This window comes from Phyllobates terribilis, unplaced genomic scaffold, assembly GCF_046119375.1.
Source record: "Phyllobates terribilis strain yellow unplaced genomic scaffold, ASM4611937v1 Scaffold_12__6_contigs__length_324123572, whole genome shotgun sequence".
NCBI lineage: Eukaryota > Metazoa > Chordata > Amphibia > Anura > Dendrobatidae > Phyllobates > Phyllobates terribilis.
In genome coordinates, this window is record NW_027362772.1 from 159,761,598 (window position 1) to 160,049,955 (window position 288,358).

The following is a 288,358-nucleotide window of genomic DNA, read 5'->3' on the forward strand; positions in this document are numbered from 1 at the left end:
AAACATTTTTCAATAAACAGTCAACTTTACAGTGCATTGGTTTAGATTCTCCAGCGAGCGGGCATCTGACCTCTAGTGACTCTAGTGGACCTACGGAGCTCACTAACTGGTTCTGCACTACAGGGTGTAGGAGGTGTTATGGGCAAGCTGGGCAGCTTTCTGCGCACTCTTTGGCTCACTAGGGGCACGGCAGGCTCACTACTAGCAGAGGGTTGATCCTCCTGTACTGCTGGTGTGGACTCTTCTGCCTCTTGGGCCGGCTGCTCTTCCAGCTCTACTGGTTCCTCTGTAGGCACTTGCGGGGCTGGCTGGAGAAAGGTGAGGACGGGTACCACGACAGCGCCGTTTACTTGTGTCCAAGACCGGGGAAAGTCTCCGAGTACGGTACTGATCATTTCTTCCCTTTCCTCTGCGGGTTGAGGGTTTTCTTGATCTTCTTCAGGGCTTTGCAGCTGCTCGGGACACTTCTTCAGGTGGTCTCTGGAGACAATGGCTGTGGTTTCTCCTCCATCCTTACTGATTACGCAGATTTTTGAGTTCTCATCGCTTGATGGCAGTACGGTGTACGGGTCCTTCTCCCACTGGTCATCCAACTTGTGGAGCCGCCTCTTCCTCTTCAAGACCTGCTCTCCAGGTACCAGGGGAACAGCGGGAGCATACTGGTTATAAGCCTTCTCTTGCCTTTCTCTAGCTTGAGACAGACTTCGCTCGACGCTCTCCTGTACTTTCCGATACTGCTGCTGCCGTTCTGTATCCCAGTCTGCCTCTGGCGAGGTGTCCTCAGGCGTCAGGACTCCCATATCCAGGTCAATAGGCAGCTTACCAGGTCTTGCTCTCATTAGGTAAGCCGGGGTACAGTTGGTGGAACCTACAGGGACGTGGTTATACAGGTCTACCAGATCGGGCAGTTTCTCAGGCCACAGACTGCGTTCTTCCAGGGGCAATGTTTTTAGCAGATCTATCACCACCTGGTTCATCTTCTCGCAGAGTCCATTGGTTTGAGGGTGATAGGGCGTTGTTCTTATCTTCTTGCAGCCATACAGGTTGCAGAACTCCTGGAAGACCTCCGCTTCGAAGGCTGGTCCTTGGTCTGTCAACACTTGGTCCGGGTACCCGTGTGGACGGCAGAAGTGCAGCTGGAAGGCTCTAGCTGCTGTTTGAGCCGTTAAGTCCTTGACCGGGACCACCACCAGGAACCGGGAGTAATGATCTACGATTGTGAGGGCGTAGACATACCCAGATCTGCTTGGAGCCAGTTTCACATGGTCCAGGGCTACCAGTTCCAGTGGCTGTCTTGTGATCATGGGCTGCAAGGGAGTCTTCTGGCTAGCACGGTCCTTTCTTCTCAGGTGGCACGGGCCACAGTCTCTGCACCACCTCTCGATGGCTCCTCTCATGCCTACCCAGTAGAACCGTTCACGCAACAAGAACTCCAGCTTCTTCCATCCGAAATGCCCTGCTCCGTTGTGGTATGCCTCCAGAACCATAGCCGCGTCTCGTCTTGGGACCACTACCTGCCAGGTCAACTCATGCGTTCGAGAGTTAACCATTCTCCGGCACAGCTTCTCCCTGTAGAGGAACAGCTTACTTTTCTCCTTCCACAGTTGCTTGGTCTCCTCCGGAGCATCTGGGTCAAGACGGGCATCGGCCTGGGTCAGCATTTCCTTCACCAAATGGACTGCGGGATCACTGTCTTGCGTCTCCGCCCAGTTGTAGTGGGGCAAGGGATTGAACGTCACGGAGCGCCTGTCCTTCACACGGTAGGAATACAGGGTAATCCCATGACGGTGGAACGCAGAGAGCTCAACTTCTTCCAGATCTTCTGGATCTTCCTCTACGTCCGGTAAGTTCGGCATTCTAAACAGGGCATCCGCGTTGGAATTTGAGCGTCCTGCCCGGTATTTGATGGTGAATTCAAAGTTGGACAGGCGGGCCATCCATCTCTGTTCCAGGGCACCGAGCCTTGCAGTGTCCAGGTGTGTCAACGGGTTGTTATCCGTGTACACGGTGAATTTGGAGGAGGCAAGGTAATGCTTGAAACGTTCGGTCACTGCCCACACTACTGCCAGGAACTCCAGCTTGAATGAGCTATAATTCTCAGGGTTCCTCTCCGTGGGCCGTAGCTTTCGGCTGGCGTAAGCGATTACCCGTTCTTTCCCTTGCTGGATCTGGGACAGTACGGCTCCTAGCCCGATGTTGCTTGCGTCCGTGTGGAGGATAAAGGGCTGGTTGTAGTCTGGATATGCCAGGATTTCATCCCCCGTGAGGGCCATCTTCAGCTGGCAGAAGGACTCCTCTTCCAGCTTTTCCCACCTAAAAGTCGGCTTCTGGTTTTTGGCTTTCCGAGATTGACCTATCAGGAGGTCCTGCATAGGGGCTGCCATTTTGGTGAAACCGGGAATGAATCTTCGGTAGTAGCCTACCAACCCGAGGAACTGCCGCACTTCCTTTATGCTGGAGGGTCTTGGCCAGTCCTTAATCACAGTGATCTTATCAGGGTCGGGAGCCACTCCGTCAGCACTCACCACGTATCCCAGGTACTGCACCTTTGGTTTCAGGAGGTGACACTTGGAGGGTTTCACCTTTAGGCCGTAATTCGCCAGAGCTTCGAACACTTCTGCCAGGTGTTTCAGGTGGCCCTCGTAGGTCTTGGAATAGACGATGACATCGTCCAGGTATAACAGGACCGTCTCGAAGTTCCGGTGTCCCAGACAGCATTCCATCAACCGTTGGAAGGTTCCTGGTTCGTTGCAGAGCCCGAACGGCATACAGTTAAATTCGCTGAGACCCATCGGGGTGGTGAATGCGGTCTTCTCCCCGTCCGCCTCTGCTACAGGAACCTGCCAGTACCCGCTAGTGAGATCCAAAGTAGAGAAGAAGTTAGCAGATTTTAATGCAGCTAAGGACTCTTCTATCCTTGGTAACGGGTACGCATCTTTGTGTGTGATACGGTTGACCTTCCTGTAGTCTACACACATTCTCATGGTGTTGTCTTTCTTTTTCACTAAGACTAGTGGAGCTGCCCAGGGGCTACAGCTGTCCCTGATTACCCCAGCCTCCTTCATGTCTCTAAGCATCCCCTTGGCGTGTTGGTAGTGTGCCGGGGGTACGGGTCGGTATCTCTCCTTTATGGGAGGATGGTCTCCCGTGGGGATGTGGTGTTCTACCCCCTTTACTCGCCCGAAGTCTAGCGGGTGTTTACTAAACACTCTCTCGTACTCTCGAACCACCCGATAGACTCCCTGTTTCTGGTGTGAGGGAGTGGAGTCAGTACCCAAATGCAGTTGCTGACACCAGTCCTCCATTGGTTTCTTAGAGCCGTTACCTTCCTCTGGTTGAGATGGAGGCAAGGGTTCCACGGCCTGTACAGAATTCTGGTTTATGGTGAACAATTTGGCTAGCGTGGCATACCGGGGCAGGTGTACTTCTCTCCCCCCGATATTTATGATGCGAACGGGCACCCTCCCATGGCGTACATCGACCACCCCCCGTGCTGTCAAAATGGTGGGCCTACTGTCTGAGTAGACGGGTTCTACCATTGCTTGGTAGTCTCTACCCCTTAGACCAATAGCTGCCCGGCACCAAATCATCATCTCACTTTTTGGGGGCATGGCAATAGGGAACGGGTCACACATTCTCACGCTACCTATCTCACCACCAGATAGTTCCACCTGTTGCCGCTTCATCAGTGCCGGGATCTCTTTTTGGAGCACACGCTGCTGGCCGGAACTGGCGTTCTTGGCAACCTGCTGTAAAATGAGAATCACCTCTGCAAGACAATTTTCAATCACATTAGTTCCCAAGGTTATTCTAGGGTGACTCTCATGACGGTCTATGTCCACTATTATCAGTCCTTGTGCCGCCAGTTCGACTTTACCGATCTTAATGGTCACCTCTTTGAATCCCACCTGCGGCACGGGCTGACCATTGCTGGCGATGATACTCAGGTCGTCATCTGGGTAGCGGGTTATGTCCGAGTCATTCCAGTACTGCTTGAAGAGCACGTACGGGATGGTGGTGACCTGTGACCCGGTGTCTAGTAGGGCACTCATAGGAATGCCATCCAGTACCACAGGCAAGATTGGACGTCCCCCTACGTATTTATCACGCCAGTTTGATGGGCCTGATGGTCTTATGCCTGGGGGTTGGCCCTCTACCCCAGGTTGTGCCCGTTTAAATGACAGTACCTTGCCACATGTCCGGGTTGATTGCAGCGGCGGCAGATGGGTCGTCCGTCCTCGTTGTATCTGTCGCTGGGTCTTCCTCTGGCCGGTGGGGTCCTCCTCAGTCGGCGCCACGGGACGTCCTCCGGTCCGGAGGCCAGCTGGATCTTTCCTGGAGAAGAGACCTGTAAAGACTGCACAGTTCTGGTTAGCGCGGCAACGCTCTTAGTCAGCTCTTGGACCTGATGGTGCAGGTCTGTAGCCGGGTCACTGTTTAAAGCCTGCGCATCAGCTCCCACAGGCCCTGCAGACAAGGGCGCCGTCTCCTGGTGGTAAGTGATAGCAGGGCGCCTGTGGGTCACAGCGCCACCTGGTGCCGGTTCTCGGAGCACCCGGATGGCTCTGTCCTTGAACTGTGCAAAGTCCAGGTCAGGGTCCTGTAAGGCCATTGCCCGCAACTGGGTTCGGTGGGCATTGCACAGTAGACCCTCAATAAATTGTTCAGTCAACAGCTTATCTTCATTTCCCACGCTGTCAGGGTTTGCCTGCTTAATGGCTCTCAGGGCCTCTTGTAGGTTTAGAGCATAGTCTCTTATACTCTCATGTGCCCATTGTTTGCACCCATAAAATCTTAGTTTTATTTCGGCTGAGGTGCGGGTGTCAAATGTGTCTTTCAGCCGGGTTAGTATGTCTCTGACAGTCCTCTTCCTCCCAGGTGGTCAGGACTTTACCTCCCTTTGGGCTGCCCCGATTAATTGGGCCACCAGGATGCTCACTTTTTGCTCTTCTGTGAGGGGGTACACCTGGAAGAGGCTATCTAGTCTTTCTCTAAAGTCATTTAGAGTATGTGACTCCCCTGAGTACTGGGGTAGCCAGGTTGCCCCCGGGATATAGGGCATGGTGAATGGCATGACTGCTGCAGCGGTTGCGCTGGCGGTGGCTGTGGCAGTGGAGCTCCCCTCGGTATCAGGCATCCTCCTCCCCCCTAGTGGACCGTGGCCTACCTTGTGATGCTCTTCTTCCGTAGGCCGCGGCTCCGCAGTCGATCGTCGGGGTTGAGGACCTGGCGTCGCGCTCCGATGACGTCAGCATCGCTCTTCCTCCCTTCCAGGACCTTGCGCAGCGTCAGAGCGTGGGGCGGAGCGTGGGGTGGAGCTTCGGATCTCGCGCGCTTTCGGCGTCCACGCCCCTCTTCTTCCCGTGCGGCGTCCCGAAGATGGCGTCCGAAGGCGGGAAGCAGCTGCGGATGGCGGGAAGAAGGCAGAAGACGGCGGGAAACGGTCCAAGATGGCGTCTGATGGCGGGAATCGGCTCCGGATGGCGGGAAACTTCACTACAGGTAAGTATAAAAGTCTCTTTTTCAGGCACGCAGTACCCGGTGGTTGCGGGCACGAAATCCTGCCGACTACGCCAAAGTCGACGCGCCCCCTGGGCCTGTGCTGTTCAGGGGGATACCCGGAGCCGGATCGCTGGGATACTGGGGGTTGTAGTCTCCGTGTGGCGGTGACCCGGTCTGTGCCCTGGATGGTCAAACCAGTGGCAGTCTTAATGTATAGCAAATGTCCGACTACGCCACCCGTGGATTGCCGTCAGTGGGGACCGCCGCTGTGCTGCCGACCGCTGAGGCTGATGTTGTTTGCGCAGCCGAGTATGGGATAACTCCCCACGGGAGAAGTATTGCCTCAGGGCAGCTAATATGAGAGATGATGGGAGTGATGGTGTGAGGGTCCCAGTGCTAATGGTGCTGGTGCGGCAAGGAATCACAGAGACGTGAGGTGCAGTTCAGGGTCTTTACTGATGGTACAAGGCAGACCCTCCCGGGAGTACTGGCTAGTATAAGGGGCCTGGTCAGTCTGCGAGCAAGCAGGAGTTCCCCTGGCCAGGTGGAGTTGTAGGCCTCCCCGTTTATCTGCACTCTTCCTGGCTACCTTGCTGTCAGCGGTTACAAGTAGCCCACGTCCCTGAGTATACTGTAGTATAATCTTCTCCCCCCCATATGCAAAGTATGTAGCATAATATCCCTCCCATAGGAAAAATAAATAAATAAACACAGTACTCACCTCTCCTCCTCGTTCCCTCGCTGCTCCGAGCGCCCGACCCGCACACATCTTCAGCACAGCGACCGGGTGCCAGGTGATGACGTCATTGACGTCAGACGCAGAGGGGGGACTGATGGGAGAGCGTCGCGTTCATTCTCTCATCAGTTAACTTGCGGCGGTGATGGGCGGGGCATGCTGGCATCGGCAACCCCCCCTCCTGCTCAAGGGCAGTGTGACACCCCAGGGGTCTGGTTGCCACAGTAATACAGATATTATGTCTGAGAGCAAGTGGGAGGTTTCTCTGGTCAGGAGCCCTAAACATGCAACACGGCCCACCCAGACCTGGGAGGGGAGGAATCTGCCCTTATAAACTGGGTTTGGGGCGGGATTAGGAAGTGAAGCTGCAGACAGAGTCAGAGTCTGGAGAGGGAAAGTGAGATCAGGAGCTCTGGACGAGCAGTAGCTGAAGTCCAGGGGCTGGAGCTGAGCAGAGCTCGCCCTGGACGAAGACACTAAAACCGGACACAGGAGTCCGAGGCTGTGGGGACTGATATATACCCAGCAGCAGAAACCAGCCGGCAGGGGATTCCAGGTCCTCTGGCCATAGAAGCCCGGAGGCTCAGTCACAAAGAAGGGACCAGCGCCGCCATCCAGGAGCGGAGGCTAACAGAAGGCCCCAAGTCACCAGCCATACGGGTGAGCACCACACGGTATACTCAGGGACGTGGGCTACTTGTAACCGCTGACAGCAAGGTAGCCAGGAAGAGTGCAGATAAACGGGGAGGCCTACAACTCCACCTGGCCAGGGGAACTCCTGCTTGCTCGCAGACTGACCAGGCCCCTTATATTAGCCAGTACTCCCGGGAGGGTCTGCCTTGTACCATCAGTAAAGACCCTGAACTGCACCTCACGTCTCTGTGATTCCTTGCCGCACCAGCACCATTAGCACTGGGACCCTCACACCATCACTCCCATCATCTCTCATATTAGCTGCCCTGAGGCAATACTTCTCCCGTGGGGAGTTATCCCATACTCGGCTGCGCAAACAACATCAGCCTCAGCGGTCGGCAGCGCAGCGGTGGTCCCCACTGACCGCAATCCACGGGTGGCGTAGTCGGACATTTGCTATACATTAAGACTGCCACTGGTTTGACCATCCTGGGCACGGACCGGGTCACCGCCACATGGAGACTACAACCCCCAGTATCCCAGCGATCCGACTCCGGGTATCCCCCTGAACAGTACAGGCCCAGGGGGCGCGTCGACTTTGGCGTAGTCGGCAGGATTTCGTGCCCGCAACCACCGGGTACTGCGTGCCTGAAAAAGAGACTTTTATACTTACCTGTGGTGAAGTTTCCCGCCATCCGGAGCCGATTCCCGCCATCAGACGCCATCTTGGACCGTTTCCCGCCGTCTTCTGCCTTCTTCCCGCCATCCGCAGCTGCTTCCCGCCTTCGGACGCCATCTTCGGGACGCCGCACGGGAAGAAGAGGGGCGTGGACGCCGAAAGCGCGCGAGATCCGAAGCTCCGCCCCACGCTCTGACGCTGCGCAAGGTCCTGGAAGGGAGGAAGAGCGACGCTGACGTCATCGGAGCGCGACGCCAGGTCCTCAACCCCGACGATCGACTGCGGAGCCGCGGCCTACGGAAGAAGAGCATTGCAAGGTAGGCCACGGTCCACTAGGGGGGAGGAGGATGCCGGATACCGAGGGGAGCTCCACTGCCACAGCCACCGCCAGCGCAACCGCTGCAGCAGTCATGCCATTCACCATGCCCTATATCCCGGGGGCAACCTGGCTACCCCAGTACTCAGGGGAGTCACATACTCTAAATGACTTTAGAGAAAGACTGGATAGCCTCTTCCAGGTGTACCCCCTCACAGAAGAGCAAAAAATGAGCATCCTGGTGGCCCAATTAATCGGGGCAGCCCAAAGGGAGGTAAAGTCCTGGCCACCTGGGAGGAAGAGGACTGTCAGAGAAATACTAGCCCGGCTGAAAGACACATTTGATACCCGCACCTCAGCCGAAATAAAGCTCAGATTTTACGGGTGTAAACAGCGGGCACATGAGAGTATAAGAGACTATGCTCTAAACCTACAAGAAGCCCTGAGAGCCATTAAGCAGGCAGACCCTGACGGCGTGGGAAATGAAGATAAGCTGTTGACTGAACAATTTATTGAGGGTCTACTGTGCAATGCCCACCGAACCCAGTTGCGGGCAATGGCCTTACAGGACCCTGACCTGGACTTTGCACAGTTCAAGGACAGAGCCATCCGGGTGCTCCGAGAACCGGCACCAGGTGGCGCTGTGACCCACAGGCGCCCTGCTATCACTTACCACCAGGAGACGGCGCCCTTGTCTGCAGGGCCTGTGGGAGCTGATGCACAGGCTTTAAACAGTGACCCGGCTACAGACCTGTACCATCAGGTCCAAGAGCTGACTAAGAGCGTTGCCGCGCTAACCAGAACTGTGCAGTCTTTACAGGTCTCTTCTCCAGGAAAGATCCAGCTGGCATCCGGACCGGAGGACGTCCCGTGGCGCCGACTGAGGAGGACCCCACCGGCCAGAGGAAGACCCAGCGACAGATACAACGAGGACGGACGACCCATCTGCCGCCGCTGCAATCAACCCGGACATGTGGCAAGGTACTGTCATTTAAACGGGCACAACCTGGGGTAGAGGGCCAACCCCCAGGCATAAGACCATCAGGCCCATCAAACTGGCGTGATAAATACGTAGGGGGACGTCCAATCTTGCCTGTGGTACTGGATGGCATTCCTATGAGTGCCCTACTAGACACTGGGTCACAGGTGACCACCATCCCGTACGTGCTCTTTAAACAGTACTGTAATGACTCGGACATAACCCGCTACCCAGATGACGACCTGAGTATCATCGCCAGCAATGGTCAGCCCGTGCCGCAGGTGGGATTCAAAGAGGTGACCATTAAGATCGGTAAAGTCGAACTGGCGGCACAAGGACTGATTATAGTGGACATAGACCGTCATGAGAGTCACCCTAAAATAACCTTGGGAACTAATGTGATTGAAAATTGTCTTGCAGAGGTGATTCTCATTTTACAGCAGGTTGCCAAGAACGCCAGTTCCGGCCAGCAGCGTGTGCTCCAAAAAGAGATCCGGGCACTGATGAAGTGGCAACAGGTGGAACTATCTGGTGGTGAGATAGGTAGCGTGAGAATGTGTGACCCGTTCCCTATTGCCATGCCCCCAAAAAGTGAGATGATGATTTGGTGCCGGGCAGCTATTGGTCTAAGAGGTAGAGACTACCAAGCAATGGTAGAACCCGTCTACTCAGACAGTAGGCCCACCATTTTGACAGCACGGGGGGTGATCGATGTACGCCATGGGAGGGTGCCCGTTCGCATCATAAATATCGGGGAGAGAGAAGTACACCTGCCCCGGTATGCCACGCTAGCCAAATTGTTCACCATCAACCAGAACTCTGTACAGGCCGTGGAACCCTTGCCTCCATCTCAACCAGAGGAAGGTAACGGCTCTAAGAAACCAATGGAGGACTGGTGTCAGCAACTGCATTTGGGTACTGACTCCACTAACTCACACCAGAAACAGGGAGTCTATCGGGTGGTTCGAGAGTACGAGAGAGTGTTTAGTAAACACCCGCTAGACTTCGGGCGAGTAAATGGGGTAGAACACCACATCCCCACGGGAGACCATCCTCCCATAAAGGAGAAATACCGACCCGTACCCCCGGCACACTACCAACACGCCAAGGGGATGCTTAGAGACATGAAGGAGGCTGGGGTAATCAGGGACAGCTGTAGCCCCTGGGCAGCTCCACTAGTCTTAGTGAAAAAGAAAGACAACACCATGAGAATGTGTGTAGACTACAGGAAGGTCAACCGTATCACACACAAAGATGCGTACCCGTTACCCAGGATAGAAGAGTCCTTAGCTGCATTAAAATCTGCTAACTTCTTCTCTACTTTGGATCTCACTAGCGGGTACTGGCAGGTTCCTGTAGCAGAGGCGGACCGGGAGAAGACCGCATTCACCACCCCGATGGGTCTCAGCGAATTTAGCTGTATGCCGTTCGGGCTCTGCAACGCACCAGGAGACTGTCAACGGTTGATGGAATGCTGTCTGGGACACCGGAACTTCGAGACGGTCCTGTTATACCTGGACGATGTCATCGTCTATTCCAAGACCTACGAGGGCCACCTGAAACACCTGGCAGAAGTGTTTGAAGCTCTGGCAAACTATGGCCTAAAGGTGAAACCCTCCAAGTGTCACCTCCTGAAACCAAAGGTGCAGTACCTGGGACACGTGGTGAGTGCTGACGGAGTGGCTCCCGACCCTGATAAGATCACCGTGATTAAGGACTGGCCAAGACCCTCCAGCATAAAGGAAGTGCGGCAGTTCCTCGGGTTGGTAGGCTACTACCGAAGATTCATTCCCGGTTTCACCAAAATGGCAGCCCCTATGCAGGACCTCCTGATAGGTCAATCTCGGAAAGCCAAAAACCAGAAGCCGCCCTTTAGGTGGGAAAAGCTGGAAGAGAAGTCCTTCTGCCAGCTGAAGATGGCCCTCACGGGGGATGAAATCCTGGCATATCCAGACTACAGCCAGCCCTTTATCCTCCACACGGACGCAAGCAACATCGGGCTAGGAGCCGTACTGTCCCAGATCCAGCAAGGGAAAGAACGGGTAATCGCTTACGCCAGCCGAAAGCTACGGCCCACGGAGAGGAACCCTGAGAATTATAGCTCATTCAAGCTGGAGTTCCTGGCAGTAGTGTGGGCAGTGACCGAACGTTTCAAGCATTACCTTGCCTCCTCCAAATTCACCGTGTACACGGATAACAACCCGTTGACACACCTGGACACTGCAAGGCTCGGTGCCCTGGAACAGAGATGGATGGCCCGCCTGCCCAACTTTGAATTCACCATCAAATACCGGGCAGGACGCTCAAATGCCAACGCGGATGCCCTGTCTAGAATGCCGAACTTACCGGACGTAGGGGAAGGTCCAGAAGATCTGGAAGAAGTTGAGCTCCCTGCGTTCCACCGTCATGGGATTACCCTGTATTCCCACCGTGTGAAGGACAGGCGCTCCGTGACGTTCAATCCCTTGCCCCACTACAACTGGGCGGAGACGCAAGACAGTGATCCCGCAGTCCATTTGGTGAAGGAAATGCTGACCCAGGCCGATGCCCGTCTTGACCCAGATGCTCCGGAGGAGACCAAGCAACTGTGGAAGGAGAAAAGTAAGCTGTTCCTCTACAGGGAGAAGCTGTGCCGGAGAATGGTTAACTCTCGAACACATGAGTTGACTTGGCAGGTAGTGGTCCCAAGACGAGACTCGGCTATGGTTCTGGAGGCATACCACAACGGAGCAGGGCATTTCGGATGGAAGAAGCTGGAGTTCTTGTTGCGTGAACGGTTCTACTGGGTAGGCATGAGAGGAGCCATCGAGAGGTGGTGCAGAGACTGTGGCCCGTGCCACCTGAGAAGAAAAGACCGAGCCAGCCAGAAGACTCCCCTGCAGCCCATCATCACCAGACAGCCACTGGAACTCGTAGCCCTGGACCATGTGAAACTGGCTCCAAGCAGATCTGGGTATGTCCACGCCCTCACAATCGTAGATCATTACTCCCGGTTCCTGGTGGTGGTCCCGGTCAAGGACTTAACAGCTCAAACAGCAGCTAGAGCCTTCCAGCAGCACTTCTGCCGTCCACACGGGTACCCGGACCAAGTGTTGACAGACCAAGGACCAGCCTTCTAAGCGGAGGTCTTCCAGGAGTTCTGCAATCTGTATGGCTGCAAGAAGATAAGAACAACGCCCTATCACCCTCAAACCAATGGACTCTGCGAGAAGATGAACCAGGTGGTGATAGATCTGCTAAAAACATTGCCCCTGGAAGAACGCAGTCTGTGGCCTGAGAAACTGCCCGATCTGGTGGACCTGTATAACCACATCCCTGTAGGTTCCACCAACTGTACCCCGGCTTACCTAATGAGAGCAAGACCTGGTAAGCTGCCTATTGACCTGGATATGGGAGTCCTGACGCCTGAGGACACCTCGCCAGAGGCAGACTGGGATACAGAACGGCAGCAGCAGTATCGGAAAGTACAGGAGAGCGTCGAGCGAAGTCTGTCTCAAGCTAGAGAAAGGCAAGAGAAGGCTTATAACCAGTATGCTCCCGCTGTTCCCCTGGTACCTGGAGAGCAGGTCTTGAAGAGGAAGAGGCGGCTCCACAAGTTGGACGACCAGTGGGAGAAGGACCCATACACCGTACTGCCATCAAGTCATGAGAACCCAAAAATCTGCGTAATCAGTAAGTATGGAGGAGAAACCACAGCCATTGTCTCCAGAGACCACCTGAAGAAGTGTCCCGAGCAGCTGCAAAGCCCTGAAGAAGATCAAGGAAACCCTCAACCCGCAGAGGAAAGGGAAGAAATGATCAGTACCGTACTCGGAGACTTCTCCCGGTCTTGGACACAAGTAAACGGCGCTGTCGTGGTACCCGTCCTCACCTTTCTCCAGCCAGCCCCGCAAGTGCCTACAGAGGAACTGGTAGAGCTGGAAGAGCTGCCGGCCCAAGAGGCAGAAGAGTCCACACCAGCAGTACAGGAGGATCAACCCTCTGCTAGTAGTGAGCCTGCCGTGCCCCTAGTGAGCCAAAGAGTGCGCAGACAGCTGCCCAGCTTACCCATAACACCTCCTACACCCTGTAGTGCAGGACCAGTTAGTGAGCTCCGTAGATCCACTAGAGTCACTAGAGGTCAAATGCCCGCTCGCTGGAGAATCTAAACTAATGCACTGTGAATTTAACTGTTAACTGTTTATGGTTTATGTTTGTTGCCTGTTATTAATTATGTTTCTCAGTTACCCTGCAGATTTTTATGGACTAACAGGTTATGGACGCTGGATAACCGGAACAGTTTTGTAGATAGTTGCACCTTGGTGCCTCTTGCGAAGACGGCCGCGGAAGAGAAAACCTGTCTGGCGTGGCCTCCTTGCGGCCCAAAGTAGTTAGTCTACCCTTGCAGCCACGCCCAAGGCCAACGCAAGGGGTTTGCTTTGGACAGGTCCCCTACCTCGCTTAAAGTTTCACCTTGGGTGACATGGACACCCTCTTGTTTCAAAAACTTCACCTTGGGTGATATGGACACCCGGTTGCGGACACGCCGTGACCTTTAAAGAACTAAAGCTTCTTGTAAATATGTTATTGTGTTATTGTTATACCCTGTTATTATGTTTTAAAAATGTGTTTAGTCCCGGAGTACTAAAATTTACTAGGGGGGAATGTGACACCGCAGGGGTCTGGTTGCCACAGTAATAGAGATATTATGTCTGAGAGCAAGTGGGAGGTTTCTCTGGTCAGGAGCCCTAAACATGCAACACGGCCCACCCAGACCTGGGAGGGGAGGAATCTGCCCTTATAAACTGGGTCTGGGGCGGGATTAGTGAGTGAAGCTGCAGACAGAGACAGAGCCTGCAGAACAAGCAGAGCAGTCAGAGCCTCGAGAGGGAAAGTGAGAACAGGAGCTCTTTAGGAGCAGCAGCTGAAGGCCAGGGGCTGTGAGCAGAGATATAGCTCACCCTGGCTGACTTCTACGAGGAGGTTAGCTCTCGAGTAGATCAGGGGGAACCAGTGGATGTCGTGTATCTCGACTTCTCAAAAGCGTTCGATAGCGTGCCACATAATAGGTTGGTATACAAAATGAGAATGATGGGGCTGGGCGAAAATGTCTGCAAGTGGGTAGCTAACTGGCTAAAGGATAGAAGGCAGAGAGTGGTTATAAATGGAATATACTCAGATTGGGTAAGCGTCACTAGTGGGGTACCACAGGGGTCTGTACTAGGCCCAATGTTATTTAATATCTTTATTAACGACATAGTCAACGGGATAAATAGTAAAATATCAATATTTGCAGATGACACAAAGTTATGTAAAACAATTAATACAAAAGAGGATAGTGCAGACCTACAGAGGGATTTGGATAAGCTGGGTAGGTGGAGCATTAAATGGCAAATGAGGTTTAACGAGGAGAAATGTAAGGTCATACATATGGGAAGGAAAAATGGAAGTCACCAGTACTCACTGAATGGGAAATCATTGGGGAATTCAGAGATGGAGAAGGACTTGGGCATCTTGATTGATAGCAAACTAAATTGGAGTGCCCAAAGTCAGGCCGCTGCTGTAAGGGCAAACAGGGTAATGGGATGTATCAGAAGAGGTATAGCTGCAAAGGATGAGAACATTGTTCTTCCACTGTACAAAGCACTGGTCAGACCACACTTGGAATACTGTGCTCAGTTATGGGCCCCAATATATAGAAAGGATATAAATGAGCTTGAAAAGGTACAAAGGAGGGCAACAAAATTAATAAGGGGAATGGAGGGACTGCAATACCCAGAGAGGTTGGCAAAACTAGGACTATTCAGCCTGGAAAAGAGAAGGTTGAGGGGGGACATAATAAATGTGTACAAATATGTTAGGGGACAGTATAGAGACCTTGCCCGGGATTTGTTGATAGGAGGGATATTACGGTAACAAGAGGGCACTCACTAAGACTGGAAGAGAAAAGGTTTCAGCACCAGCATAGGAAGGGGTTCTTTACGGTAAGAGCAGTGAGAATATGGAACTCACTGAGTGAGGAGACGGTGATGTCAGATTCACTACACCAGTTCAAGCGGGGACTGGATGCTTTTCTAGATACCAGGCAGATTTCTGCATATACTTAAAAATAGAATAAAATAGTAGGTTGATACAGGGATTTATTCTGACTGCTGGTTTCAGAGTCGGGAGGGAATTTTTCCTCAGGTGAAGATTGGCTAAATCATTTGGGGTTTTTGCCCTCCTCTGGATCAACTTTAGCAATTACAGAACTAACAGGTCGAACTTGATGGACGCAAGTCTTTATTCGGCTTTACTAACTATGTAACTATGTAAGGTACTAAAACCGGACACAGGAGTCCGAGGCTGTGGGGACTGATATATACCCAGCAGCAGAAACCAGCCGGCAGGGGATTCCAGGTCCTCTGGCCATAGAAGCCCGGAGGCTCAGTCACAAAGAAGGGACCAGCACCGCCATCCAGGAGCGGAGGCTAACAGAAGGCCCCAAGTCACCAGCCATACGGGTGAGCACCACACTGTATACTCAGGGACGTGGGCTACTTGTAACCGCTGACAGCAAGGTAGCCAGGAAGAGTGCAGATAAACGGGGAGGCCTACAACTCCACCTGGCCAGGGGAACTCCTGCTTGCTCGCAGACTGACCAGGCCCCTTATACTAGCCAGTACTCCCGGGAGGGTCTGCCTTGTACCATCAGTAAAGACCCTGAACTGCACCTCACGTCTCTGTGATTCCTTGCCGCACCAGCACCATTAGCACTGGGACCCTCACACCATCACTCCCATCATCTCTCACATTAGCTGCCCTGAGGCAATACTTCTCCCGTGGGGAGTTATCCCATGCTCGGCTGCGCAAACAACATCAGCCTCAGCGGTCGGCAGCGCAGCGGTGGTCCCCACTGACCGCAATCCACGGGTGGCGTAGTCGGAAATTTGCTATACATTAAGACTGCCACTGGTTTGACCATCCTGGGCACGGACCGGGTCACCGCCACACGGAGACTACAACCCCCAGTATCCCAGCGATCCGGCTCCGGGTATCCCCCTGAACAGCACAGGCCCAGGGGGCGCGTCACAACCATACATCACCAAGCACAATGCCAAGCGTTGGATGGAGTGATGTAAAGCCGTCACCACTGGACTCTGGAGGAGACGTGTTCTGTGCAGTGACGGATCACACTTCTCTATCTGCGTCTGATGAAGGAGTCTGGGTTTGGTGGTTCCAGGAAGACGTTACCCCTTGACTGCATTGTGCCGCTGTACAGATGGTGGAGGAGGGATTTGGCGGAGGAGACATCCTAAATCAGCGTCTGACCTCACAAATGCTCTACTGGATCAATGGCCAACATATTGTAGAAAGACTTTCCAGAAGAGTGGATGCTGATATAGCTGAAAAGGGGGAACCATATTAATACCCATGGATTCAGAATAGGATGTCATAAAAGTTCCTGCAAGTTTAATATTGAGATGTTCAATCTGAATACTTTTGTCCATGTAGTGTATGTCCAATAGTCAGTTGGGAGACACCAGATGGCCAGGATTTGGGGGTAATTTTTTCTGGGATTAGAAAACATAATTTCTAAATAAAGTGATTTGTCGATCGTCTGTTTATTACATAATCTATCAAACTAGATGAAATTGTCTGCAAATTATAGGGACAATTGAAATAAATGCATTTCTAAGGGATTTTTAGAACTTCCATACATAACATTTATTAATTAGATCAAAAGTGATCTCCGATCTATGCAAAATCTACCCATAGGCAAAATTATTCTTTTGATAAATTTGTACCAGAACAATTGGGAAAAGAATAAAACAAACATAGAAAAAAAATGAAAATTGTTCGAATGTCTTTTATTCTAGAAATCACAGAGAAATTCCACAAATCTGCTCTCATGTCAAAATAGCAAACAGAGGTAACAAGTTATCACAGTTCAACAGTCCTTTTTTTTCTTTGCTTCAGTTCCCACCTCTAACAAAGCCATAATAGGTTGAATTTCCAATTTTACAAATTTCAATATTGCATTAAAACTCCAGTAGGGCTAGTAAATGTGTATATTATGTACATCATATATTATTTAAACATTTTTTTTTACAAACGTCCTTCATTTTCAATTAATTCTTCATTTTACCTTTTTTTTTTGTAACACGTCAGTTAAAAGGGATTTCCAGAAAAATACGGTTGCTTTCTTGCAAAAATCTTGGGTACATGCAAGAAGCATGTACATGAGGCCACAATGGACTTTGGGATGAGTAGTCTCAGGGATGAATACACCCAGTAGTAACTAAATTGACATTTGCATCTGACAAAACTTTTCCTAATGTGAGTTATGATGTCAAACTATATGGTCTTATTATTTGGTTGATTCTGCCAGTAGGCGGAGAGTGGAAACAACTTTAAGAAACATTGAGAAAACTTTATTGTGTCTTATGCTATAAAAGTAAAAATGGCTGATTTCTACCATCAAGGGTTTGGAAAGAAAAAAAAATGACTTACAAAAATGATACATAGTTTAGAAAGGCAGCTGTGGTAGTGTTTTCTTAACTGGAAATGCTAAAATTATATGATTTCATTTAATTCGCGATTCCAAGAGATGACCATAGAGAGAAACCACTCCCTTCTTCTTCACCACTCCCACTATTACCGCCGCTTCCGCTTCCGGATCCGGATTCACTTCCATCCTCCTCAGAGCATTTGTTGCACCCGCATTCAGAAGCTTCTTGCACAGTCCAGCTGATCTTTGAACCATCTTGGCAAGGCAATTCGAAAGTCTTGGCTTGGGTTCTTGTTACGGAGCAACATCGGCATTGAGAAACTGCAGTCAAGGTGTCGCTGTACTCTGTATAAGAATGACAGTATCCACTACAAGATGATAATATTACCTGAAATAATATAAAAACAATGATGGATAAACATTAGATGAAGAACATAATAATTGGAGTCAATACAGTCCATTTAAAGGGGTTTATTTCATTACAGATATCTCCTTTAATAAGCTTCCATACTTGTAGCTTTTACATTCAAAAAGCACCACCATTGCCTTAAAATATAAAGTTGAACCTCTCTTTGATTCAATATACAGGGTGGGCCATTTATCTGGATACACCTAAATTAAATGGGAATGGTTGGTGATATCAACTTCCTGTTTGTGGCACATTAGTATATGGGAGGGGGAAAACTTTTCCAGATGGGTGGTGACCATGGTGGCCATTTTGAAGTCAGCCATTTTGGATCCAACTTTATTTTTTTCAATGGGAAGAGGGTCATGTGACACATCAAACTTATTGAGAATTTCCTAAGAAAAACAATGATGTGCTTAGTTTTAACATAACTTTATTCTTTCATGAGTTTTTTACAAGTTTATAACCACTTATAAAATGTGTTCAAATTGCTGCCCATTGTGTTGGATTGTCAATGCAACCCTCTTCTCCCACTCTTGACACACTAATAACAACACCGCAGAAGAAATGTTAGCACAGGCTTCCAGTATCCGTTGTTTCAGATGCTGCACATCTCGTATCTTCACAGCATAGACAATTGCCTTCAGATGACCCCAAAGATAAAAATCTAAGGGGGTCAGATCGGGAGACCTTGGTGACCATTCAATTGGCCCACGATGACCAATCCACTTTCCAGGAAACTGTTCATATAGGAATGCTCGGACCTGACACCCATAATGTGGTGGTGCACCATCTTGTTGGAAAAACTCAGGGAACGTGCCATCTTCAGTGCATAAAGAGGGCAACACATTACCATGTAGCAATTTCAGATATCCAGAGGCATTGAGGTTTCCATTTATGAAGAATGGCCCCACTATCTTTGTACCCCATATACCACACTATACCATCAAGATACGAGATGTGCAGCATCTGAAACAACGGATACTGGAAGCCTGTGCTAGCATTTCTTCTGTGGTGTTGCTATCAGTGTGTCAAGAGTGGGAGAAGAGGGTTGCATTGACAATCCAACACAATTGGCAGCACTTTGAACACACTTTATAAGTGGTCATATACTTGTAAAAAACTAATGAAAAAAATAAAGTTATGCTAAAACCAAGCACACCATTGTTTTTCTTATGAAATTCTCAATGAGTTTGATGTGTCACATTACCCTCTTCTCATTGAAAAAAATAAAGTTGGATCCAAAAGTTTTCCCCCTCCCATATAATAATGTGCCACAAACAGGAAGTTGATATTACCAACCATTCCCATTTAATTTAGGTGCATCCATATAAATGGCCCACCTTGTAGAACATATTGATTGGGTGCTGACTTGATAAGGCCTCAGTTGGAGCTCGGACTGGCCCACAGGAGAACAGGTGAGCTGCCCGGTGGGCCCCTTTGCAGGATTGGACCATTGACTTCCTAAATGAGCAGTTGTTTAGCTTTCTAGCCATGTCGCTTGTTTGCATTAATACCTTCAAATGCTGCATAAAAAGTATGTATTTTACCTTATAGAGTCAAGGAAGTGGAGCCTCCACCTGAAGAGTCACAGTGTTCACTTATTAAACATGCCCATTATGGTTTACCTTATGGCCTTAAAGAGGTTGTGCTCAACTTTTACATTAATGGCCTATCCTTATCCTATATGATTGTCCGGGGTCCAACACTCGCCGATCAGCTGTCATTGGTGGCGGCGGCCACCGGCCGAAAGTACTTGCGGAGCTTGGCTGGGGCTTGGTACTGCACATCCGCCTCCTATTGCTTTGAATAGGAGGCGGAAGTGTAGTACCCTGCAGTGGCCACTACAAGTAAATGGCCAAGCTCCGCAAGTAAGCACTTCTGACCAGCGGCCGCCAACAGCTGATCAGCGAGGGTGCCAGGTGTCAGACACCGGCCGATCAGACATTGGTGCCCTACCCTATCCATAGGGCATCAATGTAAAAGTAGTGGACAACCCCTTTAAAGCCAGGATATGTCATCTCAAGTCTGTCCACCATGGATTTACAGTTCCCAGACATGCACATTGAAACTCTGTGTTGCATTGGGAATTCCTCTGCAGACAAGCTGGGGGCTTCCTGCACATAGCGAAGAAGATAATGGTGCATACACACAAGATGTGAAAGAGCGACACCAATCAATCTAGAATGAGTGTGTTAGGAAGTGGAGACAATGACTCTTCGGGGAAGTAGCTCCGCCTTCATAACTCCAATTTTCATTATTTACATACAGGACATGCAGTAATGAAAGTTACTCTAATTTATAACATTCAGGGCTCTTCAATTAAGGATATTTCTAGTTAAAATGTTTTAACACTGCTGTTTTGCTCCAGTTAAAGTCTAAAGAGATATCTGAAGCAAGATAAAACCATGGAAGACAACAGCGCCAAAAATTTTCCCTGTTTTGTTGTACAGTGCCAAGACAGACTAAGGTGTTAATAATGGGTTGTATAAGATAATATGGAGTATAAAATGCCCATTTGGGGTGAGAAGATTTACAATTAATTTTTCAAGTTCTTATAATGTTGTGTTGACACTTTTGTCCATCGCACTACTTACTTCAGCACTGCAGTGTCCAGCTGATAGAGTTACGTGGGTGGGAACAGCATAGCACTCATCCCTCTTTTTCTCTGCGAATGAAAAATAAAGAAAAAGGTGAGTTTTAAAGAGTAATAAAATATCACGACTCATTTGATATGGTTGTAGGCAGGACCTTGCAATAAACTCAGGGCCATGGTAAGACATCTGACCTTGGAGAGTAATTAGTTGGCCAAAAGATGTCTCCACTCATAAGTAAATAAAAAGGTTGCACCCCTCCATGATTCCTATATGCCAGTATACTGTAGAGTATATGGATTGAGTGCTGTCTTGTTAAGACTTCAGTTCAAACTTGGACTGGCCCACAGGAGAATCCCCCGGTAGGCCCCTATGCAGGAGTGGACCTACCTGACCAGTGCTTGGGACAGTACACTTGATGCAATATATACAGCATCTTACAATTTATTTAACATACTATCCACTTTAATATTCTATCAAAGAACAGGAAGAGATAGGAAGAGATATATAAAGGAGTAGTAGCAAACTACGTCATATTCTCCATCTGACCCTTGACTTCACAAGATTGATGCATGGACTCTTTCCTCATCAATCATTGTGTAACTTCTCGCTGCTGCTTAAAGTACAACTCTGTTTTTTTTTCGTTTTTTACCACCCGAGTGGTATCAGTAATATTTGTTCTCAGTATGTAGCAAAATACTTAGCAGTCACTGTCTTCTACTGTTCCCAGTGCCACGCTGTGCCTCTTTTGCACTACGTGACCGGAGTTATGACTGGTCGGATCACTTCAGTGTTTGCTGGGTGGACCAGAAGTCACTTCTTAATCTGAGTCCATGAGACTCAGAACGAGACTCTCATGGACTTACAGTCAGGGAGATAGTAGCCGTTAGCAGTGACTTACGGCCAGTCACAGCTGCGGTTACGAGATGGAAAAGAAGACACACGGGGAACATATGTTACTGATACATATCTGGTATTGTAAAAAAAAAAAAACATAGAGGTAATCTAAGGTCATTAATAATGGAATGTTCTATCCGTATTAGAACACGTACCCATTATAATCTATGGGGCTGTTCACATGTTCGAGTCATGGACAAGGAACCGAGAACAGCCATGTAGATACAGGTGCATCTCACTAAATTAGAATATCATCAAAAAGTTAATTTATTTCAGTTCGTCAATACAAAAAGTGAAACTCATATATTATATAGAGTCATTACAAACAGAGTGATCTATTTCAAGTGTTTATTTCTGTTAATGTTGATGATTATGGATTACAGCCAATGAAAACACAGAAGTCATTATCTCAGTAAATTAGAATACTTTATAACAACAGCTTGAAAAATGATTTTAAAATCCGCAATGTTCTACTACTGAAATGTATGGTCAGTAAATGCCCTGAATACTTGGTCGGGCTCCTTTTGCATCAATTACTACATCAATGCAGCGTGGCATGGAGGCGATCAGCCTGTGGCACTGCTGAGGTGTTATGGAAGCCCAGATGGCTTTGATAGCAGCCTTCAGCTCGTCTGCATTGTTGGGTCTGTGGTCCCTCATCTTCCTCTTGACAATACCCCATAGATTCTCTATAATAGATTCTCTATGGGGTTAAGGTCAGGCGAGTTTGCTGCCAATCAAGCACAGTGATACTGTTGTTTATAAACCAATTATTGGTACTTTTGGCAGTGTGAACAGGGGCCAAGTCCTGCTGGAAAATGACATTTCCATCTCCAAAAAGCTTTTCAGCAGAGGGAAGCATGAAGTGCTCTAAAATTTCCTGGTAGATGGCTGCGCTGACTTTGGTCTTGATAAAACACAGTGGACCTACACCAGCAGATGACATGGCTCCCCAAACCATCACTGATTGTGGAAACTTCACACTAAACCTCAAGCAGCTTGGATTGTGTGCTTCTCCACTCTTCCTCCAGACTCTGGACCTTGATTTGCAAATGAAAATTGAAACTCTGAGACCTTATGGAGTGTGTCAATGACTGCCTTCTGGACATCTGTCAAGTCAGCAGTCTTCCCCATGATTGTGGAGCCTACTGGAACAGACTAAGGGACCTTTTTAATCACGTAGGAAGCCTTTGCAGGTGGTTTTTCTTAATTATTTTAATTTACTGAGATAATGACTTTTATGTTTTCATTGGCTGTAAGCCATATTCATCAACATTAACATAAATAAACACTTGAAATAGATCACTCTGTTTGTAATGACTCTATATAATATATGAGTTTCACTTTTTGTATTGAAGAACTGAAATAAATTAACTTTTTGATGATATTCTAATTTAGTGAGATGCACCTGTAGCTACATCACCATGGCATTACTACCAAAAATTGCGCTGACATGCTCTTTCCCAGCCAAGCATACAGCTATTAATTAGTTATTATTGTTTCAACCCACAGAATGGATCTCTATTATAGATGAGCAAACTGATTTGCAGAACCGTGGAGAAGCAGCCAGGATGGGAGCTTTGAGAACCACTTCCTTCATGCCAGATTCCCTGCTGCCTCTTCGGATTTGAAGTGGCATGACACACTCATGACGTCTCGTCGCCAGACCTACTAATCAGAAGAGACTCAGAAGCATTTTATAAGGCTTTCTTATGGCAGCCATGAAATACTAACGTGGCCACTGGACCATGGTCCTGCAAGTCGATTGGCTCATCCATAGCCACGTGGCTATTTGAAATTATCCATTAAAATGCTTATGGAGAGTTTTCTAAAACCAAAATGGTCACATTTTTGAAGGATTGCTCGTAAACTTTAGAAGAACCAGCAAAGAATTTATCCACAAAAAATTAAATCTCCAAAAGTTTAAATCCCAAAGACCTTTGTTTCCTTTATACTTACCACACCTCAGCTTGGGACAACACTGGTTGCTCTGTTGAACCGCTACCAAGCGCTCATCACTTTCACAAGACGGTATCGTTTTGCAAGAACATTCTGTAGAGAAACAGAAATATTTGATCAGTAACATTTACGGCACAGAATTAACTACAATGCCAACCATTTGTTCCAGTTGTGTAACTTAAAGCTCATGGGCCCCAATGCAAAAGCTCCAACGGGGCCCACAATTATTGCAAATCTTTAATAGTATTAGTCTTTTTATATAGGCCAAAGGAATTTTTTAGACTCCTTAGCCCTGGGTGCGATTGCAATCCTTGGTTCCATAGAATAGGACTTGGAAAAAGAAGATGCCATAAAAGATGGGTACAGGATTCGCTGCCAGACGGTAGATAGCAGGACTTACACTGAGTCATGCCACCCACTATTTCCTTCCAGCATAACATTGTGCACTCATCTTTTTTTATCTTACTGTTCCACTATACTTCATTCTCCATTCTTCTTTTCTGGAAGACTGGTGGACCACAACTCATGTTTTTCGTCACTAGAGTTGAGCTGATATCTGCGCTCACCTTTTTGGACGTAATACTACCCTATGGTGCGCCATGTTGTACATTTTTTTTTCTTAAAAGCAACCAAAATCCCTAATCTTTCAATAGTAATTACCAATCGCTGAAAAAAAATGATATTCCTAGAGGGAACTCCTATGTTTACCCTATAAAAAGTGATAGCTCAGTCTTCAGGGGAACCTCTAACCAATTTCTAAGACTACGGAATGGGAGACACTCATTCCCCTATCCCATAGTTGGACCCTGAAAGACAATTTCACAGAATGCAGCTTCATTTCTTAATTAATAAAAACTATTTAATACTCTAATTAATAAAAATCAGGTATGCCGGTGTCATTTGAGCATTTTTTTGCACAATATTCGGGCACTGTGGTGCAATTTGGTCATCATATCTAATCCATATTTGGCAGACTGGTAGCTAGGGGAATGCTCCATGCATTGAGAATACGGATGAGCGGACCCATGGGAGTTCGGTTCTGGTACCCAACCCGAACTTTAGTCCAACCAGAACCCGAATCCCACTGAAAACCTGAAAACAATGGGGACCCAGACTTTGGAACTTAAAAACTCTCTCCCCCGGAACTCCAAAAATTAAAATGGACTTCTCCCCAGAACTCCGAACATTACAACAAACTTCCCCCTGGAACTCTGAACATTAAAACGGACTTCCCCCTGGAACTCCGAATATTAAAACGGACTTCCCCCCGGAACTCCGAACATTAAAATGGACTTCCCCCTGGAACTCCGAACTTTAAAACAGACTTCCCCCTGGAACTCCGAACATTAAAACGGACTTCCTCCCGGAACTCCAAACATTAAAATGGACTTTCCCCCGGAACTCCAAACGTTAAAATGGACTTTCCCCTGGAACTTTAGATATTAAAATAGACTTCCTCACGGAACTCTGAACATTAAAATGGACTTCCGTGAGAAGTCCGTGTTCGGAGTTTTGCATTGGTATGAACCCCAAAGCTCGGGTTCGCTCATCTCTAATTGAGAATACTGTGGTTGTTAAGGAAAATATTCCGAGCAACAAAACTGTCAGACAGGATTTATCTGCTCAGTTCATAGCTGGACTGACAACGGAGAAGGAGGATCAGCTTAGAAGACGTCACGTCATACAATTCCTTATTAATCTAATTTTGCTATCCATAAATGTATTGCTGCCTGGTTAACAAGTAACTGTTGGCACTGTTGTACTTACCACATGTCTGGAGTGGACAGCATGGGTCAGCTGGATTTATTTGTGAAACCAGACGCTCTTGTTCGCCGCAGACCTTCACCGGGCATTCTCTGTCCTCACACTTCACCTGTACATTAACGTAATATGGAAGATGTGAGAAAGTCCTTTCAGGGTGCTTTCACATTGCGTTCGGTGGACCAGTCGGGGCATATGTCCGAACTGCCCGTAAAAAGTGATTTGGACGTATGCGTCAACGGGGCCATAGACTATAATGGTGCCAGCAGAGTGAACATGTGCTTTGACTTGCATCATTTTCGGGAGTGTACGCTTACTGGAGACGGACACTCAGACACAGTCTACTAGGTCTGAGTGTCCTCCTCCTGTAGGCGTACAATCCCGAAAGTGATACCCTTTAATGCACGTTTTCTCTGCCAGCACCATTATAGTCTATGGCCCCTTCGGCGCATACGTCCAGATCCCATTTTGAAGGGGGGGTTCAGACATAAGCCCCGACGGGGTCACCGAACGCAATGTGACAGCATTTTTATTATTCATACAGTCACACTTGAAATATTAATGGTGTTGTGACTTACCCCAGGTGCGGTACTTCTGATTATTGTAGTAGGAGGTTCCTCCTAAGAAAAGACATAAGACAACACAACGACGTGTGAGGAAAACCGCAGAGCACAATGAATCATGTCCACCATCTTGTGGACAGGAAAGCAGAAGTTTAATTTCTATCGTCTCTTCCAAAAAGCTGAGGTAGGATATTAAGTGGTAATGACTATAGATACAGACTTGGGAGGATATAGTTTTACTGAAGTTGTTGTTATCGGTATTTCCTTCTGAATGAACTCAGATAAAAGGGAATTGGACGCCATTTTTATATAGCTAAAAGTTTGGTGAATGATATTTTGCTTCATTATATGATTGTTGTGATAATTACTTCTCTACCCGGTCTGCACTTAAAATGTGAATAATCTGGGACAGACTACTTGCTAAGAACTAGGTGCTAAGGACCCGGAAGTGCTGGTTAGGGAGCAGTCAGACAGCTGTATAACACGGAGGACAAGCGGTTCACAATGCACGGACTGGCTGGCGGCTCTCCTGACCCGTGCGTGACAATATATATCTCTATGCAGCTGCCACGCTCGGGTGAGGAGACCGCCAGCCAGTCCGTGCATTGTGAACCGCTTGTCCTCCGTGTTATATGGCCATCTGACTGCGCCCTTAGGCAGGGCATCCTTATCAACCAACCTGTCAGGTGAGTAGTTAAGGACAAACTAGTTGTTAAACCCCTGCTGCTTGACAACTGCTTTAATGAACTGATTTTTAGGTAGGGCGTCCAACCTGTCAATTGAGCAATCTAGGACAGACTAGTTGCAAAGGATCTACTACCTGGCAACTTCATTACAGAACTGATTGCTAAGCAGTGCATCCTTAGCAACCAACCTGTCTGTTGAGTAATCTGGGACAGACAAGCTGCTGAGGCTCCAGAACTGGTTGCTAGTCAGTACATCCTTAGTAACAACCTGTCAACTTAGTAATCGGAGTCAGACTTAGTTGCTAAAGACCTGCTGCTTGAAAACTACATTGCAGAACTGGTTAGTAGGCAGGACATCCTTAGCAACCAACCTGCCTGTTGAGTAATAGGGGAAGAACTCTTTGTTAAGGGCCTGCCTGCTGAATGAGAAAAGCATTACAGAACTGGTTGTTAGGCAGTGAACCCTTAGCAACCAACCTGTCATTTGAGAAATATGGGACAAACTAGTTGCTAAGGATCTAGAAATAGTTGTTAGTCAGTACATCCTTAGTAACCAACCTGTCAATTGAGTAATGTAGGTCAGACCAGCTGCTAAAGAATTGCTGCTTAAAAGCTACATTAAAGAACTGGTTGATAAGCAGGGATTCCTTAACAACTAGTCCTTCCCAGATTACTCAAGGGATTGGTTGGTTACTAAGGAAGCCCTGCCTACCAACCAGTTCTGTAATGTAGTTTTCAAATAGCAATTCTTTAGAAACTGGTCTTATCTACATTACTCAATTGACAGGTTGGTTACTAAGGATGTACTGACTAACAACTAGTGCTGGATCCTTAGCAACTAGTTTGTCCCAGATTTTTCAATTGACAGGTTAGTTGCTAAGGATGCACTGTCTAATAACAAGTTCTGTAATGCTTTTCTCATGCAACAGGCAGGCCCTGAACAACTAGTCTTTCCCAGATTACTCAATCTATTAGTTGGTTGCTAAGGGCCTGCCTGCTGCATGAGAAAAGCATTACATAACTGGTTGTTAGGCAGTGCATCCTTAGCAACCAATCTGTCAGTTGAGTAATCTGGGACAGATTAGTTGATAAGGATCCAGAACTAGTAGTTAGTCAGAACATCCTTAGTAACCAACTTGTCAGTTGAGTAATCTGAGCCAGACTAGTTGCTAAGAAACTCCTACTTGACAACTGCATTACAGAACTGGTTGTTACGCAGTGAACCCTTAGCAACCAACCTGTCAGTTGAGTAATCTGGGACAAATTAGTTGCTATGGATCCAGAACTGGTTGTTAGTCAGTACATCCTTAGTAACCAACTTGTCATTTGAGTAATCTAGCCAGACTAAGAAACTGCTATTTGACAACTGCGTTACAGAACTGGTTGTTAGGCAGTGCGTTCATAGCAACCAACCTGTCAGACACACCTGTACTGACTACAGAAAATTGAAAAAAAAGAAAAATGTAGCAGTAGTCAAGTCATATTATTTCCTATATCTGCAGTAAATTTCTAAAAACGGATTTAGGAGGAGTGCCACTTTAGGGTCAATTATTTTTCCTGGTTTAGTCAAAAGTGTTTAATATAACTTGGTTCCTGGAATATGTCTCCAGTTTTGCAGTACTGGTAAAACCACAAAGAGTAAGTGGCGTTAGACCTTATGACAATGATGGTATCCTCATAACGGCAATATCTAATTAATAATGTGTATATCAATGTACTTACTGTAGTCGGAGGAGGCCCTGAAAAAAAGGAAGGAAATTATTGTAAGAGATCAACTGCTGGTGTATAAAATACAACTGTACGTATAGAAATATGAGGACTTGCCTCATGCCAAATGTGCGATGGATCATAAAAACCGGAGCTTAGTACTTACTGCACTCATAGGTGGGGCAACACTGGGTGTCTGGATTGATACTCGCAATTGGGTCTCGTCCATCACAAGTGGGTGTTGGATGGCAAGGTTGGCACTCTGCAAGATCAATGGAGTAACCCATTAGTAAGGAAGCTATATTTTGGCTAATCACACCCGTACTACCTCAAACCAATCTATGGTCTGGAACAGTGGTCCCTAATTCCCCACATGCCCTGGTAGCCTGGGGCTCGCTGGTCATGTCGGAGCTATAGTTTCCCAACAGATAGAAAGATAGGTTGGAGATCCTAATCTAGACATTGTAGCATGTATCATTAAAAGAGCTGTCTACCTTTGGTGATAATTTTTTACCTAAATGCATATGTTTAGGGCTGTAAAAAATTTTTGCAATTAAGTTTCATTAAAAATGTTGCGCCGTTTGGCTTTTACAGACTCTTATGTGGTCTATAAATCATCTTGGGGAAGCAAAAAAAAAGTGAGAGATAAGAGTGACAAACTCTCCAATTTGACCATCAGAACGAGCTCACTTATGGATTCTCAGTTAACTCATTCTGCAGCCAGCAATAGACAATTCAAAACAGGGGCTGTAGAAGGTAAACAGTGCAAAATTTTTAATGAAACCCAAATACAATAATGATTTTTATCCAAAAATACTTGCATTTAAGTAGGCAAAAATTGTCCCCAAAGGTGGACTAAATTAATAATGTGTCACTACTATAAAGTAGCTTACGGCATTCATAGTCTCGACAGCAGGCGTTCAACCAGCCGACAAAGGTGGGGGTTTCTCCTTCCTTGGTACACTGTTTGATGTCACACGAAATGTCAACGCAGTCCTGTAATGACAAGATTATAGCCGGTGAGTTTATATCAGCAAATCTTGTATAACTCGTGTCTCAGTAGGAAGCTGTGGATTACACTTACAGATGGTGTGGAGATTATTGGGTTGGGTGTTGGTTCATCTCCTGCAAAAAAATTAATAAAAAAAATAGTCACTATAAAAAAATATATTTTATGTATATATATATATATATATATATATATATATATATATATATATATATATACATACAGTATATATAATTTGACCTCATGAGTCATGAGTTTTGGAGAATTCTAAAAATGTATAGACCTTTAAACTGGATAATAAATTGGAACTATTCACGGGATTAGCTACAGATTGGTTCATAAAATAAGAACATATATACTGTACATATATTTATATATATATATAAATAAAAGTATATATATATATATATATATATATATATATATGTATATATATATAAATATATATATTTACTTTTTTTTTTTGAGAGGAGGTGCTAATTCTGGCCATGGACTGTTTCTGCTGCTGTAGTTCCACCCCATTTTTTTACTGAGCTGCAGTACCAGACACGAGTGGCGAGTGGCGCTGTTTCAAATCACATACATGAACTTTAAAGAGAGCTTCTCTCTAAGCCAAAAGTGGTCAGTCTGGGCTCTTTTATTTTCTGCTGCTCCCCTGAGTAATTAATCATTGTTTTTAATTATTTATTTTTTAAATCCTTCATATGGTTCCAAAAATATTGGCTTTTTTTTTGCTTAGTGATAATTTTTATGGTGTTTATGAAAGGGGTGTGGCTCACAGGATCCTCTGGGGCGTGCCTTTAGGCTTTTCTGCATTTGTCACGCCCCCTTTGTGAACATCATAAAAAGTCCCATAGCTCTAGAACCATACGATGGATTTGAAAAAAAGAAAAGAGAATATTCAGAGGAGAAGAGCAGGAATAAAATAGAAAAAAATGGTCTCTTTTGGTCCTCTTTAAGGTGTGAAAAGTTGAAATTACTAACTCAGCTCAAAATATTCCATTGGATGAAGCGTAGAGTTTCAAGATCATGTGCTGTATATTCTATTATAATAGTTTCTCAGTTGGGAGATGCTTGATGCAATTGCTGATTGTATATTAAAATTACTAAATACTTGTTACTTACTGCATTCATAGATGGGGCAGCATGCATAATCTGGGTTAGGTTTCACTATTATGCTTTTGGAACATTCGGGAGTAGGTGGACATTGGGATACATCGCAAATTGGCTAGACGAAGAAAAAGAAATGATTGTAATTAAGAGGGGAAGACAAGGACTTAAAGGGATATTCCTATCTCCAAAATCCTATCCTAATATGTAGTACTAGTAATAAAAATAATATTAGCAAATACCTCAAATTAGAAATGCAGTATAGTTTTTCTATGGTGCTTACCCCATGTGCAGGGCATGTCGCTTAGATATTCATGGTTATGGCTACTCACATAGTCACAATTAGTTAGTTTTTAGTGGCCGTTACCATGGATATCTAAGCTACCGCAATGCCCTGCACATGGGGTACACGGCATAGCTAATCAGAAGAACTATGCTATATTTCTAATTGGAGATATTGGCTAATATTAGCATTATTGCACCTTCTATATATTGAGATAGGATCTTGGAGATGGGAATACCCTTGTAAAGCGTTGTGTGCTTCAGGAGCACACTGCTTCCCTGCTTGCTTGGGGATAGTGCACTCCTGATGATTGACAGTTCGGACCAGAAGCATAGTTGAACCGTTGGTCTGAACTGTACTCTCTTTGATGCTGGAGAGCTTCAGAGCAGTGCTTGCAAGCTCTACAGAAAAGTATTTTCAAGTGCTGAACTCCTTACATATTGGACTGGCCACTGCTGATAGGCTTCAGAGGTGGCCCATAACCAACGAAACAATCAGTAAACTATATCATTACAAGTCCCCTCGTTCTTGACAATGGAGAGTATTTTACAGAGATATTGAATGGATTGAGTGGAAGATAATTCCATAATACAGCATCTAGTACAGCAAGCAATGATCCTTCATATGTAACCAAATTAAAGCTCTATACGAAAAAAAAAGCGTTAAAGTCAAGGAAACTTACCGGGGTGAGTGGTGGTGGCTGTAAAAGAAATAGGAGAATATTTTTATATAAATTACAGTAAGTTACAATATCAAGGTAACACATTTTACTTGTGAATTTACAGTTGCAGATGGGCATTATAGGACCTGATGTTTTACACTAGCATAATTAAATGGATAGCATGGTAATAATAAAAAATGGTCTTATAGAAATAGCACGCTGACCATTCTGGAGCTGGGCTGCATTGTCAGACATTTTCCATGAACATGAGAGACGTTAGGTTTTTTTTGAGAAAAAGCAGATAATTTATTCTAAAGATTTATATAAATTATTTTAGTGCATAGTATTGCGGAAGGTCAGTGTTGTACATTGATCACATCGTCTCCTGAAGAAGACAGGCGAAACGTACGTTGGACCCTTCACTGGATGGGTTCACATAGAGCTAAGTATGCCATATTAACTTAACTCTTTTTGTTTGTTGGGCCTTGTTGGGTCTACATGCAGTTAGTTACTCTTCTTTCCTTTTGGACATCTTTTATTTTAAGCAGAATTACAACCTCATTAATAAATTTGTCTGAATTCTACATAGATATGTGACTATAGAGGTTGGTAGGAATATAGGATATTGACAAATACACAATCTATATTTATTTTGACTGTGATTACACTTATATCCTCACTGTTTATTAGGGATTGTCCTCATTCATGTGTTAATTATTTTATACCCACCAGCTTATTTTTTTGGAATGTTCCTTGCTGTATTGGTATATACATGTGTTCATGTTTTTTATACATGTAATGATAATAAAAATTCTTATTTTATGAAAAATAATAAGGGAATGACTCTTTAATTACTGACAGATTAAGCTATCCATATTGAATAGGAGAGGAAAAACAATAATCCATAGAATGAACCCAAAAAACATAGAATGAACATATAAAAGGAAGTAATGTAAAATAAAAAAAAAGGCAATGTGAACAAGATTTGGAAACTTACATTTGTTATGGGCGGAACTGTGAAATGAAACAAAGTAAAATTAATTCATAATTAATTCTTTCCAAACTAATATTAATTAAACTCAGCCACGCCCCCTAGGAAGCAAATAGAGTGAAACGCGCGTCGGGGTCACAGCAGGCTTGTGTGCCACCAATACACAGGAACATGGGTAAATTATTTTAAGACATGCTTATCCCTATATACCACTGCATTTTATTTTTACATGTCTGATGACTAATGGATGCGCAGTCCATGTGATTATATACTTTTAATACATTTCTGACATACAGACATTGTATGCACCTGGTTGTTTGGATTTATTGGATGGATTTCTGATAGGTTAGACTGCTGCCAAATCTAACACAGGGACAAACCCAATTATTCTTATTATTAAGAAGGAGTGGTATTTATTTCAGGGTTATACCATTGCATCATCCTGTGAGGAACTTAGCAAATATAGTTCTATATATGGTGGCATTACCAACTCCGTTATTGGGTTCTTTGTTTTGTTTCCCATTATATATTTTATGTATGTAATGAGTATTACTTTTTAACTTATTGTTCAATAAAATTTATATTTTTAATATCTAGTAGCAGAGACTTGTTTTTCTCCCTTTCTATATATTAATAAAACTCTGTTGTCTCTATGCTTAAAAGCCATATCCTCCCATACTATCAATGTAATTGTCCCAATTCATTTAAGGCTTTATTCACACATCAGTATTTTTGATCAGTATTTCATCAATATTTGTATGCCAAAAACAAGAGTGTCTCCAAAACACCGAACAGGTGTCAATCTTTCAGTTACAGTTCTCTGTAAGTTTCAGTCCAGGTCTTGGCATACAAAAACACTGACCAAATACTGACATGTGAATAAGCCCTAAGATGAAACAAAAATTGATGTACATTCTGCTTCTACGCAGATTTATTCGTCTTTTTTGTTACAGCCTAAAAAGAAACCCAGTGGATTCTGCTCTATTTATCCTCTAATTCTTGCCTTTTGTTTAGTTAAAAAGCAAAAGTTCACAAAACTGTAGAATCAGACTACACAGGGTTTGTTTGTAGTCTTGAACCATGGAGACACATAAGTCTGTGAAGGAAGTGTAAACAGAAGAGTTGGAAATATTTGCATTATTTATTTAAGATGGAAGGAAGTAAACTAAAATATTTCCAAAGTTAGCCAAAACTTTTAGTGCTGCCTCCTAAAATTTACAAGCTATATTTGGTAAACTGTTGTAACCTCGTGAATTTTGAGAAATGCATTATATTTCTACTTTGTACAGTTTATTAATATTAAACATATTTGACAGAGTGTGGCTTGATAAGATAGAATCTATGGAAGGGGCTTACAAGCAACTGACCGGAGAAGCTAAAATTGTCAGAACAGAATGCCACTTACCACACACATAGTTCTTGCAGCACGGGTCATTTCCTGCAATTTCAACCAAGATATCAGAAGACTCACAAGTTGGGGAAAAGCAGGTAACGCCTTCACATGGTGGCTGCAATGGAAGCAAATACAGATATTAAGCGTGTGTCTGATTCTTATTATCATGTATTATCGACATCATGGTCAAAAGATTAGAAGAAACAAGACGTAGAGGAAGACGAGGCAACCTGATGGCTTGATACAATCAAGATAACGGTGGAGAAGACCCTGATGGACCTATCTAGACTTGCACAAGATCGATCTTACTACAGATCGTTCATCCATCAAGTCGCCATGGCTCAAGATCGAGCTGAAGGCCATTAAATAAAATGAATAAATTATTATTAATACACTTATATTTTAAACTTTGTGAAAAGGTTTCAATGACCCAATCATTTGGAAGGATTAGTGTCCTACAGTCAAAATCACTTTGGAATTATATCAGGAATTACTTGGAAAATAATGCCTTAACATAGGGTTGTTTTTAGATGCAAACAGATCAGCCTTGGGGCTCTTTTTTGTCACCTATCAGTAGAACGCTTTTGCTGTTTTATGACAGCCTGTGTCCAATTTACAGAATTCAAGGTCCCTAATGACCATTCTTAATTTCGGAGGAGAACAAGCTTAATGGCGCTGTTACTGAAGTTGGTGGTCGTACCTCTAGAGTAGTTGTAGGCTGTGGTGTTGAGATCTCTGTAACTGTTGACAAAACACAAGATTAGTTGTTTTAGTTGTTAGGGGAATTTTATTAGTTCTTTGTGGTCTGTTAAAGAAGTTACTTTGGATTTTTTTGGCTATTGGGCTAAGAATTTACTGACAGGTTCCACATTGTGACAATCTGTTCCGGCTCAAGTAGCGAATCTCCTGCTTCATTGGACTTCACGTCAACGGAGCAGTTCTTTCTCTTCTGGTCTGCTCTGTTGACGGAGCGTCACTGCTGACCTCATGTTGATTGTGCTCGCTCCTCGCAGTCAATCAGTCGATAGACCAGAGCGGAAGAGTAGTTGCTCTGTTGACAAGACGTCACCGGAAGCAGAGGAATTGCATGCAGGAGCGGACCGTGATCACTATGATCCGGAAAAAATGGTTGCAGGCCAAAACAAGCAGATAGGTAGTTCTTAGCCCAATAGCCAAAAAAAAGAAATAAAGGATAACCCCATTAAGTGGTAACAACTATACATTCAATAATATGAAAGGTGGAGCCACTAACATTTGCTATGGTCACTTACTGCACACATATTCTGGGCAGCAGTACTCTTCTGGGTCTTGTGTTCTGAACGGTGGTAAGCCATTTTCACATGTTGGAGGTGGATCGCACAATTGTTTGCACTCTGTAATAAAAGAATGTTTCAACTTTTTTTAAAGATTGAGATTGTAAAGTAATAAGGTTTAAGAATGTAATTGCCTCGACACCAAACCAGTATTTAAAATGAAAGCAAGTAAAGATTTCATCAATGATGGTTATCGGTATCAGTCTAACGCTATTGACTTCTATGGTGAGCAATGTGAAAAAAAAACGAATATATTGAACAAATGTAGTAATTCAGGTAATGATAATAAGGAAATCTATCAGTAGGATTTCAACCCCCTCCAAACTATTTATATGTTCATGTAGCTCTTTCAAAGACAAGTCCAGCAATACCTTTACATGGCCAGTCCGTTTCTCCGTTACTGAGAAATCAGCGTTTTAATTAATATGCAAATGAGGCTGAAGAGCTATGGTAGATCTGAAGCCTCAGTCACTCCAGGTCTATTCCCTGCACAGAGAGCCACTTCCTCCTCCTGCTTGACTGATAGCCTTTATGCTGTGTGATTTCAGGCAAAGGAGTCATCAGTCAAGCAAGAGGAGGCGGCGTTGGGTTGAGAATAGAGCTGGAATGACAGAGGCTTCAGATCTACTATAGCCACTTACATATTAATTCAAATGCTGATTTCTCAGTAAGGGAGGAACGGATTGGCCATGAAAAGGTGTTATTAAATTGGATTTTGGACCATTTTGTATTTATTTGTTTGGGAGTCAGTGGCTCACTGTTAATGTTTCTGCTAACCACATGAATATGGGCTTTTTCTGATGTCCTCAGAGGAGAGAACTGATGTAGTACACACACACAGCAGAGAAGAAAGTAAACTTTGATTGCTTTGAGATGATATATAATTGAAACCAGCTATTTGTTGAGATCAGATGCGCCCCTGTACATCTGAACATGTGGTATGTCTCCCACCCTTGAGCAGGAGAATCCAACCATGGCATGGTGTCCATTAAAAGCAATTGGCCATGTCTAATTCCCATACGTGAAAGATGTACCAGAGAGCACTGAGTACTTGATCGAGGAACCCTAACTTTTAACTCAGAATGCAAAATTTGTCCGTATATATATATATATATATATTGTTACTATACAGTATATATACTTACCACAGATGATCTGTGGACAGCATTCATCTATCCAGCCACTGAATGAGACAGTAGCGCCCACCTTGGTACATAACACAGGCTCACAAAGTCTATTGCTACATGGATTCTCCTGCAATACATAGTGAACAATACCAGATTAGAAGGCTACTAACATAGATGTATTAAAAAGATATTTAAAATTTAAGTAATGGTGTACTTCCATATTTAGACTAAAATCCTTTTACTGGCTGGCACCGGCCTATAATCTGGACAGCAATGGGCCAGGAAGGATTTCAACCGGACACCCATCTGGTTTGGTAAATATCCCAAGTCATGATTTACATGGTATCTGCCTCCAACAGTTGGCACTAGTGAGATACCTAATTAACATACTTTTTCCCATGCAAATTTGCCTACAAGGCTTTCCATAGCTAGTCTCCTTAAAGTGTTTGTTAGCAAGTTACATCTTGAGGAGAACATTGCTTCCCTGACTCTTGACTTCCCATTTGCTGGAGGCAGTGTGATCCTAGAGATTGACAGTTTGGACCAGCTGCATAGCTGTTCACTTGTCCGAACTGAGCACTCTCAGATGCTGCAACATCATCAGAGTAGAGCAAGGACACATCGGAGGAGACTTGGGACTCATCGGTGGACCACAGGGATGCATCAAAGAAGAACAGGGGCACATCGAAGGAGTGCAAGGACACATCACAGATGAGCTGAGACACATCGGAGGACCACAGGGACACATCATAGAAGCACAGGGACACATCGGAGGAAAACAGGGGCATGTCGGAGGGACACCGTCACATATCCGAGGGTCAACGGACCACAGGGACACATCGGAGAAGCATAGGGACACATTGGAGGAGAACAGGGGCACGTCAGAGGGGCAGAGAGACACATTCGATTATCAGAGGACCACAGGAACACATCAGAGAAGCAAAGGGCCACATCAAAGGGGCATGTCAGAGGGACAGAGGCAGACATCTGGGGGTCAGTGGACCACAGGGGCATATCGGAGAAGCACAGGGACACATCAGAGGAGAACAGGGGTATGTAAGAGGAGAGCAGGGACACATCAAAGGATCACAGGTACACATTGAAGGAGCACAGGGACACATCGGTGGAGCACAGCGACACGTCGTAAAAGCATAGAGACACATCAGAAAAGTGCAGGGAGTCTTTGCCTACAGTGATCTATTGTAAAGAGCTTGTAAGCTCTGTGCATGCTTGACAAGACTTCAACAGTGGTTGGTAACCTAATCAACAAAAATTAAACAATAACAAAAAATCCCACCATTCTTGAGAAGGGAGAAGATTTTTAATAAGATTTAAGACTGCAAAATTTCTGTTTTTGCCAAGCACTTTGCAATATTTAAGCATTATTGATGTTGAGTCAAGCTCTTTAAGGAGAGCTAGTCTTCCCAAAATCAAAAACTGTAAATGCACTGACACCAGGCAGACAACTTTAAAGAAGTGAACATATAAAACGCAAATTATTTACAGTGCATGTATAAGAAATCTGGAATATCTCTATTTTTCTGGCTTGATAAAGGCCCTGCGCAGCTGAAACGTTGTGATTTTACCACAAGGAGGACATCTGCTGCCCTGTTTCCTGGATTTCTCTGTATTGCTACAACCATGTGGACGGTTGCACCAAGTGTGCACGGAAAATAGAGTGGTACAAGGGATTAATCTATTGCAAGTGTAAAAAATCTGCCCAACTCACATAGCAATGAATATTACTAACATAAGACGGGCAGCATGCGAAACTTAGGTATCACCCGAGTAGAGTTTACTGGTAGATATTTGACATTTTATAACAGGACTGTATCTTACCGGGGAAGTTGGGATGATGGGAGGCTGCAAAAAAAAAAAATCCAATGAAATTATAAATGAAAGGTAAAATATTTAAATTTGTGATGCTATAATTATTTGCAATGAAATATAAGGATAAAATATATAACATGATAGAAAATGTAATATAAACTCTGTGTTCCTATATATATATTGACTTACAGGGGTTTCAGGAGGAGGAGTAGGAAGGGCTGAAATAAAGAAGGAAATTATCATTACAGATATTAGCAATTAATTATTATAATTATTATTAATAATACTATGTTAAATAAAATTGTAAATTAAACATTTGCCTTTTTATGGTGGAGTCTACAGCGGATTCCATTGAGCTTTCCAGTATTTGAAACCTCTTCCCAACTTTCTCTGTATTGTGCGGCTCAGGAACTGAGCATGCACTATACTTGGCATTTGTTCATAACAGCTTGGTTCAATTGCTTCTGTTTAACTATTTAATTGTCTTTGTCAGCCACAGCTATTTTGTATGCCCATTGGAACCCCGCAATGCGATCGCAGTGTGCCAATGGATTGTCATGGCAGCCAAACCCTGTTGAAGGAGAACAACATTTTCTCCAATTCAGCAGAAAACAGGGATCAAAAATAAAGTAAAAAATCAAAATGTCTCTAAAAAAATAATTAAAAAAGCATAACCAATAGAATCACCCCTCCCCTCCCTTTCCCCTGTTAAAAATAAAGAAAAAAAGTAAGCAAATTTTATAACTTTGCATTTATACAAGTCTCATCTATCAATAAATAAAATGCATTAACTCATATGGTAAACATTGTACGAAAAATAAAAATAAAAACCCCCAAATTATTTTTTTACGGTCACTGCATCTCTAAAAAAAATGCAATAAAAGGCGATTAAAAAGTCATGTACCTTAAAACTAGTATCAATAAAAATGTCAGCTCGCTAAGCCCTCACATAGCTTTAGATACACAAAGTTAAAAACAATATGGATCTCAGAAAACCAAATATGTTTTTTTTTTTTTTTTTTTTTATTTACATTTTTGTTACCACTTTTACCACTTAAATAGGAAAAATTAACTTTATATGTTTGATTCTGTCATAATAGTACTGACCTGGAGAATCATGTCGAAAGGACATTTTTACCACATAATGTACACCATAAAAACAAAAAACAGGTGTGAAATTGTTTTTTTACCCCTGCATTTTCACATAAAATATATGCTAAAGTGAATCGTGTCACTCAAAGCTAAAACTCATGACCCAAAAATCAGCATTTATAAGACTATTTTGATGGAAAAATGTTTGGCTCTTGGAAGAACAGGAGGAAAAAATGAAAATGCAAAGAATGAAAAGTTTCTATCACTGTCATCAATAGTAACAGAACCTCATCGAAATCCATAATCGTTAATGGACATCATGAGGATATGTTGGTATTTGGCAAACCTTTTGGCTACTCAGTAAACAAAAGCCATGAATCTAGTGTGAACATATTCTTAGCCCAAAGATTATAACTCCTTATTTGATTTGCAGAGATTTCATGAAGTGTGTGCAATACTTACGGCATTCGTAGGATGGACAACACTGGGTGTTTATGTCGATATACTGATATGGGGCTTGTCCTCCATCACAAATAGGAGTTGGGCTGCATGGTTGACAACCTATAAGATCAGTGAATTAAAACATTTTTTATTAATTTCTTTTTAAATATAACAATAATCTCTAATTCTCTATATTGAGAATTTGTATTCACACTTTTTAAAGTTTTTGTCTTCGACAGGTGAATGAAACATATTTGGATATTGATGTTTCAGATTCTGTTGATATCACATAATTCAGCACAAATGTGGCTGTCTTGTTCCCCATTATAATAATGAATGTTTGTTGTCAGGCTGGTGATATACAGTGGCGGGCCCAATATAAGGATTTCATAAGCACCTCTCCTCAAAATAAGAGTAATGCACACCACCAAAAGTTATCCCAATGAAGTAATTTGGCTGCAAGACCCACCTAAGACTGTGAGCAACATATGGCAACTAGAGGGCCTGCCACAAATCCCCCTCAGAGGGCCTGCCAAAGATCCCCTTAATGTGGCCTGAAACAAATCCCCTCAAAGGCATTCCAAATATCACTCTTGGAGGGCTTTCCTCAGATCCCCTTCAAAAGGATTTTCACAGATCTTCCTCCAAGAATATGTCAAAGATCCCACTCAGAGGGTCCACTACAGATCACCCTGCCAAAGCTCCCCAAAGATCCACCTCAAAAGGCCTGTCAAAGATCTCCTGAGAGTGCCTGATACAGATCTTCCTCAAAGGACCTGCCAAAGATTTCCCTCAAAAAGGCCTGCTAAAGATCCCCTGAGAGGGCCTGCCACAGATCTCTCTTAAAGGGCTCGCCAAAGATCCCCTTTGGAGGGCCTGCCACAGATCCCCCTCAGAAAATCTGACACAGATTGTTTTGATGCCCAAGACTGCAAGTTTTTTTGTGTGGCAAGTTGACCTGTTGTAGCTCTCTCTTTTATTCTATACATAAAGCTTCATCTGTTGTCACTACAGATAGCATGAGCAAGTACCTGCAGTCCATTCAGGTCATATCGGTAGTCCAGCTCCTCCAGGATGACACATTTATAAGTGCAGCTACAAGAAGGTTTGCACTGTCCCTCAGCACAGTTTCAAGAACATGGAGGAGACACTAGAACATTGGCCATTACATGATGAGAGCATATAGGGGGCTATAGAATGACACCAACCCAACAGCGGGAGTCTTGTCTGCTCTTTTGTGAAAGAAGATACAGGAGCATTTCCCGAGCCCAATAAATTGACTGCCAGAGGCTACCGGTGTGCATACTTCTGGCCAAACTGTCAAAACAGACTGCATGAGGGCCAAACATCCACTAGTGGGATCTGTGCATTCACTAAAGAAACAATAGAATTGGCAGGTTCACCATTGTTGCCTGATACTCTTCAAAATTTAGAGCTGGTTCATACTTAGCACAGGTAACAGATGTGAAAGCGTTTGGAGATGTTGTGGTGAACGTTATGTTGCCTGCGATATCATCCAGCATGACCAGTTTGGTGTTGGGCCAATGATGTTCTGAGGAAGCATATCAATGGAGGGTGGCACAAACCTCCACATGATAGTCACCAGTACCTTGCTTGCAATAAGTTTCTGGGATGAAATCCTCTGAGTCAGTGTCAGACCTTACGCTGGTGCAGTGGGCCTTGGGTTCCACCTGGTTCAGGACAATACTCAGTCTCATATGACCAGAGTGTGTAGGAAGTACCTGAATGATGAATGCATTGATCCCATTGATTTTCCAAAACCTGAATCCAATTGAGAACTTCTGAAATATTATGTATTGTGCATGTGCTGCTGCCAAGTAGTGCTACAGACTCTCAAGGAGCTCATTAATGCCCTAATCCAGGACTGGAAGGAAAACCCCCAAGGATGTTGTCAACTTTATCATCTGGAGCATGCCCAGACCTTGTATGGCTCGTGAGGGCCACACATACTGTGTCCTATTTTGAGTTACCATGATGAACTTCACACAAATTGGATTTTCAGTGTTTTGGAATCCAGTCTTCAATTGATATCACATTTTGTTCTCTACGAATTAGATAATTTACTCTTATGTCAGTACAGATTTTTAACTTGAATTTTTCGTTCATCGAGATTTCGGCGTTCTCTCCATTTTTCTTGAGCAGTGTATTGTACAATTTCAGCACATAGACCCACAGTGTGTCTGTGTATGTGTATGTAGCCCTTATCATTTTGATCAATCATTTAAGGTATAAATCACGAATAGATAAAATAGTCTAAATACTTCACAATATATAATAAAATCGCTTACGGCATTCATGGACTTCACAGCATTCGTCTTGGCTAATAAACTCTGCAATTTCTCCTTCCCTGGAGCACACTGTGACTTCACATACAGTGTCTTTGCAGTTTTCCTGTAATATGATGTATGATGTGATCATTATCATAGAGTATGTATCAACAGAATAACCTTATATGTATAAGACGTCACACAGTAGCTACTACTTACAGGTGGTGGGGTTGTGCGAGGAATGGGTGTTGTTGAAGGTGGGACTGCAAAATGTAAAATAATTAATCTCAGCGCGAGATTCATAAGCAAACTTAATCACAACTCAAGAAATGGTATCTATTAACTAAACACTACATTGAATTTTTACTTGGCTTAATTCCATACGTCTACTATATCTTCATCAGTCTAAATAAGCAAATTATTACTCTTGTGTTGACTTTTCCTAAGGATTTATGCAGACGCACGTGCAACACGGTCCAAGCACGGAACGCGATGCACAAACACACTGCGGGTCTCCTAACCCAAACTTGACAGCCTGATATTAGGCTGTCATATTGGTGGGGGGAGACTCACGGCCAGTCTGTGCTCGTACCATGTTGCACGAATGTCTGTATAAGCCTTTATTCCTATCAATATTTGGATGCCAAATCCAGAACCCAAAATCACAATCTAATTTAAGCCTCACCCCCAAGAAAAGATATTTCCCATTAAATATAAAGCAACATAAATTCTTCAAAAAACTAAGTATACATACTGCATTCAAAGATGGGGCAACAGTCATCATCTGGGTTATGTCTTGACATCACTCTGTCACCATCATCACAGTTGGAAGGGGCACAACCGGATCCATCACAAAATGACTGGTTGAAATAAACCAAATATTCATGTGAGTAATGTGTAAAAAGTCTGTTCGGAATAAATTTTTCACTGACTAAATGTCAAGTTAAGGTGCACTAAAACTGCATGATTAGTTGGGAAAGAGCGATAATCGTATAGAGTAAATAGGTTGTCGATGACCCGATTGAGTAAAACACTCGCTTGTAGGGTGAAATGATGTTTTGGTTTGCTTAAAAGATCATTGTACTTGTCCACATATGGTCCTGCGTAAACATATGTGCTGTCGAGAATAATGACAGCCTATGCGCACTAAGCGATTGATTACTGATATATTACTGGTTATTCTGTGCGTATGTTAAATGCAGTCGATCTGTCTGAACAGGCTATGAAATTACCGCCGATAGGCAAACAAGTAGCGGTGGTTTAGTGCCGCAGGTTGGGTCTTGAAAACCCACCTTTATTTAATTTTACCATGATGGAAACTCACCGTTATTGGCGGAAGCTGTAAAAAAGAAAAAAAAAAGAAAAAATATATCAATTTTATAAAGGAAAGAGATAACATTTCTCTTACTAGGAAAAAAGACAAGATGGGCCAAGTCTACAAAACTTCTTCTGGTCGGTCAAAATACACATCCTCTCATTCATTTACAGGGGTCGAGTTATGCAGACAATCTCGGTCCATATGTCCTATCAAGGATATGACTTCATAAAAGTGGGATCCCGATTTTTGATCCACCTCATGAACCAAAGAAGAAAGCCATTGGATCACATGAATACTCAACCTGGCTTACAAAAGCTCATGCAGTCCGAGCAAGGACTGTAATGCAAGGGCAGCCTGCGGATCTCCTGACCCGAGCTCAACAGCTTCATTGTCATTATTGAGACTGTTCAGTTCGGGTCGGGAGACCCATAAACAATCCATGCATTGCGATCCGTGTTCAGACAGAGTTGCATACATCTACAAGGAAAAACTTGACTGACCGCACAAGACCCGAACTCAACCCTATCAAAGACTTTGGGATTAACTAGAATGGAGATTGTGGGCTCCGCCTCTCCTCCAACATCAAGGTCTGACCTTACAAATGCTCTTCTGGTTGAAGGGGCAAAAATTCCCATAGACACCTCCAAAATCTTGTAGAAAAACCTCCCAGAGAAGTGAGTGCTGTTATAGTAGCAATGGAGGGACCAACTGCATATTAATGTCTATGGATTTAGAATGGTAGATCATAAAAGCTCTGATAGATGTAATGTGGAGAAGGTACAATATTCTATCCATATAGTATACTATACAGAAAAGAGGCAGAAGGGCGATAAATAAATAAATTAATTAATCAATTAATTATAAAATTATTTTAATTATAAGTTAAGCTTTTGGAAACTTACAGTTGTTGGTGGAGGAACTGTGAAAGAAAACAAAACAAAAAGACATTAGTTCATACGGAAATTTATGTGATAGCATCAGCACAAACCAAGGCAAACAGTATAATACAAGGATTGCTCATAGATGATATATATAGTAGTTACTGGTGAAAATTATTGAACAAATGTGATAAACAATAGCAATATGTTAAATTATGCAAACTCATTTATACATACGAATATCAACAAATATCTCAACCCAACATTACTGGGTAGATACACTGAAAAATAATTAAAAGGATTTCATAATAAAATAAATAGGTACCTCAACAAAGAGGGACACAAAACAAAATCTAAATATAAACCATAGGAATATATAATGGTAGTTATATAACATTAAAGATAGGCTAGCACCTCCTAATCATTTTATAGCTCTCATAAATATTCACATGAAAGCAAGAGTTCAGACCATATTATAGGTGTAGTTACCAAGGTATGAATCGCAGGGAATAAAGTGCAGTCTGTTCCTGTGTCCCTCTTCCCCGATGCGCATTTCATGCCACTTTCTCAGGGGGCATGAAGTGACATGAAAAAGTGTCAGGAAACGCGCGTCGGGGTAGAGGGACACATTACCAGACTGAACGTTATTCTCTGCTATTCATACCTTGGTAACTACACCTATAATATGGTCTGAACTCTTGTTTTCATGTGTATATTTATGATAGCTATAAAATGATTAGGAGGTACTAGCCTATCTTTAATGTTATATAACTACCATTATATATTCCCATGGGTTATATATAGATCTTGTTCTGTGGCTCTCTTGTTGAGGTTGATTATGAAATCCTGATAATTACTTTTCAAAAAATATATATATTTTATTATAAATCGTGATTTTCACTCTATCTAGTCAGTATTTTGGGTTGAGATATTTGTTGATATTCATATATTCTATAGGGTGATCTTATGACCTATTGGTTGGAGTACTTATTGGGACATTTTTCTGATCATATATACAGTACAGACCAAAGTTTGGACACACATTCTCATTTAAAGATTTTTCTGTATTTTCATGACTATGAAAATTGTACATTCACACTGAAGGCATCAAAACTATGAATTAACACATGTGGAATTATATACTTAACAAAAAAAGTGTGAAACAACTGAAAATATGTCTTATATTCTAGGTTCTTCAAAGTAGCCACCTTTTGCTTTGATGACTGCTTTGTACACTCTTGGCATTCTCTTGATGAGCTTCAAGAGGTAGTCACCGGAAATGGTCTTCTAACAATCTTGAAGGAGTTCCCAGAGATGCTTAGCACTTGTTGCCCCTTTTGCTTTCACTCTGCGGTCCAGCTCACCCCAAACCATCTCGATTGGGTTCAAGTCTGGTGACTGTGGAGGCCAGGTCATCTGGCGTAGCACCCCATCACTCTCCTTCTTGGTCAAATAGCCCTTACACAGGCTGGAGGTGTGTTTGGGGTCATTGTCCTGTTGAAAAATAAATGATGATCCAACTAAACGCAAACCGAATGGAATAGCATGCCGCTGCAAGATGCTGTGGTAGCCATGCTGGTTCAGTATGCCTTCAATTTTGAATAAATCCCCAACAGTGTCACCAGCAAAGCACCCCCACACCATCACACCTCCTCCTCCATGCTTCACGGTGGGAACCAGGCATGTAGAGTCCATCCGTTCACCTTTTCTGCGTCGCACAATGACACGGTGGTTAGAACCTAAGATCTCAAATTTGGACTCATCAGACCAAAGCACAGATTTCCACTGGTCTAATGTCCATTCCTTGTGTTCTTTAGCCCAAACAAGTCTCTTCTGCTTGTTGCCTGTCCTTAGCAGTGGTTTCCTAGCAGCTATTTTACCATGAAGGCCTACTGCACAAAGTCTCCTCTTAACAGGTTTGTAGAGATGTGTCTGCTGCTAGAACTCTGTGTGGCATTGACCTGGTCTCTAATCTGAGCTGCTGTTAACCTGCGATTTCTGAGGCTGGTGACTCGGATAAACTTATCCTCAGAAGCAGAGGTCACTCTTGGTCTTCCTTTCCTGGGGCGGTCCTCATGTGAGCCAGTTTCTTTGTAGCGCTTGATAGTTTTTGCAACTGCCCTTGGGAACACATTCAAAGTTTGCCCAATTTTTTGGACTGACTGACCTTCATTTCTTAAAGTAATGATGGCCACTCGTTTTTCTTTTCTTAGCTGCTTTTTTCTTGCCATAATACAAATTCTAACAGTCTATTCAGTAGGACTATCAGCTGTGTATCCACCTGACTTCTGCACAACACAACTGATGGTCCCAACCCCATTTATAAGGCAAGAAATCCCACTTATTAAACCTGACAGGGCACACCTGTGAAGTGAAAACCATTTTCGGTGACTACCTCTTGAAGCTCATCAAGAGAATGCCAAGAGTGTGCAAAGCAGTCATCAAAGCAAAAGGTGGCTACTTTGAAGAACCTAGAATATAAGACATATTTTCAGTTGTTTCACACTTTTTTTGTTAAGTATATAATTCCACATGTGTTAATTCATAGTTTTGATGCCTTCTGTGTGAATGTACAATTTTCATAGTCATGAAAATACAGAAAAATCTTTAAATGAGAAGATGTGTCCAAACTTTTGGTCTGTACTGTATATATATATATATATATATATATATATATACATATATATATATATACATATATATAGTATGATTTATGGAAACACTTTAATTTTTATACTATGTTGCATTTTGAATATATTCCAACATATGCAAGATTATTGTTCAGATATGGCCTCCCCAGCTATAATTGAGTTCCCCTGTCAGCTGCTGATTGTAGGAGGGTTTTGCTGATGATGTCCCCCATTGCCAAGAGATATTAAAAAAGGAACCATACTATCATATTTTGAATGTGCTACCATTTGAGACTATGGGGGATAACCTATTATAATTGGATTTTTAGGGGATTTTTCTTCTATTTTTTTAGCTCTAATGGGGGCCCAATAAAAGACTGGACATTGACTTACTGCACTCGTAGCTCCTGCAGCACGGGTCATTGGAGGAGACTTCAATCAGGGAATAATCTCCGTAACATGGTTCAATAGCACAGGTAACGCCTTCGCACTGTAATAGACGTACAGGTCAGTAGTGAGTCTTACCAATCCATATTACACTGCAGTAAAAACCCTTTAGGTGTAGTTGAAGATGTTATATCAGGAGCTGTATTTATACATGAGCGTGTACGTGGCACTACAAAGAATTGCGCTCCCTACAGAAAAAACAGAATACTTACAAAACGACTATCACTTAGAACTAATCATATATAGAGACTATATGTGACATTACAAGAAATAGTTGTGATGATAATTGCCCTGTTACTGATGATAGAGGTCGGTCATACCTGTCTGGGGGTTACAAGAGGCTCCGATGTGGGAGGCACTGCCAGCAAAACACAAGAAGGTTTTAGGTTAATTTTTACTAATATGTGCTCAGTTCTTAAATTAGTTCTTGGATGTTTTTGTGATTGGTAATAATTATATACAACTCAATACTATGGACAGGGGCGGTCAATCATCTTGAAGTTTAGTCGGCTCACTTACGGCATGCATATTCTGGGCAGCAGTAACTTTCGGTGTCTTGAGTTCTAAATGGTGGTCGGCCATCTTGACATACAGGAAGAGGACTGCATTCTTCTGTGCATTCTGTAAATGGAAGACCATGTAAACTTTTCTCTATACAGACTGTAAAGTAATGAGTTTCTCTCACCATCAAACTAAAAGGTAAAAGGAATACAGATGAAAAAGTATCCAGACACTTAGGTCCAAATTAAGCTTGGTGGTGACCAACCCAAATTTGACATCTGAACCCCCCATTTTACTCCCTGTCATAGCACTGTTTAAGAAAAGGGGCAACACATGCACATGGCATTCTCGAGTGTAGTACGTGGTAACAGTGATGACAGCGAATCTATGGACTCAAAGACTTCAAGAGAGCCACACTCACAAGTGTGGTCAATGGTGACCTCTCTACCAGGTTAGAGAGACACAGGAAGACTAAACATCTCTGGAAGGTGAAAAGTGGAAGTGCCAGAGGGAAGCAGAGTATATACTATAGAAATAGTGACTTCCGAGCTAGTAACAGGAAAATGCTGGATGAAACAGCTGGGTGAACAGAGTGGATGTGTGGTTGAGGCCTCCAAGGTTCTCAGGTTGGTGAAGGATCTTTGCCATGTGCCCAACGTAACCTCTATGTAATAACATTCTGCACATCACATTCAAAAACAGGTTTCATAATGCCCCATTTTGGATAATGTTTTTAACACTTACCGCAGACGTAGAGTGGACAACATGGATCTGCCCATTCTCTGCGTTCGAGAGTGGCGCCTTGCTTGGTACAAGTCACTGGCTCACAAACCCTATTCTCACATGGGTTCTGTAATACATCAGCAGAGTAAAAATCAGATTAGAAGCTGCAATTCCTAAAATATATGTAGACTATGAAATGTAATATGGGAGAAGGTAGGGTGGCCATTTGTTCGCTATGTGTGGACTGCTAAACCTCGTGAAGGTTCTCAGATATGTTCGTGAATGCAATGTAGACTTGTCCTCAAGAAATCATAATGTGTCTCCAACTTATCCCATTTTCAACTTGTTAATTGTGTCCTTTCACACTTTGCAATGTTCTTTTCCAAAACAAGTGGTGGTTGATCTATACCCAGGTTCACTTTGGGCTGGCATCTATCTATCTATCTATCTATCTATCTATCTATCTATCTATCTATCTATCTATCTATCATATCTATCTATTTATCATGATAAATATACATATTAATATTCCATATTATTACACTTATTATACTCTAGCTAGAACTTACCGGGGTAGTTGTGATGGGAATAGTCTGTAAAAAATGCAATAAAAATGTTAGGTAAATAATTATAATTGTAAAATGCAGTCACTTACTAATGCACTTTCATATAAATTCTCTTACATTACCCCCTCGGACCCTTTCAGTAAATCCCTCCACGTCACTTGCTATACATTGAGTCATCACATGACCACAGTGAATACCAGCTCTAGTAGTGCCCAAACTTTTGCATCGGCCCATTTTCCTTTTTGTAACTTTTAAAATGTAAAATATGAAAAAATATATATATTTTTGCTTAAACCACAAAGTAAATGTGTCATCTTTAACTTTATGCCTCTTAGAGGTCATTTCATCTTCAACTTGCTTAACTGTTCACAGTAACAGTAATTTTGACTAGAGGTGCCCAAACTTTTGCATGCCACTGTAGATGTTCCAAGACCCCCTGGTTGTAATAGTTGCATGCAGTCGCAAGAAAAATGGCAAAATTTTACATATCCTGTACAAAAATATATAGTTCCTAAAATGTTCATAGTGATTCCTTTACGTTTAATACATTTAAGACTGAAGTAGATCTATGTCATTTTGTAAATTCCGCATTAAAATTGCAAACGGAGATGAAAAAAATTCTAATAAAAAATTCCTACAAATATATTCAATAAGCTTTTTAAAAATAGTCATTATGTTAAATCTCAGACTGTGTTTCTTTATGTTATGGATCACCTACCGGAGTTGGAGGAAGAGGAGGAGCTGAAAAAAAAGAGGAAAAATGTTATCAATAACAGCATTAATATTTGTCAAGTAATAAAGTAATGACTTCACTTCACTTGCAATAAATATTCAATTCACTGCCCAAAACCTAAATCAAAATATCTTGACCATCGAAGAGTATCTTGTTGACACCTTTGCCCACCATCACATGTCCCACCAGAGCTTCCTTCTAGCCTTTCACCACCCAACATTGCAGAGAACTAAGGAAACAGTAAACCTCAGTTGGACCACTTACGACATTCGTAGGTTGGACAACACTCTGTGTCTGGATTCATAGCCGCATATGGGATTTGTCCATCACAATATGGAACAGCGTTGCATGGCTGGCACTCTAGAAAAATCAACGCAATTTTTCATTTTAACATTTGCAGAACCCTACCTTTTTTGATTAACCAAAATGTACTATATGTATAAATAGAAAAGAAAGAGGAAACCTTATCTAGTGACATCTATTACACACCCATGAGGGGTCAAATCGGCAAATTTGCCAAGTTGATGATGGACAGCCACCACACAGTTATGGGAATTAACGGGTGCTATATAATGCTTCTACAGTTCTTCTGCTGCGTTCTCATAAACCCTGACTGGACAGGAGATATTTACCCCCGATACACCACTTATAGGCCTTTCATGGAAGGGTCTCACCGAACCCCAAAACTCTAATTTTGGAGCTTGGGCAGCCTTATAGATATTACTATCCAGAGAGTTGCACTTTAACTCTAGTAATGTGTTGAGATTTGAAGGAAAGACCAGGGTCCCATCATCGAGTCTCAACCATAGTCATGGAGTGAGGTACCTTACCAACTTGTCATGACCAAAGTTCCTAAACCTCTGACATGATCTAACCGAGGACCCCTGAGCTAAAGCTAGGTCAAATATCCTAAATATGACTTGTAATACAATAACTTACCGCATTCATAGACATCACAGCAATTGTCCCGGTCAACAACCACGGCTTTAGCTCCGTCCTTGGTGCACTCTTTGACGTTACACACAACGCCTCTACACTCGTCCTGTAATATAACATAATTATAGCCACTGACTATCAGCAGAGAAATCTTTTATGTGTGACATCATTCACTAGGTGGCTGGGGGTAATACTTACAGGGGTGGGCTCCGGTGGACTTGTTGGTGGTGGGACTGCAAAATGTAAAATATTGTAAACAAAAAAAAATAGTTTGTTTCATAAAAGTCACAAACTTCTAGGCAAAATGAATCATGTATAAAAGAGAGAAGATTTAGCAGATGAAATCAATCATAAATAGAGATAAAATCTAGCAGATAAAATCAATCATAAAAAGAGCTAAAACCTAGGAGATAAAATCAATCACATAAAAAAGATAAAATCTAGTAGATAAAATAAATCACATAAAAGGACTAAGATCTAGGAGATAAAAATCAATTAAAAATAAAAAAAGAGAGATAAGATCTAGCAGATAAGATCCAGCAGATAAAATGAATCACATAAAAGAAATAAGATCCAGCAGATAAAATTGATCACATAACAGAGATAAGATCTAGAAGATAAAATGCTATATTGAATTGTTGCATAAACAAAATCAGCAGTAAAAAAAGGAAATTCTTGTTTTCAAAATCATATTCATCTATTAATATGTCGATATCAATAGTGATGTATGACATAAAGTAACAAAACACAAAATAGTTGGATATAGAAAGTATAACACATAGAATATATAATATAAGAAGTTGCTTCCATTAAAACTCTATTCATTGTAAATACAAATATTGGACCAAAACATGATGCAAATATTGACTTACTGCATTCATAGATGGGGCAGCAGTCATCGTCTGGGTCATGTTTCGTCAGCTTTGTATAACCAGGACCACAATCAATGTCTTCACATCCGGAGGCATCACATGGGGGCTAAGTGAAGAACACCAAATAGTCAGGGTAAAGTATTGGGAGCAGACTTATTAAGCGTAAACGAATCATCTACAAAATGTTTCAAGAGCTCTGTCACCAGATTTCACAATACAAAGTACATTCATTATTGAAAAATTCTATTGGATCTGATGAGCCTGGTGTACATACTTTGAAAATCCATGTCAGAATGAATGTATAATCCCTTTTTATTTTTATTTTCTGGGTGATAATAAAATGAGCATTTTATGAGATTGATCTTAAAATCAAGATTATACAGCTTTTCTAATACAGAAATTTAAAATACATACATCAGTCTCATCAAGTCTAAAATATTTATTTAATAATATCTGCAGTCTGAATTATGAAATCTGGGGAAATCTAGTGTTTTTTTAATTGTCCCTATTGTTAGCAATCAGTAATGCATGTACACAGTGTGCATTGAAGAACTAACCTACTGCGGTTGTTTTCCGTTTCCAGCGCTGCTCCAGTCCTCTGCTGCATCATGTAACTGCAGCTTTTTCTTCCAGGTTGATGCTGCCGACCATTAATTCCCTTCTTAATGTAAGTCTATGACAGCCTAATTCTGAGTCTGCTAGAATTACATTGAGAAACAGACCACACAGAAGACTCTCACATGATGCAGGAGAGGACTGGAGCTACGCTGGAAACGGCAGAAGACAGCAATGAGTAAGTATTTTAGTGTATACAATACAAATAAATTATTTATTGATACAAAGGAGGGTTCAAAATCCTATTGAGATCCTTTAAGTTAGTTAATTTAAACTAAATTACCTTTGGAGTTGGTGGAACCTGTAATAAAGGAAAAATATTAAAATTTGATAAAGCAAATATATAACATGTTAGGCCATGGCCCCACTATCAGTATTTGGTCAGTATTCGGTCAGTATTTTTTCTCAGGAGTGGGAGCCAAAACCACGTGAGGAACAATCAGAGAAAAGGTATAATACAGTAGAAATAAGTCACCAATTCTGCATTTATCACCCACTCCTGGTTTTGGCTCCCACTCCTGAGAAAAAATACTGACCAAATACTGATAGTGGGGCCGTGGCCTTACTCACTAAGTCACTAGATAAAAGACTATGAGCAAAATTCATGATTGTATTTGTGATTTTTTTTGTTCTTTTCACGCAATTTTTTCTTCCGTTAATTTGTGACTTTTTTAAAACCTATTTTGTATGTGTTCGCCTGTTTTTCTTTTTTTTATGTTTGCCATTGTTAATGAGGGGTGGGGGTTGAAATGTTTCTTTCCAGGAGTTTTTGGCTGATTCATCAATTGCAACGTTTTAAAAAGTCACAATTTTTTTTACTCTAGTCCCCCTCTGGAGTGATTTTATGTACTCTAATCTTTTTTGCATACATTTTTTCATTGTTCAATATGCAAATTGCCTCTTCAGAGAGGAAGAGGACTAGAACTCTAGTGCCATCTGCATTGTTCCATTAAACTTTTGTACTAGGAACTTGCAAAACAGGTGAAAGACAAAAACAAAGAGTATTTTTTTTATTTTGCATGAAATGCATGAATCACATTTACCATTTTGAAGAACTCAATGAAAAAAGTCAATAAATATCACAAGAAATAAAAAGAAAAACAACTTAAAAAAAACCCTCCACAAATGGGCACAACATACTTTGTCTACAAAACCATAGTCTGGGCCTGATCGAGATCTTCCAGTAGACAAGTTAAACTCCGATTGTATACACATCCTCTTACTAATTTACAAGGTTTGACTTGCACAGACAGTCCCTGTCCAAAATATGTATCATGACTTTCATAAAAAAGGTCCCTCAAGGAACCAGAGCAGGGAATGATTAGGTAACTGGAAAAACCCAGCCTGGTATTTTATACTATATTCCTACAGTTGTAGGATTGGAGCTTCTACTCCTATTCTGCTCTACTTCTACTCTACTTCTACTCTGTTCCTACAACTGTAGGTTCTGAGCTTCTACTCTTATTCTACTATACTTCTACACTACTTCTACTCTACTTCTACTCTACTTCTACTCTACTTCTACTCTATTCCTACAGCTGTAGTTACTGAGTATCTACTCCTATTCTACTCTACTTCTACTCTACTTCTACAACTGTAGGTTCTGAGCTTCTACTCCTATTCTACTCTGCATCTAATCTACTTCTACTCTACTTCTACTCTATTCCTACAGCTGTAGATACTGGGCATCTACTCATATTGTACTCTACTTATACTATACTTCTACTCTATTCTTACAACTGTAGGTTCTGAGCTTCTACTCCTATTCTACTCTGCTTCTACTCTACTTCTACTCTATTCCTACAGCTGTAGATACTGGCATCTACTCATATTGTACTCTACTTATACTATACTTCTACTCTGTTCCTACAACTGTAGGTTCTGAGCTTCTACTCCTATTCTACTGTACGTCTACTCTACTTATACTTTATTCCTACAGCTGTAGTTACTGGGCATCTACTCCTATTCTACTCTACTTCTGCCCTACTTCTACTCTACTTCTACTCTATTTCTACAGATGTAGTTACTAAGTATCTACTCCTATTCTACTCTATGTCTACTCTACTTCTACTCTGTTCCTACAACTGTAAGTTCTGAGCATCTACTCCGATTTTACACTGCTTCTACTCTACTTCTACTCTATTCCTACAACTGTAGGTTCTGAGCTTCTACTCCTATTCTACTCTACATCTACTCTACTTCTACTCTACATATACTTTATTCCTACAGCTGTAGTTACCGGGCATCTACTCCTATTCTACTCTACTCATACTATACCTCTACTATACTTCTACTCTATTCCTACAATTGTAGGTTCTGAGCTTCTACTCCTATTTTACTCTACTTCTACTCTATTCCTACAACTGTAGGTTCTGAGTTTTTACTCCTATTCTACTCTACGTCTACTCTACCTCTACTCTACTTCTACTCTATTCCTACAACTGTAGTTACTGAGTATCTACTCATATTCTACTCTACTTCTACTCTATGTTTACTTTACTTTTGCTCTAGCCTTACAACTGTACGTTCTGAGCTTCTACTCCTATTCTACTCTACGTCTACTCTACTTCTACTCTACCACTCTATTCCTACAGCTGTAGCTACTGAGCACATATTCCTATTCTACTCTACTTCTACTCTACTCTACTTCTACTCTATTCCTACAGCTGTAGGTACTGAGCTTCTACTACCAGCATCAGTTGGTCACCAAGGGTTCTAAGAATCGGCTCAGTGGCAGGCACCAATACCCAGCTTTAACCCCATATGTTATAGAATTGATAATATATTAATCCTTAAAAACACCATAACAAAAAGTAACAATAAAAATAGCCTAAAAATGGAAAGTATATCTAGAGAAATATTAACATAAAAGAGGGTGAACCTTAATTAAGAAAATTCAAATTTAGGTAAAAAATTTTGGGAACTTACAGATGTTGTAGGGGGGACTGTAATATAAAACAAAGCAAAAGGAAATTAGTTCATAAAGAAATCTAGCAAAATAAACCAAAGCAAATAGGATAATACAAGGTCTGAACGTAGACAATATCTCTAATAGTTACGAGTGCCAGATATATATAGTGGAGATTTAATAAGCAATAGCAATATGCTAATTTATGGAAATAATAGTATATATTATAATATTTTATATTGCATAGACTATAAATAAATAAATACATATACAACACAAAAATTGTCATCCCAGCTATGATTGAGTTCTCCTGATTGTAGGGAGGTTCAATTAAAAAGTATAATTGGATTTTTTAGGGATCTTCTATTTTTTTGCTCTAATAGGTTCCCCCAAAAAAGACTGGACATTGACTTACTGCACTCATAGCCTTCGCAGCATGGGTCCTTGGGGGGTACTCTAATCAGTGTATAACCTCCGAAACATGATGGAGTAGTGCAGGTAACGCCGTCGCACTGTAATAGACGTACAGGTCAGTAATGAGTCTTACCAATCCATATTACACCAAAGTCCAAACCCTTGAGGTGTAAAAGAAGCTGTTATATAAGGAGCTGTATTTATACATGGGTGTGTATGTGGCGCTAAGAAGGATTGCGCTCCCTACAGAAAAAACACAATATTCACAAAACGACTTTATCGCTTAGAATTAGTTATATATGCAGACAATATGTAACATTACGAGAAATAGTTGTGATGAGAATTTCCCTGTTACTGATGAAGGAGGGGGGTCATACCTGTCCGGGTGTTACAGGTACCGGTGTGGGAGGAACTGCCAACAAAACATAAGATAGTTTTACGTTTATTATTACAGAATATTACGCTCAGTTCTTGTATTAGTTCTTGACTATTTTTGAGCTTTGTAGTAATTATACACCACTCAACACCATGTACTGGAGCGAGGTTTAGGCGGCGCACTTACCGCATTCATATTCTGGGCAGCAGTAGCTTTCGGGATCTTGAGTTCTGAGTGGTGGTGTGCCATCTGAACATTCAGGAACAGGACTGCATTCTTCTGTGCATTCTGTAATAGAAGAGCATGTAAACTTTTCTCTATACCGACTGTAAAGTCACGAAAGGGAACTTCTCTCACCACCAAACTAAGAGGTAAAAGACAAATGAAATAAAGATTGAAGAGTCTATGCAGTCAGGGCCAGATTACAGTTGGTGAAGACCAGCATCTTGCCTTTGGGACTTGGACACTACCTGACATCTTATCGCACTGTTTAGGAAAGAAGCAGCACATGGGCATGATCTTCTCTAGTGAGGTTTATGGAGACAGTGCAGATATCTGTGCTATGGAGACTAAGACAGCCCTATACATGTTTGTTCGCCACTCCATCTCTTCCAGATAGGACTAAACACCCACCCCGAAGGAAGTATAAGTAATAGTCCGTGATATGAGCAGCTGATATACTATTCTTTGGAAATAATGGCTGCCACGTGAGTGCCCCATGTGGCCTCTCTATAATCCATTTCTGCATTCAGATAGGTATTAATAAACTTTATTTTGGAGCTATAATATTAAGGAGCATATGGGTCATACTTACCACAGACAAAGAGTGGACAACATGGATCTGCCCATTCTTTCATTTCAAGACTAGCGCCTTGCTTGGTACAGGTCAAAGGCTCACAAACCCTATTCTCACATGGGTTCTGTAATAAACCAGCCAAGTGGAAATCAGGTTAGAAGTGTGAATATATTATATGTACACTATAAATGTCAGAACCCTATTCCTACATGGATCTTCCTATAATAGATCAGCAGAGTCAAGACCAGGTTAAAAGTACAAATAGAGCTGCAATTCCTACAATATACTACCAAATGTCATATGTTAGAATGAAGGCTGGCCAATTGTTCTACATCTGCAGACTTCTAGACCTCATAAAGGTTCATCTAGCTCAATGTTCCCCAACTTTAGTCCTCAAGAGACACCAATAGATCATGTTTTCAGGATTTCCTTAGTATGGCCCAGGAGATGGAATTATTGCCTGTCCAGGTGAGCAGATATCACCTGGGGAATACTAAGGAAATCCTGAAAACATGACCTGTTGGTGGCTCTTGAGGAATGGAGTTGGGGAACACTGATCTATACAGTATTAAATAAGTGCAGAGTCAGCCATTGGAGTTATTGGGATGGGCTTCCACTTTGGCCATACATATGGCAGAAGGAGAAACAAGTGTTCTTCAGAAATTAATAGGAAAATGTTTGAAGCACTGTCTATATAAGTGAGAACCTTACATTTTATTAGATTTCTTATAATATAGCTGGAATGTCAGTCATTACATACTGTAGTCATCTTTGTCACATCTACAGTAGATAGGAACCTCAGTAGAACACATGACCACGCAGACTAAGAGGCAAAGTTTCTCCTCGTGGAGAGCGAAAAAGTCAGCATAGGGAAAGAATGATAGGCCATGTAATGCTCCCCTAGAAATTTAAATATGCAAATAGCCATTTAAAAAAGAAAGAGGACAAAAAATCTATTGACATCTATTGAATGTAGCAATCCAAAAAGTCAAGATTGATTCTTCAAAGGACTTGGAGTATAACTTAGGAAAAAAAGCAGACACTCCATTTTCAGACGCGTATTTCAGCATGTTTGCCCTTCATCAGTGCAAAACAGGAGTACTGATTTGGGATGCTTCTGACAGTGGGTCAGGGGGAGTAAAAGAAACCTTCTCCTTGTCTAAAAAGTCAGCGTAGAGAGAATTATAGGCCATGCAATGCTCCCTGGGAACTTAAATATGAAAAGTTATTTTTCATTGGCTGCTGAAGTAACCAATGAATACTAGTGATCTATCTTAATCTATAACTTCTGATTTAAATTACATAATGAGTAATAGGAAAAAAATTGATATTGAAAATGCAAAAATTGAAATGCAAATCCTTACAAATATCATTAAAAAATATTCCAAAAAAAAAGTCTTTATATTAATTAAATCTAATACTAATGTTTTTTTATTGTGTTGATTCACTTACTGGTTTTGGAGTAGGAGAAGGAGGAGATGGAGTAGGGGGGGCTGAAAAAAAAGAAAAGAAAATTGTCATCAGTGAACAAGATATATCATCATTATTTCTTATTGTTTCATAAACAATTAGGAAATCAAGCGATCAGCCACTTCACTTTACTTGCTGTAAAGATTTGTTTTGCTGCCCAAATAGCTTGACCAACGAAGAGTAGCTTGTACACTCAAAAGCCCAGCACCCAAGGCTCATATTCCCACCAGGCGCTCCCTTACAGTCGTTTGCCACTGGAAAATGCAACATTTCAGGGAATTACGGAAACAGTGGTTGCAGTACTTACCGCATTCGTAGACCGGACAACATTGGATGTTTGGATCAAAATGTACAACAAGGTTTTCATCGTTACAAGAAAGAGGTGGAATGCATAGCTGACACTCTGTAAAATCGACAGATCAAACAATTTTTAATTTTATTGCTTGAGAATCCTCCCCTTCTCAGCCAAAGTGAACTGTAGCCATGTGCAAAAATTCAAAACTTTAGCGGGGGACATCTATTACATGCCGATATAGGGTTTAATTATATCCAATTCTCCGAGCTATCGGTGGACCGCAACGCACACACTGGAGTTAGCGGTTGATATGATGCTCTACGGTCCATTTGCTTCTCTCTCATCAACCCTTATTACACAGAAGCAGGGGCGGAAATATTATTGGTGCAACCTGTGCAGAAGCACAGGGGCCCAAGAGGTAAGGGGGCCATTTCTACCTCGAAAGCAGATGGAAGTGTGAATTATGATGATGAGCTCTTGGCTGCAAAGGGCAAATATGTTATGCTAGCATAGGGGGTATCATTAAAAAGATCATCTCGGGGCTCAAAAAATAAAGCCTCACCGGGCTCCAGATCCCGAAAAATGAAAAAGTTACAGGTCTCAGAAAATGACGATATAAGCAAAATTATTTTTTTTACAAATTTCCCAATTTTTTTTCACCACCTAAATAAAAAAAAAAACTATACATACTTGATATCGACGTACTCGTACAGACCTGGAGAATCATATCGCCAGGTCACTTTTACCATATAGTGATCATGATAAATAAAATACCCAAAAAACAATTGTAGGATTGCACTTTTTTTTTTTTAGCAATTTCAACACACTTGGAATTTTCTTCCCCTTTTCCAGTACACTATATGGTAAAATGAAGTGATTAAAAAGTACAACTTATTTAGCAAAAAACAAGCCCTATATGACCAGAATATTAAAAAAAGTTATGGCGCCTGGAAGAATAGGAGGAAAGAGAAAAAAAAAAGAAAAATGAAAAATTGCCAGGTAGTGAAGGGGTTAAAACAGAATTGGTATCCAGGCACTTTAAATTTAGTAATATATTGAGAATTGAAGGTCGTAGGTCTCAAACTGGTCTTGAGGAAACACCAAGATCCCGACATTGAGCAACCGCCATACCCCATGTTAAGGGATATGAAGTGGGCAGTAATACAGTTTTGCACCCCAACAATTTTTTAATTGGTAAGGGTCAAAAATCTCTCAAATAGCTGAGGACCCCTGAACTAAAACTAGGTAAAATATTCTAAACATGACTTGTAATATTGCAGCTTACGGCATTCATAGATAGGACAGCATTTGTCCTCCCAGTCGACAGCCACGGAGACAGCCCCTTCCCTGGGGCACTCTTCTCTGTTACAGATAATTCCTTCACACCCGTGCTGTAATAAAATATGATTATAGCCATCGACTATCAGCAGAAAAAGCTTTTAGGTATAAGAAATTATTCAGTAGGTGGCCATGGCCTATACTTACAGGTGTTGGGGGTGTAGGAGGTGACGTTGGCGGTGGAACTGTAAAATGTAAATTATTGTAAAAAAATTTTTAAAAAATTGCTTGCTTCATAAATGTCACAAATATAATGCAAATATTGATTTATATAAATAATAGAGTAGTAAACGTACTGCATTCATAGATGGGGCAGCAGTCATCGTCTGGGTCACGTTTCGTCAGCTTTGTATAGCCGTCTTCACAATCAATGTTTGAACATCCGGAGCCATCACAAGGGGGCTAAGAAAAAAAATAGTTATGGCCAATTAGGTATAAATTAGTCACTGAGAAATGTTTCGGAGGATCTGTCACCAGATTTCACAATACAGAGTGTATACATTATTGAATTGATCTCTTAGAGCTGATGAGCCTGATGTACTTACTTTGAAGATCCATGTCACAATGTCTGTAAAATCTTGTTTTTTTTTTCCTGACTCATCCTGATGTCAAGATTGTAAAGCCATTCTAACACGGAATTTTAAAATAAGTACACCAATCTCACCTGGTCTAAAAGCTATTTAGTTACATGCAGTTTGGATTGTGAAATCTGGTGACAGATCCATATTAGTTAATGTTGCGATGATGGGAACTTACCACTGGTGGTGTCGGTGTAGGCTGTAAAAAAAAGAAGAAGAAATATATAAAAATTTGATAAAGAAAATAAGTAACATGTCACTCAATAGATAAAAGACTACATGTTCCTTATCTATAAAACCATAGTCTGGGCCTGTTAGGGGTCTTCTTATATACAAGTCAAACCCAGATAGTATAAGCTATGCATCATTTTAAATATTTACACCATTGGTATTATGGGTTCTGAGAGTTTCCCCAGTGGCAGTCACCAATAGGCACCTTTACTTTTTATCTTTTTTCATTTATAATATATTTAATCCTAAAAACACTAAGGGTAAATAAAAAGTATTAAAGTGCCCAAAAAGTAAAGATAATAGCTAGGAAATATTATATAGCAAGAAGGAAAATCTTAAAGGGGTATTCTCAGGCTATTAATTTGTTTCAGTTAATTAGACACCATGAAAATAAACAAGTTAGTAATTGACTTGCTTTTTCTACCTGCTGTCATTCTCCTTAAACAAGAGCTTTTATCTTTCATAGTGTACAGCTGGTTTCCATGAAGCTCGGCCACTAGTGTCTGGCCAGACTCTGTTACATTCCAGGAGATGGGTTAACTCCTAACTTCCTAGCCACCTCTCTCCTGTCTATTTATTTCTACACAGCAGTTATCTACTGACCTCTCTTTCCCTTCCTGTCAGCTTCTAATAAGATGCTGTTATTATTCTTGCAAAATCACCAGTCCCACAGCATCTGCTTTCCCCAGAGCAGTTCTCCTCATCACTGCTCTCACTCTCTGGAGCCGTGTACTAGTTCTAATGCCCTGTTATCTCTGTAGTTACAATGATAACAGCGTTCACTCCAGAACAAACTACTGATAGCTGAATTTGTTGCAGCAGAACTTGTGCTGAGCTTTATAGTTCTACTAATTCTACAGTTCTTCTGTTCACAAGAACTGTCACTCAAGGAGAATAGCACACTCTGCTGGAAACTAGGAAGTAAGGAGACTGTAGAGTTAGGAGTTGCTCAAGAGACAACTTGAGAATACAGCTTTAATGAATAAATAAATTAAATAAGTAGAAGTTTTGGGAACTTACAGGCTCTGGAGGGGGAACTGGGAAATAAAACAAAACACAAATATATTAGTTCATAAAGAAATCTTTGCGATATAACATCCACACAAAGAGCATATATTTAGTTACTGGTGCCAATTGTAACGCAAATGTAATAAAGACTAGCAATATGCTAATTTATGCAAATACTATCATATACATACTATAATATTTTATATTATATACACTATAAATAAAATATATATGTATGTATAACATAAAGATTGTCCACCCCAGCTATGATTGAGTTTTCCTGTCAGTTGCCGATAGAAGGGAGGGTCTTGCTGCTGTCATCCAAATCGCCAGGAGACGTCCATGATATAGTACAACAGAAGTTTATGGGGGATTATAAAGTATAATTGGATTTTTGGGGGATTTTCTTTTTTATAGCTCTAAAAGGTTCACCCAAAAAAAGCTGGACATTGACTTACTGCACTCGTAGCCATCGCAGCATGGGTCCTTGGAGGGAACTCTAATCATGGTAGAACCTCCGAAACATGATGGAGTAGTGCAGGTGACGCCTTCACACTGTAATAGACGTACAGGTCAGTAATGAGTCTTACCAATCCATATTATACCAGATTCCAAACTCTTGAGGTGTAAAAGAAGCTGTTATATAAGGAGATGTATTTATACATGGGCGTGTACTTGGCTCTAAGAAGGATTGTGCTCTCTGCAGAAAAACCACACAAAAATCACAAAACTACTTTATGACTTAAAATTATGCATAGATAGAGACTATGTGTGACATTGTAAGAAGTAGTTCTGATGAGAATGATGATTGGCGGTCATACGTTTCCAGGGGTTGCAGACACCGGGGTGGGGGGCACTGCCAACAAAACACAAGATAGTTTTACATTAATGATTACATATTGTGTGCACAGTTCTTATACTAGTAGATTTGTTTTGTTTTGATAATAATTATATACAATTCAACACTATGTATAGGGTCGGTCAATCATCTTGAGGTTTAGTCGGCGCACTTACCGCATTCATATTCCGGGCAGCAGTAGAGTTCGGAGTCTTGAGTTCTAAGTGGAGGTGTACCATCTGGACATTCAGGAACAGGACTGCATTCTTCTGTGCATTCTGTAAGGGAACATTATGTAAACTTTTCTCTATACAGACTTTAAAGTAACGAGAGGGAACTTTTCTCACCACCAAACTAATATGTAAAAGATAAAGGGAATCAGGATGTAGAGTCCATGCAATCAGGACCAGATTAAGGTTGGTGGGAACCTGCATCTCGCCTTTGGCACCTGGACTCCACTTGACCTCTTTTTGCACTGTTAAGGAAAGATGCAGCACTGGGGCATGATCTTCTCTTGTGAAGTCAATGGGGTCAGATCAGATCGCTGAACCATGGCGCCCAGACAGTCACATGCATGTTTGGTCCCTCTTCCAGGAAGGTAAAAAAAGTTATTGTCCCTGAAGTGAGCCGTTTATATACTATTCTTTGTAAATAATGACTGAAAAGTGAGTCACTAGAAAACGCTAAATGAAAGAGCTGATCTAAGCCAATGAACAGTAGTGAAGGACCAAGGGTTGGTGCCCAGTGTGTCCTTACTATAATCCTGTTCAGCATACACCTAAGGATAATGGTGGTAATACTTACCGCAGACGAAGAGTGGACAACATGGATCTGCCCATTCTATGCGTTTGGCAGTGGCGCCATGCTTGGTACAGGTGATAGACTCACAAACCCTGTTACTACATGGCTCTTCCTGTAATACATCAGCAGGGTCGAGACCAGGTTAGAAGTTTGAATATAACTGCAATTCCCATAATACACTCCTCAACATTGAATTTGCAACATCGAGACAGCAAAAGTCATAGTGGATAGTGAAAATGATATGAAAATGATGAAAATGCGGAAACAAAACGTTCAAAACATCTCAATTTATTCAGTATCACATACGAGCGCCACGTTCAGAAGACCCCACACCTACAGCCTTGGCGGCTATCAATGAGGTTATTAATGGTTGCTTGAGGAATGTTCTGAATGTACTCGGGCAAATCATCAAGATCCGCTGCTGGCAGCGGTTGTGTAATCATCGACCAATGAGCTCAGTGTTATATTGAGTTGGTGGTGGAACCAGTGGTGCGGCCATTTCTCCAAAGTGTCCCAGGAGACATATTTCAACACGACAAGTCCAAGCCACATGTTACTTGTGCTACTGTGAGCAGCTTGTGTGGCCAAAATGTGCTATCAGCAGACTTGTCTCCTATTGAGTACATCTGGGCCGTCATTGGTCGACAATTGCAAAGGCAGCTGCTAGCAGCAGATCTTCATGATTTGCTCAAGTGCGTTCAGCACAACAGAACCTTCCTCGCATGACCTTTAATAACTTTACTGATAGCAGCCGAGGTTGTAAGTGAGGAGATTTCTGCACGAGGCGCTCATGCTCCAGACTGAATAAATTGAGATGTTTTGAATATTTTCTTTCTATTTTTCCCATCAACTACATATCATTAACATGTCTATCCATCCTCTGATTTCCATAATTCCACGACTGTAGACTGAGGAGTGTATATGCAATATGATAAGTCATATGAAGAATGTAGGGTGGCAAATTGTTTTCCATGTGTGAACTTCTAGACCTTAAAATTCCTATATACAGTGAATTTATGAGTTTACTTTAACAAATGTAGAATTGACCAATAGGGTTATCATAAAGGGCTTCCCGGTGGCCATGCTGTTCAAATTGGCAGCAGGAGAAACAAGTATTCTTTATAATTGAAACAGAAAATGTTGAGAGCACTGTCAATATAAGTGAGAGTTGTAGCCATCTGACTTTCTTCTAGAAGAACTGGAGAAAAGGGTCATGACTGCTATGTGGCGTCATTATGGTGGTCACATGTACCTTGGCTATAAGTCTTACAAGCCATCTCGGGGAGAGTGGATTTGTGGCTTCAATTTATCATATTGTGTACAGATATACACAATTCCTAAAACCTTCCCAGAAGATCCCTTGAAGTTCTTAACATAATGATTTATCTTTTTATAAATTCTGAATTGATTTGTAGGATAAGGGGAAAAAATCTAAATTAAAATTCCTACAAATATCCTCAAAAATATTCTGAAAAAGTCTTTATATTAAATAGAACATCATGTTTTTTTTTCCTGATATTTATCAACTTACCGGTGTTGGAGAAGGAGTAGGTGGGGCTGAAAAAAAAAGGAAAATTGTCATCCGTGATATTGGCATTATTTTTCTTATGGAAAAGATTAATTCAATGCTGAAGCCTTAAATCTAAATATCTTGAACAACACAGAGTAGTTTGCAAGCCCCTTTTCCTCCCAGCACATGTTCCCACCAATGCTCCCTCACAGCCGTTTGCCACCTGGAAGTGTAACATTGCAGAAAATTAAGAAAACAGTAGTTGAAATTCAAAGAAAAGTAAAATCCAGCAAAATTTATCCTTAAAAAATAACTTTTATTGAAAAGCCATAAAATTCCAATTCAACACCTTGTAAAACAGCAGACGCGTTTCAGACTCCAGTGTCTGAAACTAGTCTGCGGTTTTACGTGCTGTTGGATTGGATTTTAATGAGTTTTCAATAAAAGTTATTTTTTAAGGATCAATTTTGCTGGTTTTCACTTTTCTTTGCACTATTGGACTTGGCATGCTACCAGGTTTCCGTGCAACATGGACCTTTTTCCTTTCAGATGAGCTGACTTTTTCCTCTTTTTGACTATCGGACAGTAGTTGGAGTACTTACGGCAGGCATAGCTCGGACAACACTGGGTGTTTGAATCAAAATCTACAAATGGGTTTTCGCAAACAGGAGCTGGACTGCAAGGCTGACACTCTGTAAAATCAACAAACAATTTTTATTTTACTGCTTGTGAACCTATCTTTTCTTATTAGCCAATATGTATTTTAGTTAGAAATGAAGCCAAGAGAAGAGACATTAGAAAAGAACATCTATTACATGCCGATACAATCCAATTCTCCAAGCTATCGATGGACTACCACGGACACTGCAGTGAGCGGATACTATGTGATGCTCTAAAGTCCATCTGCCCCCCTCTCTCATCAATCCTGATTAGCCGGGAGATATTTGCCACCGAGGCTCATCTCCCTATACACCACTTATATGCCTCTTCCTATAAGACCACAAAAAACACAGATTCTTGGGTTGGACAGCACCATAAATGCCCTTATTAAAACAATGGCACTTTAAATTTAGTAATATGTTGAGAATGAAGGTCGTAGGTCTCAAATAGATTCTGGGGAAACACCAAGATCCCAATATTAAGACTCCGCCATACCGTATAATAAGGGATATGGAGTGGGCAGTGATGGAGAAACCTATATGGAAAGTTTTAGGAGGAACTCAAGAGGTTTAACACGTTTGCCAGTTTTGATCAAATCAGGGAGTCGATCAATCGGAGACAAGAGAACACACAACTAATTCTGCCTGTGTCCCAGACTTGTCCACCCTCAGATGCCTGGTTAAAACCACAAAGATAAGGAAAGTGGGAATGGCTTACATTAAGTTACCTAAAAAGGAAGATAAGTTGGGAAAAACAAAGTCGTAAATTATGTATCCTGCTGCATTCCTTAGGATTTGGCTATATCTAGTTTACTATAACTTCAGAAACAAAGGAAGGCTTAAAGGCTTAAATACATCTCTATATCAGAGACAACTCCCTTAATTTATGAATAACACTTATAAAGTTAATATTAAAATACAAAATTATCAAAGATATATGAATTGTCTAAATAATAAAGCAAAGTATAAATATTTACCATAACAGCAGTAATACACTTACGTACCATACAAACTTTTTAATGGGTCAGGGTCCAAAATCTCTCAAATAGCTGAAGACCCCTGAACTAAAACTAGGTAAAATATTCTAAATATGACTTGTAATACTGCAGCTTACCGCATTCATAGATAGGACAGCATTCATTCTCCCAGTCGACAAGTACGGGGACAGCTCCTTCCCTGGTGCACTCTTCCACGTTATTACACTCAACTCTTTCACACCCGTGCTGTAATAAAATATGATTATAGCCATCGACTATCAGCAGAAAAAGCTTTTAAGTATGAGAAATCATTCAGTAGGTGATCGTGGGCTATACTTACAGGTGTTGGGGGTGTAGGAGGTAACGTTGGCGGTGGAACTGTAAAATATTGTAAAAACATTGTAAATAAATTGCATGTTTCATAAATTTCACAACAATCAAAGAGAAATCGATCATGTAAAAAAAGGTAAGATCTTTCAGATAAAATCCTTCATTAAGTTGCTGCATACATTAATGGCAGCATAACATCAGAAGTCCAGAAGATATACATAGAATTTAGTCCACTAATAAAATGTAACTTATAATATCACGTCACAACACGAAACGGAATAAAAGAGTAGGGCATTGAAAAGTGTAAATCATAGTAAAGTGGAATAGAATATAATAAGTTGGTTCCATTAAAATTCCATTAATTGTAAATACAAATTTCAAACCAAAATTAATGCAAATATTGATTTATAAATAATAGAGTAGTAAACGTACTGCATTCATAGATGGGGCAGCAGTCATCGTCTGGGTCATGTTTCGTCAGCTTTGTATAACCGTCTTCACAATCAATGTTTGAACATCCGGAGCCATCACAAGGGGGCTAAGTGAAAAAAAAACAAATAGTCAGGAAAGGAATTGGAGAAGACCTGTGTTAGGTGTAAATTAGTCACTGACAAAATGTTTAAAGGGAATCTGTCAACACGTTTTTGCTACTTAAACTGAGACTGATTCCAGTGATGTGTCACTTACTGGGGTGTGTTTTGCTTTTTCAATACAATTAGTGTTTTATCAGCAGGAGTTTGTCACTATAGAACTAGGTGTCTGGTGCCTCCTGGTCCAACCACGCCCCATAGCACTGATTGGCTGCTTTCTCTCAATATACAGTGTACACAGAAAGCAGCCAATCAGGGATGTGGGTGGAGTTATACACAGATCAGCATTCTGAGCTCTGCTAGATCTGCAGCAGAAAAAACTGGGATTCTATCACAACTGTTGCACCCAGTAAGTGATACATTGCTGGAATCAGGGTCTCTGACCCTACATCATGCTGCTGTCAGATTATATAGCAAATATCTACTGACAGATCATTTTTAAAATGATCTGTCACCAGATATCACAATACAAAGAGCATGCAGCATTGAATAGATCTCTTAGACTTGATGAACCGGATGTACTTACTTGGAAGATAAATATCACAATGGCAGTATAATAGTTTTTAATTATTTTTATAAATTCAGGGTCATCCTAATATCAAGATTATTCAGACATTCTAGCATGGAACTTTAGAATAAGTCTATCAATTTTATCAGGTCTAAGAGATCTATTTATTGACATATGCAGTTCGGATTGTGAAATCTGGTGTCAGATCCACGTTAAGGTCATGGGAACTTACCACTGGTGGTGTCGGTGGAGGCTGTAAAAAAATAAAAATATTAAAATGTGATAAAATAAATAACATTTCACTCAATAGATAAAAGACTAGATGTTCCTTGTCGACAAAACCATATGGATAAGGGTTCGTGCAAATGACTGTATTTTCGATCCGAGTGCGATCAGACAAAACATCATTATTCTATGGGGTCATGCACATGTCCGATTTTTTATTCGGACAAAGTCTGTTCTAGGAAAAAATCTCAGCATCCAATATTCGGATTGCACTCGGTCATGCAAGTCAATAAGTCCGTAGAAAACATTGGACTGCACTCGGATGACATCTGAATGCAGTCCAATTTTCATGGACAGACAGAATGGAGAAGATTGAGAATTTTTTTTTCATTCTTTATTCCTTCTTCTCATTCAAGATAATTGGATTACACTATGATTACACTCTGATCAGAGTGGGATTAGCATATTTGGTCCAATACTCTCGGATGGGAGAAAATATGGTCGTGTGACCCTAGCCTAAGATGCATTCATTAAGAAGTACATGCCACTTAATTAACTTGGCATGCCATATCAGTTGAGTGTGCCTTTGTGAGCCTCGCCAGAAATGTTACTCCAGTCAATGACTGGAGTAAGATTTCTGGTGTCAGAAATGACTCCACCTTTGAAGAATTTGATAGGCTTGGATAATCACACCTCGTCCCATTTAGTCGGAGCTTCCATAAACTGTCGGAAAATGCTAAAAGTCGGCAAATTTTTGCACAACTTCACTTTTTTGAATCAGAGCCAAAGTTCCTTGTCTACAAAACGATAGTCTGGATCTGCAAAGGGTCTTTTCGTAGGCAAGACAAACTTCGATGGTATATACATCTTCTAATTTACAAGGGATGATTTATACAGAAAATCCTTGTCTAAGAACCGTATCATGCACATGATTTCATTAACACATTCACACTTGTATCCATACAAGGAAACAGTGTAGGGAGCGATAAAGGAATAGGAACACCCAGCCAGGAATTTATACTGTTTTCCTAATGTAAAATAATGGATATCACCAGCCCAACGTGAGGTTCTGAGTGTCAGCCCAGTGGCAATCACTATTCCCCACCTTTACCCCCCTTATTTTTTTAATATAGGATTTATTTATTTGTGAAAACTGTAAGGTAAGATATAAAACTGCCTAAAAAAATTGAAAAAATACATAGAAAAATATTATATTAAAAAAAAGGGAAACGTTTAATAAATAAATTAATTAATTAAAATAAAAAGTCAAACTTTTGGGAACTTACAGTTGTTGCGAGGGGGTCTGTGAAATAAAACAAAGCAAAAGGAAATTAGTTCAAAAAGAAACCTATGAGATAACAACAGAATAAGCCAAGGTATATAGTATAATACGGAAACTGCTCGTAGACGAAATATCTGGTTACTTGTGACAGTTATAGCTAAAATGTAATAATCAATAGAAAAATTCTAATTTATACAAACTATTATATATATATTTTACAATTTATGGAATGTATTATTTTTGCATAATATAGAATATATTTCTATATATAAAGCATATATCAGCATTGGCTGATAACTCTGTATTTTGTGTAGGACTTATATACAAAGCATGAAGAATAAGATATGATCGGAGGGAGGGTCGTGCTAACATCCCCCATTGCAAGGAGATGTAAATTCTGGAATCTTAAGGGACAACCATTTTTAAAAGTATTATTACAGCCATAGTATAGTATGATAGTAAACCATGGGAGATTATAAAATATAATTGGATTCTGGAGGGATCTTCTTTTTTTAGCTTTAATAGGCTCAACAAAAAAGACTGGACATTGACTTACTGCACTCGTAGCTCCTGCAGCACGGGTCATTGGAGGCGACTTCACTCAGGAAATAATCTCCGTAACATGGTGGAATAGTGCAGGTAACGCCTTCGCACTGTAATAGACGTAGAGGTCAGCAATGAGTCTTACCAATCTGTATTATACCGGAGTCCAAACACTTGAGGTGTCAATTAAGCTGTTATATAAGGAGCTGTATTTATACATGGGCGTGTATGTGGCGCTAAGAAGGATTGCGTTCCCTACAGAAAAAAAAACAAAACTCACAAACGACTTTATTGCTTAGAACCATTTATATATGGAGACTATATGTGACATTACAAGAAATAGTTGTGATGAGAATTGCCCTGTTACTGATGATGGAGGGCGGTCATACCTCTATTCGGGTTACAATAGGCTCCGTTGTGGGAGGTACTGTCAAGAAAACACAAGACAGGTTTACGCTAATTATTACATAATGAGTGCTCAGTTCTTATATTAGCTCTTGGATGTTTTTTGTAATTGGTAATAATTATGCATGACTCAATACTATGGACAGGTTGTCTAACTTACGGCATGCAAATTCTGGGCAGCAATAATGTTCGGGGTCTTGGGTTCTGAATGGTGGTCGGCCATCTTGACATACAGGAGGAGGACTGCATTCTTCTGTGCATTCTGTAATGGAAGACCATGTAAAGTTTTCTCTATACAAACTGTAAAGTAATGACAGTGAATTTCCCTCACCACCAAACTAAAAGGTAAAAGCTAAAGGTAAAAAAGGTGAAGAGTCTATGCAGAACAAGATTTAGGTCGGTAGGGACCAGCATCTCGCCTTTGTCACCTTCACATCACCTGACCTATTATCGCACTGTTTTGGAAAGGGGCAGCACATGGGCATGGTCTTCTCCAGTCAAGTCAATGGGGAGAGTGGAAACAGTCTAGCCTTTCAGAGAGACACACGCATGTAATATTACCTCTTCAGAAAAGATCAAGCACCCCAATTTTTTTTAGAAAATGAGGGGTCTAAGAGGTATCACTAGAAAGAGTTACTTCCAAGTGAATAAACAGACAAGATCAGTGGAGGACCGTGGCCATGTGTCTCATGTAGCCTCTCTATAATCCAGCTCTGTATATACATCAGTTTTAATAAAATTTCATTTTGGAGCTATTATAATAAGGATAATATAGGTAATACTTACCGCAGACGAAGAGTTGACAGCATGGATCTGCCCATTCTCTGCGTTCGGCAGTGGCGCCTTGCTTGGTACAGGTCACGGCCTCACAAACACTGTTCTCACATGGGTTCTGTAATACACCAGCCGGTTGGAGCTCAAGTTAGATGCGTAAATATAATATATATACACAATGAAATGTCAGATGTAAGAATTTAGGCTGGCCGTTTCTTCGACATGTGTGGACTCCCAAACCTCATGATGATCCACATATATATTTATTATGTTTTTTGTGAATGTAATTAAATAGAGTCGGCCAAGGAAAGTCATGGCATAACCCCTGATTATCCCATCATATACTTGTCAAGTACGTCTTTAGAGTCTAATGGGCTCCCTAATCCCGGTGGTGCTTGGTATAAACCCAAGTTTACTTGATGTTATGTAGATTTTTACATTCTATTACATTTATTATATTCTAGCTAGAGCTTACCGGAGGGGTTGTGATGGGAATAGTCTGTAAAAAAATGCAATAAAATTATTAGGTAAATAAATGTATTTGCAAAATACAGTCATTCACTAATGCACCTTCGTGCGTCGGACCCTCTCAGTAAATTCCCACAAGTCACTTGTCATACATTGAGCCGCAAAGCTTCCCTGTGCATGGTACATGACTCATGGTTGTAATAGTTAGATGAAGTCGTAATCTACGTGGCTACATTTTGCATATTCTCTACAAAAATGTTTAGTTAAAAAAATGTTCCCAGTGATTCTTTCAAGTTTTATGGGTTTGAGGCTGAGATCTAGCATTTTTGGAAATACTGCATTAGAATTGCAAAGTGAGAGATGAAAAAAAATCTAAATAAAAAATCCTACAAATATCTTCAAAAAGTTATATTAAATCGGAAATGGTGTTTTTGAAAATCATGGATTCACTTACCGGTGTTGGAGGAGGAGGGGCTGAAAAAAGGGAAATTATCATGAATGATAGCATTAACAATTTTCATGCACTTTTAAGAAACAAAATGTCTTGAAGATTCAGTTCACTGCCAAAACTCTAAACCCCAAAATGTTGAAAAAAGTATAGCAGCTTGTTCACACCTTTTTCCTGAGGCACCCATTATCTATTCACATGTCCTACCAGAGCTCCTTCCCAGCCTTCTATGAATGTAGCATTACAGTAAACTAAAGGAATTGTCCACTTTTTAGGACGTTTTTTACTTAAATGTATATATTTGGGGATAAAAATAATTTTTGCGATTGGGCATCCTTAAAAATTTTGCACCATTTGGCTCTTACAAGTTTTTTTCCCCCGACACATTCAACTTTGATGTGGTCTGTGGTTATAAATCAGCTGAAAGGAGAACAGAAAAAGACAAATTTGGGTGTTGGGGGCTGACTGACGGATTCTCAGTCATAGACACTGCATCAAAGAGTTTATAGAAGGAAAGATTTTTAATGAAACCCAATGGCAAAATGCATCTAAAAAAAAAATCGTCCCCAAAAATGGACAACCCCTTTAAGGAAACGGAAAAAGCAGTTGGAGTACTTACGGCATGCGTAGATTGGGCAACACTGGGTATCTGCGTTGACAGTCACAGATAGGTTTTCGCAAATAGGAGCCGGACTGCATGGCTGACACACTGTAAACAATTTTTAATTTTATGGTTTACGAACCTATCTCATATAATTGGCAAAAATGTACAGTAATTAGAAATATAAGCTTGTGGCTAAAGAGGAAGCTTACGCCAGGGATATCTATTGCCGATACAGGCCTAAATGAACAGATTCTCCAAGCTGTCGGTGGACAGTCACCCACAACCTTGAGTTTCGGGTGCTATGTAATGTTTATACAGTCAATTTGCCTCTCTCTCACCTAACTGGTGGAGTAGATGTTCGCTGATACATCACTTAGATGCTTTTTTTCTGGAGGAACCCCAAAATCAGATTCTGGGGATTGGACACCATCCTGGGCAAGGGTCCAACATCCATCAAATAGTCAAATATCCTAAATATGACTTGTAATACCAAAGCTTACCGCATGAGTAGGTTTCACAGCATTCGTCCCTGCCGGTAGACACAGCGTAAGACCCTTGCTTGGTGCACTCTTCCACTCGACACACAACGTTTTCACACTCGTCCTGTAACATAACATGATTATAGCCATCGATTGTCAGCAGGAAAAGCTTTTATGCATTAGAAATCAATCAGAAGGTAGCCATGGATTATACTTACAGGAGTTGGGGTGGTTTCAGGAGGTAGCGTTGATGGTGGGACTGAAAAATGTAAAATATTGTAAAAAAAAAAGTTAAAAAAATGTCAGAATTATCTAAGAGAAATCGATCAAGTAAAAAATAAAATAAGATCTGCCATCGAAATTCTACATTGAATCGAGAAAATCGGCAAAGAGAGAAATAGAGCTTGGAATTGTTAGAAATGTAAGTTTTTTTGAAAATGATATTATATAGTTTTATACCAATCAAAAGTGATGCAAAATATCATGCGACAACAGAAAAATATCAGAAGAGTATAGAAAAGTATTAAGTTATAGAATAAGTTGCATCCATTAAAGTGATTCAGCTATTTGTAAATATTTGAAAAAAGAACAAAACAGTTTTCAAATTGTGATTGACCCATGAAAATACTTACTGCACTGATAGACGGGACAGCAGCCACCTTCTGGGTGAGCTTTCACAAACACTCTATCACCTTCATCACAATTGGAGGGCTCACATAAGGACTCATCACATATTTCCTAGGTGAAGAAAAAACAAATATTCATAAGAAAATTCTTTCTAATTATAAAAAAGGTCAACACTTTTTGCCTTCTTTTTTGGAGTGCTACCTCTTTCATAAGAAAAACTGGAGACGCGTGCTAACACACGCTCTTACTCATGCTCTTACACATGCTATTACTCAAGCTCTTACACATGCTATTACTCATGCTCTTACACATGCTCTTACACATGCTCTTACTCATGCTCTTACACACGGTCTTACACTTGCTCTTACACATGCTCTTAAGCATGCTCTTACACACGCTCTTATACATTGTCTTACTCATGATCTTACACATGCTCTTATGCACGCTCTTACACATGCTCTTACTCATGCTCTTACTCATGATCTTACACATGCTCTTATGCACGCTCTTACACATGCTCTTACTCATGCTCTTACACATGCTCTTAAGCATGCTCTTACACACGCTCTTATGCATTCTTGCTCATACTCTTACACACGCTCTTACACATGCTCTTACACATGCTCTTATGCACGCTCTTAAGCATGTTCTTACACATGCTCTTACTCATGCTCTTACACACGCTCTTATGCACGCTCTTACACACGCTCTTACACATGCTCTTATGCACGCTCTTACCCATGCTCTTACGCACGCTCTTACACATGCTCTTATGCACGCTCTTACACATGCTCTTACGCATGCTCTTATGCACGCTCTTACGCATGCTTACACATGCTCTTACTCACGCTCTTACACATGCTCTTACTCACGCTCTTACACATATTCTTACGCACGCTCTTACGTACACTCTTATCCACGCTCTTACGCATGCTCTCACGCACGCTCTTACGCATGCTCTTACACATGATCTTAAGCATGCTCTTACACATGCTCTTACACACGCTCTTACGCACACTCTTACAAATGCTCTTACACACGCTCTTACACACATTCTTATGCACGCTCTTACGCATGCTCTTACACACGCTCTTACATATGCTCTTAAGCATGCTCTTACACACGCTCTTACACATTGTCTTACTCACGCAGTTACGCACGCTCTTACACATGCTCTTACACATGCTCTTACGCATGCTCTTACGCATGCACTTCCGCATGCTCTTATGCACGCTCTTACACACGCTCTTACGCGCGCTTTTACACATACTCTTTTGCACACTTTTACACACCCTGTCAATGATTAAGGGTTAATTATAATTGAAGGGAACTTACTGGTGTCGTTGTTGGAGGCTGAAAAATAAATTACAATTTTTTATCATTAAATCAAGTAAGATGTAACAAGTTCTGGAAACATATACCTTATAGCTAAGTCTAGTATTTTCTCTCTGAATGGTACTGTGTAGAACTCGTGCACTTGACCGATTTTCTCGTATGAGTGCTATTTGTGGTTTTCACTGATAGCACTCGCACCTATGATATTCTATGGGGTTTTGCACATGTCCGATATTTTCCTTGGACCGAGTGGTCAGCGGAAAAAATCAGAGACATGTCTAATTTTGAGCCGAGTGTTGAATCAAAATCAGAAATGCAAGTCAATGTGTCCATGAAAAAATCTAACTGCACTCAAATGACATCGGAGTACAGTCAGATTTTCATGGACTGATAGAATGAAGAAGGTGGAGAAACTTGTTTTTATTCTCTCTAGGTTCGAGAAAAATTGATGACACTCTGATCAAAGTCTGATCAGATTAGTCAGATCGTTTTTCTCGGATGTGGAGAAAACAGTCGCGTGATCCTACTGTTACTGGAACCTGCACAGGCTTTGTTTGTATCCTTTCTCATTGAGTAATTTAATTTATTTTTTAATTAGAGAGCATTACTCAAAAATCTAAAAAAAAAAAAGCAGCACAAGTATATACTGTATTTAAAAGATACCTGACGAAGGCTTCATGCCGAAACGCGCGTAGGGGTAGGCGCCACACAGCTCTCCTGGACCATATAGGTATGACATGAGAAGGTTTCTTTTCGATCTCATAGCATATATTTCCATATGGCACATTGCATATTAACCATATTGTGAATGGATTTATCATATGTTGGAAATTCTTTTGGCTTACCCTGCTGATACTATCAGGCTTAGTGTTTACAATTATGCACGGCACTTTAACTATTTATCGACTGCACTAAGGCACTTTGCTCAGTTCAGAGAAGCCATTTCGGACTTATCAACTCCTTATGCCTCTTTATGTGTCATGCTATATACAAGATTTATTGTCCTGTATAATCATGTACCATATAATTTATATTGATCTGTACTAATATATATCTTATGTCCATGGGAATTGTAAACGGTTTATTATAACTTTCACTTGTTTAGATTTTTCTTGTATGAGCGCCTGTCTTTGCAGTGCCACCCACTGGCCTAACCATGATTCATTAAAGGTTTTTTAATTTACCCTGCTTTATCTTGATCTTTCTTGTTCGTTTTTTCTTGTTTGTTAGTTAATTTTTCCCGAATGGATCTAGTCCAATGTATATATCTATCTATGGGTAATACTGATGCATACAATAAGTCTGATTTACCTAGATTTCTTATCAAGTATGGTATCTTATGTATTTAAAGAAGAATAATAAAAAATCTATATATTTGTTTATGTGCACTGTATATATATATATATATATATATATATATTATAAATGTCACTCAAAAATCTTAAGTATATATACATATGTATATAAAGATTTTAGCCATTTAAAAAAAAAATATATATATATATATTTTTTTTAAATCTGCCAAAATTTATAAATCTAGTACAATAAATATAACTGACCAGAAAAAGAAAACATAAATTATAATAACATTTTAATGTCCTATATAAATAAATACATACAAATACCAAAAACAATCATAGAAATTATATATGGTAAAAAAAAATAAAAAATTCTACTGTATTTATTTAAATGGATCATTTAAAAAAAAATTACGCAGCTGCATAAAAGTAAATTGTGAGAAATAAAAAATATAACGGGAAGAAAAATAACAATTCAATTTATGAAACAGAGGGAAGGAATAATACAATATAAAAAGCATATATAAAAAGTATATTTTGGGTACTTACAGGAGTCATAGGAGGTACTGTGAAATGATGCAAAGCAAAGTTACATTAGTTCACGATAATTTCTATTAATTTATTGTACAATTTAATGCATTTTAAGCTCTACTGGATAACACTGTGCAAGTAAAGGCAAGGATGTTCTGCTTTACGGCGCATGCGCTGAAAGTAGACGTCAACAGTACAGGTTTGGGATTTCAGAAAGGCTTAGGGAATGTCCTGTATATGTCAGTCAATTCATAGTGGGAGGGATTAGAGTACCCCAAACTTCTGGGTAGAGTCTCCCTACTTCCTTTATTAATTTGAATGTGGCGCACATTGCCTTCAGAATTATGTCATTGTTGGAGCTAAGAAATGATCACTATAAAAAGTACTGGGACAGCACTGTATTATAGTGGGGGAGGTTTGGATGCAAATAAAACAACTGAAAGGTTCTCCTTAAAAGGAATCTGTCATTCAGATCTACTCTCCTAAGCCACCTTGACATTTTCTGATCCAATGTCTTATTGAAGAGAAATCTACTTTTTTCATATGCAAATAAGCTGTTAAGATCTATGGGCAGGACAATAGCTCTCCCGGAGAATCTGCCTCCAGAGTTTATTTAACATGGAAGGGGGCGTTACCAGTGTGAGACATGTAATGACTGACAGTCCGCTCTCCTGATCTATGGGAATAAGACATTGGATTGCAGATATCAAGGTATCATTTTATTCAACTCCCTATGACCTACATGCCCATATAGACGGCTTAGTATAATTGATCCTACTGATACATACTCTTTAAAAGGGTAAACATTCACTTTTAATAGCATCGACATTGAAACTATGCTTTAAACTCCCCCTCCCCACCTCAAAATGGATTTGATCCACTAATCACATGGAGAAAAGATGGGCTATTGACTTACTGCATTCATAGTTCTTGCAGCAATGGTCATCTCCAGGAACTTCAACGAGAACAGCCGGTGAGTCACAAGGTGGGACAAAACAGGGAATATCGGCGCAAGGCTGTAACAGAGACAGATAGATATTGAATAGATTGGCTTTGTTATATTACATATTTTTCTATGTCTAAGCTAATACTAAAGAGGGGTGACTTTGGGAGAAATTTAATCGACTGATGGCTGTTTTATTTTTATTTTTTAAAGTGACACAGCCTTAATGGGTTTTTATGACAGTCTGAGGTCTAGGTCCCATTTACAAAATATAAGTTGCTACCAGGGGCATAATCATCGCAGTCGCAGAGGTCCGTTTGGGTGAGGGGCCCACCTACACTAGGGCAATGTGTGTAGGCAGATGTGTGTCCTTCGTTGAACATTCAACTGAAATGTATTGCAGTGCAGGGGACCCACCGGGTCTGGCACTGCAATACACTCTGCCAGCCAGTCAGAAGCCAGCAGCTGACATCAGCGTTCATGTGACGCTCCCATTGGTTGCAAGCTGAAGTCAGCTGCCTGCTTCACAAGAGGACGCCACATGGTGGGGGTGAGTATAATAATTTTTTTTCTATACATTAAAGCACAGCGGCAGAACAAGGGACATATATACGAGGATGGGGGATATATATACCAAGATAGGGCCTGGATGAAGGACATATACCAGGATGGAGGATATATATACCAGGATGGGGCCTGAATCAGGGACATATATACCAGGATGGGGAATATATATACCAGGATGAAGGACGTATATGCCAGGATGGGGAATATATATACCACAATGGGGAACATATACACCAGGATGGAGCCCAGGATAAGGGACAAATATACCAGGATGGGGGATATATATACTATGATTAGCCCAAGTTGGGGGACCTATATACCAGGAAGTAGCCCAGGATGATGGACATTACTACATAGTGAGGGAGGCACCTCATATGTCCTTATAGGAATTAGAATGCTACAAGGTCTCATACATCTAATCAACATGTGGGGGTGGGGGCCCAGGTCCAAATTTTGCACAGGGGCCAATCGGACTCTAGTTACGCCACTAGCTGCTACTAATGGAACATGTAAAAATGATCCAACACAGTTTTGGAACACAATATGGTACCGGATCAGATATTAATGATGGTGGGAAGTCTTACCTCTGGAGTTGTGGGCTCCGGAGTTGGTTGCTCTGGAACACAAGATTGTTTATATTAATTATGATAGAAGTGAAACTCTTTGAGATAAATGCTCAAAATTGCTTTGAAAAATGGTCTTCTATGAGGGTGGTCTTCTCAAAAAAATATTATAAAAAATATACCATGAATGTTTCTCTGTATACTTGTTAATGATGGGTTTCTTGAATGATGACAACAACATATTTAAAGCTTATCACAAAATCAAAATGATAGGAAATAACTTACTGAACATTTGGGGAGCTAACCACTAGGACCCCCATTGATCTTGAAAATGGTGATTTACATGGACCGACCGGTAGCACAATATGATGGTCGATCGGTATGCCGCTAAAGATCAGCAGGCATTTAAATGCCTGTTTATGCAGGCAGACCAAAGTCAACAATGCATCGCTAAAGAACCATGATTTTTTTGCGCTGCGTAAAAGATTATTTCACCCTACGAACGAGCATTTTGCTTAATCATTGGGTGATTAGCAGCCTGTCTACACTGGAACACTCTTATAAATAAAACAGCCTTTGCCTCTTCCAATCTCAATGGGAGGACCAAAGATTGCCGAGAGCAGTACTCAGCAGTCCAATTGAGAATGAATGGAGCAGAGGCGAATATGCAAGACTTCTTGGGATCAGTGGTGGTAAGAGCAGTTGGACGCTCTGTGACCAAGAAGTTATACCTTATCCAATGAATAGGGAATGCATTCAAAACTTGATACAGCTTATTTAATATCATAAACGGGACAGGCACACATGTCCAGATTTCCATGCTCACTTACGGCATATGTAATCTGGGCAGCAGTAACTTTTGGGGTCTTGAGTTCTGATCGGTGGTGTGCCATCTTGACATTGAGGAATGGGACTGCATGCCTGTGTGCACTCTGCAATAAAAGATAATGTACACCTTTACATATAGTCTGTAGGGTTTATGGCAAACTGTGTTCTGTGAATGGAGATCTCCTGGTGGTCCTCCCAATGTATACAACAATTATCAATCCCAACCATTCTTATTCTATATCCGTTTTACTTACATTGTGGATAGTGATACTTACCGCACACATAGTGAGGGCAACAATCATTCGCCCAGGGGTATTCTAGGACAGTAGCTCCTTTCTTGGTACAGACCACAGGCTCACAAAGTATATTTGAACAGTGGTCCTGTAATACGTAAGCAGTCACAAGATTATTTTTTCAGTATCATTTTAAGTTGTTTTTTTTATTAAAGGGCATTTCCATCATTCTAAAGTTCAAAGCTACGATGCCTTTGTCTGTTCAGATATCCAAACTATTGGTTTCCATACAGAAAGCATCAGTTATTACCCTTCCTAAACCTTTTCTTGTGGTTCAACATATTCTAAGATGACTGACTATAGAAAGAAATATGATTTTGCCATATCCTGTCGGGCGTTGTTTAGGCTATGTGTCTATTTGTGGCTTCCTAGTCATTGGGATGTGAGTTTCAGCCTGGACGTCAAGATATTATGTCGATATTATATGGGGAAATTCATGGAAGAGTCAAGGTTGATTAGGTGTGCATTCTCATGACTATTCCACAACCCAAACAGATATACTATTACTGGGTCAAATGTGAATATTGGCAAAGAAAACAGCCCAAAAGAAAATATGCTTTGCTATCGGATGAACATTGAAGCTCCTGGGCACCAATGCTAAGTTTGTAACAGGGTCCCACCAATTATTATACATATTTGTACTGATAGTCTGATTATATAGACCAAAGGGACCTAGCATAGCTTCAAAGGCTCCATGACCTTGGTGCGCCCTATAGTTATGGTCTTGATATCTTTTTTTGAGAGCATGTCTTCAGAATATTACATAGCTGTACAGCACCATTGATAGTCTGTGCACTGTACACTTTATTAATGAATATATTGAGCAATGGATATAAAGGTTCTTAGTATATATTAATATTTCATACAATCTAGTTATAACTTACAGGGGTAGGTATTGGAGTAGTGATGAAGATGGGAGTCTGTGAAAAAACACAAAATCCAAAAATGTTATTAAAATGTTTGCATGTTTCCAATCTACAGTACAGACCAAAAGTTTGGACACATCTTCTCATTTAAAGATTTTTCTGTATTTTCATGACTATGAAAATTGTACATTCACACTGAAGGCATCAAAACTATGAATTAACACATATAGAACTATATATTTACAAAAAAGTGTGAAACAACTGAAAATATGTCTTATATTCTAGGTTCTTCAAAGTAGCCACCTTTTGCTTTGATGACTGCTTTGCACACTCTTGGCATTCTCTTGATGAGCTTCAAGAGGTTGTCACCGGGAATGGTTTTCACTTCACAGGTGTGCCCTGTCAGGTTTAATAAGTGGGATTTCTTGCCTTATAAATGGGGTTGGGACCATCAGTTGTGTTGTGCAGAAGTCTGGTGGATACACAGCTGATAGTCCTACTGAGTAGACTGTTAGAATTTGTATTAGGGCAAGAAAAAAGCAGCTAAGTAAAGAAAAACGAGTGGCCATCATTACTTTAAGAAATGAAGGTCAGTCAGTCCAAAAAATTAGGAAAACTTTGAAAGTATCCCCAAGTGCAGTAGCCAAAACCATCAAGCGCTACAAAGAAACTGGCTCACATGAGGACCGCCCCAGGAAAGGAAGACCAAGAGTCACCTCTACTTCTGAGGATAAGTTTATCCGTGTCACAAGCCTCAGAAATCGCAGGTTAACAGAAGCTCAGATTAGAGACCAGGTCAATGCCACACAGAGTTCTAGCAGCAGACACATCTCTACAACAACTGTTAAGAGGAGACTTTGTGCAGCAGGCCTTCATGATAAAATAGCTGCTAGGAAACCACTGCTAAGGACAGGCAACAAGCAGAAGAGACTTGTTTGGGCTAAAGAACACAAGGAATGGACATTAGACCAGTGGAAATCTGTGTTTTGGTCTGATGAGTCCAAATTTGAGATCTTTGGTTCCAACCACCGTGTCTTTGTGCGAAGCAGAAAAGGTGAACGGATGGACTCTACATGCCTGGTTCCCACCGTGAAGCATGGAGGAGGTGTGATGGTGTGTGGCTGCTTTGCTGGTGACACTGTTGGGGATTTATTCAAAATTGAAGGCATATTGAACCAGCATGGCTACCACAGCATCTTGCAGTGGCATGCTATTCCATCCGGTTTGCGTTTAGTTGGACCATCATTTATTTTTCAACAGGACAATGACCCCAAACACACCTCCAGGCTGTGTAAGGGCTATTTGACCAAGAAGGAGAGTGATGGGGTGCTACACCAGATGACCTGGCCTCTACAGTCACCAGACCTGAACCCAATCGAGATGGTTTGGGGTGAGCTGGACCGCAGAGTGAAGGCAAAAGCGCCAACAAGTGCTAAGCATCTCTGAGAACTCCTTCAAGATTGTTGGAAGACCATTTCCGGTGACTACCTCTTGAAGCTCATCAAGAGAATGGCAAGAGTGTGCAAAGCAAGTCATCAAAGCAAAAGGTGGCTACTTTGAAGAACCTAGAATATAAGACATATTTTCAGTTGTTTCACACTTTTTTTGTTAAGTATATAATTCCACATGTGTTAATTCATAGTTTTGATGCCTTCAGTGTGAATGTACAATTTTCATAGTCATGAAAATACAGAAAAATCTTTAAAAGAAAGAAAGTGTGTCCAAACTTTTGGTCTGTACTGTACATCTTCAACCAACCAATCAATAGTCCACTTATTCCTCATCTGTTATTTCACATTATATGTCTTGAGGAATGGATTTTAAAGGAATGGACACAATGACTACCTATCACTAGATCAAAACTAGTTACTTTTTTTTCTTATTTTATTCTCACTGCTCCCCTGACTATTATATTTTTTCTTTTTTAATAATCTACCATACGGTTACAGAAAGAAGGACCTTTTTTTATTAAGTGCTAATTTTTATGGTCTTTTCTAAAGGAGAGCTGCTCACAGGATCCTCCGGGGCGTGTCCTCAGGCTGCTTGCTATTATCAATATTAGAGCCACGCCCTCTTGTTAAATACCATACAAATTAGCTTTAAATAAAAAGGCCCATATTTCCAGAATGATATGGTAGATTTGGAAAAAAAATCAGAATACTCAGTGGAGGAGTAGGAATAAGATAACAGCTCATAACTTTTGACCAACCTGGTGACATGTCTTCTTTTATCTCATACAATCTGGTCATAACTTTCCTAAGTAGTTGTTGGTGTAGGCTATAAAAGGTGAATGTAGAGAGTATTAATATATTATCCCTAATCAGCCAAAATGATAAATAGACTAAAATCTATGACGTTCTGATGGTACCGTGGGGTGTCATCACTAGAGCTGAATGGGATAAATAAATCTCAGCACATGTCCCCCAACATGTTTCACCATCCCCTGATGACGCCGCTAGTCTATTTATCATTTTGGCTGATTAGGGATAATATTTTAATACCCTCTACATTCATATTTTAATATAAAGATTAAAAGTTAAATTTTATAGCCTGTTTAGAGAGAGATAATAATATGGGTTTTCCCATTTGGTTCATTATTTGTATATACATTCCTCCAAGGCTATCCTTTTCCTCTTTGGTTGTGAGGCTGTAAAAAGTGACAACCACATTTTTTTACTAGAAACATATTGCGATACTATGGCGTTGAGTTTGTCGGGTTGCACTCGGCCACATCTCTCATGCTAATTTTTTTAAAAATTGTTGGAGCTGGCACAAAAATTACTACATTTTTACGCAACTACAAATTGTAAAATAATTTTCAAACAGTTGTACCTCTTTTTTTGGTTCAAATTGTTTGATAAATTTGAGCTTAAATTTTCTGATTTTCAGGTAGTCCAAAATCAACCAAATTTGTTATGTAACGGGGGCCATTTGTTTTAGCCATGTAGGAACATTTTAGTCCTATTTTCCGGTCAATTTAGCTCCAAAACACCAATTTGACGTAAACCCCATCTCAGTTGGTCCATTACACTGCAAATTTGCCAAGACTATCTATGAAAAATTGGAACATTTCAAACAAATTCAGGACAGTTGGCATATGATGAATCTATTTGTCTCACTATTTTTTAACCCCATGAATGGCATTTTGAGAGGGGATAATAACTGGACATAATTGTATACACTAATTTAGGTTTGATAATTTTTTTGTTAATGTGCTACAAACAGAGATCCTCAAAGTACCAATTACGATTTAAAAAAAATTAAGAATTTATACAAACAAACAATATACTTACTGTTGTTTCCGGTTTAAACTCTAAAATAAAGGAAAAACATGGATATGTTTTATTAGAAAAATTTTCAGGTCACGTTAAAAAAAAGAAGAAATCTTTGCGTGTCTTTATTTTGTCTTTTGGTATTGATATTTTTGCACCAAGTTCTTCAAAATGGTGCATGAATTACGTTCAAAGTTCTTTATTTTTGTTTTTTTACCTTTTGAGCGCAAAAAGTCACACCTTTTACAAAATTTGAGTAAACAATTCTGAAGGTCATTTGGAGTACATTTGCACACAAAAAAAGTGACTTTTATCAAAATATCACAAATGATAATTTGGAAACCCCAAATCCCACCCAAATTGGCAAACTACGAAAAATAATAGTTGAACATATAAAAAGTGACTTTAAAAAAGGTGCAAATGAGTGAGAAATTAATAAATTAGATAAATGTTGCGTAAACAAAAAACAAGTGGAAAACATCAAAAACTAGAGAAAATAAAGGTGCAAAAGCAATTATGACCCCATACTCTTTACTTTTGTCTTTAAACTGTTTTGCTAAATTTTTGAGCAAAAAGTGGAGCCAAATTTGCGCAAAATACCTGGAGTATGAAAAAATTACTCTGGGGAGGGTTATCGAGTACATTTGTGCAATTTTTGTTTTTACTTTTTAAAAAGTCACAATTGAATTATTTGGAAACCCCAAACCCTGCTGCTAACATTAACTAATACTTACGGCAGTCATATGTTGGACAGCATTCTGAATTTGGGTCAAACTCTGTAACCACTGCTTGGCTGTTGTCTCCGCAGGTTGGAGCAGGGTTGCAGGGCTGACATACTGTAAAAAAATAAATATAGGGGTTTACCGTACTTTTCGCTTGTCTTATCACCAAAACTGATATTGGATCTGATAAATAATTCTTCTTATTAACAATTTGTCGCTGAGAAATTTCCACAATCTGAAATGTAAAAGTCTGTAAATTCCAACAGTCCATCACAACTTTTTATAATCATTAATAGTCCCCTCTGATTAAAAATAAAAGAGATAGTAGCAAGTTTGGAAATGTTTGCTTTCAAGGATCCCTTTTTCCTAGAAGGGTCCTCTAATAATGTGACAAGGTGCCAGTTGCTGTGATTCAGTTACCCCCAGCCCTCCTGTTAGGGTTTCCCTGAAAAACGCTTGAGTCTCCCATTGACTTCCGTTATGCTCGCTACTCGAGTTGAGCCCGTCCAAGTGTCCGACCTGCTCGATTCGAGCATCAAGGACTCGAGCATTTCAGTGCTCGCCGATCACTCATTGCCTTCCTGCCAGTTGCAACTTACCGCATTTAAAATCTGGACAACATGGGTCATCTCCTCCAACATACTCTTCGGAGGCACCTACTTTAAAGCAATCAATCACTGGACATTCATGATCACAGTTCTGAAATAACAAAAAAGATTAAAAATGAGCAAAAATTGGTTGTGTCCGCGAATGATAGTATCTGGTTATGGTGCGGAATCATACTTACATTTGGTATCTCAGGCGTACTTGATGGTGGTGTTGGCGGTGGTACTGGAAATAATAAAACATTTCTATATTAGCGCTACATTTTATTCTCACTGCCACATTATTTTATTGCACAGTATTAGTAGGTGAATTGAATCTATGCAGTCTTATCGGAAATTGATTGCACACTTCATTTTTCACCAGTCATAGTGACAGCCACTTGGTTTTTCTTCATTTGCATAGTTACATAGTTTGTACATGGGGAAAAAAAAAAGGATTGCTGACTTTATTTTTTTTATTTTTCACCTGACAGCTTCTCCAAAAATCACGGATAGCCAACAATTTTAACAGACAAATTAAGGAACAGTTAGAGAGAACCCTTCATTTTAATTTTTATTTCCATAAATTAATAGTACAAATGAAAATAAGAAACTTTGTAAGATATGTTATTGTTGATCTAATATTCTCAATTCACAGATATAATCTGTATTCAGTGAATTCAGACTTATTGAGATAGAAGGTGAGAGTTGGTGCTCATAAAGTTCTATGGAGAAGGGATGGGGAAGAGGAGGGAGGAGCTAGAGGCAGACATAGACATTACATTGCACGTTCTTCTGGCAGTTATAGTTCTTTATAAAACTTTCTGAGCACCAACTGTCATCTCCCATGTAGAACTTGCAGCAGAATGTCTGTGTCTGCCTCTAGCTCCTCCTCCACTCTCCATAGAATTTTAAAAGCACCAACTGTCATCTCCCATCTCAGTAATGTAAATAATCTGTCTTCACTAACTAGAGACTTTATCCACGAATTGAGAGTGAAAAATCAGTCCAGGAGGAGAAAGAAGTAGATTTCTCTGATAAGATATACTATTAATATTATTATTATATATTACAAAGTTGCTTATTTTTATGTGTACTACTGACTTATGAAATAAAAATTTAAAATGAAATTTAATGTTCATGATTATGAGAGATACATGTTTGCAGCCCATAAGTTGGATATGAAGACACTAAATGCATTCTCTGTGAACTGTGCATGATGATAATTACAGTCACAATAAACTGTGCAAGTTTTCCCAGCTTCAAAAAAATCATGGACTCTTCAATTTTGGACTGGATGAAAGGTGCTCTAATTTCACAGACTGTCCAGAAATTTCTGGACAGTTGGCAAACCTGATGAAAAATAAAGACATACTGTATGTTCATCAGGATCACAGCCTTGTCCTCATCAAAGTCATGGGATGCCAAAAATCTAACTTTTCTTGATGTATTTCTCATGATAAACATCACAAGGATAGAAAAACGTAGTCGCATGTATTTTTTATAGACTCTATTATCATCAGTATGAACATTTTAATTTACATTTATTTCTTTACTATAATAGTAAAGGTTCTTTATGATCCTGTAAAATCCTTCATCAACTAGCCAGAGCAGAGAGTCATAACAAGGAGAGTCTTTTTGCAGGACCTAGGTTGTCCAGATATTGAATTGATGGTCCATTTACTTAATTAGGCAGCCTGTAATACTCTATTTGTCCTCTGGGTTTGCTATAGGGAAAGTAAACACTTGCTTTCAGTTTCCTCAACAGATTAAAACAGATAGTTAAAGGTTCTAATAACAGGATACTCAGTGGTCAACCTATTTACAGGACACTTTCCAACATAAATTATCCAAAACCTTAGGCTATGTTCACACGTTGCGTTTTAACAGCGTTTTTTTTCAGCATTAAAAGCTGCTTTTTACAGTATCGGCCAAAGCTAAGCAATTTCAGAAATCTCATGCACACAGTTGTTGATTTTCCCCTGACTGTAGACAAAGCCCAAATATAATCCGCACTCAAAAATGGTGCATGTGAACATAGCCTTAGCGTTCTACCAAAAACACATCTTTACTTCTACTTTGGGTCAACAATTAAAATGACTTCTATTGTAAAGGTGCATTACATTGAAATAAAAAGAAAACTTACTACAATCATACGAGGGGCAGCAGGGATCATTGGAGTTAACTTTCACAATTTGCTTCTCATTTTCGCCACACTCAGGTTTGATGCATGTAACACCAAAACATTGCTGAAGGAACAGAGAAAAGAGGGAATAAACTATGTGATTATAATTGTGTTGTCTCAATTTCTTGTAAGCTGCTAATTTGGTGCTATCCGGTTTCGTATTCTGATCTCCTGCATTTTTACAATTAGAAAAAAGTGGTAGGATATTAATTAATAGAATATGTCAAAATGTCTGATGGGTGCGGGTCTCAAAAAGGGGCTCATCATGGACACTTATAGAATGGAGAGGTGGCCGTGCTCTCTTTATTCATTGCTTTGGGAACTCGAGCATTCCTCTGGAAGCTAATGGAGACAGCCCTGTGTGTATGGTCCCCTTTTGTTCTCAAAACAGATGTTGTTCTCAGAGTCAGAATCCACATCTATTGGATGTCTTATCTACCCCAGAGCTGGTCTCAAAAAAGGGGCCCATCATGGACTCTTATAGAATGGAGAGGTGGCCATGCATGTGCACCTCTCTCTTTATTCATTGCTTTGGGAGATCCAGCATTCCTATGGAGGCTAGTGGAGACAGCCCTGTGTGTACCGTCACCTCTTGTTCTAAAGACAGATGTAGTTCTCAGCTGCAGGACCCACATCTTTCAGATATCCTAACTATCTACCCTAGAGGTCTCCCTTGGGAATCACATGTGGATCGTGGGCCCATGTTGTGTGGCTCACGTCTGTCTGCCGGCTTAGTGCATTAGCAAACAGCTATGATGAGGTTTCCAGATGGTGACTTTTCTGAGCTGCCTTGTGCAGAAGTGCAGATCTGGATGGACATTCATTGGCCATGGGGGTGGAGAGATAAATATGGTTAGCTGGAGACAGGATGGTGGTGCCAAATAGGGGGGCGCTTGAGGATAGAAGCAATAGTGTAGTTTGTAGTGCTTAGTGTGAGAATATCAAATGGGAGTAAAGTGAGAAAACCATGATGTAAGTATGATGGGTATAAAGCAGGGCAGCATGAGGTCTTGGTGTGATTTCTGGTTGGCAGCTTTAGATATCATCCCGATAATGGGGGGCTCTGGCTGTAACTACTGGGGAAGGGTTAGGGAACTAGATGTCACTACTTGGAGCACTCTGGATGTGGCTCATGACCATCTGTTACAGCTGAATGTGGCTCTTAGGGTAAGAAAAGTTGGAAACTACTGATGAACCCTAATAATAGCCATAGATGTCCAAGATGGGACAACCCTTTTAAAACACGTAAGACTATAAAAACTGGAACAACGGACCTTTAAAGAGGTTTTCACCAAGATGCAAGTTATCCAATATTCAAAAAATAGGGGATCATTTGCTGATTACTCGGGGTACAACAGTTGGGATACCCATCAACCATGACAATGTGACTATGTACGCATGCTCGTCCTCTGTTCCATTCATTGTCTAGAAAACTACCAGAAATAGCTGGGGTGGAGGCCAAAAATGTGCACTATTTAAGATGGGATACTGTAGAGTCCCAATCTCAGGGTCATGGAGATTGCTGGGGGTCCCAATGGTTGGACCCCCAGTGATCAGTAAGTTGTCCTCTATCCCAGGTATAGGGAATAACTTGCAATTTGGAGAAAACCTATTTAAAGGCTCCTTCACAGACACTATTTTTTGCAAACTTAATAATTTTTTTTACAAGTGTTTTGGTGCAATTTTTTATATTTGGAATATTTTAAAAAATTTTTTCAAGTCCTCTAGAGAAGTCTATGACGATGACAAAGAAGAATATCATACATCACAGCACTGTTGACTTGAAAAAAAAGCTCACCGTAATAAATGCCAATGAATCAATTTGAAAAACACTGCAAGACACCGTGTGCAAATACTGCCTTACCCAAGTTCAATGAACTTACCCCAGGAGTAGTGGGAGAAGTAACCTATAAGGCAAAAAAACACAACAATGAAGTCTTCATGGTTAAACTATTGCCAACAGCTACTGGCTTATGTTAGGGTTAATAAGAGGCTTGCGTCCATGAAGAAGTGAAAAGTACCAGACATTGACGAGTTGGGTTAGAATTAGTGATGAGCTTTAATACATGTGAGGAATGCTTGTTTCTTTCGCATTCCTCATATGTATTAAAGCTGTCAAACAGTCGCAAATCATGCACGCGGGAGCGATTTAACCTTATCACCGAGTACGCTGAAGATACTCGGTACTCACCCGAGCTTACTGTTCGAAAAGGTTAACCAAACATACTCGCTCATCACTAGTTAGAATCTAATAAGCGCAAGTATATGAGCTGTACTTATGCTTTAATCCAGCACTGTCATAAATGTACATCATGGGGTAATATTTTAGTCCTGCCATCATGGGCATCCTAATGTCAAGCTGTCAAACATCTATTTGGGTGGCTTGTTAATTATCTCTCTTCTTTCATTAAAATTACATGGCAATTAATTAATTGCTAATCTAAATACATAAACACTGTAAAAATAGATATAATATATAAAGCTTTTGACTTACCGGCACTGGAGTTACTGGTACTGGAAAAAAAAAACATATGCAGTTTACAACACTGTAATAGGTCACAAATGAGAACGAGATAAACTTAATGTTGAGTTTATACTTACCACAATCTCTTTGTCTACAGCAAGGATCATCACCTGCATATTCAATTGGGATTAGACCTGCTGGGCACTGTATGTCAGGGCAAATCACATTCGCGCACTATGGCACACAAGACACATGCAGTTAGAAAACATCATATATGCATTATCTCACATCATAACCTAAATATAAGAGATGAACCCCTTGTGGTTCAGCAGGTTTTCTTAGTGGCTAGACATCAATAACAGAAGAAAAACTTTCCATGTCATCACTGTTCCTGCGATGACTCTGAAGGTGATGCCCACAGCAAACAAAATGCCCATAGCAAATAATTGGAATCCAAGTCATATCTGTAAAGGGGGGACAGGGGCAAACGATTCTACCATCTTTATCTACCCAACTGTCACAAAGTATAAACCCTTCTTTTGTTTCAATTAAAGTGCTTGTTTTGAAGGTAGTCATTTCTTTAAAGCTATCCTGTCATATATCTTATTTTTAGGGTCGTAGATCTTTACCGGAGGAAGCGGTGGTTCTGTTAAGAAAACACAGAAAGAAATAGAAGTTAAATATTGTTTAGGATTTATGTAATCTCAACCCCAAAATTCACTCTTCCGAGCAAGCGCCTACCACAGTTGTATGATGGGCAGCATTCTGTGTCCGGATCGCCAACTCTTACTGCAGGTCTTCCATCAAAACAGATCGGAATAGGGTCACACTCTTCCTTGCATGCTGGAAATAACATAAAAATTAAACAAATCTTTGGAATCATTGGTTTTCATGGCAGAGCTGTAGCTTTTTCCATGCATTGTTTCCAAAACAACTTCAATAAGTGACGCGTTTTATTAGCCCACTTACTGCAGACAAAGTGTGTACAGCAGCTTTCAGCCCAGGGGATGATATCGAGCGATGAACCCTTTTTCTCACAGGTTACAGCTTCACAGAGGACATCTTTACAGGGCTCCTATAACAAAAAAGGAGTACTAAACATATTCAGTTTACGCATTCTTTCATATGCTTTATAGTTTCATTTTGCGTCACTATCGAGGTCTCTACTTGCTGTAAAAGAACAGAAAAACTCTTAGCGTAAATCCAGCAGATAGGTAGTAACAATGATTTTTCAGTTTACTCACAGATGGTAAAAATTATTAAAGAGGTTGTCCCGTAATGGACATTAATGGATCAATAAATGCATGAATTAAAAAAAATCTATATTTACCCCCCTGACCAGCACCTCCCCTCTAATTTTCTTTCTTGTGTCCCTCACAGGTCACCCCACCAGTTCCTTATCAGAGAGTGCTGATCAGTTCTGTGGGGAAGATCAGTTCAGGACACAGGGCTGAGAGTAGAGGAGCAGTGGTAGTCCAGAAGGTAAATATTGACTCTTTTTAATATAATTTATTGATAATCACAAATGCAGATTCTTTACAGTTAGAGCAGTGAGATGATACATTCTTTACTGTAAGAGCAGTGAGATTATGAAAGTCTCTGCCACGTGATGTTGCAATGGTGGATTCACTAAAAAAGATCAAGGTGGGCTCTTTCTTGAAAAATATAATATTACAGGTTATGCCTACTAGATTCTGTGATGGGACATCAATCAGGGAACTGGTCTGATTCTCCATATTAGGGGATTTTTCCCCCCTAATATGGAGGAATTAACATCTGCCTCATGGGATTTTTGCTTTCTTCTGGATTCTCTAGTTATATTATAGGTTTCTGTTTACCTTCAATCTTAAAAAAAAACTATGAAAGCAACTTAAGGGGATATTCAGAAGTGGACAAGCCCACTTTAGTCATGGTATAAATATATATATATCTGTATACATATCTTACCGGAGTAGTTGGTGCCTGTAAAAAAACAAATAAATAAATGTAATGGTTAGAACATAGATGTCATATTCCAGTAGGGTGTTAAACTACTACTAGCAGCAAAGCGGGTACAATTGGACATAAAAAATAAGTGTACACCCCCTTTTTAGATACCAGATGTTTGTACGCTTTTTTGATCAAAATAATGTCTACCAAGTACCCTATGTGATTTACATGTACTATTACTATTTATTTATTTCGTCATTGCTGTGTATTTGCTCATTTTATTGTTATCTTAGGTTTTGTCTGTTAAATGGCCACAGTGTGAACATGCTCCTACACGTTGCACTTTTACCAACATGTGTTCCAGCTCATTTCTTTGGTTTTGCTTTAGTTTTTTGTACTTTGACTCCCCCTTTTTGGGCTATGCATCTTGCCTATATAGCTTCACATGTGCAGGTGCAAAGCAGTCAGTTCTGTGTCCTGCTCTGCCTCCCTCTATTGAGGCTGGCACATAGTGAGGTTAACTACAAGAGTTAGGACCGTCCTAATTGGGTCACCTTGTCGCTGTGGGATAGCTTTTATGCTTTTTAGATCAAAATAGTGTCAACTAAGTACCCTATAATATTTACATGTACTATTACTATTTATTTATTTAGCTATTGTTATGTATTTGCTAATTTTATTGTTATCTTAGGTTTTGTCTGATAAATGGCCACAGTGTGAACATGCTCCTACACGTTGCACTTTTACCAAAATGTGTTCCAGCTAATTTCTTTGTTGTTTCTTTATTTTTTTGCAATTTGACTCCCCCTTTTTGGGCTGTGCATCTTGCCTATATAGCTTCCCACGTGCAGGTGCAAAGCAGTCAGTTCTGTGTCCTGCTCTGTCTACTTGTATTGAGGCTGGCACATAGCGAGGTTAACTACAAGAGTTAGGACCGTCCTGATTGGGTCACCTTGTCGCTGTGGGATGGCTTTAATGCTTTTTTTTATCAAAATAGTGTCAACTAAGTACCCTATAATATTTACATGTACTATTACTATTTTCTTACAGCAGGATATTTGCTAGTTTTGTTTTATCTTAAGTTTTGTCTGTTAAATTGCCACAATGTGAACATGCACCTACACATTGCACTTTTACCAACATGTGTTCTAGCTCCTTTCTTTGATTTTGCTTTATTTTTTCGTACTTTGTACATACAGATAATATGCCTCTCCCTTTTTGTGCCTATATAGATTCTCATGGGCAGGTGCAAAACAGTCAGGCCTGACTCCTGCTCTGCCTCCTTCTATTCAGGCCTGCTGGCACATAGCAAGGATAACTACAAGAGGTAGTACCGTCCTGATTGGGTCACCTTGTCACGGTGGGATGGCTTTAATGCTTTTTTTATCAAAATAGTGTCAACTAAGTACTCTATAATATTTGCATGTACTATTACTATTTTCTTAAAGTAGGATATTTGCTTGTTTTGTTTTATCTTAGGTTTTGTCTGTTAAATTGCCACAATGTGAACATGCACCTACACACTGCTCTTACACCAACTTATACTCTGGCTCATTTCTTTGGTTTTGCTATAGGTTTGTGTCTACCTTCAGCCTTAAAATACTATGAAACTATATGCAGCAACCTAATGGGATGTCTAGAAGTGGACAAGCCCACTAAAGTCATGGTATAAATATACATATCTTATCTGTATACATATCTTACCGGAGTAGTTGGTACCTGTAAAAATAAAATAATAAGTGCAATAGTTAGAACATAGCTTCCATAGTCGAGTAGGATGATAAACTACTACTAGCAGCAAAGAGGATATAATTGGACAGAAAATATTAAGTGTAGACCTCTATTTTAGATACCATTTGTTATTGCAGTAATGTAAGAGTAATAAGTTACCATTTTTCCCCTTTCTGCCATGTCAATATACAATGTCATTGTTAGGTCTATAGACAATACTACGCAGTGGTATACAACATTGACAAGTAATGCTTTATTGAGTTTAATGTATATATTGTATAAAGCAAGCTCCCCCTAGTGGTGACTGCAGACAGACAGAATACTATTCATTGTCTCCAAAAATACTAATAAAAATGTAATTCTTTTTACTTACAGGTCTTGGGGGAGGTGTTGCTTCATCAGCTATAAAAAAAAGCAATGAACATATTAAAGACATTATTTATTAAGTTAAAGGGGTTATCCCATCAACCCACATTCATTACCTACACCCTCTGATCCTAAAAGACAGGAATTTTGTGTCCCCTGTATGAATGGAGCAGTAGTGCTCATACATGACCCCAACAATCTATTTCACTGTCTATGGGACCGATGGTCACACATGCACTACTATTACATAATTGATGTAAGTTTTCTGAAAAAAAAATTTTTTTTGCAGAAGTTTTGTTGCTTTTTGGCTTTTTAGCACTTTTGGTGCATTTTTTGGGTCTTTTGCAATTTTTTCAGATTACAGCATGCTCTAGGTATGCCATATCTGTAAGCCATTTACCCATAAACTTTTCTGTAGAAGAGAGCAAAAAAATGTCTGAATTAAAATGAAAAATAAAAGACGCAAAAAATGACTGGTAGAAAAAAAAAACACTTAAAATTTCTATCACTTTTTACGAACCAAAAAAATTATGGAAAAAAGGACTATGTATGACAGAAGCCTTAAATTACCCTTTTTTGATGTTCTGAAAATAAAATGATTGAAGGGTTAACTGATTCTTAAGTGAATACTTTTTCTCTCGCCATGGACACACAACAGGTCTTTAGAGGGGGTCCGATCTCAGAGATTGTCCTCAGTAGGCTGAATAAGTGACCGAGTGCTGACTGCGAAATAAAGGGACAGCATTCGGACCAATGTTGTCCAGCACTCAGACCAGGGTGGACATATCATTGGTGCAACTTGTGCAGTCTCACAGAGGTCAAATGGGGTAAGGGGGCCACTACCACCTCCAAAGAAGGTGGAATTTTGCATTACGATAAGCTATTGGAGTGCAAAGGGTCCATGTACTGTTCTTGCACAGTGGACTTTTTTGTCTGTCAGCCAGTGACTTGGACCAATCTTATTCAACACTGAACATAGTGTTCTCATGACCCTGTGTTTCCGCAAGGAAATTTTTTTTAGCATGCTCTAGTCCAATGTTCTCCAACTCTGGTCTTCAAGAGCCACCAGCAGGTCATGTTTTCAGAATTTTCTTAGAATTGCCCAGGTGATGAAATTCTTGCCTGTCCAGAAGATGCAATTATCACCTGGGGAATACTAAGGAAATCCTGAAAACATGACCTGTTGGTGGCTCTTGAGGACCAGATTTGGGGAACACTGCTCTAGTCATTTCTTTCAAGTCCAACAAATCGGATCAACCGTATAGCATCCGATTTTTATGGACAGATTGCAGCTCTCAACGTAGGAAACTGTATTTGGTCTTATAAATTGTATTTACTTCTGATGTATAAAAGCAAATTCCGTACAGATAACAATACACATGAAAAATTGTCCTTTTTTTGTGGATAAAAATCAGATGATTTTTTACGGTCATGTGAAGTTAGCCTAACAATCTCTTTGGGTTACGTCCATTTTTCATGTACAAGTTCTATACATATTTTTGTCGGCTAGCACTTGTACCTATGATTGCCTATAAAGCAGTTCACATGTCCAATTTTTTGGCAGACTGGGAGATGTAGGCAAAATCGCAGAGTTCGATATTGATCCAAGTGTCGAATGAAAATCGGCAATGTAAGTCTATGAGTTACGTGAAAAAATCAGACAGCACTCGGATATAGAGATGAGCGAACTCAAACTTACAAGTTCGGAGACAGTGCCTGGTGCAAAACGCCGAACACGAACTTCTCATCCATTTTAAAGTTTGGAGTTCCAAGGGAAGAGAGAGAGTTTTTTTTCCAGGTACAAAGTTCGGGTCTCCATTGATTTCAATAGGGATCAAGTTCTGGTTTAAGTTCTGGTACCCAAACCAAACTTTGGAATAAAGTTTGGGTCTAGTACCAGAACCCGAATTTTCACTGGTCTACTCATCTCTTCTTGGATGACATCTGAGTGCAATTTTTCACTCTGGCAGATAGGTGACGGTGGAAAAACTTTTTTGTTTGTTTGTTTCACCGCCGAGAAAAACTGATGAAACTCGAATTAAACTCGGATGAAATTCTGATCAAAATCACTGATCACTAGGATCGTTTTTCTCATTCATGAAAAAAGAAACTGACCTCTAAATGAGCCCTAAGAGGCAGTCAACACTGGCACATAAAGCGGTGTCCTATAGCGCTTTTTATGTGCATGATTAGGGCATATTGAAAGTTTGTGTTTCATATAAATTACATTGTTCTTTCTTCTTGCACCTGGCATTTTCAAGAAAAAAACTTTTTTTAAAAAGTAAAAGTAATAATGAATGAATGAATACTGACGGCATCTGTAGCTTGGACAACAATCCATTTCTGGGTCAATTGTCATGATTGGTTTGTTTCCATTACAAGAAGGGACGGGGCTGCAAGGCTCACATTCTGTAAAAAAAACACGTCTGTCAATAAGAATCCTACCATACAAATATAATATGTGAATATCTCTTGGATGCCAATATGAAATGTGACATATTGTACAGTGACTTACCGCATTCAAATTCAGGGCAGCAACCATCCGAGAATACTTGAACTGGTTTAGAACCCGTCATGAAACAATTGGCTGTCTGGCAAACCACATTGTCACATTTCTACAAATAAAATAATGATGAGTCCCATCAGATAATCAACATGTATAAAGCCAAAAACAACTGCAAATATATATGTATACCATAAAACATGTAATCCGGGATTGTGAAAAAATCTGGCAATCACTTAAGGAGATCTGTCACCAGAGTTGAAAATCCAAAATGCATACATTATTAAATAATGGCCAGTGTGAACATGCTCCTATACGTTGCATGTATACCAACTTATCATTTCTTTCGGTTATAGGATTAAACTGATTTCACTGAATGTATATATTTCAGGTATACTTACTCCAGGTGTTGGGGTCCATACAGGAGGAGGTGTCGTTTCTGTAGGCACTATAAGATAGAACAATTTTTTAACCCTTGCCGTTTTTTTTACCATACACTGGTTTTTAGCCAAAAACATTAACAATCCAAAAACATATTTATTTTCTATATTTTTTCATAAATTAATAGGACGTGCAAAAATAATCAGCTTTGTAATATATTTTATTACAAAATTGTTCTTTCCCTACTTATCAATCTCAATTACACTGTCTGTGACTGCTCAGAATCTCTGCTCTTACTGAAAACCACGAGGAATGATGGAGTTTTCAGCCCGAGAGTGGGACGCAGTGCTCCGGGGTGTGAGGAAATGCTCTCAACTTACCACAATCAAAGGATGCACAGCATGGATCATCTGAACTTTGCTTCACAAGGAGCTTCTGGCCAGCAGGGCATTGGTATTCGGCACATGTAACTCCATCACATACCTGTCAATATTACAAAAATAAATATTGTTAATATTCATCTAAAAAGAACTAAAACATTTTTTGTGATTTATATATTCAGGTTATTACACATAGACTCCGATAAACGTAATATATAATGTTACTTACATTGGGGGTTGGGGTCTGTATAAATATGAAAAAAATATATATTAAAAAAATGTAAATCAACCACAATATATCAAAAGCATTCAGAAAAAAATTCATCAACCCAAAATTGAGGAGGGAGATTCATCAATGTATGAATTTATGGTGCACATAATTTATGGTGTACTTTCTCTACAGCACTCCTAAAGGGGAAATTAGGTATTGCACATTGTCCATCCTCTATGTAATGTAGGATGAGCCAGGTCCTCCTACTTTCATATATTAAAAGCATTCAGAAAAAAAGCCCATCAACCCACAATTGAGGAGGGAGATTCATCAATAGTTTCATGGAAAGTATGAATTTATGGTGCACGTATTGGCACATATCACTAGTCATGTTAGGTAATTCTTCATATTTGGCAGACAATAATGTTTGTACCAAAAAATATAAACTTTAGACCATCCCCTTATTTGTTAGACGGGTATTTTAATAACCACAAATTGTCTCCTTTGCTCACACTCTAAACTGTAATCTGCAGTAAGTGTGTACTTTCTCTTCAGCACTCCCAATGGGGAAATTAGGTATTACACATTGCACATCCTCTATGTAATGTAGGATGAGCCAGGTCCTCCAAAGCGAGAGACACTCTTTTTACCGCTCCCAAAGACATCAGTATCCAGAATAGAGATCTCTCCCAAATTAACACATAAATCTCTGACAATATATATACAAAGGTATACAACTAGACAAGCCCTCAAATAAATGTGCTGCATTTTGCAACACCGTTTATTACTTTTTTTTTACACTTTCCAAAGTAAGCATAGCCCTAAAAAATGACTTAAAACTTAAAATAAATGTATTTAGAAACATATTTGATAATTAATAATTTACTTACGGGTTCAGGGTAAACTGGGAAAAAAAAGAAAAAAAACTTTTTTTAAAGAAAAGTAGGTACAATACAGTAATTTAAACTTTCAAGATGTTTTGAGGATGCCAAAGTATAGGACAGTGATCTTCCTCTATAAATCTCTTTGGATCATTTAAAAGGGAACTATCAGGCAATTCATGCAGCCCAAACTGGAGGAAGCATGAATCAGACCATGGCTGCGTGATTACAGCTAGGTATTGCATACTGTTCTATGAAATGCTGCAACGTTTCAGAAAAAAATATACTTTGAAGATTCAGCCAGTGACTAGTCGATCTCTGAACAAGGCCGGCTCTTCCCAGCGCTGCTGCAGCTAATTGGCAGGTCTCTCCCACATGTGCACATAGTGAGAGATCTGTCAATCACCTGCAGTGATGCTGGGAAGAGACAGCCAAGGGCAGTGCTGGTGTTACGATACTGACGTAGTACTGCTGGAAACCAGTGGTCGAAGGAACACAAGCAGGAAGAGCAAGTGGTAGTAGAAGTTCTTGAAGTTAGCAAGGAGTTGTAGGAAACAATCCAAAGATGAATTAGAACAATCTAGGTAAGAATGCAACTAGGCTAATAGCTAGACCCAATACTCAAGCAATGAGTGTCAGTTCCATGTGGCTTTAAGTAAGCTCAAACAGGAAACAAGATGGATTCCATAGATTCAGAATCTGCCATCTTGGTAAAGGCCAATTGCAGAAAACAACAGCAGCCTCCAGTGGTAAGGAGTGAAACTGCAGCACAATAATTAAAGCGAACAATAGCAGCCACTAGTTGTCAAACTGTAAAAGATCAACAGAAATCCTGACAGCTGGACTAGTCTGGTCTCTTGCTATGGTCACTGGTCGAATCTTTAAAAGTAAATTTTCTCTGAAATGCCGGAGCATTTCATAGAACAATATACTTGGCTGTAATTATGAAGCCAGACTGCCATTCATGCTGCCAATGGCTTGGGCTACATGAATCAGGTGTCAGGTTCCCTTTAATTTACACGTTTTTTGTAGATAGATAGATAGATAGATAGATAGATAGATATGAGATTGATAGATAAATATATAGATAGATAGATATGGGATAGATAGATAGATAATAGATGGATAGATAGATACATAGATAGATAGAGACATAGATAATAGATGGATATAGAGATAGATAGATAGAAAGATAGATAGATAGATAGAACCAAAGAAGAAAAAAGAAAACAAAATGAGCATATACCCTATAGTAAATAAATAGTACTATTACATATAAATAGCATAGGGTATTTAGTTATCACTATTTTGATAAAAACAGTGTAAAAGCTATATAGCTTTGCACATATACCAACTTGTGCTCTGGCTCATTTCTTTGGTTTTGCTGTAGTTTGTTGCACTTTGTACAGACACGGATGTGGCCCACCTTTCTAAACTAGGCATGTAATCTATATAGCATCCCATGGACAGGTGTCTGAGCTAGTCGGGCTCCTGTCCTGCTCTACCCTTATTCACACTGAGGTCGATTGACACATGGTAAGGTTTTAATGCTTTGACTTTGTTTTAGTTAGATAGATACATACTGTAGATAATTAATAATAGATAGATGATAGATAATAAATAATAGATAGATAGACACAGATAGATAGATAATAGATAGATGATAGATAGATAGATAATAGATAGATAGATAGATAATAGATAGATGATAGATAGATAATAGATAGATGATAGATAGATAATAGATAGATAGACACAGATAGATAGATATATTGATAGATAGATAGATAGATAATAGATAGATGACAGATCAATAGATAAATAGATAGATATATTGATAGATAGATGATATATAGATAGATAAATAGATAGATATAGATAATAGATAGATAGATGGATGATAGATAGATAGAGAGATAGATTGATGATAGATAGATAAATAGATAGATAGATAATAGATAGATAATAGGTGATAGATAGATAGATAGATAGATAGATAGATAGATAGATAGATAGATAGATAGAAAAAAAGCTTACTGCACTCGTATGCCTGGCAGCATGGATCTTCTGAGGGCACTTCCACTAAGTTGCCATCTCCTGTACAGACTGTCGTAGGACAGTCGACACCGGCACATTTGATGGGTGGAGTTGTCGGAGGTGTCTCGATACCTGTCAAAGAACCAAACGTAATTCATTATTTTTATATTTTCAATCTAAACATCTGAGCTCAAACTTTGCAGTAAGGCTCATTGTGCACCGTTACGTTGGCTAACAACCCAGTTGATGGCTCTTTCCATAGGTACTCACACTCATATGCTGGACAACAGTCAACGTCGGGGTCTCCAATTCTAAATGGTGGACTTGAATCTCGACAAATAGGTAGAGGATCGCAGATTACCTGGCATTCTGAAAAAGACAATGCATTGATTGGTGAGCACAGTGCACGTTATCAGTGTGAGGTAGAAGGAGCAGATCTGAAGTCTAGAAAAACTTACGACACTCGTAGCGTGGGCAGCATATATTATCCCATGGTATTTCTGCGAGGTCAGCACCATTCTTAGTACATTTCACTGGTGGCTCACAGACGACATTTCTGCATGGCTCCTAAAATTCATACACACATAATATTATGGAAAAGAATGGTGACTACTCAACGATACACAATTGCTTATTTTCCATATCATTAACATTTCTATCCATCCTGTGATTTCCATAATTTCATGACTTTTCCCTCTTGGTGTTGAGTAGAGATGAGCGTTGTTCTACTCGAACTGTTCGCCAATCTCAAATTCGAGCTGTTTTGGGCGGTGTTCGAGGTTATGTTCGAGAAAAATTCGGCTGTTCGAGGTTATGTTCGATAACTGTTCGTGCACCAAAATCATAACTGGATTTTTTCTCAGTAATGATGAAAATTAATGTTAATACGCAGTTTGAGTGTACAGCGGGGTGGGGGAGGGGCAGGGGATGGATCTCTGCAGGAACAATGAAGATCTCCATTTTTTTTTCTCTTTCCCGCATTTGCAGTGGGGAGGTGCAATCTGTCAGCCTATCAGCAGCGCACACACGGAGCGAAGTGCTTTTTTTCACACAAGCAAGGGCATGTGTCATTGGCAGTGTATGTCACATGTCCTTGCCCTATAAGTCTGAGAATGAGGTAGAACAGATGGTTGAGTCTGCAGAGCTGTTTACTCATACTATAGCCTGGGAATCAGAGGTCGACTCCAGCGCTTCTGTGAATCCAGACGAGGAAATGATCTGCACTGATGCCCAGAATCTTTATGAGTCGGATCCAGGACCAGACGCAGAAGGTTCTGACCATAATGTAGACCCTCATTCCCAAACTGTAACTCCTGTTGGTGGAGACAATGAGGAAGACGATGATAAGACTCAAATACCTGATTGGAGCGACAACTTTAGTTTTTTATCAGGGCAGGAACAGGTTGGCTCTGAGGACGACGGGTGTGATAACGCACAGGGTGATGATGATGAGGTTGGAGATCCCACTTACTGTCAACCCACAGTCAGCCAAGAGATGAGGTCAGCAGAGGAGGTGGAGGAAGATGCTAGTGACGACGAGGTCAGGTTGCGCCTTCCTGGACAGAGACGTAGTACTGGAAGCACGTCAACAACTGCATCCTCAAACACAACTCTGCCTCTCACCACAAGTCGTGGTGGCTCTTCAGGTCGCATGGGTGCTAAGCCTTGCATAGCCTGGGCATTTTTTCAGATCGATAAAGATGACCCAACTCGTGTTATCTGTAACATTTGTCAGCAAAAGCTAAGTAGAGGCCAAAAAATACATAGTTTGAGTACTTCATGCATGAACCGGCACATGGACATGAAGCATAAGTTGCAGTGGGAAGCTCAGTGTGCTACAATGCGGCCTAGCCGGCCGGGCCAACCACCGTCTGCCATATCTTGTGCATCCGCGGCCTCTTCATCCTCTGTGACTGGGGGGACAGCAGTCACACCTGTTTTGGGGCGCAGACCTGCCACCTCTTTACCCGCAACAGCCAGCGTGATTGGCAGGTCATCATTTTCTTTGGAGGTGGTAACACCAGCTGGTGTTGAGTGCTGTCCGACATCGATAGCACCACCTTTGGATCAAGGCAACCTAACATGTCCGCCTGCATCTTCCTCACAGACCGGTACTTTGCCGGGGACACCCTTATCAACCCCGTCTAAGCACAATAGCCAGCCCTCGGTCCCTCAGATGTGGACAAGTAAAAGACCATTTCCTCCTAGCCATGAGAAAGCTAAGAGGTTGAATTTCACCATCTGCAAGCTCTTGGCTACAGAAATGCTGCCTTTCCGCCTGGTGGACACAGAGGATTTTCGAGACCTTATGTCCGTCGCAGTGCCCCAGTACCAGATTCCCAGTCGGCACTACTTCTCAAAGAAAGGTGTGCCTGCGCTCCACCAGCATGTCGCACACAACATCACCGCTTTTTTGAGAAACTCTGTGTGTGACAGGGTGCATTTCACCACAGACACTTGGACGAGTAGGCATGGACAGGGGCGTTACATGTCGCTGACTGGGCACTGGGTAACTATGGTGACAGCAGGACAAGGGGCTGCTGTCCAAGTCTTGCCGTCCCCACGAGTTGTGCGTCAATCCTCTTTATGTCAAAGTTCCTCCACTGTTTCTGCCTCCTCAACCTCCTCTCGGTCTTCCACCTGCACCCAAAGCCTGTCTGGTCATGCCACAAGCTTTCTAACTGCGCAGAAGGGATCCTGCACACCTCCTTACTATGCTGGCAGTAGGGCTCAACGTCATCAGGCGGTTTTTACATTGAAATGTCTGGGAAATGTGAGTCACACAGCTGAGGAGTTGTGGTCAGCTCTGGAGAACCAATTTCATGAATGGTTGTCTCCACTGGACCTGAAACCAGGGAAGGCCATGTGCGACAATGCTGCAAACCTGGGTGCGGCCCTTCGCCGGGGCAATGTCACACACGTGCCTTGTATGGCTCACGTGTTGAACCTGGTTGTCCAGCAATTTTTAGCCCACTATCCCAGACTAGATGGCCTTCTGCAGAGGGCACGGTCGCTGTGTGCTCACTTCCGCCGTTCGCATCCCGCAGCTCAGCGACTTACATCTCTACAGAAGTCGTTGGGCCTGCCACTTCACCGGCTAAAATGCGATGTGCCTACCCGGTGGAATTCAACTCTGCACATGTTGCAGCGACTGTGGCAGCACCGACAAGCCCTGGTGCAATACGTTCTGACTTATAGCCTGGGCCAACGAGATTCAGAGGTGGGGCAAATCACGCTGGAGGAGTGGTCTCAGATCAGGGACCTATGCACCCTTCTGCACAGTTTTGAAATGGCGACGAAGATGTTTAGTGCTGACGATGCCATTATCAGCATGACTATTCCGGTGATTTACATGCTGGAGCACATGTTAAACAGAATTCGGAGTCAGGTGGTGGCACAAGAGGAGGTGGAGGAAGTAGAGGAGGAGGAGTTGTATGCGGAAGGGCTAACATCTGCAAGGTCCAGACGGTCGGCAGCACCAAGGCGGCAGGCATGTGAGGGTGGGGGAGATGGTTTTACCAGGGCGCATGGTAGCAGCCAAACTAGTGAGGAAGGTGCAGGAGCCCAGGAAGAAGTTGAGGACGAACTGATGGAAGACTCATCAGATGAGGGAGACCTTGATCACATTTCTGTTGTGCGAGGTTGGGGGGAGAGGACAGAGGAAGGAAGCATGATTGTTACCTCGCCACCAACACAACAGGGACTTGGTGCTCCTGGATGCGCAACACACATGAGTGCCTTCTTGCTGCACTACCTGCAACATGACCCTCGAATTGTGAGAATTAGAAATAATCCTGACTACTGGGTTGCCACACTGTTAGATCCCCGGTACAAAAGTAAATTTGCAGAAATTATTCCTGCCATAGAAAGGGATGCACGCATGCAGGAGTATCAGCAGAGACTGTTGCAGAATCTTACATGTGCTTTTCCACAAAATACCAGTGGTGCACGTAGTGAATCTCACAGTTCCAACTTGCCAACCGTGGGACCGTCAAGTGTTCAGCACTCAAACCGTAACAGAACCACAGTATCTGCTGGTAACATCAATTTTGCGGAATCATTTCACCACTTTTTTAGCCCATCCTTTGCAAGGCCACAGGAGACAAGAAGTCTGACACATAGTCAACGCCTAGAGACGATGGTACAGGAGTATCTCCAAGTAAACATTGAAGCCACGACTGTGTCACTGGACCCTTGCTCTTTTTGGGCTTCCAATCTGGATAAATGGCCGGAGCTAGCCACTTACGCCTTGGAGATCTTGTCATGCCCCGCAGCCAGCGTTCTGTCTGAACGTGTGATCAGCGCTGCTGGTGGTGTGCTGACAGATAAGCGCACGCGGCTCTCCACTGATAATGTAGACAGACTCACGTTCATAAAGATGAACAAATCATGGATCCGAAACGACTTTTCTACCCCTGTGTCATCCTGGGGAGAGTAAAAGCTTGATGATTGGTTAAAATCACCCTACCAACCGTTTTAAGCTTTCAAATTACTAATCATGTTTATCTGTATCTTGGCTGGAAAATAATTTGGGCTTTGTAGCAGTGTGCAGCACTGATTCTATTAGGCCATCTATAATAAGCTCCACCAGATTTAAAATTACTAATCATGTTTATCTGTATCTTGACTGGAAAATAATTTGGGCTTTGTAGCAGTGTGCAGCACTGATCCTATTAGGCCATCTATACTAAAGCTTCACCAGATTTAAAATTAATAATAATTTTTAGCTGCATCTAGCCCGGAAAATAATTTTGGGGCTCCGAGATGCGCAAGACACATAAGTGCCTTCTTGCTGCACTACCTGCAGCATGACCCTCATATTGTCAGAATTCGAAGTAATCATGACTACTGGGTTGCCACACTCTTAGATCCCCCAAACTTTTCGATCAACCTTTTCATTTTAATAAAGACCAAAAAAATGGTCATTTTTGAAATTATAAGCACTAGCAGGTTGTTAGAAACTGAAATCAAACAGTTTTCAACTCAAAACTTTATTCTAGGTGATGTTACATTTTCACATAGGACCCCTTGTTCGAAAGGAGCTTCTGAACTCTCTCGTCCATTGAATTTGTCAGGTTTTGGATGGTTTCTGCTTCAATTGTTTTGCATGAGGACAGAATACCCTCCCAGAGCTGTTGCTTAGATGTGAACTGCCTCCCGCCATCATAGACACTCCTTTTAATGATGCTCCAAAGATTCTGAATGGGGTACAGGTCAGGGGAGCATGGGGGTCACACCATAAGTTTGTCCCCTTTTATGCCCATATCAGCCAGAGATGCAGATGTTTTATGTGCAGCATGAGATGGTGCATTATCATGCATAAAAATGATCTTGCTGTGAAATACACGGTTCTTCTTCTTGAACCATGGCAGGAAGTGCTGTTTGAGAAAATCCACATACATTATGGAGTTCATCTTTAGCGCCTTCAGGGATCCTAAAGGGGCCGACAATCTCTCTCCCCATGATTCCAGCCCAAAACATTACTCCACCTCCTCCTTGTTGGCGCTGTAGCCGTGTTTGCGTGGGGTGTCCATCAACCAGCCATCCTCCACTCCATCCATCTGGACCATCGAGCGCTGCACGGCACTCATCCGTGAACAAAACAGTTTTGAAATCAGTCTTCATGTAATGTTTGGCCCACTGGAGCCGTTTCTGCTTGTGTGAAGTGGATAGAGGAGGTCGACAGGATGGCGTATGCACAGCTGCAAACCTCTGAAGGACCCTGCATCTTGTTGTTCGGGGGACGTTGGAGGCACAAGCAGCTTCAAAAACTTGTCTGCTGCTATGACAAGGCTTTTTTGCCGCTGCTCTTTCAACCTGACGTAATTGCCTGTAGGAAAGAGTCCTCAATTTGCCCTTATCAGCACGCACACGTGTGTACTGTGAATCAGCTACATACTTCTTGATTGCCAAGACACTTCATCCTGATCATCGCACAATGTTGATTGTAGTCATGCCTTGACCTAAACACTCCACAATTTGTTGCTTCTCAGCAGCCGACACATCCTTTTTCTTTCCCATTTTGGCAGAAAATGTAGGCTGCTTAATAATGTGAGACAGCCTTCTTAAGTAGTCTTGCCTTTCATTGGACACACCTGCCAAACTAATTAGCACAGGTGTCTGCAATTGCTTACAGTGATATAAAGAGCCCTGACACACATCACCATCAATGAGTTTAACTGACAAACAAACAAATTCTTCCCTTATCACTCCTAAACACTTTTTGCATAATAATTTGGAACGCAGTGTACATGTGCTTTTCCACAAAACACCAGTGGTTCACGTAGTGAATCTTACAGTTCTAACTTGCCAACCGTGGTCTGTATGGAGTTGTTCAATAAAGGGCCCAAAATTAAGATAACATAGATGGGAGAGGTCTCTATGAATAGGAATTCCTAAGTATTTGATACCCTGTGAGGGCCAGGCAAAGGGAAAGTTGGACTGGATGGAATCCTATATGGATTTGGGGAGGGATACATCGAGGGCCTCAGACTTCGCTGCATTGATTTTAAAATTTGACCATGTAACAAAGTGATCTATTTCAGCCATAACAGCATGGATGGATATATGTGATTGAGTGATATATACTAGGACATCATCAGCAAATAGAGAGCACTTGTACTCGGTGCCTCCCACCTCAATCCACCTAATATTGGGGTTATGGCGAATTGATGAGAGCAGGTGCTCCGTCACTAGGATGTATAAGAGAGGGGACAGAGGACATCCCTGCCTTGTCCCATTGGTGATTGTGAAAGGTGATGAAAATGTTCTGATGCACCCCCTGGGCCTTGGGACACCCGGAGCCGGACCCTTTTTGGTGGATGCTGGTGGTTGTAGTCTTCGTGGCGGCGACCCGGTTCCGTGGCTCAGGGTTGTCAAAGCGGAACTATTTATGTGGTTTTGATGTTTAAATGTCCGACTACGCCACCCGTGGATTGCGGTCAGAGTGAACCGCCGCTGCAGGGCAGACCGCTGAGGCTGGTGTTGTGGGTGCAGCAGAGCGTAGCATAACTCCCCACGGGAGGAGTATAGCCTCAGGGCAGTGTATGCGGAGGATGGGGGTGATGGTGCAGGGCAGCAGCAGTAACGACACGGAGTCAGTGATGCAGTCCAGGGCCTTTACTCACAGTTATTATTATCCAGACCACGTCTGCAGGTAACGGCTGCCCACGTCGTACTGTGCTCACCAGGTGAGGGGCTCAGACAACTCCCAGATAACTTTGGAGCGCTTCACAGGACCCCCTTTGTGTGTCCTTTGTCTGGCCTTTCTTACCAACCCTTCTGTCCGGCTGCCTCGGGCCTCCTCTTGGTAAACTTGGCGCCAGTTTCCCTGACCCTATGTGGTGCCTTCCTAGCGGGTGTAGCGAGGGGCTGCGCCACATAAAATGTCACAGCCTCCGGTTTCTAGCTGAGGGTCGTTTCCTGCCTCCACTAGTTTCGGGGACCGGTCTCCCCCTTTGGCCTGACCCCTCCACGCAGGTGGATTCGGGCGTGCGGTGGCGACTCGCCCGTCCGCACCCCTGGGATCCCTTCATTCCTCGTTCCTGGAGCCTTCTCCGCTCCTCTTCCTTCCTTCTCCCTCTTCCAGGCCTGGGCCTCTGTTACTAGGCCCGCCTCTGGAGCAGAGCTCATGCAGAGCCCCTGCTCCCTGCCACTTCTGCTCAGACTTCTCTGCACTGAACTAAGATGGTGCCCACCTTTTATACTCCCTTCTCAATGCACCCAGGAACTGCTTCCTCCCTGCTCCTGCACTACAGGGTTCCCCTTCCTCAGTGTTCCCTCCCCCCACTCCAGCCAGGGACAGGGACTGTCGTGCCCATCTCAGAGGCATATTGGTCGCCCTGCCCCACGGCAATGTGGTGTAATGCATGCAGGTGTCGGGTCCTGATCCACACTCCATCCTTACCTGAGAGTGAGATATCACACCTCTGGGTGAGGTGCAATACCTCTGTAGCAACCGAGCCCTCAGGGTGCTACAGTTCCATTTATCTTCAGCCTAGGTGACGTATTGTGATACAGGGCCGTGATTTTGGCTATAAAAGGGTCCCCTAGACCCCTACCCTAAGCTTTTTAAGAGAATCATATATGGCGTGCCAGGAGACTCTATGGAATGCTTTCTCAGCATCCAACGAGAGTATCTAATTACAAATTTTTAACTGCATCTAGCCCAGGAAATACTTTGTGCCTAGTAGCAGTGTCTGCTAGTCAGCGGATTATCCCGGCTGTTAAGCAAGCTACACCACCTGTAGTTTAGACACTTAATTTTTTCAAAGGAAATGCTTCGGGACCATGGGATACTCAGTGAAGAGCATCAGGAGGCACCCCAAGGCATAGGGGCTGGGACTGGCAGTAGGATGCCTTGCGGTGGAGAGCCGAGCTCGATCCTTATAAAAGCTTTTTAACTGCAGCAGCTTTAGTGGACGCTACTGGAGCTGGAATTACGCGGCTGCTGGCATGAGACTTGCCCTCCAATAGATCCTTGTAAATGGATTTAAAGTGCATTCATTCAAATTAGAGAGACAATTTAAATTAAAAAGCTTAGAGCTGCCTCCACCACAGGGGGGCTCGCTCGACCCACCAGCGGACAGGCACCAGTATTGGGAGAGGGGGGCTGGCCATCAGGGTTCACCGCGGCTCTGGCACAAACCCGGCGACACGGAGGTGACACGGGCAGGAGCGGACTGGCCGTGTCGGCTTCTCACTTTTTGGATTTTAGAAGGGCATGACATGCCTATATCTGTGTCTCCCCCTCCTTTTACTCCTCCACCTCTTTTATTTTCGCATGACTATATGTACTTGTCACTTTTCCATGTGTTAGCTATGTCTTCTGAGCAGTTTGTCAGCTTTTGGACACCTTTGAAGGTGTTTTCTATGTGTTTCTATGTGTTTTTGTTTGCCTGCCATTAGTTTTAACGGTGTTCAAAGGTGTTCGACGAACAGTTCGACGAACAGTTCGGCGAACACACGGGTGTTCGACGAACCGAACCGAACTCGAACACTACGGGGGTGGCTCAACACTAGTGTTGAGGCATTTCAATGTTAAGGCTTGCACTTTATATATCACTTAGAATCCATGAACCTTTCTAAGGAGCTCCAAAGCACAAATCAGGATCTCCGTCCACCAGATAAAAGTAATGATTGTATATCTGGTATGTGTATATTCTAAACTAAAGAGATAAGTTAATTCCTGGTTGAAGTTTTGGGGAATGGAAAAGTTTTGTGATTGTAAGATATGACGTAAGTATTGCGCCTGTCCATGAGCTACATGTAGTATTGCACCTAAGCCCCATTTAAGTTGGGGAGAGGTACAATATCAGACACTGCCCACAGATAGGTGTAGCCCTATTACTAGAAGAAAGCAGCCATACTTTTATAGTCTCAAACAATCACTGGAAGAACAATTATTTTTTTTAAGATACAACATGAAGGGAACAATTTTGACGTAAAACATAAAGTAGCAAAGTATAGCAACAATAGATTTAAATAATCTGCCCATAATACATAGCACAGAAAATTGAAGGCCTTATCCAGGACTTTTGCTCTGATGGCTCATCCTTAGGACAGGTCATCAATGTGTGATAGGTGGGAGCGCGACACCCAGCACCACCACCGATCAGCTGTTCATGGTGCCGATTACCAGAAGTGTTCAGTTGGAAAACTGTACAGCGGCGTCAACTGTGCGGTGGCCGAGGCTGGGTACCGCAGATCTGCCCTCTGGATAGAACAGATGTCCAAATGAAATCTTCTCATTTATGAGAAACTAGAAAATCTGGAGACTAAAGAGTATACAAGCATTGGCACAATTTGAAACTCTTGGGACCCAATGGAGAATCACCACTTGAGTGCCCAACTATCACAGGGTTATACAGTGGGGTAAATAAGTATTTGATCCCTTGCTGTTTTTGTGAGTTTGCCCACTGATAAAGACATGAACAGTCTATAATTTTAAGGGTAGATTAATTTTAACATTGAGAGATAGAATATCCCCAAAAAATCAAGAAAATCACATTGTATAAATTAGATAATTTATTTGCATTTTGCAGTGAGAAATAAGTATTTGATCCCCTACAAACCATTATGAGTTCTGGCTGCTACAGACCAGTTAGACGCTCCTAATCAACTGCCTTAAAAACTGCTGTCTTACATAGTCACCTGTATAAAAGACTCCTGTCCACAGACTCAATTAATCAGTCAGACTCTAACCTCTTCAACATGGGCAAGACCAAAGAGCTTTCTAAGGATGTCAGGGACGAGATCATAGACCTGCACAAAGCTGGAATGGGCTACAAAATCCCAAGTAAAATCACAAGTAAGACGCTGGGTGAGAAGGACTCAACTGCTGGTGCAATAGTAAGAAAATGGAAGAAATACAAAATGACTGTCAATCGATATCGATCTGGGGCACCATGCAAAATCTCACCTCGTGGGGTATCCTTGATCATGAGGAAGGGGAGAGATCAGCCCAAAATTACACGGGGGGAACTTGTTAATGATCTCAAGGCAGCTGGTACCACAGTCACCAAGAAATGCACTGGTAACATATTACGTCTTAAAGGTTTAAAATCCTGCAGTGCCTCCAAGGTCCGACTGCTCAAGAAGGCACATGTGCAGGCCCCTCTAAAGTATGCCAATGAACACCTGGATGATTCTGTGAGTTATTGGGAGAAGGTGCTGTGGTCAGAGGAGACAAAAATTGAGCTTTTTGGCATTAACTCAACTAGCCGTGCTTGGAGGAAGAAGGATGAGTACAACCCTAAGAACATCGTCCCAACCGTGAAGCATGGTGGGGGAAACATTATACTTTGGGTGTGCTTTTCTTCAAAGGGGACATGACGACTGCACCGTACTGAAGGGAAGATTGATGGGGTCTTGTATAGCAAGATTTTGGCCAACAACCTCCTTCCCTCAGTAAGAGCATTGAAGAAGTGTCGTGGCTGGGTCTTCCAGCAAGACAATGACCCAAAACATACAGCCAAGGCAACAAAGAAGTGGCTCAAAAAGAAGCACAGTGAGGTCATGGAGTGGCCTAGCCAGTCTCCAGACCTTAATCCCATAGAAAACTTATGGAAGGAGTTGAAGCTCCGAGTTCCAAGTGACAGCCTCAAAATCTTAATGATTTAGAGATGATCTGCAAAGAGGAGTGGACCAAAATTCCTCCTGACATGTGCGAACCCTCATCATCAACTACAAAAACCGTCTGACTGCTGTGCTTGCCAACAAGAGTTTTGCCACCAAGCATTAAGTGTTGTTTGCCAGAGGGATCAAATACTTATTTCTCACTGCAAAATGCAAAAAAATTATCTAATTTATACAATGTGATTTTCTTGATTTTTTTTGATATTCTATCTCTCAATGTTAACATTAACCTACCCTTAAAATTATAGACTGTTCAGGTCTTTGTCAGTGGCCAAACTTACAAAAACAGCAAGGGATCAAATACTTATTTCCCCCCACTGTAACAGAATATTTTTTTTCCAATGGGGTAAAGGGACTTTTTGGGAATCCATAGACTCAAGGTCTCCAGGTCAACTGCAACCACTGCTAGACCCCCTTTTTAGATACCAGATATTTGGATGTTTTTTTTAATCAAAATAGTGTCTACTAAGTACCCTATGTCATTTACATGTACTATTACTATTTATTCATTTAGTTATTGTTGTGTATTTGCTAATTTTATTGTTATCTGAGGTTTTGTCTGTTAAATGGCCACAGTGTGAACATGCTCCTACACGTTGCACTTTTACCAACATGTGTTCCAGCTCATTTCTTTGGTTTTACTGGTCTGATTCTCCATATTAGGGGATTTTTTCCCCTTAATATGGAGGAATTAACATCTGCCTCATGGGATTTTTGCCTTCCTCTGGATCAACATGTTAGGTTATAGGTTTGTATCTAGCTTCAACCTTAAAAAACTATGAAAGTATATGTAGCAACGTAAGGGGATATCCAGAAGTGGACAAGTCCACTTAAGTCATGATATAAATATATATATATCTGTATACATATCTTACCGGAGTAGTTGGTACCTGTAAAAATAAAATAATAAGTGCAATAGTTAGAACATAGCTTCCATAGTCGAGTAGGATGTTAAACTACTACTAGCAGCAAAGAGGATATAATTGGACAGAAAAAATGAAGTGTAGACCTTTATTTTAGATATCATTTGCTTATTGTAGTAATGTAAGAGAAACATAAGTTGCCATTTTTCCCCTTTCTGTCATGTCAATATACAATGTCATTGTTAGGTCTATAGACAATACTACGCAGTGGCATACAACATTGACAAGTAATGCTTTATTGAGTTTAATGTATATATTGTATAAAGCAAGCTCCCCCTAGTGGTGACTGCAGACAGACAGAATACTATTCATTGTCTCCAAAAATACTAATAAGAAAGTAATTATTTTTACTTACAGGTCTTGGAGGAGGTGTTGCTTCATCAGCTATAAAAAAAGCAATGAACATATTAAAGACATTATTTATTAAGTTAAAGGGGTTATCCCATCAACCCACATTCATTACCTACACCCTCTGATCCTAAAAGACAGGAATTTTGTGTCCCCTGTGTGAATGGAGCAATCTATCACACTGTCTATGAGACACGTGCACTACTTCTCACATAGTCCCATAAAAGTGGATGGAGTTTGGACTATGTCAACCTCATCCCTTCATTTGTCAAACGTTTATACACTATCCTTATTCAAAGCTATTCATAGAATATCCCCTTTCAGACATTCCAGATAAATGCATTCTCTTTTTTTTGATATTACACCACCTACATAATTGATGCAAGTTTTTTAAAATATATATATATATATATATATATATATATATATATATATATATATATTGCAGCATCTTTGCTGCTTTTTGGCATTTCAGCACTTTTGGTGCATTTTTTGGGTCTTTTGCAATTTTTTCAGATTACAGCATGCTCTAAGTATGCCACATACAGTTGAAACTAGAAGTTGACATTCACTATATAAAAAGACACATCTGCATGTTTTTCTTAATACATGAAATCAGAATAAACCTTTCCCATTTTAGGTCAATTAGGATTACCATAATTTTTTATATTTGCCAAATGCCAGAATAAGGAGAGAGAGAGAATATTTTAAGGCATTTTTATTACTTACTGCAAAGTCAAAAGCTTACCTACATTTCATTAGTATTTGTTACCATTGCCCTTAAACAGAATGACTTTGGTGAAACTTTGGGATATCCTTCCACAAGCTTCTCACAATATTTGGTCGGAATTTGGACCCATTCCTCCTGACAAAACTGGTGTAACTGATCCAGGTTTGTAGGTCGCCTTGCTCGCACCTGCCTTTTCAGCTTGGCCCATAAATTTTCAATAGGATTGAGATCAGGGCTTTGTAGTGGCCACTCCAAAACATTGACTTTGTTATCCTTAAGCCACTTTGTTACCATTTTGGCAGTATGCTTCAGGTCATTGTCCATTTGGAAGACCCATTTCCACCCAAGCTTTAACTTCTTGGCTGATGTCTTGAGATGTTGCTTCAGTATTGCCACATAATCTTCTTTTCTCACAACATGATGCTGCCAACCATGTGTTTCACAGTTGGGATGATGTTTTTAGGCTACCAAGCTTCTCCCTTTTTCCTCCAAACGTAACGATGGTCATTATGCCCAAAAAGTTCAATTTTAGTTTCATCAGATCACAGGACATGTCTCCAAAATTAAGGTCTTTGTTCCTGTGTGCATCTGCAAACATTAATCTGCCTTTTTTGTGTTTCTTTTGGAGTAATGGCTTCTTCCTGGCAGAGTGGCCTTTCAGCCCATGTTGATACAGTTCTTGTTTCACTGTGGATATTGACACAATCTTACCAGCTTCCGCCATCATCTTCACAAGGTCTTTTGCTTCTGTCAATTGAGTTGATATGCACATGTTGGACCAAAGCACGTTCATCTCTGGGGTACAGAACCCGTCTCCTTCCTGAGCGGTATGAAGGCTGGACATTCCCATTTTATTTGTACTTGCGTATAATTGTTTGTACAGATGAACGAGGCACCTTCAGGTATCTTGAAATTGTACCCAAGGATGAGCCAGACTTGTGCAAGTCCACAATTCTCTTCCTGATATCTTGGCTGATTTCTTTAGACTTTCCCATGATGCTACACAAAGAATCAGTGTGTTTCAGGTGTGCATTAAAATACATCCACAGGTGGATCTCTAATTAACTCATATGTTGCCAAAAACTCAGAAGCTTCCAAATACATGACATCATCATATGGGCAGTCCAGAATTGTTTAAAGGCATAGTAATCTTGGTGCATGTAAACTTTTGACTTTGCAGTAAGTAATAAAAATGCCTTAAAAGATTCTCTGACATGGGTGTGTCAGAGGTGGCAGACAGTCGCGCTGCAGTAGGTTGTAGGAGATCTCTACGGTTGGCATTGCAGACATCTTCTTTAAGGTGGAATTTTGCATTACGATGAGCTATTGGAGTGCAAAGGGTCCGGGTACTGTTCTTGCACAGTGGGCTTTTTTGTCTGTTAGCCAGTGACTTGGACCAATCTTATTCAACACTGAACATGCTGTTCCGATGACTCCATGTTCTAGCAAGGAAAAAAATTGCAGCATACTCTAGTCCAATGTTCCCCTACTCTGGTCCTCAAGAGCCACCAGCAGGTCATGTTTTCAGAATTTCCTTAGTATTCCCCAGGTGATGAAATTCTTGCCTGTCCAGAAGATGCAATTATCACCTTGGCAATACTAAGGAAATCCTGAAAACATGACCTGTTGGTTTCTCTTGAGGATCAGATTTGGGGAACACTGCTCTAGTCATTTCTTTCAAGTCCAACAAATTGGATCAACCGTATAGCATCCAATTTTTATGGACAGATTGCAGTTCTCAATGTCTTATAAACTGTATTTACTTCTGATGTATAAAAGCAAAGGCCATGTTGATGACAATACAGATGAAAAATTGTCCTTTTTTGTGAATGAATGAATGAAAATCAGATGATTTTTTATGGTCATGTGAAGTTAGCCAAACAATCTTTTTTGGTTATGTCCATTTTTCACGTACAAGTTCTAACCATATTTTTGACGGCTAGCACTTGTACCGATGATTGCCTGTAAGGCAGTTTACATGTCCAATTTTTTGGCAGACTGAGAGATCTGGGCAAAATTGCAGAGTTTGATATTGATCCAAGTGTCGAATCAAAATCGGCAACGCAAGTCTATGGATTACGTGAAAAAATCAAACAACACTTGGATATAGAGATGAGCGAACTCTAACTTACAAGTTCGGGGACTGTGCCAGATATTCAGTGTCTGGTGCAAAAAGCCGAACACGAACTTCTCCCGGAAGTCCATTTTAATGGTTGGAGTTCCAGGGGAAAAGAAAGAGTTTTTTTCCAGGTCCAAAGTTTGGGTCTCCATTGTTTTCAATGGAATTCGGGTTCTGGTTTAAGTTGGGTATTGTTCTGGTACCACGATCAAACTTTGGAATAAAGTTTGGGTTGGGTACCAGAACCCAAACTTCCACAGGTCCGCTCATCTCTACTCGAATGAGATCTGAGTGCTATCCATTTTTCACGGTGTGCTAGATAGGTGAAGGTGGAAAAACTTTTTTGTTTGATTGTTTGTTTCACATTCGAGAAAAACTGATGAAATTTAGATGAAAATCTGAACCAAATCACTAATGAAACTAGAATCGTTTTTCTCACCCATAAAAAAGAAACAGACTAAATGAGCCCTAGGAGGCAGTCAGCACTGGCACATAAAGCGGTGTCCTACAGCACTTTTTATGTGCATGATTAGGGCATATTGAAAGTTTGTGTTTCATATAAATTACATTGTTCTTTCTTCTTGCACCTGGCATTTTCAAGAAAAAAACTTTTTTTAAAAAGTAAAAGTAATAATGAATGAATGAATACTGACGGCATCTGTAGCTTGGACAACAATCCATTTCTGGGTCAATTGTCATGATTGGTTTGTTTCCATTACAAGAAGGGACGGGGCTGCAAGGCTCACATTCTGTAAAAAAAAAACACGTCTGTCAATAAGAATCCTACTATACAAATATAATATGTGAATATCTCTTGGATGCCAATGTGAAATGTGACATATTGTACAGTGACTTACCGCATTCAAATTCAGGGCAGCAACCATCCGAGAATACTTGAACTGGTTTAGAACCCGTCATGAAACAATTGGCTGTCTGGCAAACCACATTGTCACATTTCTACAAATAAAATAATGATGAGTCCCATCAGATAATCAACATGTATAAAGGCAAAAATATCTGGCAATCACTTAAGGAGATCTGTCACCAGAGTTGAAAATCCAAAATGCATACATTATTAAATAGTTCTCGTAGACCTGAGGAGGCAGGTGCACTTACTTTGAAACATCATATCAGAATGACCGCATAATCCTTTTTTGAATATTTTGCTACCTGATATTAAAATCGACTCACAAAATGCTTAATGTACAGAGTATATTCTGACATGGATTTTCAAAGTAAGTACACAGGCCTCATCTGGTCTAACATAGCTATTTAATATTTTATGAAATTTGGATTGTGAAATCTGGTGAAGTGCTATATCTTGACTTATAATTTTAAAGAGATAGTATAAGTTTTATTGCAATTCGGTGTTGGAAAAAAAAATGTGCTGGATTATCACATTTTCAGTTGTACAAACAAAACCTAAGATAGAAACAAAATGAACATATACTCTGATATAAATAAAAGTGCATATAAATAACATAGGGTACTCAGTAAACACCCTTTTTGATCAAAAAAAGCGTAAAAGCCATCTCACCAGCGTCAAGGTGACCCAGTTGGGATAGTCCTAACCTCTAGTATTAAACCATTACCATGTGTCAAAAATTAGCCCAACTGTGGACATCCAGCATCCATTTTTTCCACTCCTGGCCACCCTTTCTTTGAGCTGGACATTACGTTTATACGTGGACATTGCTGGGTGTCCACAGTTGGGTCCCGGTCCTGCTCGACACTTATTCACATTGACGTCACTTTGACATATGGTAAGGTTTTAATACTAGAGGCTAGGACCGTCCGACTGGGCCACCTTGGCGCTGGTGGGATGGCTTGCATGCTTTTTTTGATCAAAAACAGTGTTCACTAAGTACTTCATGTTATTTATATGCACTATTGCTTTTACTTACTTGAAGCAGGGTATACAGTACAGACCAAAAGTTTGTACACACCATCTCATTTAAAGATTTTTCTGTATTTTCATGACTATGAAAATTGTACATTCATACTGAAGGCATCAAAACTATGAATTAACACATGTGGAATTATATACTTAACAAAAAAGTGTGAAACAACTGAAAATATGTCTTATATTCTAGGTTCTTCAAAGTAGCCACCTTTTGCTTTGATGACTGCTTTGCACACTCTTGGCATTCTCTTGATGAGCTTCAAGAGGTAGTCACCGGAAATGGTTTTCACTTCACAGGTGTGCCCTGTCAGGTTTAATAAGTGGGATTTCTTGCCTTATAAATGGGGTTGGGCCCATCAGTTGTGTTGTTCAGAAGTCTGGTGGATACACAGCTGATAGTCCTACTGAATAGACTGTTAGAATTTTTATTATGGCAAGAAAAAAGCAGCTAAGTAAAGAAAAACGAGTGGGCATCATTACTTTAAGAAATGAAGGTCAGTCAGTGCGAAAAATTGGGAAAACTTTGAAAGTGTCCCCAAGTGCAGTTGCAAAAACCATCAAGCGCTACAAAGAAACTGGCTCTCATGAGGACCGCCCCAGGAAAGGAAGACCAAGAGTCACCTCTGCTTCTGAGGATAAGTTTATCCGAGTCACCAGCCTCAGAAATCGCAGGTTGACAGCAGCTCAGATTAGAGACCAGGTCAATGCCACACAGAGTTCTAGCAGCAGACACATCTCTTCAACAACTGTTAAGAGGAGACTTTGTGCAGCAGGCCTTCATGGTAAAATAGCTGCTAGGAAACCACTGCTAAGGACAGGCAACACGCAGAAGAGACTTGTTTGGGCTAAAGAACACAAGGAATGGACATTAGACCAGTGGAAATCTGTGCTTTGGTCTGATGAGTCCAAATTTGAGATTTTTGGTTCCAACCACCGTGTCTTTGTGCGACGCAGAAAAGGTGAGCGGATGGACTCTACATGCCTGGTTCTCACCGTGAAGCATGGGGGAGGAGGTGTGATGGTGTGGGGGTGCTTTGCTGGTGACACTGTTGGGGATTTATTCAAAATTGAAGGCATACTGAACCAGTATGGCTACCACAGCATCTTGCAGCGGCATGCTATTCCATCCGGTTTGCGTTTAGTTGGACCATCATTATTTTTCAACAGGACAATGACCCCAAACACACCTCCAGCCTGTGTAAGGGCTATTTGACCAAGAAGGAGAGTGATGGGGTGCTACGCCAGATGACCTGGCCTCCACAGTCACGAGACCTGAACCCAATCGAGATGGTTTGGGGTGAGCTGGACTACAGAGTGAAGGCAAAAGGGCCAACAAATGCTAAGCATCTCTGGGAACTCCTTCAAGATTGTTGGAAGACCATTTCCGGTGACTACCTCTTGAAGCTCATCAAGAGAATGCCAAGAGTGTGCAAAGCAGTAATCAAAGCAAAAGGTGGCTACTTTGAAGAACCTAGAATATAAGACATATTTTCAGTTGTTTCACACTTTTTTGTTAAATATATAATTCCACATGTGTTAATACATAGTTTTGATGCCTTCAGTGTGAATGTACAATTTTCATAGTCATGAAAATACAGAAAAATCTTTAAATGAGAAGATGTGTCCAAACTTTTGGTCTGTACTGTATATTCATTTTGTTTCTATTTTAGGTTTTGTCTGTTTAATGGCCAGTGTAAACATTCTCCTACACATTACATGTATACCAACTTATACTCCAGTTAATTTTTTTCGGTTTTGCTTTCCGTTGTACAAGTTGCTAGATGAAAATGATTTAATTGAATGTATATATTTTATATATACTCACTCCAGGTGTTGGGGTCCATACAGGAGGAGGTGTTGTTTCTGTAGGTACTATAAGATAGAATAGATTCTTAACCCTTGCCTTTTTTTACCATACATTGGTTTTTAGCCAAAAACATTAACAATCCAAAAACATGTTTATTTTATATATTTTTGCATAAATTAATAGCACATGCAAAAATAATCAACTTTGTAATATACAGTTGAAATCAGAAGTTTACATCCACTATATAAAAAGACACATCTGCATGTTTTTCTCAATATCTGACATGAAATCAGAATAAACCTTTCCCGTTGTAAGTCAATTAGAATTACCATCATTTTTAACATTTGTCAAATGCCAGAATAATGAGAGAGAGAAAATGTTTTAAGGCATTTTTATTACTTACTGTAAAAGTCAAAAGGTTACACACACTATGATTACTATGCCTTTAAACAATTCTGAACTGCCCATATGATGATGTCATGTGTTTGGAAGCTTGTGATAGGTTTTTGGCAACATCTTAGTTAGTTAGAGACACACCTGTGGATGTATTTTAATGCACACCTGAAACACACTGCTTCTTTGTGTAGCATCATGGGAAAGTCTAAAGAAATCAGCCAAGATATCAGGAAGAGAATTGTAGACTTGCACAAGTCTGGCTCATCCCTGGGTACAATTTCAAGATACCTGAAGGTGCCTCGTTCATCTACACAAACAATTATACACAAGTACAAACAAGATGGGAATGTCCAGCCATCATACCGCTCAGGAAAGAGGCGGGATCTGTGTTACAGAGATGAACGTGCTTTGGTCTGACATGTACATATCAACCCAAGGAAAAAAGCAAAAGACCTTGTGAAGATGATGGTGGAAGTTGGTAAGATTGTGTCAATATCCACAGTGAAACAAGTACTGTATCAACATGGGCTGAAAGGCCACTCTGCCAGTAAGAAGCCATTACTCCAAAAGAGACACAAAAAATACCAGATTAATGTTTGCAAATGCACATAGGAACAAAGACCTTAATTTTTAGAGACATGTCCTGTGGTCTGATGAAACTAAAATTTAACTTTTTGGGCATAATGACCATCGTTACGTTTGGAGGAAAAAGGGAGAAGCTTGGAAGCCTAAAAACACCATCCCAACTGTGAAACACAGGGGTGGCAGCATCATGTTATGGGGTTGTTTTGCTGCAGGAGGGACTGGTGCACTTCACAAAATAGATGGCATCATGAGAAAAGAAGATTATGTGGCAATACTGAAGCAACATCTCAAGACATCAGCCAGGAAGTTAAAGCTTGGGTGGAAATGGGTCTTCCAAATGGACAATGACCCGAAGCATACTGCCAAAATAGTAACAAAGTGGCTTAAGGATAATAATGTCCATGTTTTGGAGTGGCCATCACAGAGCTCTGATCTCAATCCTATTGAAAATTTATGGGCAAAGCTGAAAAGACAGGTGCGAGCAAGGCGACCTACAAACCTGTATCAGTTACACCAGTTTTGCCAAGAGGAATGGGCCCAAATTCCGACCAACTATTGTGAGAAGCTTGTGGAAGGATTTCCCAAACGTTTCACCCAAGTCATTCTGTTTAAGGGCAATGGTACCAAATACTAATCAAATGTATATAAACTTTTGACTTTGTAGTAAGTAATAAAAATGCCTTAAAACATTCCCTCTCTCTCATTATTCTGGCATTTGGCAAATATTAAAAATTATGGTAATCCTAACTGCCCTAAAACGGGAAAGGTTTATTCTGATTTCATGTCAGATATTGAGAAAAACATGCAGATGTGTCTTTTTATATAGTGTATGGAAACTTCTGGTTTCAACTGTATTTTATTAAAAAATTGTTCTTTCCCTACTTATCAATCTCAATTACACTGTCTGTGACTGCTCAGAATCTGTGCTCTCACTGAAAACCACGAGGAATGATGGAGTTTTCAGCCCGAGAGTGGGACGCAGTGCTCCGGGGTGTGAGGAAATGCTCTCAACTTACCACAATCAAAGGAAGCACAGCATGGATCATCTGAACTTTGCTTCACAAGGAGCTTCTGGCCAGCAGGGCATTGGTATTCGGCACATGTAACTCCATCACATACCTGTCAATATTACAAAAATAAATATTGTTAATATTCATCTAAAAAAAGAGCTAAAGCATTTTTTTGCCATTTATATATTCAGATTATTACACATAGACTCAGATAAATGTAATATATAATGTTACTTACATTGGGGGTTGGGGTCTGTATAAATATGAAAAAAAATATATTAAAAAAATGTAAATCAACCACAATATATCAAAAGCATTCAGAAAAAAATTCAGAAAAAAAATCATCAACCCACAATTGAGGAGGGAGATTCATCAATGTATGAATTTATGGTGCACATAATTTATGGTGTACTTTCTCTACAGCACTCCCAAAGGGGAAATAAGGTATTGCACATTGTCCATCCTCTATGTAATGTAGTGTGAGCCAGGTCCTCCTACATTCATATATCAAAAGCATTCAGAAAAAAAAGCCCATCAACCCACAATTGAGGAGGGAGATTCATCAATAGTTTCATAGAAAGTATGAATTTATGGTGCACATATTGGCACATATCACCAGTCATGTTAGGTAATTCTTCATATTTGGCAGACAATAATGTTTGCACCCAAAAATATAAACTTTAGACCATCCCCATATTTGTTAGACGGGTATTTTAATACCCACAAATTGTCTCCTTTGCTCACACTCTAAACTGTATACTGCAGTAAGTGTGTACTTTCTCTTCAGCACTCCCAAAGGGGAAATTAGGTATTACACATTGCATATCCTCTATGTAATGTAGGATGAGCCAGGTCCTTCAAAGTGAGAGACGCTCCTTTTACCGCTCCCAAAGACATCAGTTTCCAGAATAGAGATCTCTCCCAAATTAACACATATATAAATATATATACAACCCCTGGCAAAAATTATGGAATCACCGGGCTCGGAGGATGTTCATTCAGTTGTTTAATGTTGTTGAAAAAAAGCAGATCGCAGACATGGCACAAAACTAAAGTCATTTCAAATGGCAACTTTATGGCTTTAAGAAACACTAAAAGAAATCAAGATAAAAAATGTGGTACTCAGTAAGGGTAATTTTTTTCATACCAAGCAGAGGGAAAAAATTATGGAATCACTCAATTCTGAGGAAAAAATTATGGAATCTTGAAAAACAAACACACAAATGAACACTCCAATACATCACTAGTATTTTATTGCACCACCTCTGGCTTTAATAACAGCTTGCAGTCTCTGAGGCATGGACTTAATGAGTGACAAACAGTATTCTTCATCAATCTGGCTCCAACTTTCTCTGATTGCTGTTGCCAGATCAGCTTTGCAGGTTGGAGCCTTGTCATGGACCATTTTCTTCAACTCCCACCAAAGATTTTAAATTGGATTGAGATCTGGACTATTTGCAGGCCATGACATTGACCTTATGTGTCTTCTTTCAAGGAATGTTTTCACAGTTTTGCTCTATGGCAGGATGCATTATCATCTTGAAAAATGATGTCATCATCCCCAAATATCCTTTCAATTGATGGGATAAAAAAAACTGTCCAAAATATCAATGTAAACTTGGGCATTTATTGAAGATGTAATGACAGCCATCTCCCCAGTGCCTTTACCTGACATACAGCCCCATATCATCAATGACTGTGGAAATTTGCATGTTCTCTTCATGCATTCATCTTTATAAATCTCATTGGAACGGCACCAACAAAAGTTCCAGCATCATCACCTTGCCCAATGCAGATTCGCGATTTATCACTGAATATGACTTTCATCCAGTCATCCACAGTCCACGATTGCTTTTCCTTAGCCCATTGTAACCTTGTTTTTTCTGTTTAGGTGTTAATGATGGCTTATGTTTAGCTTTTCTGTATGTAAATCCCATTTCCTTTAAGTGGTTTCTTACAGTTCGGTCACAGACATTGACTCCAGTTTCCTCCCATTCATTCCTCATTTGTTTTGTGCATTTCCTGTTTTGGAGACATATTGCTTTAAGTTTCCGGTCTTGACACTTTGATGTCTTCCTTGGTCTACCAGTATGTTTGCCTTTAACAACCTTCCCACGTTGTTTGTATTTGGTCCATATTTTAGACACAGCTGACTGTGAACAACCAACATCTTTTGCAACATTGCATGATAATTTACCTTCCTTTAAGAGTTTGATAATCCTCTCCTTTGTTTCAATTAACATCTCTCCTATTGGAGCAATGATTCTTGTCAGTCCACTTGGTGCAACAGCTCTCCAAGGTGTGATCACTCCTTTTTAGATGCAGACTAACGAGCAGATCTAATTTGATGCAGGTGTTAGTTTTGGAAATGAAAAATTACAGGGTGATTTCATAATTTTTTCTTCAGAATTGAGTGATTCCATAATTTTTTCCCTCTGCTTGGTCTGAAAAAATTTTCCCTTACTGAGTATCACATTTTTTACCTTGATTTCTTTTAGTGTTTCTTAAAGCCATAAAGTTGCCATTTGAAATGACTTTAGTTTTGTGCCATGTCTGCGATCTGCTTTTTTTCAACAACATTAAACAACTGAATGAACATCCTCCGAGCCCGGTGATTCCATAATTTTTGCCAGGGGTTGTATATATAAAGGTTTAAATAAATAAATAAATGTGCTGCATTTTGCAACACCATTTATTACTTTTTTTTTACACTTTCCAAAGTAAGCATAGCCCTACAAAATTACTAAAATTATTTAGAAACCTATTTTTAAGGAATTTGGGCCCCATGATTAAGCCAAGCAATATATCACATATTTGATATTTAGTAATTTACTTACGGGTTCAGGGTAAACTGGAAAAAAAAAGAAAGAAAAACTTTTTTAAAAGAAAAGTAGGTACAATACAGTAATTTAACCTTTCAAGATGTTTTGAGGATGCCAAAGTATAGGACAGTGATCTTCCTCTATATATCTCTTTGGATCATTTAAAAGGGACCTATCAGGCAATTCAAGCTGCTCAAACTGGAGGAAGCATGAATCAGAGTATGGTTCACGATTACAGCCAAGTATTGTATATCATTGTAGGAAATACTGCAGTCCTTCAGAAAAAACATACTTTGAACATCCAGCCAGTGACCACAACTAGTTGGTTGCTGAGCAAGGCCGGTTCTTCCCAGCGCTGCTGCAACTAATTGGCAGGTCTCTCTCACATGTGCACATAGGGAGAGACCTGCCAATCACCTGTAGTGATGCTGGGAAGAAGCGGCCAAGGGCGGTGCTGGACTAGTTTGGTCTCTTGCTATGGTCACTGGCCAGATCTTAAAAGTATATTTTCTCTGAAATGCTGGAGCATTTCATAGAACAATATACTTGGCTGCAATTATGAAGCCAGGCTGCCATTCATGCTGCCCGCGGTTTGGACTTCATGAATCATCTGTCAGGTTCCCTTTTATTTACATGTATTTTGTAGATAGATAGATGACAGATAGATAGATGATAGATATATAGATAGATAGATAGTTAGATAGATGATAGGTGATAGATAGATAGATAATAGATAGAAAGATAATAGATAGATAATAGGTGATATATAGATAGATAGATAGATAGATAGATAATAGATAGATAGCTAATTGGTGATAGATAATAGGTGATATTAGATAGCTAATAGATAATAGATAGATAATAGGTGATAGATAGATAGATAATAGATAGATAGATAATAGGTGATAGATAGATAGATAATAGATAGATAGCTAGATAGATAATAGGTGCTAGATAGATAGATGATAGATAGATAGATGATAGATAGATAATAGATAGATAGATTGATGATAGATATGAGAGATAAATAGATTGATGATAAATAGATAATAGATAGATATATAGATAATAGGTGATAGATAGATAATAGATAGATAGATTGATAGATATGATATATATAGATAGATATGGGATAGATAGATATTAGATAGATCGATAGATAGATATATAGATAGATAGATAGATAGGTAGAAAAAAAGCTTACTGCACTCGTATGCCTGGCAGCATGGATCTTCTGAGGGCACTTCCACTAAGTTGCCATCTCCTGTACAGACTGTCGTAGGACAGTCGACACCGGCACATTTGATGGGTGGAGTTGTCGGAGGTGTCTCGATACCTGTCAAAGAACCAAACGTAATTCATTATTTTTATACTTTCAATCTAAACATCTGAGCTCAAACTTTGCAGTAAGGCTCATTGTGCACCGTTACGTTGGCTAACAACCCAGTTGATGGCTCTTTCCATAGGTACTCACACTCATATGCTGGACAACAGTCAACGTTGGGGTCTCCAATTCTTAATGGTGGACTTGAATCTCGACAAATTGGTAGAGGATCGCAGATTACCTGGCATTCTGAAAAAGACAATGCATTGATTGGTGAGCACAGTGCACGTTATCAGTGTGAGGTAGAAGGAGCAGATCTGAAGTCTAGAAAAACTTACGACACTCATAGCGTGGGCAGCATATATTATCCCATGGTATTTCTGCGAGGTCAGCACCATTCTTAGTACATTTCACTGGTGGCTCACAGACGACATTTCTGCATGGCTCCTAAAATTCATACACACATAATATTATGGAAAAGAATGGTGAATACTCAAAGATACACAATTGCTTATTTTCCATATCATTAACATGTCTATCCATCCTGTGATTTCCAGAATTCCATGACTTTTCCCTCTTGGTGTTGAGGCATTTCAATGTTAAGGCATGCACTTTATATATCACTTAGAATCCATGGACCTTTCTAAGGAGCGCCAAAGCACAAATCAGGATCTCCATCCAACAAGTACAAGTTGTGATTGTGTATCTGTTATGTGTATATTCTAAACTAAAGAGATAAGTTAATTTATGGTTGAAATTTTGAGGAATGGAAAAGTTTTTGTTGATTGTAAGATATTACGTAAGTATCTCCAGGTCAACTGCAACCACTGTACACCCCTTGATGACAAGAGACCTTGCCTGATGAACCTTTTCCATGTATAGAGTGATACTTCCTTGCCCTATCTAGACCTCCAACAGTACAGGAGAGCTGTCATCTATCATTAAATTCCACACCCTCAATTTAATCTGAAATGACTCTGCAGACCATGACCCAGTCTAAACAGCAAAAATAAAAGTGAGCTGTTAAAAATAAAAAATGTCAGCAGCATTTTTTTGGTTTAATGCCCTGTGAGAAAATTTCAACATTTATGTATTTTCTTTTCACAAAAACAAGGTAAAAGAAAATAAAGAAATATTATAAATTATGAATTTTAATAAAAATAATATATGTTTTTTTTACCACGGTAGGAGGTCCTGTGGTGGCTGGAGAAGAAATTGCTGTAAAGACAAAATCAGAATTAACTCAATGTTAATTCATTTTTATTATAATGCTTATGTAATGTACAAGTCTGAAATAATTTGGGAAAAGAATGACAAACAACATATACAGCCCTTGTAGTGTACTTACGAACGCAGACATATTTTTGGCAGCAGGGGTCTGTTGAGGGGACTTCTTGAAGATATTCTCCATCAGCACATGGTTCTATTTTGCATTCAACATCGCTACATGACTACATTGGAGCAGAATAAACATAATGTCAGATAATCTGACGAATATAATCTATAAACTTAGAAAGACACACGTGTAGTCTCCATATGTGATGACCCATATTATAAATTTTACCTCTATTGTTGATGAAACAGGGCTGGTTGGTATCAGTGTAGTAGCCGAGGCTGGGTACTGCATATCTACCCTCTATTAAACCCAATAGGAGGTGGATGTGCAGTACTCGACCATGGTCACCATACAATTCACAGAGCTGTGATACGCAGCTCAGCACCTAAGTACGTCAAGTTGCTGCTGCCACCGAGTACAGCTAATCACCGGTGGTGCCAGAAATTGCACCCCCACAAATCAGATGTTGAAGACTGATCCTAAGGATAGGCCATCAACATAAAAGCATAATTACTGAGGAATGCTTTTGCAATTTGGAACTAGATAGAGTATTATGTATAAAAGTAATAAAAAGAGAACAGATGACCCAATCTTCTCATTTATGAAAAACCCTGCCTAGAAAATCTGGAGACTGGAAAGTATACAAGCAGTAGACCCATTTGAAGCTCTTGGGACCCAATGTAGAATCACCACGTGGGGCCCAACTATCACAGGTTTAGTATTGGTCTTTTACGATGGGACAAAGGGGCTTTTTGGAACTCCCTAGACCATGCGTGTCAAACTCTGGCCCGTGGGCCAATCTGGCCCGCATGATGGTTATATTTGGCCAGCGACACCAGAACTTCTACCACTATGTGGGGCCTTTATTCTGTATGGTGGAGGACTATGTGGGGCCCATTATTCTGTATGGAGGACTATGTGGGGCCCATTATTCTGTATAAAGGACTATGTGGGGCCCATTATTCTATATGGAGGTCTATGTGGGCCCCATTATACTGTATAGAGGACTATGTGGGGTCCATTATTCTGTATGGAGGACTATGTGGGGCCATTATTCTGTGTGGAGGACTATGTGGGGCCCATTATTCTGTATGGAGGACTATGTGGGCCTCATTATACTGTATAGAGGACTATGTGAGGCCCATTATTCTGTATGGAGGACTATGTGGGCCCCATTATACTGTATAGAGGACTATGTGGGGTCCATTATTCTGTATGGAGGACTATGTGGGGCCATTATTCTGTGTGGAGGACTATGTGGGGCCCATTATTCTGTATGGAGGACTACGTGAGGCCCATTATACTGTATAGAGGACTATGTGGGGCCCATTATTCTGTATGGCGGAGGACAATGTGGGGTCCATTATTCTGTATGGAGGACTATGTGGGGCCAATTATTCTATATGGAGGACTATGTTGGGCCCATTATTCTGTATGGAGGCCTAAATGGGGCCACTATTCTGCATGGAGGACTATGTGGGGCCCATTATTCTGTATGGAGGACTATGTGGGGCCCATTATTCTGTATGGAGGACTATGTGGGGCCCATTATACAGTATGGAGGACTATGTGGGGCCCATAATTCTGTATGGAGCACTATGTGGGGCCCATTATTCTGTATAGAGGACTATGTGGGGCCCATTATTCTGTATGGAGGACTATGTGGGGCCCATTATTCTGCATTGAGAACTATGTGGGGTCCATTATTCTATATGGAGGACTATGTGAGGCCCATTATACTGTATATTGTTTGGCCCGCAACTTTGTCCAAGTTTTTCATTTTGGCCCTCTGTGTGTTTAAGTTTGACATCCCCTTCCCTAGAGTCATGGTCTTAAGGTCGACTGCAACCCCTGCATGCCCCTGGTGACAAGGGATCTTGCTTGATGAACCTTTTCCATTTATATAGTGTTACTTTCTTGCACTATCTAGACCTCCAACAGTACAGGACAGCTGTCATCTGTGATTAAATTTCACACCCCCAAATGAATCTGAAATGACTCTGTAGACCATGACCCAGTCTAAATAGCAAAAATAAAGGTGAGCTGTTGAAAACGGAAAATATCAAAAAAATCAACAATATTTATTGGTTTAATCCCCTGCGAGAAAATGTCAGCACTTATTTATTTTATTTTCATAAAAAAAGAGAAATATTATTATGAATGATGAATTTTAACAAAAAATAATACGTTTTTACCTTGGTAGGAGGTTGAGTGGTGACTGGAGGAAGAATTGCTGAAAAGACATAATCAGAATTAACTCATTGTTAATTATTTTTTATTATGATGCTTATGGAATGTACAAATATGAAATCATTTCTGAAATCAATGGCAAACACCACATACAGCCCTTATAGTATACTTACGAGTGCAGACATATTTTGGGCAGCAGGGGTCTGATGAGGGGACTTCTTGAGGATATTCTCCATCGGCGCATGAATATGTTTTGCAGATAACATTCCTACATGGCTACATTGGAGCAGAATAAACATAATGTCAGATAATCTGATGTATATCAGGTATAAGCTAAGAAAGACACATGTGTAGTATCCACATGTGATGACCCATATTATTAATTTTACCTCTATTGTTGTTGAAACTGGGCTGGTTGGTATCGGCGTTGTATAAGGCCCAACTGGTGGAGTAACACCTGAAAAAAATCATTAACGTCATCAAACTTATAGATACTTAAAAAGTTTGTTCGGTTAAAACAAATTATGAATGATCTAATAGATAACTTGTCGATTGGTGGTGGTCCGACTGCTCGGAGAACTTTTATCCACATTAGAATGAAGCGGCAGTGCACATGTGTGGCTTGTGCTACATTCATTCTCTATGGGTTGTCCGAGCTGCAATCGACTTTTTCCATCAACCCCTTAGATAATGAATGTAGTGATGTTTGGGCTTTGAACTGCCATGCAATTTTGCAAGTGGATAAAGTTTCCCGTCTGGGATAAAGTTTCCCAGTTTTGCTGATCGGTGTGGATCCCAGTGGTCGAGCACCCAACGATCAGCAAGTAATCACCCTTCCTGCCAATTGGTAATAACTTGTTTTCACCGGAAGACCACTTTAAGTATTCCCATGTATTTAAAGAAAAAGTAGACACAAAGTAACTTACAGTCTGCAAACTGGACACAACGATGAGTAACTTCATCAAAGACCATTTCTGGAGCACAAATTGGGTAGCAACCTTCAACCCTAAGAAAACAGTAAGTTTAACAGTGAAATATGATATGACCATGGAAAAACTGCAGAATATTGCTAGACAAACAACAAGGTTGTGACTGATGGACTATGAAGTAGGAACCGAAAATAACTAATTGGCCAATTGGATAATTAGAACCCAAATATCCTCATTCTTTAATTTCCTTACAATTAAAATATTATTATGAAAAAAATGGCAACTCAGTATTTTGATGCCGACCTTTAACAATAAACTGGCTCTGGACTATTTCTTATATGGTATGGGTTAGGGAAAACTTACTTGAGAGTCAATGTGCACTTTGTACCGAGAGGATCTTGACACGTTGGGATGCATGGGCTTCCACAAGATCTGTATTTCCAGGTGCAGATAGAGAAAGAAGGCAAGCCAAAGCTTTCCTCTGAAAATTAATCATCAATGTTTAGGTCTCAAATTAAGTACATTTGTATTCAAAGACATTCGAGTTGAATCAATTGGGTCTTACCGATCAGTTTGAAGTTCATCTGAAGCATATTTACTGATTTCACTTTAGACATGACCAGTGCTTCACCATAGATGGAAAGATACAGTCCCCGTAAAGAATAAGATTCCAGAGCATCGTAGCCCGTCACCCAGCGGTCCGATCTCAAAATAAAAGTGGCTCTTTTTCGGAACTCTACACTTGGTTGCCACTTTCTCAGGCTTAACGTTTGATCATCATTCTGAACAATGAAATAGTTGTGGTGTTGTGCAGACTCCAAAGAGATCAGCTTTCTACCATCTACACCAAGAAGCAAAAAAGTATTTTAAGTTAGCTACCCAAGGTATAAATGAAACTTTCTGTGCGGCTATTAAACACTGAGGTCATGTGAAATTTATACAAAAGTTTGAAATAAAAATTACATACTCTGCTGGTCTACATAAAGGCTTGAAGTCACCATGAAGCTTGCCTTCAAGTCTCCAGGAACATCAACATTTTCCAGAGACACGGCATTATTCTCGTAATCAATCACTAAGGTCTTGCCATTCATCATTACAATGCGGTAAGGTCCTTCTCCACCATCTTAAGAAAAAAAGTATTTCCAATATTTATAAACATCAGTTGAGATCATTTTAATCAACCAGTTTTGATGTCCAATAAAAAAAACAGCTAGATCTTACCTCTGTTGTAATATTCGCAAGGAGATGCTGAAAGAAACAAAAACAAAGGACGATTTAAAAGATGAATTCAAATTTTGAAGGAACATGATGATAAAAAAAAGTTAGAAGACAAACTTACGGCATGTATCAGGGCTTCTCCAATCAATGGTGATTCCTTTGCGGCAACAGGCACGGGCATAAGCTGCTAGGGCAGTGCAGTAGCAAAGACAGCTTTCACCCTCTCTGCATGCTTCAGTCTCCTCAACACAAGCTACATAATAAGGATCCACATTCACCTGTGACAAAAAAAAATAATCAGTACAAATACCGGATATTACTTTGTTTTTTAGATTATTTTATCCTTTCTGCCCATTTTTTCACCTCTAAATTGAAGAAAGTTCATCATTTTTGCATGTCTATCCTGTCTCTAACATGTTTTCCTGCTGATTCTTCCTTAGTAACATTATAATTTCCCCAAAAAAACTTGAAAATCTAATATTTGTACATGCAAAAATAAAAGTCAAGAACAAGTCTTACTACTGTGTGGCACTCAGAAAAGTCATCGCCCTTAAGCAGGCTACATCTTGTTTCTACAAACTTCTTGTGGTTATCAGACGGAGGAGGTAAAGTTGACTGTTGGTCAGGACACTGTTCAAAAGTGGAAAAAGTGTTATTCAAACCCAAGTATGTATATTTTTTTCTGAGTATATGTACAAAAATGAATGGTCACCTACCTCCTCAGTCAGGAACTGAGAAGCATACTGAGCCATGTTACTAATGGCTAACTCAGTAGTGGTGGTTCCATCAGCATCACCGCACATTCCTTGAACCTTGCCCTTTATCCAAACAGAAGATCTTGGTAAATATTCTTGACTACACTTCATAGCTTCCATGAAAGCTTTCACATTTAATTATTTTTCTAGTTGGATCTCCTAGCTATTTTTTTTACTTTTGTTAGTAGTGATGTACCTGTAGTTGTGGAGCCAGTTGAATGATAACATCTAGATGTTGGTCGTAGTACACAGTAAGACCTAGGAATTGGGCCACCTGATAGAATCCAGATCGGTAAATTTTCACTTGAGTATTACTGCCTAGTTCCTGTGCCTGTAAATGAGAAGCATCCAAAATATTACTTACGGAAGGAGTGATGCTAATCCTAGGTCACATGTGGTCACCTTTATAATACTGATTCTATTTAGACATTTCTCATGTAGAGACAAGCTAATCAAGCTGAACTTCTGAACCAGATAGTACTGTCCATGTCTTACCACTGTGGTATCAAATTCACTCAGGACTACGCTTGCTCCTCCAAAAGCGATATAAATAGTTTTCTTAAGTAGAGCGCCTCCCATGGCCTCATTTGGAGTATTTTGCATGACAACTCTGAAGAATGGAGTTTCATTTTCACGAGACTAAAAGATAAAATGCAAGGACAATTTAGGTATTTGAAATCATAGCCTCATCCTTTTATATCGTTACAGATGTCGCAGATAATCTTTAATATTCTAACAATTTACAATAAGGGAGGACACTATGCCACATATAAAAAAAAAACCTTTAGGAAATTTTATTTTCAGTCTATTTATGAATTTATTTTACAACTAACCTCAACTAGCACAATTCCACAGTGTTTTGTGTCGAAAGATTTCCAGACGTTGTCAAAGAGGAAGAATTGTGATCCGCCATAAGCATTACACACTTTGTTACATGGGTTATGTGTACATGAAAACTTGCCATTTTCACATGTGCTGGAATTACAATAAACAAAAAATCATCAGTCGCAATATTTTTAATATTTTTTTTTTTTTAATTATATTTACGGAATTTTTTAATTAATTAAAGCCAGCTACTTGAGTGTCCAATAACATTAAAAATTTAAAAATATATACCGCATATTTTTATTAAAATGTTTGGAAATAACAATAAAGGTGATTAATATGTCTCATGTTGTCTAAACAAAATATTAATATCTGAGGTGTCTTACCATGTGTTACAGTCTTTTGCTAGTGTTGCTCCTGGGACATATATGTCATCTCCATGGGTACAAGTGCATTCATTCAGTGGTACACAGTTTCCTTCACTGCTCCTCATTAACCTAAAAAAAATAGAAAAAATGAGTTTAGCACATTTGGCACATTCTACATCCTCTAACAGTGTTGAAGTCTCAGCAAATTATACAAGTTTATCTATTATAAGAAATATATTCAAATTGCCCAATAACTGTTTTGACTAGTAATCCTACCTATTCTTATTTCTCTGAAAGGGGTTAAGTATCTGGACAACCCTCTTCTCCAAAAGAAGACCCCCTAATAAATAGCTGATCAGCACAAATCTGGCAGCTTAATCCCCAAGCGATCAGTTGTTACTGCAGCAATGATCTACAGACAACTGCACATTTCTTCTGCAGCGGCCACTACAGGAGAAATATGGTATTACATACCTACATTCCAAATGAATAGTGTACTGTAAAATGCATAATCACACTGAGTCCTCCAGAGCGGAAACTACGCCATGGAGATAGAGAGGCTTCTCAAGCAATAAGCCTTTCTCTATGATGTACTTATACCTTAATAGAACATATAGACAAGGGTTGACCTTATAGGACAACACATTTACGAATATAATCTTAAAAATAATTTTATTCATTCATTGTTCATGAGTCCGTCACTATAGAGTACAGAGTACAACCTAACATTTTACTCCTCTGTAAATATTTAAACCTTCTAGTTTTATATTATTGGTATTATATTGGACTCCGTCCTTAAGGTCCCCATACACATTAGACTAATTTCAGCCGAACTTGCCAATATCAACAGGTTTAGCCAACACTCTAATGTCTAAATGGGACTCAACTTGCCCTCAATAGATGATTTTGGGTAAAATAAGGAACTAGAATGTCCAATTTTGGCCTGGCAATCCTTTTGGTCTCTAAGAGATAAGCCACTGCCAGAGATGTCTTGCTGCTGCTTTCTCATAGAGAACACAGGAGGTGCGGCAGAGAGAGTGATCTCATGTATGGGAGAGTTGGGCAAGATAGCTGCAGGGTTGAATGATCGGGATAACCATCTTTGGTCCAACAGCTATCTAAAGGGTATGGAGGCTTAGGGCATTGACTTACCCAGGTTTACAGACACATCCTGGAGTACACTCAAGGGTACATCCTTGGTCGATTATAGCCAAGTTCATACAAGAGGGCTCACAGAGCGTTCCAGAGCTAAACTGGCAATCTGCATATTTTTCATTATCTGGGCATGGTTCCGGCTCTGTCAAAATAACAAAATAAAGAAGTAATCTCTGCTGATATCAGTTTTGTAATGTGAGAGAAACCATGACAAAATCAGGATTGTGCACATCTTACCAGGTGGAGTTTCTTCTCTGTCACCGCATTGAGTTATTCTCTCACAAGGACTAAAACGCAAAGATATAAGACATAAATATTTCAACTAGTTTTCTTTTCAAATGCAACAATAACTATGCAAATATTTCTGAGTGTTAAAGTGGTTGTCAGAAAAAAAAAGTTATCACCTATCTACAGGATAAGTGATAATTTGTTTATCGATGGGGGTCCGACTGATGGGATCCACCACACTGATCGGCAAAACAGGGCACTTTTATCCCTGTTAGAATGGAGCGGCAGTGCACACACTCAACCACTGCACCTTTGAAACCCTATGGGGCTGCTGAGAACTCTCATAGAGAATGAATGGAACACTGATCTGCTACTGCATTTTATAGTGTGGGTAAAAGTATAAAAATTCCCTGATCTACTGATTGTTGGGGTCCCAGCTGTTGGACATCCACCAATCAACTTGTTTTCACTGGACAACACCTTTAAGCTTCCATAGTCAAACACCTTTAATTTATATAAAAAAAATGGACAGATATGATGTGCACTTATATTCTAATAGTAATATTGCTAGACTTCCATCCCAAATACTCATGCAACCATGAAAGTAAACATATTCCCTACCATGTTTGTCCATTGGCTTGGGTAATAGTGTCTCCTAATTTGTACAGATGGTTATTGCTGTAGCAAGGACAATAATCTCTGAAAGAAAGAAATATCTGAATGGTCAAAAGCTATAAAAAAACGTGCATTAGTATGTAAGTAGATAAACATGTAATATGTATGGCTTAGTTTCATCAATTTAGAAAGAAGTCCTGCCTATCATCAAGTTCTCACTGATCCAAATCATGGTCAAAGGCAAAATAATTTCTAAAAATGTTAATTTGGCCATTTTTGAGTCACCAGAATTAGGGAGGATTCCAGACCCTCTAAACATATTTTGATTAGTTCCCTGAATCAAATGATCAAACAACCCTTATAGAACGCGATGGATAAAAAGTGGTCAATGAAGTCAATTGTTGAGTTCCATTAATGAAAATTACTGTGCCATTGAGACAATTTGGCAAAGTAGAAAAAGTTGGACTTCTCTAGAACACAAAACTTGACTGCTTCTCGAATAAGTGTCCTTACCCCTTTACACATTCATTCAGAGAGGAATCGTAGTAGAGGTTTGATGGGCAGATGCAAACTTCATTCAGTGGGATAGAAGATGTAATTTTCAGGAGTGTAGAAGTGTATTCAGCACAATCGTGTTGTGCCAATGAATCTTCTGTGATAGCAACCATACTTTCTCTACAAGCTGGAACTAAAGGTGGAAAACAAAGGGGTGGTTAGAGGACATTTTGTGACCAAGACTATACATAGCTAATAAGACGCCATGACCCTTGGCATATGGAGAGGAGGAACTTAGTGTTGGTAAGATCATCCATAAGAAAGAAGGGTGAGGCAAACCTGAGAAGACCCTCTTTTGCTTTGTTTTTAATGGGTTCTGCTGTGGTCAAAAGCAATTTTAGTGTAGCTTGAAACATAATTCCCCAAATGGCACATGCATTTTCCAGGATATGGTGTACATTACTAAGTAACATAAGGTTTAGATATATATAAAATGCGATGCAATGATTCAATTTTCTAAAATACAATAAAATAATAAATAAATAAAAAACAATAAGGAACAACTTACTGCAATCTGGAAATGAAGAACTAACTGGAGCAAATATTCCTGCCCGGGCACAGCGATAAGCATAGTCTGCCAAAGCTGCACAAAGTCCTTCATTTTCATTGAGATAGTAGACATTGCTGGAACAAGAAATCTTGTAGGAGTGGGTGTCAATCAGAAGAGCACAGTCTTCAAAGAGGGAATTATCCAAGGCATCAGAGCAAACCCAATCAGCATCTGCTTTTTGACCTTAAGAATAAACAGAAATTGATCAACCTCATGCAACGCACAATATAGCTTCATCGATTTAGAAAAAACTCCTTACCATCAAAATCAAGTTCTTTCTGATCTAGAACAATATTAAACGCCAACTATTTACTCAAAAAACGATTTTGGCCAATTTTGTTCCTCCAAAAAGAGGAAGGAATACAGTTCCCTGGATCGGATGACCAAGCCACATTAATAGAATGCTGTGGGAGCTGTTCTTGGGATGCACATAGATTGATAGCTCTCAGTAAAGAAACCCAAGATACGATACTTTTATGGCTAACAAAAATAAATAGTGTTTCAAGATAATTTAGGTTTCTCCATAATTATTTTATTTTTGCTAGTCATTAAAAGGTGTATCTACTAGAAATGGCGTGAATCGAAGCTCAAGATCCAACCAATCAGTCACGTCAGTAATCAGTGACCGCTGAACAGGAGCCCAACAAATCGCCTCTTACTTGCCAAAATCTACTATATGGTTAGTTTGCCTTTCTTTAGGTTGTAAAGTGTCTATACCTAAAGTTTCCAATGGTATGAAAAACTTTAGAACATTTTTTCCAAATTCTACATTTTAATCCATTTACCAATATCTTCAGGGTCTTTTGTATCTTCTGAACACTGATATTGTGTCTTCCAGGATTTGCTGAAGAAGCTGGATACAGTCTCAGTCATATCGTTAGCGCTCCTGCAATGCACAAAGGAAAAATAGAATTTTGTTTAAAAAAAATTCCTACTTATTCAAATATTATGTGGATATTAAATAAAATCTTTTTCATCATTTCAATTTTCTCTTCGATTATCTGTACTACTTATTTAACTTTATGATCCAACGAGTTCTTAGAACACTTACTTGTCACTTCTTTATTAAAAGTATTATTACAGCTCTGACTTATTATTATTAAATAGAACACTATAATTAAAAGAAACAAACCTTAAAGAGGACCTGTCACCAGGTCAAAGGTGGCCAGTTTTTGCTCTTTTTATATTCCCGCACTTCCTCTTAGTTTCATAGTTACATAGGTTGAAAAAAAGACCTAGGTCTATCAAGTTCAACCTTTCTCCAACAATTGTACAATTTGTCACTAAATTAACTATAACTCACAATGTTATGTGTACTAAGGAAATCATCCAGCTCCTGTTTGTTTGATTTTTTAATTCCCTATATGGGTCCAGAGATACTGTTTGGGTCTATTATTTACTAAGATCTTTGGGGGCATGGCTCACATGATCCTCTAGGGCGTATCTTTATTCTACTCTGCCTTATTATCCTGTGAGCCAACACTAGAAAATTAACACTAGATAAACACTAGATAAAAAAAGGCCCATATTTCTAGAGCCATATGATGAATTCTTAAAAAAATACACAATAATCAGGGGTTCTCCATGAATAAAATAGGAGTAAGCACTGTTTTCTTTTAACCTGGTGACAGGTCCTCTATAAAGACTTTCTTTAAAGAAACATTCCTTACAAAACCTGTATTCTCTTTAAGCCCTGGGCAAGGTCTTTGGGTTCAGTACATGACTCAGGCAATGAAATAATCCTCAGGCATTTCTATAGGCATCATTTTTTTAGTTTCGTCTGAAGTCTTTGATATCCTTGTCGTAAGAAAGGATTGTGACGTGAAGCTGAGGTTATTACTTCCATGAGTTGATCATTACTTTTATGAATCTTTCTCAAGAGCCTGTGATTTGCTAATCAGAAGATTCCACACTTACCTTTTCTAGAATTTGGTTCCAAGTTGTCACAAAATTCAATATAATGTTGTGAATGTATTTTTATTTATTTTACTCGCTTATCTAGTGACATTAATTCCACAGCGCTTTACAGACATTGAGTAGTGTCCAATCAGGAGCTTGATACAGCCATCATTTAGGAGAAGAGGGAAGGGTGTATTTATCTCCTACCTCACAAGGTCAAGATCATTTGGTAATTCTCTACAGATAAATATATTTTAACACCACCATAAGTCTCCAATCTAAAGGTGTCAACAGTTTTGTGGGGTATAAGTTACCAACAGGCTTACCTTTATTAAAGGGAAATTATCATGAGAAAGTGACCTATTGTTTAAATCAGGTTTATATGGTACATGTATTTTTTTTAAATATTGCAATTTTTTTTTAATATTACAATTTTTTGAAATAAAAAAATGTACTAATCTTAAAATGTTTACACTAGCCACTGAAGCTTTTTAAACTCCTACTTCCTGTCCTTTCAGTAAGAGTTTTCAGCAGGCTCCTTATCATCAAAGCCAGAATTACAATAACTGAAAACACCTCTATACACAGCTGAAAACCCAAGATCCACCAATCACAATAGGCAATGTTACAGCTGATTCTGCTCCCCCTCCTTTCACAATGAACTTTACACACGCTCATTAGATACTTCAATAAAAAAGATAGGTTGGGGTCTGACTTTTATAGCAAGGTACATGTGTTGTTTCCTGAAACAACAGGAAGTATGAGTCTAAGAAAGCCATAGTAGCCGGTGTGAAAATTGTAAGACTTCTACTTTTTATTTTTAAATGTAAAATATGATATCGAAAAATATATATGATATATTAAAAAATTGACAAAAATATTATAAAAAATAACATTAACCTGATATTAACAATAGGTCATTTTCTGATATTTGCTTATCTTTAAAGTTAGCAGCCTTGTCTCAGAATATGCTTAGCGAGCAGCAAAGGTAACATACCTGTAGTCATCATTTCGATTGTCATTATAAGTACCACACAAGCCAGCAGTTTGGCCTTTGTAGCTCGGATCCAGGATAACATATAGGCGGTTACCAACCCAGTCATACTGAATATTAAACAATGGGCTTGCCACATCCAAGAAGACGGAAGAACTTTTTAAAACAGTAATAGTGTCTAGAAAAAAAAAAGATTTATATATTAATTTTGAAGCTGACGCAATTGTAGTGATATTATGAGGCTTTATGCTTGAAAGACCCATCAAGCAAGGGAGCACTAATGTCCTTCTGTCCTTAAAGGGGTTGTCCAGTCCAAATCAATAAGTCTGCAGTCACTCTGTGTGACTGCAAACTTATGAATCCCCCCAGCGCACAGACTGTGTACTGCAGAGATTCGCTGGTTTCTGAACCTGGACTGGAAGGGTAAGTAAGAGTTATACATAAAGTTATATGAAAAAGTTTGGGCACCCCTATTAATCTTAAGCTTAATGTTTTATAAAAATTGGTGTTTTTGCAACAGCTATTTCAGTTTGATATGTGTAATAACTGTTGGACACAGTAATGTTTCTGCCTTGAAATGAGGTTTATTGTACTAACAGAAAATGTGCAATCTGCATTCAAACAAAATTTGACAGGTGCATAAGTATGGGCACCTCACCAGAAAAGTGACATTAATATTTAGTAGATCCTCCTTTTGCAAAAATAACAGCCTCTAGTCGCTTCCTGTAGCTTTTAATGAGTTCCTGGATCCTGGATGAAGGTATTTTTGACCATTCCTCTTTACAAAACAATTCCAGTTCAGTTAAGTTTGATGGTCGCCGAGCATGGACAGCCCTCTTCAAATGATCCCACAGATGTTCAATGATATTCAGGTCTGGGGACTGGGATGGCCATTCCAGAACATTGTAATTGTTCCTCTGCATGAATGTCTGAGTAGATTTGGAACGGTGTTTTGGATCATTGTCTTGCTGAAAGATCCATCCCCTGCGTAACTTCAACTTTATCACTGATTCTTGAACATTATTGTCAAGAATCTGCTGATACTGAGTGGAATCCATGCGTCCCTCAACTTTAACAAGATTCCCGGTGCCGGCATTGGCCACACAGCCCCAAAGCATGATGGAACCTCCACCACATTTTACTGTGGGTAGCAAGTGTTTTTCTTGGAATGCTGTGTTTTTTTGCCGCCATGCATAACGCCTTTTTGTATAACCAAACAATTCAATCTTGGTTTCATCAGTCCACAGGACCTTCTTCCAAAAAGAAATTGGCTTCTCCAAATGTGCTTTTGCATACCTCAGCCGACTCTGTTTGTGGCGTGCTTGCAGAAACAGCTTCTTTCGCATCACTCTCCCATACAGCTTCTCCTTGTGCAAAGTGCGTTGTATAGTTGACCGATGCACAGTGACACAATCTGCAGCAATTTGATGCTGCAGCTCTCTGGAGGTAGTCTGAGGATTGTCCTTGACTGATCTCACCATTCTTCTTCTCTGCCTTTCTGATGTTTTTCTTGGCCTGCCACTTCTGGCCTTAACAAGAACTGTCCCTGTGTTCTTCCATTTCCTTACTATGTTCCTCACAGTGGAAACTGACAGGTTAAATCTCTGAGACAGCTTTTTGTATCCTTCCCCTGAATAACTATGTTGAATAATCTTTGTTTTCAGATCATTTGACAGTTGTTTTGAGGAGCCCATGATGCCACTCTTCAGAGGAGATTCAAACAGGAGAACAACTTGCAAGTGGCCACTTTAAGTAGCTTTTCTCATGATTGCATACACCTGGCTATGAAGCTCAAAGCTCAATGAGGTTACAAAACCAAAAAAAGTGCTTTAGTAAGTCAGTAAAAAGTAGGTAGGAGTATTTAAAACAAGAAAATGATAAGGGTGCCCATACTTATGCACCTGTCAAATTTTGTTTGAATGCAGATTGCACATTTTCTGTTAGTACAATGAACCTCATTTCAAGGCAGAAACATTACTGTGTCCAACAGTTATTACATATATCAAACTGAAATAGCTGTTGCAAAAACAACAATTTTTATAAAACATTAAGCTTAAGATTAATAGGGGTGCCCAAACTTTTTCATATAACTGTACTTCCAGCCAGTGTGTGCAGCCTTGCTTTCATACACTTGTATGGAGTGAGGACACACCTTCTAGTCGGCCAAGCCCACTGGATGGCCACATCACTAGATGGGACATGGACTTGCTCAATACAAGTGTAAGGAGCGAGGCCATGCTCACTAGATGGACTCTGACTGGGAGTATGTTTAACTCATACTTACTTTCCAGTCCGGCTCAGAAACCGGTGAATCCCCGCAGCTGGGACCGGAGGATATATATGAGTTATACATACTCCCGGCCGGAGAACCTCTAGTGAGCGTGGCCTCGCTCATTAGACTTAAATTGAGCTAGGCCTCGCCCCTTCTAGGGACCTGGCCATCCAGTGGGCACGAACAAATAGAGGGCGTGGACTCGCTCCATGCAAGTTTATGATAGTAAGGCTGCGCCTACTGATCGGGAGTATGTATAAATCATACATACTCTCCGATCCCAGCTCCGAATCCCCGTAGCACACAGTGCGCACGTTGGGAGGATTCATAAGTCTGCAGTCACACAGAGTGACTGCAGACTTAATGATTTGGACCGGACAACCCCTTTAAGACTGACGATGGTTCTTTGCACATACCTAAGATGGAATAAGGAAGATCTGCTGCTTCTCCTGTTGACTGGATTGTTCCGTCGTGTAGCAGTTTTAGGGAGGCTTTTTGTGGGATGTAGATTTCCACAGATTTTATGCAAATTGCATCTGGATTCTAAAAAAGAGAAGCAAAAAAATAATAAGACAATAGCAATGCAATATAAAGACTGGGAATACCGTATGGTCATGGAATACCTACATAATTATTATAGCCCAAATCAGAACAGAGTTCATTTTCCAAGCTGATCGTAAAGTCGGAGGTCTTGGCCAAAACGTAATCACAATTACCAGGCGAATTATACAATGTCCCATCAAAAGTGCGAATCATCTGTAAACCAATCACCGAACAGATCCCTAAAATACAGAAATGTACAAAACATCATACAATGTAAACATATGTATCACAACCAAACGATACTCAATTGAGTACCTATATAAAACACAGAATCCATGATCACATTTATAGATACACTGGACCTATGAAAAATCTGTTGGCTGCAATGAAGGAATCGTAGGCTCCGCTAGTGCTGGCACTTAGTAAGTACACTAAATGAGTCTTCTGGATTTGTCCTGGGCTATATAGTGTCCATCTATATAGTCAAATGTATGTTCTTCACAAATAAATATATTAACAATTATTATGAATAAATAATAAAATTACCTGGGCAGTTCAGATTTTTCACACAGGTCAGAGAACCATCATTGCACGTACTGAAAAGTTAAACCCATCATATAGGTTATTATGAGTTAGCTTGAACATAATAACATTTCTATGGATCATAGGACAAATATTGATATCTTTATTAACCCAAATTAGCCAATGACACACTGGGCTTCATTTATCAAAGCTGTAAACACTAATCTGATATTAAAGGGAATCTGTCACCAGGTTTTGCCACCTAATAAAAGCACAACAAGAAGTGGAGGGAGACCCTGATTCCAGAGATGTGTCACTTACTGAACCTGCTTGCTGTTTTGATAGAATCCCTGATTTATCAGCATGAGATCATCACTGGAGGATTAGTAAACCTGCTGTCATGCAGTCATCCATATTTATGAGCTCTGCATAATCCCATCCTGATCTCTAATTGGCAGCTTTCTGCCTATGCATAGTATACACAGAAAGCAGCCAATCAGTGACATGGGCGGGGTTATACACAGCTCATCTTTCAGAGAACTGGTAGATCTGCAGCAAATAAAACAGGGATTTTATCAAAACTGCAGAAAGCAGCCCAGTAAGTGACACATCCCTGAAATCAGGGTCTTTCTTTACATCATGCTGCTCTCAGTTAGCATAAACCTTGTGACAGATTCCCTTTAACTTTCATTTCTTAAAGAGGATCTATCACTTGCGAAACAAAAATTGACTTAAATACCTTGTAATAATCCCAAAGCTGCCCTGATTCCGCAGCTTTATTCAGTTTTGCTCAGCATCGTTCCATTTCAGAGATATTCACATTTGTGGATTTTGAAGTAAGTATGTGAAACTGCTGCATGTAGTGCCTGAGAGACAGGGCAGGGTGTCACAGAAGTGCTGTGAAAGTAAGTAGCGCGCCCCGATGCGCGCTTCGCCTACAGACAGGAAGGCTTTCTCAAGAGGCGCAGCAAATCTTTGACACCCTGCCCTGTCTCTCAGGCCCTCCATTTATGTTGTGAGTAGAGATGAGCGTTGTTCTACTCGAACTGTTCGCCAATCTCAAATTCGAGCTGTTTTGGGCGGTGTTCGAGCCGTTCGGCGAACACGAACAATTTGAGAAAAATTCGGCTGTTCGAGGTTATGTTCGATAACTGTTCGTGCACCAAAATCATAACTGGATTTTTTCTCAGTAATGATGAAAATTAATGTTAATACGCAGTTTGAGTGTACAGCGGGGTGGGGGGAGGGGCAGGGGATGGATCTCTGCAGGAACAATGAAGATCTCCATTTTTTTTTCTCTTTCCCGCATTTACAGTGGGGAGGTGCAATCTGTCAGCCTATCAGCAGCGCACACACGGAGCGAAGTGCTTTTTTTCACACAAGCAAGGGCATGTGTCATTGGCAGTGTATGTCACATGTCCTTGCCCTATAAGACCAAGCCATTTTCCCCGTCGCCACCATTTTCTCACTGCTGCAGCTGCGTGTTAGACGGCACCGCTGTTGCTGTGTGCGCTATACCTTGTTAATTTCAAGCCAATTTTCGCACAAATATACAGATAGCTTGGGAGTAGGGAATAGTTGTGATTGCAGTCCTTTTAAGGACTAGGTTACAGCATTTCCTACGACTTTTATCAGGCAGGTCTGTGCTCTTAAATAGATAGGTTGTGGGAGTAAAGACTAATTGTAATTGGAGTCCTTTTCAGGACTAGGTTACATCAGTTCCTATGAGTTTTTGCCAGGCAGGTCTGTGCCAGTGCTGTGCAAGTTTTTTTCACAGCATTTGGCTGAATCTAGCAAAGCTAATCCTTTTTGGCCTATTGCAGAGTGTGTTAGTCAGTGGAGTAGCCTATCTGTGTTGCAAGATATACCACCTGTGTATAGAATACCAATTTTTTTACTGCACCTAGTGAAGTAAAATCTTTTGGGCATAGCATCATTCTATTAGTCCATCTATACTGACCTCCATCAGGTTGCAAACTGAATCTAATTTTTTTCTGCATCTAGCTCTGAAAAAATATTGGGCTTCTAGCTGTGTGTGGGTCTTGTTCGATTAATCCATCTATACTGACCTCCATCAGGTTGCAAACTGAATATAATTTTTTTCTGCATCTACCTCTGAAAAAATATTGGGCTTCTAGCTGTGTGTGGGTCTTGTTCTATTAATCCATCTATACTGACCTCCATCAGGTTGCAAACTGAATATAATTTTTTTCTGCATCTACCTCTGAAAAAATATTGGGCTTCTAGCTGTGTGTGGGTCTTGTTCTATTAATCCATCTATACTGACCTCCATCAGGTTGCAAACTGAATATAATTTTTTTCTGCATCTAGCTCTGAAAAAATATTTGGCCTTCTAGCAGTGTGTGGGACTTGTTCTATTAGTCCACCTATACTGACCTCCATCAGGTTGCAAACTGAATATATTTTTTTCTGCATCTACCTCTGAAAAAATATTGGGCTTCTAGCTGTGTGTGGGACTTGTTGTATTAGTCCATCTATACTGACCTCCATCAGGTTGCAAACTGAATATATTTTTTTCTGCATCTACCTCTGAAAAAATATTGGGCTTCTAGCTGTGTGTCGGTCTTGTTCTATTAATCCATCTATACAGACCTCCATCAGGTTGCAAACTGAATATAATATTTTTCTGCATCTAGCTCTGAAAAAATATTTGGCCTTCTAGTAGTGTGTCGGACTTTCTCTATTAGTCCATCTATACTGACCTCCATCAGGTTGCAAATTAAAAATAATTTTTATCTGCATCTACAGTACCTCTGAAAAAATATTTGGGCTTCTAGCTGTGTGTGGGACTTGTTGTATTAGTCCATCTATACTGACCTCCATCAGGTTGCAAACTGAATATATTTTTTTCTGCATCTACCTCTGAAAAAATATTGGGCTTCTAGCTGTGTGTGGGACTTGTTGTATTAGTCCATCTATACTGACCTCCATCAGGTTGCAAACTGAATATATTTTTTTCTGCATCTACCTCTGAAAAAATATTGGGCTTCTAGCTGTGTGTGGGTCTTGTTCTATTAATCCATCTATACAGACCTCCATCAGGTTGCAAACTGAATATAATTTTTTTCTGCATCTAGCTCTGAAAAAATATTTGGCCTTCTAGTAGTGTGTCGGACTTTCTCTATTAGTCCATCTATACTGACCTCCATCAGGTTGCAAATTAAAAATAATTTTTATCTGCATCTACAGTACCTCTGAAAAAATATTTGGGCTTCTAGCTGTGTGTGGGACTTGTTGTATTAGTCCATCTATACTGACCTCCATCAGGTTGCAAACTGAATATAATTTTTTTCTGCATCTAACCCAGCCAATAGTTTTGGCCTAATACCACAGTTTGGCCACTCAGCCCTGCTCGGTTACCATCCATTTTTTTTTGTGCAAACAACTCCAGAGTTGTGAGTTAGTTAACCACCAAAATGAGTGGAAAAAGGCCTGCTGCTGGTGGAAAGGGGAATAGGCGTGTTGGGAAGGGGAAAAAAGGTTGTGTCCGTGGGGTAGGTGTTAAAGCAACAGTAACATCTGCAGAAGAAAGACCATCTTCCAGCCAAACTAAAATGTCTACTTCTTTTAGCGGACAATGTGATAAGATCCCTTTCTTACGGCCACGCCAATCGCTACAAATTCCAGATGAGGCACAAAAACAGCAGGTGCTTCACGTAGTGAATCTCACAGTTCCAACTTGCCAACCGTGGGACCGTCAAGTGTTCAGCACTCAAACCGTAACAGAACCACAGTATCTGCTGGTAACATCAATTTTGCGGAATCATTTCACCACTTTTTTAGCCCATCCTTTGCAAGGCCACAGGAGACAAGAAGTCTGACACATAGTCAACGCCTAGAGACGATGGTACAGGAGTATCTCCAAGTAAACATTGAAGCCACGACTGTGTCACTGGACCCTTGCTCTTTTTGGGCTTCCAATCTGGATAAATGGCCGGAGCTAGCCACTTACGCCTTGGAGATCTTGTCATGCCCCGCAGCCAGCGTTCTGTCTGAACGTGTGTTCAGCGCTGCTGGTGGTGTGCTAACAGATAAGCGCACGCGGCTCTCCACTGATAATGTAGACAGACTCACGTTCATAAAGATGAACAAATCATGGATCCGAAACGACTTTTCTACCCCTGTGTCATCCTGGGGAGAGTAAAAGCTTGATGATTGGTTAAAATCACCCTACCAACCGTTTTAAGCTTTCAAATTACTAATCATGTTTATCTGTATCTTGACTGGAAAATAATTTGGGCTTTGTAGCAGTGTGCAGCACTGATCCTATTAGGCCATCTATACTAAAGCTTCACCAGATTTAAAATTAAAAATAATTTTTAGCTTCATCTAGCCCGGAAAATAATTTTGGGGCTCCGAGATGCGCAAGACACATAAGTGCCTTCTTGCTGCACTACCTGCAGCATGACCCTCATATTGTCAGAATTCGAAGTAATCATGACTACTGGGTTGCCACACTCTTAGATCCCCCAAACTTTTCGATCAACCTTTTCATTTTAATAAAGACCAAAAAAATGGTCATTTTTGAAATTATAAGCATTAGCAGGTTGTTAGAAACTGAAATCAAACAGTTTTCAACTCAAATCTTTATTCTAGGTGATGTTACATTTTCACATAGGACCCCTTGTTCGAAAGGAGCTTCTGAACTCTCTCGTCCATTGAATTTGTCAGGTTTTGGATGGTTTCTGCTTCAATTGTTTTGCATGAGGACAGAATACCCTCCCAGAGCTGTTGCTTAGATGTGAACTGCCTCCCGCCATCATAGACACTCCTTTTAATGATGCTCCAAAGGTTCTGAATGGGGTAGAGGTCAGGGGAGCATGGGGGTCACACCATAAGTTTGTCCCCTTTTATGCCCATATCAGCCAGAGATGCAGATGTTTTATGTGCAGCATGAGATGGTGCATTATCATGCAGAAAAATGATCTTGCTGTGAAATACACGGTTCTTCTTCTTGAACCATGGCAGGAAGTGCTGTTTGAGAAAATCCACATACATTATGGAGTTCACTTTAGCGCCTTCAGGGATCCTAAAGGGGCCGACAATCTCTCTCCCCATGATTCCAGCCCAAAACATTACTCCACCTCCTCCTTGTTGGCGCTGTAGCCGTGTTTGCGTGGGGTGTCCATCAACCAGCCATCCTCCACTCCATCCATCTGGACCATCGAGCGCTGCACAGCACTCATCCGTGAACAAAACTGTTTTGAAATCAGTCTTCATGTAATGTTTGGCCCACTGGAGCCGTTTCTGCTTGTGTGAAGTGGATAGAGGAGGTCGACAGGATGGCGTATGCACAGCTGCAAACCTCTGAAGGACCCTGCATCTTGTTGTTCGGGGGACGTTGGAGGCACAAGCAGCTTCAAAAACTTGTCTGCTGCTATGACAAGGCTTTTTTGCCGCTGCTCTTTCAACCTGACGTAATTGCCTGTAGGAAAGGGTCCTCAATTTGCCCTTATCAGCACGCACACGTGTGTACTGTGAATCAGCTATATACTTCTTGATTGCCAAGACACTTCATCCTGATCATCGCACAATGTTGATTGTAGTCATGCCTTGACCTAAACACTCCACAATTTGTTGCTTCTCAGCAGCCGACACATCCTTTTTCTTTCCCATTTTGGCAGAAAATGTAGGCTGCTTAATAATGTGAGAGAGCCTTCTTAAGTAGTCTTGCCTTTCATTGGACACACCTGCCAAACTAATTAGCACAGGTGTCTGCAATTGCTTACAGTGATATAAAGAGCCCTGACACACATCACCATCAATGAGTTTAACTGACAAACAAACAAATTCTTCCCTTATCACTCCTAAACACTTTTTGCATAATAATTTGGAACGCAGTGTACATGTGCTTTTCCACAAAACACCAGCGGTTCACGTAGTGAATCTTACAGTTCTAACTTGCCAACCGTGGTCTGTATGGAGTTGTTCAATAAAGGGCCCAAAATTAAGATAACATAGATGGGAGAGGTCTCTATGAATAGGAATTCCTAAGTATTTGATACCCTGTGAGGGACAGGCAAAGGGAAAGTTGGACTGGATGGAATCCTATATGGATTTGGGGAGGGAGACATCGAGGGCCTCAGACTTCGCTGCATTGATTTTAAAATTTGACCATGTAACAAAGTGATCTATTTCAGCCATAACAGCAGGGATGGATATATGTGATTGAGTGATATATACTAGGACATCATCAGCAAATAGAGAGCACTTGTACTCGGTGCCTCCCACCTCAATCCACCTAATATTGGGGTTATGGCGAATTGATGAGAGCAGGTGCTCCGTCACTAGGATGTATAAGAGAGGGGACAGAGGACATCCCTGCCTTGTCCCATTGGTGATTGTGAAAGGTGATGAAAATGTTCTGACGCACCCCCTGGGCCTTGGGACACCCGGAGCCGGACCCTTTTTGGTGGATGCTGGTGGTTGTAGTCTTCGTGGCGGCGACCCGGTTCCGTGGCTCAGGGCGGTCAAACCAGTGGCGGAACTATTTATGTGGTTTTGATGTTTAAATGTCCGACTACGCCACCCGTGGATTGTGGTCAGAGTGAACCGCTGCTACAGGGCAGACCGCTGAGGCTGGTGTTGTGGGTGCAGCAGAGCGTAGCATAACTCCCCACGGGAGGAGTATAGCCTCAGGGCAGTGTATGCGGAGGATGGGGGTGATGGTGCAGGGCAGCAGCAGTAACGACACGGAGTCAGTGATGCAGTCCAGGGCCTTTACTCACAGTTCTTATTATCCAGACCACGTCTGCAGGTAACGGCTGCCCACGTCGTACTGTGCTCACCAGGTGAGGGGCTCAGACAACTCCCAGATAACTTTTGAGCACTTCACAGGACCCCCTTTGTGTGTCCTTTGTCTGGCCTTTCTTACCAACACTTCTGTCCGGCTGCCTCGGGCCTCCTCTTGGTAAACTTGGCGCCAGTTTCCCTGACCCTATGTGGTGCCTTCCTAGCGGGTGTAGCGAGGGGCTGCGCCACATAAAATGTCAGAGCCTCCGGTTTCTAGCTGAGGGTCGTTTCCTGCCTCCACTAGTTCGGGGACCGGTCTCCCCCTTTGGCCTGACCCCTCCACGCAGGTGGATTCGGGCGTGCAGTGGCGACTCGCCCGTCCGCACCCCTGGGATCCCTTCATTCCTCGTTCCTGGAGCCTTCTCCGCTCCTCTTCCTTCCTTCTCCCTCTTCCAGGCCTGGGCCTCTGTTACTAGGCCCACCTCCGGAGCAGAGCTCATGCAGAGCCCCTGCTCCCTGCCACTTCTGCTCAGACTTCTCTGCACTGAACTAAGATGGTGCCCACCTTTTATACTTCCTTCTCAATGCACCCAGGAACTGCTTCCTCCCTGCTCCTGCACTACAGGGTTCCCCTTCCTCAGTGTTCCCTCCCCCCACTCCAGCCAGGGACAGGGACTGTCGTGCCCATCTCAGGGGCATATTGGTCGCCCTGCCCCACGGCAATGTGGTGTAATGCATGCAGGTGTCGGGTCCTGATCCACACTCCATCCTTACCTGAGAGTGAGATATCACACCTCTGGGTGATGTGCAATACGTCTGTAGCAACCGAGCCCTCAGGGTGCTACAGTTCCATTTATCTTCAGCCTAGGTGACGTATTGCGATACAGGGCCGTGATTTTGGCTATAAAAGGGTCCCCTAGACCCCTACCCCAAGCTTTTTAAGAGAATCATATATGGCGTGCCAGGAGACTCTATGGAATGCTTTCTCAGCATCCAACGAGAGTATCTAATTACAAATTTTTAACTGCATCTAGCCCAGGAAATACTTTGTGCCTAGTAGCAGTGTCTGCTAGTCAGCGGATTATCCCGGCTGTTAAGCAAGCTACACCACCTGTAGTTTAGACACTTAATTTTTTCAAAGGAAATGATTCGGGACCATGGGATACTTAGTGAAGAGCATCAGGAGGCACCCCAGGGCATAGGGGCTGGGACTGGCAGTAGGATGCCTTGCGGTGGACAGCCGAGCTCGATCCTTATAAAAGCTTTTTAACTGCAGCAGCTTTAGTGGACGCTACTGGAGCTGGAATTACGCGGCTGCTGGCATGAGACTTGCCCTCCAATAGATCCTTGTAAATGGATTTAAAGTGTATTCATTCAAATTAGAGAGACAATTTAAATTAAAAAGCTTAGAGCTGCCTCCACCACAGGGGGGCTCGCTCGACCCACCAGCGGACAGGCACCAGTATTGGGAGAGGGGGGCTGGCCGTCAGGGTTCACCGCGGCTCTGGCACAAACCCGGCGACACGGAGGTGGCACGGGCAGGAGCGGACTGGCCGTGTCGGCTTCTCACTTTTTGGATTTTAGAAGGGCATGACATGCCTATATCTGTGTCTCCCCCTCCTTTTACTCCTCCACCTCTTTTATTTTCGCATGACTATATGTACTTGTCACTTTTCCATGTGTTAGTTATGTCTTCTGAGCAGTTTGTCAGCTTTTGGACACCTTTGAAGGTGTTTTCTATGTGTTTCTATGTGTTTTTGTTTGCCTGCCATTGGTTTTAACAGTGTTCGAAGGTGTTCGACGAACAGTTCGGCGAACACACGGGTGTTCGACGAACCGAACCGAACTCGAACACTACGGGGGTGGCTCAACACTAGTTGTGAGTTCTTTTGATGCTTCCTTTCACTTGACACCTATGTCATGATGTGCTTTCTACTTGGTTGATGTGTGAGTCATAGATAGGAACACTTCTCGCCGCTCACATGGAACCTACTAGGGCCCCTTTGTATTGGACATGATGTCACAGTATCCGACCCATTATATCCTATGTCCCATTTTTGTACTAAGAATTTTTTACTATTGCAACTTTAGCACTATCATTCCTTAATAAAGTCTAATTTATGCCAAGATACTCATGTCTTTCACTAGTAATATTGTTTAGCATGCAACATTGTTAAGGGAACAATGCAGAAAAATATGAATATATAATTGGGGTTCTGAGTATATAGATATAAGAAAAAATGAGAATGTAACATACCAAGTACTACAGGCAAGTTCTACAGTTTGTCCATGAAGAACAAATTGTGCGTTGAATGTGCAAGATTTTCCATTGGATGGAGATGATTCAGGAACAGATATCTCTGGCTGGATTGGTGCCTCCGGTTCAGGGGTGTTCACTGGTATCTCAGGTTGGACTGGTGCCTCCGGTTCAGGGGTGTTCACTGGTATCTCAGGCTGGACTGGTGCCTCAGGTTCAGGGGTGTTCACTGGTATCTCAGGCTGGACTGGTGCCTCAGGTTCAGGGGTGTTCACTGGTATCTCAGGCTGGTCTGGTGCCTCAGGTTCAGGGGTGTTCACTGGTATCTCAGGCTGGACTGGTGCTTCAGGTTCAGGGGTGTTCACTGGTACCTCAGGCTGGACTGGTTCCTCAGGCTCCACAGGTAGATTTGGTGCTACTGATCCTTCAGGGGCAGGGTTTATTGGTACTTCAGGCTCAGGATTTTCTCCTAAAGAACATAGAATGTGAGAAAATGAAAATTATGAGGACAACTTTGTTCCTAGTTTGATTGTAGTGTGGGGCACTTCACAATACTTGTCGTAATTAGGATAAGAACACAACTTTAAAAATGAGAATGTATTTCTAGTAGAAATCAATTCAAATAGATAAGTAAGGGAAATATAGATATATAAACATATACATAAAATGTATTCAAATGTTAGCATTTCTGGGCAGACTATTCTATTGCCACTTCATGTATTGTGCTGCTTTGAACCTACATACTGAATTGATTTGCTGCGGAGTTATTTACTCCGTCCCATTTAGGAAATTTATCTCATAGATATCTCTGTGTGTGTTTTTTGTGGGCTGGATGGATATGCTATTCCCTGTTCCTATATTGGATTAGAGATCCTGTGTGTATTCCGAGCGGTGTACATCCTACTACTACCCAACACTTAGGGTTGCTACTGTGCCCATTGTAGATGTCAAAACAGGTTAAAGCCATGGTGGAACACTGGCCACAGCAAAAGTGAGATGTAGAAATCTGTTAGCAAAAAATACAAATTGCTCTGATGAAATATGTCAACGCAAGTGGGTTACGAAGGGTAGCTACAAGAAGTCACTAGCAGTAGCCTAAGTGAAGGTTCAGGCAGAACTGACAGAAGAGAATAGGTAAAGGAAGCTGGATTCTGATGCAATCTGGTTAATAAGAGCAGGGTATGCAATGTGAGACTCAAAGTATTTGGCTGAGCCACCATTGGTGTACTGAACCATAGTGGACCTCATGCCCAGATCTACGAGTCTTAGGAAGATTGACCAGAGAGTGGTTCCAGCATTTTGCTGTAAAACCAGAAGTGAGGAGAATGTTAAGACACCTCAAAAAGGAGAGAAACTGGTGGCCCAGTATCTGTACTTCACTAAGCAGTGCCAAGACACTAAACCTGTATTGCATTACCGACAAGATTTTCTACCTCCAAATGAGTTAACGCATTTTACAATGACTCTTAGACATGCCCAGTCTGACCACTGAAGGAGGCATGAAAGTTTCCAAAATCTATCCTATTGTGTTTGTCGTTTCGTAATTCCTAGCTTTTTCTAAAGGGATCCTAAATTCTGAAACTGATGTTAGTTAGACGCAATATCCATAAAGCTCAAGAACTAACTCTCTACTGATTCTGTCGACCTTTCTCTATTACCTTGAAATAACAAATGTGCAGTCTGAGGGATGATCGCCGGCTCTATTGTGAATTCTGGATTATAAGTGGGAGTAGTCTCAAAGTCCAAGTCTATGTCTTCAAATGATGACTTTTCATTGTCTTCTTTTAAAGGTAAATTAAAATAGGTTCAAGGGTGAAAATATATATTGCCATGCTAATCATAATGAAAGTTGTTTGGATACATCAAATCTGTAATGTTATGTAATAATAAAATGCGATAACAGCAAAAGGTTGAGTTTGAACCTCTCTATTGTTTTGATTGGAAGGTTCACGGTTTCCAAATTTTTATCTTTGTACTTGTGCTACCAAAGTCACCCAGACTTTGACCATTACTTATACATAGGAAAATATTGTTCAATGAGTGTGAAGTGCAGTACGTGAAGGTTAGTGGTTGTAATGGATCTAATGTATGTCATAGAGGTCAGGAGATAGGGGCAGAAGAATTGAGGAAAAGATATGCAGGGAGGACACCCAAGAAGATATCATTGATGATAAATAATTGAGCTAGTCTTTATCTCTATCTATGTATGGTAGCAATCTCCTCGTCACTAGCTCACCTCAACCCGATTATACTCGAAAAAATATAACAATATTTATTAGCTTCCTCACTAGTACATCTCACGGCCCTTACAGTCTAGCATGATAGACATCAGATGGACAGTGGTTCAATTAATTGCAGATTAAAAGGTTGACCAAAAGTAGAAGATCATGGCTACTTTATTCTCAAGACAACCTGTCTATAGCGTGGGGTGTATTGCAGCTCAGCCCCACTTTGTGCTGAGTATGATACCAGACACAATCTGTAGACAAGTGTGGTGCTTTTTGGAAGAAAGCAGACATGTTTTTCTAATTCTGGACAACTTCTTTAAATGGGTATTCTAATCTCAGTGATTATTGGCATATTAAAAAAAAAATGTCATAAATGTCTGAGAGATACTGATAGGCAAGAATGGATGACTATGTGGGCCCTTAGGTTGGGAGGATCAAGTGCCGGTTCCATTTCCCCATCTGCCCTGTACCTGTGGCACATCATACTAAGTTGGGGGCATCACACTGAGCTAGGGGACACTGTTGGGACATCATACTGTGTTGGGGACATCATACTGTGTTAAGGGCACTGTAGGGAATTTATACTGTGTGTGGAAGAATGTACTGTGGCGACAAATTACGTGAAGGAATTCACTGTAGAGGCATCATACTGCATGTGTGTGGTGGGGGGCCTTTTTAATTGGCATCATACTGTATTGGGGCCATGACAACACAAAGGGGTTTCAGGAACAAGAGAGCAAAAAAGACTTCGAAAAGACGTCCCAAATTATGAACATATAAACTCTTTATTGAAAGAAAATTAAATAGGACAATATGGTTAACTCAGAGACACAAAGTTAAAAACAATGGAAGAGCAAGGAGACAAGGACAACGTTGCATTTATAGTCCCATATGAATCAATCATGTATAGATATAATGAGGGCACTCACAAAACAGATCATAAGATGGTGGCTACCATGTCTATTGCATTAGATAAGCCCCACAGTGGGAGCAAGTTAAATATACTGCCCCAAAGAATATCAATTATATGTAAGTGTAATAAGGGCACAGACAAAAACAGATCATGAGAAGGTAGCTCACATATCTATCACTTTAAGTAAGCCCTACAATGGGAAACTATACTCAGTATGGGTTTCAAAAGTGGAAGCATGTGCCTAGAAAAATGTGTGGATACAGGTGAACACTTTTATCCTATATATAGGCACTTGCCAATGAGGACAATAACCAGATTATTAACCCATCATTTTATACAGCATACAGAGATCCCATACTTACAGCAGCTGTGATGAAAACTCAGTGTAGGTTTCAAAAAGTGAAAGCATATGCAGCTGCCGTAGTGGAGACACAGCGCCTCGCTCCTGCTCTACCCTACGCGCGTTTCAGCTTAGCTTGCCTTCGTCACCCCCTGCAAGCTAAACCTACACTGAGTTTTTGAAACCTACAATGAGTTTTCATCACAGCTGCTGTAAGTATGGGATCTCTGTATGCTGTATAAATGGATGGGTTAATAATCTGGTTATTGTCCTCATTGGCAAGTGCCTATATATGGGATAAAAGTGTTCACCTGTATCCACACATTTTTCTAGGCACATGCTTCCACTTTTGAAACCCATACTGAGTATAGTTTCCCATTGTAGGGCTTACTTAAAGTGATAGATATGTGAGCTACCTTCTCATGATCTGTTTTTGTCTGTGCCCTTATTACACTTACATATAATTAATATTCTTTGGGGCAGTATATTTAACTTGCTCCCACTGTGGGGCTTATCTAATGCAATAGACATGGTAGCCACCATCTTATGATCTGTTTTGTGAGTGCCCTCATTATATCTATACATGATTGATTCTTATGGGACTATAAATGCAACTTTGTCCTTGTCTCCTTGCTCTTCCATTGTTTTTAACTTTGTGTCTCTGAGTGATCCATATTGTCCTATTTAATTTTCTTTCAATAAAGAGTTTATGTGTTCATAATTTGGGACGTCTTTTCAAAGTCTTTTTTGCTCTCTTGTTCCTAAATTCTATATTACTTCGGTAGTCCCTACCATCTTAATTAATAAGTCACACCATGGGGTGATATTGATTCTAATTATCATTCACCCCATATTTCCATGTTGTAGATTATCTACAAAGGGGTTTCAGCGTGTGCACTATTTCAGTGTGCATAATGCAATACATGTCACTCTCACTGTCTTTAAACTTTGGAAGTATGCCCTTCGTTGACTTTGGTTTTTCACTACCCAATTCAGACTTTTGCTTTGACGCCCTGTGATTTCTATGTACAACCTTGCTTCTGGGTCAACAAAACACCCTCTCACGCTGTAAAAGGAGAGGTCACAGCATAGCCCTTTTCATTCACTAATACAGAAGTTGTGAAAAAGTTGACTTTCAAAGACATTTTTTTTCCATATAATAATGGAAATGTAAATAGTGATTTAACTTAAATGCTCGTAGGACCATGAAACTACATATTAAATTATGTCCCATGCCACTTCAATGCCAGTTGGGTGGCAGCTTACTTTGCCTTCATCATCTTAGGATGTCATAACAATTTTCAGATAGAAAATAATATAATGACATAATACCTTCATGCTCCTCAGAGTTGTCCTCTTCTGATGATTCTGAGCTTCTTCCCTTTCCATGTCCTCCACGTTCATGGCTAAATTTACCTCCAAATTTGAAATTTCCTGTACAAATTCAGCAATAATGAAGTTGGAAAATAAATATAAAAAAGTATTGCTTAACTTAAACATATTAGCCAAAAAAACAGCTAGCAAATTTACCATGAAGAAGTAAAATTTATATTTTTACCTAGTTGAAGTTTTATTTCTCATACAATGTCTGGGGTTATGGAGCCCTCATATTTTATCTCTGTGAAAAGTCACTTGGTATTGTGATAGGTAGGGCAATGGTTGTAGCTTCACCCTACCACATCTCTCCATAAACAATAAAATTAAGTGATTGTCTAAAACCACCTCCACTGACTTTTCTGATGCCTAGCATTACAGCGCAGCACAGTTTCTTTTTTGGAGATGATATACAAAGGCTGATAGTGTCCTTCACATATGCATGCATGCACACTAGAGATGAGGGAAACGGAATTTGACAGATTCACTAGAATTTGGCTGGGGAATTTATTCACTGTGATTCAAATGTGCCCAATTGCCATTAAAAAAATTGTTTATTATGCTCCGAGGCAGGGGTGGACATATCATTGGTGCAACCTGTGCACCTCACAGTGGCCCAAGAGGTAAGATGGGCCACTACCACCTCAAAAGCAGGTGGAATTGTGCATTATAATGAGTTATTGGACTGCAAAGGGTCCATATATTGATCTTGCACAAGTGCCCTCTTCTGTTTGTGTCAACACCTGTTCTGAGGCTTCCAAACCGCAAAGCATATTAAACCAATAAGTCAGGAAGGGGGTTAAAAATACAATTAAATAAACTCAACTCATCCCTCACTTGCCCTTGCCACCATAGCTCCCCACTCGTCCTCTGTTAGCTTTGCAAGGCACTTGCCCACTCTCTGACTTTGGATTCAGTCTCCCCTTCACTCTTCTTGACCGCATAGGGAAATGCACATTATGATATCATGATGTGAGAACGTGCATCGAAGCATAGGGGTGCAAAGAGTGAAGAGGAGACCAGATCCGGAGTGGGTGCCTAAGAAAACCAACAGAGAACCAGTGTAGAGCTGTGGTGGCAGGTACAGGTGTAGGATGACTTGAGTATGATATTTTATTGTTTTTAAATCCTTATCAATTCAGCAAAATTACTGGCAGATGGCTACCATTTTGCCAAGTTTGCACAAATCGAATTCCCAAAAATCAGACTTGCTAAAATGTGGGAATTTCTAAAATATTTTCATTAATTTACAATCAAGTTGCTCATCCTCAATGGACACATATGATTACCCTTCTGTTCTTCAGAACTTTTTTCTTCAGATGATCCCTTGTTTCTTCCCTTTATGTTAACATCAATCTTTCCATGTTCCTCTATGCTTCCATGTCCATAGCCAAATTTACCTCCAAATTTGAATCCTATGAATGTAATGTTAAAATAGTGAATATAAATATAAGAAATAGAAACCAAAGCCGCAAATAAGTAGTTGTATTCAGTTGGATGGGGTGTCTTAGGAAGCCAGCAAAGTATTAGCGGGGACAGGTGGTGGTAAGGTCAGAGGCGAGTGAGCCAAGTATAATATTTTATTGTTTTAAAATCCCTTCACGGACCATATGATTCCAGCAAATGGTAGCCATCTTCCAGCCATTTTGCTGGGTTCACATAAAATAAAATCAAACATGTATTTTTTTTTTATTGTTTTAGTGGTGAAAAATCAGAAGTTTGCAAAATAAAAACATTTTGAGGGTTGTGTCGCCATTTTCCGAGACACATAACATTTTCACTATTTGGTCGATGGGGGGTTATTTTTTGTGGGGTGAAACGACAATTTTATTGATACCAATTTTCGATAGATATGATATTTTGATTGCTTGTTAAAACATTTTTGTGGTATTGCAGGGACCAAAAATTAATAATTCTGGTGTTGTAGTTATTTAGTTTACAGTGTTTATCGATCAGGCTAATTATTTTTATAATTTGATAGACTGGACTTTTCTGAACTTTGAGATACCACATATGTGTATTTTTTATTTTTGAATTTCCTTTATGTTTAATTGTGGAAAATGTTTTTTTTTTCAGATTTTTTAAAACATTTTTTTTTACTTTCCACTGTATTTATTAGTTAATTAGGGGACTTGAAGTTGAAATTGTCTGATTGCTTGTGCTATATACAGTGATGCCACTTTATTGCTGTGTATAGCAAATATCACAATCTCTTGGCCGATCCGGCAAAGTAAGTAAGTCGAGAGACATTATAAGAGAATTGTCAAACATACACTGTGATAAATTTGGTGCAGTTTTTGCCTATCTTGTCTAGATTTTTATTTATATGTAGGACATTATTATTTAATGTCTAAGACAGAGGCATATCTTCTCATTCTCATCTAAAAAAAAACAAGATATCTCATATTAATGTCATCAATACACTTTTTTCCAAAATTTAGCCAATAATTTATCCCCAATGTTTCCTATTGTGTTCAAATTTTCTGGCCTATAGCTGTTAAAAAAAAATATCTGAACGTTATGTAAAATACAAATTGTAAATTTTTTATATTATTTCACAGTATAGAAAAACATTTTTCTAAAATTTATACCAGATGTGTTAAAAATTAAACTAAAGTAAACTTTGCAAACTTAACTTTACATATATACACATATATATATATATATATATATATATATATATATATATATTAACTTAAATATCTTATATTAAACATATTGTTGACTCTATGGACTGCATCTGGTATTGCAATTCACCACTAGTCACTTAAATAGGACAAAACTGCAGTACCAGACCAATCCAATGTACAAGAGTGGTGCTGTTTCAGGGAAAGGAACACATCCAACTAAGACATAATGATATGTGAGGAATAGCTATACGTATGGGTATCATGAATATACACAGCCCTCTAATGACACTTTAGAAGCATAAAATGTTGAAGTATCGCAGTTTATGTAAAGGGTTATTCCCATCTCAGACATTTAAGGTATAGCCATAGGATATGACACCTTTTGGATCAGAATCTATCTTGAGACTCTCGGATCTTTAACTTGTTTTCTAGCCAGGAATGACTAGCTCTTCCCCCCAAAAAAAATATCTAAACAAATATAAATATGTATAATATTTAATGATTTTAGGAAATACCTGGCCATCTTGATTACATGAAGAGCTTAATACGTATTTACTAAATAAGATATATATGCGAAGGAATCTTACGTTGTCCTTCACTCTTATTTTCTTCAAAAGATGTTCCAAATCCACCATTAAATTCATGTCTTCCATGAATATCAAAAGTCCTTGTCTCTCCACCATTACCAAACTGAAATTTTCCATTTTGGTGTCCAATTAAGCCCCCCATGTTAAGGTTGCCGCCTTTCAAATCAACTATTTCAGTTTAAAAAAAAATAAAAAAGCAACAATACTTTAACTTCTTTTAGAGTAAGAAGTTCCCCTTCACCCAAGTAAAATGTCTAAAGAATAGAAATAAGTATATTGTATAATGAATTATAGAATACCCGGCCACCTCGAAAGAATGGAGAGACCAATACTTATTTATTAAATAAAGTATAAATATGAAGGAATCTTAATCTAAAATTAGTGTAAATATTTATAATATATAACGATTTATAAAATTCCCAGCCACCTTGATAGTATGGAGAGAATAATACGTATTCACTATATAAAGTTTATATATAAAGGAATCTTATGTTGTCCTTCATTCTTATTTTATTCAGAAGATTTCCCAAATCCACAATTAAATTTATGTCTTCCATGATTTTCAAAAGTCCTTGTCTCTCCACCATTACCAAATTCAAATTTTCCACCAGGCTGTCCAAATAAGCCCCCAACATTTAGGTTGCCTCCTTTCAAATCAACTATTTCTGTTTAAATAAAGATAACAATAATTTTCCTTTCTTTATAATAAGAAGTACCCCTCTCCCCCAAGTAAAATGTCTAAATAATAGAAACATGTATAATATATAATGAATTATAGACTACCCGGCCACCTAAAAAGAATGGAGAGACCAATACGTATTTATTAAATAAAGTATAAATATGAAGGAACCTTACGTTGTCCTTCACTCTTATTTTCTTCAGAAGATTCCCCAACTCCAACATTAAATTCATGATTTCCATGAATTTCAAAAGTCCTTGTCTCTCCACCATTACCAAACTCAAATTTTCCACCATGCTGTCCAAATAAGCCCCCAACATTTAGGTTGCCTCCTTTTAAGTCAACTGTTTCTGTTTAGATAAAGAGGAAAATAATTAAACTTTTTTATAATAATAAATACCTATGGTATCTCCTCCCTAAAAAAATCTAAACAAATATAAATATTTATAATATTTAATGAATCATAAAATACCCTGCCACATCGATAACGGGAAGAGTTTAATACATATTTGCTAAATAATGTATATATGCGAAGGAATCTTACGTTGTCCTTCACTCTTATTTTCTTCTGAAGATTCCCAACTCCACCATTAAATTCATGTCTTCCATGAATTTCAAAAGTCCTTGTCTCTCCACCATTACCAAACTCAAATTTTCCACCACGCTGTCCAAATAAACCCCCAACATTTAGGTTGCCTCCTTTTAAGTCAACTGTTTCTGTTTAAATAAAGATCTACATAATTCAATTTATTTTATAGCAAAAAATATCTATCTCCTCCCTAAAAAATGTCTAAACAAATATAAATATTTATAATACTTAATGAATAGTAAAATACCCCGCCACCACGATAATGTGAAGAGTTTAATATGTATTTACTAAATAATGTATATATTCCAATGAAACTTATATTGTCCTTCACTCTTATTTTCTTCAAAATATTTGCCAAATCCACCATTAAATTCATGTCTTCCTTGAATTTCAAAAGTCCTTGTCTCTCCACCATTACCAAACTCAAATTTTCCACCACACTGTCCAAATAAGCCTCCAAAATTTAGGTTGCCTCCTTTTAAATCAACATTCAGTGTCTCACACACCACCTCCTCATCTCGCCCCCAATCTGTCGGTGTTCCCCACTGTTCAGTTCTATGACCCCTGCTCTTCTCCATCTACACCTTAGATCTGGGACAGCTCATAGAGTCCCATGGCATTCAGTATCACTTCTATGCCGATGACACACAGATTTACCTCTCTGGACCCGTTGTCTCCTCCCTACTAACCAAAATCCCACTATGTCTGTCCTTTATTTCATCCTTCTTCTCTGCTACATTTCTAAAACTTAACATGAATAAAACAGAATTCATCATCTTTCTGCCATCTCACTCAACCCCCCCCAACTGACCTATCTATCAACGTCAATGGCTGTCCACCTTCCCCACTCCCGCAAGCTCGCTGCCTTGGGGTAACCCTGGACTCTGACCTCTCCTTCAAACCACATATCCAAGCTCTTTCTACTTCCTGCCGACTCTAACTTAAAAATATCACCCGTATCTGCACATTCCTAAACCATGAATCTGCAAAAACACTAGTGCACTTCCCCATCATCTCCTGCCTCGACTACTGCAACCTCCTGCTCTGTGGCCTCCCTTCCAACACTCTCGCACCCCTCCAATCTATCCTAAACTCCACTGCCCGACTAATCCACCTGTCCCCCCACTATTCCCTGTCCTCTCCTCTCTGTCAATCTCTTCATTGGCTCCACATTACCCAGAGACTCCAGTTCAAAACCCTAACCATGGCATACAAAGCCCTTCACAACCTGTCTCCTCCATATATCTTTGACCTAGTCTCCCGGTACATACCCGCACGCAACCTCTGATCCTCACAAGATCTTCTTCTCCCCTCTTATCTCCTCTTCCCACAATCGCATACAAAATTTCTCCCGTGCATCCCACCTACTCTGGAACGCCCTACTCCAACATATCAGATTCTTGCCTACCATGGAAACCTTCAAAAGGAACCTGAAGACCCACCTCTTCTGACAAGCATACAACCTACAGTAACCATCGCTCCACCAAACCGCTGCACGACCAGCCCTATCCTCACCTACTGTATCCCCACCCATCCCTTGTAGACTGTGAGCCCTCGTGGGCAGGGTCCTCGCTCCTCCTGTACCAAGTCACCGTCACGTTTTGTTCAAGATTATTGCAATTGTTTTCGCTATGTATACCCCTTTCTCACATGTAAAGCGCCATGGAATAATGGCGCTATAGTAATAAATAATAATAACTCTGTTTAAATAAAGATCAAAATAATTCAACTTATTTTATAGCAAGAAATACTTATCTCCTCCCTAAAATAAAATCTAAACAAATATAAATATTTATATTATTTAATGAATTATAAAATACCCAACCACCTCGATAACGGGAAGAGTTTAATACATATTTGCTAAATAATGTATATATACGAAGGAATCTTACGTTGTCCTTCACTTTTATTTTCTTCAGAAGATTCCCCAACTCCACCATTAAATTCATGTCTTCCATGAATTTCAAAAGTCCTTGTCTCTCCACCATTACCAAACTCAAATTTTCCACCATGTTGTCCAAATAAGCCCCCAACATTTAGGTTGCCTCCTTTTAAGTCAACTGTTTCTGTTTAAATAGAGATCAAAATAACTCAATTTATTTTATAGCATTAAATACCTATCTCCTCCCTAAAAAATGTCTAAACAAATATAAATATTTATAATATTTAATATATAGTGAAATACCCAGTCACCTTGACAACGCAAAGCGTTTAATACGTATTTAATAAATAATGTATATATATAAAGGAACCTTACGTTGTCCTTCACTCTTATTTTCTTCTGAAGATTCCCCAACTCCACCATTAAATTCATGTCTTCCATGAATTTCAAAAGTCCTTGTCTCTCCACCATTACCAAACTCAAATTTTCCACCATGTTGTCCAAATAAGCCCCCAACATTTAGGTTGCCTCCTTTTAAGTCAACTGTTTCTGTTTATATAAAGAACAAAATAATTCAACTTTTTACAATAATAAATATGGTATCTCCTCCCTAAAATAAGACTAAACAAATATAAATATTTATAATATAATGAATTATAAAATACTCAGCCACCTCGATAATGTGAAGAGTTTAATATGTATTTACTAAATAATGTATATATTCCAAGGAAACTTATGTTGTCCTTCACTCTTATTTTCTTAAAGTCCTTGTCTCTCCACCATTACAAAACTCAAATTTTCCACCACACTGTACAAATAAGCCTCCAACATTTAGGTTGCCTCCTTTTAAATCAACATTCAGTGTCTCCCACTCACACACCACCTCCTCATCTCGCCCCTTATCTGCCGATGTTCCCCAAGGTTCAGTTCTATGACCCCTCATAGAGTCCCATGGCTTTCAGTATCACCTCTATGCCGATGACACACAGATCTACCTCTCTGGACCCGATGTCTCCTTCCTACTAACCAAAATCCCACTGTGTCTGTCCTCTATTTCATCCTTTTACTCTGCTACATTTCTAAAACTTAACTTGGATAAAACAGAATTCATCATCTTTCCGCTATCTCACTCAACCCCCCCAACTGACCTATCAACGTCAATGGCTGTCCACTCTCCCCAGTCCCGCAAGCTCGCTGCCTTGGGGTAACCCTGGAATCTTACCTCTCCTTCAAACCACATATCCAAGCCCTTTCTACTTCCTGCTGACTTCAACTTAAAAATATCACCCGGATCCGCACATTCCTCAACCATGAATCTGCAAAAAACACTAGTGCACTCCCTCGTCATCTCCCGCCTCGACTACTGCAACCTCCTGCTCTGTGGCCTCCCTTCCAACACTCTCGCACCCCTCCAATCTACCCTAAACTCCACTGCCCGAATAATCCACATGTCCCCCCGATATTCCCCGGCCTCTCCTTTCTGTCAATCTCTTCACTGGCTCCCCATTGCACAGAGACTCCAGTTCAAAACCCTAACCATGGCATACAAAGCCCTTCACAACCTGTCTCCTCCATATATCTCTTACCTAGTCTCCCAGTACATACCCGCACGTAACCTCCGATCTTCACAAGATCTCCTTCTCTACTCCCCTCTTATCTCCCCTTCCCACAATCGCATACAAGATTTCGCCCGTGCATCCTACCTACTCTGGAACACTCTACCCCAACATATCAGACTCTTGCCTACCATGGAAACCTTCAAAAGGAACCTGAAGACCCACCTCTTCTGACAAGCATACAACCTACATTAACCATCGCTCCACCATACCGCTGCACGACCAGCCCTATCCTCACCTACTGTATCCTCACCCATCCCTTGTAGACTGTGAGCCGTTGCGGGCAGGGTCCTTGCTCCTCCTGTACCAAGTCGCCGTCACGTTTTGTTCAAGATTATTGTAATTGTTTTCGCTATGTATACCCCTTTCTCACATGTAAAGCGCCATGGAATAAATGGCGCTATAATGATAAATAATAATAACTATTTAAATAAAGATCGGAATAATTCAATAATTTAATGAATTATAAAATACCCGGAAACCTCGATAACGGGAAGAGTTTAATACATATTTGCTAAATAATGTATATATATGAAGGAATCTTACGTTGTCCTTCACTCTTATTTTCTTCAGAAGATTCCCCAACTCCACCATTAAATTCATGTCTTCCATGAATTTCAAAAGTCCTTGTCTCTCCACCATTACCAAACTCAAATTTTCCACCATGTTGTTCAAATAAGCCCCCAACATTTAGGTTGCCTCCTATTATCTGAAATTCTGCATTCTTTTATATCAAAAATATCCCATCACCTGTTAAGTTATCTATTAATGTCAATTTTTTAAATCAACAGTAACAACTTACGTTGTCCTCCTTCTTCTTGTCCTGATATTTGAAGCCCACCATTAATTTCATGCTTTCCATTAATTTCAAAAGTCCTTGTCTCTCCACCATTACTAAACTCAAATTTTCCATCACGCTGTCCAAATAAGCCCCCAACATTTAGGTTGCCTCCTTTCAAATCAACTGTTTCTGTTTAAATAAATATAACAATAATTTTGCTTTCTTTATAATAAGAAGTGCCCCTTTATCTTAAATAAAATGTCTAAACAAATATAAATATTTATATTATATAGCGAATTATAAAATACCCGGCCACATTGATAATATGTAGAGACTAGATTGTTTACTAAATAAAGTATATATATGAAGGACTCTTACATTATCCTTCATTTTTGTTTTATTCAGATTTCCCAAATCCACCATTAAATTCATGTCTTCCATGAATTTCAAAAGTCTTTGTCTCTCCACCATTATCAAACTCAAATTTTCCATTTTGGTGTCCAAATAAGCCTCCATTATTTAAATTGCCACCTTTCAAGTCAGTTATTTTGGTTTTAATGAAGAAACAAAGCATTGAACTACTATAGGAATAAAATGCCTCTCACACCAAAATGATATTCCTTAAACATAGTAGAATATTATATGAATTTTACGTGAATTATAAAATACCCAAACTTCCTCAATTGTATGGAGAGACTAGTTCAAAATAGATGATATATGCAGGAACATTTCCATTTTCCTTCCACATTAAATTGTTCAAATCAATTCCCAAATACATACAATAATTCATGTTCTCCGTTCATTTCAAAATTGTGTTTAGTCCATCATTACCAAGGTCAATTTTTCTAGTCTGGTGACAAAACAAGACCTTAACATTTAGGTTTGGAAGTTTTATTAACCAGCTCCGGACCAGGCCATTTAACCCCTTTCCTGTCCAGGCATATTTTCAGGTTTTATGACACATTTTTAAGTCTATAAAAATACTTTCTTATACTAATATTCAAATATTTTTGTCTTCTTTTTTGCAATACATGGGGCTTAATATTTATGTCTTTTTTATATTCCCTTTTTTGCTAGTATTTGGGAAAATGTAACAAAAAATAGGAAATACCTTTCTATATATATATAAATAATTTAATACTGTATATTGGTCATATTTTTTTACAGGGGTAGGACAGTAAACAGCAAAATGAACTGGTGGTGGTTGTTATTTTTTAGATTAGTCTTGTTTTAATGTTTTTTCTTTTTATATATATATATATTTCTTTCATTTATTTTATACACCTTGGCCCTCAAAAGGACTTAAAAGACATTTATGAGGCATTTTAACATTTAAATACCTTCTTTTTATTGCTGATTTCCCCTGTAACTGAGGTTAGTATATTAATCCCAGTTACAGGGAAAATTCAGCTTCCAGGCTGCACAGCAGAGCTGACTGGGTCTCCTAAGACCCAGCAGCTCCTGTTCCTTCCCAACACCCAGAGATCACATGACTGGTGAGTCCTGAGATGGAAGCACTATCAGTGCTTCTTAATCTACCTACACAATGTTTGTTTAGCATTTTTAAACAGAAATATAGAAGGCAAATATGATAATAAATCATGTCTGCCTTCTCTGTGAGGAGTCTGGCTACGTCTGACAGTATACTACTCACCCCACAGTTTCACAATCTCCAGCAAGCTGCTTACTTTGCAGCAATGTTATAGAATGTCACAACACAGTAAAGTGTGGACTGCCCAGATATTTATGCTCTATGTGCAATCCAAAAGTAGTTTAAAACAACCTGCCACCTATCAGGTTGTCCAGCTAAGTTAATATTTATTAGTACTAATCATTACTTGTGTTTTCTTCCCTCCGCATTAAGATCATTTGATATTTCAAGTTCACCATTAATTTCTTGTGTTCCTGTGTTCAAGCTCAATTTTGCAATTTTGATGGCCAAATAAGCCCCCTACATTTAGATTGGGAACTTGTATTTTGCTTCCTTTCAAACCAGTGATATCTGTTTTAAAGAAGAATTAAAGCAATTTTTTGCTTTTATAAAATTCTACATTCTTTTATATCAAAAATATCCCATCACCTGTCAGGTTATCTATTAATGTCAATTTTTTATTCAACCGTAACAACTTACGTTGTCCACCTTCCTGTCCTGATATTTGAAGTCCACCATTAATTTCATGCTTTCCATTAATTTCAAAAGTCTTTGTCTCTCCACCATTACCAAACTGAAATGTTCCACCACGCTGTCCAAATAAGCCCCCAACATTTAGGCTCCCTCCTTTTAAGTCAACTGTTTCTATTTAAATAAAGATCAAAATAAATCAACTTATTTTAGAGTAAGAAATACCTATCTCCTCTCTGAAAAAATATCTAAACAAATATAAATATTTATAATATTTAATGAATAGTAAAATACCCGACAACCTCGATAACGTGAAAAGTTTAATACATATTTACAAAATAATGTATATATACGAAGGAATCTTACATTATCTTTCATTCTTATTTTCTTCAGAAGATTTCCCAAATCCACCATTAAATTCATGTCTTCCATGAATTTCAAAAGTCCTAGTTTCTCCACATTACTAAACTCAAACTTCCCACCACACTGTCTATATAAACCCCCAACATTTAGGCTGCCTCCTACAATGAGAAATTCTGCATTCTTTTATATCAAAAATATCCCATCACCTGTCAGGTTATCTATTAATGTAATTTTTTTTAATCAACAGTAACAATTTACGTTGTCCTCCTTCCTGTCCTAATATTTGAAGTCCACCATTCATTTCATGCTTTCCATTAATTTCAAAAGTCTTTGTCTCTACACCATTACCAAACTCAAATTTTCCACCATGCTGTCCAAATAAGCCCCCAACATTTAGGTTGCCTCCTTTCAAATCAACTGTTTCTGTTTAAATAAAGATAACAATCATTTTACTTCTTTTATACTATATATATATATATTTTCATTTATTGTATACACTTTGGCCCCCAAAAGGTCTTAAAAGAAATTTATGAGGTATTTTAACATTTAAATACCTTCTTTTTATTGTTGATTTCCTCTGTAACTGGGGCTAGTATATTAATTCCAGTTACAGGAAAAATTCAGCTTCCAGGCTGCACATCAGAGCAGGCTGGGTTTCCTAGGACCCAGTGGCTCCTGTACCTTCCCAACACCCAGAGATCACATGACTGGTGAGTCCTGAGGTGGAAGCACTATCAGTGCTTCTTAATATACCTACGCACTGTTTGTTTAGCATTTTTTAAACAGAAATGTAGAAGGCAAATATGATAATAAATCATGTCTGACTTTTCTGTGAGGAGTCTAGCTATGTCTTAAATCATTACTTATGTTTTCCTCCCTCCGCATTAAACTCATTTGATATTTCCAGTTCAACAATTAATTTCATGTGTTCCTGTTTCAAGCTCAATTTTGCCATATTGATGGCCAAATAAGCCCCCTACATTTAGATTGGGAACTTGTATTTTGCTTCCTTTCAAACCAGTGATAGCTGTTTTAAAGAAGAATCAAAGCATTTTTTTTTGCTTTTCTGAAATTCTGCATTCTTATATATCAAAAATATCCCATCACCTGTTATTATTTATTTTTTTATTTTTCTGTCCACATAGCTTGTTTTTTGCAGGATAAATTGTACTTTTGAATTACTCCATTCATTCTACCATTTGATGCAATGGAAAGAAGGAAAAAAATTAAAGTGCGTGGAAATTGTAAAAAAAAAGTGCAATTCCACAATTGCTTTTTGACTTATTTAGTTACCATGTTAACTATATGGTAACACGAACCTGGCCATATGATTCTCCAGGTCACTACAATTACACAGATACAAAACATGTACCTTTTTTTAGTTTTTCTAAGTGGTGAAAAGAATTCAAACATTTTTTTTTTGCTTGTGTCGCCATTTTCTGAGACCCATAACATTTTCAATTTTTGTAATATGAGGCTGTGTAGGAGCTTATTTTTTGAGCCGTGAGCTTACATTTTAACTGATACCATTTTGAGCTATACACATTGTTTTGATCGCTCTTTATTGCATTTTTTGCAGTGTTGTGGATACCAAAAAAACGTAATTCTCGCTTTACGTTTTTTCCATTATACTATTGATCGATTGGATGAATTTATTCTATATTTTGATAGATCAGACTATAATGAATGCAGTGATACCAAATATGTGTATTTTTTATTTTTGCTTGATTGCTTTATTTTTAATGGAGCAAAAGGGGGGTGATTAGAATTTTTATATTTTTAGTTTTTCACATTTATAAAAACATTTTTTTTAACTTTACTGTATTTCTTAGTCCACTTAAAAGACTTGAAGCTGTGATAGTCTGATTGCTTGTCCTATACATACCAGTGTGAAAATCACGGTTCCTTATTAACGCCAGGCTTTCTCAGGAGAATTGTCATGACAAAGACAGAGGTCGTCAGCAGACCCCTGGATGTCATAACAACCAACATCGTGCCGAAGGACAAGTGGAAAGAAGCGCCCCTCTCCTGACACTTGTTAAATGCCACTGTCAAAGATTGACAGTGGCAGTTAACATGATAACAACCATGAGCAGGGTATAGCAGAGCTGTTAGAGGCAGATGATGGCTGAATGATTCTGACGCGCCCCCTGGGCCATATTCTTTAGGGGAATACCCGGAGCCGGATCAGATGGGAGTTGTAGTCTTCCGAGTGGCTGTGACCCGGTCCGTGCCCAGGGTGTCAAACTCAGAGTATGTGGCAGTCCTACAGATGTTATTAAGTTCTTTATTGTCGACTACGCCACCCGTTGTATTGCGGTCACTATGGCCGCCGCTGCAGCAGGGTCCGCTGAGGCTGATGGTGTAGGTGCAGCTTTTGATGGTATAACCCCCAACGGGTGGGGTATAGCCTCAGGGGGTCAGGTGCAGAGGATGGGGGTTGTGGTGGTGCAGCGTAGATGTAAAATGAAGACAGAGTCGGGTTGTGCAGTTTAGGGTATTTACTCACTGCTGATGTTCCGGTCACTCCAGCTTCAAGTGACCACCCGAGCCGTGCTGCGTCCACCAGGTCCTGGATCCAGCCAACCCCCAAGCAAGTCCGGAGCGTGACCCTGAGCTCTCCTTCTGTCCTTTCCTCTGGCCGTCCCCACTAGTGATCCACCCAGGTCCAGCTCCCTCGGGCCTTCTGTTGGGAGACCCTTGGCCTTGGGTTCCCTGACCCTCCACGTGGTATGCCTTCGGGGTGGATGTGGTGGGTGGCCGTGGCAGACGCTGCCCACGGCCTCCGGTCTCTGGCTAGGGTGTGCTTTTGCCCCCACCAGCTTGGGATCCGGTACCCTTTTGCCAACTCTTCACCCGCTGATGGACTTTGGGTTCTCAGAGTTCCTTTTCTGTTTCCCCCTCTGGGTCTTTCTGGCTTTCTCCTCTCTCTCTCTCTGGGTCTGCTCTGCTCCTCTTCCTCTGACTTCTCTCTGCAAAAGGCTGGCAGACTGACTGACTGACCGACTTGCAAAGACTGACTGACTGACCCTGTTCTTTGATGGTGCCCACCTTATATACACCCTCTATGTGTGAGCTCAGGTGACCAGCACCCAATGAGCTCCTATCTTTACCCAGGCTGCTCCCCCTATCTGCCCCTACACTACTTGGAATGTACCACCCCCCTCCCACTCCAGCCAGGAACAGACTCGGTCGTACCTGCACATTTCTAAGTGGGAGTACCGTTGGTCTGTTCCCCGGAAATGGGATGTGTGTAGTGCATGCAGCCTACCGAGCTCAGTTCCACACTCCATCCTTACCCGGGAGTGGAATATCACACCTCTGGGTTGAGGTGCAATACCCCTGTAGCAGCCGAATCCTCAGGGTGCTACACTCCCCCCTGGTAAATCACAGCACGTCCTCGGGCTGTAAGAACAAAACACCAAAAACATACAAATTTTTGCATAAACATATAAAACATATAAAACAACATATATTAGCATAAAACTTTTCATATAAAACATTCTCGTCGCCTCTGGCTCCTCCTCCGGTCACTGTGCAACGTGTGACCGGGTACAGTGCGACAGTCTTTTCTTAAAAAATGGTTTTCCTATAAAACCGGTAGGGGCGCTTTAGGACGCGCAACTATATACAGGGGTAGTGGCCGCTCTCAGTCCTCGGCCAGGTATTAGGGAGGAATGACCGCTCTCAGTCCTCGGTCAGTGGGATTTAGGGGTTAAACGGGTAAACAGTTCAATTCTCTGGTCCCAACGGGGACTACATTAGCAACTGTAACAGTTCACTGTGCCCCGACGGGCAACTATATACAGCTTCGGCTCCGCTGTACTTAACGACGGCGTCCTCCTGCTCTTTCTTTATGGTTACCTTTGGCTTCAGACCCGTCCGGGTCCTCTTGTTCTTCCTCCTCACACCGCAGCTCTTCCTCCGTCAGGCGATGCACATGGAGGGCGTAGGGTCCTTTGGCACACTTGTGCCGGGTGAAGGTGACCTCGTCCCCGATTTAAAGGTCACGACCTCTGTGTCCCTCCGGTAGGTGGGACTCAACGTCTCTCCTGGTCACGAAGACGTCGCCTAGGGTGCGGTGGTCTCGGATGAAGCCCCACCCATGCTGCATGTTAAACTTTATCACAGTCCCGGTGGTGCGGGGACTATGCGCTGCACGGGGGTCTCTCCTGGCCCGGCTCTTCTGCTCCGCGCTCCTTATTTGAGCTTGCTGTTCCCGGACCCGCCTCTCTCTCCGCTCCCTCTCGAAGACCTCGAGCTGTTGGCGGCAGCACTCAGCACGCTCCGCTGCAGCTGCCCGAGTCTCCTGAGTGAACCCCATGAGATCTTCTCCGGTGGGGTCCCACTCAAACTGCGCTTCTGCTAGCGGGGGCGAGATCCTCTTTACGGGCTTTGGAGCCGGGATCAGGGGTTCATCCAGGGGTCTCTCTCTCCGGAGTCGGGGATGGTGAAACTCCGGTGGCCATATAAATGGCTGCCCATCCGGGCACGTATGCTGGGCGTACAGGTCCTCTCCCAGATGCGGCACTCTTGGTCTTATGGGCGCGGTGGTGTTAGCGCCCGGGTTGCCCGGGCCTTGCGGCCAGGCCTGGGGTATCTGGAAGGTAAAGGGCACCGTAAGGACGGCGGCGCCCTGGGCTACTTGGCCCTGCGACCAGGCCGGGGGCTCCGCGGAGGTAGGGGGCGCTGTTGGTATTGCGGCGCCCGGGGGTACTAGGCCTTGCGACCAGGCTGGTGGTACTTCCTGCTTGGTCACGCTCGGGGTCGAGGCGTGTGACGTCACAGGGGTCGCGGCTCACGTTTGAGGCCTAGTCTGCGGCGGTGACGTTGCAGCGACGGGCACGGCAGGATAGACTTCGGGCTCTGCGACGGGGAGCTGGGGCAGGTACGCGGTTTCCCGGTTTGGGGTATAGACGTCCCCTTTACCTGCCTCCACTCGTTCGGCTCCCTTCTCGGCGCCGTCTCCGGCCTTCAGTCCTCCCGCGCCATCCTCAGAGGCGGTCTGTCTCCTCGTCTCGGGTGGCGTGCTCCGCTGACAGGTCTCGGTCTGCTGGGCCATCTCTCGGCTCCACTCCGCCAACGTCTCTCGCTGCACCCGGGCCATCCTCCTTGCGAGGCCCTCCAGAGCCGTCTGTGCACACTCCCGGTCTCGGGGGAGCTGTGCTAGGACCTCCACTAGGCCTAGTGGGGTCGTTGTTTCCAGCAGGCTCCTGACCAACGGGTCGGTGCTGCTCTGCTCTCCTACTGTTGTCTCCAGCAGGCTCCTGGCCAGCGGGCCGGTGCTGCTCTGCTCTCCCTCCTCTTTTTCTAGCAGGCTCCTGGCCAACGGGCCGGTGCTGCTCTGCTTTCTCGCCATCTCCGGGTAAGCTCCTCCGATACTCTTCTCCAGGCTTCTTGCCTCCGGGTGCGCTCGCTCTAGACTCCTCCAAGCGACACCCATCTTTGCTCTCTCCTTTCGTCTCCTCCCACCTCGAGGGCGGTCCCGGGGCCACTTGGTGACTGTCAGCTCCAGGGGCAGTTCTTTCACGCTGACAGACACCTCTAGCATCACAGTCTCTGTTGGTGGGGGCGGTTTCCACTTTTGGCGCCATCTTCGGTCCTGGCCCACGATGGGAGGCGGCCTCTTGCCATCCTCTGGCACGCCCATAATGGCGTCCGCTCTGACAAGGCGGGAAACCTTTGGAAATGGCGGGAATCGTCTCCCAGTGGCGGGAAACTCTGCAGATGGCGGGAAAAAGCTGTTAATGGCGGACAACCGGCGGGAATCGATCTGTGATGGAGTCCGATGGCGGGGACCCTCCGGAACCGGCAGGAGACTTCTTTTTGAGGTAAACTCGTTCTTTTCTTCAGGCACGCAGTACCCGGGTGTTGCGGGCACGTAATCCTGCCGACTACGCCAAAGTTGACGCGCCCCCTGGGCCATATTCTTTAGGGGAATACCCGGAGCCGGATCAGATGGGAGTTGTAGTCTTCCGAGTGGCTGTGACCCGGTCCGTGCCCAGGGTGTCAAACTCAGAGTATGTGGCAGTCCTACAGATGTTATTAAGTTCTTTATTGTCGACTACGCCACCCGTTGTATTGCGGTCACTATGGCCGCCGCTGCAGCAGGGTCCGCTGAGGCTGATGGTGTAGGTGCAGCTTTTGATGGTATAACCCCCAACGGGTGGGGTATAGCCTCAGGGGGTCAGGTGCAGAGGATGGGGGTTGTGGTGGTGCAGCGTAGATGTAAAATGAAGACAGAGTCGGGTTGTGCAGTTTAGGGTATTTACTCACTGCTGATGTTCCGGTCACTCCAGCTTCAAGTGACCACCCGAGCCGTGCTGCGTCCACCAGGTCCTGGATCCAGCCAACCCCCAAGCAAGTCCGGAGCGTGACCCTGAGCTCTCCTTCTGTCCTTTCCTCTGGCCGTCCCCACTAGTGATCCACCCAGGTCCAGCTCCCTCGGGCCTTCTGTTGGGAGACCCTTGGCCTTGGGTTCCCTGACCCTCCACGTGGTATGCCTTCGGGGTGGATGTGGTGGGTGGCCGTGGCAGACGCTGCCCACGGCCTCCGGTCTCTGGCTAGGGTGTGCTTTTGCCCCCACCAGCTTGGGATCCGGTACCCTTTTGCCAACTCTTCACCCGCTGATGGACTTTGGGTTCTCAGAGTTCCTTTTCTGTTTCCCCCTCTGGGTCTTTCTGGCTTTCTCCTCTCTCTCTCTCTGGGTCTGCTCTGCTCCTCTTCCTCTGACTTCTCTCTGCAAAAGGCTGGCAGACTGACTGACTGACCGACTTGCAAAGACTGACTGACTGACCCTGTTCTTTGATGGTGCCCACCTTATATACACCCTCTATGTGTGAGCTCAGGTGACCAGCACCCAATGAGCTCCTATCTTTACCCAGGCTGCTCCCCCTATCTGCCCCTACACTACTTGGGATGTACCACCCCCCTCCCACTCCAGCCAGGAACAGACTCGGTCGTACCTGCACATTTCTAAGTGGGAGTACCGTTGGTCTGTTCCCCGGAAATGGGATGTGTGTAGTGCATGCAGCCTACCGAGCTCAGTTCCACACTCCATCCTTACCCGGGAGTGGAATATCACACCTCTGGGTTGAGGTGCAATACCCCTGTAGCAGCCGAATCCTCAGGGTGCTACAATTCAGTCATCATCTGCCAGGAAAAATGTGGCTCGGTTTGTGATCTCGAAATCAAAGATGTTAAGATCACTTCATATTATAAATCCAACATTATTTCATGTTTGACATTTATATACAATATTTTTGCCTCCCTAGTTTTCCCAAATGCAATTTTTCCGGTTTGGTGACCAATTACACCCCCCATATTTAGGTTGGATCCTTGTATTTAACATCCTTTTTGGCAATATTATCTTTATTTTTTGGCTTATTCTAATTGCTACAATTGCTAATATATATATGCCCACCACGTCAACATCTCACTTACGTTTTCCTCCTTCCCTATTAATCACACTTGATATATCAAGTCCACCATTAATTTCATGATTTCCATTGATTCCAAAAGCATGTGCGTCCCCAGCACTGCCAAATTCAATTTTTCCACCTTGTTGACCAAGTATGCCCCCCACATTTAGGTTTGGTAGTTGTAGGTTTCCACCTCCCAGATTAATATCTGTTTATATAAGGAAACAAAACATTTCATTCAAAATTCCTTAGTTTACCTTTTTTAATAAAGTAACACCCATCACCTCGACAGCACAGATAGGCTATTATATACTTACCATAGTATACATTGGGGAAATGCTAAGTTTTCTCTCGCTCCTTTATTTACTTCAAATAATATTCTATTTACCCTTAATTTCATGCTTTTTCCACCCACCATCACCAATCTTTACCAGTTATTTTACCAACTAAGCCCCACTCATTGATAGTTACCATAACTTATGCACATTTTTTTGCCTTTCATATCAATTAATTCAAATTTGGAAAAGACAAATGTTGACATTTCCCACAAAAAATGAACAATAGATTTGCAAAAAATGCTTTCTCTAACCATACGACTTTGTAAAAAAAATTATGAAAGATATCCCATCACCTGGTTTATCTAGATATGTTCATATTTACTAAATGTAATAACTTACTGCCTCCTCCTTCCTGATTATTCCCATTTATGCTAAATCCACCATTAATTTCATGATTTCCATTAATTCCAAAAGCATGTGCCTCCCCAGCACTGCCAAATTCAATTTTTCCACCTTGTTGACCAAGCGTGCCCCCCACATTTAGGTTTGGTAGTTGTAGATTTTCACCTTCCAGGGTAATTTCTGTTTATATAAGGAAACAAAACATTTCATTCAAAATTCCTTAGTTTTCCTTTTTTAATAAAATAAATCCCATCACCTCAACACCATAGAAAGGCTATTATATACAGCGGGTGAAATAAGTATTGAGGTGTAAAAAGCCATGGAAAGTCATGACACCATCTGAAATCTATCAGTAATAAGAAAGAAATCCTGCCACTTAGTGAAAAATAATATCAGCTGGTTCAACTGATGGCCTATAAAAGGATGTCTCTTTACCAAGGTGTCACACTAGAGACATCTCATAATGGGTAAAGACAGTGAGCTGTCTCAAGACCTTCACAATCTTATTGTTGCAAAACCTACTGATGGCATTGGTTACAGTAGAATGTTTAAACTACTGGAGGTTTCATTGAACACTGTTGGGGCCATAATTTGGTAGTGGAAAGAACACCATTTCACCACAAACTGGCTACAAGCAGGTGCTCCCCACCAGATTTCAGACAGAGGAGTGAAAAGAATTATCAAAAGAGTTGTCAAAGAGTGAAGGATCACTCGTGGAGAATCACACTGCATATCACCCCAAAAACACCATACCAACAGTGAAGTTTGGAGGTGGGAACATCATGGTTTCGGGCTGTTTTTCCGCATACGGCCTTTGAAAACTTCATGGCATTGAAGGAAGGATGAATGTACAAATGTACCAAGACATTATTGATAAAAATCTGCTGCCATCGACCAGGATGATGAAAATGAAACAAGGTTGGACATTTCAGCAATACAATGATACCAAACACACAGCCAAGGAAATTTTCAATTGGATTCAGAGAAAGAAAATAAAGCTGCTAGAATGGCCCAGCCAATCACCGGACCTGAATCCAATAGAAAATTTATTGAAAGAACCAGCGCTCAGAGTTCATAGAAGGAGCCCACGGAAGCTTCAGGATTTCAAGAGTGTTTGAGTGGAAGAATAGGATAACATCATACCTGAGCAATGCATGCGACTAGTTTCTCCATACAGGAGTCGTCTCTAGGCTGTCATCACCAGCAAAGGCTTTTGTATGAAGTTTAAATTTAATTTCAGAAAGTGTGTGCAATACTTTTTCCCTGTGTCATTTTTCATTATTACAGATAACTTAATTTATGAACATCTATGGGTTGATTTCTTTCCTGAGTGGATTGGATGGCTTGTTACAAACATCTGGTGAGAATTTCATGTCGATAGCACCTTTACAAATTTATTTATGTAGAAAATTGGTGACGTGTTTAATACTTATTTCACCTGCAGTACTTACCTTAGTATACATTGGAGAAATGTTATGTTTTCCTTCTCACCTTTCATTACTTCAGATAATGTTCTAAATTTACCCTTAATTTTATGCTTTTTTCTACCCACCATCACCAATCTTTACCAGTTATTTTACCAACTAAGCCAGTTACCATAACCTATGCACATTTTTACCTTTCACATCAATTCATTCCATTTTTGGAAAGAAAAATGTTGACATTTCCTCCAAAAAATGAACAATAGAATTGTAAAAAAAAATTCTCTCACCATACGACTTTGTAAAAAAAAATTGTGAAAAATATCCCACCACCCTTTAGGTTTATCTATATATATTCATATTTACTAATAACTTACTGCCTCCTCCTTCATGATTAATCCCATTTATGCTAAATCCACCATTAATTTCATGATTTCCATTGATTCCAAAAGCATGTGCCTCCCCAGCACTGCCAAATTCCATTTTTCCACCTTGTTGACCAAGTATGCCCCCCACATTTAGGTTTGGTAGTTGTAGGTTTCCACCTCCCAGATTAATTTCTGTTTATATAAGGAAACAAAACATTTCATTCAAAATTCCTTAGTTTTCCTTTTTTAATAAAGTATCACCCGTCACCTCGACAGCACAGATAGGCTATTATATACTTATCATAGTATACATTGGGGAAATGTTAAGTTTTCTCTCTCTCCTTTATTTACTTCAAATAATATTCTATTTACCCTTAATTTCATGCTTTTTCCACCCACCATCACCAATCTTTACCAGTTATTTTACCAACTAAGCCCCACTCATTGATAGTTACCATAACCTATGTACATTTTTTGCCTTTCATATCAATTAATTCCAATTTGGAAAAGACACATTTTGACATTTCCTCCAAATAATGAACAATAGAATTGTAAAAAAAATTCTCTCACCTTACGACTTTGTAAAAAAAAAATCCCACCACCTGTTAGGTTTATCTAGATATATTCATATTTATTAATAACTTACTGCCTCCTCCTTCCTGGTTATTCCCATTTATGCTAAATCCACCATTAATTTCATGATTTCCATTTATTCCAAAAGCATGTGCCTCCCCAGCACTGCCAAATTCAATTTTTCCACCTTGTTGACCAAGCGTGCCCCCCACATTTAGGTTTGGTAGTTGTAGATTTCCACCTTCCACGTTAATTTCTGTTTATATAAGGAAACAAAACATTTCATTCAAAATTCCTTAGTTTTCCTTTTTTAATAAAATAATTTCCATCACCTCAACACCATAGAAAGGCTATTATATACAGCGGGTGAAATAAGTATTGAATATATCATCAATTTTCTACGTAAATATATTTCTAAAGGTTCTATAGACATGAAATTCTCACCAGATGTCAGTAACAAACCATTCAATCCACACAAGCAAATAAATCAAAACCATAGATGTCCATAAAATAAGCTATGTGTAATAATGAGAAATTACAAAGGGAAAAAGTATTGCATACATAAAGAAAGAGAGGTGTAAAAAGCCATGGAAAGTCATGACACCATCTGAAATCTATCAGTAATAAGAAAGAAATCCTGCCTCTTAGTGAAAAATAATATCAGCTGGTTCAACTGATGGCCTATAAAAGGATGTCTCATTACCAAGGTGTGACTCTATAGACATCTCATAATGGGTAAAGACAGTGAGCTGTCTCAAGACCTTCACAATCTTATTGTTGCAAAACCTACTGATGGCATTGGTTACAGTAGAATGTTTAAACTACTGGAGGTTTCATTGAACACTGTTGGGGCCATAATTTGGTAGTGGAAAGAACACCATTTCACCACAAACTGGCTACAAGCAGGTGCTCCCCACCAGATTTCAGACAGAGGAGTGAAAAGAATTATCAAAAGAGTTGTCAAAGAGTGAAGGATCACTCGTGGAGAATCACACTGCATATCACCCCAAAAACACCATACCAACAGTGAAGTTTGGAGGTGGGAACATCATGGTTTCGGGCTGTTTTTCCGCATACGGCCTTTGAAAACTTCATGGCATTGAAGGAAGGATGGATGTACAAATGTACCAAGACATTATTGATAAAAATCTGCTGCCATCGACCAGGATGATGAAAATGAAACAAGGTTGGACATTTCAGCAATACAATGATACCAAACACACAGCCAAGGAAATTTTCAATTGGATTCAGAGAAAGAAAATAAAGCTGCTAGAATGGCCCAGCCAATCACCGGACCTGAATCCAATAGAAAATTTATTGAAAGAACCAGCGCTCAGAGTTCATAGAAGGAGCCCACGGAAGCTTTAGGATTTCAAGAGTGTTTGAGTGGAAGAATAGGATAACATCATACCTGAGCAATGCATGCGACTAGTTTCTCCATACAGGAGTCGTCTCTAGGCTGTCATCACCAGCAAAGGCTTTTGTATGAAGTTTAAATTTAATTTCAGAAAGTGTGTGCAATACTTTTTCCCTGTGTCATTTTTCATTATTACAGATAACTTAATTTATGAACATCTATGGGTTGATTTCTTTCCTGAGTGGATTGGATGGCTTGTTACAAACATCTGGTGAGAATTTCATGTCGATAGCACCTTTACAAATTTATTTATGTAGAAAATTGGTGACGTGTTTAATACTTATTTCACCTGCAGTACTTACCTTAGTATACATTGGAGAAATGTTATGTTTTTCTTCTCACCTTTATTTACTTCAGATAATGTTCTAAATTTACCCTTAATTTTATGCTTTTTTCTACCCACCATCACCAATCTTTACCAGTTATTTTACCAACTAAGCCAGTTACCATAACCTATGCACATTTTTACCTTTCACATCAATTCATTCCATTTTTGGAAAGAAAAATGTTGACATTTCCTCCAAAAAATGAACAATAGAATTGTAAAAAAAAATTCTCTCACCATACGACTTTGTAAAAAAAAATTGTGAAAAATATCCCACCACCCTTTAGGTTTATCTATATATATTCATATTTACTAATAACTTACTGCCTCCTCCTTCATGATTAATCCCATTTATGCTAAATCCACCATTAATTTCATGATTTCCATTGATTCCAAAAGCATGTGCCTCCCCAGCACTGCCAAATTCAATTTTTCCACCTTGTTGACCAAGTATGCCCCCCACATTTTGGTTTGGTAGTTGTAGGTTTCCACCTCCCAGATTAATTTCTGTTTATATAAGGAAACAAACATTTCATTCAAAATTCCTTAGTTTTCCTTTTTTAATAAAGTAACACCCATCACCTCGACAGCACAGATAGGCTATTATATACTTACCATAGTATACATTGGGGAAATGCTAAGTTTTCTCTCTCTCCTTTATTTACTTCAAATAATATTCTATTTACCCTTAATTTCATGCTTTTTCCACCCACCATCACCAATCTTTACCAGTTATTTTACCAACTAAGCCCCACTCATTGATAGTTACCATAACTTATGCACATTTTTTGCCTTTCATATCAATTAATTCAAATTTGGAAAAGACAAATGTTGACATTTCCCACAAAAAATGAACAATAGAATTGCAAAAAATGCTTTTACTAACCATACGACTTTGTAAAAAAATTATGAAAGATATCCCATCACCTGGTTTATCTACATATGTTCATATTTACTAAATGTAATAACTTACTGCCTCCTCCTTCCTGATTATTCCCATTTATGCTAAATCCACCATTAATTTCATGATTTCCATTAATTCCAAAAGCATGTGCCTCCCCAGCACTGCCAAATTCAATTTTTCCACCTTGTTGACCAAACGTGCCCCCCACATTTAGGTTTGGTAGTTGTAGATTTCCACCTTCCACGTTAATTTCTGTTTATATAAGGAAACAAAACATTTAATTTGAAATTCCTTAGTTCTCCTTTTTTTAATAAAATAATTCCCATCACCTCAACATCACAGAAAGGCTATTATATACAACGGGTGAAATAAGTATTGAATACATCACCAATTTTCTAAGTTAATATATTTCTAAAGGTTCTATTGACATGAAATTCTCACCATATGTCTGTAACAACCCATCCAATCCACACAGGCAAATAAATCAAACCATTGATGTGCATAAATTAAGCTATGTGTAATAATGAGAAATTACAAAGGGAAAAAGTATTGCACACATTAAGAAAGAGATGTGTAAAAAGCCATGGAAAGTCATGACACCATCTGAAATCTATCAGTAATAAGAAAGCAATCTTGCCACTTAGTGAAAAATAATATCAGCTTGTTCAACTGATGGCCTATAAAATGTTGTCTCATTACCAAGGTGTCACACAAGAGACAACTCATGATGGGTAAAAACAGTGAGCTGTCTCAAGACCTTCACAACCTTATTGTTGCAAAACCTACTGATGGCATTGGTTACAGTAGAATGTTTAAACTACTGGAGGTTTCATTGAGCACTGTTGGGGCCATAATTCGGTAGTGGAAAGAGCACCATTTCACCACAAACTGGCTATATGCTGGTGCTCCCGGCAAGATTTCAGACAGAGGAGTGAAAAGAATTATCAAAAGAGTTGTCAAAGAGTCAAGGACCACCCGTGGAGAGTCACACTGCATATCACCCAAAAACACCATACCAACAGTGAAGCTTGGAGGTGGGAACATCATGGTTTGGGGCTATTTTTCCGCATACGGCCTTTGAAAACTTCATGGAATTGAAGAAAGGATGAATGGACAAATGTACCAAGACATTATTGATAAAAATCTGCTGCCATCTACCAGGATGATGAAAATGAAACAAGTTTGGAGATTTCAGGAATACAATGATTCCAAACATACAGCCAAGGAAATTTTCAACTGGATTCAGAGAAAGAAAATAAAGCTGCTAGAATGGCCCAGCCAATCACCGGACCTGAATCCAATAGAAAATGTATTGAAAGAACCAGCGCTCAGAGTTCATAGAAGGAGCCCATGGAAGCTTCAGGATTTCAAGAGTGTTTGAGTAGAAGAATGGGATAAAGTCATACCTGAGCAATGCATGTGACTAGTTTCTCCATACAGGAGGTGTCTCGAAGCTGTCATCACCAACAAAGGCTTTTGTATGAAGTTTTAATTTAATTATGAACATCTATGGGTTGATTTCTTTCCTGAGTGGATTGGATGGGTTGTTACAAACATCTGGTGAGAATTTCATGTCAATAGCTCCTTTAAAAATTTATTTATGTAGAAAATTGGTGACGTGTTGAATACTTATTTCACCCGCAGTACTTACCGTAGTATACATTGGAGAAATGTTATGTTTTCCTTTTCACCTTTATTTACTTCAGATAATGTTCTAAATTTACCCTTAAAGGGGTATTCCCATCTCCAACATTCTATCCCAATATGTAGTAGGTGTAATAGTAATAATATTGGCAAATACCTTCAATTAGAAATGCAGTATAAATTTTCTGATTCACTATGTCTGTTTCCTCATGTGCAGGCATTTCAGGACCTTAGGCATCCATGGTTACGACCACTGATATAGTGACAATTAGCTAGTTGCTAGTGGTCGTAACCATGGATACCTAAGGTCCTACAGTGCCTGCCTGCACATGAGGAAAGAGACATAGCGAATCAGAAAAACTATACTACATTTCTAATTGGAGGCATTTGCATATATTATTATTATTACAACTACTACATATTGGTATATCATCTAGGAGATGGGAATACCCCTTTAATTGTATGCTTTTTTTCTACCCACCATCACCAATCTTTACCAGTTATTTAACCATCTAAACCAGTTACCATAACCTATGTACATTTTTACCTTTCACATCAATTCATTCCATTTTGGAAGGAAAAATGTTGACATTTCCTCAAAAAAACGAACAATAGGATTGCAAAAAAAATTTCTCTAATCATAAGACTTTGTAAAAAAAATTGTGAACAATATCCCACCACCTGTTAGGTTTATCTACATATATTCATATTTACTAAGAACTTACTGCCTCCTCCTTCCTGATTAATCCCATTAACGCTAAATCCACCATTAATTTCATGATTTCCATTGATTTCAAAAGCATGTGCCTCCCCAGCACTGCCAAATTCACTTTTTCGAACTTGTTGACCAAGCGTGCCCCCCACATTTAGGTTTGGTAGTTGTAGATTTCCACCTTCCAGGTTAATTTCTGTTTATTTAAGAAAACAAAACATTTCATTCAAAATTCCTTTATTCTCCTTTTGTAATAAAATAATTCCCATCACCTCAACAGCACTGAAAGGCTATTATACACAGCGGGTGAAATAAGTATTGAACGCATCATCAATTTTTTAAGTAAATATATTTCTAAAGGTGCTATTGACATGAAATTCTCACCAGATGTCGGTAACAAACCATCCAATCCACACAGGCAAATAAATCAAACCATTGATGTCCATAAATTAAGTTATGCATAATAATGAGAAATTAAAAAGGGAAAAAGTATTGAACACATAAATAAAGAAAGGTGTAAAGAGCCATGGAAAGTCATGACATCATCTGAAATCTATCAGTAATTAGAAAGCAATCCTGTCACTTAGTGAAAAATAATATCAGCTGGTTCAACTGATGGCCTATAAAAGGATGTCTCATTACCAAGGTGTCACACAAGAGACATCTCATGATGGGTAAAAACATTGAGCTGTCTCAAGACCTTTACAACCTTATTGTTGCAAAACCTAATGATGGCATTGGTTACAGTAGAATGTTTAAACGACTGGAGGTTTCATTGAGTACTGTTGGGGCCATAATTCAGTAGTGGAAAAAGCACCATTTCACCATAAACCGGCCACGAGCAGGTGCTCCCCACACGATTTCAGACAGAGAGGTGAAAAGAATTATCAGAAGAGTTGTCCAAGGGTGAAGCATCACCCGTGGAGAGTCATACTGCATATCACCCCAAAAACACCATACTAACAGTGAAGTTTGGAGGTGGGAACATCATGGATTGGGGCTGCTTTCAGTTTACGGCACTGGAAAACTTCATGTAATTGAAGGAAGGATGAATGGAGAAATATACCAAGACATTATTGATAAAAATCTGTTGCCATCTACCAGGATGATGAAAATGAAATGAGAGTGGACATTTCAGCAATACAATGATCCTAAACACACAACGAAACTTTCAATTGGATACAGAGAAAGAAAATAAAGCTGCTACAATGGCCCAGCCAATCACCAGACATAAATCCAGTAGAAAATTTATTGAAAGAACTAAGGCTCAGAGTTCATAGAAGGAGCCAGCGGAAGCTTCAGAATTTCAAGAGTGTTTGTGTGGAAGAATGGGACAAAATCACACCTGAGCAATGCATGCGACTCGTTTCTCCATTTAGGATGCGTCTCGAAGCTGTCATCACCAACAAAGGCTTTTGTACGAGGTTTTAAATAAATTTCAGTAAGCGTGTTCAATACTTTTTCCCTGTGTCATTTCTCATTATTACACATAACTTAATTTATGAACTTCTATGGGTTGATTGCCTTGCTGAGTGGATTGGATGGGTGGTTACAAGCATCTGGTGAGAATTTCATGTCAATAGCGCCTTTATAAATTTATTTATGTAGAAAATTGGTGATGTGTTCAATACTTATTTCACCCGTAGTAATTACCGTAGTATACATTGGAGAAATGTTAGGTTTTCTTTCTCATCTTTATTTTTACTTTAGATAATGTTCTAAATTTACCCTTAATTTCATGCTTTTTTTTTCTACCCACCATCACCAATCTTTACCAGTTATTTTACCAACTAAGCCAGTTACCATAACCTATGCACATTTTTTGCCTTTCACATAAATTCATTCCATTTTTGGAAAGAAAAATGTTGACATTTCCTCCAAAAAATGAACAATAGAATTGCAAAAAAAATTTCTCTAACCATGCGACTTTGTAAAAAAATTTTATGAAAAATATCCCACCACCTGTTAGGTTTATCTAGATATATTCATATTTACTAATAACTTATTGCCTCCTCCTTCATGATTAATCCCATTTATGCTAAATCCACCATTAATTTCATGATTTCCATTGATTCCAAAAGCATGTGCCTCCCCAGCACTGCCAAATTCAATTTTTCCACCTTGTTGACCAACTGCACCCCCCAGATGTAAATCGGGAAGTGGCATTTTCCTTCCGCTCAAGTCAATTATTTCTGTTTAAATGAAGGAATAATTCATGTAGCTTGCATTATAAAATAATTTCTCTATAATGTAATTTTTCTTTACCTTTACAAAAACAAATTCCAATTCTTTCAATCGTTTTTTTTTTTTACATATTTATGCCCATCACCTCAACAATCATTGAATAATCATAATTTATCTCTAGGTGCATTGACTTTTTCTTAGCAAGGTTGTGTATCATTACTTGTCTCACATAGAGTTTCCCTCCTTCCTTATTGAGCTCAATTATTATTTAAAGTCCACCACTAATTCCATGGTTTCAATTAATTTCTAAAGTCTTTCTCTCAACTACCAAACTTAATCTTTCCCTTTTGGTCATCAAGTACACCCCCCTCCCCTATATTTAGGTTGGGGAATTGTATTTAGCCTACTATGCAATCAATTATTTCTGTTTAACCCTTTGAGGACCAAGGGACATATTTTTCCCATAGTTTTAAGCTAAAACTAATTTGATTGAATGAACTTCTGGTCCTTAAAGGGTTAAATGAGGAAGCAAATAATTTAACTACTATTATTAAGCACTTCTTCCCCTACAAAAAAATACTCTCACACCTAGCAAAATATATATCATTTATTTTTAATCTTTGAATTTCAGTTTGTAATTTGAAATACCCATCACCTTAACCCCTTCCCGCCTCGGCCAATTTAAACTATTTATTTTTTGTTTTTTTTCCTCCCCTTCTACCAAAAACTATAACTTTTTTATTTTTTTATCCACAAAGCAGCATTATAGCTTGTTTTTTTTTGCAGGATGAATTGTCCTTTTTAATTACACCATTCATTTTATCATATGATGCAGTGGAAAGTGGGAAAAGAATTCCAAGTGCATTGAAATGCAAAAAAAAAGTCCAATTCCTCAATTGTTTTTTAAGTTTTTATTTACCATGTTAAGTATACAGTAAAACTAACCTGGCAATATGATTCTCCAGGTCATAGATTACACAGATACCAAACATGTAAAGTTTCTTTTCTTTTTTAAGTGGTGAAAAAAAGGAAATTTTATTCAAAATAAAATTTTGCTTGTGTCGCAATTTTTCGAGACTTGTAACGTTTTCAATTTTCAGGATATGGAGTTGTGTGAGGGGTTGAGTTGACGTTTTTTTACTGATACCATTTAGATATAATATTTTGATCACTTCTTATTGCATTTTATTGGAATGTTGCGGTGCCCAAAAAAACATAATTCTAGAGTTCTGATTTTTTTCTTGTTATGTTGTTTATTGATTGTATTAATTTATTTTACATTTTGATAGATTGGAATTTTATGAATGCGACAATACTAAATATGTGTATTTTTTATTTTCTTTTAATTGCTTTATTTTTAATGGAGCAAAAGGGGGGTAATTTGAACTTTTATATGTTTTTTTTTTCATATTGATAAAAACTTTTTTTTTCACTTTTTACTATATTTTTTATACCCTTCAGGAAACTTAAACTTGCAATTATCTGATCGCTTATGCTATATACAGCAGTGAATCACTGCTGCTATGTGAAGCTAAAATCACAGTCTCCTATAAACGTCAGCTACTAGCTGGCTTTTACAGGAAATCTGTCATGACAAGCACGGAGGTCGTCAACAAGCTCCCGGCTGTCATGGCAAGCCATCTGCACCCTGTGATCACGTTACTGGCTGATAGACATATTTAATGAAGTGCCCCTCTGCCGGCACGTGTTAAGAAATTAACAGCGGCATTTAACATGTTAAAAATGGAGCTCTGTCGAAGGCTGTTAGAGACAGATGATGGCTGAATAATTGAGCCATCATCTGTCGGGAAAAATGCGGGCTCAGCTTTCGAGCCCATGTCAAAGACAGGGACCTACATATGATGTATGATGTTTTTGCCTCCTCAGTTTTCCCAAATGCAATTTTTCCAGTTTGGTGACCAATGATGCCTCCTATATTTAGTTTGGACAGTTGTATTTTGCCTCCTTTCTGGCAATATTATCAATTTAAACAATGAAATTAAGCAACTATCTGCTATTACAAAATTTATCGCAATAGCTTATTTTCCCTCTACTATGACAAAAATGAGCTAGGCTTATTCTAATTGCTACAATTGCTAATATATAAATGCCCACCACCTCAACATCTCACTTACGTTTTCCTCCTTCCCTATTAATCACACTTGATATATCAAGGCCACCATTAATTTCATGATTTCCATTAATTCCAAAAGCATGTGCCTCCCCAGCACTGCCAAATTCAATTTTTCCACCTTGTTGACCAAGTGTGCCCCCCACATTTAGGTTTGGTATTTGAAGGTTTCCACCTTCCAGATTCATTTCTGTTTATAAAAGGAAACAAAACATTTCATTCAAAATTCCTTAGATCTCTTTTTTAATAAAATAATTCCCATCACCTCGACAGCACAGAAAGGCTATTATGTACTTACTGCGGAATACACAAGGGAAATGTTACGTTTTCCTTCTCCCCTTTATTTACTTCAAATAATATTTTAAATATGTACTTAATTTCATGTATTTTTACCCATCATCACCAATCTTTGCCAGTTATTTTACCAACTAAGCCCGACTCACTGCTAATTACTAGTGATGAGCGAGTATGTTCTGTTAACCCTTTCAGCGAGCATGCTCGGGTGCCGAGAATCTTCAGCGTGCTCAGGTGTTATGTTTTTGTCACGCCGTGTGCATGATTTTCAACTGTTTGACAGCTTTAATACATGTGAAGAATGCCTAAGAAACAGGCATTCCTCACATGTATTAAAGCTGTCAAACAGTTGCAAATCATGTGCACGGCTTGACTCAAACATAGCACCCGAGCATGCTGAAGATACTCGGAAAACACCCGAGCATACTCGTAAATCTCGACTAACGAGTATGCTCGCTCATCACTACTAATTACCTTAACCCATGTCAATTTTTGGCCTTTCTCATCAATTCATTCCATTTTGGAAAATACTAATGTTGACATTTCCCCCAAAAACTAAACAATAGACTTTCAAAAAATGTTTTCTCTAACTCCCACCACCTGTTCAGTTTATCTAGGTATATTCATCTTTACTAATAACTTACTGCCTCCTCCTTCTTGATTAATCCCATTTATATTAAATCCACCATTAATTTCATGTTGTCCATTAATTCCAAAAGCATGTGCGTCCCCAGCACTGCCAAATTCAATTTTTCCACCTTGTATGCCCCCCACATTTAGATTTGGTAGTTGTAGGTTTCCACTTTCCAGGTTAATTTCTGTTTATGTAAGGAAACAAAACATTTCATTCGAAAATACTTAGTTCTCCTTTTTTAATAGAATAATACCCATCACCTCGACAGCACAGAAAGACTATTATGTACTTATCTTATATACACTGGAGAAGTGTTACGTTTTCCTTCTTCCATTTATTTACTTTAAATTATTTTAAATTGATCCTTAATTTTGTGTTTCTTTTACCCATCACCAATCTTTACCAATTATTTTACCAACTAAGCCCCACTCATTGCTAGTTAAAACCTTAGTACATTTTTTGCCTTTCATGTCAATTCATTTCATTTTGGGAAAAAGAAATGTTGACATTTCCACCCCCCCCCAAAAAAAAAAAAAATAATTGCAAAAAATGTTTTCTCTAACTGTATAGCTTTGTAAATAAAATTGTGAAAAATATCCCACCACCTTTTAGGTTTATCTAGATATGTTCATATTTACTAATAACTTACTGCCTCCTTCCTGATTAATCCCATTTATGCTAAATCCACCATTAATGTCATGATTTCCATTAATTCCAAAAGAATGTGCCTCCCCAGCACTGCCAAATTCAATTTTTCCACCTTGTTGACCAACGGCACCCCCCAGATGTAAATCGGGAAGTGGGATTTTCCTTCCGCTCAAGTCAATTATTTCTGTTTAAATGAAGGAATAATTCATGTAGCTTGCATTATTAAATGATTTCTCTATAATGTAATTTTTCTTTACCACTACAAAAACAAATTCCAATTCTTTCAATCATTTTTTTTTACATATTTATGCCCATCACCTCAACAATCATTGAATAATCGTAATTTATCTCTAGGTGCATTGACTTTTTCTTAGCAAGGTTGTGTATCATTACTTGTCTCACATAGAGTTTCCCTCCTTCCTTATTGAGCTCAATTATTATTTAAAGTCCACCACTAATTCCATGGTTTCAATTAATTTCTAAAGTCTTTCTCTCAATTACCAAACTTAATCTTTCCCTTTTGGTCATCAAGTACACCCCCCTCCCCTATATTTAGGTTGGAGAATTGTATTTAGCCTACTATGCAATCATTTATTTCTGTTTAACCCTTTAAGGACCAAGGGACATATTTTTCCCATAGTTTTAAACTAAAACTAATTTGATTGAATGAATTTCTGGTCCTTAAAGGGTTAAATGAGGAAGCAAATAATTTAACTACTATTATTAAGCACTTCTGCCCCAACAAAAAAAAATACTCTCACACCTAGCAAAATATATATCATTTCTTTTAAATCTTTGAATTTCAGTTTGTAATCATCACCTTAACCCCTTCCCGCCTCGGCCAATTTCCACTATTTCTTTTTTGTTTTTTTTCCTCCCCTTCTACCAAAAACCATAACTTTTTTATTTTTTTTATCCACATAGCAGCATTATAGCTTGTTTTTTTTTTGCGGGATGAATTGTCCTTTTTAATTACACCATTCATTTTATCATATGATGCACTGGAAAGTGGGAAAAGAATTCCAAACACATTGAAATGCTAAAAAAAAGTCCAATTCCATAATTGTGTTTTGGGGTTTTTATTTACTATTTTAAGTATAGAGTAAAACTAACCTGGCAATATGATTCTCCAGGTTACTATGATTACACAGATACCAAACATGTAAAGTTTTTTCTTTTTAAGTGGTGAAAAAAAGGAATTTTTTTCAAAATAAAATTTTGCTTATGTCAAAATTTTTAGAGACCTGTAACGTTTTCAATTTTCAGGATATGGAGTTGTGTGAGATGTTATTTTTTGAGCCCTGAGTTGACATTTTTTTACTGATACTATTTATATATAATGTTTTGATCACTTCTTATTGCATTTTATTGGAATGTTGCGGTGCCCAAAAAAACATAATTCTAGAGTTCCGATTTTTTTCTTGTTATGTTGTTTATTGATCGGACTAATTTATTTTACATTTTGATAGATTGGAATTTTATGAATGTGACAATGCTAAATATGTGTAATTTTTATTTTCTTTTAATTTCTTTATTTTTAATGGAGCAAAAGGGGGGTAATTTGAACTTTTATATGTTTTTTTTTTCATATTTATAAAAACTTTTTTTTTTCACTTTTTACTATATTTTTTATACCCTTCAGGAAACTTAAACTTGCAATTATCTGATCGCTTATGCTATATACAGCAGTGAATCACTGCTGCTATGTGAAGCTAAAATCACAGTCTCCTATAAACGTCAGCTACTAGCTGGCTTTTACAGGAAATCTGTCATGACAAGCACGGAGGTCGTCAACAAGCCCTCGGCTGTCATGGCAAGCCATCTGCACCCTGTGATCACGTTACTGGCTGATAGACATATTTAATGAAGTGCCCCTCTGCCGGCACATGTTAAGAAATTAACAGCGGCATTTAACATGTTAAAAATGGAGCTCTGCCGAAGGCTGCTAGAGGCAGATGATGGCTGAATAATTGAACCATCATCTGTCGGGAAAAATGCGGGCTCAGCTTTCGAGCCCGTGACAAAGACAGGGACCTACATATGATGTATGATGTTTTTGCCTCCTCAGTTTTCCCAAATGCAATTGTTCCAGTTTGGTGAGCAATGACGCCTCCTATATTTAGTTTGGACAGTTGTATTTTGCCTCCTTTCTGGCAATATTATCTATTTAAACAATGAAATTAAGCAACTATCTGCTATTATAAAATATATTGCAATAGCTTATTTTCCCACTACTATGACAAAAATGAGCTAGGCTTATTCTAATTGCTACAATTGCTAATATATAAATGCCCACCACCTCAACATCTCACTTACGTTTTCCTCCATCCCTATTAATCACACTTGATATATCAAGGCCACCATTAATTTCATGATTTCCATTAATTCCAAAAGCATGTGCCTCCCCAGCACTGCCAAATTCAATTTTTCCACCTTGTTGACCAAGTGTGCCCCCCACATTTAGGTTTGGTATTTGTAGGTTTCCACCTTCCAGATTAATTTCTGTTTATAAAAGGAAACAAAACATTTCATTCAAAATTCCTTAGATCTCTTTTTTAATAAAATAATTCCCATCACCTCGACAGCACAGAAAGGCTATTATGTACTTACTGTGGAATACACTGGGAAAATTATAAGTTTTCCTTCTCCCTTTTATTTACTTCAAAAAATATTTTAAATTTGTACTTAATTTCATGTTTTTCTACCCCTCATCACCAATCTTTACCGGTTATTTTACCAACCAAGCCCCACTCACTGCTAATTACTAGTGATGAGCGAGTATGTTCTGTTAACCCTTTCAGCGAGTATGCTTGGGTGCTCACTGAGTATCTTCAGCGTGCTCGGGTGATATGTTTTTGTCACGCCGTGTGCATGATTTTCGGCTGTTTGACAGCTTTAATACATGTGAAGAATGCATAAGAAACAGGCATTCCTCACATGTATTAAAGCTGTAAAACAGTCGCAAATCATGTGCACGGCTTGACTCAAACATAACACCCGAGCATGCTGAAGATACTCGGAAAACACCCGAGCATACTCATAAATCTCGACTAACGAGTATACTCGCTCATCACTACTAATTACCATAACCCATGTCAATTTTTGGCGTCTCTCATCAATTCATTCCATTTTGGAAAAGACTAATGTTGACATTTCCCCCAAAAACTAAACAATAGACTTTCAAAAAATGTTTTCTCTAACTCCCACCACCTGTTCAGTTTATCTAGGTATATTCATCTTTACTAATAACTTACTGCCTCCTCCTTCTTGATTAATCCCATTTATATTAAATCCACCATTAATTTCATGTTGTCCATTAATTCCAAAAGCATGTGCCTCCCCAGCACTGCCAAATTCAATTTTTCCACCTTGTATGCCCCCCACATTTAGGTTTGGTAGTTGTAGGTTTCCACTTTCCAGGTTAATTTCTGTTTATGTAAGGAAACAAAACATTTCATTCAAAAATCCTTAGTTCTCCTTTTTTAATAGAATAATACCCATCACCTCGACAGCACAGAAAGACTATTATGTACTTATCTTATATACACTGGAGAAGTGTTAAGTTTTCCTTCTCCCATTTATTTACATTAAATTATTTTAAATTGATCCATAATTTCGTGTTTTTTTTACCCATCACCAATCTTTACCAATTATTTTAACAACTAAGCCCCACCCATTGCTAGTTAAAACCTATGTACATTTTTTGCCTTTCATGTCAATTCATTTCATTTTGGGAAAAAGAAATATTGACATTTCCACCCCCCCCCCAAAAAAAAAAAATAATAATTGCAAAAAATGTTTTCTCTAACTGTATAGCTTTGTAAATAAAATTGTGAAAAATATCCCACCACCTTTTAGGTTTATCTAGATATGTTCATATTTACTAATAACTTACTGCCTCCTCCTTCCTGATTAATCCCATTTATGCTAAATCCACCATTAATGTCACGATTTCCATTAATTCCAAAAGAATGTGCATCCCCAGCACTGCCAAATTCAATTTTTCCACCTTGCTGACCAAGCGAGCCCCCCACATTTAGGTTTGGTAGTTGTAGGTTTCCACCTTCCAGGTTAATTTCTGTTTATATAAGGAAACAAAACATTTCATTCAAAATTCCTTAGTTCTCCGTTTTTTTAATAAAATAATTCCCATCACCTCAACATCACAGAAAGGCTATTATATACAACGGGTGAAATAAGTATTGAATACATCACCAATTTTCTAAGTAAATATATTTCTAAAGGTTCTATTGACATGAAATTCTCACCAGATGTCGGTAACAAACCATCCAATCCACACAGGCAAAAAAAATCAAACCATAGATGTCCATAAATTAAGTTATGCATAATAATGAGAAATTACAAAGGGAAAAAGTATAGAACACATGAAGAAAGAAAGGTGCAAAAAGCCATGCAAAGTCACAGCATCAATCTGAAATCTATCAGTAATAACAAAGCAATCCTGCCACTTAGTAAAATAAAATATCAGCTTGTTCAACTGATGGCCTATAAAAGAATGCTTCATTACCAAGGTGCCACACAAGAAACATCTCATGATGGGTAAAACCAGTGAGCTGTCTCAAGACCTTCGCAACCTTATTGTTTCAAACATTGATGCCATTTGTGACAGAAGAATTTCTAAATTACTAGATGTTTCAGTGAGCATTGTTGGGGCCATAATTCAGTAGTGGAAAGAACATAATTTCACCATAAACCGGTCACGACCAGGTGCTCCCTGCAAGATTTCAGACAGAGGGGTGAAAAGAATTATCAGAAAAGTTGTCCAAGAGACAAAGACCACCCATAGAGAGCCATACTACATATCACCCCCAAAACACCATACCAACAGTGAAGTTTGGAGGTGGAAACATCATGGTGTGGGGCTATTTTTCAGTATACGGCACTGGCAAACTTCATGAAATTGAAGAAAGGATGAATAGAGAAATGTACCAAGACATTATTGATACAAATTGCTGCCATCTACCAGGATGATGTAAATGAAATGAGGGTGGACATTTCAGCAATGCAATGATCCCAAACACACAGTCAAGGAAACTTTCAATTGGATTCAGAGAAAAAAAATAAAGCTGCTACAATGGCCCAGCCAATCACTGGTCATGAAACCAAAAGAAAATTTATGGAAAGAACTAACTCTCAGAGTTCATAGAAGAAGCCAACGGAAGCTTCAGGATTTCAATAGTGTTTGTGTGGAAGAATGGGACAAAATCACACCTGAGCAATGCATGCGACTAGTTTCTCCATATAGGATGCGTCTCAAAGCTGTCATCACCAACAAAGGCTTTTGTACAAAGTTTTAAATAAATTTCAGTGAGCGTGTTCAATACTTTTGCCCTGTGTCATTTCTCATTATTACACATAACTTAATTTATGAACATCTATGGGTTGATTTCTTTCCTGAGTGGAATTGATGGGTGGTTACAAACATCTGGTGAGAATTTCATGTCAATGGCACATTTACAAATTTATTTATGCAGAAAATTGGTGACGTGTTCAATACTTATTTCACCCGCAGTACTTACAGCAGTATACGTTGAAGAAATGTTAGGTTTTCCTTGTCATCATTATTTTTACTTCAGATAATATTCTAAATTTACCCTTAATTTCATGCTTTTTTTCTACCCACCATCACCAACTTTACCAGTTATTTTACCAACTAATCCAGTTACCATAACCTACGTACATTTTTTGCCTTTCACATCAATTCATTCCATTTTGGGAAAAACAAATGTTGACATTTCCTCCAAAGAATCGACAAAATAATTGCAAAAATGTTTTCTCTAACCGTACAACTTTGTAAAAAAAAAAAGAAGAAAACTATCCCACCACCTGTTAGGTTTATCTAGATATATTCATATTTACTAATAACTTACTGCCTCCTCCATCCTGATTAATCCCATTTATATTAAATCCACCATTAATTTCATGTTGTCCATTAATTCCAAAAGCATGTGCCTCCCCAGCACTGCCAAATTCAATTTTTCCACCTTGTTGACCAAGGCTGCCCCCCCCATTTAGGTTTGGTAGTTGTAGGTTTCCACTTTCCAGGTTAATTTCTGTTTATGTAAGGAAACAAAACATTTCATTAAAAAATCCTTAGTTCTCCTTTTTTAATAGAATAATACCCATCACCTCGACAGCACAGAAAGACTAGTATGTACTTATCTTATATACACTGTAGAAGTGTTAAGTTTTCCTTCTCCCATTTATTTACTTTAAATTATTTTAAATTGATCCATAATTTCGTGTTTTTTTTACCCATCACCAATCTTTATCAATTATTTTACCAACTAAGCCCCACCCATTGCTAGTTAAAACCTATGTACATATTTTGCCTTTCATGTCAATTCATTTCATTTTGGGAAAAAGAAATGTTGACATTTCCACCCCCCCCCCTCAAAAAAAAAAAAAAAAAATAATTGCAAAAAATGTTTTCTCTAACTGTATAGCTTTGTAAATAAAATTGTGAAAAATATCCCACCACCTTTTAGGTTTATCTAGATATGTTCATATTTACTAATAACTTACTGCCTCCTCCTTCCTGATTAATCCCATTTATGCTAAATCCACCATTAATGTCATGATTTCCATTAATTCCAAAAGAATGTGCCTCCCCAGCACTGCCAAATTCAATTTTTCCACCTTGCTGACCAAGCGAGCCCCCCACATTTAGGTTTGGTAGTTGTAGGTTTCCACCTTCCAGGTTAATTTCTGTTTATATAAGGAAACAAAACATTTAACTTAAAATTCCTTAGTTCTCCGTTTTTTTAATAAAATAATTCCCATCACCTCAACATCACAGAAAGGCTATTATATACAATGGGTGAAATAAGTGTTGAATACATCACCAATTTTCTAAATAAATATATTTCTAAAGGTTCTATTGACATGAAATTCTCACCAGATGTCGGTAACAAACCATCCAATCCACACAGGCAAAAAAAATCAAACCATAGCTGTCCATAAATTAAGTTATGCATAATAATGAGAAATTACACAGGGAAAAAGTATAGAACACATGAAGAAAGAAAGGTGCAAAAAGCCATGCAAAGTCACAGCATCAATCTGAAATCTATCAGTATTAACAAAGCAATCCTGCCACTTAGTAAAATAAAATATCAGCTTGTTCAACTGATGGCCTATAAAAGAATGCTTCATTACCAAGGTGCCACACAAGAAACATCTCATGATGGGTAAAACCATTGAGCTGTCTCAAGAGCTTCGCAACCTTATTGTTTCAAACATTGATGCCATTTGTGACAGAAGAATTTCTAAATTACTAGATGTTTCAGTGAGCATTGTTGGGGCCATAATTCAGTAGTGGAAAGAACATAATTTCACCATAAACCGGTCACGACCAGGTGTTCCCTGCAAGATTTCAGACAGAGGGGTGAAAAGAATTATCAGAAAAGTTGTCCAAGAGACAAAGACCACCCATAGAGAGCCATACTACATATCACCCCCAAAACACCATACCAACAGTGAAGTTTGGAGGTGGAAACATCATGGTGTGGGGCTATTTTTCAGTATACGGCACTGGCAAACTTCATGAAATTGAAGAAAGGATGAATAGAGAAATGTACCAAGTAGAGATGAGCGTTGTTCGACTCGAACTGTTCGCCAATCTCAAATTCGAGCCGTTTTGGGCGGTGTTCGAGCCGTTCGGTGAACACGAACGATTTGAGAAAAATTCGGCTGTTCGAGGTTATGTTCGATAACTGTTCGTGCACCAAAATCATAACTGGATTTTTTCTCAGTAATGATGAAAATTAATGTTAATACGCAGTTTGAGTGTACAGCGGGGTGGGGGGAGGGGCAGGGGATGGATCTCTGCAGGAATAATGAAGATTTCCATTTTTTTTTCTCTTTCCCGCATTTGCAGTGGGGAGGTGCAATCTGTCAGCCTATCAGCAGCGCACACACGGAGCGAAGTGCTTTTTTTCACACAAGCAAGGGCATGTGTCATTGGCAGTGTATGTCACATGTCCTTGCCCTATAAGACCAAGCCATTTTCCCCGTCGCCACCATTTTCTCACTGCTGCAGCTGCGTGTTAGACGGCACCGCTGTTGCTGTGTGCGCTATACCTTGTTAATTTCAAGCCAATTTTTGCACAAATCTACAGATAGCTTGGGAGTAGGGAATAGTTGTGATTGCAGTCCTTTTAAGGACTAGGTTACAGCATTTCCTACGACTTTAATCAGGCAGGTCTGTGCTCTTAAATAGATAGATTGTGGGAGTAAAGACTAATTGTAATTGCAGTCCTTTTCAGGACTAGGTTACATCAGTTCCTATCAGTTTTTGCCAGGCAGGTCTGTGCCAGTGCTGTGCAAGTTTTTTTCACAGCATTTGGCTGAATCTAGCAAAGCTAATCCTTTTTGGCCTATTGCAGAGTGTGTTAGTCAGTGGAGTAGCCTATCTGTGTTGCAAGATATACCACCTGTGTATAGAATACCAATTTTTTTACTGCACCTAGTGAAGTAAAATCTTTTGGGCATAGCATCATTCTATTAGTCCATCTATACTGACCTCCATCAGGTTGCAAATTGAATATAATTTTTTTCTGCATCTAGCTCTGAAAAAATATTTGGGCTTCTAGCAGTGTGTGGGACCTGTTCTATTAGTCCATCTATACTGACCTCCATCAGGTTGCAAACTGAATATAATTTTTTTCTGCATCTAGCTCTGAAAAAATATTTGGCCTTCTAGCAGTGTATGGGACTTGCTCTATTAGTCCATCTATACTGAACTCCATCACGCTGCAAATTCAAAATAATTTTTTGTCTGCATCTAGCTCTGAAAAAATATTTGGCCTTCTAGCAGTGTGTGGGACTTTCTCTATTAGTCCATCTATACTGACCTCCATCAGGTTGCAAATTAAAAATAATTTTTATCTGCATCTACCTCTGAAAAAATATTTGGGCTTCTAGCTGTGTGTGGGACTTGTTCTATTAGTCCATCTATACTGACCTCCATCAGGTTGCAAACTGAATATAATTTTTTTCTGCATCTAGCTCTGAAAAAATATTTGGCCTTCTAGCAGTGTGTGGGACTTTCTCTATTAGTCCATCTATACTGACCTCCATCAGGTTGCAAATTAAAAATAATTTTTATCTGCATCTAGCTCTGAAAAAATATTTGACCTTCTAGCAGTGTGTGGGACTTTCTCTATTAGTCCATCTATACTGACCTCCATCAGGTTGCAAATTAAAAATAATTTTTTGTCTGCATCTAGCTCTGAAAAAATATTTGGCCTTCTAGCAGTGTGTGGGACTTTCTCTATAAGTCCATCTATACTGACCTCCATCAGGTTGCAAATTCAAAATAATTTTTTGTCTGCATCTAGCTCTGAAAAAATATTTGTCCTTCTAGCAGTGTGTGGGACTTTCTCTATTAGTCCATCTATACTGACCTCCATCAGGCTGCAAATTAAAAATAATTTTTATCTGCATCTACCTGTGAAAAAATATTTGGCCTTCTAGCTGTGTGTGGGACTTGTTCTATTAGTCCATCTATACTGACCTCCATCAGGTTGCAAACTGAATATAATTTTTTTCTGCATCTAGCTCTGAAAAAATATTTGGCCTTCTAGAAGTGTGGGACTTGTTCTATTAGTCCATCTATACTGACCTCCATCAGGTTGCAAATTAAAAATAATTTATATCTGCATCTAGCTCTGAAAAAATATTTGGCCTTCTAGCAGTGTGTGGGACTTTCTCTATTAGTCCATCTATACTGACCTCCATCAGGTTGCAAATTAAAAATAATTTTTTGTCTGCATCTAGCTCTGAAAAAATATTTGGCCTTCTAGCAGTGTGTGGGACTTTCTCTATTAGTCCAGCTATACTGACCTCCATCAGGTTGCAAACTGAATATATTTTTTTTCTGCATCTACCTCTGAAAAAATATTTGGGCTTCTAGCTGTGTTTGGGACTTGTTCTATTAGTCCATCTATACTGACCTCCATCAGGTTGCAAACTGAATATAATTTTTTTCTGCATCTAGCTCTGAAAAAATATTTGGCCTTCTAGCAGTGTGTGGGACTTTCTCGATTAGTCCATCTATACTGACCTCCATCAGGTTGCAAATTAAAAATAATTTATATCTGCATCTAGCTCTGAAAAAATATTTGGCCTTCTAGCAGTGTGTGGGACTTTCTCTATTAGTCCATCTATACTGACCTCCATCAGGTTGCAAATTAAAAATAATTTTTTGTCTGCATCTAGCTCTGAAAAAATATTTGGCCTTCTAGCAGTGTGTGGGACTTTCTCTATTAGTCCATCTATACTGACCTCCATCAGGTTGCAAACTGAATATATTTTTTTTCTGCATCTACCTCTGAAAAAATATTGGACTTCTAGCTGTGTGTGGGACTTGTTCTATTAATCCATCTATACAGACCTCCATCAGGTTGCAAACTGAATATAATTTTTTTCTGCATCTAGCTCTGAAAAAATATTTGGCCTTCTAGCAGTGTGTGGGACTTTCTCTATTAGTCCATCTATACTGACCTCCATCAGGTTGCAAATTAAAAATAATTTTTATCTGCATCTAGCTTTGAAAAAATATTTGGCCTTCTAGCTGTGTGTGGGACTTGTTCTATTAGTCCATCTATACTGACCTCCATCAGGTTGCAAACTGAATATAATTTTTTTCTGCATCTACCTCTGAAAAAATATTTGGGCTTCTAGCTGTGTGTAGGACTTGTTCTATTAGTCCATCTATACTGACCTCCATCAGGTTGCAAACTGAATACAATTTTTTTCTGCATCTACCTCTGAAAAAATATTTGGGCTTCTAGCTGTGTGTGGGACTTGTTCTATTAGTCCATCTATACTGACCTCCATCAGGTTGCAAATTGAATATAATATTTTTCTGCATCTAACCCAGCCAATAGTTTTTGCCTAATACCACAGTTTGGCCACTCAGCTCTGCTCGGTTCCCATCCATTGTTTTTTTGTGCAAACAACTCCAGAGTTGTGAATTAGTTAACCACCAAAATGAGTGGAAAAAGGCCTGCTGCTGGTGGAAAGGGGAATAGGCGTGTTGGGAAGGGGAAAAAAGGTTGTGTCCGTGGGGCAGGTGTTAAAGCAACAGTAATATCTGCAGAAGAAAGACCATCTTCCAGCCAAACTAAAATGTCTACTTCTTTTATCGGACAATGTGATAAGATCCCTTTCTTGCGGCCACGCCAATCGCTACAAATTCCAGATGAGGCACAAAAACAGCAGGTGCTTCAACGGATATCAAGTGCTCCTTTAAGTGGGCTCTCCTCCACATCAACTTCAACATCACAAATACTCCAGTCCTCAAAGGTGTCACCCCAATCGCACTTGCTTCCTCACAGCTCCCAAATCTCAAGCTGCCCGTCTGAGTATGAGGTAGAACAGATGGTTGAGTCTGCAGAGCTGTTTACTCATACTATAGCCTGGGAATCAGAGGTCGACTCCAGCGCTTCTGTGAATCCAGACGAGGAAATGATCTGCACTGATGCCCAGAATCTTTATGAGTCGGATCCAGGACCAGACGCAGAAGGTTCTGACCATAATGTAGACCCTCATTCCCAAACTGTAACTCCTGTTGGTGGAGACAATGAGGAAGACGATGATGAGACTCAAATACCTGATTGGAGCGACAACTTTAGTTTTTTGTCAGGGCAGGAACAGGTTGGCTCTGAGGACGACGGGTGTGATAACGCACAGGGTGATGATGATGAGGTTGGAGATCCCACTTACTGTCAACCCACAGTCAGCCAAGAGATGAGGTCAGCAGAGGAGGTGAAGGAAGATGCTAGTGACGACGAGGTCAGGTTGCGCCTTCCTGGACAGAGACGTAGTACTGGAAGCACGTCAACAACTGCATCCTCAAACACAACTCTGCCTCTCACCACAAGTCGTGGTGGCTCTTCAGGTCGCATGGGTGCTAAGCCTTGCATAGTCTGGGCATTTTTTCAGATCGATAAAGATGACCCAACTCGTGTTATCTGTAACATTTGTCAGCAAAAGCTAAGTAGAGGCCAAAAAATACATAGTTTGAGTACTTCATGCATGAACCGGCACATGGACATGAAGCATAAGTTGCAGTGGGAAGCTCAGTGTGCTACAATGCGGCCTAGCCGGCCGGGCCAACCACCGTCTGCCATATCTTGTGCATCCGCAGCCTCTTCATCCTCTGTGACTGGGGGGACAGCAGTCACACCTGTTTTGGGGCGCAGACCTGCCACCTCTTTACCCGCAACAGCCAGCGTGATTGGCAGGTCATCATTTTCTTTGGAGGTGGTAACACCAGCTGGTGTTGAGCGCTGTCCGACATCGATAGCACCACCTTTGGATCAAGGCAACCTAACATGTCCGCCTGCATCTTCCTCACAGACCGGCAGTTTGCCGGGGACACCCTTATCAACCCCGTCTAAGCACAATAGCCAGCCCTCGGTCCCTCAGATGTGGACAAGTAAAAGACCATTTCCTCCTAGCCATGAGAAAGCTAAGAGGTTGAATTTCACCATCTGCAAGCTCTTGGCTACATAAATGCTGCCTTTCCGCCTGGTGGACACAGAGGATTTTGGAGACCTTATGTCCGTCATAGTGCCCCAGTACCAGATGCCCAGTTGGCACTACTTCTCAAAGAAAGGTGTGCCTGCGCTCCACCAGCATGTCGCACACAACATCACCGCTTCTTTGAGAAACTCTGTGTGTGACAGGGTGCATTTCACCACAGACACTTGGACGAGTAGGCATGGACAGGGGCGTTACATGTCGCTGACTGGGCACTGGGTAACTATGGTGACAGCAGGACAAGGGGCTGCTGTCCAAGTCTTGCCGTCCCCACGAGTTGTGCGTCAATCCTCTTTATGTCAAAGTTCCTCCACTGTTTCTGACTCCTCAACCTCCTCTCGGTCTTCCACCTGCACCCAAAGCCTGTCTGGTCATGCCACAAGCTTTCTAACTGCGCAGAAGGGATCCTGCACACCTCCTTACTATGCTGGCAGTAGGGCTCAACGTCATCAGGCGGTTTTTACTTTGAAATGTCTGGGAAATGTGAGTCACACAGCTGAGGAGTTGTGGTCAGCTCTGGAGAACCAATTTCATGAATGGTTGTCTCCACTGGACCTGAAACCAGGGAAGGCCGTGTGCGGCAATGCTGCAAACCTGGGTGCGGCCCTTCGCCGGGACAATGTCACACACGTGCCTTGTATGGCTCACGTGTTGAACCTGGTTGTCCAGCAATTTTTAGCCCACTATCCCAGACTAGATGGCCTTCTGCAGAGGGCACGGTCACTGTGTGCTCACTTCCGCCGTTCGCATCCCGCAGCTCAGCGACTTACATCTCTACAGAAGTCGTTGGGCCTGCCACTTCACCGGCTAAAATGCGATGTGCCTACCCGGTGGAATTCAACTCTGCACATGTTGCAGCGACTGTGGCAGCACCGACAAGCCCTGGTGCAATACGTTCTGACGTATAGCCTGGGCCAACGAGATCCAGAGGTGGGGCAAATCACGCTGGAGGAGTGGTCTCAGATCAGGGACCTATGCACCCTTCTGCACAGTTTTGAAATGGCGACGAAGATGTTTAGTGCTGACGATACCATTATCAGCATGACTATTCCAGTGATTTACATGCTGGAGCACATGTTAAACAGAATTCGGAGTCAGGTGGTGGCACAAGAGGAGGTGGAGGAAGTAGAGGAGGAGGAGTTGTATGCGGAAGGGCTAACATCTGCAAGGTCCAGACGGTCGGCAGCACCAAGGCGGCAGGCATGTGAGGGTGGGGGAGATGGTTTTACCAGGGCGCATGGTAGCAGCCAAACTAGTGAGGAAGGTGCAGGAGCCCAGGAAGAAGTGGAGGACGAACTGATGGAAGACTCATCAGATGAGGGAGACCTTGATCACATTTCTGTTGTGCGAGGTTGGGGGGAGAGGACAGAGGAAGGAAGCATGATTGTTACCTCGCCACCAACACAACAGGGACTTGGTGCTCCTGGATGCGCAACACACATGAGTGCCTTCTTGCTGCACTACCTGCAACATGACCCTCGAATTGTGAGAATTAGAAATAATCCTGACTACTGGGTTGCCACACTGTTAGATCCCCGGTACAAAAGTAAATTTGCAGAAATTATTCCTGCCATAGAAAGGGATGCACGCATGCAGGAGTATCAGCAGAGACTGTTGCAGAATCTTACATGTGCTTTTCCACAAAACACCAGTGGTGCACGTAGTGAATCTCACAGTTCCAACTTGCCAACCGTGGGACCGTCAAGTGTTCAGCACTCAAACCGTAACAGAACCACAGTATCTGCTGGTAACATCAATTTTGCGGAATCATTTCACCACTTTTTTAGCCCATCCTTTGCAAGGCCACAGGAGACAAGAAGTCTGACACATAGTCAAAGCCTAGAGACGATGGTACAGGAGTATCTCCAAGTAAACATTGAAGCCATGACTGTGTCACTGGACCCTTGCTCTTTTTGGGCTTCCAATCTGGATAAATGGCCGGAGCTAGCCACTTACGCCTTGGAGATCTTGTCATGCCCCGCAGCCAGCGTTCTGTCTGAACGTGTGTTCAGCGCTGCTGGTGGTGTGCTGACAGATAAGCGCACGCGGCTCTCCACTGATAATGTAGACAGACTCACGTTCATAAAGATGAACAAATCATGGATCCGAAACGACTTTTCTACCCCTGTGTCATCCTGGGGAGAGTAAAAGCTTGATGATTGGTTAAAATCACCCTACCAACCGTTTTAAGCTTTCAAATTACTAATCATGTTTATCTGTATCTTGGCTGGAAAATAATTTGGGCTTTGTAGCAGTGTGCAGCACTGATTCTATTAGGCCATCTATAATAAGCTCCACCAGATTTAAAATTACTAATCATGTTTATCTGTATCTTGACTGGAAAATAATTTGGGCTTTGTAGCAGTGTGCAGCACTGATCCTATTAGGCCATCTATACTAAGCTCCACCAGATTTAAAATTAATAATAATTTTTAGCTGCATCTAGCCCGGAAAATAATTTTGGGGCTCCGAGATGCGCAAGACACATAAGTGCCTTCTTGTTGCACTACCTGCAACATGACCCTCATATTGTCAGAATTCGAAGTAATCATGACTACTGGGTTGCCACACTCTTAGATCCCCCAAACTTTTCGATCAACCTTTTCATTTTAATAAAGACCAAAAAAATGGTCATTTTTGAAATTATAAGCATTAGCAGGTTATTAGAAACTGAAATCAAACAGTTTTCAACTCAAAACTTTATTCTAGGTGATGTTACATTTTCACATAGGACCCCTTGTTCGAAAGGAGCTTCTGAACTCTCTCGTCCATTGAATTTGTCAGGTTTTGGATGGTTTCTGCTTCAATTGTTTTGCATGAGGACAGAATACCCTCCCAGAGCTGTTGCTTAGATGTGAACTGCCTCCCGCCATCATAGACACTCCTTTTGATGATGCTCCAGAGGTTCTGAATGGGGTAGAGGTCAGGGGAGCATGGGGGTCACACCATAAGTTTGTCCCCTTTTATGCCCATATCAGCCAGAGATGCAGATGTTTTATGTGCAGCATGAGATGGTGCATTATCATGCAAAAAAATGATCTTGCTGTGAAATACACGGTTCTTCTTCTTGAACCATGGCAGGAAGTGCTGTTTGAGAAAATCCACATACATTATGGAGTTCATCTTTAGCGCCTTCAGGGATCCTAAAGGGGCCGACAATCTCTCTCCCCATGATTCCAGCCCAAAACATTACTCCACCTCCTCCTTGTTGGCGCTGTAGCCGTGTTTGCGTGGGGTGTCCATCAACCAGCCATCCTCCACTCCATCCATCTGGACCATCGAGCGCTGCACGGCACTCATCCGTGAACAAAACAGTTTTGAAATCAGTCTTCATGTAATGTTTAGCCCACTGGAGCCGTTTCTGCTGGTGTGAAGTGGATAGAGGAGGTCGACAAGATGGCGTATGCACAGCTGCAAACCTCTGAAGGACCCTGCATCTTGTTGTTCGGGGGACGTTGGAGGCACCAGCAGCTTCAAAAACTTGCCTGCTGCTATGACAACGCTTTTTGCCGCTGCTCTTTTAACCTGACGTAATTGCCTGTAGGAAAAAGTCCTCAATTTGCCCTTATCAGCACGCACACGTGTGTACTGTGAATCAGCTACATACTTCTTGATTGCCAAGACACTTCATCCTGATCATCGCACAATGTTGATTGTAGTCATGCCTTGACCTAAACACTCCACAATTTGTTGCTTCTCAGCAGCCGACACATCCTTTTTCTTTCCCATTTTGGCAGAAAATGTAGGCTGCTTAATAATGTGAGACAGCCTTCTTAAGTAGTCTTGCCTTTCATTGGACACACCTGCCAAACTAATTAGCACAGGTGTCTGCAATTGCTTACAGTGATATAAAGAGCCCTGACACACATCACCATCAATGAGTTTAACTGACAAACAAACAAATTCTTCCCTTATCACTCCTAAACACTTTTTGCATAATAATTTGGAACACAGTGTACATGTGCTTTTCCACAAAACACCAGTGGTTCACGTAGTGAATCTTACAGTTCTAACTTGCCAACCGTGGTCTGTATGGAGTTGTTCAATAAAGGGCCCAAAAATTAAGATAACATAGATGGGAGAGGTCTCTATGAATAGGAATTCCTAAGTATTTGATACCCTGTGAGGGCCAGGCAAAGGGAAAGTTGGACTGGATGGAATCCTATATGGATTTGGGGAGGGAGACATCGAGGGCCTCAGACTTCGCTGCATTGATTTTAAAATTTGACCATGTAACAAAGTGATCTATTTCAGCCATAGCAGCATGGATGGATATATGTGATTGAGTGATATATACTAGGACATCATCAGCAAATAGAAAGCACTTGTACTCGGTGCCTCCCACCTCAATCCACCTAATATTGGGGTTATGGCGAATTGATGAGAGCAGGTGCTCCGTCACTAGGATGTATAAGAGAGGGGACAGAGGACATCCCTGCCTTGTCCCATTGGTGATTGTGAAAGGTGATGAAAATGTTCTGATGCACCCCCTGGGCCTTGGGACACCCGGAGCCGGACCCTTTTTGGTGGATGCTGGTGGTTGTAGTCTTCGTGGCGGCGACCCGGTTCCGTGGCTCAGGGTGGTCAAACCAGTGGCGGAACTATTTATGTGGTTTTGATGTTTAAATGTCCGACTACGCCACCCGTGGATTGCGGTCAGAGTGAACCGCCGCTGCAGGGCAGACCGCTGAGGCTGGTGTTGTGGTTGCAGCAGAGCGTAGCATAACTCCCCACGGGAGGAGTATAGCCTCAGGGCAGTGTATGCGGAGGATGGGGGTGATGGTGCAGGGCAGCAGCAGTAACGACACGGAGTCAGTGATGCAGTCCAGGGCCTTTACTCACAGTTCTTATTATCCAGACCACGTCTGCAGGTAACTGCTGCCCACGTCGTACTGTGCTCACCAGGTGAGGGGCTCAGACAACTCCCAGATAACTTTGGAGCGCTTCACAGGACCCCCTTTGTGTGTCCTTTGTCTGGCCTTTCTTACCAACCCTTCTGTCCGGCTGCCTCGGGCCTCCTCTTGGTAAACTTGGCGCCAGTTTCCCTGACCCTATGTGGTGCCTTCCTAGCGGGTGTAGCGAGGGGCTGCGCCACTTAAAATGTCACAGCCTCCGGTTTCTAGCTGAGGGTCGTTTCCTGCCTCCACTAGTTTCGGGGACCGGTCTCCCCCTTTGGCCTGACCCCTCCACGCAGGTGGATTCGGGCGTGCGGTGGCGACTCGCCCGTCCGCACCCCTGGGATCCCTTCATTCCTCGTTCCTGGAGCCTTCTCCGCTCCTCTTCCTTCCTTCTCCCTCTTCCAGGCCTGGGCCTCTGTTACTAGGCCCGCCTTCGGAGCAGAGCTCATGCAGAGCCCCTGCTCCCTGCCACTTCTGCTCAGACTTCTCTGCACTGAACTAAGATGGTGCCCACCTTTTATACTCCCTTCTCAATGCACCCAGGAACTGCTTCCTCCCTGCTCCTGCACTACAGGGTTCCCCTTCCTCAGTGTTCCCTCCCCCCACTCCAGCCAGGGACAGGGACTGTCGTGCCCATCTCAGAGGCATATTGGTCGCCCTGCCCCACGGCAATGTGGTGTAATGCATGCAGGTGTCGGGTCCTGATCCACACTCCATCCTTACCTGAGAGTGAGATATCACACCTCTGGGTGAGGTGCAATACCTCTGTAGCAACCGAGCCCTCAGGGTGCTACAGTTCCATTTATCTTCAGCCTAGGTGACGTATTGTGATACAGGGCTGTGATTTTGGCTATAAAAGGGTCCCCTAGACCCCTACCCCAAGCTTTTTAAGAGAATCATATATGGCGTGCCAGGAGACTCTATGGAATGCTTTCTCAGCATCCAATGAGAGTATCTAATTACAAATTTTTAACTGCATCTAGCCCAGGAAATACTTTGTGCCTAGTAGCAGTGTCTGCTAGTCAGCGGATTATCCCGGCTGTTAAGCAAGCTACACCACCTGTAGTTTGGACACTTAATTTTTTCAAAGGAAATGCTTCGGGACCACGGGATACTCAGTGAAGAGCATCAGGAGGCACCCCAAGGCATAGGGGCTGGGACTGGCAGTAGGATGCCTTGCGGTGGACAGCCAAGCTCGATCCTTATAAAAGCTTTTTAACTGCAGCAGCTTTAGTGGACGCTACTGGAGCTGGAATTACGCGGCTGCTGGCATGAGACTTGCCCTCCAGTAGATCCTTGTAAATGGATTTAAAGTGTATTCATTCAAATTAGAGAGACAATTTAAATTAAAAAGCTTAGAGCTGCCTCCACCACAGGGGGGGCTCGCTCGACCCACCAGTGGACAGGCACCAGTATTGGGAGAGGGGGGCTGGCCGTCAGGCACAAACCCGGCGACACGGAGTTGGCACGGGCAGGAGCGGACTGAACGTGTCGGCTTCTCACTTTTTGGATTTTAGAAAGGCATGACATGCCTATATCTGTGTCTCCCCCTCCTTTTACTCCTCCACCTCTTTTCTTTTCGCATGACTATATGTACTTGTCACTTTTCCATGTGTTAGTTGTGTCTTCTGAGCGGTTTGTCAGCTTTTGGACACCTTTGAAGGTGTTTTCTATGTGTTTCTATGTGTTTTTGTTTGCCTGCCATTGGTTTTAACGGTGTTTGAAGGTGTTCGACGAACAGTTCGACGAACAGTTCGGCGAACACACGGGTGTTCGACGAACCGAACCGAACTCGAATACTACGGGGGTGGCTCAACACTAGTACCAAGACATTATTGATACAAATTGCTGCCATCTACCAGGATGATGAAAATGAGATGAGGGTGGACATTTCAGCAATGCAATGATCCCAAACACACAGTCAAGGAAACTTTCAATTGGATTCAGAGAAAGAAAATAAAGCTGCTACAATGGCCCAGCCAATCACTGGTCATGAAGCCAATAGAAAATTTCTGGAAAGAACTAACTCTCAGAGTTCATAGAAGAAGCCAATGGAAGCTTCAGGATTTCAATAGTGTTTGTGTGGAAGAATGGGACAAAATCACACCTGAGCAATGCATGCGACTAGTTTCTCCATATAGGATGCATCTCAAAGCTGTCATCACCAACAAAGGCTTTTGTACAAAGTTTGAAATAAATTTCAGTGAGCGTGTTCAATACTTTTGCCCTGTGTCATTTCTCATTATTACACATAACTTAATTTATAAACATCTATGGGTTGATTTCTTTCCTGAGTGGATTTGATGGGTGGTTACAAACATCTGGTGAGAATTTCATGTCAATGGCACATTTACAAATTTATTTATGCAGAAAATTGGTGACGTGTTCAATACTTATTTCACCCGCAGTACTTACAGCAATATACGTTGAAGAAATGTTAGGTTTTCCTTGTCATCATTATTTTTACTTCAGATAATATTCTAAATTTACCCTTAATTTCATGCTTTTTTTCTACCCACCATCACCAACTTTACCAGTTATTTTACCAACTAATCCAGTTACCATAACCTGAGTACATTTTTTGCCTTTCACATCAATTCATTCCATTTTGGGAAAAACAAATGTTGACATTTCCTCCAAAGAATCGACAAAATAATTGCAAAAATGTTTTCTCTAACCGTACAACTTTGTTAAAAAAAAAAAAAAGAAAAATATCCCACCACCTGTTAGGTTTATCTAGATATATTCATATTTACTAATAACTTACTGCCTCCTCCATCCTGATTAATCCCATTTATATTAAATCCACCATTAATTTCATGTTGTCCATTAATTCCAAAAGCATGTGCCTCCCCAGCACTGCCAAATTCAATTTTTCCACCTTGTTGCCCAAGGCTGCCCCCCCCATTTAGGTTTGGTAGTTGTAGGTTTCCACTTTCCAGGTTAATTTCTGTTTATGTAAGGAAACAAAACATTTCATTCAAAAATACTTAGTTCTTTTTTAATAGAATAATACCCATCACCTCGACAGCACAGAAAGACTAGTATGTACTTATCTTATATACACTGAAGAAGTGTTAAGTTTTCCTTCTCCCATTTATTTACTTTAAATTATTTTAAATTGATCCATAATTTCGTGCTTTTTTTACCCATCACCAATCTTTATCAATTATTTTACCAACTAAGCCCCACCCATTGCTAGTTAAAACCTATGTACATATTTTGCCTTTCATGTCAATTCATTTCATTTTGGGAAAAAGAAATGTTGACATTTCCACCCCCCCCCCCAAAAAAAAAAAATAATTGCAAAAAATGTTTTCTCTAACTGTATAGCTTTGTAAATAAAATTGTGAAAAATATCCCACCACCTTTTAGGTTTATCTAGATATGTTCATATTTACTAATAACTTACTGTCTCCTCCTTCCTGATTAATCCCATTTATGCTAAATCCACCATTAATGTCATGATTTCCATTAATTCCAAAAGAATGTGCCTCCCCAGCACTGCCAAATTCAAATTTTCCACCTTGCTGACCAAGCGAGCCCCCCACATTTAGGTTTGGTAGTTGTAGGTTTCCACCTTCCAGGTTAATTTCTGTTTTTATAAGGAAACAAAACATTTAATCTAAAATTCCTTAGTTCTCCGTTTTTTTAATAAAATAATTCCCATCACCTCAACATCACAGAAAGGCTATTATATACAACGGGTGAAATAAGTGTTGAATACATCACCAATTTTCTAAGTAAATATATTTCTAAAGGTTCTATTGACATGAAATTCTCACCAGATGTCGGTAACAAACCATCCAATCCACACAGGCAAAAAAAATCAAACCATAGCTGTCCATAAATTAAGTTATGCATAATAATGAGAAATTACAAAGGGAAAAAGTATGGAACACATGAAGAAAGAAAGGTGCAAAAAGCCATGCAAAGTCACAGCATCAATCTGAAATCTATCAGTAATAACAAAGCAATCCTGCCACTTAGTAAAATAAAATATCAGCTTGTTCAACTGATGGCCTATAAAAGAATGCTTCATTACCAAGGTGCCACACAAGAAACATCTCATGATGGGTAAAACCATTGAGCTGTCTCAAGACCTTCGCAACCTTATTGTTTCAAACATTGATGCCATTTGTGACAGAAGAATTTCTAAATTACTAGATGTTTCAGTGAGCATTGTTGGGGCCATAATTCAGTAGTGCAAAGAACATAATTTCACCATAAACCGGTCACGACCAGGTGCTCCCTGCAAGATTTCAGACAGAGGGGTGAAAAGAATTATCAGAAAAGTTGTCCAAGAGACAAAGACCACCCATAGAGAGCCATACTACATATCACCGCCAAAACACCATACCAACAGTGAAGTTTGGAGGTGGAAACATCATGGTGTGGGGCTATTTTTCAGTATACGGCACTGGCAAACTTCATGAAATTGAAGAAAGGATGAATAGAGAAATGTACCAAGACATTATTGATACAAATTGCTGCCATCTACCAGTATGATGAAAAGGAAATGAGGGTGGACATTTCAGCAATGCAACGATCCCAAACACACAGTCAAGGAAACTTTCAATTGGATTCAGAGAAAGAAAATAAAGCTGCTACAATGGCCCAGCCAATCACTGGTCATGAAGCCAATAGAAAATTTATGGAAAGAACTAACTCTCAGAGTTCATAGAAGAAGCCAACGGAAGCTTCAGGATTTCAATAGTGTTTGTGTGGAAGAATGGGACAAAATCACACCTGAGCAATGCATGCGACTAGTTTCTCCATATAGGATGCGTCTCAAAGCTGTCATCACCAACAAAGGCTTTTGTACAAAGTTTGAAATAAATTTCAGTGAGCGTGTTCAATACTTTTGCCCTGTGTCATTTCTCATTATTACACATAACTTAATTTATAAACATCTATGGGTTGATTTCTTTCCTGAGTGGATTTGATGGGTGGTTACAAACATCTGGTGAGAATTTCATGTCAATGGCACATTTACAAATTTATTTATGCAGAAAATTGGTGACGTGTTCAATACTTATTTCACCCGCAGTACTTACAGCAGTATACGTTGAAGAAATGTTAGGTTTTCCTTGTCATCATTATTTTTACTTCAGATAATATTCTAAATTTACCCTTAATTTCATGCTTTTTTTCTACCCATCATCACCAACTTTACCAGTTATTTTACCAACTAATCCAGTTACCATAACCTGCGTACATTTTTTGCCTTTCACATCAATTCATTCCATTTTGGGAAAAACAAATGTTGACATTTCCTCCAAAGAATCGACAAAATAATTGCAAAAATCTTTTCTCTAACCGTACAACTTTGTTAAAAAAAAAAAAAAAAAAAATATCCCACCACCTGTTAGGTTTATCTAGATATATTCATATTTACTAATAACTTACTGCCTCCTCCATCCTGATTAATCCCATTTATATTAAATCCACCATTAATTTCATGTTGTCCATTAATTCCAAAAGCATGTGCCTCCCCAGCACTGCCAAATTCAATTTTTCCACCTTGTTGACCAAGGCTGCCCCCCCCATTTAGGTTTGGTAGTTGTAGGTTTCCACTTTCCAGGTTAATTTCTGTTTATGTAAGGAAACAAAACATTTCATTCAAAAATACTTAGTTCTCCTTTTTTAATAGAATAATACCCATCACCTCGACAGCACAGAAAGACTAGTATGTACTTATCTTATATACACTGTAGAAGTGTTAAGTTTTCCTTCTCCCATTTATTTACTTTAAATTATTTTAAATTGATCCATAATTTCGTGCTTTTTTTTACCCATCACCAATCTTTATCAATTATTTTACCAACTAAGCCCCACCCATTGCTAGTTAAAACCTATGTACATATTTTGCCTTTCATGTCAATTCATTTCATTTTGGGAAAAAGAAATGTTGACATTTCCACCCCCCCCCCAAAAAAAAAAAAAAAAATAATAATTGCAAAAAGTGTTTTCTCTAACTGTATAGCTTTGGAAATAAAATTGTGAAAAATATCCCACCACCTTTTAGGTTTATCTAGATATGTTCATATTTACTAATAACTTACTGCCTCCTCCTTCCTGATTAATCCCATTTATGCTAAATCCACCATTAATGTCATGATTTCCATTAATTCCAAAAGAATGTGCCTCCCCAGCACTGCCAAATTCAAATTTTCCACCTTGCTGACCAAGCGAGCCCCCCACATTTAGGTTTGGTAGTTGTAGGTTTCCACCTTCCAGGTTAATTTCTGTTTATATAAGGAAACAAAACATTTAATTCAAAATTCCTTAGTTCTCCGTTTTTTTAATAAAATAATTCCCATCACCTCAACATCACAGAAAGGCTATTATATACAACGGGTGAAATAAGTATTGAATACATCACCAATTTTCTAAGTAAATATATTTCTAAAGGTTCTATTGACATGAAATTCTCACCAGATGTCGGTAACAAACCATCCAATCCACACAGGCAAAAAAAAATCAAACCATAGCTGCCAATAAATTAAGTTATGCATAATAATGAGAAATTACAAAGGGAAAAAGTATAGAACACATGAAGAAAGAAAGGTGCAAAAAGCCATGCAAAGTCACAGCATCAATCTGAAATCTATCAGTAATAACAAAGCAATCCTGCCACTTAGTAAAATAAAATATCAGCTTGTTCAACTGATGGCCTATAAAAGAATGCTTCATTACCAAGGTGCCACACAAGAAACATCTCATGATGGGTAAAACCATTGAGCTGTCTCAAGACCTTCGCAACCTTATTGTTTCAAACATTGATGCCATTTGTGACAGAAGAATTTCTAAATTACTAGATGTTTCAGTGAGCATTGTTGGGGCCATAATTTAGTAGTGGAAAGAACATAATTTCACCATAAACCGGTCACGACCAGGTGCTCCCTGCAAGATTTCAGACAAAGGGGTGAAAAGAATTATCAGAAAAGTTGTCCAAGAGACAAAGACCACCCATAGAGAGCCATACTACATATCACCCCCAAAACACCATACCAACAGTGAAGTTTGGAGGTGGAAACATCATGGTGTGGGGCTATTTTTCAGTATACGGCACTGGCAAACTTCACGAAATTGAAGAAAGCATGAATAGAGAAATGTACCAAGACATTATTGATACAAATTGCTGCCATCTACCAGGATGATGAAAATGAAATGAGGGTGGACATTTCAGCAATGCAATGATCCCAAACACACAGTCAAGGAAACTTTCAATTGGATTCAGAGAAAGAAAATAAAGCTGCTACAATGGCCCAGCCAATCACTGGTCATGAAACCAATAGAAAATTTATGGAAAGAACTAACTCTCAGAGTTCATAGAAGAAGCCAACGGAAGCTTCAGGATTTCAATAGTGTTTGTGTGGAAGAATGGGACAAAATCACACCTGAGCAATGCATGCGACTAGTTTCTCCATATAGGATGCGTCTCAAAGCTGTCATCACCAACAAAGGCTTTTGTACAAAGTTTTAAATAAATTTCAGTGAGCGTGTTCAATACTTTTGCCCTGTGTCATTTCTCATTATTACACATAACTTAATTTATGAACATCTATGGGTTGATTTCTTTCCTGAGTGGATATGATGGGTGGTTACAAACATCTGGTGAGAATTTCATGTCAATGGCACATTTACAAATTTATTTATGCAGAAAGTTGGTGACGTGTTCAATACTTATTTCACCCGCAGTACTTACAGCAGTATACGTTGAAGAAATGTTAGGTTTTCCTTGTCATCATTATTTTTACTTCAGATAATATTCTAAATTTACCCTTAATTTCATGCTTTTTTTCTACCCACCATCACCAACTTTACCAGTTATTTTACCAACTAATCCAGTTACCATAACCTACGTACATTTTTTGCCTTTCACATCAATTCATTCCATTTTGGGAAAAACAAATGTTGACATTTCCTCCGAAGAATCGACAAAATAATTGCAAAAATGTTTTCTCTAACCGTACAACTTTGTAAAAAAAAACAAAGAAAAATATCCCACCACCTGTTAGGTTTATCTAGATATATTCATATTTACTAATAACTTACTGCCTCCTCCATCCTGATTAATCCCATTTATATTAAGTCCACCATTAATTTCCTGATTTCCATTAATTCCAAAAGCATGTGCCTCCCCAGCACTGCCAAATTCAATTTTTCCACCTTGTTGACCAAGCGAGCCCCCCACATTTAGGTTTGGTAGTTGTAGGTTTCCACCTTCCAGATTAATTTCTGTTATATAAGGAAACAAAACATTTCATACAACATTTCTTATTTCTCCTTTTTTTTAGTAGAATAATACCTGTCACCTCAACACCACAGAAAGGCTATTATATACAGAGGGTGAAATAAGTATTGAACATGTCACCAATTTTCTAAGTAAATCAATTTCTAAACGTGCTATTGACATGAAATTCTCACGAGATGTCGGTAACAATTCATCCAATTCACACAGGCAAAAAAAATCACCTTAGATCTCCTTAAATTAAGTTATGCGTAATAATGAGAATTTCCAAGATCAAAAAGTATTGAACACACGAAGAAAGAGATGTGAAAAAAGCCATGGAAAGTCATGACATCAGCTCAATAATTAGAAAGCAATCCTGACACTTAGTTAAAAATAATATCAGCTTGTTCAACTGATGGCCTATAAAAAGGTGTCTCATTACCAAGGTGCCACACAAGAAACATCTCATGATGAGTAAAACCAGTGAGCTGTCTCAAGACATTCACACCCTTATTGTTGCAAAACATACTGATGGCATTGGTTACAGAAGAAGTTCAAACTACTGAACGTTTCAGTGAGCACTGTTGGGTTCATAATTTAGAAGTGGAAAGAATATAATTTCACCATAAATCGGTCACAATTATGTGCTCCCTGCAAGATTTAAGACAGAGGAGTGAAAAGGATTATCAGAATAGTTGTCCAAGAGCTAAAGACCACCTGTGGAGAGCTACAGAAAGACCTGGAATCAGCAGGTACAATTGTTTCAATGAAAACTATAAGGAATGCACTCAACCTCCATGGCCTGTATGTATGCTCACCATACAAAGCCCTTCACAACCTTGTTATTGTCCGTTTTTGTGTTTTTGTTTTTTGCTCACCTTTCTTCCCAGAGCCATAAAAAATTTTTTCGCCAATATGGCCATGTGAGGGATATTTTTGGCGGGACGAGTTGTACTTTTGAACGAAACCATCGATTTTACCATATAGTGTACTGGAAAATGGGAAAAAAATTCCAAGTGCGGTGAAATTGCAAAAAAAGTGCAATTCCACAATTGTTTTTTTTTTACCTTGTTCACTAAATGCTAAAACTGACCTGCCATTATGATTCTCCAGGTTATTATGAGTTTTCAGATACCAAACATGTATCGGTTCTTTTTTATTTAAGCGGTGAAGAAACATTTCAAAATTTGTAAAAGAAAATGGCGCCATTTTCTGAGCATCTCTATTTTTTCAGGTTATGAGGCAGGGTAAGGACTGAATTTTTGCGCACCGAGCTGACATTTTTATTGATACAATTTTGAGGAAAATATGATGTTTTGATCTCCTGGTATTGCATTTTATTGCAATGTTGTGGAGACCAAAATAAACGTAATTCTGGTATTTGAATTTTTTTCTCCTTACGCCATTTAACAATTGGATTACTTTAGTTTATATTTTGATAGATAGGACATTTCTGAACGCAGCAATACCAAACGTTTATTTTTTTTATTGTTTCATTTTGAATTGGGCAAAAGGGGGGTGATTTGAACTTTTATCAATTTTTTTTATTTTTTTATATTTTTTAAAACTTTTTTTTTTTACTTTTTACTTGCTTCAATAGTCTCCATAGGAGACTAGAAGCTGCGAATATTCAATCGCTTGTGCTACATATAGCAGGACTTTAGCCCTGCTATGTGGATGAGAAATCATCATATCCTATGATCGCCCGCCTTGGACCGGCATTCATAAGAGATCTGCAATGACAAGCACTAGGGTCTTCTGCAGACCTCACAGCTGTCATAACAACCCATCGAGGCCTGCGATCACGTCACAGGGGTGCCGATGGGCTCTTCTTGTAAGGCGCTTATGGCGTGCTCGAGTTCAATGCCGCTGTCAGAGATTGAAGGTGGCATTTAACATGTTGACAGCCTCTGGTGGATCGCAATTTGAAACGCGGCTGTTAGAGGCACATGACAGCTAGTAAGATCAGCTGTCATGTGCTGGGATAGATGTGGGGCTCAGCGCTGGAGTCTGCATCCAAGAGGTGCAAACGACCTTGGACATACCTATATATCCAAGGTCGTAAAGAGGTGCAAGTTTCCTCAACAACATTTAGACAAGCCTGTGAAATACTGGGAGAATATAGTCTGGTCTGATGAGACCAAAATTGAACTCTTTGGATGCCATAATACACACCATGTTTGGAGGCCAAAATGCATATCATCCCAAAAACACCATACCAACAATAAAGTTTAAAGGTGGGAACATCATGATGTGGGGCTGTTTTTCAGCATACGGCACTGGTAAACTTCATGCAATTGAAGGAAGAATGAATGTAGAGATGTTCCGAGACATGCTTGATAAAAATAATCTGCTGCCATCTGACAGGATGATAAAGATAAAACGAGGGTGGACATTCCAGCAATACAATGATCCCAAACACACAGCCAAGGACGCTCTCAATTAGTTTCAAAGATTGAAAATCAAGCTGATAGAATGGCCAAGCCAATCACTGGACCTAAATCCAATAGAAAATTTAGGAAAAGAACTAAAGTTCAGAGTTCACAGAAGGAGCCCATGGGACCTTCAAGACGTGAAGAGTGATTGTGTGGAAGAATGGGCCAAAATTACACCTGAGCAATGCATGCATCTAGTTTCTCCATACAGGTGGCATATTGAAGCTATTATCACCAGCAAAGGCATTTGGACGAAGTATTAATTATTTTCAGTAACCGTGTTCAATACTTTTTCCCTGTGTCATTTCTCATTATTACACATAACTTAATTTATGGACATCTATTCTTTGATTTCTTTGTCTAAGTGGATTGGATGGGTTGTTGCCAACATCTCGTGAGAATTTCATGTCAATAGCACAATTTACTTAGAAAATTGGTGACGTGTTCAATACTTATTTCACCTGCAGTACTTACCTTAGTATACATTGGAGAAATGTTATGTTTTTCTTCTCACCTTTATTTACTTCAGATAATGTTCTAAATTTACCCTTAATTTTATGCTTTTTTCTACCCACCATCACCAATCTTTACCAGTTATCTATCCTTCTAAGCCAGTTAACATAACCTATGTACATTTTTTACCTTTCACATCAATTCATTCCATTTTTGGAAAGACAAATGTTGACATTTCCTCCAAAAAATGAACAATAGAATTGCAAAAAATGTGTTCTCTAACCATACGACTTTGTAAAAACAATTGTGAAACATATCCCACCACCTGTTAGGTTTTCTAGATATATTCATATTTACTAATAACTTACTGCCTCCTCCTTCCTGATTAACCCCATTTATGCTAAATCCACCATTAATTTCATGATTTCCATCAATACCAAAAGAATGTGCCTCCCCAGCAAAGCCAAATTTAATTTTTCCACCTTGTTGACCAAGCGAGCCCCCCACATTTAGGTTTGGTAGTTGTAGGTTTCCACCTTCCAGGTTAATTTTTGTTTAAACAAGGAAACAAAACATTCCATTCAAAATTCCATAGATCTCCTTTTTAAATAAAATAATACCCATCACCTCGACAACACAGAAAGACTATTATGTATTTATTGTGGTATACACTGGGGAACTGTTAAGTTTTCCTTCTTCCCTTTATTTACTTCAAATAATATTTTAAATTTCTCATTAACTTCATGTTGTTTCCACTCACCATCACCAATTTACCAGTTATTTTACCATTTAAGCCCCACTCATCGCTAGTTGCCATAACCTATGTTCATTTTTTGCCTTTCACGTAAATTCTTTTCATTTGGAAAAGACAAATGTTAATATTTCCCCCAAAAAATTTACAATAGAATTGCAAAAAATATTTTCTCTAACTATTCAACTTTGTAAGAAAAAAATTTAAAAATATCCCACCACCTGTCAGGTTTAATGTTCATATTTACTAAATGTAAAAACTTACTGTTTCCTCCTTCCTGATTAATCCCATTTATATTAAGTCCACCATTAATTTCCTGATTTCCATTAATTCCAAAAGCATGTGCCTCTCCAGCACTGCCAAATTCAATTTTTCCACCTTGTTGACCAAGTATGCCCCCCACATTTAAGTTTGGTAGTTGTAGGTTTCCACTTTCCAAGTTAATTTCTGTTTATGTAAGGAAACAAAACATTTCATTCAAAATTCCCTAGTTCTACTTTTTTAATAGAATAATTCCCATCACCTCGACAGCACAGAAACGCTATTATATACAGAGGGTGAAATAAGTATTGAACACATCACCAATATTCGAAATAAATATATTTCTAAAGGTGCTATTGACATGAAATTCTCACCAGATGTTGGTAACAAACCATCCAATCCACACAATTAAAGAAATCAAAATATAGATGTCCATAAATTAAGTTATGCGTATTAATAAGAACGTACAATGGGAAAAAGTTTTGAACACATGAAGAATGAGAGGTGTAAAAAGCCATGGGAAGTCATGACACCAGCTGAAATCTGTCAGTAATTAGAAAGCAATCATGCCACTTAGTGAAAAATAATATCAGCTGGTTCAACTGATGGTCTATAGAAAGGTGTCTCATTTCCAAGGTTTCTCACAAGAAACATCTCATGATGGGTAAAAACAGTGAGCTGTCTCAAGACCTTCGCAACCTTATTGTTTCAAAACAGACTTTCTAAACCACTGGAGGTTTCATTGAGCACTGTTGGGTCCGTAATTCAGTAGTGTAAAGAACATCATTTCACCTTAAACCAGCCACGACCAGGTACTCCCTGCAAAATTTCAGACAGAGGGGTGAAAAAAATTATCAGAAGAGTTGTCCAAGAGTCAAGGACCACCTGTTGAGAGCCGCACTGCATATCACCCCAAAACACCATACCAACAGTGAAGTTTGGAGGTGGGAATATCATAGTGTGGGGCTGTTTCTCAGCATACGGCGCTAGCAAACTTCATGTGATTGAAGGAAAGATGAATGGAGAAGTGTGCCAAGACATTCTTAATAAAAATGTGCTGCCATCTACTAGGATGATGAATATGAAACGACTGTGGACATTTCAGCAATACAATGATCCCAAACACACAACTGAGGAAGCTCTCAATTAGTTTCAAAGATTGAAAATAAAGCTGCTAGAATGGCCCAGCCAATTAACGGACCTGAATCCAATAGAAAATTTATGGAAAGAACTAAAGCTCAGAGTTCATAGAAGGAGCCCATGGGACCTTCAGTGTATGAAGAGTGTTTGTGTGGAAGAATGGACCAAAATCACACCTGGGAAATGGCATGCATCTAGTTTCTCCATACAAGAGGCATCTTGAAGCTGTCATTACCAACAAAGACTTTTGTATTATTTCCAAAAAGCATGTTCAATACCTTTTCCCTGTGTCATTTCTCATTATTACATATAACTTAATTTATGGACATCTTTGGATTGATTTCTTTGTCTGACTGGATTGGATGGGTTGTTACCAACATCTGGTGAGAATTTCATGTCAATAGCACCTTTAGATATGAATTCATTTAGAAAATTGATGACTTGTTCAATACTTATTTCACCCACAGTACTTGCCGTAGTATACATTGGAGAAATGTTATGTTTTCCTTTTCACCTTTATTTGCTTCACATAATGTTCTAAATTTACCCTTAATTTCATGCTTTTTTCTACTCACCATCACCAATCTTTACCATTCATCTAACCTTCTAAGCCAGTTACTATAACCTATGCACATTTTTTGCCTTTCACATCAATTCATTCCATTTTTGGAAAGATAAATGTTAACATTCCTCCAAAAAATGAACAACAGAAATGCAAAAATTGTTTTCTCAAACCATACAACTTTTAAAAAAAAATTGTGAAAAATATCCCACCACCTTTTAGGTTTATCTAGATATATTCATATTTACTAATAACTTACTGCCTCCTCCTTCCTGATTATTCCCATTTATGCTAAATCCACCATTAATTTCATGATTTCCATTAATTCCAAAAGAATGTGCCTCCCCAGCACTGCCAAATTCAAATTTTCCACCTTGTTGACCAAGCGTGACCCCCACATTTAGGTTTGGCAGTTGTAGGTTTCCACCTTCCAGATTAATTTCTGTTTATATAAGGAAACAAAACATTTCATTCAAAATTCCTTAGATCTCCTTTTTTTATTAAAATAATTCCCATCACCTCGACAGCACAGAAAGGCTATTATGTACTTACTGCGAAATACACTGGGGAGATGTTAAGTTTTCCTTCTCCCCTTTATTTACTTCAAATAATATTTTAAATTTATCCTTAACTTTATGTATTTTCTACCCACCATCACCAATCTTTACCAGTTATTTTACCAACTAAGTCCGGCTCATCGCTAGTTTCCATAACCTATGTACATTTTGCCTTTGACGTCAATTCATTTGATTGTGGGAAAAACAAATATTGACATTTCCCCCAAAAAATAAACTATAGAATTGCAAAAATAGTTTTCTCTAACTATACAACTTTGTCAAACAAATTGTGAAATATATCCCTCCACTTGTCGATATATTCATATTTACTAATAACTTACTGCCTCCTCCTTCCTGATTATTCCCGTTTATGCTAAATCCACCATTAATTTCCTGATTTCCATTAATTCCAAAATCATGTGCGTCCCCAGCACTGCCAAATTCAATTTTTCCACCTTGTTGACCAAGTATGCCCCCCACATTTACGTTGGGTAGTTGTAGGTTTCCACCTTCCAGATTAATTATTTCTGTTTATAAAAGGAAACAAAACATTTAATTCAAAATACCAGTTCCCCTTTTTTATCAAAATAATACCTCAACATCATAAAGAGGCTTGTACATTCTTACCAAAGTATATATATAAAAAAATTAATGTTTTCCTTCTCTTCTTTATTTATTTCACATAATATCCTGAATTCACACTTCGTTTCATGCATTTTCTGCCTGCCATCACCAACCTCTACAAGTTCTTGTGCAATTGTGAAAAATATCCCACAACCTATCAGGTTTATTCTCACCATTTGTCAGGTTCTCTAAATATATCTAAATTAATGAAATTGCAATGACATACTTTTTTATCTTTTCTTATTACGCTGACTTGATCTTTCAAGTCCACCATTAATTTCAAAAGTTTTTGCCTCCCCACAATCTCAATCTCTCCAGTTTGATCACCAATCATACCCCTTAGATATAAGATGGGTACTTAGTTAGTTCTATTTTCCTAATTTCAAGTCCAAGAGTTTTGTTCAAATGAAAAATCAAAACATTCAACTTATTATGCAAAGACTCTTACCTCTATAAAATTATTTAATTTTACCAAAGCCAAGAGAAACTCAAATGTACGCCAAATAACTTAAATCCATCACCAACATAGAGAAAGTATAAGTACTCTTAAACTAATTTTTTCCCGTTGTTGAGCAAATAAGTCCCCAACATTTAGACTGAATTGTTGTATATTGCCTCCTTCCAAATTAACGCTACCAAAATTTTACTATTACAAAAATTCTACAGCCTTTGAGATAATTTCCCTCAACCATAACAAGAATACACTTCATTATATTTCAAACTTCTTCATTTCAAAACTTTGGAATATAAAAATGGTCCACCTCTGAAACAGTATTTTCAACTTTCACAATTTCCAAGCTCTCTTTTTCCCATAAGCCAAATTACAAAAAGTCCCCAATAAAGAAAGAAAAATTACACTATAATTGTTTGTATTTAATCCTAAAACCCAGCTTTGAAAACAATATTTTTACTAAAATTTTCCAAAGTCACATAGTCATATAAGTTATGCTTTCCTCCTTCCTGTCCTGATATTTGACGTCCACCATTAATTTCATGTTTTACATTAATTTCAAAAGTTTTTTGTCTTCGCGGTATTACCAAACTCAAATTGGTGACCAGCTAAACCCCCAAGATTGACCTCACCCAACTTTAATTTGCTTCTTGTCAAATCAAAATCTGTTGAATTACAAAAGTAATTTAACTCTTCTCTGCTTCATTACCGAATATATCTTAGATTGTATTCTCAAGTCCTTTGGTCTGTTATTTCTAAAAAAAAATTATCTTAAAACCTTGGTTAAATTATTGGTTAAACTATTGGTTAAATTATCTTAACGACTTGGTTATATTTAAAAAACAAAACAATTACCCACAAAAGATATATATATATGTATATATATATATATATACATATAAGGAGAGTTGACAGGTCCACGGCAAGTTTCAAAAATTTAAACAATTGAAGAAATCAGGTCCAGTGGATAAAATACAGCCAAGGCTTCAATCATAAAATTTAAAAATCCAGAGGCACCACTCCTTTGCGCATTTCAGGCATTTGTTGGGCTCTTCGTCATTATGACTAAGGGCACTACATTCTTTTACTGTAAAATAACAAAGGCCAGATAGTACCGATCCTTCCTTGCTCCAGCGTTAGCTCACTACCACTGCCTCTGGCTCTGTCTTTTTTCTGCAGTGGTACACTCATGTCAACGGGTCAAATTACCACTGCAGCCAATCACTAAGCTCAGCAGCTATACCAATGTAGACAGCACGAGATGTTGACATGATGGGAGCTGTTGACATGATGACAAAATATAAAAATCGGAACAGTGGTGGGTAACTGGTGCTGGAGCATGGGAGAGTAAAATACTGTCTGGTTTTATCATTTTCCATTACAAAAATCATTTGGAGTCTACTTTTCTAAAAGTGGAAAACCCATTTAGGGCTAGAGATTGAGTTTGTTATTAATTTTGCCAGAATCATTATTTTTTTAAATAAAAAAAGATGGACGGCTAGTTGCCATTTTGCTAGATTTTTTTTAGAGCTGGGAAGGATCGATATAAAAATTAACATAATACTCACTTTTTCCAGAGTTTCGCCTATCCCACTACACAGTTACCTCCAGCTTTGGGCACTCTTCAGGGCTCGTAAGTCCATCTGGCTTTAAAAAGTCAACAAGTACTTACAGCATCATGTTATGAAGCAATGCATGTCATAACGTCATGTGAGGTGTGAGCCCTGAAAATTGACCAAAGACGGAAGGTGTTGCCCTGAAGAATGACCAGACTATGAGTTAGCTGTTTGGTGGAACAGGTAAGGGCTAGTGAAAGATTTTATATTTGTTTTATTTTAACTCTACATTTATTATGATTTGGAGTCTGTAGAAACTACAGTACATAGTAAATGTCATTGAATAAAAAATTTGATTCACATCCAATAAGTTCAATGTGAATCGAATTTCCCAGACAAATTCCAGCAAACATGCTGAATTAAAATTTTGCTCATCCCTAGTTAAAGGGATTGCCCAGAACTTTAACATTGATGGCCTATCCTTAGGATAGGTCATCACGTATGACCGGTGGGAATGCAACACCCAGCATCCCCGTTGATCAGCTGTTCCCGGTGTCAGCGACAGTCGTAAGTGGTCAGTTACGGAAAATAAATATTTTCAGATTGAAATCCTATAGGCTATGTACTATACCAGGAATGTTGACTATTCAAAACCAATATAACCATGGAAAAGAGCCCCATTCTCAAATGACCACCTATAGTAGGAAGATAATTCAACACCATGGTCTTTACTTCATCCCCTGATTCGTCTTAGTCTTCATGAGTTACATTTTCTACTGCCCTACACATCGTCTATTAAAATGGGTTAAGACGGACCTCCTTAGCTGATGGTACCCATAGCAGCTGTAATATCTACTATCCTGATAGTATCTAGCATGCCCTGTAAAATAATTGCAAACCATTGGACTGTCAACATAGTGTGATACTTTCTCCAAGAGAATCCATGCCTCTGCTTCGTATTTGAACCTTCCGTATAAAGCACTTGCCCATCAAGAAGTGCTCCTTCCCATGTTTCTGAAGCCTTCAACTAAAGTTCCAAGCTTAACAAATGAAACTCTATGTTAGGTATGAAATAGGTAAAACTTCAGCTTTAGGAGTGCCTTCTTTTGTTGGAAGGATATTTTATAAGTTGATGATACAGTGTCCTATTGCTTAAATCCCCAACAATCAACTCTAAACTAAGGGTAAAACTGGCAGCAAGTGTTTAATTCAGCGCCTCCATGGGAAAAATTATGAATTACATTGAGCTCAATGGACTGCTGCTGTAATGTAAGGATATACCAGACTGGTCCTCCAAAGCATACAATGTTCTTTGAAACCATGAAATTCAGCTCTCTAATCCTACGTATTCTCAATCATTTATTAGAACTTAGTATGATGGCAAGTTCATTGGATGAACGGATTCAAATGCCACATATCATTGGCCATAACTCGCCAACTCCAAACTGTCCCATATTAAACACAGTTTCTACTAGAAATCGATTTACTGTGGAAAAAAATAAAGATGGAGTACAACTTCAGAACCTTTTTGCTACACTGAGATCTGCCCAGACCTGATAGGAGCCCTTTCACATCCCTTGGTTTAATTGTTAACCAATGTTTTAACACATTGAAGATAATGTTTAACTTACTTAACTTCTCCTGCTTTTCTTCAGATATCTTTCTAAGCTCTTCCTGAACCCTCTTCTCTTCCCCACCATTTACTCCTAAGCCAGCTTGAATGCCAATACCACCAATGCCACCTATCAATAATAATAATAATAGTAATGTTTTCTATACTGTGTAAAGGTAATCTCCATGGTTTCATTGTAGCTTTTCTTTCTAATCAATTATTTAAATTTGTTTAGTAAATTGCTTAATGCGGTTGATTGGCTTAAGAAATCAAGCTTTATAGTCTTTGAGAGGTGCCTTCAAAGAAGGTATCTTGCAATGGAGGACCTGGCTTTTCCATGTATTACTTGAACACCTTAATTTCTGTGAGCACCTTACAATGTTTCAGCTTTCCTCTGTTGGCTCTACAAGAAATTGATCATTTACGAACACACAAACACTTAATCCTGCAGATTACAAATGATCATTAGGGTTTCCAGTAGTAGGACAATCATTTATCTTTAGGGTACCCTTTAAATGAAAAGTAATTGCTAAAAGTAGACATCCCCTTTCCGAACAGGAGACCATTCCAGGAGATGATTCACCAGATCTTCACATTTTATGATTCTTTGAAAAAGGTTCCAAAGTGTATTGATATTAAATCCCAACACTTGTAGGCTTCATCAGCCAAGATCAACTTCACTCACCAAGAGCGTGGTTTTAACTTACCAGCAGATGATTGTTGCTTCAGCTCGGATATCTTCCTAAGTTCATCCTGGACCCTCTTATCTTCGCCACCACTTAATCCTACACCTCCTTGGGTGCCAAAACCAGAGATTCCACCTAGTTGGAGACCTGCGTTGACTTTAGCTTCTATTGAAAATTAGAAAATAAAGAATCTATGTATAAATATATAATGACCCTACTATATAAAGTATATATTTAATCATCTACTATAATATTTAAGGAGGATAATGTAACTAGAGATGAGTGGTGTTTGACTAGAACTGTTCGCCAATCTCAAATTCGAGCTGTTTTGGGCGGTGTTCAAGTCGTTCGACGAACGCGAAAAATTTGCAAAAAATGTGTCTGTTCGAGGTTATGTTCGATAACTGTTCGTGCACCAAAAACATAACTGGATTTTTTCACATCATGCAGGGATTGTCTGCCACTCACTGTAATGTCACAGCCATGGTTGTTGTGGCATTACAGTGGTTGCCCAAATCGATGGGAACAGTGCTCACAGTGAAACATGAAAAGCCGGCAATTCAGCAGTGGCATACAACGGTACCCGACAATTTAGAACAGAAAGAATAGAGTATCACACATAGATTAGATAGATAGAAACATGTCAGTCACATATATAAGAAGTATAGCGACAGTGTTGGTTACTGTACTTGTCATTTAGTGTTAAAGGATTTATTAAAAAAATAATAGTGTTTTCATGCACCGTCTCTTTGAAAAATCCGGCCGGCAATTCAGCATCGGCACCCGACAATTTAGAACAGAAAGAATAGAGCATCACACATAGATTAGATAGATAGAAACATGTCAGTCACATATATAATAAGTACAGTGATAGTGTTGATTATTGTACTTGTCATTTAGTGTTAAAATAAAGGATTTATTAAAAAAAAAATTGGCGTGGGGTTCCCCGTAATTTTAGTCTCTAGCGGAGGTTAAGCAGATGGCTGGGGCAGATGTTTGAAGACTGGGAAGGGGGTAATACCCACGGAGCTTCCCAGGCTACTAATATCAGCCCCCAGCTGAATATCTAGCCTTTACTAGTTATTAAAATGGGGGACCCCCAAAAGAATGGCGTGGGGTCCCCCCTATTTTAATAGCTAGCAAAGGCTAGGCAGACAGCTGGGGGCTGATATTAATAGCCCAGGAAGGGTGCCATGAATATTGGCCCCCTCCCAGGCTAGAAACACCAGCCGTCAGCCGCCCCAGAAATGGCGCATCCATAGGATGCGCCAATTCTGGCACTTAGCCTCGCTCTTCCCACTGCCCTGTAGTGGTGGCAGTGGAGTAATAGGGCTGGGGTTGATGTCAGCTTATAATGCCAGCTGACATCAAGCCCAGGTTAGTAATGGAGAGGCGTCTATAAGACACCCCCATTACTAACCCCATAGTCAAAGTTAAAAAAAAACACAAACACCCAGAATAAAGTCCTTTAATTGAAATAAACACACACTTCTTTATTGTTCTAAATTAAACCATACTTACCATCACGCCCATTCCAGCTGAAGCCAACGATCTCCTGCAATAAAAGAAAAATAATAAAGCAACCTCATCCTTACCTTTCCATGGTTCCCAGGACGGCTCCAGCTCTGCTACATTGACATGACAGGCTGGAGCGCAGCAGAACGCTGCCATCCAGCTTGCCATGCCGCAGACACTGAGAAGCGCAGGCATGCTTGCGCTCCTCAGTGTCTGGCTGTGACGGCATCCAGATGAGCCGAGTTCATGTCCAATGAACTCAGCTCACCTCATGCACGTCACTGACAGCGTGGGAGAATTCTCCTGCGCATGCGGTGAGCATGAGAGAATTCTCCTGCACTCACGGCAAGCGCAAGTGTAGCGCCCCGAGGGTTCGGTCGCTACAGGGGTATTGCACCTCAACCAGAGGTGTGATATCCCACTCCCGGGTAAGGATGGTGTGTGGACCGGTACTCAGTTAGCTGCATGCATCACATACACCCCACTTCCGGGGGACAGCTCAACGGTGCTCCCATTAGTACAGTAATGCAGGCACGACAGAACATGTCCCTGGCTGGAGTGGGGAGGGGGGAGGAAAACCCAGTGATGTAGGAGCAGGAGGGGACGGTTTCTGGGCATAGGTAGGAGCCCATTGGTTGCAAGTCACCTGGGCTCATACACAGAGAGGGAGGTATATAAGGTGGGCACCATCTTAGATCAGTGTTCAGTCTGAGAGAGGAAGTGACAGAGCAGGGCCTCTGTGGAGCTCTGCTCCGGAGGCGGGCCTAGCCTGTGAGGCCCAGCCAGCACTGAAAGAGAAGTCAGTGCAGAGAGTTGGAGAAGAGAAGGAGTTCAGCCAGAGAGGGCTGACAGGGAGCTGTGGCTCAGTCTGGGCCCAGCTCCACGAGGCAGGCCTGGAGTGGAGGCCAGAGCCAGAGGAGAGGAACGGAAACAGAAAGGAACAGAAAGGAAAGTAAGAAGGAACAGAACACCAAGAGAGGCCCAGAGACACGAAGACAGAAGGAACCCTAAGGACCCAGGAGATTGCAGGTGACGGGTTGGAAGAACAGGGTACCGAATCCCAAGTTGGTGGAGGCGACTAATCCTCAGCCAAGGACCGGCGGTCATGACCATTTACTGGTGCGACCCCTCACTACACCTACTAGAAAGGCACACCACATAGGGTCAGGGAAGTGGACACCCAGCCTCCCAAGAGAAGACCCGAGGCAGCTGGACAGAAGTAGTGTCACTGGTGGGGCACGGCTGACGAAAGGATAGAAGGGAGTCCTGTGCCACACTCTGGAATTACCTGGGGGTTGATCGAGCCCCCTGCCTGGTGGACGCAGCACGGCTCGGGCCGTCCTATCTGTGCACAAGTGACCTGGATGAGAACTGTGAGTAAAGAACTTGAACTGCAACACCTTGTCTCTGTGCTTTCTCACCGCATACAGCACTACTAGTGCTGGGACGCCCGCACCATCACCCCCACCATCTACTACACTGCCCTGGGGCTGCACTCTTCCCATGGGGAGTCACACTACCTCAGCTGCATACACCATCAGCCCCAGCGGTCGGCCTTGCAGCGGCGGTCCGCACTGACTGCAATCCACGGGTGGCGTAGTCGGACAATTAACCTAAAACCCCCACAAAATACCACCATCGGCCTGACCACCCTGAGCCACGGGAGCAGGTCACCGCCACGGATACTACAACCCCCAGAGACCCAGCTCCGGGTATCCCACACACGTCCACACAAGCGCAGGAGAATTTTCCCACGCTGTCAGTGACGTGCATGAGGTGAGCTGAGTTCATTGGACATGAACTCGGCTTATCTGGATGCCATCACAGCCAGACACTGAGGAGCGCAAGCATGCCTGTGCTTCTCAGTGTCTGCGGCATGGCAAGCTGGATGGCAGCTTTCGGCTGCGATCCAGCCTGTCATGTGAATGTAGCAGAGCTGGAGCTGTCCTGGGAACCATGGAAAGGTAAGGATGATGTTGGTTTATTATTTTACTTTTATTGCAGGAGACATTGGCTTCAGCTGGAATGGGCGTGATGGTAAGTATGGTTTAATTTAGAACATTAAAAAATTGTGTGTTTATTTCAATTAAAGGACTTTATTCTGGGTGTTGTGTTTTTTTTAAATACTTTACTATAAATTCATGGCGGTCATGTTTAATATTGGCGTGACCCCATGAATTTCGGGCTTAGGGCCAGCTGATAATACCAAGCTGGCCCTAACCCCTTTATTACCCAGTGAGCCACCGCACCAGGGCCCTGGATGAGTTGGGTACAGCGCCAGAAGATGGCGCTTCTATGAACGCGCGATTTTCTGGGGTGGCTGCGGACTGCAATTTGCAGCGGGGGGCCCAAAAAGCTTGGTTCTCCCTGCGCTGCAGATTCCAGCCCCCAGCTGCCTAGTTGTACCTGGCTGGACACAAAAATAGGGTGAAGCCCCACATATTTTTTTTTTTAATTATTTCATGAAATTCATGAAATAATTAAGCGCTTTTGTAAAGGCATGTCCATTTTTTACCCCCTTAGCTTCAATATCTGTAGGTAATTATATACTTCCTATTAAGGAGAATATACTTGTATTTACTAGTATGTCTTGATTATGTTGTATATATCATTATACAGGCCTTATGGGGTTGTGCAATCATTTTTGATTTTGATCTATGTTATGGGATTAATATCTATATGCATTGAGACATTTGGCCAGCACCTGTGTTCGATATGCGCCCATTTTTGCAGGTGTGCATTCATTACTCTCTCCCGCCTCCTCCTTTTATCGGATCTTTTGAATACAGTTTTGTATTTTTACTATTCATCAGGACATTTAATTGTTTCTTTTTTTGTTTATATGTCCTTCCAGTGATTTGTTCTGATATATCTAGTGAGTTTGATCCTATATAGTGGATGTTACTCCCATTATTGGGTTATTACTTTATATCACAGACATGCGATTTTTTCCTATGAGTTACTCACATTGTAGTGCCCATACGTTGCAGTGCCCATACATTTTAGTACCCATACATTGTGCCCAGCTCGTGCTTGTGGAAACATAGATGACATAAATTAGGCGGGCTCTCATTGCTACAGAAATGCCAATCATGGATGATAGGCACACTGTAAGGCTTAGAAGGGAGGTGGGCATATGGATTTTGGAGCGCAGAAGTTGCTGGATTTCTTTTTGGGAGCAAGGGCCATTTTTCTTTTCCAAAGCCTTTGTGCTACCAGTAACGTGGAAGCCCCCTATGTTTCCATTGGCAGATGACCTGAGTGGGGACTTGTTATTTTTGTGGATTGAGTTGAAGCTTTTATTGGGAACATTTTACATAACGTTTGGGATCACATTTATCCTGTGCTCTACACTGTTTCCATCAAAAACTCTGAGTGACATGATTCAGATAAAACCCCTGAGGAATCCATTCTCTATAATGAGGCAGCAGAGTTACTCTTGACTCTGTCTGGCCTCTGTTCAGCGGTGTCCTTTTTTTCAGAAGTGCACAAAACTGTGGCCGAGGGCACTTTTATGCACATCTAAAAAGACGGACACTGCCGGATCATAGGCCAGACATTGTCCACAATGTCCCCACCTGCCTCATCATAGGGAATCTTCCATCGGGGGTTCCACCTGAGTCACGTATTTCAGAGATTTACATGGAAACCCCAGTGTAAGCGCTCAGCGTAGAGCGCAGGATAACTGTGAGCCGAGCCTTACTGAGATCTATGGGAGGCAGAATGAATAAATGAACAGCAGGTGAAGAATTGGTTTTATTTATTTTTTACCCCGTTCCTTGATTAAGTGAGTTTATTCTTTGGGTCGATGCGATTACAGAGATACCAGATTTATATCGGGATTTTATGTTTGGCAGCTGTCACAGACTAAAAAACACAAAGTTTTTGTATGTTTGTATGGTCATATTTTGAGAGCTATAATTTTTTTATATTTCTTCGGATAGAGTCATGAGGGGGCTTGTTTTTTGCAGGATGATTTGATGTTTTTATTGGTACCAATTTCGAGCACATGAGATTTTTTGATCACTTTGTATTCTGTTTTTTGTGAGGCAGAATGAACAAAAACCAACAACTCAGGAATTTTTTTTATTTTTTTTTTTTTATGCTGTTCACCTTGTTGTAAAATTGATAGGATAGCTTCATTCATCGGGTCAGTACGATTACAGCGATACCACATTTATATCATTTTATTATGTTTTGACGCTTTTATACAATTAAAACTATTTTATAGAAAAAATAATTATTTTTGCATTGTTGTATCACTGTATTCTGAGAGTTATAACTTTTTTATTTTTCCATTGATGGAGCTATATGGTGGCTTGTTTTTTGCGAGACAAGATGACGTTTTCAGCGGTACCATTTTTATTTACATTTGTCTTTTAGATCGCGTTTTGATCAGCGGTATGATGAAAAAGCATAGTTTTTTACCACTTTTTTTTTTACAGTGTTCACTGAAGGAGTTAACTAGTCGGGCAGTTTTATAGGTTGGGTTGTTCTGCACATGGTGATACCAAATATATGTACTTTATTCGTTTTTTGATTTTTACATAAATATATGTATTTATTGGATTCATATTTTTTTTGTTCTTTACTTTGTGATTTTTTACTTAACACTTTTACAATTTTTAAAACTTTTTTTTTTTTACTTTTTTTACCTTGTCCCAGTATGAGACATCAACTTCCCCTGCTCTGATCGCTTTTGCATTGCAAGTCATTAGATCAGTGAGTCAGACACAGGCAGAAGGTGTGTTAGCTTCTGCTCTAATCAGGAGCTTACAGGCCACTGTACCTGGATGACCCCATGGCCATCGTACCGCCCTGGGTCACCATGGAGACTCTTGGCACAACGTGATCGCAATCGTATTGAGGAAATCTGAGCAGAGAGGGAGCTTCCTCAGTTATGCCAGTCGATGTTGCTGTCTCTATTGACAGTGGCATCAAAGAGGTTAAATGCCCACGATCGGCGCTAGCACCAACCGTGTGCCTTGCTGCAGGGTGTCAGCTCTCATATAGCACTGTCACCCACTTTTTATCCCAGCGGCACTCAGAGCGAGCTTGCATGATCATCGCAATGTATATGTACGGTGTTTACGTACGCTTTTCATGTACGGTGGATGTCATGAATGGGTTAAAAGGGCACTTGTCATCTAGTCAACAAAAAGTACACCAGAAAAGATCATAGTAAGAAAGAAAGCAAAGGACTTTACTTTAGAAGTGTTTTACTACTTACCAGAGCTACTTTGCATCCCAAGCATGTTCAGGGAACGTTTTTTAAGGCTGTGGCCAGTACTGTCGCTGCTTTCAAAGACATCCGGTTCATCGCTGTAATTAATTTCATCTAGGCCGTCAGCCGGCTGTTCTTTGTTTTGTGCATCTTGAAGACATATATATGGATAAGTGAGAATTATCCAATGAAAGGCCAAGATAAAATATATAGTATATGAAATAGAAATGTAATTTCACAAACTCAAAAATATTGGGTCCTAAAGCTGCACCCACACAAAAATCACTGTGAATACTGGTGCTCTTTTTTTGTGCCAAATGGCCCTTTAGTACTAAACATTCAATGGGGTCCATGTGCAACTGAAACCCCTGCCCACCATATAGCAATACCCATGTATACAGCAATATCAATGCTGAACTTCTGAACAATGAGTTGTGATATTACAATGTACAAATGTAGAAAAGCTCAAACTGAGACATGTGGTGTGCTACGCCAATATCGTAGTGCGCCATTGTTATTTGAGGAAGAAGCCACACATTTATTGTAGATGATAGCATCCATGGCATGCAAATAGAGTAGATCTCTAGCAGGACTCTCAGGCGTCCAAAAAAAGAAAAAATTGCTTTATTGAAATGCAAACTAAAATATGTAACATTTCAGTCTAATTTTCAGACCTTCATCAGACAGATTGCTATTCAGATAATGAGATGGGAAATGGCGCTATGTAGAAGATGGGTAGCAGACCAAACGGAGTCTGCCCTTCTTCTACATAGCGCTATTTCCCGTCTCATTATCTAAAAAGCATTCCGTCTGATGAAGATCTGAGAATTAGACCGAAACGTTACATATTTGGATTGGATTTCAAATAAAGCAATTTTTTCTTTTTTGCTCTCCTCAAAGTGCCAGATTCTCTTTTATATGTTTATATGGAGTGGTATCCTAACAAAGCTTCCACCTTTACAGAGTGACATATATTCTTATTCTTGTTTTAATACAAAGTAGCACAAAGAGGCGCTTGCTACATCTCTATAATCCTTTGTTTTCCATGGGACTACCGGTAAGCAGGGATGAGCGGACCCGTGGAAATTCTGGTTCTGGTACCCGACCCAAACTTTATTCCAAAGTTAGGTTCAGATACCAGAACTGTACCGCCAAACTTGTACCAGAACCCAAACTCTATTGAAAACATTGGTGACCAGAATTTTTGAGCTGGAAAATTCTCTTTCTATTTCTCCGCAACAGACTTTCCCTGGAACTCCGAATATTGCAACGGACTTCCAGGAGAAGTCCTTGTTCAGCGTTTAGCACCGGTCACTAACTGTCCGGTACACACCCCGAACTTCTAAGTTTGGGTTCGCACATCTCTACCGCTAAGTCTACATAGTGATCCTAACCAAAGGACAATTTCTAGAAGGAGCTTATGAGGGTAATATTCTGGCATGTGTTCTTTACCCTTTCCTATTTTTTCTATTAAGAAATTGTAGAGGACACTTGACTGGTTTGTTTGCCTTATTTTTAGGTTTCGTATGCCCAGTGGGGAAGAAAGATGAGGTCAACATAAATTGAGTAACTAGCTACAGTACGTCCTCCAGCCACAAAATGCATAGCATAGCCTAGCAAGGGTCTTTTAAAGGGAAGCTATCATCAGAAAATGACTTATTGATTAAATCAGATTTTGTGTTAAATGTATATTTTTTTAAAAATTGGCAATGTTTATTTTTTACGTATTACAATTTATATTAAGAATAAAACAAGTAAATCTAGCAATTTTTGTATTCAATGTATTTTTTTGTTATATTTTTGGCAATTTTTTTTACATATCATATACTGTGTGTGTGTATATATATATATATATATATATATATATATATATATATATATGTGTATATATGTTTATATATTAATATATCAAATTTTACATTTAAAAATAAAAAATAGAAATCTTGCAATTTTTACACTGGCCGCTGGGGCTTTTTTAGACTCTAACTTCCTGCTGTTTCAGGAAACAACACATGTACATAGCCACAATGGTCAGACCCTGACCCTATCTTTTGTATTGAAGCATCTAGTGAGCATGTGCAAAGATCATTGTGAATGGCGAGCGAGCTGTGACATCTTCTATTGTGATTGATGGATCCTGTGTTATCAGCTATGTATGGAGGATATTATTTAGGGGGGTTTGCTTTGTCATAAACACATATTTTGACTGGTTGTGCTATTTATAGCCAGGGTTGCTTAGTTGGTCTATGTATGGAGGAGTTATCAGTCATTGCAATCCTGCCTCTGTAATAAGGAGCCTGCTGAAAACTCTTCCTGTGAAGACAGGAAGTATGACTCTAGAAAAGTCTCAGTGGCCACTGTGAAAATTGCAAGATAGCTTTTCTTAAAGATTGTGAAATAAAAAAAATTGTAATTTTTTTAAATACATGTAGCACAAAAGCCTAATTTAAACATTTGGTGATGACAGCTTCCTTTTAAGACTAAAGCCAGAAAATATTTTTTTTAATATAAGTCGTGTAGGAAGGAGCCCATAGTGGTAATTCTGAATGTCTAAATTCTATTATCTGAACATTAAATGCTAAATACTTTTAAAATTTTCAGAAATAAGTTAATGGTTACATTTATATCCAAATAACATAATAACGCGCAACAAAAAAACTTACAAGTGCAGCCCGAGACAAACTGACAGTCAATGAGTTGTCCATTGACACATTCACTATGGACAAAATTAAAGAAATAGGTTATATATCTATCATGTATGGATCTTAACACTAAACATATGTTTAAGGAAAAGTGTTACAAGATTAAGAATTAGCTACATGTCAAAGGTATGGTAATAAAAAAAATATATAGTCCTTAGTAAAAGTCTTTATATTATTCTATTTTTATAAATCAGATTTGGTCACTTACCAGACTACACAGTCTTCAGAAACTGTGTCTCCATTTTGGAATGTCTTTCCATTTATAAAGCAACTTCCTGTTGAAAAAAAAAAAATATTAAAGTGAATTATTGCAAAAATAAATTAAAAAGCAAATTCTCCGACTGCCGTACATTGAAGGTCATCTAATATTTTATCAACATTAGACAATGATTTTTAGGAAGCTTTGGGATGTTTATAGTACCGCGGTGCAGGCACATAATAATGTCCCCATTTGTATTCCCATGTCTTGATGTCCCCCATTTGTGTTAACATGCTTTAATGTCCCCCATTTGTGTTCCCATACATTAGTAGTGTTCCCCATTTGTGTTCCCATGCATTAATGTCCCCATTTGTGTTCCCATGCTTTAATGTCCCCCATTTGTGTTCCCATGCATTAATAATGTCCCCATTTGTGTTCCCATGCATTAATGTCCCCATTTGTGTTCTCATGCATTATTGTCCCCCATTTGTGTTACCATGCATTGATAATGTCCCCCATTTGTGTTCCCATGTATTAATGTCCCCATTTGTGTTCCCATGCATTAATAATGTCTCCCATTTGTGTTCCCATGCATTAAAGTCCCCCATTTGTGTTCCCATGCATTAATGTCCCCCATTTGTGTTCCCATACATTAATAATGTTCCCCATTTGAGTTCTCATGCATTAATGCCCCCATTTGTGTTCCCATGCATTAATGTCCCCCATTTGTGTCCCCATGCATTAATGTCCCCCATTTGTGTTCCTATGCATTAATGTCCCCATTTGTGTTCACATTCATTAATGTCCCCCATTTGTGTTCCTATGCATTAATGTCCCCCATTTGTGTTCACATACATTAATAATGTTCCCCATTTGTGTTCACATGCATTAATGTCCCCATTTGTGTTCCTATACATTAATGATGTTCCCCATTTGAGTTCTCATACATTAATGTCCCCCATTTGAGTTCCCATGCATTAAAGTCCCCCATTTGTGTTCACATGCATTAATGTCCCCCATTTGTGTTCTCGTGCATTAAAGTCCCCATTTGTGTTCACATGCATTAATGAACCCCATTTGTGTTCACATGCATTAATGTCCCCCATTTGTGTTCCCATGCATTAATGTCCCCAATTAGTGTTCCTATACATTAATAATGTTCCCCATTTGTGTTTCCATGCATTAATGTCCCCATTTGTGTTTCCATGCATTAATGTCATCCATTTGTGTTCCCATACATTAATAATGTTCCCCATTTAAGTTCCCATGCATTAATGTCCCCATTTGTGTTCTCATGCATTAATGTCCCCCGTTTGTGTTCCCATGCATTAATAATGTCTCCCATTTGTGTTCCCATGCATTTAAGTCCCTCATTTGTGTTCCCATGCATTAATGTTCCCATTTGTGTTCTCATGCATTAATGCCCCCATTTGTGTTCCCATGCATTAATGTCCCCCATTTGTGTCCCCATGCATTAATGTCCCCCATTTGTGTTCCTATGCATTAATGTCCCCATTTGTGTTCACATTCATTAATGTCTCCCATTTGTGTTCCTATGCATTAATGTCCCCCATTTGTGTTCACATACATTAATAATGTTCCCCATTTGTGTTCACATGCATTAATGTCCCCATTTGTGTTCCTATACATTAATGATGTTCCCCATTTGAGTTCTCATACATTAATGCCCCCATTTGTGTTCCCATGCATTAATGTCCCCCATTTGTGTTCACATGCATTAATGTCCCCCATTTGTGTTCTCGTGCATTAAAGTCCCCATTTGTGTTCACATGCATTAATGTCCCCCATTTGTGTTCACATGCATTAATGTCCCCCATTTGTGTTCCCATGCATTAATGTCCCCAATTAGTGTTCCCATACATTAATAATGTTCCCCATTTGTGTTTCCATGCATTAATGTCCCCATTTGTGTTTCCATGCATTAATGTCATCCATTTGTGTTCCCATACATTAATAATGTTCCCCATTTAAGTTCCCATGCATTAATGTCCCCATTTGTGTTCTCATGCATTAATGTCCCCCGTTTGTGTTCCCATGCATTAATAATGTCTCCCATTTGTGTTCCCATGCATTTAAGTCCCTCATTTGTGTTCCCATGCATTAATGTTCCCATTTGTGTTCTCATGCATTAATGTCCCCATTTGTGTTCCCATGCATTAATGTCCCCCATTTGTGTTCCTATGCATTAAAGTCCCCCATTTGTATTCACATGCATTAATGTCTCCATTTGAGTTCCTATGCCTAATGTCCCCCATTTGTGTCCCCATGCATTAATGTCCCCCATTTGTGTTCCCATGCATTAATGTCCCCCATTTGTGTCCCCATGCATTAATGTCCCCCATTTGTGTTCCCATGCATTAATATCCCCATTTGTGTTTCCGTGCATTAATAATGTCCCCCATTTGTGTTCCCATGCATTAATTCTCCCAATTTGTTTTACATATAATATACTGTATAGGGGGTATTACTACTGGATGGTGGCCACAAAGGAGGACATTACTAATTTAGTGAGCCACAAATGGAGCATTAATAATTCATGGGAACACAAATGGGGGACATTATTACTGCATATGAACACAAATGGGAAACATTATTAATGCACGGAAACATTATTAGATGCTTCAATAGAAAAGATAGCCACAATGGTCAGACCCTGACCCTATGTACATGTGTTGTTTCCTGAAACAGGAGGAAGTTAGAGTCTAAAAAAGCCCCAGTGGCCAGTGTAAAAATTGCAAGATTTATATATATATATACTGTATATATATATATATATATATATATATATACACATATATTTATATGTATATATACAGTGTATGATATGTAAAAAAAAATTGCCAAAAATATAACAAAAAAGTATGGGCCCTATTTTATTTTTTATTAAACTCATGGAGGCACAATAGGGGTATTACTACTGGATGGTGGCCACAAAGGAGGATATTACTAATTTAGTGAGCCCATTTGTGTTCTCATGCATTAATGTCCCCCGTTTGTGTTCCCATGCATTAATAATGTCTCCCATTTGTGTTCCCATGCATTTAAGTCCCTCATTTGTGTTCCCATGCATTAATGTTCCCATTTGTGTTCTCATGCATTAATGTCCCCCATTTGTGTTCCCATGCATTAATGTCCCTCATTTGTGTTCCTATGCATTAAAGTCCCCCATTTGTATTCACATGCATTAATGTCTCCATTTGAGTTCCTATGCCTAATGTCCCCCATTTGTGTCCCCATGCATTAATGTCCCCCATTTGTGTTCCCATGCATTAATGTCCCCCATTTGTGTCCCCATGCATTAATGTCCCCCTTTTGTGTTCCCATACATTAATGTCCCCATTTGTGTTCCCATGCATTAATGTCCCCCATTTGTGTTTCCGTGCACTAATAATGTCCCCCATTTGTGTTCCCATGCATTAATTCTCCCCATTTGTGTTCCTATGCATTAATGTCCCCCATTTGTGTTCTTATGCATTAATCATGTCCCCCATTTATGTTCACATGCATTAATATCGCCATTTGTGTTTCCGTGCATTAATAATGTTTCCCATTTGTGTTCATATGCAGTAATAATGTCCCCCATTTGTGTTCCCATGAATTTTTAATGCTCCATTTGTGGCTCACTAAATTAGTAATGTCCTCCTTTGTGGCCACCATCCAGTAGTAATACCCCCTATTGTGCCTCCATGAGTTTAATAAAAATAAATTAGGGCCCATACATTTTTGTTATATTTTTGGCAATTTTTTTTACATATCATACACTGTATATATACATATAAATATATGTGTATATATATATATATATATATATATATATATATATATATATATTTATATAAATCTTGCAATTTTTACACTGGCCACTGGGGCTTTTTTAGACTCTAACTTCCTCCTGTTTCAGGAAACAACACATGTACATAGGGTCAGGGTCTGACCATTGTGGCTATCTTTTCTATTGAAGCATCTAATAATGTTTCCGTGCATTAATAATGTTTCCCATTTGTGTTCATATGCAGTAATAATGTCCCCCATTTGTGTTCCCATGAATTATTAATGCTCCATTTGTGGCTCACTAAATTAGTAATGTCCTCTTTTGTGGCCACCATCCAGTAGTAATACCCCCTATACAGTATATTATATGTAAAACAAATTGCCAAAAATATAACAAAAAAGTATGGGCCCTATTTTACTTTTTATTAAACTTATGGAGGCACAATAGGGGGTATTACTAAATAGGGCCCATACTCATCAATCAGCTACTTTTTGATGCAATAAACCTAATCCAAAAGTCATAGATTTAAAACAAAAAACTCCCCAAAAGAGAAGAAGTAGTTTGCAGAAAAAAAAATCAATGTTTATGTAAAGTGCTGCTTCATTTCTTTTTAATGGCATTAAGGTCTCATCCAGACATCATTGCAAATCGGTCCAAGCACAGAAAGCAATGCACGAACTGGCCGTAGGTCTCCTGACCTGAGCGGGGCAGCCTCATAGAAATACATGGCATGTCTTGTTCCGGTCGGGAGGGCCGTGGCCAGTCCATGCACTGTAGTCCATTCTTGGACCGTTTTGCAGGGACATCTGCATGAGTCCTTATTGTATTTATAGGATTTATACAGTTCAATCAACTGATCACCATGCCTTTGTGTCAATACATCTTATCCATCCAAATGGTAGTCTACGCATACGATACATGATGGCGTCAAAAGCCACTCTTTATAATGGTTCTCTGATCTGGCTAACAATGGACTAGGTGGCTCACTGGTTAGCACTGCAGCCTTGAAACGCTGGGGTCCTGGGTGCAAATCCCACTAGGAACAACATCTGCAAGGAGTTTGTATGTTCTCCCCATGTTTGCCTGGGTTTCCTCCAGGTTCTCTGGTTTCCTCCAATACTTCAAAGACATACTGATAGAGAAGGTAGATTGTGAACCCCAATGGGAACACTGATGATGTCTGTGAAGTGCTGAGGAATATGATGGCGCTATATAAGTAAAGTGAATAAAATACCTCTCTATAGCATCAATATGTCCAACTTTGGTGCAAAAATTTACTTTATTGGTCTAAGTGCTTAATTTGGGGAAGACTTTATGGCAGAGTCAAACCCTACTAGCTCTACCGGTAAAAAGAGTCATAGCAATGCATGACTCTCTTCAAGTGTTGAAGTTAGCTGAAGGTCTAAAATGGTACTCGAGATATTTGCACAGTAATAAATGGTTGCAAGGAGCTTTCTCACTTCCTTGAAGACATACATGGTTGATCCTATCTCTTGTCCCCAATAGACACACACAGCTACAGAGTATATGGAACTACTCCAGTTCTGGTGGCCATAAGATGTTGACTGGGTGTGGACCCACCTTACATTAAATTATGGAAACATGAGTAATTTATCATAAAATACCAACCATAATGAAGCTATGAAAAGGCATAAATACAAAAAAAAAAATACAATAACGCATTACTTTTGTTCTTGTCATTCTTTGATGGTATGACAAAGAGAGATGTTGACATAAGGCACATATCTGAAGGGAGTCCCCCACCCTTAACCTAGTTCATAACACGAAAAGTCCGTCATAACTCTGTCCTACGGTTTTATGTGAAATACTGTTTAAAATACAACATTCCTAGTTATGGCAACATGGCAAACACTTCATTGTCAATAAGGTTACTCATTAATCCTTAGAGGTGTCAGCTTACAACACTCTCTCTTGCTCCACGGCATAGAGATCTTCACGGGGCTGCCTTGTAAAAAATTAAAAACTTGGTCTCAACAGTCTGAAGGGCTAGTCTCCTTCTGGAGAGTAAGTTCATGATATCCTAATTGTTATGCACAGTAGCAATTTTTGACGGCACTTGTGGGAAAAATCAAGGTGGGTGAGAAGGCTAGCTGTACACGCAAAACGAATAGTCTAAATTTTTGTATATCGTCTCCTCGTTTTGCATCAAAAATTAGCTTATTGGTGACTATGGGACTCATTTAAATTCTTATAATACTTATGGAGGTACAATAGGGGACCACAAACGGGTACATTATTAATTTATAGAGGCTCAAATAGAGGACAATATTAATACATGGGAACACAAATGGAGGACATTATTAATATATGTGGCCAAAAATGGAGGAAATCATTAATGTATGTAGCCACAAATGAGGATTTTATTAATTTATGGGGCTACAAATGTGCCCATTATTAATGTATGGGGCCACGAATGCGTGAAAATATAATTGTGTGGGGCACAGTTGGCTTACATTATTAAGGTATGGGGGACATTATTAATGGATGGGGCCACAAATGGGGGACATTATTAATGGGCTCAAATGGTGGACATTATTAATGCATGAGAACACAAATGGTGGACATTATTAATATATGTGAACACAAATGTGAGAAATTAGTAATCTATGCAGCCACAAATGGGGATGTTATTAATGTATGGGACTTCCAATGTGAGCATCATTAATGTATGGGGCCACGAATGCGTGAAAAAATAAAGTTGTGTGGGGCTGCAATTTGGTTACATTATTAATTAATGGGGTCATGAAAGGTGGACATTTTTAATGAATGGGCCACTAACATTATGAACTATGGGGCCACAAATGGAGAAAATTATCAAGATATGGTACCACAAATAGGGGACATTATTAGTGTATGTGGGCCCCAAGGGGGGATATTATTATTGTATGGGACTGCAAATAGGGGACATTATTAATGTATGGGGGCCACAAAGGGGGATATTATTATTGTGTGGGGTTATAAATGGGGGACATTATTAATGTATGGTTCCACAATTGGAAGCATTAGTATTGTAATGCAGCCACAAAGAGGGATCTTATTATTGTATTGGGCCACAAAGAGGGACATGGCTACTGTATGGGTGCTATGGAGAAGCACTACTATTGCTAAACCAGTACCTCCTCTGTCACAGCTGACGCATAGAAATAGAAAGGGGCTATACTGTAAAACCCTTATAATCATGTTAACCCTTAGGTATTTCTTTTAAGGGGGGGGCAAAAATCTGTATATTATATTGTTTAAATGACCAATGTCTTAAATGGAATCTATCAGCAGAAACCATTCCCCAACCTCCCAAACTGTTTATATGCTCATATTGGTCACCCTTACTTATATTTAGGCAATATTATGTTCCCAGACCAAAAAAATACTGTTTTAGTTCACATGCAAATTGAGCTGAAGGAATCAGAGTATTTCCTGAGCCCCTACTTCCCCAGATCTATTCCAAGCCTGCCCCACCTTTTTCCACTTGACTGAAAGCTCAGTGGTTTGACTAGGTGGAAGTATGGAGAAAAACTGGAAATATTAACCAGCGCTGCCGGAACCACATTCATTCGATAAAATAAAGTTTAGTAATTTTAATGGTGTTGAGTCATTTACTCATTAAGGGGCCAGAAATGTCTCTCCTCAGGATAAAACCCCAGATACTCTTATGTTTCTATCCTGAGGAAGGGACCGTTTCGCCTCCGTAATGTTTAGATGACCCGACAAACCTTAATATTAATATATCCATTTTCTTACATCTGTATCGCATCCGTTTTTAGGTCAGCAGTTAATAAAATTTTCAAGATCAAATACAGCTTCTGGTAACTATAAAAATTGGCCGGGTTTGGGATCTGACTTTTTTTCACCCATAGACTTAGCATTAGCGGAGAAGACTAGTACTTGCTGTAATTTTTTTTCACATGGACATTTGGTCCATGTGAGCAAAGAATTGTCATCCAACCCAATTGAGTAACATTAGTCCTAGTGCTGTCGGTGTGATGTCATTTTTTTCTATGGGCAGCACTCGGATAGAACACTAGGAAGCTCTTGTTCTCTTTTTTTCTTTTATATACCAGATACAGTATAACTGAGTTGACTACAAAGCCAGGGAGCAGAAGAAGGTGGCGCTTAGAAGGGAAAAGAGCGGTGGAGTTAAAGACTTTGGAAGTGCTCCGATAACTCCCAGAGCACTTAAGCCTCATTTGCATACACATTAAAACAGCAATTTTTCTGGTCAGGGAGCAAAAGATTGCGAAAGTATAAGAATGGATGACATTATCTTTCACAGAGTAATATATTAACAGGATGAGGAGGCGGTTGATTGTGCCAGCAGAATCCCTTTAAATATTTTTTTTCTTTTAATTATAAACTAAACAAAAAAGCATGGACAGTATCAATACTGTCGACGACTTTTGGTGTTTCTGTATCAGTTCTATCAAGTTTTTAGAACAGAACTTAGAGGGAGAGACGTGACCTATCGCTGCCTGACAGGATCACCATAATTTATGCCACAAGGGTGGAGTAAATTTGAGCAGACATGTTCTCTAGTCCATGTTTATTCTCTGACTCTGGCACATGGGCAGTCAAAGGATGAGCCAAACTCATTAAGATGCCTCTTACTTCAGTGGACTCTCAATAAAGACTGATGTAGATGTTTACACCATCTGTTAGCTTACAAAAATTTGGGTAAAAATTTTGGTGCATATTTTGGCACACATTAGATTTTGCCTCTTTTCAGGAAACCAATGCCCCATTGCTGTACACAGTGCGGAAAGTGTCTAAAAACATAATAAATATGGTGCAAATTCATGAAATACAGCTTTTCGGTGCAAATTCTGCAGCATTTGCTTAATAAATCTGCACCAACATTTTCGTGTGGTTATTATTATACTTTGTGCTCCAATTCTTCCATTTTCAACATCTCGACTTGCTATCAGTGAATTGAATCATTTTTATGTTCAAGTAAAGGTATGTTACGTAGAGTTTTTGGTGCATTTTTTTTGGCATGAAAAATGTGTTTTTCATGCTTTTTTTTGTGCTAAGCCATTGTGATCTCAATGAGAAAAACTGCAATAAAAACATTGAATAAATTGACATATCGCATTTTTTTTTAAAAAGCGCACAACAGGTTAAAAAAACGCAATGAAAAGAAACACACTGCGTGAATGAGATTTTTTTCATTTTTGTTCATAGTTCCATATATGAAAAGTTCAGCATGGAAAGTTATGACATTTTACAAATCACTTTATTAGGGAATTTGTCTTAACTACTGTAAAAAAAAATTACATGTAAGTATTTCCAAACCTCGGCTTTTCCCCAGTCTATTTCCCTGCCTTCAGCTGCATTATTAGCAGAAAGTACTCATTTGGACTACAGATGATGACAGTGATGAGTCAGCTCCTGTGTGTCACTAACTGGGGAGAAGCTGCTGCAGGAGATTGTTCTGATAAGCAGAACACTCAGAGGAGGAGACAGGAGCTAACCCGCTGACCCATCACTGCCATCATCTGTACTCCAAATGAGTACAATCTAATTAGACAGGAGATGACCCATCACTGCCATCATCTGTACTCCAAATGAGCACAATCTGATTAGACAGGAGCTGACCCATCAGTGCCATCATCTGTACTCCACATGAGTACATTCTGATATGAATGCAGCTGAAGGCAAATAAACTAAGGAAAAGTTGAGGTTTGGAAGCCACTTACAGAAATTTTTTTTTTACAGGCATGAAGACAAAGTGTTTTTCAAAGCTTCATAGCTCTTCATGCTGGAAAAAATAATATTAAATAAATATAAAGTAAATAAAATAAAAGTTTAGTTATTTTTTTCACAAATGTTACTATTTTAGAACATTGAGTACACTATAAATATTTTTATTAAGCTAAAAATATTTAAAAAAAAAAGTTCATTCACATGGGTGTTCTGCTGTTGCCGAACATTTTTTGTGGGGTCCCACTGACGAGACTCATGCCCATGAAGTATCCTCTTGGCATATGACAGGGAGGTATACATCGCCACACCTTTTTTTTTTCATTTACTGTAGTTGACTGTGCTTCTTAAAGGGGATTTAATATAAGTAACACATATTATCTAGCCATAGGAAGATGGTAAATGTGTAATCGCTGAAGATGTGGCTGCTGATGCCCTCTCTAATCTTAAGAATGTGGGAGGGGGCAAAGTTTCTGTGTGTGAATAGAGTGAGCATGTGCGACCACCACTCTTATAAACATTGAATGGAGCAGTGGTCGCACATGCTCACTAATGAGAAGTTTGGATTTTAGTAAATTTATAATTCCTAGTGGTCAGATCCCCAAAAATCATATATCTATCGCCTAAATGACAACTGAGAAATACACTGATAAGGTCCTCCAAGAAATGCTCAATCATGGTGCGAACAGAGACTAAAATGTCTGCGATCACCTTTATTCTAACTGCACAAGAAGGAAGTAGAACAACAATTCAGAAGGAAAGAGAATATAATCTCACACACAAGGGGCCACAAATAATGTGACAATACAAGAACGCACTGTAGATCTAACATGCTCTGGTTTCTCAAGTGAACTAATCTCTAGTTTATTGTTAAGAGACTCAAATAACACGCACAGAGAAGAAGTCTTGAAGGAATGCCATGTAATGTTTTACGGTCATGGATATAATTAGGTCTACAGAGCACGTATACATAGAGCACCGATGCCAAGAGTGTTTCGTTCCCTGAAACCATCATTTTCATGATTTGCCTTTACTAAGCCCCCCTGACCAAACTACTAAGTACAATACTTGTATAATTTGTTGTTTAAAAGGATTCACCACTTGGGTTATACCTTTGGATATAAAAAAAATCATCAGATTATCTTGTCTGTGTATATAACATGGTAGGTATCACAATTCGGACTCTCACCCTTCTAAAACTGATGGAGTATCCTAAGGATAGTCCAATCAATTTTACATTCCAACTTTAAAAAAAAGGTTTTACTTTTTTTTTTCTTAATAACACCACTCTTGCCCATAGGTTAAGTGCGATGTAGAAGTTTTTTTTGCATTATTTTTGAATGAAGATAAGCTGCAATACCAAATACGACCCATGGACAAGAGCGGCGCTGTTTCTAGGAAGAAAGGAGATCTTATTTATTACTTTTAGAATGATCAAAGAGGTTTGTTTTTCCTCCAATATTTAAGCCATAAATGTATTATCCAACCTCTGTGATCCCCCCTGAATAACAGTGCTCAGACCCCTTTCCTAGAAGAGTGATATTCTAAATCGATAACCTATAAATGTTAATAGGGGAAAACCAATTTAAAGTTTTTTTCTAAAACTGTAAAACTGATTGCCTAACCTTGATTGGCTATCTAATCGGGCCCAACTCTACCAATTAGGCAAATTAATTGCTCCAGGCAGTGTTACTCCCTCTTCTTCATTTACCCAGTACAGCACTTGAATATTACCAATATTAATATTATAATCTAAGACCCTAACATATAAACATTCCCATCATTTTCTATAAACAGAACAGATGACTACAAAATATTTTGGTTTGATATTTTCCCATGGAAAACCATACTTTTCTCCGTTGCATCGCCTCGGAACACATGTCCATTGATTGCAACAAACCCTTTTGGCTCCATACATGTAATAATCATCATTACCTAATATATTAAAATTAATTATTGGAGTTTAAGTCCCCAACGCAAAATGATTTTATCCAATAAACTCATGCAAAAAAAATATATAATAAGATATTTACCGTCTTCATTACGAGCTCTTGCGCTAAGCAGGCACAGTGCGGATAGAACCACAATGTGGAGGACACCCATGGTGCCAACTCCTGGGTAGACTTCAAAAAAATACCAATTCTGCACCTTCCACTGTAGGTTACTGGGACTGAGTTGTCATTACTGTCACTAAACCAGCAATCTCCAAGCAGCAGTCTAACCAGGTGGAATGCAGGGGCAGAAACACTGTGACAGCTTTTATAAGGTGGACTATTGGAATTGTAGGGGAGGAGAAATTTGACAGGTACAACAGGTTCCTCCACCACAATGACAGCTCTTGACATTGCAGAAATCAGTCTGCACTTTCTTTTATCGATGTCACAAAGAGAATTCAAGTAATTTCATCTCTTTGTCCCTTTGACTCTTGTGTTTTAATCACTTATTATGATGATTACTATACAGTGCCCCCACTTCACTTCATATTTAGGATTAAGAAATAATTTGGAGGCAATTTGCCATCAAAGCTCTTATTTCAGGAATTTAGAATTATATAATATTCTATTATTCCCAACTAATATGATTATATAACATTGAGTTCTCAAAAAGACAAATACATGGGAAATAAATGTTACGTGAAATAAGTCGATTAGCTTTAGGGTTTTTACCAATACATAATCGTCCCTCTAAGGACTGCTGCAATTTTTTTTCCAATATTCAATCAGCCATAACTTTGTAAAAAAAATATTTCAGAATAAGTTTCTTATGTCTATGTCTTCTGGTCACTGTACAGACTATGATTTTCAGGCTGTCTACGGATCTCCTGACCCAAACTTGAGGTCAGGTCAGGAAACACGTAGCCGGCCTGGAAATGGACAATAAAAATGCAGCCTTAGACATATATTATATCCCCATAGAGTACATATAAGAAAATGTTTAATTGACGTGATTTTTTTTTTACAATGTGGAATGTATGAAAAAAGCAGGTCTAACAACACTGTTTTAATGCAGTGTCTCCTAGGTGAACAGAATAAGTTTATTGTTTGAGGATAATAAAATAGCATAATAGATAGAAAATGATCTATAAAAAAAAGAACGAGGAAGAACAAGTGTTTTTTCTATTTTTTTCATTGCACATTTATTAGACAAATCTTTTTAAATTTATTTTTGTCGCATTAGGAGATTTTTAAACTGCATACACCTATTAAAGGGATCAGTAACCAAACCTGGAAAAAAATACCCATAATAATTAATTAACAAAATGAAGAAGACATTTAAAGAGTACCCACTAAATAGAAATAGAAAAGATAGAAAATGCCTATGGATCAAAGACAAACCATACTGTCCATTAACCCAAAGCGTGTTTCGCATTTAGCTTCATCAGGGGGTACTGGACAGTGTGGTTCGTCTATGGTCCATGAATTATGGCTTGTGGTGGGTACTTTTGCTTTTGTATTATTGGACATTGCTTGGACCTTTCTTAGAGTTGTTTATTCTTAAATCTGGGATTTTTAATTATGTTTATCACGTTACTCTGTTTCTAAATTATGGTTTGATTATCTACATTGTTTCCAATTATAATGCATATGAGTTTGCATTGTGACCTTACTGCCTGATTAGTATATTATACACTTGATTGATCACATTTAGACATTGTGGTATTTACCATTTACCACACTGTCCCTTTCTTTCTGGGTTTCATGGGATGGTCTTAACCTTTTTCTTAAAGTAGTTGTGTACCTTTTAAAGGGAACCTGATAGCTGATGCTGGCTGTCTAATCCATGGGCAGCACATATCAGACAGATATGTTTGACCCTGAAACGCTGTGATGTTTTGCAAAAAAACATACTTAAAAGCTGGCCCAGGGCCAATCCGTACTAGTCAGACAGGCGGGTCCCCAGTGGTTTGTCCTTGCCCGCTGCCAATGGCTGGATCAGGCAGCATGTGTCAGCTGTCACCTTGGGACCTTCCATCCCCATCTGCAAAATTGATGTACATGTTGGTTAAATAACCAGAACCAGTTGTAGGTCAACCATGAATCACATTTGACCTACAGCAAGAGGCGCCTCATTTACAAAACTCACTTTCAAATATCCAATATTATATGGGAAATAAAAGACCACAATTATTAAAGTGTACTTGTCATTTGTTTGGAAATGTAAAAAAACCCACAAAATTCTACATAACATGTTACCTGTAGAGATGAGCGAACTCAAACTTAAAAGTTCGGAGTTCATGCCGAACACTCAGTGTCCGGTGCAAAACTCCAAACACGGACATCTCCCGAAAGTCTGTTTTAATGTTCCGAGTTCTGGGGGAAGTCCGGTCGAGAGAGAGAGAATTTTTTTTCCAAATCTAAAGTTCCGGTCTCCATTGTTTCAATTGGGTTCAAGTTCTGGTTCAAGTTTGGGTACAGGTCTGATACCCAAACCAAAGCATTGACTGATGTTTGGGTTGGGTACCAGAACCCGAACGTCCACAAGTCCGCTCATCCATAGTTACCTGTGCTGTTCAGCCACTTTCTGCACCTCCTTATTTTTATGATGCTTTAGTAGACTAGAATTCTTAGAGAAGTAACCATCTCCATAGACTATAATGGGTATGTGTTATATCCATGAAAAATTGACGTCTGAACAAGAGCATACAAAGATAGATAGATAGATAGATAAATAGATAGCTAGATAGATACATAGATAGATAGATAATAGATAGATATGTGATAGATAATTAGGATGGATGGATAGATAGATAGATAATAGATAGATGGATAATAGCTAGATAGATAATAGATAAATAGATAGATAATCGATAGATAATAGCTAGATAGATAATATATAGATAATTAGATATTTTATAAAAAATTGAAACAGCACCATAAGGATTCAATTGGGTGCAAAGTGTAATGCTTTGACCGGTGCCCCTGCACGCTGTTCCCTGCTGCCTCCGTGCAGGGATGCCGGGTTACTCACCATCCCATTCTGTGACACGGTCCTCGGCGTGCTCCTCTTCCTGTTTCCTCCCTTTATGCATGCCACAATGTGTGTCGGCGGTGTGCCTAGGGCGCGTGTGTGCGCTTCATTGCTTTTAAAGGGACAGCTCACGCACATGGTAAATATCCCCAGCAGCAGCTGGGAGGCATTTAGTATAATGTATGTGCACCTGCAAGGTGTCTCCTAGCTAATAGCTGGGAGACATCTTGTATTTAAAGCACCTTCCTCAATAGGGAGGTACCTGAGCAACCACTATAGTTGTGTAGGTGGTAGTGTGAGCAACTGTATGTTGCCAGGTCCCCGTCTCTAGCCTGTAATTGCTATCCCATGTCCCGTATCCTGTTTCCCTTAGTCCAGCCTAGTTGCCAGTTATCATGAAGCCGCATCCGTAGTACCTGTCCACCACCCTGGGGGCTGAATACCCAGGTCCAAACTCTGTACCCTGTCTCAAGTGGCTGTTCTGCCAGCACGGTGTGAACCTGTCCCAAGTGGCTGTTCTGCCAGCACGGTGTGAACCTGTCCCATCCTGTCAGCACAGTCTGAACTAGTCCCAAGAGGCCGCCCTGCACCGTTGTGTAATTGAAGTACGTCTCTGCCCTTTGGGGTCAGCAGCTACAGCTAGACGCTGCCCTGGAGTGGAACCTAGCAGCTACTTGCCACACAAACCTGCTCTTACCACTAGAGGCTCCAGCAAACACCAAAAGTAGAAGCGCTACCACGGAGCATAACAGTTTGCTCAGGCTATGGACTCCGCTGATCCCAAGAATCCCCAGGTTGCTGACCTGTATCAAGATCTTTCCCGGCAGTGTGATCAGCAAGAAAAAAAATTCATATTTGAGGACTGTCAATACCCGGTTGGATGCTTTGACCATGGCCACTTCCTCTGTTCATGCTCAAGCAACTGCAGCTATGGCCAAGTCTACCGTGCCTATGACTTATATTCCAGGAGGTGACATTCGCTTATCAACTCCATCACGATACAGCGGAGACCCTAAACAGTGCCGTGGATTCTTGAATCAGTACACCCTGAACTATGAACTTTTCGCCTATCAGTTCTCTACTGATCAGGTAAAGGTGGGATTCCTGATGTCCCACCTTGCAGGAGAAGCCATTGCAAGGATTAACTCCTTGTGGGAGAGAGGGGATCCTGTGACCATAGACCTACAGGCTTTCCTGATGGCCTTTGACGAACCTGGTTGTGCTTCCTCCACTGCAGCCTCACTGCTCATACTACGTCAGGGAGAATTGTCCGTCAGATAGTATATCGTTCAGTACCGCACCTTGTCGTCAGAACTGGGATGGAATGAAGAAACTTTGGTAGCCTCCTTATGGGAAGGGTTATCTGGAAGGATCAAGGATGAGTTGGCTGGACGGTACATTCCGAGAACTCTGAATGAATTAATTTCCCTGGCAATCAGAATCGACCTCCAGTTTCAAGAACGAACCAAGGAGGTGACTCGAGAGATGAGACTGGCACGTCTGGCTCCATCTTTTCAAAAAACACTCTTTCCCCAGCCTCTTGATACATCTGTAATGGCCGAACCTATGCAGGTTGATAGTATTAGGCTGGCGGAGCAGCAGCCGGTGGATAATCTTGCTAAGGGAGTGTTCTTCGCCTGTGTTAGCATGGAGCACTTTATTCGTGACTGTCCAAAGAGGTCTAAACTCCTAAACCTAGGGCCTGTGGGTGAAGTATCCCTAGGTGAGAGAGGAGGCTCTTCACCACTGACTTTAAGAAACGCTTCAGTGTCCTTTAACGAGATAGCCGTTCTTGATTCCAATTCGGTTGCAAATTTCATACAATGAACTGTAGTGGATCGGTACAGCATTGCCGTTAAACACCTCCTTAATCCACTGACAGTCTGATCTGTTGAGGGGAAGGACCTCCCTGAAGTCATTGAAGATATCACAGAACCATCAGAGCTACAGATTGTAGCCCTCCATTCTGAGAAGATTGCCTTCTTTGTGCTTAATGACATTTTCACCCCCTTCTCTTAGGTCTTCCATGGCTGAGAGCTCATGAGCCTGTGCTAGACTGGAAGTCCGATGAGATACTTCAATGGGGAAAATTGTGCCACGAGAAGTGCCTGATTTCTGTGCTTCCAGCTTGATCGCCTGTGTTGCCATCCTTTACGGCAGGTGATGATTCCAATTGCCAGTTTCCTAAAGACCTATCGCCTGAGAGACGTATCCTGGGTGACACTAATGTGAAGATTGACCCCATGAAGGAATCTTCTAGTTCCTGGTGGTCGCAAGATGACAACGCCAACGCGGAGATGTCCTCTGAGTCTCTACTGTCCACCAACCAGGAGGAGGTGTTTCAGTCCATCTTCGTGGCTTCCAAGGGGACAGCTACCCAAGTGGCCGTTCTGCCAGCACGGTGTGAACCTGTCCCAAGTGGCCATCCTGTCGGCACAGTCTGAACTAGTCCCAAGAGGCCGCCCTGCACTATTGTGTTATTGAAGTACGTCTCTGCCCTTTGGGGTCAGCCGTTACAGCTAGACGCCACCCTGGACTGACACACAAACCTGACCTCACCACTAGAAGCTCCAGCAAACACCAAGGTAGCTGCTTAGTTACTACCCCACCAGGGTAAGTCCAGCTCATGGCACAGTGGGTCCACCACATGCGGCTTGAGAAAGGTTGTTTCACAACCGAAACGTTGCCACACCAGATGGGCTAATAAAGTCCACTTTTTTCACTTACTATTTTTGGAATGCTGCCTGCTTTTCTTGTTCTAGATAATTAGATAGACGGACACACTATTTAGAATAAAGTAGAAACTGTGATTTAATAGACTATTGGTGCTCCGTGAGGTTTTGGTTCAATTGAGAACCTTTTTCAAGCAGTGAACAAGTGAAAATAAAAACTTCTTTTAGGTATATTCATTACATAGTAATTCAGACAATAAAGTGCATAACAACAATATAAATTGCTGTAACAAAATTAGTACATATACTTCAATATCAAAAAGTACAATAATAAAGTACATCACAGTGACATAAAATGATCATAATTCATATAAAGTGAAAAAATTAATAATTGGCAATCATGTGACAGGTGGACTCACCCCATCATGCATTCATAATTTACGCCTATTCCAGCTTCTAGCTGATCAAAATGCGCATGTCAATGGTGTAAGCATAGAGAAAAGAGGTGGAATTGCTTCAATACACAGGTGCTCTATGTGAGTGAAGTCACTTGTGCCGTATGGGAAATGGTCCATCGTAGTGCGCATGTCCGAGCATGCGTATAGCAATTAAAGCTTAAACGAAAAGGAAAAAAAATGATTCACTGCGCAGGTGCCATGTTTTAGTGACATCACTAGCGCCATATTAGAATAGGTCCATTATATTGCGCATGCCGCACATGTAGCGCATGTTCACAGCAGCTCTTATGTCTAACAATTAGATCAAATGCATCCAATTCAGTGTATTTGGAACCAAGAAAAATAACAAAAATAGGGAAAAGAAAAAAAAGAAAAAGTTTTGAAGCTCAATTTACTTTTATTATTACAACTGCATATCCACTATATTTTCTGCTATATAGTTTTTAGTATACAACAGCAAGACGGAATGAGTAACGCTCCAAGCAAATATTCATTGTTCCAATTAATCTATAAAGAAAAAAAGAAAACAACAATTACAATTATAATTATATGAAGCATATTTCTGAAAAGATAAATAATACTCAAAAAAGGAAAAAAGGGGGAGAAACCATATCTAAATAGCCACTTTCATTTTGAAGTCTACATTTAGCCCATTAGGACGCAAAGTATTTAGCCTGTAAACCCACTGTAGTTCTTTGGTTTTAAGTAATTTTACTCGATCACCCGCTTTTCTCAAGGGTGGCATGTAATCGATAATGCCAAAGGTAAGACTCCTTTCACTATGTCCACATTCCTTAAAGTGTTTAGAAACAGGAAATTCTCATCTGTTTTTCCTTATAGTGTACCTATGATGATTTAATCGGGTTTTTAAATCCCATATGGTCTCCCCCACATAGCATGTAATAAATGAATAATATATTCAGAATCACATGTTAGGTAGGCATAAGCAGGCCCATGGATGTTCTGGTTTGTAGGGTTTAACCAAACTTTAGTCGTCTCTCTCTCTCCCCCTCTCTTTCCCTCTCTCCCACCCGCCCTTACTCCCTCTCTCTCTCCCTCCATCCATTCATCCCTCCCTCTCTCTCTCTCCCTCCCTCCATCTCTCTCTTTCCCACCCTCAGTCCCACCTTTACTCTCTGTCTCTCCCTCCCTCTCTCCCTACCACCCTCCTTCTCTCTCTTTTCTCCCTCCCTCTCACTCCTTCTCTCTCCCTGCCTCCCTCACTCCCTCTCTCTCTCCCTCACTGCCTCCCTCTCTCTCTTCCTCCCTCCATTCCTCCCTCCCTCTCTTTCTCTTCCTCCCTTCACCTCTGTGTCTCTCTCCCTCCCTCCATTCCTTCCTGTCTCTCTCCCTCCCTCCATCTCTTTCTTTCCCTCCCTCAATCCCACCTTCTCTCTCTTTCTCTACCTCCCTCTCTCCCTCCTACCCTCCTTATCTCTCTTTCTCTCCCTCCCTCTCACTCCCTCACTCTGCCTCCCTCACTTCCTTTCTCTCTCCCTCACTCACTTCCTCTCTCTTCCTCCCTCCATCCCTCCCTCCCTCTGTTCCTTTCTTCCTCCCTCTGTCCCTCCCTTCCTGTCTCTGTCCCTCCCTGTCTCTCTTCCTTCCTCTCTCTCTGCCTCCCCCTCTCTCTCTTTCCCTCAAACCCTCTCTCTCTTTTCCTCCCTCCATCCCTCCCTCTCTTTCTCTTTCTCCCTCCGTCCCTCCCTCTATGTCTCTCTCTCCCTGTCTCTCTCTCCCTCCCACCATCTCTCTCTTTCCCTACCTCAATCCCTCCTTCTCTCTCTTTCTGCCTCCCTCTCACTCCCTCTCTCTGCCTCCCTCACTCCCTGTCTCTCTCCCTCCCTCTCTCTCTGCCTCACTCTCTCGCTCTTTCCCTCAAACCCTCTCTCTTTTCCTCCCTCCATCCCTCCCTCTCTTTCTTTTCTTCTCTTCCACCCTCCCTCTCTGTCTCTCTCTACCTCCCTCCCTCTCTCTTTCCCTCCCTCAATCCCACCTTCTCTCTTTGTCTCTCCCTCCCTCTATCCCTCCCACCCTCCTTCTCTATTGTTCTCTCCTTCCCTCTCTCTGCCTCCCTCTCAACCTCCCACCCTCCTTCTCTCTCTCTCCCTTCCTCTCTCTCTTTACAGTTCGGGTTCTCTCACCTCTAATGCTTGGTACTGATTGATAAAAAAAAGTTTCCTTGATAGGATGTGTGAAACGATCACAAGGGAACATCTAACGTGACATTAACAGTTTAATTAATGCAGATCAAAGTTAGTTTCAACTTTTTACCAATCTTAAAAGAATTTTGAGGTCCAAGGGCCAAAGGGGTGTATAAAGTATGTATAAAGTATAAAGTATGTATAAACACTTAATTGTGTTGTCCACTTTAGAAAATTCCTTTTAACAAAAAGACCGAGCAACTGTAATTTGTTCTGCAAAATGCAGTAAGTGCTCAATTTCTTTGCAGCATTATTATGAAAACTAGACAGCAATTTTATTATTTAGTAAATATAGCAAACACCAAGCAATTTAAAATGATCGAAGTATTTACATTTGCTTTCACTTGACATTGATGCATTTTTTTTTCCTTTAGGAGGTGCTGACTTTCTTTGTTGGATTATATAGATATATTGCATAGAACCAAATTGCAAAGAAATATTTTTATTTTATACGGGGGAAAAAGTCACTTGTATGTTTAAAAAAATTATCTTTAACGTCTTCATCCCCCGATGATATTCCATTTTTTTCATTTTTGTTTTTTCCTCCCCTTCTTCAAAGAGCCATAGCTTTTTTAAATTTTTTTTATTCTTTTTTCATCTCCCCATACTTTTGAATGACACAATTCATTTTATCATGTGATGCACTTGGAAGCAGAAAAAAAATGCAAGTATGTTGAAATTGCAAAAAAAGTACAATTACACAAATTTTTTTTTTTTATTATTTATTTTTTTGCTTTTGTCACCACTTTCTGAGACCCATAACGTTTCCATTTTTCGGGATCTGGGGCTGGGTGAGGGCTTATTTTTTGTGTCCTGAGCTGACGTTTTAATTGATATCATTTTAAGGTAGATATGATGTTTTTATCGCCTCTTATTCCATTTTATTGCAATGCTGTGGCGGTCAAAAAAAAGCTTAATTCTGGCATTTTGATTCTTTATTTTTGTTATACCGTTTACCGATCTGATTAATTTATTTTATATTTTGATAGATCGTACTTTTACAAATGCAGCGATACCAAATGTGTGTAATTTTTATTTTTTTTATTGTTTTATTTTTAAGGGGGGTAATTTGAACATTTGTGTTTTTTTTCATATTTTTAGAAATTGTATTTTTCACTTTTTGCTGTATTTAATAGTCTCCTTAAGGGACCTGAAGCTGTGATCGTCTGATCGCTTGTGCTATACATAGCAGGGCTTCACAGGAGGATCGTAATAACAGGCACGTGGGTCTTCAGCAGACCGCCAGCTGTCATGGCAACTCATCGGCGCCCCACCATCACATCACAGAAGCTCCGGTGGGCAGCTGGAATGACACGCTCCCTGCCGGCGCCTGTTAAATACAGCTCTCAGAGATTGACAGCAGCATTTAACAGGTTAAAGGTTAACCTGTTAAAAATTAACTGTTAATAATTACCAAGACAGCCATAAATGGACACAGCAGAATAATTCATATAACCATTAAAAAGGGTTGTCCACTTTTAAGGCCAATTTTTTTGTTTACTTAAATGCATGTGATGCTCCCCCTGGGCCATGGGGTACCCGGTGCCGGGCCGGTAGATGCTGGGGGTTGTAGTCACAGTGGTGGTGACCCGGTCCATGACCCAGGGAGGTCAATCCAAGGGGAATTGTATATAAGGGTTTTATTAAAGAGTCCGACTACGCCACCTGTGGAATGCGGCTAAGGGGGCCGCCGCTGCAGAACAGTTCTCTGAAGCTGGTGGTATTGCAGCAAGGATGTTATGACTCCCCACAGGAAGAGTTAGCTCCAGGAAAGTGTAGAATATGTTGTAGGTTGTGCTGGGCGTTGTAGTGCAGGGAGTGTTGGTGCAGCAAGAAACACAGAGACAAGGTGGTGCAGGGTCTTTACTCACGGTTATTGCAGTCCAAGTTACAGACGTCAAAGTAACTTCCCGTGCCGTGCTGCGTTTACTCAGTGAGGCGTTCTGTCCACCCACAGGTATCTCTGGAGTACTTGGCAGGAGCCCCTTCTGTGTCTTCTCTCTGGCTGTCTCCCTGAACCTCATACCAAGTGTCCCAGTCCAGTATCTGCGGACCTTGGCGGGCGACGTTTGTTCCGTCTCCTGGGTCCTATGTAGTTACCTTACTGGTGAGACTGGTATGGAATATTGGCTAGAGGACATGAAATACTGCAGCCTCCGGTTTCTAGTTAAGATATGCCATCTTTTGCTAGTTGAGGGATCCGGTACCCTGTATGCAGCCTGACCCCTCCACCTCCCGGTAGATGCGGGCGTATGGGTGGCCTTCTGTACGGCCCGTACCCTTAGGGTCCCTTCTTCTGTTCCTGGATCCTCTCCGCTCCCTCTCCTCTCTTCTCTCCTTCTCCTCTCAGACTTGGGCCTCACTGTCTACGCCCGCTTCTGGAGCAGAGCTCATACAGAGCCTCTGCTCCTGTCACTTTCCTCCTCACTACTAATCTGTCTTTCTAAGATGGCTACTCTTTTTATATCTTTCGTCTATGTGCTCCCTTTAACTACGTCCTCCACCCACACCCACTACATGGTTCCCGTTTACTAGGTTCCCCCCACTCCAGCCAGGGAAGGGGCTCAGCAGGAAACACAGTGCATCTTGCCCTTCCAGCCGGCCTGGAGCAGTGTGTTGGATGCAGGTGTTAGGGTCCTGAGCTGTACTCCTTCCTTAACTGAGAGTGAGATGCCACAACTCTGGGTGAGATGCAATACCTCTGTGGTGACCGAACCCTCAGGGGCGCCACACATGTATTTAGGGCAATTGGGTTTCATTGAAAGTTTTGCACCTTTTGTTTTTACAGGCTCTTTGTTTCGCTGCATATTACACTTTGATGTGGTCTGTCGTCTTAAATCACATGAGAGGGTCTCACAAAAAGACTGATAGAGTTACAAACTCTCCCATTTGACTCATCAGATCGAGCTCATAGAAGTAATAATAAGCATAATAATAATGCATAGTAATAAACAATATAGTAATAATAATCACACTGCAACACAGAGGCTAGAAAAGTTCTGCAAAAGTTTTGAAGAAACCCAAATGCTAAAATATTTTTTTAGTCTCAAATATATGCATTTAAGAAAAAAGATATATATATACATACAGTGGTGGCCAAAAGTATTGGCACCCCTGCAATTCTGTCAGATAATACTCAGTTTCTTCCTGAAAATGATTGCTATCACAAATTCTTTGGTATCATTATCTTCATGTAATTTGTCTTCAATGAAAAAACACAAAAAGAATTGTCCTAAAGCCAAATTGGATATAATTCCACACCAAACCTAAAAAAGGGGGTGGACAAAAGTATTGGCACTGTTTGAAAACTCATGTGATGCTTCTCTAATTCGTGTAATTAACAGCACCTGTAACTTACCTGTGGCACCTAACAGGTGTTGGCAATAACTAAATCACACTTGCAGCCAGTTAACATGGATTAAAGTTGACTCAACTTCTGTCCTGTGTCCTTGTGTGTACCACATTGAGCATGGAGAAAAGAAAGAAGACCAAAGAACTGTCTGAGGACTTGAGAAACCAAATTGTGAGGAAGCATGAGCAATCTCAAGGCTACAAGTCCATCTCCAAAGACCTGAATGTTCCTGTGTCTTCCGTGCGCAGTGTCATCAAGAAGTTTAAAGCCCATGGCACTGTGGCTAACCTCCCTAGATGTGGACGGAAAAGAAAAATTGACGAGAGATTTCAACGCAAGATTGTGCGGATGGTGGATAAAGAACCTCGACTAACATCCAAACAAGTTAAAGCTGCCCTGCAGTCCGAGGGTACAACAGTGTCAACCCGTACTATCCGTCGGCATCTGAAAGAAAATGGGACTGTATGGTAGGATACCCAGGAAGACCCCACTTCTTACCCCGAGACATAAAAAAGCCAGGCTGGGGTTTGCCAAAACTTACCTGAGAAAGCCTAAAACGTTTTGGAAGAATGTTCTCTGGTCAGATGAGACAAAAGTAGAGCTTTTGGGGAAAAAGCATCAACATAGAGTGTACAGGAAAAAAAAAGAGGCATTCAAAGAAAAGAACACGGTCCCTACAGTCAAACATGGCGGAGGTTCCCTGATGTTTTGGGGTTGCTTTGCTGCCTCTGGCACTGGACTGCTTGACCGTGTGCATGGCATTATGAAGTCTGAAGACTACCAACAAATTTTGCAGTATAATGTAGGGCCCAGTGTGAGAAAGTTGGGTCTCCCTCAGAGGTCATGGGTCTTCCAGCAGGACAATGACCCAAAACACACTTCCAAAAGTACTATAAAATGGTTTGAGAGAAAGCACTGGAGACTACTAAGGTGGCCAGCAATGAGTCCAGACCTGAATCCCATAGAACACCTGTGGAGAGATCTCAAAATGGCAGTTTGGAGAAGGCACCCTTCAAATATCAGGGACCTGGAGCAGTTTGCCAAAGAAGAATGGTCTACAATTCCAGCAGAGCATTGTAAGAAACTCATTGATGGTTACCTGAAGCGGTTGCTCACAGTTATTTTGGCTAAAGGTTGTGCAACCAAGTATTAGGCTGAGGGTGCCAATAATTTTGTCTGGCCCATTTTTGGAGTTTTGTGTGAAATGATCAATGATTTGATTTTTGCTTCATTCTTTTTTGTGTTTTTTCCTTGCAAGCAAATTAAATGAAGATGATAATACCAAAGAATTTGTGATTGCAATCATTTTCAGGAAGAAACTGAGTATTATCTGACAGAATTGCAGGGGTGCCAATACTTTTTGCCACCACTGTATGTACTTCACCTTCATCAAATGTATATATATTTATATATATATATATATATATATATATACTGCTCAAAAAAATAAAGGGAACACTTAAACAACACAATGTAACTCCAAGTCAATAACACTTCTGTGAAATCTACCTGTCCAGTTATGAAGCAACACTGATTGTGAATCAATTTCTCCTGCTGTTGTGCAAATGGAACAGACAACTGGTAGAAATGATAGGCAATTAGCAAGATACCCCCTATAAAGGAGTGGTTCTGCAGGTGGTGACCACAGACCATTTCTCTGTTCTCATCCTTTTTGGCTGTTGTTTTGGTCACTTTTTCATTTTGCCATTGCTCTCACCCCTAGAGGTACAGTAGCATTAGGCGGTGTCTACAGTACAACCCACAGAAGTTGCTCAGGTAGTGCAGTTCATCCAGGATGGCACATCAATGCGAGCTGTGGCAAGAAGAGTAACTGTGTCTGTCAGCACAGTGTCCAGACCATGGAGCAGAAACCAGGAGATGTGGAGGGATCCATAGGAGGGCAACAACCCAGCATCAGGATTGTTACCTCCTCCTTTGTGCAAGGAGGAACAGGAGGAGCATTGCCAGAGCACTTCAAAATGACCTCCAGCAGACCATAAATGTGCATGTGTCTGCACAAACGGTTAGAAACCGACTCCATGAGGGTGGTATGAGGGCCCGACGTCCACAGATGGGGGTTGTGCTCACAGTCCAACACCATGCAGGACGCTTTGCATTTGCCACAGAACACCAAGATTGGCAAAGTCGCCACTGGCGCCCTGTGCTCTTCACAGATGAAAGTAGGTTCACACTGAGCACATGTGACAGACGTGACAGAGTCTGGAGACGCCATGGAGAGCGATCTGCTGCCTGCAACATCCTTCAGCATGACCGGTGTGGCAGTGGGTCCGTAATGGTGTGGGGTGGCATTTCTTTGGAGGGCCGTACAGCCCTGGGTTCCTCCTAATGCAGGACAATGCCAGACCTCATGTGGCTGGAGTGTGTCAGCAGTTCCTGCAAGATGAGGGCATTGAAACTATGGACTGGCCCACCCATTCCCGAGACGTGATTCCGATTGAGCACATCTGGGACATCATGTCTCACTCCATCCACCAATGTCACGTTGCACCACAGACTGTCCAGGAGTTGGCGGATGCTTTAGTCCAGGTCTGTGAGGAGATCCCACAGGAGACAATCGGCAACCTCATCAGGAGCATGCCCAGGCGTTGTAGGGAGGTCATACAGGCACGTGGAGGCCACACACAATACTGAGCCTCATTTTGACTTGTTTTAAGGACATTACATCAAAGTTGGATCAGCCTGTAGTGTGTTTTTCCACTTTAATTTTGGGGGTGACTCCAAATACAGGCCTCCATTGGTTAATAAATTTGATTTCCATAGATGATTTTTGTGTGATTTTGTTGTCAGCACATTCAACTTTGTACAGAATAAAGTATTCAATGAGAATATTTCATTCATTCAGATCTAGGATGTGTTATTTGAGTGCTCCCTTAATTTTTTTGAGCAGTGTATATGTGTCACCCTGGCCTGGATGCCACAAATGTAATAAAGCTGTGTCTGAGAGCAAGGGGGAGGTTCTCTAGTCAAGGACCATTAGCATGCAGCTAGTGTTGAGCGAACATGCTCGACACTGCTCGGTACTCGCCCGAGCATCACGCTACTCGGGATGTTCGGCGAGCACCGAGCATTTCCGGGTTACTCGGGCGGGAGCTCGGGTCTCCGCCCTGCATGTTTGGCGCTCTTTACAGAGCCAATGAACATGCAGGGATTGCCAGCCAGTCACTGTAATGCCGCAGCCATGTTGTTTGTGGGCATTACAGTGATTGGCTGGCTGCACAGCGTCACCTCGAGTATTTAAAACCGGGCGCCGCCATCTTGGACACAGTCGCTCCGGATCAGACAGTGTAGGGACAGCGCTGCTGATTTAGGGAGAGATATATCCTGCAAAATAGTTAGTGTAGGGTCTGTAAAGGCTGCCAGATCAAACAAACAGCCCTTCTCAGGACTAATATCCATCCCAGGTATATCAGGCAGGCAGGCAGGCTGTATAGGAGACGCAGTGGTTATACCAGCAAACGCTGCATTACAGTCCTGTGTGCTGCTCCTGTTGCTGAAATTGCTGGACTTAGCTCCAGGTCCCGGGGGCCAGGAAAAATCCTTTTTTTTTATCTAAATCCTCTTTTTTTTTCCTCCTTCACAATGTACAAATACCCATCTTATTAACCTTTTGGTGCCCCCCCCCCCCAAAAAAAAAAGTGTGCCTCTGATTTTTCAGACACAAATATATCTGTTGAAAATAGTCTGGTGTAGGCCAGAGAAATAGAAGTCTGGTTTTGCAGTTCTATGGGCCATTTGTATCTAAAAAAAACAGTTTGAGTGTGTCGCTCACTGTTCAGACGCATATATATATATATTTTAAAAAGCCTGGTATACACCAGTAAATTATTACTGTGGTTTTGATGTTCCACGGTAAAACATCTCTATTATCCTGTTTTTGGCATTTTTTGCTGTATAAAAATAATAATAGTGTCTCCCTGATTTTTCAGACACAAATATATCTGTTGAAAATAGTCTGGTGTAGGCCAGAGAGACAGAAGTGTGCTTTTGCTGTTCCACGGTAAAAAATCTCTATTATCCTGCTTTTTGCATTTTTTGCTGTAAAAAAAAAAAAATAGTGTCTCCCTGATTTTTCTGACACAAATATATCTGTTGAAAATAGTCTGGTGTAGGCCCGAGAAATACAAGTGTGGTTTTGCAGTTCCACGGTACAAACCTCTGCATTATCCACTTTTGGGCCATTTGTATCTAAAAAAAACAGTTTGAGTGTGTTGCTCACTGTTCAGCCGCAAATATATATATATTTTAAAATGCCTGGTATACATCAGTAAATTATTACTGTGGTTTTGATGTTCCACGGTAAAACATCTCTATTATCCTGTTTTTGGCATTTTTTGCTGTATAAAAATAATAATAGTGTCTCCCTGATTTTTCAGACACAAATATATCTGTTGAAAACAGTCTGGTGTAGGCCAGAGAGACAGAAGTGTGCTTTTGCTGTTCCATGGTAAAAATTCTCTATTATCCTTCTTTTTGCATTTTTTGCTGTAAAAAAAAAAAAATAGTGTCTCCCTGATTTTTCAGACACAAATATACCTGTTGAAAATAGTCTGGTGTAGGCCCGAGAAATACAAGTGTGGTTTTGCAGTTCCACGGTACAAACCTCTGTATTATGCACTTTTGGGCCATTTGTATCTAAAAAAAACAGTTTGAGTGTGTCGATCACTGTTCATCCGCAAATATATATATATTTTAAAAAGCCTGGTATACACCAGTAAATTATTACTGTGGTTTTGATGTTCCATGGTAAAACATCTCTATTATCCTGTTTTTGGCATTTTTTGCTGTATAAAAATAATAATAGTGTCTCCCTGATTTTTCAGACACAAATATATCTGTTGAAAACAGTCTGGTGTAGGCCAGAGAGACAGAAGTGTGCTTTTGCTGTTCTACGGTAAAAAATCTCTATTATCCTGCATTTTTGCATTTTTTGCTGTAAAAAAAAAAAAATAGTGTCTCCCTGATTTTTTAGACACAAATATATCTGTTGAAAATAGTCTGGTGTAGGCCCGAGAAATACAAGTGTGGTTTTGCAGTTCCACGGTACAAACCTCTGTATTATCCACTTTTGGGCCATTTGTATCTAAAAAAAACAGTTTGAATGTGTCGCTCACTGTTCAGCCGCAAATATATATATATTTTAAAAAGCCTGGTATACACCAGTAAATTATTACTGTGGTTTTGATGTTCCACGGTAAAACATCTCTATTATCCTGTTTTTGGCATTTTTTGCTGTATAAAAATAATAATAGTGTCTCCCTGATTTTTCAGACACAAATATATCTGTTGAAAATAGTCTGGTGTAGGCCACAGAGACTGAAGTGTGCTTTTGCTGTTCCACGGTAAAAAATCTCTATTATCCTGCTTTTTGCATTTTTTGCTGTAAAAAAAAAAAAAATAGTGTCTCCCTGATTTTTCTGACACAAATATATCTGTTGAAAATAGTCTGGTGTAGGCCCGAGAAATACAAGTGTGGTTTTGCAGTTCCACGGTACAAACCTCTGTATTATGCACTTTTGGGCCATTTGTATCTAAAAAAAACAGTTTGAGTGTGTCGCTCACTGTTCATCCGCAAATATATATATATTTTAAAAAGCCTGGTATACACCAGTAAATTATTACTGTGGTTTTGATGTTCCATGGTAAAACATCTCTATTATCCTGTTTTTGGCATTTTTTGCTGTATAAAAATAATAATAGTGTCTCCCTGATTTTTCAGACACAAATATATCTGTTGAAAACAGTCTGGTGTAGGACAGAGAGACAGAAGTGTGCTTTTGCTGTTCTACGGTAAAAAATCTCTATTATCCTGCTTTTTGCATTTTTTGCTGTAAAAAAAAAAAAAATAGTGTCTCCCTGATTTTTTAGACACAAATATATCTGTTGAAAATAGTCTGGTGTAGGCCCGAGAAATACAAGTGTGGTTTTGCAGTTCCACGGTACAAACCTCTGTATTATCCACTTTTGGGCCATTTGTATCTAAAAAAAACAGTTTGAGTGTGTCGCTCACTGTTCAGCCGCAAATATATATATATTTTAAAAAGCCTGGTATACACCAGTAAATTATTACTGTGGTTTTGATGTTCCATGGTAAAACATCTCTATTATCCTGTTTTTGCCATTTTTTGCTGTATAAAAATAATAATAGTGTCTCCCTGATTTTTCAGACACAAATATATCTGTTGAAAATAGTCTGGTGTAGGCCACAGAGACAGAAGTGTGCTTTTGCTGTTCCACGGTAAAAAATCTCTATTATCCTGCTTTTTGCATTTTTTGCTGTAAAAAAAAAAAATAGTGTCTCCCTGATTTTTCTGACACAAATATATCTGTTGAAAATAGTCTGGTGTAGGCCCGAGAAATACAAGTGTGGTTTTGCAGTTCCACGGTACAATCCTCTGTATTATCCACTTTTGGGCCATTTGTATCTAAAAAAACAGTTTGAGTGTGTCGCTCACTGTTCAGCCGCAAATATATATATATTTTAAAAAGCCTGGTATACACCAGTAAATTATTACTGTGGTTTTGATGTTCCATGGTAAAACATCTCTATTATCCTGTTTTTGGCATTTTTTGCTGTATAAAAATAATAATAGTGTCTCCCTGATTTTTCAGACACAAATACATCTGTTGAAAACAGTCTGGTGTAGGCCAGAGAGACAGAAGTGTGCTTTTGCTGTTCCACGGTAAAAAATCTCTATTATCCTGCTTTTTGCATTTTTTGCTGTAAAAAAAAAAAAATAGTGTCTCCCTGATTTTTCTGACACAAATATATCTGTTGAAAATAGTCTGGTGTAGGCCTGAGAAATACAAGTGTGGTTTTGCAGTTCCACGGTACAAACCTCTGTATTATCCACTTTTGGGCCATTTGTATCTAAAAAAAACTGTTTGAGTGTGTCGCTCACTGTTCAGCTGCAAATATATATATATTTTAAAAAGCCTGGTATACACCAGTAAATTATTACTGTGGTTTTGATGTTCCACGGTAAAACATCTCTATTATCCTGTTTTTGGCATTTTTTGCTGTGTAAAAATAATAATAGTGTCTCCCTGATTTTTCAGACACAAATATATCTGTTGAAAATAGTCTGGTGTAGGCCAGAGAGACAGAAGTGTGCTTTTGCTGTTCCACGGTAAAAAATCTCTATTATCCTGCTTTTTGCATTTTTTGCTGTAAAAAAAAAAAAAATAGTGTCATCCTGATTTTTCAGACACAAATATATCTGTTGAAAATAGTCTGGTGTAGGCCCGAGAAATACAAGTGTGGTTTTGCAGTTCCACGGTACAAACCTCTGTATTATCCACTTTTGGGCCCTTTTTATCTAAAAAAAACAGTTTGAGTGTGTCGCTCACTGTTCAGCCGCAAATATATATATATTTTAAAAAGCCTGGTATACACCAGTAAATTATTACTGTGGTTTTGATGTTCCATGGTAAAACATCTCTATTATCCTGTTTTTGGCATTTTTTGCTGTATAAAAATAATAATAGTGTCTCCCTGATTTTTCAGACACAAATGTATCTGTTGAAAATAGTCTGGTGTAGGCCAGAGAGACAGAAGTGTGCTTTTGCTGTTCCACGGTAAAAAATCTCTATTATCCTGCTTTTTGCATTTTTTGCTGTAAAAAAAAAAAAAATAGTGTCTCCCTGATTTTTCAGACACAAATATATCTGTTGAAAATAGTCTGGTGTAGGCCCGAGAAATACAAGTGTGGTTTTGCAGTTCCACGGTACAAACCTCTGTATTATCCACTTTTGGGCCATTTGTATCTATAAAAAACAGTTTGAGTGTGTCGCTCACTGTTCAGCCGCAAATATATATATATTTTAAAAAGCCTGGTATACACTAGTAAATTATTACTGTGGTTTTGATGTTCCACGGTAAAACATCTCTATTATCCTGTTTTTGGCATTTTTTGCTGTATAAAAATAATAATAGTGTCTCCCTGATTTTTCAGACACAAATATATCTGTTGAAAATAGTCTGGTGTAGGCCCGAGAAATACAAGTGTGATTTTGCAGTTCCAAGGTACAAACCTCTGTATTATCCACTTTTGGGCCATTTGTATCTAAAAAAAACAGTTTGAGTGTGTCGCTCACTGTTCAGCCGCAAATATATATATATTTTAAAATGCCTGGTATACACCAATAAATTATAACTGTGGTTTTGCTGTTCCACGGTAAAAAATCTCTATTATTCAGGTTTTGGTAGTTTTTTCCGTAAAGAAAAACAGTAGTGTCTCCTGACTGTTGTGACACAAAAATATATCTGTTGAATATAGTCTTGTGTAGGCCCGACATCCCAGTGTGGTTTCGCAGTTCCACGGGTCAAATCGCTGTAATATCCAGTTTTGGGCCTTTGGTATCTAAAAAAAAAGCAGTTTGAGTGTGTCGCTCACTGTTCAGCCGCAAATATCTCTATTTAAAAAAGTGTGGTATACCCCAGTAAACAATAACTGTGGTTTTCCTCTTCCACGGTTCTAATCAACTCTTTATTACCCTTTTTCCATTGATAGTGCAAGTGTAAGCTATTTTACTTCATTTACAATGGGCAAGGCGCGTGGCAAGGGACGTGGAAGTGGACGTTCTGGTGATGGTTCGTGCAGAGGACGAACCGTGGCCAAGGTGAAAATGTGCCACAACCAACAGCCACATCTTCTCGCTCCCACTTCTTGACCGAATTACTAGGGAAGCACAGAACAACACCAGTATTGAGAACAGATCAGTGTGAACAGGTTATTAATTGGATAGCAGACAATACTTCCAGTTACCTGGGCACCACCACCTCCGGTCTGTCTTCCACACGGTCAACTCTTAGTAGCCGTGAGTCTCGACCGCATACTCCTCCTCACCCTGATGCTCCTTCCTCCCACCATGCCAAGTGTCGTCAGACAGCAACTGATCCCACAGTTGGACACTCTGAAGAGCTGTTCACTGGTCCATTTCCAAATTTGGGCCCCTCGCCTGATACGCTTGAAGTGGTGGAAGAGGAGATCCCATGTTGCGATGCCCAAATATTTGAACAGCCACGGCCACAGGAAGTCGACGTTGGCAATCTGTCACAAGAGGTGGACGATGACGAGACACAATTGCCAGGAAGTGAGGAGGAGGATCATGGTGCGGAAGTGGAAGAGGAGGAGGTGGTGGATGATCTAGTAACTGACCCAACGTGGAAAATTGGACATGCAGAGTGAGGCCAGTAGCACACAGGGGGAGGGAGGCAGAGTACCCCAACAGGCAGGAAGAAGCAGTGTGGTGGCCGCAGACAGAAGGCAGGCAACCGTTCCCTGTAACACCAACACTAGGGACGTTGCCAGTACAAGCGGTAGGTCTTCCAGAGTCTGGAATTTTTTTAAAGACTCTGCTGATAACCCCAAAAAGGCCATTTGTTCCACCTGCCATGCCAGCATCAGCAGGGGTGACAAAACTACCAGCCTGACCACCACCAGCATGATCAGGCACATGGCAGCAAAGCACCCGACTTTGTGGGGCGAAATCCAGGGTCCACGACCAGTGTCAGCGGGTGTCACCACTGCTTCTTCCACTGTTGTGCGTGCAATAGAACCCCCTGTTGTGTGTGCAAGGCAATCCCCTGTCCATACTGCATGTAAAGATGCCCCCTCCTCTCAGTCTTCACTTGTTATGGCAGTTTCTCAAGAAACAGCATCAACGTCCACATCCACGTCCCACCGCAGCGTTCAATTGTCCATATCCCAGACCTTTGAACGAAAGCGGAAATTCGCAGCTAACGCCCCACAGGCCACAGTCCTAAATTCGCACATTTCACGACTGCTTGCATTGGAAATGCTGCCTTTTAGACTGGTGGAGACGGAATCCTTCCGCAATCTTATGGCGGTGGCCATCCCTCGGTACTCGGTCCCCAGCCGACACTATTTTGCCCGGTGTGCCATCCCCGCACTACACAAGCACGTGTCCCAAAGCATCTGCCGTGCCCTCAACAACGCAGTTACTGGGAGAGTCCACCTGACAATGGACACGTGGACAAGTGCTTGTGGCCAGGGACGGTACATCTCTCTGACGGCACACTGGGTAAACATAGTGGAAGCCGGGACCCAGTCGGACCTTGGGACGGAACACATCCTCCCCACACCGAGGATTGCGGGCCCTATGTCAGTCAGAGTTGCCCCCACAGTGTACAGCTCCTGCGCATCCTCCTCCTCCTTCTCATGTTCAGCCTCCATCTCAGATATCACCACATCAGTTACAAGCTGGAAGTATTGCAGTACTGCCTACGCCAAGCGGCAACAGGCTGTGCTGAAACTCATAAGCTTAGGTGATAAACCTCACACTGCTTGTGAGTTGTGGACAGCTGTGAAAGAGCAGGCAGATCTGTGGCTGAGACCGCTGAACCTACATCCCGGCATGGTCATGTGTGACAATGGCCGTAACCTGGTGGCGGCTCTGAGGCGAGGTGAGATCACACACGTACCATGCCTGGCTCATGTGCTTAACCTCGTGGTTCAGTGGTTTCTTAAATCGTACCCCGAGTTGCCAGATCTGCTCGTGAAAGTACGCCGCCTGTCAGCTCATTTTTGCAAGTCGGCTACAGCTTCCGCCGCCCTTGCTGTGTTGCAGCAGCGTTTGCAGCTTCCGGCACACCGACTGGTGTGTGATGTCCCCACACGTTGGAACTCTACCCTTCACATGTTGCAAAGGATTTGTGAGCAGAAGAGAGCAGTTGTGGAGTACCAGCTGCAACAAGGCCGTCGATATTCAGGTCAGACTCCACACATAAGACCTCAGGAGTGGACCTGGATGTCTGACATATGTACCATCCTGACAAACTTTGAGGAGGCCACCAAGATGGTGAGTGGCGATGACGCCATCATTAGTGTCAGCATCCCACTTGTCTGTCTTTTGCAACGCTCTCTGCAGAGAATTAAAGAGGAGGCATTGCAGCCAGAGTATGATGAGATGGATCAAGAAGCCGTAGTGGGCGATTACACACAGCCCAGCCTCATCTCATCCCAACGTGCATTGGGGGACAATGAGGGAGAGGAGGAGGAGGAGGAAGAACAGGAGCTGCTATCATGCGTTGTAGACGGTAGTACCTGTACAAGTGTCATACCGTCGGTTCAGCGTGGGCGGCCTGAGGACAGGGGGGAGGAGGAAGAGGAGGAGGAGGAGGAGGAGGAGGAGGAGAGCATGGTCAGTCGTCATCTTGGTGAGGACACGGAAATCTTGCCCGTTACCAGTCTGGCACGCATGGCTGACTTTATGTTACGCTGCCTTAACCGTGACCCTCGCGTTGTCAAAATGTTGGGTGACAGTCATTACTGGTTGGTGACACTTATAGACCCCCGCTACAAGGAGAACTTTCACTCTCTTATTCCTGAGGTGGAGAGGTCTACAAAAATGGGGCAATACCAGAAGGCCCTTGCTGCAGAACTCTTAAAAAAATTCCCATCTGTACACGCTAGCGGCAGAGGTCACAGTTCGTTGCCCAACCAAGGCGTACAGGCGAGAGAGATGCAACTCCAATCCAACAGAGGCAGGGGAACACTGTTAACGTTCTGGGACAGTTTTCTGACACCCGCCCAGCTTACAGGCCCTGAGGTGCGGGGTACTCTCACAAGGAGTGGAAAGTTTCAAAAGATGGTGAGGGAGTACCTTGCCGATCGTACCAGCGTCCTCCGTGATTCCTCTGTGCCTTTTAATTATTGGGTATCCAAGCTGGACACTTGGAATGAACTCGCTCTGTACGCCTTGGAGGTCCTGGCCTGCCCTGCCGCTAGCGTGTTATCGGAGCGTGTTTTTAGTGCCGCTGGGGGAATTATAACTGATAAGTGCACTCGCTTGTCATCTGACAATGCTGACAAGCTGACCCTTATCAAAATGAACAAGGGCTGGATTGGGCCAGACTTCTCATCACCACCAAATGACAGCAGAGTAACATAAAGTCAAATCCACTGAGTTATTTCGGGAGGTGTATTCACATGCACCGCTTCACACCCACACATGGGTATACGCTTCCTCGTTTCGGCTGTTTAATCTTCTTCTCCTTATCCTCAGCCTCCACCACCACTATACCACCAGGGTGCCAGCATTGCAAGTTCCTCCGTCCTAATTTTTGGCAGCTTTTGCTGGGAAAGCATAAGCAAATACTATGGGAGACCCACTCCCCAATAATGGGACTTATGTTTGTAATATGCTGTACTGCATGGCTCTTGTAAGGGGCATTGCAAGTTGCTCCGTCCTAATTTTTGGCAGCTTTTGCTGGGAAAACATAAGCAAATATTATGGGAGACCCACTCCCCAATAATGGGACTTATGTTTGTAATATGCTGTACTGCATGGCTCTTGTAAGGGGCATTGCAAGTTGCTCCGTCCTAATTTTTGGCAGCTTTTGCTTGCAAGGCATAAGCAAATACTATGGGACACCCACTCCCCAATAATGGGACTTATGTTTGTAATATGCTGTACTGCATGGCTCTTGTAAGGGGCATTGCAAGTTGCTCCATCCTAATTTTTGGCAGCTTTTGCTGGGAAAGCATAAGCAAATACTATGGGAGACCCACTCCCCAATAATGGGACTTATGTTTGTAATATGCTGTACTGCATGTGACGCGCCCCCTGGGCCGTGTGTACATGTGTGTGGGATACCCGGTGCCGGGTCTCTGGGGTCTGTAGTCTCCGTGGCGGTGACCCGGTCCCGTGGCTCAGGCTGGTCAAACCAGTGGCAGTCTTTCTTAGGTTTTGAGGTTAATTGTCCGACAGCGCCACCCGTGGATTGCGGTCAGGGAGTACCACCGCTGCGAGGCAGACCGCTGAGGCTGGTGTTTTGTGCGGAGCATAGAATGGGATAACTCCCCTCGGGAGGAGTATAGCCTCAGGGCAGTGAGTGTGGATGATGTGGGTGATGGTGCACGAGCGCAGCAGGAACGACTCAGAGTCTTTGCAGTGCAGTTCAGGGTCTTTACTGATGATTATAAGGTAGACCCTCCCGGGAGTACTGGCTAGCATAAGAGGCCTGGTCAGTCTGTGAGCAAGCAGGAGTTCCCCTGGCCAGGTGGAGTTGTAGGCCTCCCCGTCTGTCTGCACTCTTCCTGGCTACCTTGCTGTAAGCGGGTAGAAGTAGCCCACGTCCATGAGTGTACCGTGTAGTGCTCACCCGTATGGCTGGTGACTTGGGGCCTTCTGTTAGCCTCCGCTCCACGACGGCGGTGCTGGTCCCTTGCTTGTGACTGAGCCTCCGGGCTTCTATGGCCAGAGGACCTGAAATCACCTGCCGGCTGGTTTCTGCTGCTGGATATATAAGTCCTCACAGCTTCGGACTCCTGTGTCCGGTTCCTATTGTCTTCTGCCAGGGCGAGCTCTGCTCAGCTTCCAGCCCCTGGTCTTTAGCTCCTAGCTCCTACAGAGCTCCTTGCTGTTACTTTCCCTTGCTCTCACTCTGACTCTGACTGTTCTCTGACTCACTCAACCCCGCCCCAGATCCAGTTTATAAGGGCAGAATTCTCCCCTCCCAGGACTGAGGCAGGAGGATGTTGCATGTTTAAGGGATCCTGACCAGGAAACCTCCCACTTGCTCTCCGACGTAATATCTCTATTACTGTGGTGACCAGACCCCTGGGGTGCCACACATGGCTCTTGTAAGGGGCATTGCAGTTCCTCATAATTTTTGGAAAGCCTTCCATTCACTGCTTAGGCCAACAGTGCACGGGAGACCCAGTTGCTATAAATCGAAAAAAAGGTTTAGTTAACGCCCTCTGACCTCCATGTCATTTCCAAGGGGCATTGGAGTGGCTCAAAATTTTTGGTAGGCATTGCACTCACTGTATGCCCTATAATTGTGTAGCCGAACCGCTCCTTTTGTTACAGAAACATATCCTACAAGACATATCTGGTTGACTGGCCTGATATTGATGTGAATGGTCCCTGTTCCTCCTGCTCTTTCTCCTTTGCCACCACCTCATCCATCATTTATCACCTGAAGCTTTGTTTTAACGGGAGTCATAGAACTGGGATAGTAGCAGGAAAACATCCAGCAATCCTCGGAGGAAGTAGGATATGCGCCAAAACGCTGACCACCTCAGGCCTAGCCGCTACTACATACATGCGCTTGCATTCCAAGAAAACAAAGCAGATGCTAACCTCTATCATCATCATCATGCTCCTCACCTAGGCACTCTCAACTCCCCTGATGGAGAAGCCAGGGCCCACCGGAGGAGTCTGGTTCTCTGGTGGGCTCGTCCAATGCTACCCTAAAACAGGCCAGGCTAAGAAAAGTGTGGGGGAAGGTGACAGGAGAAATCAGGGCTGCTGGGGACCGAGTATGGACACCCGGCCACCACCTGGCGGCTGGGGACCGAGCGTGGACACCCGGCCGCCGGGCGGCTGGGGACAGAGTATGGATACCTCGCTGCCGAAGCGGCCATGAGGTAGTGGCCAGCTTTGGCCTCCTCCAAACTAAAAGGCCCCATTTCAAGTGAAAGCTAGCAGTATGGTATTGCAGCCTGCGGGTGGGTGGGTGGTTGGCTGAATATTTTCGCTTGCATTGCAAGGAATAGGGGAGGTACAATTGAACACTGCCCTGGGACAAGGACTTGCATGGGGATAGTTGCAAGTCTGTATCTTCTGATGCGGCAAGGATCACTTCTGATGGGCACACTTTAAGACAGTGACCTGGGGGTCAGAGATGCTTCCAGGGGTCTTCCCCATGCTGATCCCTTGTCTTTTCAGCACTGTATGCATGTGTCACACAGCACATGGCCAGATAAGGTTGTAAAATGTTAAAATGACATTTCCCGGTGAACGCATTTGTCACGGTTGAAAGCAATACGAAAGTGCAAAAACGCATGAAAAATGCTACTTGTGAACATAGCCCAAGGTGTGGAGGAGTATTTTTGTTTTTGGTTATTTATTTTACCTTATACACAAGTTTTTACCCTGGAAAGGAAATTCCTTAACATATTTCACAGGAAAACCGTTTCAGTTTCGTTTTTGAACGTTTTATTGTGAGCCCGCAAAAGTGGCTTAATACCTCTGACCACGTTGTTGACAGCAGTGACCTGGGGGTCAGAAATGCTTCCAGGGGCGATCCCCATGCTGCCCCCAAGGTTTTTTTAGCACTGTCACTATCGTTTTGGGCACTTTTTAGGCTTTCTACAGACTGCCGGGGGTGCTGCCGCAAAAATGCTCGGGTCTCTCATAGACTAACATTGGGCTCGTTGCTCGGGTCGTGCACCCGAGTATCACGGTAAGCTCGGCCCGAGCTTCGCGCACCCGAGCATTTTAGTGATCGCTCAACACTATCAGTCGTCATCTTGGTGAGGACACGGAAGTCTTGCCCGTTACCAGTCTGGCACCCATGGCTGACTTTATGTTACGCTGCCTTAACCGTGACCCTCGCATTGTCAAAATGTTGGGTGACAGTCATTACTGGTTGCTGACACTTTTAGACCCCCTCTACAAGGAGAACTTTCACTCTCTTATTCCTGAGTTGGAGAGGTCTACAAAAATGGGGCAGTACCAGAAGGCCCTTGCTGCAGAACTATTAAAAAAATTCCCATCTGAACACGGTAGCAGCAGAGGTCACAGTTCGCTGCCCAACTAAGGCGTACAGGCGAGAGAGACGCAACTCCAATCCAGCAGAGGCAGGGGAACACTGTCAATGCTCTAGGACAGTTTTCTGAGACCTGCCCAGCTTACAGGCCCTGAGGCGCAGGGTACTCTCACAAGGAGTGGAAAGTTTCAAAAGATGGTGAGGGAGTACCAGCGTCCTCCGTGATTCCTCTGTGCCTTTTAATTATTGGGTATCCAAGCTGGACACTTGGAATGAACTCACTCTGTATGCCTTGGAGGTCCTGGCCTGCCCTGCCGCTAGCGTGTTATCGGAGAGTGTTTTTAGTGCCGCTGGGGGAATTATAACTGATAAGCGCACTCGCCTGTCAACTGACAATGCTGACAAGCTGACCCTTATCAAAATGAACAAGGGCTGGATTGGGCCAGACTTCTCATCACCACCAAATGACAGCAGAGTAACATAAAGTCAAATCCACTGTGTTATTTCGGGAGGTGTATTCCCATGCATCGCTTCACACCCACACATGGGTATACGCTTCCTCATTTCGGCTGTTTTTTGCTCTTCTCCTTATCCTCAGCTTCCACGACCACTATACCACCAGGGTGACCATGGTCCATGTTGCCAGCATTGCAAGTTCCTCTGTCCTAATTTTTGGCAGCTTTTGCTTGGAAGGCATAGGCAAAGACTATGGGAGACCCACTCCCCAATAATGGGAATAATGTTTTTAATATGCTGTACTGCATGGCTCTTGTAAGGGACATTGCAAGTTCCCCCTTCCTAATTTTTGGCAGCTTTTGCTTGGAAGGCATAGGCAAAGACTATGGGAGACCCACTTCCCAATAATGGGAATAATGTTTTTAATATGCTGTACTGCATGGCTCTTGTAAGGGGCATTAAAATCGTCTTGTTAAGCTACTGTGACCTCCACGTCTCTTCCAAGGGTCGTTAATATTGTCTTTTTATTCCACTGCGACCTCCACCACTCTTCCAAGGGGCATTAAAAGCGTCTTGTTAAGCTACTGTGACCTCCACATCTCTTCCACAGGGCGTTGAGATTGTCTTTTTATTCCACTGTAACCTCCACCACTCTTCCAAGGGGCATTGATATTGTCTTTTTATTCCACTGCGACCTCCACCACTCTTCCAAGGGGTATTAAAACCGTCTTGTTAAGCTACTGTGACCTCCACGTCTCTTCCACGGGGCATTGATATTGTCTTTTTATTCCACTGTAACCTCCACCACTCTTCCAAGGGGCATTAAAACTGTCTTGTTAAACCACTCTGAACTCCATGTCTCTTCCAAGGGGCATTAAAACCATCTTGTTAAGCTACTGTGACCTCCACATCTCTTTCAAGGGACATTAAAACTGTCTTGTTAAACCACTTTGAACTCCACGTCTCTTCTAAGGGGCATTAAAACCGTCTTGTTAAACCACTCTGAACTCCACAGCTCTTCCAAGGGGCATTGACATGTTGTTTTTAATTACCTCTAACCTCCACGACTCTTGCAACGGGCATTGCATTTCCTCCTAATTTTTGTCAGCTTTTGCTTTTCAATGCATAGGCGAACACTAAGGGAGACCCACTCCCCAATAATGGGTAGAAGGTTTTTAATACGCTGTAATCCACGTCTGTTTCAAGGGGCATTGCAGTGCCTAATAATTTTTGGAAAGCCTTCCATTCCCTGCTTAGGCCAACAGTGTACAGGAGACCCAGTTGCTATAAATGGAAAAAACGGTTTAGTTAAGGCCCTCTGACCTCCATGTCACTTCCAAGGGGCATTGGAGTGCCTCGAAATTTTTGGTAGGCATTGCATTCACTGTATGCCTTATAACTGTGTAGCTGAACCGCTCCTTTTGGTACAGAAACATATCCTACAAGACATGTGTGGTTGGCTGGCCTGATATTGATGTGAATGGTCCCTGTTCCTCCTGCTCTTTCTCCTTTACCACCACCTCATCCATCATTCATCACCTGAAGCTTTGTTTTAACGGGAGTCATAGAACTGGGATAGTAGCAGGAAAACATCCAGCAATCCTCGAAGGAGGTAGAATATGCACCAAAACGCTGACCACCTCAGGCCTAGCTGCTACTACATACATGCGCTTGCATTCCAAGGAACAGAAAGCTAAGGAGGTGGATGGCCTCATGATCATGAATAATTTACTCGTTGTGTAGGAGGCCGACCACTGCTGCTGTCTACCTTCTGAACTTTGTGTTGAAGCCTGATTGACCCAGGACCCGCAATCCTCTATGTCTGGAGGACGTGTTGCATCCCAGTGTCCAACTGAGTCCCGGCTTCCACAATATTAACCCAGTGTGAAGGCGTCAGTGAGATGGACCATTCCTGGCCACATTCACTTGTCCACGTGTTTGTGGTTAGGCTGTCCTTCCCACTAAATGCACTGGGGAGGGCACAGGTAATGTTTTGGTATGCGCGCTTGTGTATAAGGCGCACCGGGACAAATAGGGGCGGCTGGGGACCCGGCCACCCCCACGTGGCTGGGGACTGTGTGTGGGCATCCGGCCACAGGGCGGCTGGGGACTGAGTATGGACACCCGGCCGCCCCCTGGCGGCTGGGGTCCAAGCGTGGACACCCGGCCGCCGGGCGGCTGGGGACTGAGTATGAATACCAGGCTACCGACGCAGCCATGACGTGGTGGCCAGATTCCACCTCCACATGCCTAAAAGGTCCAATTTCAAGTGCAAGCAAGCTAGCAGTATGGTATTGCAGTATGGTATTGCAGCCTGGGGGTGGGTGGGTGGCAGGCTGCATACTTGCGCTTGTATTGCAAGTTATGGGGGAGGTACAATTGAACACTGCCCTGGGACAAGGACTTGCACGGGGATAGTTGCAAGTCTGCATCTTCTGATGCGGCAAGGATCACTTCTGATGGGCACAATTTTAGGCAGTGACCTGGGTGTCAGAGATGCTTCCAGGGGTCTTCCCCATGCTGTTCCCATGTCTTTTTAGCACTGTATGCATGTGTCACACAGCACATGATAAGGTTGTAAAATGTTAAAATGACATTTCCCGGTGAATGCATTTGTCACGGTTGAAAGCAATGCAAACGTGCAAAAACGCATAAAAAATGCTACTTGTGAACATAGCCCAAGGTGTGGAGGAGTATTTTTGTTTTTGGTTATTTATTTTACCTTATACACAAGTCTTTACCCTGGAAAGGATGTTCCTTAACCCCTTTCCGACCTGGTCAGTAATAGTACGCACCAGGTCGGGAAGGCCGGTTCAGCGGCGGCTCCGGCGGTGAGCCCGCACTGAAGCGAGCACATGTCAGCTGATTATTGGAATCGCAATCAACCCGCGGCTGTTAACATGTTAAATCTCTGACAGTGGCATTTAACTCGCGCTTCCGGGAGTCCTAAGCCCCGCCCATCAGTGACCCCGTCACGTGATCGCGGGTCACCAATGGGTGGGCATGACAACTCAGGGTCTGCAGCAGACGCCTGTGGTTGTCATGTCTCAATTTCTATGAGCGCCACCTAGTGGTCAGCGCTCATAGCAAGTGAGCATTTCTCCTGCATACAAGCGATCTGCTCATCGCTTGTATGCAGTAGAAGCAATCAGACCACTGCTGCTTCTAGTCTCCTCTGGAGACTATAGAAGCAAGCAGAAAGTGTAAAAAAAAAGTTTTTAAAAAAATAAAAAATATATAAAAGTTTAAGTCACCCCCCTTTCGCCCCATTCAAAATAAAATATATATATATAAAAAAAAAACACATACACATATTTGGTATCGCCGCATTCAGAATCGCCCGATCTATCAATATAAAAGAAGGCTTAATACAATCAGTAAACGGCGTAACGAGAAAAAAATTTTAAACACCAGAATTAAGTTTTTTTAGTCGCTACAACTTTGCAATAAAATGCAATAACGGGCGATCAAAACATCGGATCTACCCCAAAATGGTATCAATAAAAACGTCAGCCCGGCACGCAAAAAATAAGCCCTCACCTGGCCCCAGATCCAGAAAAATGGAGAAGCTAAGGGTCTCGGAAAATGGCGTCATTTTTTTTGTTTTTTTTAGCAAGCTTTGGATTTTTTTTTCACCACTTAAATAAAAAAGAACCTATACATGTTTGGTGTCTATGAACTCGTAACGACCTGGAAAATAATGATGGCAGGTCAGTTTTAGCAATCTGTGAACGTGGTAAAAAAGGACCCAAAAAACAACTGTGGAATTGCATTTTTTTTGCAGTTTCACTGCACTTGGAATTTTTTTCCCATTTTCCAGCACATGATATGGTAAAACCAGTGATGGTGTTTAAAAGTACAACTCGTCCCGCAAAAAATAAGCCCTCACATGGCCATATTGAACGAAAATTAAAAAAGTTCTGGCTCTGGGAAGAAGGGGAGCAAAAAAGGAAAACACAAAAACAGAAAGACTCATGGTCGTTAAGGCGTTAACATATTTCACAGGAAAGCACTTTCACTTTCGTTTTTGAACGTTTTATTGTGAGCCTGTAAAAGTGGCTTAATACCTCTGACCACGTTGTTGACAGCAGTGACCTGGGGGTCAGAAATGCTTCCAGGGGCGATCCCCATGCTGTCCCCATGTCATTTGGGCACTGTCACTATCGTTCTGGGCACTTTTTAGGCTTTCTACAGACTGTCGGGGGAGCCGCCGCAAAAATGTTCGGGTCTCCCATAGACTAACATTGGGCTCGTTGCTCGGGTCGAGCACCCGAGTATCACAGTGAGCTCGGCCCGAGCTTCGAGCACCCGAGCATTTTAGTGCTCGCTCAACACTACATTCAGCACCTCCTGTCCCAGACCAGTAGGGGGAGCAGGCTGCCCCTATAAAAGCTGGAGCTGGGGGCAGGGTTAGGGAGAACTGGACAACCTGCCTCTGGATTGAGAGGTGTCCCAGAGCAGAGACAGACAGTTGTGTTGCAGCCTAAGAGGACGTGTGGCAGTAGGAGAGCCACGAGCCAGGGACAAAAGGCGAAGTGAATCTGTCCTGGCAGATAAAGAAACTAATCTACCAGACTTTGGTGTCTGAGGCTGTAAGGATTCCACATCCTACAGCAGATAACCAGTCCGCAGGGGACTGTATGTTCCTTGGCCTAAGAAGCCCGGAGGCTCCGCCACAGCAGAAGGGACCAGCAGAGCCGTACCAGGCCGGGAGTGGCAAGGGACCCGAGTTGCAAGCCATACGGGCGAGAGGACACGGTGAGCTCAGGAACGTGGGCTGTTACATTACCAGAAGGGAAATAGCCAGAAGGAGCACAGAAAGCACGGTAAGCCGACACCCTCACCTTGACCAGGGCCAGCTTCCCACTTGCTCTCAGACATCCAGGCCCCCTCCTAGCCGAGCCTGTTTCTGGGTCGTTTTACCTGTTCTAATAAAGACCTTGAACTGTTTAAGAGGCCTCCGTTTCCTGGCTAACGCGGTTGGAATCATCCCCTCCATCATCCATCATACACTGCCCTGGGGCCCTTCTCTTCCCGTGGGGAGTTGTACTATTCGGAGCTGCACATTTACATCTGCCCCAGAGGTCTGCACTGCAGCGGCGGTTAGCACTGACCGCAATCCACGGGTGGCGTAGTTGGACGTTACTTAAAACTTATAAAGGACTGCCACTGGTCTGACCACCCTGAGCCACGGACCGAGTTGCCACTACTACCCCCATCGTCTCCCTAATGCCCGGCTAAGAGTGCCCCACGGCCCAGGGGGCGAGTCAGCTTTGGCGTAGTCGGCAGGATTGTAACCAACCCGCCACAAACGGGTATTGCGTGCCTGAAAAAGACTGTTCACATACCTGAAGAAGAGTTTTCCCGCCATCCGGAGCCGTTTCCCACCATTTTCAGCCGTCTCCCGCCATCTTCCGTCGGTTCCCGCCATCTTCAGCCGTTTTCCCGCCAACGGACGCCATCTTCAGGACGCCGCGAGGGAAGAAGAGGGGAGTGGATGTCCAAACCGCGCGAGACCCGAAGCTCCGCCCAACGCACCGACGCTGCGCAAGGTCCTGGAAGGGAGAGAGAGCGACGCTGATGTCATCAGGACGCGACGCAGGTCCTCGTCCGGAGCAGCACCAGCGGAGCCGCGGCCTACAGAAGAGGATCATCGGAAGGTAGGCCACGCTTAACTAGGGGGGAGAAAGATGTCGGACACGGAGGCGCCCACTACCACCAGCACAGCTGCAGCAGCGGTGATGCCATTTTCCCTGCCCTACATCCCTGGAGCGGCCTGGCTGCCTAAGTATTCAGGGGAGCCCCATGCCCTAACTGACTTTAAGGAAAGGCTGTACAGTTTGTTCCAGGTTTACCCCCTGACAGAGGAACAGAGGATTAGCATACTGACAGGGCAGTTAACTGGCGCAGCCCAGCTGGAGGTAAAGTCATGGCCCACTGAGGAGAAAAGGACCGTAAATGACATTCTAGCCCGGCTGCGGGGTACCTTTGATACCCGTACCTCCGCTGAAATTAAAATGCGGTTCTATGGATGTAAGCAGCGGGCACAGGACAGCATCATAGACTATGCCCTAAATTTGCAGGAAGCCTTGAGAGCCATCAAACAAGCTGACCCTGGCAGCGTGCAGGATACAGATAAGCTACTAACAGAACAGTTCATAGAAGGTCTGCTGTCTAGCGCCCACAGGACCCAGCTGCGCCTCATGTTCTTTCAGAACCCTGAACTGACCTTTGCCCAATTCAAGGACAGGGCTATAAGGGTGCTCCGTGAACCCGCAACAAGTGGCCCTATAAACCCCCGGCGCCCTGCTCTCACCTACCACCAGGAGGCGGCGCCCTCCTCTATGGACTCTGTGGGGGCCGATGCACAGGCCCTGAACCAAGCCCCATCGAAAGATCTGCACCACCAAGTTCAGGAGCTGACCAGGAGCGTCGCGGCATTGACCAGGACCGTCCAGGCATTGCAAGTGGACCCGTCAAGACCCATCGAGTTGGCCTCAAGTCCGGAGGATATCGCGTGGCGTCGACAGAGGAGGACCCCGTCGTTACGAGGGAGGCCCACAGACCGCTAAGCAGAGGATGGACAGCCCATTTGCCGTCGATACAACCAGCCCGGACACCTTTCCAGGTACTGTAATTTAAACGGGTCCAACCTGGGGCAGAGGGCCAACCCCCAGGCATAAGATCACCAGGCCCTTACAATTGGCGTAATAAGTACGTTGGGGGGCACCCGGTTTTACCCGTGGTGCTGGACGGTATCCCCATGAGCGCCTTGCTGGATACAGGGTCGCAAGTAACCACTATCCCTTATGTACTTTTTAAGCAGTATTGGACTGATGCTGATATAACACGGTATCCAGACAGTGACTTGAGCATCATCGCCAGTAATGGCTTGCCCGTGCCGCAGATGGGGTTCAAGGAGATGACCATTAAAATTGGTAAAGTTTAACTACCGGCACACGGAGTGATTATTGTGGACATTGACCGTCGTGAAAGTCACCCTAAAATAACTGTGGGTACTAACGTGATTGAAAATTGTCTTTCAGATGTAATTGTAATTCTACAACAGGTGGCGGTGAATGCTAGTTCCAGCCAACAGAGAGTCCTCAACAAGGAGATAAAAGCCCTGATGAGACGGAAGCAGGTAGAACTGTCTGGTGGTGAGATCGGTAGCGTAAGACTGAGTGACCCATTCCCCATTTCCATGCCTCCCAAAAGTGAAATGATCATCTGGTGTCGGACTGCAATCGGGTTGAGAGGTAGAGACTACCAAGCCATGGTAGAACCCGTGTACTCAGACAGCAGGCCCACCATTTTGACAGCCCGGGGGGTGGTTGATGTCCGTCATGGGAGGGTGCCCGTTCGCATTCTCAACATTGGGGAGAGGGAGGTACACTTACCCAGGTACGCTACACTTGCCAAACTGTTTGTTGTCGAACACAAAGCTATCAGGGCCGTGGAGCCTTTGCCTCCATCTCCACAGGCGGAGGGTAATGGCTCCCAGAAACAAGGACTGGTGCCAGAAACTCCATGTGGGTGCTGACTCAACTCCCCTGCACCAAACACAAGGAGTCTACCGGGTGGTACAGGAGTACGAGAGAGTATTTAGTAAGCACCCGCTGGACTTCGGCAGAGTAAAAGGGATAGAACACCACATCCCCACAGGGAGCCACCCACCAATAAAAGAGAGACACAGGCCTGTACCCCCTGCACATTATCAGAACGCCAAGGGTATGCTGCGGGAAATGAAAGAAGCTGGGGTCATTAGAGATAGCTGTAGCCCCTGGGCAGCCCCCCTGGTTCTGGTAAAAAAAAAAAGACGGCACCATGAGAATGTGCGTGCACTATAGACAAATCAACCATATCACCCACAAAGACGCATAACCGCTGCCTAGAATAGAAGAGTCTTTAGCCGCGCTAAAATCAGCTAACTTCTTTTCTACTTTGGACCTTACTAGCGGGTACTGTCAGGTTCCTGTGGCAGAGGCTGACAAGGAGAAGACCGCCTTCACCACCCTGATGGGACTGAGTGAGTTCAACTATACGCCCTTTGGGCTCTGCAATGCACCAGGGACCTTCCAGAGGCTGATGGAATGCTGTCTAGGGCACCGAAACTTCGAGACGGTCCTCCTTTACCTGGACGACGTGATCGTCTATTCGAAGACTTACGAGGACCATCTAAAGCACCTGGCCGAGGTGTTCGAAGCCCTGGCAGGCTACGGCCTGAAGGTGAAACCATCAAAGTGTCACCTGTTGAAACCGAAAGTCCAGTACCTAGGGCACATGGTAAGTGCGGAAGGAGTAGCCCCCGACCCTGACAAGGTCACAGCAATCAAGAGCTGGCCAAGCCCCTCGAACATCAAAGAAGTGAGGCAGTTCCTCGGGTTGGTAGGCTACTACCGAAGGTTCATCCCCGGGTTCACTAAGATGGCAGCTCCTATGCAGGACCTCCTGATTGGACAGTCTAAGTCCAGAAGCCAAAAGCCACCCTTCAAGTGGGATAAACCAGAAGAGGAGTCCTTCCGCCAGTTGAAGATGGTCCTCACAGGGGATGAGATCCTGGCCTACCCTGATTATGGCCAGCCTTTTATTCTCCACACAGACGCCAGTAATGTGGGACTGGGAGCCGTACTGTCACAAAACCAACAGGGCAGAGAAAGAGTGATCGCGTACGCCAGCCGGAAGCTGATGCCCACCGAGAGGAACCCGGAGAATTACAGCTCCTTCAAGCTAGAATTCTTGGCGGTGGTGTGGGCCGTAACGGAACGCTTCAAGCATTACCTGGCCTCCGCAAAGTTCACTGTATACACGGACAACAACCCGTTAACACACCTAGACAGTGCAAGACTTGGTGCCCAGGAACAGCGGTGGATGGCCCGTCTCTCCAATTATGATTTCGTGATCAAGTACCGGGCAGGCAAAAGCAATGCCAACGCTGACACCCTATCGAGAATGCCTCACTTACCTGAAGGTGACGAAGACCCAGAAGAGCTGGAGGAGGTAGAACTCCCCGCGTTTCACCGGTATGGGGCCGCTCAATACTCCCACCGCGTGAAGGAGGAAGATTTAACAACCGTTATGATCAATCCTCTACCTCACCACAGCTGGGCCGAGACCCAAGATAGTGACCCTGCAATCCACCTGGTGAAAGATCTGCTGACCCAGGAAGATGCCCGCTTAGATCCAGATGCTCCAGAGGAAGCCAAGCAGCTATGGAAAGAGAAGAGCAAGCTGTTCCTCTATGAAGGCAAGCTGTGCAGAAGACTTGTCAACCACCGGACACACGAGCTGACCTGGCAAGTCGTAGTCCCAAGGCGGGATGCAGCTATGGTCCTGGGGGCTTACCATGACAGAGCGGGGCACTTCGGTTGGAAGAAACTGGAGTTCCTGCTAAGAGGACGGTTCTTTTGGGTCGGCATGAGAGGGGCTGTAGAGAAGTGGTGCAGAGACTGTGGCCCTTGTAATTGAAGGAGAAAAGACAGCACCAGCCAGAAGACACCCTTGAAGCCCATTGTCACCCAGCAGCCTCTTGAGCTGGTAGCTATGGACCACGTCAAATTGGCTCCAAGCCGGTCAGGATACATCTACGCCCTGACAATCGTGGACCACTATTCCCGTTTTCTAGTGGTGGTCCCGGTAAAAGACTTGACAGCCCAAACGGTGGCCAGAGCCTTCCATCAATACTTCTGCCGTCCACACAGGTATCCGGAACAAGTCCTGACAGACCAGGGTCCAGCGTTCGAGGCCGAAGTCTTCCAAGAGTTCTGCAACCTCTATGGCTGTAAGAAGATTTGGACAACGCCTTACCACCCACAAACCAACGGGATGTGTGAGAAAATGAACAATATAGTCATTGATCTCCTGAAGACGTTGCCCCTGGAGGAACGCAGCCTGTGGCCAGAAAAACTGCCGGACCTGATAGACTTATACAACCATATCCCGGTGAACTCTACAAACTGCACCCCGGCTTACCTGATGCGAGCCAGACCAGGTAAGCTGCCCCTAGATCTGGAGATGGGAGTCCTAACACCTGAGGACACCTTCCCGGATGCGGACCGGGATACGGAGAGGCGACTGCAGTACAAGAAGGTACAGGAGAGTGTGGAGAAGAGCCTGGCCCAGGAGAGAGAAAGGCAAGAAAGACTCTTCAACCAACACGCCCCTGCTGGTCCCCTAGAACCTGGTGAGCAGGTCCTGAAGCGAAAGAGAAGGCTACATAAGTTGGACGACCAGTGGGAAAGGGAACCCTACACCGTACTGCAGTCTGATCACGACAACTCGAAGGTGTGCGTGATCACCAAGGATGGAGGAGAAACCACTAGTACCGTCTCCAGAGACTACCTAAAAAGGTGCCCCGAGCAACTCCGTAGTACAGAAGAGGATCAAAGTGACCTTGAACCCGCAGAGGAGACAAGGAAGAAATGATCAGCACCGTTCTCGGAGAGTTCCCTCAGTCCTGGACTCGAATAAACGATGCCATAGTGGTACCCGTCCTGCATTTCCTGCAACCAGTTCAGCAACAACCTACACCAGAGCCGGAAGGTGAAGAAGAGCAAGCAGTTCCAGAGGCAGAAGAGCCTGTACCAGCAGCCCAGGAGAATCAACCCTCTGCTGACAGTGAGCCTGCCATGCCTGCAGTAAGCCAGAGGACCCGCAGACAGCTGCCTGCCCTGCCTGTAAGTCTAGCCAGTGACTGTACCCTAAATGGTAGTGAAGAAAACCAGGTCGGTCCACCACCAGACAGTGGGTTACACAAGTCAACCAGGAGCACAAAGGGGCAGATACCCGCTCGCTGGAGAATATAGGGTGCACTAAAACTGTAAATAACCCTGTTGCCAAGTGTTGAAATGTTTGCAAAGTTATATGCATGGTTAGTAATTGTGTATTTCAGTTTCTTACAGTTACCGTACGGACTCAAAGGCTATGGACTTTTAATAACCGGGACTTTGTATGGACTGCGTTCGGAGCCTGACCAAGGAATGAACTAAGACGGTAAAGGACTTGGGGCTAGGACAGACCCCCACCTGGTTAAGGCTCCCCGTTGTGTTGGTGATATGGACACCCGGTCACAGACCACACTGTGACCTTAAGAACTCAACCTGTGCGTCGTTTGTCTACTGATGTTTTATGGTCATGCATATTGTCTTTGTTTATTGTTTAGTCCCGGAGTACTAAATTTTACTAGGGGGGAATGTGTCACCCTGGCCTGGATGCCACAAATATAATAAAGCTGTGTCTGAGAGCAAGGGGGAGGTTCTCTAGTCAAGGTCCATTAGCATGCAGCACCTCCTGTCCCAGACTAGTTGGGGGAGCAGGCTGCCCCTATAAAAGCTGGAGCTGGGGGCAGGGTTAGGGAGAACTGGACAACCTGTTTCTGGATTGAGAGGTGTCCCAGAGCAGGGACAGACAGTTGTGTTGAAGCCTAAGAGGACGAGTGGCAGTAGGAGAGCCACGAGACAGGGACAAAAGGCGAAGTGAGTCTGTCCTGGCAGATAAAGAAACTAATCTACCAGACTTTGGTGTCTGAGGCTGTGAGGATTCCACATCCTACAGCAGATAACCAGTCCGCAGGGGACTGTATGTTCCTTGGCCTAAGAAGCCCGGAGGCTCTGCCACAGCAGAAGGGACCAGCAGAGCCGTACCAGGCCGGGAGTAGCAAGGGACCCGAGTTGCAAGCCATACGGGCGAGAGGACAGGAACGTGGGCTGTTACATTACCAGAAGGGAAATAGCCAGAAGGAGCACAGAAAGCATGGTAAGCCGACACCCTCACCTTGACCAGGGCCAGCTTCCCACTTGCTCTCAGACATCCAGGCCCCCTCCTAGCCGGGCCTGTTTCTGGGTCGTTTTACCTGTTCTAATAAAGACCCTGAACTGTTTAAGAGGCCTCTGTTTCCTGGCTAACGCGGTTGGAATCATCCCCTCCATCATCCATCATACACTGCCCTGGGGCCCTACTCTTCCCGTGGGGAGTTGTACTATTCGGAGCTGCACATTTACATCTGCCCCAGAGGTCTGCACTGCAGCGGCGGTTAGCACTGACCGCAATCCACGGGTGGCGTAGTCGGACGTTACTTAAAACTTATAAAGGACTGCCACTGGTCTGACCACCCTGAGCCACGGACCGGGTTGCCACTACTACCCCCATCATCTCCCTATTGCCCGGCTCCGAGTGCCCCACGGCCCAGGGGGCGAGTCAAATATATATATATATATATATATATATATATATTCACTTACAATTTTTGGAGTACTGCCTGCTTTTCTTATTCTAGATAATTAGATAGATAGATAGATGTGATGGATATACTGTATGTAGATAGATAGATAGATAGATAAATAGATAGATAGATAGATAAAAGACCCATTAACATATTCTGATACATGAATGTGAGAAGTGTGAGAGTATGCCAGTAAGTTAGATTTTGTGCCATGTGACACTCTCTTTGAGTTGAGTACACCAGGAAACATAAAAGAGTGTATACCACCTACTCATACAAACATCTAAAACAAATGAATTTAATCCAGAATAGTACAATAAAGCATAAAAAAATAATTGTGCATTGTATTTCTTCAAACAAGACCCTCTTCTCTCACCCACCATACCCCAAAAGATAGAATAAGTAAATGATGGTAAAGTGGTCCTTCATGGGGTTTACGTACACCCCCAGGATACATGCTTCACAGGTTGAAAAGCTAGGCAGTAGAGAACTCTGTAGGATGTCCACCAAGGCTGCATTATGAGTCATCCACCCCCATTTTTGCATTTAGGTTCATTCTCATTGTAACCATCCTACATGTTGACCTTTGACTCCTGTGATGGTATACAATTTCACCCATGTCTTTTGTTAACTGTTTTTCTTATCTCACATTGTAGCACATACTTGTAATTTGCCAGATAATTTATGCAGCTGACTTCCCTGTAAAGCAGAATTTTCTGTGATAGGGTTAAATATTCCATGGTTCTCAGGTTGCTTATTTTATCCCTCGAACATTAGTCATATTCTCCTGAAAAGAATAAAGCAACCCTAAGCACATCGTCTTTTAGTGAAGGGCTTCTGAAGAATTTCACTAAGAATACAGAAATTTCTTGTTCATAATGTTATTTCAACAACTGTGAAATTTCCAGATTCTCACTGCGTTATTTGATTTCCCTATCTTCTTAGGGTATGTTCACAGAAAGCTTTATGGATGCCTTTTTTCTGCATGAATAACACAGGCTATGGCCAGAAAACTGCAGCAGAAATTACACACATCTTTTAATGCTTTTTTTTTCCACGTGTTTTTTGTGCTAACCCGTTTTGAGCTCAAAGGGGGAAAAAATGCAGTAAAAAGTGCTGAAAGAATTGACATGCTGGGTTTTATTTAAAAAATGCACCATAGGTAAAAAAAAAAAGTACAAGAAAAAAAAAATCTTTGTGTCAATGGGATTTCAGAAATATCATTCATTTTGCTGTTAGTGCAAAACTCTGGAAAAAATTCTGAAAAATAGGAATAAAAAGCCTAAGTATTTTCTTTGTCAGTCGTTACACTCATTTTTAAAATTGATTTATGACATACTTACACACATTGATTTCTGCTTAGTGGTGATCACAAATTTTCCCTTTCTAAAGTGTATATACATATATATATATATATATATATATATATATATAAAAAAATACATAAAGTACAGACCAAAAGTTTGGACACACCTTTTCATTTAAACATTTTTCGGCATTTTCATGACTATGAAAATTGTACATTCACACTGAAGACCTCAAAACTATGAATTAACACATGTGGAATTATATACTTAACAAAAAAGTGTGAAACAACTGAAAATATGTCTTATATTCTAAGTTCTTCAGAGTAGCCACCTTTTACTTTGATGACTGCTTTGCACACTCTTGGCATTCTCTTGATGAGCTTCAAGAGGTAGTCACCGGAAATGGTCTTCCGACAATCTTGAAGGAGTTCCTAGAGATGCTTAGCACTTGTTGGCCCTTTTGCCTTCAGTCTTCAGTCCAGCTCACCCCAAACCATCTCGATTGGGTTCAGGTCTGGTGACTGTGGAGGCCAGGTCATCTGGCGTAGCACCACTTCACTCTCCTTCTTGGTCAAATAGCCCTTACACAGCCGTGAGGGCTGTTGAAAAATAAATGATGGTCCAACTAAACGCAAACCGGATGGAATAGCATGCCGCTGCAAGATGCTGTGGTAGCCATGCTGGTTCAGTATGCCTTCAATTTTGAATAAATC

The 288,358-nt window shown here is 41.0% G+C and overlaps 1 protein-coding gene across 1 annotated transcript; it reads right to left on the reverse strand.

Annotated features, from left to right (window-relative positions):
• Nucleotides 1-16,558: 16,558 nt before the first annotated feature.
• LOC141171740 (uncharacterized) lies at nucleotides 16,559-216,322 on the reverse strand. The gene is made up of 180 exons (XM_073655384.1): nucleotides 216,277-216,322; nucleotides 214,054-214,236; nucleotides 212,058-212,240; nucleotides 211,402-211,584; nucleotides 209,405-209,587; nucleotides 208,760-208,942; nucleotides 195,071-195,253; nucleotides 194,416-194,598; nucleotides 192,420-192,602; nucleotides 191,779-191,952; nucleotides 190,841-191,026; nucleotides 188,526-188,708; nucleotides 187,887-188,060; nucleotides 186,953-187,138; nucleotides 180,347-180,529; nucleotides 179,698-179,880; nucleotides 177,705-177,887; nucleotides 177,068-177,250; nucleotides 175,267-175,449; nucleotides 174,612-174,797; nucleotides 166,815-166,979; nucleotides 164,705-164,872; nucleotides 162,662-162,835; nucleotides 162,297-162,470; nucleotides 159,992-160,165; nucleotides 159,137-159,304; nucleotides 157,209-157,334; nucleotides 155,878-155,979; nucleotides 151,065-151,533; nucleotides 142,079-142,128; nucleotides 141,617-141,771; nucleotides 141,406-141,532; nucleotides 138,721-138,895; nucleotides 136,610-136,710; nucleotides 135,783-136,007; nucleotides 135,233-135,407; nucleotides 134,726-134,803; nucleotides 134,114-134,163; nucleotides 133,874-134,018; nucleotides 132,740-132,850; nucleotides 132,362-132,503; nucleotides 132,024-132,167; nucleotides 131,725-131,859; nucleotides 131,490-131,591; nucleotides 131,293-131,403; nucleotides 130,895-131,051; nucleotides 130,777-130,803; nucleotides 130,523-130,678; nucleotides 130,121-130,396; nucleotides 129,919-130,036; nucleotides 129,553-129,632; nucleotides 129,016-129,083; nucleotides 128,800-128,902; nucleotides 128,632-128,669; nucleotides 126,449-126,551; nucleotides 126,281-126,318; nucleotides 125,439-125,547; nucleotides 125,251-125,349; nucleotides 124,977-125,112; nucleotides 124,194-124,230; nucleotides 124,069-124,140; nucleotides 123,869-123,974; nucleotides 123,792-123,805; nucleotides 120,961-121,063; nucleotides 118,982-119,028; nucleotides 118,881-118,933; nucleotides 116,869-117,004; nucleotides 116,667-116,675; nucleotides 116,111-116,210; nucleotides 115,907-116,002; nucleotides 114,758-114,808; nucleotides 114,496-114,576; nucleotides 112,412-112,440; nucleotides 112,143-112,211; nucleotides 112,009-112,023; nucleotides 100,456-100,564; nucleotides 100,268-100,366; nucleotides 99,998-100,129; nucleotides 99,316-99,390; nucleotides 98,893-98,968; nucleotides 98,367-98,487; nucleotides 97,970-97,983; nucleotides 97,391-97,525; nucleotides 97,261-97,276; nucleotides 97,098-97,112; nucleotides 96,869-96,971; nucleotides 96,509-96,555; nucleotides 96,120-96,219; nucleotides 95,918-96,013; nucleotides 93,612-93,640; nucleotides 93,212-93,226; nucleotides 91,526-91,540; nucleotides 90,548-90,653; nucleotides 90,320-90,421; nucleotides 90,208-90,224; nucleotides 89,716-89,812; nucleotides 89,609-89,628; nucleotides 88,998-89,021; nucleotides 87,076-87,178; nucleotides 85,133-85,176; nucleotides 84,945-85,044; nucleotides 84,358-84,459; nucleotides 83,645-83,664; nucleotides 80,370-80,405; nucleotides 79,468-79,573; nucleotides 79,195-79,296; nucleotides 78,386-78,417; nucleotides 77,208-77,307; nucleotides 76,310-76,326; nucleotides 74,463-74,480; nucleotides 73,133-73,238; nucleotides 72,719-72,759; nucleotides 72,522-72,624; nucleotides 72,037-72,126; nucleotides 71,424-71,443; nucleotides 70,977-71,000; nucleotides 70,514-70,619; nucleotides 69,888-69,989; nucleotides 69,712-69,749; nucleotides 69,336-69,432; nucleotides 68,784-68,800; nucleotides 67,505-67,525; nucleotides 66,607-66,712; nucleotides 66,185-66,222; nucleotides 65,982-66,090; nucleotides 64,811-64,900; nucleotides 64,230-64,255; nucleotides 62,702-62,810; nucleotides 62,074-62,175; nucleotides 61,881-61,915; nucleotides 61,518-61,614; nucleotides 61,072-61,088; nucleotides 59,999-60,019; nucleotides 59,539-59,644; nucleotides 59,390-59,427; nucleotides 59,190-59,295; nucleotides 57,917-58,012; nucleotides 57,592-57,632; nucleotides 56,158-56,263; nucleotides 55,530-55,631; nucleotides 55,345-55,379; nucleotides 54,969-55,065; nucleotides 54,574-54,590; nucleotides 51,929-51,946; nucleotides 51,031-51,136; nucleotides 50,357-50,391; nucleotides 50,162-50,264; nucleotides 49,487-49,582; nucleotides 49,208-49,230; nucleotides 48,493-48,516; nucleotides 47,945-48,050; nucleotides 47,219-47,320; nucleotides 47,020-47,057; nucleotides 46,646-46,742; nucleotides 43,647-43,663; nucleotides 43,115-43,221; nucleotides 42,913-43,045; nucleotides 42,751-42,765; nucleotides 42,181-42,286; nucleotides 41,646-41,689; nucleotides 41,448-41,550; nucleotides 39,160-39,258; nucleotides 37,795-37,823; nucleotides 37,615-37,638; nucleotides 35,794-35,902; nucleotides 34,607-34,708; nucleotides 34,036-34,076; nucleotides 33,348-33,450; nucleotides 31,949-31,965; nucleotides 30,973-30,990; nucleotides 30,023-30,125; nucleotides 28,973-29,013; nucleotides 28,782-28,884; nucleotides 28,055-28,150; nucleotides 27,904-27,920; nucleotides 25,511-25,552; nucleotides 24,939-25,044; nucleotides 23,172-23,264; nucleotides 20,319-20,389; nucleotides 16,559-17,703 (listed from the first exon to the last, which is right to left on the reverse strand). Exons 1-180 carry the CDS (start codon nucleotides 216,320-216,322, stop codon nucleotides 17,395-17,397), a joined length of 17,184 nt encoding a protein of 5,727 aa, XP_073511485.1. The 3' UTR covers nucleotides 16,559-17,394.
• Nucleotides 216,323-288,358: the final 72,036 nt, after the last annotated feature.

Bases quoted from the DNA above. Each gene is read 5' to 3' on its own strand.
- LOC141171740 (XM_073655384.1), bottom strand. From the start codon at position 216,322: ATGTTGTTGAGGAAACTTGCACCTCTTTACGACCTTGGATATATAG. The intron at 179,881-180,346 runs GTAAGTTATTAC...TTATATAAACAG, and splicing joins TAATCAGGAAGGAGGAGGCA to AAATTAATCTGGGAGGTGGA. The intron at 49,583-50,161 runs GTAAGTTATTGT...TGATTTTTCTAG, and splicing joins CTGTGATGTCTATGAATGCG to AGTGCCAGCCATGCAACGCT.